Source organism: Coenobita brevimanus, chromosome 5 (genome assembly GCF_032717465.1).
Source record: "Coenobita brevimanus isolate Jiangsu-jjx chromosome 5, ASM3271746v2, whole genome shotgun sequence".
Classification (NCBI taxonomy): domain Eukaryota; kingdom Metazoa; phylum Arthropoda; class Malacostraca; order Decapoda; family Coenobitidae; genus Coenobita; species Coenobita brevimanus.
The window spans coordinates 42,203,973-42,492,330 of NC_136958.1; the positions used below are offsets into that span (position 1 = coordinate 42,203,973).

General features: G+C 42.8%; 3 protein-coding genes across 3 annotated transcripts; 2 read left to right on the forward strand and 1 right to left on the reverse strand.

Annotated features, from left to right (window-relative positions):
* Positions 1 to 28,249: 28,249 nt before the first annotated feature.
* Positions 28,250 to 116,133, reverse strand: LOC145399005 (protein O-linked-mannose beta-1,2-N-acetylglucosaminyltransferase 1-like). The gene is made up of 15 exons (XM_080271737.1): positions 116,061 to 116,133; positions 114,383 to 114,525; positions 109,166 to 109,205; positions 108,379 to 108,429; positions 107,990 to 108,066; positions 107,031 to 107,234; positions 105,527 to 105,740; positions 104,957 to 105,087; positions 103,842 to 103,912; positions 103,144 to 103,404; positions 102,008 to 102,200; positions 100,903 to 101,093; positions 98,935 to 99,127; positions 98,368 to 98,477; positions 28,250 to 28,427 (listed from the first exon to the last, which is right to left on the reverse strand). The coding sequence occupies exons 1-15, from the start codon at positions 116,131 to 116,133 to the stop codon at positions 28,250 to 28,252; spliced, it is 2,130 nt and encodes a 709-aa protein (XP_080127863.1).
* Positions 116,134 to 116,158: 25 nt separating this feature from the next.
* On the forward strand, positions 116,159 to 128,947 carry LOC145399016 (protein O-linked-mannose beta-1,2-N-acetylglucosaminyltransferase 1-like). The gene is made up of 12 exons (XM_080271748.1): positions 116,159 to 116,179; positions 116,977 to 117,074; positions 117,695 to 117,797; positions 118,598 to 118,823; positions 120,137 to 120,264; positions 120,750 to 120,820; positions 121,503 to 121,763; positions 122,396 to 122,591; positions 125,424 to 125,614; positions 125,990 to 126,167; positions 127,604 to 127,716; positions 128,776 to 128,947. The coding sequence occupies exons 1-12, from the start codon at positions 116,159 to 116,161 to the stop codon at positions 128,945 to 128,947; spliced, it is 1,758 nt and encodes a 585-aa protein (XP_080127874.1).
* Positions 128,948 to 172,815: 43,868 nt separating this feature from the next.
* On the forward strand, positions 172,816 to 173,766 carry LOC145398222 (uncharacterized). The gene has a single exon (XM_080271173.1). The coding sequence runs from the start codon at positions 172,816 to 172,818 to the stop codon at positions 173,764 to 173,766; it is 951 nt and encodes a 316-aa protein (XP_080127299.1).
* The last annotated feature ends 114,592 nt before the right edge of the window (positions 173,767 to 288,358 follow it).

Below are 288,358 nucleotides of genomic sequence, written 5' to 3' on the forward strand. Positions count from 1 at the left end.
CTTCTCATTTTTTTTTTGATACTTTATGTCTCACCCCCCTCAAACCACAACACTTCTTGACCTTTTAATACGTTCTATTCTCCTTTTTTTTTTTCCTTTTTTCATTCTTTCTTTTGCTTCCGGCTGACGAATATATTGATCATGGGAAGATTCTCTGGCAGTAATAGTAGTTTAGCTGTTGTTATTGCTGTGACCTCAGGCTCATCTGACTGTCAGCACAGTGGACGGCAGACTAAGGATATCTTTTTCCTGCAGTTCATCCTCCTCCTTTCGGGAGATGGAGAGGGAAGGAGCTACAGGATGGCTTTTTATTTTTTATTTTTTTTTAAGGCTGCAATATCGGTGCCATCTCGTGAAGGTGCCCCATTCCGATACCTGTCCTGTGATGCAGGGGTTATATGAAAAATTTTATTTCTTCATTACATGACTTAAATATTTTGTTTCTGCCAGCGCAATGCAGTTATATTCATCTTAGACAGAATCTCTGCAGGCGAAGTATTTAATCCTGATATTGACTCAAGTACATGAGAAAAACTGAACTCTCTCTTTTTTCTTTCTCTCTCCAGTTTCCTCTGCCACTGTTCTAAACGTCCCCCAAATAATCTCACTCATTTTCCTTCTGACATCCCTCTGTTCCTTATGTCATCTCCGTTTTCTCAGGTATCCTTTTTCATTCCTGTAAGTCTCTGGCAACTCCGACAATCCTACAAATCTCTCTTGCCATTCAAAAACATTCCCCTCGATGTCAGCCCCATCAGTAACATTCCCCTTATTTCCCGCTACTCTAATTCACTCCTACTGCAAGTTTATATAAAATCATCCATTCCCATCATCTCTGTTCGTGGATTCACTCAAGCTTCTTTACTTTACCCATCGTCTTTCACTTTGGCGTCTGATTTCACTCCATCCTCTTTTCACCATCCTACACAAGAACACTCCCTTTACACCCTATTTGAGACCACCCTTCCTAACTATCCTGCCATTTTTAAGTACTGCCTCCCCTATCTGAAATCGTGCACCCTTTTCCACTCACCTCCCCACCAGCCATCCTTGATATCACACATTCCATTCAACCTTCTTTCTATCCTCCGTCACCCTGCTACTCAAAAATCCTATCCTCAGTCCTTCTTGATCCAATTCCACCCTACCATATGATCCACTTCATGCATCTTCACTATATCACTCCAAACTCTACCCGTCATTCCCTATCTGAGACCATCTATTTCAGTCAACTCTGCTCTCAGAAACCCTCCTCTCAAACCCCTTCTGGTCTCATCCATCCCTTTCCAGTCTGAACCACTTCCCTTCAGCCTCTCTGACACCATCCACATCATTCCATCCTCACGTCAGATTCACTCAATTCTCCTTCCACCATACCGCTTAAACAACCTCCTCTCAAGCCCAATTAACTCTCCCGTAAGACCCACTCCATACTTCTCCGCCTTGCAACACCAGTCACCCATGCCCGTCCACCCTCCCACTCAAATTCACTCTATCTCCCTTCACCTTGCAACTCAAAAACATTCCTCTCACACCTTATCTAAAATCGTCCATCCCATACCATTCTGCCAATACATTCACTCTGAATTTCTTCCCTTGACACTTTCCCTGTCTTTTCTGGCACCACCCTTCCCCACTACTCTCAGCTCAGAAACTCGCTGCTGTCTCTTACCGCACCTTGCCTCACCACACCATCCCCCGCCACCCTGCCTCGCCTTCCAACCTCCCTTTCATCCATTTTTGCCTTTCTTCACACCTTTGTCATCTGAAATCACATATACCCTTCCACTCATAATCCTTCCCTACCCCTCGTGCCTTTCAACTTAGAAATTCCCTGTAGCCTTTCACCGCTCCCTGCCTTACTTAACTATCCCCTGTCACTCTGCCTTACTAAATAACCCCCTGCCATCATCCATGCCACACCCCACACTCTTACTTTGTATCATACATTCCCTTCCACTGTCAAAACTATTTCCTTCTTCTATCCTGCATCCTCTCACATCCCCTGCAACCCTGGCCTAAATCGCACATCTTCCTCTCCAAACCATTCCCTTCCTCTTCTGTTCTATTACTCAGATATTCCTTGATACATCTCACCATCTCCTGCCTCGTCATATTATTCCCCGCCAACCCTCATGCTCATATCTGAATTGCACATTCTTCTCTACTCTCAAAACTACTCCCTTTCACTTCAGTCTTGCTACTCAGAACTCCCTACCGTCTCTTTCTGCTCCTGCCTCATCATACCGACCTCCCTGACACCCCAGTCTGAAGTCACACATTCCCTTCCACTGTCAAACCACTTCTTTCCCATTCTACCTTGCAGCCTCCCACAACCCCCTGCTTCCTCATACCGTCCCCAGACGCCCCTCACTTCACCCCCACCTCACCACATCATATCCTGACACCCACATTCCAATCTGAAGTCACACATCCCATTCTATTCTCAAAACCACTCCCTTTATCTTCTTCCCTGTAATACTGACACCCCCTGCAGCCTCTCAAATCCTCCTTCGCCACCACATCACACCTGCCACCCCTCACACCACCCCCATACTTTACCACATCATCCCTGCCACCCCTCACACCACACCATACCTCATCATATCACCCTTTGCCATCCTTCACCCCACCCCTGCCTCACCACACCACCTCCTGTCACCCCTCACGCCCCTATCTGAAATCACACATCCCCCTCCACTCTCAAAACCAGAGCTTCCCTTTCCATGGCTCCCTGACTCAGCACCCGCCAGCGCCTCTCCTCCACCTATACCCTCATTACAATTACGCTTCCCTATATGGAGGCCCTTTATGCTTGTTTATCGAGAGCCGTATCAACCACACAGCCATAATATCAAAACCCTTATCGTAATGGCTGTGAGACGGGGCAGGGACGCGATCGGAATTCGAGGGGAAGATGATATTTCGAGCTCTATGGCATTCGATCCCAAGGTTCTTTATCCCGGTCGGTTCGAGGGTGAGGGAACCGCCCCTACACCCAACCCCTCCACCTTGCGGTTATGAGGTTTGCAAAAATTTGAGGGAGAGTTGGTTTATGGGGTAAGTTTTATCAGGGCGAGGCACGGGAGGGGGACGAATCAGATACCGACCATATTTCCCCCTCCGGCCCTTCTTTACTGCAGCCTGGCCCCTGTCGCTCCACACGCACTTTTTTCTTCCCTTCCTGTCTCTCTTTCGCTTTCTCTATCTGTTCTCTTTCTCCCTGTCTTTCTTCTCGCCTGTTTGTCTGTGTGTATGTGTGTGTCTCTTCTCGTCATGACCTTTCTCTGGCTCTTGGTGTGTGTCTCTCTCCCTTTGCCTCTCACTTTCTCTATCTGTTCTCTTTCTCCCAGCCTTTCACGTCATGACTTATCTCTGTCTCTCTCTCATTTTCTCCGTCCGTTCTGTTTTTGTCTCCAGCGACACCATATTGCCTCCCTGACTTTCTTGTCTTTTTTTTTATCTTTCCATGACCTGTTTCTCTCATTTTTTTCTGTCTGTCTGTCTGTCTCTGTCTCTGTCTGTCTGTCCGTCTCTCTGTCCCTGTCTCTGTCTGTCTGTCTGTCTGTCTGTCTGTCTGTCTGTCTGTCTCTCTCTCTCTCTCTTTCTTTCTTTTGCTGTTCGCTTTTCCACATCCAGCCTTTCTTTACGGCAGCCTGGTCCCTGTCGCTCCGCACATGCTCTTCTTCCCTCCTCGCCATGCCTTGCTGTCTCTCATTGTCTTGTCTCTTTTTAATTCCCGTGGTGTCCTGCGTCTCTGTCTTCTTCCTTCCCCCTTTTCAGGTCCTCTCTTCCTCACCTCTTCCTTCTTCCTCTGTCCTCTGTTTTCTCCTCTTTCCATTTTCCTTCCTCTTACCCTTCTTGATGCAGCCTGGCCCCTGTCTCTCCACAAGCACTTCATTGTTCTTCTACCCTTGTCCTGTCTGTGGCTGTTTCTGTTTGTCCCTGTCTGTCTGTCTGCCGATAGATTAACAATAGAATATGGTGCTACCCATGAAGAAGTGCCATGGAAAGGATACTGAGTCATAGTATTTTTCTTTTTGCCACTGAGCTACATGAAATAAGCTTCCAAAGTAATAAAAATCAGTCTGGTTAAAAAGAATGAGCTATTGTAATATACAGTACATGGAGTCTTGCAGGATAGATGGAGGGTGTGACTCCTTCTGTTCCAAGAAGTAATTTGAGGAAATGAATATCTGGTAAGCAGCTTTCCCTACTCTTCAATATCACCAATGGGTCAGAAATGTGTCTCTACTGATACTATTACACGAGGCTTAGATATTTGAGCCCAAGATTCGCCTGGGAGGGATGTTCGACCTTGGAGATTCTTCCCTATTTACAGGACAACCAAAGTCCCTACACCAACTAATTATTATTACAGTTTTTTTTCTACCCTACCACTGACTCTAATTTGATTATGAAAAGTTTGGTTGCTGCATAAGTGAAGACAACTTTATACGGAAGCAATCTCATACACAACTTAATCTTTATAAGGCTTATATAGATATTCGCCAAAGTACAGAGACTACTTAAAAAAAAAAAATCTGAGATACAATGGACGTGTGACATATGTAGAGACTAAAATAAAGGTTAACAGAGAATGAACATTGAAACGATGGAAAACGGAGGCGGTAGAGAATGTAATGGAAGAGTACTTACATGAAGGAGGACAGCTTGAAGTGGCGGAAGGAGAAAATGGGGGGGTTGTCTTGGAGAAGCTTACAGGAGTTAATGTGACCACGGCCCTGATGAAGTCTGCAATTAGAAGCCTGGTGTTATATATATATAAAAAAAAAAAAGGTAGGTATATGGACACTGATACAGGTAAACTATTTTGGATTTCATTCTTGTTATTATCAGAAAGTTCTATTTAAATTAACCTCTTCCACATGTCAACATATTCTATAGCCTTATTCTTGGCCTTAGATACGAAAAGTAGGTAGATGGACAGAGATACAGATAGATTATTTTGGATTTCATTTTTGTTGATATCAGTAGCTTTATTCTTGCTGCCTCCAGATAATTTTATGCGTAAGTTTTTCTAATGTAAGTGTTAATGAAAGCCATTTTTTTTATCCCCTAGTTCGAAGGCTCTCTTAAATTACATCGTCTGAATGTAGAAGGATAAAAAGACATATGTAAACGAATTGAAGGGATTAAGAAAGCATCCCGACTACTAAATGGAATGCTCAGAGCTATATATTCAATCCTACCAGTCCGATGAGTCTCTCCTAGGCTAAGTAAAACTGCCTGACGATTGCAAAACTGAAATAAACGAGACACCATCGTAATGAAGGGATTGACATATTTACCTCCACCTATCTCTTTATTAATTTTAGATTCGCCCTCCATCTCAGCAAACTTATTTTCACTGGGCTCGTCGTCCTTTATTTCTTTTATTTCCATTTATTGTGTCTGTCTCTTCTACTACACTTCGCATTCGTCTTCCCTTATTTTTCTTTTCTTTATTTCCATTTATTTTTTTGTCTCTTCTACTACATTTTGCATTTGTTTTCCTTTATTTCTTTTCTTTGCTTCCATTTAATGTTTCTGTCTCTTCTACTTCACTTATCAATCCAGTTCACGCCACGATTCGATATATCTTGCATCTTCATTTTAATAACTACCGACAGATGTTTACACAGTGCTTTCTTCGTAGTCTCCTTTCTTTTTTTTTTCTTTCCTTCTAGTTTGTTGTCATTCTTCTCTCTTTTCTTTCCCATCCCGTCCACTACATTTTATATCGTTTATTCGGTGTCATAATTAGTTTCGCCGCTTTTCTGTCCAGTTTGCAATCTATATTCGTTAGTTTTCTCTTTCTCTTACTTATTAACTACCTCTCCACCCATCTCTTGTCTCCTCTCTTTCCTCTCTCTCTCTCTCTCTCTCTCTCTCTCTTTCTCTCTCTCTCTCTCACGACATCTACCTTTCTCCCCTTCCCTTTTCGCTTTCAATTATTTATAACTTTCCTCTCCTAATCCATTCTCAGTCTTCTCTCTTTCTTCCTCCCTTCATTCTCTCTTTCCCTCCATCTCCCTTTCTCACACTCCATCTCCTTTCTACCTCACCTCCTTCCTTTCCATCTTCTCTCTACCTCACCTCCTTCCTTTCCATCTACTCTCTACCTCCTTCTCCCTCCATTTCGTCCCTCCCTCCATCTACTTCCTCCATCCCCTCCGTCACATCAGTAGATAAGGGTCCTGGCGCCTAACTTCATGTCTTACGTGTTTCTCTCTCTCTCTCTCTCTCTCTCTCTCTCTTATAACTACCTTTCCGCCTCTAGCTGTTTCTGGTTCTGTCTCTGTATCTCTGTCGGTCTCTGCCTATTTTTCTTATTTTCACCCTTCACACATACATGCATACATACATACAAACATACACACGCACGCAGACATATGCACACATACCCTTTGGTTCATCTTCTCTAGTGTTCTATTTTTTTTTATCATTCCTCTTACTTCCATCAATCATTCTCCTCGACTCTTTCCTCTTTTTCATCTCAATTCTCATTCTTCCCTGTTCCGTCTCGTCCATTCCCAGTGTTCCTAATTCTTTCTTCCATCTGTTTCCTCGTTCATATCCTTCCTTTCTTCCTTCCTTTCTTCCTACTACTCTGTTTTTCTCTCTGTTCCTTCCTTTCTTCCTACTCCTCTTTTTTTCTCTGTTCCTTCCTTCCTTCCTTCTTTTCTTCCTATTCTTTTTCTATCCCTTTTCTTTCCTTCCATCCCTACCTCTTGTCTTCTTAGTTTTCCTTCATGATACCTACTTCTTCCCTCCTTCCTCATCTTCATTCACTCTTTCACTCTCACTCATTCTGTCTTCCATCCCTTTCCTCATTAATTTCCTTCTTTTTTCCTGACTTCCTTCCTCATTCTTTCCTTCCTTTCTTCCTCTCCCTGTCACTCCCTCCTCCTTTCTTTTTACGTTTCTTCTTGCCTTCCTTCCCTCCCTCCCATCCTGTCCTCCCTTCCTCCTTTCTTCTGCCTTCCTTCTTACCTTCCGTCCTTCTTTCCTCCCTTTCTACCCCTCAAACTTACTTTTCTTCTTTCCATCCTTCATTCTTGTTTTCATTCCCTCATTTCCTTTTTTTCTCCTTCATTTTCTGTCAGTCATCCGTTTCACAATCCCCTCTTCTTTCTTTCTTTCTTTCTTTCTTTTCTTCTTCCTTTACTCATCCTTCCTTTCTTTCTTCCTTCCCTTTCTCTTTCTCTTCAATCCTTCTTCCTACCGTCCGTCCTCCCTACTTTGCTTCTTTCCTTCTTCCTGTCTTTTCATCTTCTTTCCCATCTTCCTTCCTTTCGTCTCCTTCGCTTCCAATATTCCATCCGGTCCTTCGATTACTTTCTCCTTCCTTCCTCCTCCTTCACGAGCTCTCTCCATCTGCCTCTCTCTCTCGGTCTCCAACTCTCTCCATCTCCAACTCTCCATTACCAATCTCCATCGCCATCCCTCTCCATCACCAACCCTCTCCATCACCATCCCTCTCAAAACCCAACCCTCTCCATCGCCAGCCCTCTCCATCTCCAACTCTCCAACTCTCCAACATCAATCTTTATCACCTACCTTTTCCATCACCGACCTTCTCCATCACCACCCCTCTCCATCTTCAACCCTCTCCATCACCAACCCTCTCCATCTCCATTCCTCTCCATCACCATCCCTCTCCATCATCACTCTCCATCGCCAGTCCTCTCCATCACCAACCCCCTCCATCACCAACCCTCTCCATCACCAACATTCTCCTCCAACACCCTCCATCTGCCTCTCCCTCCTCCACATCTCCCCTCTTCCCTCACACCATTCATCACAGCCTTCTATCTCCCTCATACAGCTTAGTTTTTCCCCTCGTTCCTCTCTTTCCCTCCTCTCCGTCTCTCTCTCTCTCTCTCTCTGTTCCCTCGCCTCTTTCCCACCCCTTCCTCTCTCTTTTCCTTCTCCCATTCTTCTCTCTTTCCTTTCTCCTCCTCCTCTCTTTTCTCTCCTCCCCTCTCGCTCTCTCTCTCCATTCACTCTTCTCCCTCTCCCCTTTCTCTCTCCCCCTCCTATCTTTTCTCTGTCTTTCCTCTCCTCCCTCATACTCTCCATCTCCCCCTTTCTCTCTTCACCCGCCTCCTCTCTCCCTTCTCTCGCCTCTCCTCTCTGTCCTCGCTCTCGCCCCTCTCTCTCTCTCTGGCCTCGCTTCCTGACCACCTCTTGCACCATCCGTTCTCCTTCCTCTATTCTTCCATATGATTTCCTTTGCATTTTTGGCAGTCTTTTACGTCTCCTTGAATTCCGTTGTCCCTGTCTTTCGTCTTATTTTACCTGCGTCGCGGAAAGCCGGGTATATGAGAGTTAGTGTGCTTACTCTTTTATTATTGTTAGTGTTGTTTTTATTCTTGGAAGTATTTTTGAATTAAATTATTGCCACGCCCATATCAGTCAACTTATAAAAACTCACAATCACATGCCGTCTTTCCTCTTCTTTGCCTCACCAGTCACCATCATTCCAGCCTATCCCTCTCACTCCTCTCTACCAGTTCCTCTCTGTTTCACCCCTTTCCCCACCAATTCCTCTCTGTTTCACCCCTTTCCCCACCAATTCCTCTCTGTTTCACCCCTTTCCCCACCAATTCCTCTCTGTTTCATCCCTTTCCCCACCAATTCCTCTCTGTTTCACCCCTTTCCCCACCAATTCTTCTCTGTTTCAGCTCTTTCCCCCAAATAAACAAACAAAAAATAACAATCGACTTTCTGTAGCTTACTTCCCCACTGCCAAACCATCCACTCATACAATACTCATCTTCACAAGGTTTCTGACTCCCGTTGTGTCTCTCCTACCACCGCTATCCCAGCCCGTCCCGCTCACTCCTTTGTCTCCATTCTACCTAAGGGCAGGATGGCGGAGAAACTGAGGAAAGGGAAACGATAGGTGAAAGAAGAGGCAGGAAAGGAAAGCATATGTAATCAGAGTAAGAGAAAGAGAATACGAATGATAAGGGGAAAGAAATAATAACAGGAAGGGTGGAGAAACAGGGAATAGAGGAGTGAGAAAAGTAATGATGATAAGAGAAGGACAGGAAAAGTGTAAAAATGAGATGGATGGTGGAAAAAACGAGCACGAAAAGAGTGAAAAAATAATCAAAGAACATAGGAAAGAAGGGAGAGAGTTGGCAAGAAACATTAGAAGCAGAGAAGAGCAGAGTCATGAAGTAAACGATGAAACAAGCAGTGAATAATGTGGAGAGGGAGGAAGTAAAGCAGAGTTAGAGGAAGAAGAAGAAGAAGAAGAAAAGAAGAATGCTTACATCAATCCCTGTCGACTGCAAGAAGGTCATCAACGCAACCAATCAGTTTTCTACTAGGTACCAATCTTCCCCTAGAACACGACACACAAGAGTCATTTTACATCGAAGTCCACAGTTGTCCTGCTGGGTGAACCTGGGCAAGGAGAAAACATAATTTGTCCACGAGTCTGACTGGTCCAAGAATTGAACCCTGTTTTTCCCAGTTGCTTTTCGGAGAGGTTGTGGAGGAGCACTGGAGGGTGGATGAGAAGACAGAGAATTTTGCATATAGGGACTGAAGTATTGATGAGAGGCGAGGGAGACGACAAAGAACGTTAAGAAACAGAGAACAATAGAAACGTAAGAGACAGAATAGTGAAGCAGTACTGAAAAAAAAGATGGGAAAAGAAACAGATGAAACAAAAAGTGTGGAGTGGCAGAGAGGAGTGAGAGGCAGGGTATATATATATATATATATATATATATATATATAGAGAGAGAGAGAGAGAGAGAGAGAGAGAGAGAGAGAGAGAGAGAGAGAGAGATGGTCTCGACGTAGGGTAAAGAGAATGTACAGACATCTTTAGAAAATGAAAGCTTGAGAGGATACAGATGTCACAAAGATAACGGAAAGACAAAGAACAGTTGGAGACAGGAGAGTGAGGCAAAGAAAGTGGTGAGACAGAAGAGGGTGGAAAAAGCGACAAAGATGAGGCATGAGACAAGGAGAAAGCGAAACGGGATATAAAGAAAGGTGATTGGGATATGTTGGTGCAAAGAACAATGGCGAGGTAGGAAGGGGTACCACAAGAGACAGGGACCAGTAAGGAACAAGACAAAGAGTGGAGAGGCAATGAAGAGTGAGAGAGGACGAAGAGGCAGAGAGGACGCACGGACTAGTGAAAAGCAAGGAGACTAAGAGGGAGATAAAGCAGTTTAGAGGGAGGGGGAGAAACAATATAAAAGTCGCAAGGAACAATAAAATGCAGCGCGAAGTGTGTGAAGAGAGAGACTAAAGGTGAAAGAGAGGCTAAGAAGAGCGAACAGAGAGGCAGGATGGAAAATAGAGAGACAGATGGAAAAATATTGCGGAGAGTGAAAAGAGACACGGTGCAGCAGAAAAAAGGCGAGGCAATCACGATGAAGCGACAGAAAAAAGGAGAGGAGAGGCAAGGAACAATGCGAAAAAATGAGGGAAAGACCGTGAAGAAAAACAGGGAAAGGTTCAGGAAGGAGACAGAAATGGGTGAAGAGGATGCAGAGAAGTTAGGAAAACAGCTTAAGACAAAGACGTCAAGGAGACAGAGAAATTATGAGTGAGGAGATAGGGACCAGTAAGGAACAGACCAGTTAAGGTGAAAAAACATGTAAGGTAAAAGAGGTGGCATATAGGGGAGAGTGAGAATCGAGAGAGGGACAAGAAGGATACAGAAGAGATGGGAGGCATGCGGGGAAGTGTGAGATGCGAGGCAAGCTTGAGAATGGAGACACAGAGGAGTAAAACAAAGGATGATGAGAGACAGAAAGAATGACAGAGGAGGCAGGGAGCAGTGAGAAGAGATATACCGCAGTGAGAGTGGAGAATGACTGATAAAGAAAATAATGAACAAAGAATAATGAGTTTGGAGAGTAAGAACTTGAGAAAGAAGGCCAAAAAAAGGGGTTGTAATAAGACAAGGATCAGTGAAGAACAGAGACGATGAAGGCAGAGGATGGATGAGATAGGCAGCAAAGAATAGTAAAAAGAAAAAGCAGGAAATTGCCCAAAAAGCCACGAGACAAAGGCGGTGGAGACAAAAGGAGACCTGGAAGAATAAGGAGAGGGACAAAGACGGTGAAGAGACAGAGAAAGGGTGTGAGGGACGAGTGAGGAGGGAGGCAGGGTTGAGAATGGGGCGTTCCTGAGACCACCTCGCCCGTATTGACACTTTGTACGGCGTCCGCAAGACACATGACGCACCTCCATCACCAACACCGACGCCAGATTTGCATGTCGCGTCTCCTCCCGGGTAACGACGTGAGGGAGAGAGGAGGCTGGCTTGGTGGAGGGAAGGGAAGGTGCCGACATGTATAAACACAAATTTTTTCACCAACAAATAAGTGGAAAACGACAAGAAAAAAATATTCATTAATTTTCTAAAGTAAACTGTGTCTCTCTCTCCCCCAAACAGATAACTGTGAGAAGTAAGAATCTCGTGTCCTACGTCGCGCCATGAAATTGTCACGAGGGGGCAGAGAAATGGGCAAGGTGAACAAAGGAGTAGGCGGGATAGACTGAAATGATGGTGAGCGGCTGGGTTGGGACAGGAAATTGAACCCTGTGAAAATATGAGTAGTAGGATTACTGGTGAAGAAGTGAAGGAATATCTTAAAATGTCCTTCAGGCATGGGAGGTAAGTTAATAGACATTGGGGAAAAATAAATAAGTGGGATAAGTTCTGAATTGAGGAAGGGGTGGAGAGGGGCCATGATAGTATACCCTGTGAAAATGGGTGCTGTAGGAATAATAGTTCGGGTGCTTTACCAAGAAGTTCTCCAAAACCAAAAATATGAATAAGATCAAGACAAGCTAGTGTTGCAATCATTAGCATGGCGACCTAAGATGAAGGAAAAACAGTCTATATACGCACTTCCCATTTATACATCAACCTGTTTCCATATTATACTTTTCGTTTTACTCTACACGAGGACGGCCTTTTTTTGTCTAAACCCGTTCGCCCTTAGAAATGAGAAGGAGATCTGGCTTGTACTGTACACTTGACGCTTGCTTATCGTAGTCTGGAGGAATGTTTGGGGGTTTCCTAGTCGGTCACACGAGAGGCATCTGGGCATACTAGAATCCCTAATAGTAAAGCGATTAAAGCTGAGAAGTATAGTTATGGCCAATTATTTCTTTACGCTTGAGGCCCCTGATTATGTTGGGTCTTGATTTCACAGGCCATGAGTAGTTGCAGTGAAAAAAATGCCCATATATGAAAAGCTACGTCCATGTGTGAGTATATTGCTTTCATTCTTATATACTGTTAGAAGATAGACACTGCAATGGGGAGAAAAAGGTTAAGAAAGTTGTAACATCACTCAGGAGGCAGCAGGAACAGCAAATATACGAGGGATGAAACGTAAGAGGCGTGTGGACACCCTCCGTACATGCCCTAAAGATGTCCACACACAACCTGGCACACTGAGAATACTAGCCAGGGACTCTCTCTCTCTCTCTTTTCTCTCTCTCTCTTTCTCTCTCTCTCTCTTTCTTTCTCTCTCTCTCTCTTTCTTTCTCTCTCTCTCTCATCACAGTTTTATACGTTTTTTCGTCTCTCCCACTTTCTCCTTTCTTCCTCCCCATTTTTTTGTTACTTTAAATCACGATTCTCTCTCTCTCTCTCTCTCTCTCTCTCACCACCCCAGATCTCGATACAGATTACAACTTGGTGTTTTCTCAGGCAGGGTTTGTAGATCCTAGGAAAGTCTGGGCACAGCTTGTCTCGCCCCAGTTCACAGCTTGTTTCTTTTATGTTTCCTTTTAGTGGTGGACGTTGCTCTCTCTCTCTCTCTCTCTCTCTCTCTCTCTCTCTCTGTCATAAGCAACACTGAATTAATGTGACAGACAAGTATGAGTTTTTCAGCCAAATAGAATAGTACTGGTGACTTCTAAGTTATATCTTTCTATAATTTTTTTTCCGTTGCTTCCCAATCCCCTTTATTTATGGTTTCATCTACTCCTCTCCAGTTTCCTTCATCCCTTTGCCTTTATTTCCTTTCAAGTTTTGTTGTGCTTCTTCTTCTTTCCATACAGTCTCTCCTTCTTTGTCTCTCCTGTATCCATCTCTGCTCCCCATACTTCTATCCTTCCGTCCTCTACTTCTCCTTCCTCCTCCTTTTTTCTTTCCCCCTCTTTTCCACTTCTTGTTTTCATCTTCCCACCTTTGCCTCGGTTCCTGCCCTCCTCTACAAGGTCTCTCTTAGTAATTTTCCTTATGCTCCTTCCTTCCTTCCTTTATTCATTCGTCTTCCTCGCTCGCCCTTCTCACTCCTGCATATCCTTCCTCATTTCTTCCACTCCACTTACCTTCGTTATCTTCCCTATTCTCCTACTTTTTATCTTCCATATTCTGTCTTATTTCCTTCCTTTTTATTCTTCACTTCTCATTCGTGTACTTTTTCTTTTCTACTTTGTCATCTTCCTCGGTTTCATTGCTTTCTCTTTCTTCCTCTACTCCTTTTCCTCCTTTGCTATTCGTCATCCTTCTTCATTCTCACTATCTTCCCCCCTCCATCTCATTTCCTTCCTCTTCCTCCCTCGTGTACCCTCCCTACAATCCTCATTTCACCTCATACTCTTCTCTTTACTTCCTTTACGTCTTCCCGTCTCTGTCATTCTCTCTTCCCTACCTCCTTTCATCTCATTCTTTCTCAATCTTGTCCTTCTCCACCTTTTCTCATATTTCTCTTACTATTTCCTTCCTCTGTCTCTCTTTCCGTCTCATTTTTTGTTTAGTCGCCTCTCCTTGTTATTAACTTTTCATCTTCCCTTGTCTGACTCCTCTGTGCTTCTTCTTCACCTCTTCTTCATCTTCTTCCTGTATTTTCCTCTTGTTTCCACATCCTCATCCACTTCCATCTTCTTTCTCCACCTCTCTTCTCCCCCCGTTTTTTTTCAGTCTTCTCTTTTTCCTTCTTCTGTCTCTCCATACAATATCTGTTTTTCTTCGCCCACTTTTTCTTGCTCATTCTATCGCCACATCTCCTTTCTTCATCCGTCTTTGCCTCCAGTCTTTCTCCTCTTCTTTCCCCCTCTGCCGTCTGATCTTTCCACATTTTTCCTCTTCCTCTTCCCTCCTCTTCCTCCATCCTCCCTCCTCCTCTCGTCCGTGACCCTGCAAGACCTAAGCCCAGTGAGAGCGGTCGTTCGTCCAGCTTTAGGCCATATATCAGGCTCGGCTCTCACCCACAGTCTGTTCCACCCATCCTCTCTCACTCCATCCTGCCCCTCATCCTGCACCCTGCCCGTCACCCTATCCCTCACCCTGCCTCTCACTTCATCTATTCTACCTACCCTGCCCTTCTCTCCATCACATCTACTCACTCTGCTCTACCCCGTTACTACTTATGCTAACACTGATTTCATTAAGACATTTTCGCCCACCATGCCCAACCCTACACCCTACCACTCACCCAACCCTCACCCTGCTCCCCTCAGTTCACCCTGTTTCATCACCCACCTCTACCAAATACACCCTGGCTCATCTCTCTCCACCCTACCCTTCGACCCTTCTCTATTCACCCTGCCCCCTCACCCAATCCACAGTCTGTTCCACCCATCTTCTCTTACACTGCCATGTCCCATCATACTCTCGCCCTACCCTTCTCAACCTGCTTGCTCCTTGCACTCTGCTTCACCCTACTTATTATGAACCCCTGTAAGCTTTATGGCTCTTCCAGACAATAGGAAAGCGGCACAAATTTGCATCAGCTCAATCAGTATTCTTCTTCCAAAACCTCATCCTGTCGGCTCATTTTACCTTTCTATCTTACCCATGTTCCCTCCTACAATTTGTTCTTCGCATCCTATACAACCCTGCCCAACCTAGCTCCTCACCCTCCCCTACCTATCCTTCCTATCCTCATTTTGTCCTCTATACCGTATCTGATGTTCAACTCGCACTATCAACTCACCCTGTGTCTCCCTGTCTCATCTGGTCCCAACACTCTTCTCTCACTCTTAGTTTCATTTCCCCTTCCACTCTCACCCTATCCCGCTATGCCTCACTCTACGTCTTGCATGTCACCCTATCCATTCCCTGTTTCACTTCGTTCCACCTTACTCTCCCACCACTTTCTATCTGCTTACCATGTCTCTCACTTCACCCACTGTATGTATGTGTGTGTGTGTGTGTGTGTGTGTGTGTGTGTGTGTGTGTGTGTGTGTGTGTGTGTGTGTGTGTGTGTGTGTGTGTGTGTGTGTGTGTGTGTGTGTGTGTGTGTGTGTGTGTGTGTGTGTGTGTGTGTGTGTGTGTGTGTGTGTGTGTGTGTGTGTGTGTGTGTGTGTGTGTGTGTGTGTGTGTGTGTGTGTGTGTGTGTGTGTGTGTGTGTGTGTGTGTGTGTGTGTGTGTGTGTGTGTGTGTGTGTGTGTGTGTGTGTGTGTGTGTGTGTGTGTGTGTGTGTGTGTGTGTGTGTGTGTGTGTGTGTGTGTGTGTGTGTGTGTGTGTGTGTGTGTGTGTGTGTGTGTGTGTGTGTGTGTGTGTGTGTGTGTGTGTGTGTGTGTGTGTGTGTGTGTGTGTGTGTGTGTGTGTGTGTGTGTGTGTGTGTGTGTGTGTGTGTGTGTGTGTGTGTGTGTGTGTGTGTGTGTGTGTGTGTGTGTGTGTGTGTGTGTGTGTGTGTGTGTGTGTGTGTGTGTGTGTGTGTGTGTGTGTGTGTGTGTGTGTGTGTGTGTGTGTGTGTGTGTGTGTGTGTGTGTGTGTGTGTGTGTGTGTGTGTGTGTGTGTGTGTGTGTGTGTGTGTGTGTGTGTGTGTGTGTGTGTGTGTGTGTGTGTGTGTGTGTGTGTGTGTGTGTGTGTGTGTGTGTGTGTGTGTGTGTGTGTGTGTGTGTGTGTGTGTGTGTGTGTGTGTGTGTGTGTGTGTGTGTGTGTGTGTGTGTGTGTGTGTGTGTGTGTGTGTGTGTGTGTGTGTGTGTGTGTGTGTGTGTGTGTCCTATCCTCTTACTTCACCATGCCTCAACCCTCCACCGTGCCCTCACTCTATCCACAACATAGCCTAATCTTATCCATCCCTCCACCCTATCCTAACCCAGCCATATCTGATAATCTGCTCTTCTTCCTTGCCCTAAATGCTCCACCCTAACCCAACTCTAAACCCTGCGTAGTAATTCATACTGAAATTGTTATATCAAACCCATCTTATCCCTACATAGCCCCGTTTCACCTTCTTCCACTTCATTCTATATTCCTCCACTTTATGCAACTTAATATTTGTCCATTGTGCTTTACCTTACTCTGTTTCTCCATTAATCTCTGCTTTATAATTTCTCTACTCTCTTTTGCTTCATGTTTCTTCGCCCTTCGCTTTATATTTTTCCATTCTCCTCCACTACACTCTATCTTTATCCACTCTTTTCTGCTTTACATTCCCCAATTTCCTCTGCTTTTATTTGTCAACTCTGCTTCACACTAGTCTGTATTTCTCTGCTCCTCTCCGCTTTATATTGCTCTACTCTCCTTCACTTTACGATTCTCTACTCTTTTCCACTGTACAACTCTGCTTCACTTTATGCTGCTCCACTCTTCTCTATATTTCTCCACGCTTCCCTTCTGCACTATGTTTCCCCGCACTTTCCCACTTTATGTTGTCACTTAGGCAGAGCAGGAGACGAAATAATAACCTATTTTACCATAATTTAACGTCCTATGCCTACATATTTCATACTATATTCTTTTGAAATGCATATACTCTCGGCTACGTTCTCTCCCTCATCCTCACCCAACCATATTTTTTAGCAAAGTTCACTAAATCTTACGGAGGAATTAGGGTGGTACTTGTGATGTTTGCCAAAGTTACTCATTACAAACTCTCAGAAATTAAATGCGCGTGATATCGAACGAGATGGAGGATTGGATGGAGGGATGAAGTGGAAAGGTATATGAAAGCGTGAACTGGGGGAAGGGGACAGGGCGACATTAAGGCGATTTTGTTGTGGCCACCCCCTGCGGGATTAAGGTGTCTGACTCTAGATAGATAGATAGATATCGAATGCAACGTGGTTCGACAACTGATTAACGACACACATACGAATTGTCAGGTAAGTAAGCGCCGAATTTTGGACGAGGATATGTTAACGTTGACTCTCTCAGCCTGTTCAGTTGTTGACATTAGTATCTCAGTGTTCACCTTTGGGTTTTGTTTAATTCTCAGTGATACAGGTAAGTTGTTTCGTCATTTCCATCATCAACATCAGCCGTCATCAGTCATTATCATCACGTCATCATCAATCATCATCAGTCATCAGCATCATCAATCATCAGACATCACCAATCATCATCATCATCATCATCGTCATCATCATCAGTCATAAGCATCATCAGCATTAGTCATCGTCAATCATCATCATCAATCACCAGTACTCATCAATCATCATAAATCACCAGTACTCATCAATCATCATCAATCACCCGTACTCATCAATCATCATCAGTCATCAGCATCATCAATCATCAGACATCACCAGTCATCATCATCATCATCATCATCATCATTAGAGTACTTCCCGCTAAACGTGACTGACAAACACCCAGCCATTCCCGCAGACTACGGCACATAATCCTCGCTTTCCAACCTAAGTCACTATTTCAGTTCTAGAGGCCAACAGGACAGGGTAAAGATCTAGCTTCAGATATGCATTGCCAAGATTGAATATTTATTTTTTCAGGAGGCACCGACATTGAAAGCCACTAGCTCTTTGACTGCAAGATTGTCAGTATTATTTTTCTGTTCCTTGCATATAGAAATTATCTTCTCCCACAAAGCAGCTCTGTATGAAAGTCCCACTACCTATACTAAAATTTCCTTCAACTCCAGGACGTATTGTATATTAATTTTGTTTTATATCCACCTCTCTCTCTCTCTCTCTCTCTCTCTCTCTCTCTCTCTCTCTCAAACTTAAGGGTTCAGATATAGCTTTCACTGCCTCTCCAGACAAGATTTTTTTGTTACTAAGAATCGTCTGGTAAAATCAAGCAAGAGTTACGTCCTCTCGGCGAAAGATTAAGAGTCACTTGAATAAAGCATCCACACATCATTGTTTCAGTCCTTTTTATTACGAAGGCATCTTATTTTATTCTGCCTCCTTCCAAACGATTTTAGTCAAAAGATCTTACACTAAAGGCACTAAAGAATAAGAGAAGTTTCTCTTGTGCATAACAAGTATTTTCACTTTTCGCGCAACTTTTTCCCCGAGAATGGCTGATGGAAAAGGGATGGTAATTTTCATATGTTATCGTTTCCGTATATTTTCTAGGCGGTAATATTGTTGGTTTATAAGGCTTTTGACCATCATCTTTTTTGACTTATTCATATTTCATCTTATTAATTCTTCTATCCCTGTCATAACTTTATAATAATGGCATGAATGGTCGTCAAATCAATATTAATGTAACTTATGCTGATATAAAACGAGTAGAAAGAGGAACTAAGGAATTTCATAAGCTGACGAGAATGCGATGCGAATCCTTGCCTTTTTATAACCGTAATACCATCAGCTTAAAGGGTTTTGATTGCCTTTTCCTCAGTGATTTTATTTGTTTATAATGCAGTAATATTTCCATGTTATCTGTTATGTCAATTTAGCATTTTCATAGACTTCATAAATAATAATAAGGGACGTCATTAAACATTTAGATCATTCTTCCTGTTTTGATCATCTATTCTAACACACACACACACACACACACACACACACACACACACACACACACACACACACACACACACACACACACACACGCACACGCACACGCACACACACACACACTCCCTCTCACCACCCCACACATCCACCTTCCACCCCAACCTAACCCACCCCTCCTGCTACCTCCTCCCCTCCTCCCAACAACCTCCCTTCCATAATCACACACCGCTAATCCCTTCAACCCATCAGTTCACACTTTCTTCACACTCTGGCTTTATTTTCCTCTTTCTTTTTTCACACTGGACACCGCGTCGTTGAATCAATATTAGTGTGATCATTAAAAGTACGCTATTTAAGTATCTGGATCAAAGCAATGTGTATATGTGTGCATTTTAAGTATATGTTGAGACGTGTGCATGGGTAGATTTATGGAGCCATGTGTGTGTGTGTGTGTGTGTGTGTGTGTGTGTGTGTGTGTGTGTGTGTGTGTACTCGATAGTGAGCCGTGCGCGCCAGCATCTGTACATTGGAAATTAGGAGAGGGGATTCTCCCCTTTCTTTAATATTCGTTCCTTTCTCTTTATATCCATGATCCCGTCCCGCCGTTTCTCTACACATCCATTTCCCGCCTCCCACTTTTTATCTGTTCTCCTTTTTTTTTTTTCTTCCTTTTCATATTCCATCTATTTTCTTTTTCTCATTTACCAATCTCCTTTTCTTCTTTCTTTCCACATTCCTCCATGCGTCCCTTTCCTCGCCATTGTGCTCCTTCCTTCCTCCCATCTTAACCATCCCTCTCCTCCTGCTCTCCACACACATCCTTGTCCCCGATTTCCTCTCCATTCTGCTCCCTCCATCCTCCCCTCCTGCCCTCCCTCCCCTCCTGCCCTCCCGCCAACACTGTGAGGGGCAATATCTCATTAATAGTGTTTTGCCCGTCTGCTGGCCTCTCTCTCTCTCTCTCTCTCTCTCTCTCATCCTGTCTCCCTCTCTCCAACCTCTGTCACTTGTCTCACCCTCCCCCCTTCCTGTGCACTCCCCTCTCTCCCCGTGCCTCCCTCTCATCCTGCCTCCCATCCTCCCCCCCTCCACTTCTCTGCCACTTGTTCACCAACCCACCCTTGCATCTTCCCACTCTCGTCCACTCCTCTCTCACTTCATCTCCCTCTCCTCCTGCATTTTCACTTGATTCATCTTTCACCTACCATCAATCCCTCTCCCGTCTATATCTCTCATTTTCTTCTATCTCCCTCTCTCAAATCTCTCCACCTCTCTCCCCACCCACCTCTTCCTCCATGTCTCTGTGGCAGCCTCTCTCCTTTCCCCCCACTCTCTCACTTCTCTCTCCACCCCTCTCCTGCTCCTCACCCCTCCATTGCTCCGTCCGTTTCCCCACCTCACTATTTCTCTATGACGCCTCCTATCTCCATTCCTGTTTGCCCATTTCACTTCTACCAGATTTTACACCCTAATCCACCCTTGGTCTCTCCTACCCTCCTGTATTCCTCCTATCCTCCCAACCTTCCCCCCTATCTCCCCCACCATCTCCACATCTCTCCCACATCTCTTCCTCTCCCTCCCGCAGCGCTCTCCTCCATCTCTTTTCTTGATTTCTTCCTAACTCATCAACCTTCTTTCTGCCTCATCTCCTCTACACATCTTCCTCCTCTCCTCTACTCACCCCTCCATAGCTTCCACGCCTCTCCTCCTCCTCTTCATTTACCTCTCCTACCAGCTCATACCTGAACACATCCCTAATCACTCCCAGCTACCTTTTCTTACCTCATACCAACCCCGTCCCCCCTCCCTCTCTCTCTCTCTCTCTCTCTGTCTGCCTCTGTCTCTGTCTCTCTCTCTCAACACATCATTGTCTCTTGCTCTTTCCTCCTTCCCCACACCTCTCCTACTTCCCCTTTCCTCTCTCCACTCCTCCCAGTGTTTCTCTCTCCCAATCTCTATACCTCTTCTACCTCTTTTCTTTCGTCACTCCTCCCAGCATCCCTACCTCTCCCGAACCCCCTCCACCCCTCTCCTCACCTCTCCTACCTCCTCTTTCTGCTCCAACCCCTCTAACCTCCCTACCCCTTCCCGTCCTATCCACGCTCCTATCCTCGTATCTCCTTTTTACCACCTCCAGTCCTCCCAGTCATCCTACCCCTCCATATCTCTCCACACCTCTCCTACCTCTCCCATCCCCCTCCACACCTCTCCACACCTCTCCCATCCCCCTCCACACGTCTCCTACCTCTCCCATCCCCCTCCACACCTCCCAACCTCCCTACCTCTTCCCTCTCGTACCTCCCCTCCCCCTCCGCGGCGTGAGAACCGTCCCAGATGATTCGGTGGGCTGCTCACTCCGGCCGAAAATTGGCAGGGGAGGGAATCCTGACCAATTGTTGAATGTCCCTATTTGCCGGGGTAATAGGCTTAGGGGCAGGGAATAAGGTGGCGAGAGAGATGGCCAGGGAAGGAGGGAGGGAGGAAATGGGAGGAAGGAAGAGGAGAGGAGGGAGGGAGGAATTGGGAGGAAGGAAGTGGGAACAGAAGGATGGAAGAGTGGAGGGGCAGGCAAGGAATGGGAGGAAAGATGTAGGAATGGAAGGAAGGAAGATGGGAGGAATGGGTAGGGAATGGGAAGAAAGAAATGGGAGTGGAGTAACAGAAGAAGGGAAGAGGGAGGGAGATGAGAGGAGCCAAGGAATGGGAGGAAAGAAGTGGGAATGGAAGGAATGAAGAAGGAAGGAGCAAGCAGGGAATGGGAGTAAAGACGTGGGAATGGAAGGAAGGAAGAGTGGAGGGGCAGGCGGGGAATGGAAGGAAAGAAATGGGAATGGAAGGAAGGAAGAAGGAAGGAGCAGGCAGGGAATGGGAAGAAAGAAGTGGGGATGGAAGGAAGGAAGAAGGGATGGAGTCAATGGGAGGGAAAAAAGTGGGTAAAGGAGAAAGGGGGAGAGGGAGAAATTAAGGGAAGAGAAAAAAAAGAAGAGGAAGCAGAATAGGAAATGGAAGGATGATAATTCAAGAAATGATTAAGAATAGGAAATGGAAAAGAAATAAGAAGAGAAGGGAAAGAGGAGATATTGAAGAGCAGAGAGGAAAATAGGAAAACAGAGAGTATAGAAAGAAGAGGGAATGGAAGGAAGAGGAATGAAAAGGAGGGAATGGAAGGAAGAGGAATGAAAAGGAGGGAATGGAAGGAAGAGGAATGAAAAGGAGTAAACGGAAGGAACAAAAAGAAGAAAGAAGAGGAAATGACTGAGGGAATCATAAAAAATGGAAGGAGGGAAGAGCAAGCAAAAGAAAACGGCAGCAATGAAGAGGAAATGAAAGGAAAGAGGAAAGAGAAAACTGAGAGAAGGGAGAGAAAAAGCTTTAAGATGAGAGGGAAAGTAGGGGAAACGGTAGGAAAAAAAGGAATAGGAAAGAAAAATTAGGAAAGGGAAAGAAGGAAAAAAAAAAACGATGGGAAGTAACAGCAGCGAGAAGGAATGAAAGGTAACACATACAGATAATGTGTAGATAATGAGAGAATAAAGCAGTATAGGTGAAGCACTGGATCCTCGTCAGATATAAACAGGCAGAAAGTAATCGTGTATACAGAGTGTGATGAGGAAGAGAGAGGACTTGAATAGTTGAAAAGCTATGCAGTATAAAATTAAAACCTGCATTCTCTCAGGCAGTGGATTCGCAAGATGTGTTCCCTAGCGATTTTTTTTTAATACATTGTACCTGAACATTCCCTTTTATGTTAATATTTGCTCAACCCTTGGCTGACATAGGAGACATCTTAAAACCTCCACCTTAGCAATTTATTTTACATACTGTACTAAAACGTTCTAGTGTAAGTAAAATGACATCTTCACACTTTTTTCTCCTATATAAATGCTCTTTGATATTCCATTAATTAAAAATCCAAGCTATTTTATTCAACCGAGTGTATTTCCATCAGTCCTAAGGTTAATGTAGTTAGTTTTTCACCCCTGACTGCTGGAAATCTCCTCAGCTGAATAAAATCGCCGCCCGCTAGTCTGAGAAAAATAAAGTAATGGGTCCACAAAATATTGAAGGGTTGGTATCGACATAGTTTTTATTAGTAACATGAAAGATGGCATTAAAGTGAAGGGTATTAGGAAAGGTAAACCGTAAAGGAAAAGATGTTACGGAATCTCCAGGCCATCCAGTATGTACTTATCTATCAACCGCCAGATGTCATGATCAATAGATAAATCGCCTCTGTGTCACCCCGTCCTTAACCATCATAATGCCCTCCCCCCCAGCTCACTTCCCCTCACATGTGTACCTCTCCACCCTATCACTCCACCTCATCCTCGGTCTCCCTCTCTCCCTCCCTCATCCTCCTCACTAACATACAGTCTCCTAGTCAACCTCCCATTCTCAGTTCCATCCACATAGCTAAACAGTTTCAGTGAGATGCAATGCAGTACTAAAGCTGAGGGAAACTAGTATAATTTGGGGATTCCTGGCCTTTGGTTCCTTCTTCCTTGCATAAACAAAAATCTTGCAATAATATCAACAAGTGGGCGTTTCTTCCTGATGCATAGTCTTAGGTTCGTATTCTCGTTGGGTATGGAGGCTACCTAACACCACTTTCTTAGCGATTTACTATTGGATACGGCTGGTTAATATCCTTTCGTACGTCATTTGTGCAGAATTCGGGAAAACTGGAAGGATTTATACAAAACGGAACAGGACAGTAAGGTGTAATAACAAAACAAATCGCTAAGGAAACTGTGTTAGGGAGCTTCCTCAATTGACAAGAATACCAGCCATAGTACCCAGGAGCAAAATAACAGAGTAAGGGAAGGAAAGAACAGAAAAGGGAAGTGAAAGGGTGAGAAGGAAGTGGAAATGAAGAGAATGGTGGGTGGAGAGAAGACGGAAGTACAGAAAGATGAAGGAAGGAAAAATATGGAGGGAATAGGATATGAAGGAACGAAGAGAAAGAATTATGACAGGAAGAAATTGTGGCAAGGATGGATGAAGGAGTATGGAGGAAGGCTGCACTGCCCGGTTATACAATCGTTCCTCATCTCCCTCCTCATCCCCCGAAAAAAGGATAATGAACTGAAGAACGACAACAATAGCCTACAGTTCACTGGAATCACATTTCAGATGAACCTTGACAACAACAACAGCAACTAAAATTACCTTAACTCCAGCTACAATAACAACTATTGCAACATCTATAACAATAATAACAACTTCCATCATTATTACTACTACTACTAGGTTGCTGCTGCTGTTGGTGGTGGTGGTGCTGCTGCCACTACCACTACTACTACTATTACTATTACTACTACTACTGCTACTACTACCCTTTATCCATCACACTTACCCTCTGTCTGCATCAAAACAAATCCCTTGACTCTGGTGTAGTCGTACTCGTATAGCCAGAGGAAGACTTGCGAGTGATGCATAGCGAGTGAGCGAGCATCAGGGCCGTCTGTTTTCATTGCCCGTCTTCCCTCAGTATAGAACACACAACAGTCAGATTTACAGCCAGGTTCCCAGTAATTTTGCTGTTGGTCAGGGGAGGGGGTTAAGTCCTTTAAAATGAGGTTAGGGAGGCTACACGTCCATTGTGGGGGTGAAGGAGGCCCCTTGGGGAAACAGAATTTGTCTAAGAGTCTGACCGCTACGGGATGCGAGCTCTGGCGAACCGAAAATGCTAACCATAACAACACCAGCTCCCCGAGTAGAAAGTAATAGAGCATTTTTCTCCCTTACTGCACTCCACAACACCAGCGACACAAACTCCAGCCGGACGTGGGAAAGGCGATGATTTAAGTGGCGTCTCAAATGGATTCGAAGCGTCACGGCTCCCGAATCCAGCCAGCCACTTGATGTTGTTGGTCTCGATACGCTACTCCTGATCCGATTCAATATCCCGTTCTTTTGTGAATCAGTGTTTGCATGGGTGTTAGGTTTGAGGCTCTATGACATGATCTACAACCCAAATTAAAGTCTCTACATGTATTTGGTAAGTCAGGAATAATACTAGGGGCTCGTTTCTTTTCTTTGGTTAAAATTTTCTTATATGGGAAATCAAGACACAAGGTTTGGTTTTATGACTTAGTGCGAGGTCTGTTCTTTAACCTGTGAGTTTCTACATATATCTGGACACTTAAAGTACAAGTATGTCATTAATTCTGGTAAACAGATAGGATGATTTCGACTTTATTTATTAGAGAGTCGGTGCTGAACTGGTGTTAAATCCGAGGCTAACCGACGTGATTTAACTCTAGTGATACGTTTTTACTTTATCTCTTTCTTTTACCATTTTTCTTATTTTTTTTTGTTGCTGAGTCCTTAATCACATCTAAACACAAAGGAGTCTTAAAAAGGAAAGTTTGTATATTTTTATTTTTTACATAGAGTAAAACAGGACCCAGTAATCCCGACGTTAACCCTTAAGCTGAAAAGAAGACCTACCTGTTTTCCTTCGGCTAACGTCTTAATATTGTACCTGTCACTGGAAGACCTCTTGACGTCTTAGGGTTGATAAATCTCTGTGAACAACTCGGATCATCTTAATCAACATCCCTTTGTGTGTCTGGTAATTCTACAGCATGATGTCGCTCTGGAGAATGATGTGTGTGTGTGTGTGTGTGTGTGTGTGTGTGTGTGTGTGTGTGTGTGTGTGTGTGTGTGTGTGTGTGTGTGTGTGTGTGTGTGTGTGTGTGTGTGTGTGTGTGTGTGTGTGTGTGAGGTGAGATGCCTGTTACTTAAGAGATAAGTCGAAACCACACACACACACACACACACACACACAAACACACACACACACACACACAGAAAGAGAGAGAGAGAGAGAGAGAGAGAGAGAGAGAGAGAGAGAGAGAGAGAGAGAGAGAGAGAGAGAGAGAGAGAGAGAGAGAGAGAGAGAGAGAGAGAGAGTTGAGGAGGGGGCTGGAGGGATGTTGTGAGAAATACTGGATACTGTAAATAAGCATCGTTCCATGGACAGGACATGAGGCTATAGAGTGAAGGGTTACAGAAAACTAAATTCAACAAAACCTTATCGAATTCCACAACTAACCCATACACATTAAATGATACCGATTTTTATGTTAGCCTTGTCGCAACCGAACGATATCTAGTCGGCTTAAGAGACCCCCCTCGTCGTGAAAGGGTTAATGAAGGCAATTTTTAACCCTTCCAGTCAGAAAAATCTCTCTTAAACTAAAAAAAGTCGTCTAGTAAAAGGCTTCATCGCACTGAAATGCTTAGAAGTCATGTGGAGATCAGTGCTTAAAGTTTGTGAGATGTCTGTGCGTCATGAAGAGAGCTTGTGGAAGGCATGAAGCTGGGATACGTGAATTAGATGCTGAGTTATGAAGGATTAAATGCAGAACGCTGAGTGGATCTTATTATCGATCTTTGAGTACTGAGGTGGGGTTGTGAGAGGTGTAATTTAACGATAAAGCATTGGATGACGCTAGGAATTATGTCATGTGAATGTACGAAGTATGTATGAGAGGTATATGAGCAGTGAGAAGGAGACCAGTGTGACTGTTTTGTGAGAAGCAGGGCAAAAACTGCGAGTGTTGAGGTTATTGTTGCGAGATATATTGTATATAGTTAGGATTACATCATTCATGAGTTGAGGAATTATAGGTCGTTTGAGTAGTAATGTACTTTATTAAGTGCGTAAAGTGAGCGCTGTGTAATTTCTTTAAGTGCCGTGACAGTGCAATGAGAGTGAGAGGTGAGATGAGGTTGTGAGTGGCACAAGTCAAATATAAACATCATATGAGTAGCTGATCTGTGTGGGAGATATGAGGTGAGTGCTGTGTGATTGATTTATAAGGCAAAATGTAGTGAGAGATGTGATGTGTGGTGATGTGTGGGTAACATCTAGGGGAATAACATGAGGGTTGTGGCTGTGCTTTGAGGAGATCAGTGAAATGCAGTTGATGGGACAAAGATATGAGCTATTTTCCGGAAAGAGGATTGCAGAGATTGAAAGAGGGAGAAACAAAATGGGTGATGCTAAATAAATGCCAGAGGAAAAAGCTGATAGGCTGCGACTGCTAATTCCTTGTTTTGGTGAGGTGTCCATTGTTTTATATCTTACAGTATTACGCCACAGCCAGCAAGAGTTTCATCCATTCGCCACCACTGACATTCGGATATTTTATGCATGCTATATCCCTGCCATTTTATTCGTATTGTAAGGGATAATGCTGTTCCCTCCGCTTCAGTTTGAAGAGCTTCTTACGTGTAAAAATCGTCTATAACAAGACCAATATATTTTTTTAATTGAATGGGCTAAGTTTGGTTCAGTTGACCATTTAATACCCCCCCCCTCCCAGGGACAATACCCTCTTTCTTCTAGCTTTACGTTTTCAAGGAAGCTAAAAGCATCGAGCATTATCTTTAAAAATTCAGAGATTTTATGTTAATCTCTTAGCTACCTAGATTCCATAGTATGTCTTCCATCTACTGTACAGCTCCATGCAGTCGAGAATAAACAAACACATCGATGCCACAGTGCTCTTAACCTGGAACCTGCCTAAGCACATGAAACTGGTAGAACGCACCCGACTGATCAAGACTGTAAAAGGAGGGTGTCTAAGGAGAGGTACGGAGGAAAGAAGAAGAAATGGAGTAAAAGAAGAAGGAAGGATGGAGGGAGGGAATGGGAGGAAAAAAGTGGGCAAAGAGGAAATGGAGAGAGGAGGAAATAGAGGGAAGGGAAAAAAGAAGAGGAGAGGAAGTACAAGAGGAAATGGAAGGAGGAGGTTAAGGCTCTCTCTCTCTCTCATCCCTTTAGTAACCTTCTGAACGCTGTATGGGGAGGTTATCAAGGGCGAGGCAAGACGGGAGTGAGGGGTATTTTGCGAGGCGTGGGTAATACTGTAGGACACGGAGGTAGGGCGGGCAGGGTGGGATGGTGTCTAAATGCCGTAGCTCGTCATCCCTATTCCCACGGCCTCTGTACCAACTCGTGTTTACATGAAATTCGATGAACCTTAGTTAAGAGGCAGGAATTTTAATCTCTCTTGTTACTAGTCAAATCGATCTTCTAGTCTAAATACACTACGAGTGTCCATAACTGAGCTGAAGGGGTTAGGGATCTTTGTCAGGTGAGAACATAACGACTCTACTGTGGGGCCTGTATTCTCACTGGATATGGAAGCTCCCTAACACCTCTTCCTAAGCATTTATTTGGCTTATTACACCAAACTATCCTCTTCTGTAATATATAATTCCTTCAAATATCGCCATACTCTGCATTACGTACGAGCCTAGGTATTCTGATTATTTTGCTGCCCCATCAAAACTTGACAAAAGGATGTATGAAATATTTGTTAGATTTGATAGTAGACGCACTCAATCTTATGGTTATTTTTCTACTCTGCCTGAAGGAGACTTGGAATCTTCGTCAGGTTGATACAAAGACGCAATAGGTCCGTCGATTCTTCTTCCCCATCAGGAGCCTGCCAAAAGTATGTCGTCGTACGGAGAGGTTAGGGAGACGTTATGCATGGTTAAAGGAGGTTAGGATTATTCTTCAGGTTGGAAGAAATAAACTGGGTCCTATGTTTATTTTTGTACCCCCTCAGGAGCCTGCCATGATTATATTGTCTAGGGAGAGGTCAGGGGGCCGTGATGGGTGTCTTGCCAGGCGTCGGTTGGTCTTCATGAAGGTGAGGTCCCACGCGTCCCTCGCCTTCTCAGCACGACGTAGCTCAGCACGGGTCGGCTTGTACACCAGCTGTCCGTGGGGGTTGAGTGTGCTGGAAGGGAAAGTAGGGGTTACGGCAATGTTATCAGTACTTAGAACCCGATTCTAAGTGGCTTTCAAGACTGTATGACACCTCTTTGTGATTTATTCTGCATGTTACGCCTCAGTTTGTTAAGGATGCAAACTATGTCTATATTATAATGACACAGACAACATAAAATAATATGCTAAGCTGTAATATGCATTACAAATCGCTAAAGGAGAGTTGCTACGAAGCCTCTTATGCCACCTTCACAACGACCAGAGTACGGGAAAGTGCAGGTAAGCCTTTAATTTACGAGAGCCAACTTCATAACAGTTATCAGAATAGAATTTTGTCAGTCTCCATTCACCTTTTCCAGACGCAATTAACAACGAGGTATAAAGATCATCTTTGACACTTATCATTGTGTTTCAAGAATGATTTTAAAAACTCTCGAGTTTGCATTCTCTTTCGCGAGATCAAGCTGAATAATACCGACCTTAGTGGATGGTGATAAGTGGTGACAACCATCATCCACTCACCTGATGTAGTGCTGCCTACATCATCCTTCATCGTCATCATCCTTTTTTCTGTGTCTGCCCTCCACTCTTCCTATTCCTCCTGTCCTTCTTGTCATCTATGATCACTCTTCTCTCCACATCAGGTAGCCCTACATTGAGTTGCAAGCCAAATGGTTTCCTGTAATCCAGGAAACCATTCACAACGCTGAATGGTAACCATATAACTAAATAGCGGGATGACGTGGATAGAAACGCCAGAGCGGTGTCCATCCGGGAACCAAACTTCCACACTCTTCGCCCCTCACTGTTGCTAGGTGCTGTCTGTCGCAAGGAAATATCGGTTAACTGCACGGGATAGCCCTGTAGGGGGTTTCCTTGCCTGCGGTTGATGGGTCTGTTCGATCAGACAGACCAGGGTTTCTCAACAATAATAAAGGCCCTGGAATCCGGTGATGTCCTTTAATGGTTTATTCTCCGGATGATGGTGTTCAGCTCAAGAAAATGCTTTATTGAAGTGGTGGGGTTATGTGCCACCTTCAGTAAGTTCTTTATTATTATTCTCTTGCCCTGAATAAAATCGTCTAATAAGAGCAAGAATAAAGAAAATGACAAGTTCGGGCTGACAGGGTTAGAAAAAAAAATTGTGTTGACTAAGTTGTCTATGATAAAAATATGATTTCCCATAATTCATGTATTAATCTACCGACTGAGTCTCAGGCGTGTGCAAGCCGTCCACTACAACACACAAAATATATATACATACACTTAGGATTCATACCATCTAAATAAATTATGCTGATGCTAATCTGAACGCATTGTTAAGGGCACTCAGGGACAGAAAAACAACAGTATTCGAAAAGCTGAGCGCAACAGATTTACGAATGACCACTATCGTCTTGGCTATTTCTGCATTACTCGTTCTGTACATCGGATAATGTCTGTACTGTCGTCTTATATTATGCTGGTGGAGATATGTCAGGCGATTCCAGTGCTCTTATGGGATAATGGTGTTGTCATATACGTGCTGTCATGTATTGTGAGTGCAGCAGTGTCATGCTACCGTTGTTATGACATTTCATGTGATCCCACTGCTGTCATGTCCTATCGTCGTGTCAATCCTGTCATATTTAACACTAGTTAAATACTTTACTAATACAGATATTATTATAATACTTTACAAGAGTCAATAACTTAAGAATAAAAGAAGCAATACTCAGGACCCCCATCAGAAAAAAATCCTGGGGCACCTCTGATTGGCAGTGCTAGGTGTCCTACTTAGGAGTGTAAGAAACTGTCCGTCGTGCAGGTCAAGGGTGGAAATTGACGATGAGAAAGGACTGAGCCTTGAGGAGAACAAGTGTGGAGTGTTCTGAATTTGGATACTTGAGTTTGCCTGGCATTTCTTTTTCATTGCCATGCGTGTTTGTGTTCAGGACTTTATTTTATTATGATGTGTTTCGGTACTGTTCTAAAAGCTCTGTGTACAGTTTATTACTTGTTGTTAGCGTTTTTCTTAGTCTGACAAGTTTCTGTTGAATCCACTAAAGAATAAACAAAACGACTGTGTTTTGAAAAGCTTGTATCCCGCCACAGTTCCCCTCTGACCTGTGCAGTCTGGGGTTGTTCGTACGTGAAGAGGTCGATTCTTTGAGGTCGAAATCCATATTAAAATTCAAAGAAATGTTAGAGGTGATATTTTCAAGGATAAATTTTCCTAATATTTTTTGAATGGTGTGCAGAGCAGAAATACTGCCATGTATCTTGATGGACGATTGGGTGGCGTCCTGGTTTCGATATTAGGACGATGATTGTTTTCACCCAAATGCCAGATATTTGGCTGCGAGTCCAAGAAATGTAAAAAAATTCCAGGTAGTTTATTTATGATCGTGTGGGCTGGAGATTTTAGGTGAATGTTTGTACTCTGGCCTTGTGCAGCTTTGGAACTTTCGGAATTTCTGTCATTTGTTGGACTCTCTGCGAGGAGAATAGGAAGGGTGTTTGTGTGCTCTCGTTAATGTTTCTGGGGCTGTGGGGACTGCTTATGTTGTGGTGTGCATTGTGGCTAATAGGTATGGTTCCGTCATTGCTCCTTATGGTTTCATGGGCATGTGTAAGAGGTAGGTTTTAGATATATGGGCATTTTTCGTCCTCCCAAAAGTTGCTGTTGTTTGTCCTGCCATTTGGTTCTTCATAAAGTGTTCTGTATTATTGTGTGAGGGCTTGGACGAATTTGTAATGGTTTTGCTTAGTGCATCTGCGATTTCAATTTGATCTTAGGTGTTTAGTGTTGGTCTGTTTCTTTCCTAGAATAGCCATTTTGCAGGGGAGAGAAGGGAGGCTTATTTGCGTGTGCTTTTCTTTTTCCGAATAGGAGTGTAGGATTTGTTTTTCTGCTGACGGCGGTGCATGTTTCGGCAGTAGATGTGAGAGAATTCTGGTATATCCCAGTGCTTGTCAATAATGTCGAGCGTTATCTCCCCCCCTGTGGCGGGGGGGACACAACCTGGCCGCACTATGGGGTGGTACTACTACTCTGTGGCCAGGTTGTGTTAGGAAGAATACTGCCACCGTATTCCCTGCGTGTCGTAAAAGGCGATTAAAAGGGGCGGGGTGAGGGGACTAGGGACCCCCTCCTCTGTTTTTTAGTTCCTAAAAAGAGACAGGCCAGAGAAAGGGATGGGGGATGGAGTTATCCCCGTACCCTGAAGATTGGGTCTATGAATGTCCGTGGATGTAGTACGATTGAGGCTAAAAGGGAGGAGATTGGGAGAATGTTTGTGAGAAGAAAGTTGGATGTGTTAGCTTTGAGTGAAACGAAGATGAAAGGGAAGGGGGAGTCTATGTTTGGAAGTGTGAATGGAAGATTGTCAGGTGTTGATAGAGGAAGGGCAAGAGAAGGTGTGGCCTTGTTAGTGAGTCCGGAAGTACAGCAATGTGTGATTGAATGGAAGGAGGTGTTATCGAGACTGATGTGGGTGAAAGCGAAATTTGAACGTGAGTTGTGGGTGTTTGTGAGTGCATATGGGCCTGGTAGTGAAAGGGATGAACAAGAGAGGGAGTCTTTCTGGAATGATGTTGATGAGTGTCTGCAGAGTTTTGGAGCGAATGTGAATGTGGTAATGATGGGAGATCTGAATGCTAGAGTGGGAAATGTAGCAGTTGAAGGCGTAGTTGGTATGCATGGTGTGCCTGGAAGAAATGAAAATGGGGAACGAATGATAGCGATGTGTGTTGAGCGAGAGATGGTGATTGGGAATACGCTGTTTGAGAAGAAAGATATTTATAAGTATACATGGGTGAGACAGGAGGGTGGAAGGGTTGTTGATAGAGCTTTGATGGACTATGTGGTTGTGTCTAGGAATGTAATAGGAAGATTGTTGGATGTGAGAGTTCTGAGAGGGGAGGGTGGAGGTATGTCTGACCACTACCTGGTGGAGGGAAAGTTAAGAGTAGGTAAGAGATGGGTGAGAGCTAGGAGGGTTAGGTGTGGCAGGGAGGTTTTGAAAATGAGTGAGTTAGATAAAAGAGAAAAAAAGATAGAGTATCAGGAGAAATTGAAAGATGAGTGGAACGCAGTGAAAGATCGGGAAAATGGCAGCGTGGAGGAGGAATGGCAGTTGTTTAAGAGTGCTGTGGTGGGGCATGCAGAAGAGGTGTGTGGTGTGAGACGTGTGGGTGGTGGTGTAAGAAAAGGAAGTGAATGGTGGTGCGAGGAAGTAAGTATGGCTGTGGCTGAGAAGAGACATGCATATGAAGTGTGGCTGCAGAGGAAGGATGAGATGTCATATGAAAGGTATAAGGACAAGAGGAATAGAGCGAGAAGGGCTGTGCGTGATGCTAAAGTGGCAGCAGATGAGAGGTGGGGTAGGCGGCTGACAGAGAATTTTCAACAGAATAAGAAAATGTTTTGGCAGGAGGTGAAAAGGGTGCGAAAGGGAGAGTCTGGGAAGGAAGAACGAGTAAAAGCAGAGGATGGAAGGATGTTAACTGAGGTGGATGTAGTAAGGAAGAGATGGGCAGAATATTTTGAAAGATTGTTAAATGTAGAGGAGGAAAGGGTGGCTGAGATTGGGGTGGATGGAACAATCAATCAATCAATCAATCATTTCCTGTGGCACCCTCGGGGATGCATAGGGCCTCGATGAACTCACACCACCACATCCTATCTTGTGCTAACTCCTCAAGATCTCCCCAACACTCATCTCCAGCTTCCCGTTTCATTGTCCTCACCCACGTCTCTTTTGGCCTTCCTCTACCTCTCCTACCAAGTGCCACCCACCCTGGTGTACCTCGTACTATTCCCTGTCTCCTATACACATGTCCTAGCCACTTCCATCGTGAGAACCTAACATATTCATCGACCGGCTGCACTCCCGTTATTTCTTTAATTCTACTATTTGGTATCCTTTCCCACCACTTAACTCCTAATATTCTTCTAAGTGCTTTGTTTTCAAACACCAAGAATTTATTTTCCATAGTCACTGTGCTGTACCAAGACTCGTGTCCATAAATTAAGATACTCCTAACCATTACCTAATAAAGTTTGATTTTTGTGTGCACAGAAAAATTGTTACTATTCCAAATATTTTTAAGCATTCCCATTGCCTGATTAGCCTTCTTTAACCTTTCCTCGAATTCAAAGTTCAAAGAACCATCCTTGGCTAAATAAGTACCTAAATATTTAAACCTATCAACTTCCTTTACAACCATACCTCCAATTACACATTCCTGCGCATTTTCCATATTCATATTGATTATTTCAGTTTTTCCACAATTAATAACCAAACCCACCTTGCGACCTTCACTCACCAAACAGTCCAACACTCTCTGCATCTCTTCTGGCCCATCACAAATCAAAACTATATCATCTGCATAATCTAAATCCAAAAGTTTCCTGTTCTCTCCCCAAAGTATACCTGCACCGGTTTCTGTTCCAACGCGTTTCATAATGTAATCAATGACCAATATAAATAGTAAAGGCGATAGAACACCACCTTGAATTACTCCGGACTTGACTTCAAACGATGGAACGGTGCAAGGAATAAATGTGTTGGGAGAGTTTAATGATTCTTTGATCACAAAGGAGGAAGTGGAGAAGGCAGTAAAGGAGATGAAAACAGGGAAAGCTGCAGGTATGGATGGGTGTGCTGTGGAATGCCTGAAGAGTGGTGGAGTGACTATTGTTGACTGGTTAGTAAGATTGTTGAATGTGTGCTTTGAGAAAGGTATGGTGCCAATTGACTGGGCAAGTGCTTGTGTGGTCCCGTTGTATAAAGGCAAGGGTGATAAGTATGAATGTACTAGCTTTAGGGGTATAAGTCTGTTGAGTGTTGTAGGTAAGGTGCATGGTAGAGTGTTAATTATGAGAGTTAGAGAGGGTACAGAGGGAGTGATTGGTGATGAGCAGTGTGGCTTTAGGAGAGGGAGGGGATGCGTTGATCAGGTGTTTGCTGTGAGACAAGTGAAAAGTATTTAGCGAAAGGCAAGGATGTGTTTTGGGCATTTATGGATTTAGAGAAAGCGTATGATAGAATTGATAGGGAGGCTTTGTGGACTGTTTTAAGATTGTATGGACTTGATGGTAGGTTACTAAAAGGGGTGAAAAGTTTTTATGTAAATAGTAGAGCGTGTGTAAGAGTGGGAAATGCTGTGAGTGATTGGTTTCCCGTGAGAGTGGGGCTGCGACAGGGATGTGTGATGTCGCCTTGGTTGTTAAATATTTACATGGATGGTGTTGTAAGGGAGGTGAATGCAAGAGTTTTAGGTGGAGGTCTGAGTCTGGTGAATGTTGATGGTGGAGAGTGGAATCTGAAGCAGCTGCTGTTTGCAGATGATACTGCACTGGTGATTGATTCAGAGAAGAGATTGAGACAGTTGGTAGAGGAGTTTGGAAGGGTGTGTGAAAGGAGGAAATCGAAAGTAAATGAGAATAAGAGTAAAGTGATGAAGTGTAAGAGGTTGATAGATGATAGGGGGATGAATATAGTTCTGAATGGTGAGTTGCTTGAGGAGGTAGATTGTTTTAAATATCTAGGGTCACATGTTGCTGTGGATGGAAGAATAGATGCAGAAGTGAAGTTTAGAATAAATGAAGTAGGAAAGGTGCTGGGAGGAATGAAAAAAGTGTTTAAATGTCGTTCGCTTAGAATGGATGTAAAGAGAAGGCTGTATGAGGGTGTTGTGGTACCGACTGCGTTATATGGGGCTGAAATATGGAATATGGGTGTAGCAGAGAGGAAAAGTTTGAATGTAATGGAGATGAGGTGTCTGAGGAGTATGTGTGGAGTGACGCGTATGGATCGGGTGCGAAATGATGAAGTGCGAAGGAGAACTGGAGTTGTTTGGGAGATGGCTGGTAGAGTTGAGCAGAGGGTGTTGCGATGGTTTGGGCATATGGAGAGAATGGATAATGAGCGATTGGTGAAAAAGATAACTAGATCTGATGTAAGAGGTGTAAGGTTGAGAGGAAGACCACGAGTAGGATGGATGGACAGTGTGAAGAGAGCGCTGGATGCAAGAGGGATGTCTGCTGAGCAAGGAAGAGTGGCTGTGCGTGACAGAAATAAATGGAGAGAAATTGTGAATGAATAAGTGATGACGCAGCCCTGAGGGGATATTCTCCCGCATTTTGTTCTGATCAGCTAGTCAGGTCAGGTGCGGGTAAGGGGATGGGTCTGTTATGATGTGGCAGGGGTAAACCGGTTCTGCTGTCGGGCCCTGCTGCGGATGTCACTGATTGCATTGCGCAGTTGACCCTTGTGCGGTGTGGTGCGGTGAGGATCTGTCCGTTCCCCCCTTTGGGGCTAAGATGCGAATGAATGTGTTTGAATGGATGAGTAAATGGGGAGTGTGTCATCCTGTATCGGCTACCTCCCTTTCCTTGGGGGAAGCAGCCTAGGTATATAGACAGTTAGAGTTATCTCCGCCCAGGTTACCTTCTTGAGCTTCGTGCTGTGTTTTTCTGGCATTGGCTGGGTCTGTTGATAGTGTAGGATAAGGTCTAGTGAAAAGTCGTGCACTGTCGTCAAATGGTTTAAGTCATAAGTGAAGGCATTAAGTAAGGTCCAGGAAGGTACCTGCAGCATCAGTTTGTAAGGTCACCCAGCACCGGCAACCATGATACGCCTTTTCTCCTCCTTCACTTTCCTTATAGCCCAGGCGTGCCAAGGGATCCTGATGACGGGCACTCGACACAGCCAGGATTCAGGCGGTAGAGGGGGAGGTGGCAGCGGCTCCAGGAAATAACCCGCCATTCGACCAAGGACGGGAGTGCTGCGCAACGCTATGGCAAAGCGGTGCTGACGGGCGTGTACGGCCTCAAGTTCTGTTACGGCTCGGTGGTAACTGCGGCTGAGGAGGCTGTCAAATGTCACCAAACCAGCTAAACAACACAGAACCAGACCCACCACCACCCAACGCCGCGACGCCAAACCCCTCCATATTCCCCAGTCACTGTGTCCTCGGTGGCGTCCTCTATGGGGTTCCTTCCATCCAGTGAAACCGTACCCCTGGGCTGCAAGTACTGTTATATCTTGTCCTGGTGAGGTGGTGGCAGGTGGAAAGGGAGGTGGGACGGAAACATATGGAGAAGAAGAAGCAGGTGAGACAGATGGAGAAGACACAGGTGAGACAGATGGAGAAGATACAGGTGAGATTGAGGGAGGAGAAGAAATTGATGGGACAGATGGAGGAGGAGAAACAGGTGAGACAGATGGAGAAGACACAGGTGAGACAGATGGAGGAAAAGAAACAGGTGAAGGAGATGGAGGAGAAGAAATGGGTGAGACAGAAGGAGAGACAGGGACAGGTGTGACAAGAGGAGAAGGAGAGAAAAATTCCATGGAAGGCACAGAAACGACAGGTATGATGAAAGGAAAGGGAGGAGATATAGAACTATCAAAGTTGGTTGTAGACAAGATTATGGCAGTATCGGGTGTAGGTGAACCAGAAAGGTGTGCAGCTGAGGAGGGTGAGTAGGCAGTTTCCATCTCATAGTCGGGAAATCGGTTTGTCGGATGGTGAGTACGAAGTGGTGGGAACTGGTTCGGGATGTCATTTTTTAAGGTACTCCTTTGCAGCGGCTTAAACACTTGATAAATCAGGTGATTCCCAGAAATAATGGCGTCGTCTTCCTCCTCCTTTCCTGCATACTCTACACTCTTAGCCCAGGTTTTGCCTCGCTGCCGAACTTTTACTCGCAGCGTAACTGGGGCGGGACAGGGGAAGTATAGAACAGGCGGATCCGCAAATTCATAGCCCAAATGCAGATCATCCTCGTTGTACCACACCTCTTTTCTCCCGAACGCACCTCGTCTTCTCTTAGTACCCAGTGAGTGGCTGGCAGCGTAGTAGGTGCAATCACAACAGTAAAACAACTTAGCTTTCTTTAAAATTGAAAGTTTTACGTGGGTGGGAAGGCCTTTATCTGGGCTGAGAACATTTCTAATCCTGAACACGCGTATACAAATCGGACTCATTTTTGTATTCTGTATTTATGGAGCACGGAGTACCTCACTCAACGACGCTTGGTCTCACACTGAAAGATGAACTGAGCAGGAGTCCTAAAGTACTATTCCGTTTTCTATAAGTGGGTCAAAATATTTTTTTTTTTCCAGAAATCCTTTTTCTATGAAGGGGCTAAAATATTTTATTTCTCGAGCCTAAACCTTTTAGTCCTTTCATAGAACACGGAATTGTAGATAATAATGAAAAAAAAAAAAAATAACCCAGTTGTATTGCTAATAATATCGTTGACCCTTCGTGAAAATATGCATAGGGAAAAAAATAAAAGTAGCCTTATTAACACTGGTGAGAACAACTGTGGAAACTGTGTATTAAAAAGAAGTTAGATGTGTTTAAAGATGATAGTAAATCTACTGTATTGAGGGGGTGATAGTGATATGCTGAAGGTGCTGACCGTAGTCGTGGTTTGTGAATAGTGAAGACGTAGCTAGAGGGGAAAAAAAAAAGAAAAAAATTAGGATTACAGAGAAAATACCTTAGCAGTGAGTAACACCGTTGTGAGATAATTATGTGGGCGACGGACAGCACTAATGATGAGAGTGACGAGATATAGGAAGAGGAAAATGATAGCAGTGAGGGTGATGATTATGGCTAATGACAGCTACTGTAATGAACACCAAAATCCTGGTCATTGTTCCCACGTAAGAGCCTACCAGGAGCTGTATTAGTGACGTCGAAAGGAGAGACGATATTATTGGTGATGACAGTGATGATAAAAAGATAATAGTGAAGATGATGGGAAAGATGGAATGAGCGGTCTGGCTTGAGAGGCTGAAGGAAGTGATAAAGTAAGACAGAGAAATAACAGATAAGCAGATAATGACAGTGGAAGGGATTGTAGCTGTGTTTGGTCAATAAAAATGTAATTACTGATAAACTTTGTAAGAAAGGTAGGCTATTAATGGAGGTCAAGAAGATCATTAGAGGGGATCATGTTAAGCATATTACAAGAACGATGATAACGATTGTGATGATGATGATATGCGTGACAGTGGTGGTGAAAATAAGGATAGTGAAGATATTGGAAAAAATATGATAAACAAAACAACGGCAAGTATGAAAACTGTAGATGTAGTGATGATGTATTACCTGACTCCCAGTTCCAATAGTGATGATGTATTTACCTGACTCCCAGTTCCAATAGTGATGATGTATTACCTGACTCCCAGTTCCAATAGTGATGATGTATTACCTGACTGCCAGTTCCAATAGTGATGATGTATTACCTGACTCCCAGTTCCAATAGTGATGATGTATTTACCTGACTCCCAGTTCCAATAGTGATGATGTATTTACCTGACTCCCAGTTCCAATAGTGATGATGTATTTACCTGAGTCCCAGTTCCAATAGTGATGATGTATTTACCTGAGTCCCAGTTCCAATAGTGATGTATTTACCTGAGTCCCAGTTCCAATAGTATCGTTAGTGATGATGTGTTTACCTGAATCCCAGTTCCAATGGTACCGTTAGTGATGATGAAAGGGGCTCTTAGTAGTTATGATGAAGTAATGGTAGTAATAATGGTGATGTTATAGTAGTGATGATTGTGATGATGATGTGTTTACCAGACTTCCAGTTCCAATGGTACCGTTAGTGATGATGATGGGAGCATTTAGTAGTCATGATGAAGTAATGATAGTAATAATGGTGATGATATAATAGTCATGATGATGATGATTATATAAGTGATGATAATGATGACGATGATGATGATGATATAACAGTGATGATGATGATGATGTTGATGATGATGATGTTAATAGGACATGAATAACAGTGATGCTGATGATGATGATGATTGGTAATGATGATCAGAGTAACGATGACAAAAAAATTAGCACAGATAGGAATAGTGATGATGAAGGAGTCAAAAGCACCCAGGATAATTATTCCATTAAAAACCAGTGACAGCCATTCCCATATTATCCCCCTTCGAGGCGTAGGGGCCCGAGGTTAGGCTTGTGTAGTGGTGAGGCTAAGTCCAAACCCGCTAAGATCGCTAAATATGCTTAAAAAAAAAAAACAAAAAGTAGTTGGATATCATATAATGCAAAAAATCACCAGAAAATCACCAGAGAAAAGAACGAAATTACTAAAAACATCTTAGAAACCGCCAAAATCTCCATTAACGCTAGAATTCTTGACACTGAACGTTAGAAAGTATCGCTAAATGGAAGGGACTATGTTTATATATCATGTAATGCCTTGATGGCATTACATGATAGAAAAGCTTTAGTTACGCCTTAATATCGAAATTATGCATGGCCGTTGCTCCGAGTGGGGTGTTCTGACCATTATACCACCATGTGCCTTGTTAGTGGTGATTGTAGTGATAGTGGTAATTGCAATGAGAGTGGTAGTTGTGATGACGGTGGTAATTGGGATGATAGTGGTAAATTGATGATGGTGGTAATTTGATGATAGGGGTGGTTGTTATGATAGATAATGGTAATTGTGATGATGGTTGTACTTTGATGATAGTGGTGATTGTGTTGATAGATAGTGAAAATTTGATGATAGTAGTAATTGTGATGACAGTCGTAGAGTAAATGCGATGACTGATATAATTGTGATTGGTATTGTAACTGTGGTGATGCATAGTCGTAAATGTGATATTAAAGGTCATTGTGATTATATTTTTTGGTCATTGTGATGATAGTGGTAATTGTGATGATAGTGGTAATTGTGATGATAATGGTAACTGTGATGATAATGGTAACTGTGATGATAGTAGTCATTGTGATGATAGTGGTAATTGTGATGATAATGGTAACTGTGATGATAATGGTAACTGTGATGATAGTGGTAACTGGGATGATAGTGGTAAATGTGATGACAGTGGTAATTGTGATGATAGTAGTGGCTGTTATGATAGACAGTGGTAATTGTGATGTTAGTGGTAATTTGATGATAGTGGTGATTGTGATGATAGATAGTGGAAATTTGATGATAGTGGTAATTGTGATGATAGGCGTATATGCGATGACTGATATAATTGTGATGGTTATGGTAACTGTGATATTAAAGGTAATTGTGATATTTTTTGGTCATTATGATGATAGTGGTAATTGTGATGACTGGTAATTGTGATGACAGTGGTAACTGTGATGACAGTGGTAATTGTGATGACAGTGGTAACTGTGATGATAATGGTAATTATGATGAAAGATAGAGGTTACTGTGATGATATATAGTGGTAATTGTTATATATTATGTTGTTACAATGATGATGTTGATAGTGGAACAATGATTAGTAGTTGTTGATGATGGTGATAAGAGTAAGACGATTTCGGTTGCTGTTGATGAACAGTGGAATATACTGTTTGTTGATAACAGTGATCGTAAATTTGTTGTTAACAGTGATGATAGTGACATTAGTAACTAGAAAGCACTCAAAGAGCGCATACCTCCCCCATTATCATTGCCATTAAAAAGGATCCGGTTCCGGATCCGTGGATATTGGATCCGGATCCAGATCCACTCAAAAATTTAATCAATTCATCTTGGTCCATGGCCCACCTCTCCACAAAACATCACTGAAACTCATTAGGAACTTTTGTAGATATTGTGCGTGAAACTTCGGATCCTGATCAGGATCCGACCCCAAATTTAATGACTTCTTCCTTGACCCATGGCCCACCCTTCCAAAAAATTTCATCAAAATCTGTTCGTAACGTTTTAGTAATCCTGCTTACAGACTGACAAACAAACCGACAAACAAACAAACAAACATTACTTCATTGACGGAGATAAAAATGAGAATACTCTCCGACAAGGAGAGTATGTTTTCACCCTTGTTTGTTTCTCTGTTTGTTTGTTTGCTTGTCTGTTAGGAGGATTACTCAAAAACTAAAAGAGAAATCTGGACCAAATTTGTTGGGTAGATAGCCCATGTCCCAGGGAGAAATCGATTAACTTTTGGGACCGATGTTTGTTAATCTGTTTGTTTGTTAGCAGGATTACTCAAAAACTAAGTGAGAGATTTGGACCAAATCTGGTGGGCAGATAGTCCATGTCCCAGGGAACAATCGCTTTATTTTTGGCTCCGATCCGGATCGTGTTACAGATTCTGGATCCGGAAAACAGTTTTTGCGAAACCCTAATCAATGAAGAGAAAATCTAACCCACTATGATTATTTATTATTATTTGGAAATTGCTTTGCCCTTGTCGGAGGGATGTGCTCCACTGACTGCCACTCTAATTGTTCACAGTGATGATGGTGATAATTGTAATATTGTGTTAGATGTTGACAGTGATGATGGTGATAATTGTAATATTGTGTTAGATGTTGATAGTGATGATGGTGATAATTGTAATATTGTGTTAGATGTTGACAGTGATGATGGTGATAATTGTAATATTGTGTTAGATGTTGATAGTGATGATGGTGATAATTGTAATATTGTGTTAGATGTTGATAGTGATGATGGTGATAATTGTAATATTGTGTTAGATGTTGATAGTGATGATGGTGATAATTGTAATATTGTGTTAGATGTTGACAGTGATGATGGTGGTAGTATAATGATGACAGTGATGGTAGTGATGATAGAAATAATAGTATCAATAAGTTACTTTTTGACAGTGATGATAATGGAAGTTAAATTATGCTGCTGGTAGTATTGAAAAGTGTGGTAAAATTCTGTTAGTTGTTGATAGTGATGATAGTAAAAATTGTTCATGTTGTTAGGGTGATTTTTTATTTTTTACTAAATGCGTCCGAATCTGGGCACAGACTTAGCCCGTTCTCTGAGATCCAGCAATCCTCTCACGTACCTCGCACCTCCGCATGTCACCACTTCCGCGCTTACACCATCCGTCCGTACTGAATACATGCTAAGGTTGTCTCATACAGGACTGATGTTCTTGTAATTGGAGGAGGTGATTTTACAAAGTATAGGCGGGTCTTTAGTTGACCAATAAAGTATATATTAACGTAACTGAGATCTTTTTAAAGTTTAAAAGGATCTCAATTACGTTTTCCAGATGATGGTGTTCAGCTCAAGAAATGCTTTGGCGAAGTGGTGGGGTTATGTGCCGCCTTCAGTAAGTTATTTATTATTATTCTCTTGCTCTAAATAAAATCGTCGATTGTGTCCCCCCCCCTGTGGAGGGGGGGGGGACACAATCTGGCCGCACTATGGGGTGGTACTACTACTCTGCGGCCAGGTTGTGTCAGGAAGAATACTGCCACCGTATTCCCTGCGTGTCGTAAAAGGCGACTAAAACGGGCGGGGTGAGGGGACTAGGGACACCCTCCTCTGTTTTTCTAGTTCCTAAAAAGAGACAGGCCAGAGAAAGGGATGGGGGATGGAGTTATCCCCGTACCCTGAAGATTGGGTCTATGAATGTGCGTGGATGTAGTACGATTGAGGCTAAAAGGGAGGAGATTGGGAGAATGTTTGTGAGAAGAAAGTTGGATGTCTTAGCTTTGAGTGAAACGAAGATGAAAGGGAAGGGGGAGTCTATGTTTGGAAGTGTGAATGGAAGATTGTCAGGTGTTGACAGAGGAAGGGCAAGAGAAGGTGTGGCCTTGTTAGTGGGTCCGGAAGTACAGCAATGTGTGATTGAATGGAAGGAGGTGTCATCGAGACTGATGTGGGTGAAAGCGAAAATTGAATGTGAGTTGTGGGTGTTTATGAGTGCATATGGGCCTGGTAGTGAAAGGGATGAAGAAGAGAGGAAGTCTTTCTGGAATGATTTTGATGAGTGTCTGTAGAGTTTTGGAGCGAATGTGAATGTGGTAATGATGGGAGATCTGAATGTTAGAGTGGAAAATGAAGCAGTTGAAGGTGTAGCTGGTATGCATGGTGTGCCTGGAAGAAATGAAAATTGGGAACGAATGATAGGGATGTGTGTTGAGCGAGATATGGTGACTGGACATACCCTGTTTGAGAAGAAAGATATTTATAAGTATACATGGGTGAGACAGGAGAGTGGAAGGGTTGTTGATAGAGCATTGATGGACTATGTGGTTGTGTCCAGGAATGTAATAGGAAGATTGTTGGATGTGAGAGTTCTGAGAGAGGAGGGTGGAGGTATGTCTGACCACTACCTGGTGGAGGGGAAGTTAAGAGTAGGTAAGAGATGGGTGAGAACTAGGAGAGTTAAGTGTGGCATGGAGGTTTTGAAAGTGAGTGAGTTGGGTAAAGGAGAGAAAATGAGAGAGTATCAGGAGAAATTGAAAGATGAGTGGAACGCAGTGAAAGATCGGGAAAATGGCAGTGTGGAGGAGGAATGGCAGTTGTTTAAGAGTGCTGTGGTGGGGCATGCGGAAGAGGTGTGTGGTGTGAGACGTGTGGGTGGTGGTGTAAGAAAAGGAAGTGAATGGTGGTGCAAGGAAGTAGGTATGGCTGTGGCTGATAAGAGACATGCATATGAAGTGTGGCTTCAGAGGAAAGATGAGGTGTCATATGAGAGGTATAAGGAAAAGAGGAAAAGGGCGAGAAGGGCTGTGCGTGATGCTAAAGTGGCAGCAGATGAGAGTTGGGGTAGGCGGTTGACTGAGAGTATTCAACAGAATAAGAAAATGTTTTGGAAGGAAGTGAAATGGGTGCGAAAGGGAGAGTCTGGGAAGGAAGCGCGAGTAAGAGCAGAGGATGGAAGGATGTTAACTGAGACGGATGCAGTAAGGAAGAGATGGGCAGAGTGTTTTGAAAGATTGTTAAATGTAGAGGAGGAAAGGGTGGCTAAGATTGTGGTGGATGGAAGGGTGCAAGGAATAAATGTGTTGGGTGAGATGAATGATTCTTTGATCACGAAGGAGGAAGTGCAGGAGGCAGTAAAGGAGATGAAAAAAGGGAAAGCTGCAGGTATGGATGGGTGTGCTGTGGAATGCCTGAAGGGTGGTGGAGCAACTATTGTTGACTGGTTAGTAAGATTGTTGAATGCGTGCTTTGTGAAAGGTATGGTGCAAGTTGACTGGGCAAGTGCTTGTGTGGTCCCTTTGTATAAAGGTAAGAGTGATAAGTATGAATGTACAGTAATAGCTTTAGGGGTGTAAGTCTGTTGAGTGTTGTAGGTAAGGTGTATGGTAGAGTGTTAATTAAGAGAGTTAGAGAGGGTACAGAGTGAGTGATTGGTGATGAGCAGTGTGGCTTTAGGAGAGGGATGGGATGCGTGGATCAGGTGTTTGCTGTGAGGCAAGTGTGTGAAAAGTATTTAGCGAAAGGCAAGGATGTGTTTTGGGCATTTATGGATTTAGAGAAAGCGTATGATAGAATTGATAGGGAGGCTTTGTGGACTATTTTAAGATTGTATGGACTTGATGGTAGGTTACTAAAAGGGGTGAAACGTTTTTATGTACATAGTAGAGCGTGTGTGTAAGAGTGGGAAATACCGTGAGTGATTGGTTTCCCGTGAAAGTGGGGCTGTGGCAGGGATGTGCGATGTCACCTTGGTTGTTTAATATTTATATGGATGGTGTTGTAAGGGAGGTGAATGCATGAGTTTTAGGTGGAGGTCTGAGTCTGGTGAATGTTGATGGTAGAGAGTGGAATCTGAAGCAGCCACCAGTGCAGATGATACTGCACTGGTGGCTGATTCAGAGGAGAGATTGAGACAGTTGGCAGAGGAGTTTGGAAGGGTGTATGAAAGGAGAAAATTGAAAATAAATAAGAATAGGAGTAAAGCGATAAAATGTACGAGGTCGGTAGATGGTAGGAGGAGGAATATAGCTTTGAATGGTGAGTTGTTTGAGGAGGTAGAGTGTTTTAAGTATTTAGGGTCACATGTAGCTGTGGATGGAAGAATAGATGCAGAAGTGAAGTTTAGAATGAATGACGTAGGAAAGGTGCTGGGAGGAATGAAAAAAATGTTTAGATGTCGTTCGCTTAGAATGGATGCAAAGAGAAGGCTGTATGAGGGTGTTGTGGTACCGAGTGCATTATATGGGGCTGAAACATGGAATATGGGTGTAGCAGAGAGAAAAAGTTTGAATGTAATGGAGATGAGGTGTCTGAGGAGTATGTGTGGAGTGCCGCGTATGGATCGGGTGCAAAATGATGAAGTGCGAAGGAGAACTGGAGTTGTTCGGGAGATGGCTGGTAGAGTTGAGCAGAGGGTGTTGTGATGGTTTGGGCATATGGAGAGAATGGATAATGAGCGATTGGTGAAAAAGATAACTAGATCTGATGTGAGAGGTGTAAGGTTGAGAGGAAGACCACGAATAGGATGGATGGACAGTGTGAAGAGAGCGCTGGATGCGAGAGGGATGTCTGCTGAGCAAGGAAGAGTGGCTGTGCGTGACAGAAATAAATGGAGAGAAATTGTGAATGAATAAGTGATGACGCAGCCCTGAGGGGATATTCTCCCGTATTTTGTTCTGATCAGTTAGTCAGGTCAGGTGCGGGTAAGGGGATGGGTCTGTTATGATGTGGCAGGGGTAAACCAGTTCTGCTGTCGGGCCCTGCTGCGGATGTCACTGATTGCATTGCGCAGTTGACCCTTGTGCGGTATGGTGCGGTGAGGATCTGTCCGTTCACCCCTTTGGGGCTAAGATGCGAATGAATGTGTTTGAATGGATGAGTAAATGGGGAGTGTGTCGTCCTGTCTCGGCTACCTCCCTTTCCTTGGGGGAAGCAGCCTAGGTATATAGATAGATAGAGTTATCTCCGCCCGGGTTACCTTCTTGAGCTTCGTGCTGTGTTTTTCTGGCATTGGCTGGGTCTGTTGATAGTGTAGGATAAGGTCTAGTGAAAAGTCGTGCACTGTCGTCAAATGGTTTAAGTCGTAAGTGAAGGCATTAAGTAAGGTCCAAGAAGGTACCTGCAGCATCAGTTTGTAAGGTCACCCAGCACCGGCAACCATGATACGCCTTTTCTCCTCCCTCACCTTTCTTATAGCCCAGGCGTGCCAAGGGATCCTGATGACGGGCACTCGACACAGCCAGGCTTCAGGCGGTAGAGGGGGAGGTGGCGGCGGCTTAAGGAAATAACCCGCCATTCGACCAAGGACAGGAGTGCTGTGCAACGCGATGGCAAAGCGGTGCTGACGGGCGTGTACGGCCTCAAGTTCTGTTACGGCTCGGTGGTAATTGCGGCTGAGGAGGCTGTCAAATGTCACCAAACCAGCTAAACAACACAGAACCAGACCCACCACCACCCAACGCCGCGACGCCAAACCCCTCCATATTCCCCAGTCACTGTGTCCTCGGTGGCGTCTTCTAAGGGGTTCCTTCCATCCAGTGAAACCGTACCCCTGGGCTGCAAGTACTGTTATATCTTGTCCTGGTGAGGTGGTGGCAGGTGGAAAGGGAGGTGGGACGGAAACATATGGAGAAGAAGAAGCAGGTGAGACAGATGGAGAAGACACAGGTGAGACAGATGGAGAAGATACAGGTGAGATTGAGGGAGGAGAAGAAATTGATGGGACAGATGGAGGAGGAGAAACAGGTGAGACAGATGGAGGAGAAACAGGTGAGACAGATGGAGAAGAAATTGGTGAGACAGATGGAGGAGAAGAAACAGGTGAAGGAGATGGAGGAGACGAAATGGGTGAGACAGGAGAGACAGGGACAGGTGTGACAAGAGGAGAAAGAGAGACAAATTCCATGGAAGGCACAGAAACGACAGGTATGATGAAAGGAAAGGGAGGAGATATAGAACTATCAAAGTTGGTTGTAGACAAGATTATGGCAGTATCGGGTGTAGGTGAACCAGAAAGGTGTGCAGCTGAGGGGGGTGAGTAGGCTGTTTCCATCTCATAGTCGGGAAATCGGTTCGTGGGATGGCGAGTACGAAGTGGTGGGAACTGGTTCGGGATGTCATTTTTTAAGGTACTCCTTTGCAATGGCTTAAACACTTGATAAATCAGGTGATTCCCAGAAATAATGGCGTCGTCTTCCTCCTCCTCTCCTGCATACTCTACACTCTTAGCCCAGGTTTTGCCTCGCTGCCGAACTTTTACTCGCAGCGTAACTGGGGCGGGACAGGGGAAGTATAGAACAGGCGGATCTGCAAATTCATAGCCCAAATGCAGATCATCCTCGTTATACCACACCTCTTTTCTCCCGAACGCGCCTCGTCTTCTCTTAGTACCCAGTGAGTGGCTGGCAGCGTAGTAGGTGCAATCACAACAGTAAAACAACTTAGTTTTCTTTAAAATTGAAAGTTTTACGTGGGTGGGAAGGCCTTTATCTGGGCTGAGAACATTTCTAATCCTGAACACGCGTATACAAATCGGACTCATTTTTGTATGCTGTATGTACGGAGCACGGAGTACCTCGCTCAACGACGCTTGGTCTTACTCTGAAAGATGAACTGAGCAGGAGTCCTAAAGTACTATTCAGTTTTCTGCGAATGGGTCAAAATATATTTTTTTCCAGAAATCCGTTTTCTATGAAGGGGCTAAAATATTTTTTTTCTCGAGCCTAAACCTTTTAGTCCTTTCATAGAACACGGAATTGTAGATAATAATGGAAAAAAGAATAGCCCAGTTGTATTGCTAATAATATCGTTGACCCTTCGTGAAAATATGCATAGGGGAAAAAAATAAAAGTAGCCTTATTAACACTGGTGAGAACAACTGTGGAAACTGTGTATTAAAAAGAAGTTAGATGTGTTTAAAGATGATAGTAAATCTATTGTATTGAGGGGGTGATAGTGATATGCTGAAGGTGCTGACCGTAGTCGTGCTTTGTGAATAGTGAAGACCTAGCTAGAGGGAAAAAAAAAAATTAGGATTACAGAGAAAATACCTTAGAAGTGAGTAACACCGTTGTGAGATAATTATGAGGGCGACAGACAGCACTAATGATGAGAGTGACGAGATACAGAAAGAGGAAAATGATAGCAGAGAGTTTTATGGTTATGGCTCATGACAGCTGCTATAATGAACACCAAAATCCTGGTCGTTGTTCCCACGTAAGAGCCTACCATGTGCTGTATTAGTGACGGAGAAAAGAGAAACGATATTATTGGTGATGACAGTGATGATAAAATGATGATAGTGAAGATAATGGAAAAGATGGAATGAGCGATCTGGCTTGAGAGGCTGAAGGAAGTGATAAAGTGTTAAGACAGAGAAATAACTGATAAACAGATAATGACAGTGGAAGGGATTGTAGCTGTGTTTGGTCATACTAAAAATGTAATTACTGATAAATTTTGTAGGAAAGGTAGGCTATTAATGGATGTCAAGAAGATCATTAGAGGGGTTCATGTTAAGCATATTACAAGAACGATGATAACGATTGTGATGATAATGATATGCGTGACAATGGTGGTGAAAATAAGGATAGTGAAGATATTGGAAAAATGATGATAAACAAAACGACGGCAATAATGAAGATAATAGATGTAGTGATGATGTATTTACCTGACTCCCAGTTCCAATAGTGTCGTTAATGATGATGAAGGTATTTTTAGTAGACATGATGAAGTAATGATCGTAATAACAGTGACGATATGAAGAGCAGTGATGATGATGGGGATGATGATTATTTTCATGATGATGATTATACAATAGATGATGATGATGATGATGATGATGAAATGATGATGATGATAATATGACATAAATAACAGTAATGATGGTGGTGATGATGATGATAAGAGTGACGATGATACCAAAATTAGAACAGATAGCAATAGTAATGATGAAGGAGTCATCAGTAGCCAGGATAATTATTACATTTATTACGCTTATTAAAAAACAGTGACAGCCATTCCCACATTATCCCCTTTCGAGGCGTAGGGGCCCGAGGTTAGGCTTGCGTAGTGGGGGGGGGGGGCTAAGTACAAGCCTAAGATCGGTAAATATTCTTTAAAATAATAGTTGGATGTCACTTAATGCAAATAATCACCAGAAAATCGCCAGAGAAAAGTACAATATTTCTAAATGCATCTTAGAATCCGCCAAAATCTCTATTAACGCTAGAATTTTTTGCACTGAACGTTAAAAGTCTCGCTACATGGAAGGGACTGTGTTTACATCTAGCGTCAAAAGGACTGATGTATATTTAAAGGTAGATGACCCGCCTACTTCCCTTGACGGCATTACGTGATAGAAAAGCTTTAGTTACGCCTTGAAGATCGAAATTATGCATGGCCGTTGTTCCGAATGGGGTGTTCTGACCATTATACCACCATGTGCCTTGTTAGTGGTGATTGTGATGTTGGTGGTAATTGTGATGATAGTGGTGATTGTGGTGATAGATATGATATTTTGTTGATGGTGGTAACTCTGATGTTAGTGGTAATTGTGATGATATTGGTAACAGTGATGACAGTGGTAACTGTGATGACAGTGGTAATTGTGATGATAATGGTAATTATGATGAAAGACAGAGGTAACTGTGATGATATATAGTGGTAATTGTTATATATTATGTTGTCACAGTGATCATGGTGATAGTGGAACAATGATTAGAAATTGTTGATGATGGTGATAATGGAACAATGATTGGTAGTTGTTGATGATGGTGATAATGGAACAATGATTAGCAATTGTTGATGATGGTGATAGTGGAACAATGATTAGTAGTTGTTGATGATGGTGATAGTAGAACAATGATTAGCAATTGTTGATGATGGTGATAGTGGAACAATGATTAGTAGTTGTTGATGATGGTGATAGTGGAACAATGATTAGTAGTTGTTGATGATGGTGATAAGGGTAAGACGATTTCGGTTGCTGATAATGAACAGTGAAAAATACTGGTTGTTGATAACAGTGATAGTAAATTTATGTTGATAACAGTGATGATAGTGACATTAGTTATTAGAAGGCTATCAGAGAGCGCATACCTCCGCCAAAGTTATTGCCATTAAAAGGGATCCGGTTCCGGATCCGTGGATATTAGATCCGGATCCGGATCCTCTCATAAATTTAATCAATTCATCTTGGTCCGTGGCCCACCTTTCCACAAAACATCATTGAAATTCATTAGGAACTTTTGTAGATACTGTGCGTGATACTTTGGATCCTGATCAAGATCCGACCCAAAGTTTAAAGACTTCTTCCTTGACCCATGGCCCACCCTTCCACAAAATTTCATCAAAATCCGTTCGTAACTTTTTAATAATCCTGCTAACAGACAGACAGACAAACAAACAAACATTACTTCCTTGACGGAGAAAAAAATGGGAATTCTCTCCGACAAGGAGAGTATCTTTTCACCCCTGTTTGTTTGTTTGTTTGTCTGTTTGCTTGTTTGTTTGCATGTTTGTTAGCAGGATTACTCAAAAACTCAGAGAGAGATTTGGACCAAACTTGGTGGGCAGATAGTCCATGACCCAGAGAACATTCGCTTTACTTTTGGCACCGGTCCGAATCGTGTTACAGATTCTTGATCGGAAAACAGTCTTTGCGAAACCCTAATCAATGAAGAGAAAATCGAACCCATTATGAAGAATTATTTGGAAATTGCTTTGTCCTTGTCGGAGGGATGTGCTCCACTGACTGCCCCTCTAATTGTTCACAGTGATGATGGTGATAATTGTAATATTGTTAGCTGTTGACAGTGATGATGGTGGTAGTATAGTGATGACAATGATGGTAGTGATGACAGAAATAAAAGTATCAATAAGTTACTTTTTGACAGTGATGATAATGGAAGTTAAATTATGCTGCTGGTAGTGTTGAAAAGAGTGGTAAATTTGTTAGTTGTTGATAGTGATGATAGTAGTAAAAATCGTGCATGTTCTAAGGGCGATTTTTTATTTTTTACTAAATGCGTCCGAATCTGGGCACAGACTTAACAGCCCGTTCTCTGAGATCCAGCAATCCTCTCACGTACCTCACACCTCCACATGTCACCACTTCCGCGCTTACACCATCCGTCCGTACTGAATACATGCTAAGGTTGTCTCATACAGGACTGATGTTCTTGTAATTGGAGGAGGTGATTTTATAAAGTATAGGCGGGTCTTTAGTTGACCAATAAAGTATATATTAACGTAACTGAGATCTTTTTAAAGTTTAAAAGGATCTCAATTACGTTCTCCAGATGATGGTGTTCAGCTCAAGAAATGCTTTGCTGAAGTGGTGGGGTTATGTGCCGCCTTCAGTAAGTTATTTATTATTATTCTCTTGCTCTAAATAAAATCGTCGATTGTGTCCCCCCCCCCCTGTGGAGGGGGGGACACAATCTGGCCGCACTATGGGGTGGTACTACTACTCTGTGGCCAGGTTGTGTTAGGAAGAATACTGCCACCGTATTCCCTGCGTGTCGTAAAAGGCGACTAAAAGGGGCGGGGTGAGGGGACTAGGGACCCCCTCCTCTGTTTTTTTGGTTCCTAAAAAGAGACAGGCCAGAGAAAGGGATGGGGGATGGAGTTATCCCCGTACCCTGAAGATTGGGTCTATGAATGTGCGTGGATGTAATACGATTGAGGCTAAAAGGGAGGAGATTGGGAGAATGTTTGTGAGAAGAAAGTTGGATGTTTTAGCTTTGAGTGAAACGAAGATGAAAGGGAAGGGGGAGTCTATGTTTGGAAGTGTGAATGGAAGATTGTCAGGTGTTGATAGAGGAAGGGCAAGAGAAGGTGTGGCCTTGTTAGTGGGTCCGGAAGTACCGCAGTGTGTGATTGAATGGAAGGAGGTGTCATCGAGACTGATGTGGGTGAAAGCGAAAACTGAATGTGAGTTGTGGGTGTTTATGAGTGCATATGGGCCTGGTAGTGAAAGGGATGAAGAAGAGAGGGAGTCTTTCTGGAATGATTTTGATGAGTGTCTGTAGAGTTTTGGAGCGAATGTGAATGTGGTAATGATGGGAGATCTGAATGCTAGAGTGGGAAATGAAGAAGTTGAAGGTGTAGTTGGTATGCATGGTGTGCCTGGAAGAAATGAAAATGGGGAACGAATGATAGCGATGTGTGTTGAGCGAGATATGGTGATTGGACATAACTTGTTTGAGAAGAAAGATATTTATAAGTATATATGGGTGAGACGGGAGGGTGGAGGGGTTGTTGATAGAACACTGATGGACTATGTGGTTGTCTCCAGGAATGTAATAGGAAGATTGTTAGATGTGAGAGTTCTGAGAGAGGAGGGTGGAGGTATGTCTGACCACTACCTGGTGGAGGGGAAGTTAAGAGTAGGTAAGAGATGGGTGAGAACTAGGAGAGTTAAGTGTGGCAGGGAGGTTTTGAAAGTGAGTGAGTTGGGTAAAGTAGAGAAAATGAGAGAGTATCAGGAGAAATTGAAAGATGAGTGGAACGCAGTGAAAGATCAGGAAAATGGCAGTGTGGAGGAGGAATGGCAGTTGTTCAAGAGTGCTGTGGTAGGGCATGCGGAAGAGGTGTGTGGTGTGAGACGTGTGGGTGGTGGTGTAAGAAAAGGAAGTGAATGGTGGTGCGAGGAAGTAGGTATGGCTGTGGCTGACATGAGACGTGCATATGAAGTGTGGCTTCAGAGGAAAGATAAGGTGTCATATGAAAGGTATAAGGAAAAGAGGAAAAGGGCGAGAAGGGCTGTGCGTGATGCTAAAGTGGCAGCAGATGAGAGTAGGGGTAGGCGGTTGACTGAGAATATTCAACAGAATAAGAAAATGTTTTGGAAGGAAGTGAAATGGGTGAGAAAGGGAGAGTCTGGGAAGGAAGCGCGAGTAAGAGCAAAGGATGGAAGGATGTTAACTGAGATGGATGCAGTAAGGAAGAGATGGGCAGAGTGTTTTGAAAGATTGTTAAATGTAGAGGAGGAAAGGGTGGCTAAGATTGTGGCGGATGGAAGGGTGCAAGGAATAAATGTGTTGGGAGAGTTGAATGATACTTTGATCACGAAGGAGGAAGTGGAGAAGGCAGTAAAGGAGATGAAAACAGGGAAAGCTGCAGGTATGGATGGGTGTGCTGTGGAATGCCTGAAGGGTGGTGGAGTGACTATTGTTGACTGGTTAGTAAGATTGTTGAATGTGTGCTTTGTGAAAGGTATGGTGCCAGTTGACTGGGCAAGTGCTTGTGTGGTCCCGTTGTATAAAGGCAAGGGTGATAAGTATGAATGTACAGTACTAGCTTTAGGGGTATAAGTCTGTTGAGTGTTGTAGGTAAGGTGTATGGTAGAGTGTTAATTATGAGAGTTAGAGAGGGTACAGAGGGAGTGATTGGTGATGAGCAGTGTGGCTTTAGGAGAGGGAGGGGATGCGTTGATCAGGTGTTTGCTGTGAGACAAGTGTGTGAAAAGTATTTAGCGAAAGGCAAGGATGTGTTTTGGGCATTTATGGATTTAGAGAAAGCATATGATAGAATTGATAGGGAGGCTTTGTGGACTGTTTTAAGATTGTATGGACTTGATGGTAGGTTACTAAAAGGGGTGAAAACTTTTTATGTAAATAGTAGAGTGTGTGTAAGATTGAGAAATGCTGTGAGTGATTGGTTTCCCGTGAGAGTGGGGCTGCGACAGGGATGTGTGATGTCGCCTTGGTTGTTTAATATTTACATGGATGGTGTTGTAAGGGAGGTGAATGCAAGAGTTTTAGGTGGAGGTCTGAGTCTGGTGAATGTTGATGGTGGAGAGTGGAATCTGAAGCAGCTGCTGTTTGCAGATGATACTGCACTGGTGACTGATTCAGAGGAGAGATTGAGACAGTTGGTAGAGGAGTTTGGAAGGGTGTGTGAAAGGAGGAAATTGAAAGTAAATGAGAATAAGAGTAAAGTGATGAAGTGTACGAGGTTGATAGATGGTAGGGGGATGAATATAGTTTTGAATGGTGAGTTGTTTGAGGAGGTAGATTGTTTTAAATATCTAGGGTCACATGTTGCTGTGGATGGAAGAATAGATGCAAGTGAAGTTTAGAATTAATGAAGTAGGAAAGGTGCTGGGAGGAATGAAAAAAGTGTTTAAATGTCGTTCGCTTAGAATGGATGTAAAGAGAAGGCTGTATGAGGGTGTTGTGGTACCGGCTGCGTTATATGGGGCTGAAACATGGAATATAGGTTTAGCAGGGAGAAAAAGTTTGAATGTAATGGAGATGAGGTGTCTGAGGAGTATGTGTTGAGTGATGCGTATGGATCGGGTGCGAAATGATGAAGTGCGAAGGAGAACTGGAGTTGTTCGGGAGATGGCTGGTAGAGTTGAGCAGAGGGTGTTGCGATGGTTTGGGCATATGGAGAGAATGGATAATGAGCGATTGGTGAAAAAGATAACTAGGTCTGATGTGAGAGGTGTAAGGATGAGAGGAAGACCACGAATAGGATGGATGGACAGTGTGAAGAGAGCGCTGGATGCGAGAGGGATGTCTGCTGAGCAAGGAAGAGTGGCTGTGCGTGACAGAAATAAATGGAGAGAAATTGTGAATGAATAAGTGATGACGCAGCCCTGAGGGGATATTCTCCCGCATTTTGTTCTGATCAGCTAGTCAGGTCAGGTGCGGGTAAGGGGATGGGTCTGTTATGATGTGGCAGGGGTAAACCAGTTCTGCTGTCGGGCCCTGCTGCGGATGTCACTGATTGCATTGCGCAGTTGACCCTTGTGCGGTGTGGTGCGGTGAGGATCTGTCCGTTCCCCCCTTTGGGGCTAAGATGCGAATGAATGTGTTTGAATGGATGAGTAAATGGGGAGTGTGTCGTCCTGTCTCGGCTACCTCCCTTTCCTTGGGGGAAGCAGCCTAGGTATATAGATAGTTAGAGTTATCTCCGCCCAGGTTACCTTCTTGAGCTTCGTGCTGTGTTTTTCTGGCATTGGCTGGGTCTGTTGATAGTGTAGGATAAGGTCCCATGAAAAGTCGTGCACTGTCGTCAAATGGTTCAAGTCGTAAGCGAGGGCATTAAGTAAGGTCCAGGAAGGTACCTGCAGCATCAGTTTGTAAGGTCACCCAGCACCGGCAACCATGATACGCCTTTTCTCCTCCTTCACTTTCCTTATAGCCCAGGCGTGCCAAGGGATCCTGATGACGGGCACTCGACACAGCCAGGCTTCAGGCGGTAGAGGAGGAGGTGGCAGCGGCTCCAGGAAATAACCCGCCATTCGACCAAGGACAGGAGTGCTGTGCAACGCGATGGCAAAGCGGTGCTGACGGGCGTGTACGGCCTCAAGTTCTGTAACGGCTCGGTGGTAATTGCGGCTAAGGAGGCTGTCAAATGTCACCAAACCAGCTAAACAACACAGAACCAGACCCACCACCACCCAACGCCGCGACGCCAAACCCCTCCATATTCCCCAGTCACTGTGTCCTCGGTAGCGTCTTCTAAGGGGTTCCTTTCGTCCCGTGAAACCGTACCCCTGGGCTGCAAGTACTGTTATATCTTGTCCTGGTGAGGTGGTGGCAGGTGGAAAGGGAGATGGGACGGAAACATATGGAGAAGAAGAAGCAGGTGAGACAGATGGAGAAGACACAGGTGAGACAGATGGAGAAGATACAGGTGAGATTGAGGGAGGAGAAGAAATTGATGGGACAGATGGAGGAGGAGAAACAGGTGAGACAGATGGAGAAGAAACTGGTGAGACAGATGGAGGAGAAGAAACAGGTGAAGGAGATGGAGGAGAAGAAACAGGTGAAGGAGATGGAGGAGACGAAATGGGTGAGACAGGAGAGACAGGGACAGGTGTGACAAGAGGAGAAAGAGAGACAAATTCCATGGAAGGCACAGAAACGACAGGTATGATGAAAGGAAAGGGAGGAGATATAGAACTATCAAAGTTGGTTGTAGACAAGATTATAGCAGTATCGGGTGTAGGTGAACCAGAAAGGTGTGCAGCTGAGGAGGGTGAGTAGGCAGTTTCCATCTCATAGTCGGGAAATCGGTTCGTGGGATGGCGAGTACGAAGTGGTGGGAACTGGTTCGGGATGTCATTTTTTAAGGTACTCCTTTGCAATGGCTTAAACACTTGATAAATCAGGTGATTCCCAGAAATAATGGCGTCGTCTTCCTCCTCCTCTCCTGCATACTCTACACTCTTAGCCCAGGTTTTGCCTCGCTGCCGAACTTTTACTCGCAGCGTAACTGGGGCGGGACAGGGGAAGTATAGAACAGGCGGATCTGCAAATTCATAGCCCAAATGCAGATCATCCTCGTTATACCACACCTCTTTTCTCCCGAACGCGCCTCGTCTTCTCTTAGTACCCAGTGAGTGGCTGGCAGCGTAGTAGGTGCAATCACAACAGTAAAACAACTTAGTTTTCTTTAAAATTGAAAGTTTTACGTGGGTGGGAAGGCCTTTATCTGGGCTGAGAACATTTCTAATCCTGAACACGCGTATACAAATCGGACTCATTTTTGTATGCTGTATGTACGGAGCACGGAGTACCTCACTCAACGACGCTTAGTCTCACACTGAAAGATGAACTGAGCAGGAGTCCTAAAGTACTATTCCGTTTTCTGCGAATGGGTCAAAATATATTTTTTTCCAGAAATCCGTTTTCTATGAAGGGGCTAAAATATTTTTTTTCTCGAGCCTAAACCTTTTAGTCCTTTCATAGAACACGGAATTGTAGATAATAATGAAAAAAAAAAAAAAAACCCAGTTGTATTGCTAATAATATCGTTGACCCTTCGTGAAAATATGCATAGGGGAAAAAAATAAAAGTAGCCTTATTAACACTGGTGAGAACAACTGTGGAAACTGTGTATTAAAAAGAAGTTAGATGTGTTTAAAGATGATAGTAAATCTACTGTATTGAGGGGGTGATAGTGATATGCTGAAGGTGCTGACCGTAGTCGTGGTTTGTGAATAGTGAAGACGTAGCTAGAGGGAAAAAAAAAAGAAAAAAATTAGGATTACAGAGAAAATACCTTAGCAGTGAGTAACACCGTTGTGAGATAATTATGAGGGCGATAGACAGCACTAATGATGAGAGTGACGAGATATAGGAAGAGGAAAATGATAGCAGTGAGTGTGATGATTATGGCTAATGAGAGCTGCTATAATGAACACCAAAATCCTGGTCGTTGTTCCCAAGTAAGAGCCTACCATGAACTGTATTAGTGACGTCGAAAGGAGAGACGATATTATTGGTGATGACAGTGATGATAAAATGATGACAGTGAAGATAATGGGAAAGATGAAATGAGCGATCTGGCTTGAGAGGCTGAAGGAAGTGATAAAGTAAGGCAGAGAAATAACAGATAAACAGATAATCACAGTGGAAAGGATTGTAGCTGTGTTTGGTCATACTAATAATGCAATTACTGATAAATTTTGTAAGAAATGTAGGCTATTAATGGAGGTCAAGAAGATCCTTAGCGGGGATCATGTTAAGCATGTTATAAGAACGATGATAACGATAGTGATGATAATGATATGCGTGACAATGGTGGTGAAAATAAGGATAGTGAAGATATTAGAAAAATGATGATTAACAAAACGACGGCAATAATGAAGATAATAGATGTAGTGATGATGTATTTACCTGACTCCCAGTTCCAATAGTGTCGTTAATGATGATGAAGGTATTTTTAGTAGACATGATGAAGTAATGATCGTAATAACAGTGACGATATGAAGAGCAGTGATGATGATGATGGGGATGATGATTATTTTCATGATGATGATTATGCAATAGATGATGATGATGATGATGATGATGATGATAATATGACATAAATAACAGTAATGATGGTGGTGATGATGATGATAAGAGTAACGATGATACCAAAATTAGAACAGATAGCAATAGTAATGATGAAGGAGTCATCAGTAGCCAGGATAATTATTACATTTATTACATTTATTACGCTTATTAAAAAACAGTGACAGCCATTCCCACATTATCCCCTTTCGAGGCGTAGGAGCCCAAGGTTAGGCTTGCGTAGTGGGGGAGGGGGACTAAGTACAAGCCTACGATCGCTAAATATTTTTTAAAATAATTGTTGGATGTCACTTAATGCAAATAATCACCAGAAAATCGCCAGAGAAAAGTACAATATTTCTAAATGCATCTTAGAATCCGCCAAAATCTCTATTAACGCTAGAATTTTTGGCACTGAACGTTAAAAGTCTCGCTAAATGGAAGGGACTAGGTTTACATCTAGCGTCAAAAGGACTGATGTATATTTAAGGGCAGATGACCAGCCTACTTCCCTTGATGGCATTACGTGATAGAAAAGCTTTAGTTTTTTTTTTTTTAATGTGCTCGACTCTGGGCATAGGCTTCTCAGCCTGCTCCCAAGGCCCAGTAGTCCTCCTACATATCGTACACCTCTACATGTCACCACTTCGGCGCTAACACCCACCGTCCATATTGAATACATGCTAGGGCTGTCTCATACAGGACTGGTGTATTGGTATTGGCGGGGGTATTTTTACGACATGTCGGCGGGTCTTCTGGTAGATCGGTAAACTCTGCCGTAATGAAATTCAAATCCTTAAACTGTTCCCTGCACCAGCGGGGATTTGAACCTGGGTCCGGTAGGACCGCAAGCCACCTCTCTACCGATTGAGCCACCGCCTCCCCCATGAAGATCGAAATTATGCATGGCCGTTGTTCCGAATGAGGTGTTCTGACCATTATACCACCATGTGCCTTGTTAGTGGTGATTGTGATGTTGGTGGTAATTGTGATGATAGTGGTGATTGTGGTGATAGATATGATAATTTGATGATGGTGGTAACTGATGATAGTGGTAATTGTGATGATATTGGTAACTGTGATGACAGTGGTAACTGTGATGACAGTGGTAATTGTCATGAAAATGGTAATTATGATGAAAGACAGAGGTAACTGTGATGTTATATAGTGGTAATTGTTATATATTATGTTGTCACAGTGATCATGGTGATAGTGGAACAATGATTAGCAATTGTTGATGATGGTGATAATGGAACAATGATTGGTAGTTGTTGATGATGGTGATAATGGAACAATGATTAGCAATTGTTGATGATGGTGATAGTGGAACAATGATTAGTAGTTGTTGATGATGGTGATAGTGGAACAATGATTAGCAATTGTTGATGATGGTGATAGTGGAACAATGATTAGTAGTTGTTGATGATGGTGATAGTGGAACAATGATTAGTAGTTGTTGATGATGGTGATAGTGGAACAATGATTAGTAGTTGTTGATGATGGTGATAGTGGAACAATGATTAGTAGTTGTTGATGATGGTGATAGTGGAACAATGATTAGTAGTTGTTGATGATGGTGATAAGGGTAAGACGATTTCGGTTGCTGATAATGAACAGTGGAAAATACTGGTTGTTGATAACAGTGATAGTAAATTTATGTTGATAACAGTGATGATAGTGACATTAGTTATTAGAAGGCACTCAGAGAGCGCATACCTCCGCCAAAGTCATTGCCATTAAAAGGGATCCGGTTCCGGATCCGTGGATATTAGATCCGGATCCGGATCCTCTCATAAATTTAATCAATTCATTCATGGTCCATGGCCCACCTTTCCACAAAACATCATTGAAATTCATTAGGAACTTTTGTAGATACTGTGCGTGATACTTTGGATCCTGATCAAGATCCGACCCAAAGTTTAAAGACTTCTTCCTTGACCCATGGCCCACCCTTCCACAAAATTTCATCAAAATCCGTTCGTAACTTTTTAATAATCCTGCTAACAGACAGACAGACAAACAAACAAACATTACTTCCTTGACGGAGAAAAAAATGGGAATTCTCTCCGACAAGGAGAGTATCTTTTCACCCCTGTTTGTTTGTTTGTTTGTTTGTCTGTTTGCTTGTTTGTTTGCATGTCTGTTAGCAGGATTACTCAAAAACTCAAAGAGAGATTTGGACCAAACTTGGTGGGCAGATAGTCCATGACCCAGAGAACATTCGCTTTACTTTGGGCACCGATCCGAATCGTGTTACAGATTCTTGATCGGAAAACAGTCTTTGCGAAACCCTAATCAATGAAGAGAAAATCGAACCCATTATGAAGAATTATTTGGAAATTGCTTTGTCCTTGTCGGAGAGATGTGCTCCACTGACTGCCCCTCTAATTGTTCACAGTGATGATGGTGATAATTGTAATATTGTTAGCTGTTGACAGTGATGATGGTGGTAGTATAGTGATGACAATGATGGTAGTGATGACAGAAATAAAAGTATCAATAAGTTACTTTTTGACAGTGATGATAATGGAAGTTAAATTATGCTGCTGGTAGTGTTGAAAAGAGTGGTAAAATTCTGTTAGTTGTTGATAGTGATGATAGTAGTAAAAATTGTGCATGTTGTAAGGGCGATTTTTTATTTTTTACTGAATGCGTCCGAATCTGGGCACAGACTTAGCCCGTTCCCTGAGATCCAGCAATCCTCTCACGTACCTCACACCTCCACATGTCACCACTTCCGCTCTTACAGCAACCGTCCGTACTGAATACATGCTAAGGTTGTCTCATACAGGACTGATGATCCTGTAATTGGAGGAGGTGATTTTACGAAATATCAGCGGGTCTTTAGTTGATCAATAAAGTATATACTAACGTAAATGAGATCTTTTTAAAGTTTAAAAGGATCTCAGTTATGTTCTCCAGATGATGGTGTTCAGCTCAACAAATGCTTTACTGAAGTGGTGGAGTTACGTGCCGCCTTCAGTAAGTTCTTTATTATTATTCTCTTGATTTGAATAAAATCGTCTGGTAGAAGAAAAAATAAAAGAAAATGACCAGGTCGGGCTGACAGGGTTAGAGAGAAAATTAGTGTTGAGTACCGGTAACTTGTCTATGATCATAATATCATTTTCCCTCAATTCATGTATTATTTTACCAGCTGAGTGTCAGGCGTGTGCAAGCCGTCCACTACAACACACAATATATATATATATATATATATATATACAGAGAGAGAGATATAGAGAGAGAGAGAGAGAGAGAGAGAGAGAGAGAGAGAGAGGCTACACACACACACACACTTAGGACTTATACCATCTAAATAAACTATGCTGATGCTTATCTGAATGTATTGTTAAGGACACTGGGGGACACGAAAAGATAAGTACGGTATTCGAAGAGCTGTGCGCAACAGATTTACGAATGACCATTACTGTTTTGGTTACTTCTGCATTACTGGTACTGTATATCTGAGAATGTCTGTACTATCGTCTTATGTTAGTGGAGATATGTGCGGCCATTCTAGTGCTCTTATGGAATAATGCTGTTGTGACATATTATAAATGCTGTCATGTATTGTGAGTGCAGCAGTGTCATGCCACCGTTGTTATGACATTTCATGTGATCCCACTGCTGTCATGTCCTATCGTCGTGTCAATCCTGTCATATTTAACACTAGTTAAATACTTTACTAATACAGATATTATTATAATACTTTACAAGAGTCAATAACTTAAGAATAAAAGAAGCAATACTCAGGACCCCCATTAATAAAAAAAAAAAAAAAAAAAAAAATCCTGGGGCACCTCTGATTGGCAGTGCTAGGTGTCCTACTTAGGAGTGTAAGAAACTGTCCGTCGTGCAGGTCAAGGGTGGAAATTGACGATGAGAAAGGACTGAGCCTTGTGGAGAACAAGTGTGGAGTGTTCTGAATTTGGATACTTGAGTTTGCCTGGCATTTCTTTTTCATTGCCTTGCGTGTTTGTGTTCAGGATTTTATTTTATTATGATGTGTTTTGATACTGTTCTAAAAGCTCTGTGCACAGTTTATTACTTGTTGTTAGCGTTTTTCTTAGTCTGACAAGTTTCTGTTGAATCCACTAAAGAATAAACAAACGACTGTGTTTTGAAAAGCTTGTATCCCGCCACAGTTCCCCTCTGACCTGTGCAATCTGGGGTTGTTCGTACGTGAAGAGGTCGATTCTTTGAGGTCGAAATCCATATTAAAATTCAAAGAAATGTTAGAGGTGATATTTTCAAGGATAAATTTTCCTATTAATTTTTTAATGGTGTGCAGAGCAGAAATACTGCCATGTATCTTGATGGACGATTGGGTGGCGTCCTGGTTTCGATATTAGGACGATGATTGTTTTCACCCAAATGTAAGTCCAAGAAATGTAAAAAATGTCAGATAGTTAATTTATGATCGTGTGGGCTGGAGATTTTAGGTGAATGTTTGTACTCTGGCCTTGTGCAGCTTTGGAACTTTAGGAATTTCAGTCATTTGTTGGACTCTCTGCGAGGAGAATAGGAAGGGTGTTTGTGTGCTCTCGTTAATGTTTCTGGGGCTGTGGGGACTGCTTATGTTGTGGTGTGCATTGTGGCTAATAGGTATGGTTCCGTCATTGCTCCTTATGGTTTCATGGGCCTGTGTAAGAGGTAGGTTTTAGATATATGGGCATTTTTCGTCCTCCCAAAAGTTGCTGTTGTTTGTCCTGCCGTTTGGTTATTCATAAAGTGTTCTGTATTATTGTGTGAGGGCTTGGACGAATTTGTAATGGTTTTGCTTAGTGCATCTGCGATTTCAGTTTGATCTTAGGTGTTTAGTGTTGGTCTGTTTCTTTCCTAGAATAGCCATTTTGCAGGGGAGAGAAGGGAGGCTTATTTGCGTGTGCTTTTCTTTTTCCGAATAGGAGTGTAGGATTTGTTTTTCTGCTGACGGCGGTGCATGTTTCGGCAGTAGATGTGAGAGAATTCTGGTATATCCCAGTGCTTGTCAATAATGTCGAGCGTTATCTCCCCCCCTGTGGCGGGGGGGACACAACCTGGCTGCACTATGGGGTGGTACTACTACTCTGTGGCCAGGTTGTGTTAGGAAGAATACTGCCACCGTATTCCCTGCGTGTCGTAAAAGGCGATTAAAAGGGGCGGGGTGAGGGGACTAGGGACCCCCTCCTTTGTTTTTTAGTTCCTAAAAAGAGACAGGCCAGAGAAAGGGATGGGGGATGGAGTTATCCCCGTACCCTGAAGATTGGGTCTATGAATGTGCGTGGATGTAGTACGATTGAGGCTAAAAGGGAGGAGATTGGGAGAATGTTTGTGAGAAGAAAGTTGGATGTGTTAGCTTTGAGTGAAACGAAGATGAAAGGGAAGGGGGAGTCTATGTTTGGAAGTGTGAATGGAAGATTGTCAGGTGTTGATAGTGGAAGGGCAAGAGAAGGTGTGGCCTTGTTAGTGAGTCCGGAAGTACAGCAATGTGTGATTGAATGGAAGGAGGTGTCATCGAGACTGATGTGGGTGAAAGCGAAATTTGAACGTGAGTTGTGGGTGTTTGTGAGTGCATATGGGCCTGGTAGTGAAAGGGATGAACAAGAGAGGGAGTCTTTCTGGAATGATGTTGATGAGTGTCTGCAGAGTTTTGGAGCGAATGTGAATGTGGTAATGATGGGAGATCTGAATGCTAGAGTGGGAAATGTAGCAGTTGAAGGCGTAGTTGGTATGCATGGTGTGCCTGGAAGAAATGAAAATGGGGAACGAATGATAGCGATGTGTGTTGAGCGAGAGATGGTGATTGGGAATACGCTGTTTGAGAAGAAAGATATTTATAAGTATACATGGGTGAGACAGGAGGGTGGAAGGGTTGTTGATAGAGCTTTGATGGACTATGTGGTTGTGTCTAGGAATGTAATAGGAAGATTGTTGGATGTGAGAGTTCTGAGAGGGGAGGGTGGAGGTATGTCTGACCACTACCTGGTGGAGGGAAAGTTAAGAGTAGGTAAGAGATGGGTGAGAGCTAGGAGGGTTAGGTGTGGCAGGGAGGTTTTGAAAGTGAGTGAGTTAGATAAAAGAGAGAAAAAGATAGAGTATCAGGAGAAATTGAAAGATGAGTGGAACGCAGTGAAAGATCGGGAAAATGGCAGCGTGGAGGAGGAATGGCAGTTGTTTAAGAGTGCTGTGGTGGGGCATGCAGAAGAGGTGTGTGGTGTGAGACGTGTGGGTGGTGGTGTAAGAAAAGGAAGTGAATGGTGGTGCGAGGAAGTAAGTATGGCTGTGGCTGAGAAGAGACATGCATATGAAGTGTGGCTGCAGAGGAAGGATGAGATGTCATATGAAAGGTATAAGGACAAGAGGAATAGAGCGAGAAGGGCTGTGCGTGATGCTAAAGTGGCAGCAGATGAGAGGTGGGGTAGGCGGCTGACAGAGAATTTTCAACAGAATAAGAAAATGTTTTGGAAGGAGGTGAAAAGGGTGCGAAAAGGAGAGTCTGGGAAGGAAGAACGAGTAAAAGCAGAGGATGGAAGGATGTTAACTGAGGTGGATGTAGTAAGGAAGAGATGGGCAGAATATTTTGAAAGATTGTTAAATGTAGAGGAGGAAAGGGTGGCTGAGATTGGGGTGGATGGAACAATCAATCAATCATTTCCTGTGGCACCCTCGGGGATGCATAGGGCCTCGATGAACTCACACCACCACATCCTATCTTGTGCTGACTCCTCAAGATCTCCCCAACACTCATCTCCAGCTTCCCGTTTCATTGTCCTCACCCACGTCTCTTTTGGCCTTCCTCTACCTCTCCTACCAAGTGCCACCCACCCTGGTGTACCTCGTACTATTCCCTGTCTCCTATACACATGTCCTAGCCACTTCCATCGTGAGAACCTAACATATTCATCGACCGGCTGCACTCCCGTTATTTCTTTAATTCTACTATTTGGTATCCTTTCCCACCACTTAACTCCTAATATTCTTCTAAGTGCTTTGTTTTCAAACACCAAGAATTTATTTTCCATAGTCACTGTGCTGTACCAAGACTCGTGTCCATAAATTAAGATACTCCTAACCATTACCTCATAAAGTTTGATTTTTGTGTGCACAGAAAAATTGTTACTATTCCAAATATTTTTAAGCATTCCCATTGCCTGATTAGCCTTCTTTAACCTTTCCTCGAATTCAAAGTTCAAAGAACCATCCTTGGCTAAATAAGTACCTAAATATTTAAACCTATCAACTTGCTTTACAACCATACCTCCAATTACACATTCCTGCGCATTTTCCATATTCATATTGATTATTTCAGTTTTTCCACAATTAATAACCAAACCCACCTTGCGACCTTCACTCACCAAACAGTCCAACACTCTCTGCATCTCTTCTGGCCCATCACAAATCAAAACTATATCATCTGCATAATCTAAATCCAAAAGTTTCCTGTTCTCTCCCCAAAGTATACCTGCACCGGTTTCTGTTCCAACGCGTTTCATAATGTAATCAATGACCAATATAAATAGTAAAGGCGATAGAACACCACCTTGAATTACTCCGGACTTGACTTCAAACGATGGAACGGTGCAAGGAATAAATGTGTTGGGAGAGTTTAATGATTCTTTGATCACAAAGGAGGAAGTGGAGAAGGCAGTAAAGGAGATGAAAACAGGGAAAGCTGCAGGTATGGATGGGTGTGCTGTGGAATGCCTGAAGAGTGGTGGAGTGACTATTGTTGACTGGTTAGTAAGATTGTTGAATGTGTGCTTTGAGAAAGGTATGGTGCCAATTGACTGGGCAAGTGCTTGTGTGGTCCCGTTGTATAAAGGCAAGGGTGATAAGTATGAATGTACTAGCTTTAGGGGTATAAGTCTGTTGAGTGTTGTAGGTAAGGTGCATGGTAGAGTGTTAATTATGAGAGTTAGAGAGGGTACAGAGGGAGTGATTGGTGATGAGCAGTGTGGCTTTAGGAGAGGGAGGGGATGCGTTGATCAGGTGTTTGCTGTGAGACAAGTGAAAAGTATTTAGCGAAAGGCAAGGATGTGTTTTGGGCATTTATGGATTTAGAGAAAGCGTATGATAGAATTGATAGGGAGGCTTTGTGGACTGTTTTAAGATTGTATGGACTTGATGGTAGGTTACTAAAAGGGGTGAAAAGTTTTTATGTAAATAGTAGAGCGTGTGTAAGAGTGGGAAATGCTGTGAGTGATTGGTTTCCCGTGAGAGTGGGGCTGCGACAGGGATGTGTGATGTCGCCTTGGTTGTTAAATATTTACATGGATGGTGTTGTAAGGGAGGTGAATGCAAGAGTTTTAGGTGGAGGTCTGAGTCTGGTGAATGTTGATGGTGGAGAGTGGAATCTGAAGCAGCTGCTGTTTGCAGATGATACTGCACTGGTGACTGATTCGGAGGAGAGATTGAGACAGTTGGTAGAGGAGTTTGGAAGGGTGTGTGAAAGGAGGAAATTGAAAGTAAATGAGAATAAGAGTAAAGTGATGAAGTGTACGAGGTTGATAGATGATAGGGGGATGAATATAGTTTTGAATGGTGAGTTGCTTGAGGAGGTAGATTGTTTTAAATATCTAGGGTCACATGTTGCTGTGGATGGAAGAATAGATGCAGAAGTGAAGTTTAGAATAAATGAAGTAGGAAAGGTGCTGGGAGGAATGAAAAAAGTGTTTAAATGTCGTTCGCTTAGAATGGATGTAAAGAGAAGGCTGTATGAGGGTGTTGTGGTACCGACTGCGTTATATGGGGCTGAAATATGGAATATGGGTGTAGCAGAGAGGAAAAGTTTGAATGTAATGGAGATGACGTGTCTGAGGAGTATGTGTGGAGTGACGCGTATGGATCGGGTGCGAAATGATGAAGTGCGAAGGAGAACTGGAGTTGTTTGGGAGATGGCTGGTAGAGTTGAGCAGAGGGTGTTGCGATGGTTTGGGCATATGGAGAGAATGGATAATGAGCGATTGGTGAAAAAGATAACTAGATCTGATGTGAGAGGTGTAAGGTTGAGAGGAAGACCACGAATAGGATGGATGGACAGTGTGAAGAGAGCGCTGGATGCGAGAGGGATGTCTGCTGAGCAAGGAAGAGTGGCTGTGTGTGACAGAAATAAATGGAGAGAAATTGTGAATGAATAAGTGATGACGCAGCCCTGAGGGGATATTCTCCCGCATTTTGTTCTGATCAGCTAGTCAGGTCAGGTGTGGGTAAGGGGATGGGTCTGTTATGATGTGGCAGGGGTAAACCGGTTCTGCTGTCGGGCCCTGCTGCGGATGTCACTGATTGCATTGCGCAGTTGACCCTTGTGCGGTGTGGTGCGGTGAGGATCTGTCCGTTCCCCCCTTTGGGGCTAAGATGCGAATGAATGTGTTTGAATGGATGAGTAAATGGGGAGTGTGTCATCCTGTCTCGGCTACCTCCCTTTCCTTCGGGGAAGCAGCCTAGGTATATAGACAGTTAGAGTTATCTCCGCCCAGGTTACCTTCTTGAGCTTCGTGCTGTGTTTTTCTGGCATTGGCTGGGTCTGTTGATAGTGTAGGATAAGGTCTAGTGAAAAGTCGTGCACTGTCGTCAAATGGTTTAAGTCATAAGTGAAGGCATTAAGTAAGGTCCAGGAAGGTACCTGCAGCATCAGTTTGTAAGGTCACCCAGCACCGGCAACCATGATACGCCTTTTCTCCTCCTTCACTTTCCTTATAGCCCAGGCGTGCCAAGGGATCCTGATGACGGGCACTCGACACAGCCAGGATTCAGGCGGTAGAGGGGGAGGTGGCAGCGGCTCCAGGAAATAACCCGCCATTCGACCAAGGACGGGAGTGCTGCGCAACGCGATGGCAAAGCGGTGCTGACGGGCGTGTACGGCCTCAAGTTCTGTTACGGCTCGGTGGTAATTGCGGCTGAGGAGGCTGTCAAATGTCACCAAACCAGCTAAACAACACAGAACCAGACCCACCACCACCCAACGCCGCGACGCCAAACCCCTCCATATTCCCCAGTCACTGTGTCCTCGGTGGCGTCCTCTAAGGGGTTCCTTCCATCCAGTGAAACCGTACCCCTGGGCTGCAAGTACTGTTATATCTTGTCCTGGTGAGGTGGTGGCAGGTGGAAAGGGAGGTGGGACGGAAACATATGGACAAGAAGAAGCAGGTGAGACAGATGGAGAAGACACAGGTGAGACAGATGGAGAAGATACAGGTGAGATTGAGGGAGGAGAAGAAATTGATGGGACAGATGGAGGAGGAGAAACAGGTGAGACAGATGGAGGAAAAGAAACAGGTGAAGGAGATGGAGGAGAAGAAATGGGTGAGACAGGAGGAGAGACAGGGACAGGTGTGACAAGAGGAGAAGGAGAGAAAAATTCCATGGAAGGCACAGAAACGACAGGTATGATGAAAGGAAAGGGAGGAGATATAGAACTATCAAAGTTGGTTGTAGACAAGATTATAGCAGTATCGGGTGTAGGTGAACCAGAAAGGTGTGCAGCTGAGGAGGGTGAGTAGGCAGTTTCCATCTCATAGTCGGGAAATCGGTTTGTCGGATGGTGAGTACGAAGTGGTGGGAACTGGTTCGGGATGTCATTTTTTAAGGTACTCCTTTGCAGCGGCTTAAACACTTGATAAATCAGGTGATTCCCAGAAATAATGGCGTCGTCTTCCTCCTCCTTTCCTGCATACTCTACACTCTTAGCCCAGGTTTTGCCTCGCTGCCGAACTTTTACTCGCAGCGTAACTGGGGCGGGACAGGGGAAGTATAGAACAGGCGGATCCGCAAATTCATAGCCCAAATGCAGATCATCCTCGTTATACCACACCTCTTTTCTCCCGAACGCGCCTCGTCTTCTCTTAGTACCCAGTGAGTGGCTGGCAGCGTAGTAGGTGCAATCACAACAGTAAAACAACTTAGTTTTCTTTAAAATTGAAAGTTTTACGTGGGTGGGAAGGCCTTTATCTGGGCTGAGAACATTTCTAATCCTGAACACGCGTATACAAATCGAACTCATTTTTGTATTCTGTACTTACGGAGCACGGAGTACCTCGCTCAACGACGCTTGGTCTCACACTGAAAGATGAACTGAGCAGGAGTCCTGAAGTACTATTCCGTTTTCTATAAGTGGGTCAAAATATATTTTTTTTTCCAGAAATCCGTTTTCTATGAAGGGGCTAAAATATTTTATTTCTCGAGCCTAAACCTTTTAGTGCTTTCATAGAACACGGAATTGTATATAATAATGAAAAAAAAAAAAAAAACCCAGTTGTATTGCTAATAATATCGTTGACCCTTCGTGAAAATATGCATAGGGAAAAAAATAAAAGTAGCCTTATTAACACTGGTGAGAACAACTGTGGAAACTGTGTATTAAAAAGAAGTTAGATGTGTTTAAAGATGATAGTAAATCTACTGTATTGAGGGGGTGATAGTGATATGCTGAAGGTGCTGACCGTAGTCGTGGTTTGTGAATAGTGAAGACGTAGCTAGAGAGAGAGAGAAAAAAAAAGAAAAAAATTAGGATGACAGAGAAAATACCTTAGCAGTGAGTAACACCGTTGTGAGATAATTATGAGGGCGACGGACAGCACTAATGATGAGAGTGACGAGATATAGGAAGAGGAAAATGATAGCAGTGAGTGTGATGATTATGGCTAATGAGAGCTGCTGTAATGAACACCAAAATCCTGGTCGTTGTTCCCACGTAAGAGCCTACCAGGAGCTGTATTAGTGACGTCGAAAAGAGAAACGATTTTATTGGTGATGACAGTGATGATAAAAAGATAATAGTGAAGATGATGGGAAAGATGGAATGAGCGGTCTGGCTTGAGAGGCTGAAGGAAGTGATAAAGTAAGACAGAGAAATAACAGATAAGCAGATAATGACAGTGGAAGGGATTGTAGCTGTGTTTGGTCATACTAATAATGCAATTACTGATAAACTTTGTAAGAAAGGTAGGCTATTAATGGAGGTCAAGAAGATCATTAGAGGGGATCATGTTAAGTATGTTATAAGAACGATGATAACGATAGTGATGATAATGATATGGGTGACAATGGTGGTGAAAATAAGGATAGTGAAGATATTGGAAAAATGATGATAAACAAAACGACGGCAATAATGAAGATAACAGATGTAGTGATGATGTATTACCTGACTCCCAGTTCCAATAGTGATGATGTATTTACCTGAGTCCCAGTTCCAATAGTGATGATGTATTTACCTGACTCCCAGTTCCAATAGTGATGATGTATTTACCTGAGTCCCAGTTCCAATAGTGATGATGTATTTACCTGACTCCCAGTTCCAATAGTGATGATGTATTTACCTGACTCCCAGTTCCAATAGTGATGATGTATTTACCTGACTCCCAGTTCCAATAGTGATGATGTATTTACCTGAGTCCCAGTTCCAATAGTGATGATGTATTTACTTGACTCCCAGTTCCAATGGTACCGTTAGTGATGATGAAGGGGGCTCTTAGTAGTTATGATGAAGTAATGGTAGTAATAATGGTGATGTTATAATAGTGATGCTTGTGATGATGATGTGTTTACCAAACTTCCAGTTCCAATGGTACCGTTAGTGATGATGAAGGGGCCATTTAGTAGTCATGATGAGGTAATGATAGTAATAATGGTGATGATATAATAGTCATGATGATGATGATGTGGTAACAGTGATGATGATGATTATATAAGTGATGATAATGATGACGATGATGATGATGATATAACAGTGATGATGATGATGATGTTGATGATGATGATGTTAATAGGACATGAATAACAGTGATGCTGATAATGATGATGACTGGTAATGATGATTAGAGTAACGATGACAAAAAAATTAGCACAGATAGGAATAGTGATGATGAAGGAGTCAAAAGCACCCTGGATAATTATTACATTAAAAACCAGTGACAGCCATTCCCATATTATCCCCCTTCGAGGCGTAGGGGCCCGAGGTTAGGCTTGTGTAGTGGTGAGGCTAAGTCGAAACCCGCTAAGATCGCTAAATATGCTTTAAAAAAAAAAATAGTTGGATATCATATAATGCAAAAAATCACCAGAAAATCACCAGAGAAAAGAACGAAATTACTAAAAACATCTTAGAAACCGCCAAAATCTCCATTAACGCTAGAATTCTTGACACTGAACGTTAAAAAGTATCGCTAAATGGAAGGGACTATGTTTATATATCATGTAATGCCTTGATGGCATTACATGATAGAAAAGCTTTAGTTACGCCTTAATATCGAAATTATGCATGGCCGTTGCTCCGAGTGGGGTGTTCTGACCATTATACCACCATGTGCCTTGTTAGTGGTGATTGTAGTGATAGTGGTAATTGCAATGAGAGTGGTAGTTGTGATGACGGTGGTAATTGGGATGATAGTGGTAAATTGATGATGGTGGTAATTTGATGATAGGGGTGGTTGTTATGATAGATAATGGTAATTGTGATGATGGTTGTAATTTGATGATAGTGGTGATTGTGTTGATAGATAGTGAAAATTTGATGATAGTAGTAATTGTGATGATAGTCGTACAGTAAATGCGATGACTGATATAATTGTGATTGGTATTGTAACTGTGGTGATGCATAGTCGTAAATGTGATATTAAAGGTAATTGTGAAGATATTTTTTGGTCATTGTGATGATAGTGGTAATTGTGATGATAGTGGTAATTGTGATGATAATGGTAACTGTGATGATAATGGTAACTGTGATGATAGTAGTCATTGTGATGATAGTGGTAACTGTGATGATAATGGTAACTGTGATGATAATGGTAACTGTGATGATAGTGGTAACTGGGATGATAGTGGTAAATGTGATGACAGTGGTAATTGTGATGATAGTAGTGGTTGTTATGATAGACAGTGGTAATTGTGATGTTAGTGGTAATTTGATGATAGTGGTGATTGTGATGATAGATAGTGGAAATTTGATGATAGTGGTAATTGTGATGACAGGCGTATATGCGATGACTGATATAATTGTGATGGTTATGGTAACTGTGATATTAAAGGTAATTGTGATATTTTTTGGTCATTATGATGATAGTGGTAATTGTGATGATAGTGGTAATTGTGATGACTGGTAATTGTGATGACAGTGGTAACTGTGATGATAATGGTACTTATGATGAAAGACAGAGGTAACTGTGATGATATATAGTGGTAATTGTTATATATTATGTTGTTACAATGATGATGTTGATAGTGGAACAATGATTAGTAGTTGTTGATGATGGTGATAAGAGTAAGACGATTTCGGTTGCTGTTGATGAACAGTGGAATATACTGTTTGTTGATAACAGTGATAGTAAATTTGTTGTTAACAGTGATGATAGTGACATTAGTAACTAGAAAGCACTCAAAGAGCGCATACCTCCCCCATTATCATTGCCATTAAAAAGGATCCGGTTCCGGATCCGTGGATATTGGATCCGGATCCAGATCCACTCAAAAATTTAATCAATTCATCTTGGTCCATGGCCCAGCTTTCCACAAAACATCACTGAAATTCATTAGGAACTTTTGTAGATATTGTGCGTGATACTTCGGATCCTGATCAGGATCCGACCCCAAATTTAATGACTTCTTCCTTGACCCATGGCCCACCCTTCCACAAAATTTCATCAAAATCTGTTCGTAACGTTTTAGTAATCCTGCTTACAGACAGACAGACAAACAAACCGACAAACAAACAAACAAACATTACTTCCTTGACGGAGATAAAAATGAGAATACTCTCCGACAAGGAGAGTATGTTTTCACCCCTGTTTGTTTCTCTGTTTGTTTGTTTGCTTGTCTGTTAGGAGGATTACTCAAAAACTAAAAGAGAAATTTGGACCAAATTTGCTGGGTAGATAGCCCATGTCCCAGGGAGAAATCGATTAACTTTTGGGACCGATGTTTGTTAATCTGTTTGTTTGTTAGCAGGATTACTCAAAAACTAAGTGAGAGATTTGGACCAAATCTGGTGGGCAGATAGTCCATGTCCCAGAGAACATTCGCTTTACTTTTGGCACTGATCCGAATCGTGTTACAGATTCTTGATCGGAAAACAGTCTTTGCGAAACCCTAATCAATGAAGAGAAAATCGAACCCATTATGAAGAATTATTTGGAAATTGCTTTGTCCTTGTCGGAGAGATGTGCTCCACTGACTGCCCCTCTAATTGTTCACAGTGATGATGGTGATAATTGTAATATTGTGTTAGATGTTGATAGTGATGATGGTGATAATTGTAATATTGTGTTAGATGTTGATAGTGATGATGGTGGTAGTATAATGATGACAGTGATGGTAGTGATGATAGAAATAATAGTATCAATAAGTTACTTTTTGACAGTGATGATAATGGAAGTTAAATTATGCTGCTGGTAGTATTAAAAAGAGTGGTAAAATTCTGTTAGTTGTTGATAGTGATGATAGTAGTAAAAATCGTGCATGCTGTTAGGGTGATTTTTTATTTTTTACTAAATGCGTCCGAATCTGGGCACAGACTTAACAGCCCGTTCTCTGAGATCCAGCAATCCTCTCACGTACCTCACACCTCCACATGTCACCACTTCCGCGCTTACACCATCCGTCCGTACTGAATCCGTGCTAAGGTTGTCTCATACAGGACAGATGTTCTTGTAATTGGAGGAGGTGATTTTACGAAATATCAGCGGGTCTTTAGTTGATCAATAAAGTATATACTAACGTAAATGAGATCTTTTTAAAGTTTAAAAGGATCTCAATTATGTTCTCCAGACGATGGTGTTCAGCTCAACAAATGCTTTACTGAAGTGGTGGAGTTACGTGCCGCCTTCAGTAAGCTCTTTATTATTAATCTCTTGATTTGAATAAAATCGTCTGGTAGAAGAAAAAATAAAGAAAATGACCAGGTCGGGCTGACAGGGTTAGAGAGAAAATTAGTGTTGAGTACCGGTAAGTTGTCTATGATCATAATATCATTTCCCTCAATTCATGTATTATTTTACCAGCTGAGTGTCAGGCGTGTGCAAGCCGTCCACTACAACACACAGTATATATATATATATATATATATATATAGAGAGAGAGAGAGAGAGAGAGAGAGAGAGAGGCTACACACACACACACACACACACACTTAGGACTCATACCATCTAAATAAACTATGCTGATGCTTATCTGAATGTATTGTTAAGGACACTGGGGGACACGAAAAGAAAAGTACGGTATTGGAAGAGCTGTGCGCAACAGATTTACGAATGACCATTACTGTTTTGGTTACTTTTGCATTACTGGTACTGTATATCTGAGAATTCTGTACTAACGTCTTATGTTAGTGGAGATATGTGCGGCCATTCTAGTGCTCTTATGGAATAATGCTGTTGGAACATATTATAAATGCTGTCATGCATTGTGAATGCAGCAGTGTCATGCTACCGTTGTTATGACATTTCATGTGATCCCACTGCTGTCATGTCCTATCGTCGTGTCAATCCTGTCATATTTAACACTAGTTAAATACTTTACTAATACAGATATTATTATAATACTTTACAAGAGTCAATAACTTAAGAATAAAAGATGCAATACTCAGGACACCCATAAGAAAAAAAAAAAAAAAAAAAAAAACGGGGCTGCCTCTGATTGGCAGTGCTAGGTGTCCTACTTAGGAGTGTAAGAAACTGTCCGTCGTGCAGGTCAAGGGTGGATATTGACGATGAGAAAGGACTGAGCCTTGAGGAGAACAAGTGTGGAGTGTTCTGAATTTGGATACTTGAGTTTGCCTGGCATTTCTTTTTCATTGCCTTGCGTGTTTGTGTTCAGGATTTTATTTTATTATGATGTGTTTTGATGCTGTTCTAAAAGCTCTGTGTACAGTTTATTACTTGTTGTTAGCGTTTTTCTTAGTCTGACCAGTTTCTGTTGAATCCACTAAAGAATAAACAAAACGACTGTGTTTTGAAAAGCTTGTATCCCGCCACAGTTCCCCTCTGACCTGTGCAGTCTGGGGTTGTTCGTACGTGAGGAGGTCGATTCTTTGAGGTCGAAATCCATATTAAAATTCAAAGAAATGTTAGAGATGATATTTTCAAGGATAAATTTTCCTATTATTTTTTTAATGGTGTGCAGAGCAGAAATACTGCCATGTATCTTGATGGACGATTGGGTGGCGTCCTGGTTTCGATATTAGGACGATGATTGTTTTCACCCAAATGTAAGTCCAAGAAATGTAAAAAATGTCAGATAGTTAATTTAGGATCGTGTGGGCTGGAGATTTTAGGTGAATGTTTGTACTCTGGCCTTGTGCAGCTTTGGAACTTTAGGAATTTCAGTCATTTGTTGGACTCTCTGCGAGGAGAATAGGAAGGGTGTTTGTGTGCTCTCGTTAATGTTTCTGGGGCTGTGGGGACTGCTTATGTTGTGGTGTGCATTGTGGCTAATAGGTATGGTTCCGTCATTGCTCCTTATGGTTTCATGGGCCTGTGTAAGAGGTAGGTTTTAGATATATGGGAATTTTTCGTCCTCCCAAAAGTTGCTGTTGTTTGTCCTGCCGTTTGGTTATTCATAAAGTGTTCTGTATTATTGTGTGAGGGTTTGGACGAATTTGTTAATGGTTTTGCTCAGTGCATCTGCGATTTCAATTTGATCTTAGGTGTTTAGTGTTGGTCTGTTTCTTTCCTAGAATAGCCGTTCTACAGGGGAGAGAAGGAAGGCTTATTTGCGTGTGCTTTTCTTTTTCCGAATAGGAGTGTAGGATTTGTTTTTCTGCTGACGGCGGTGCATGTTTCGGCAGTAGATGTGAGAGAATTCTGGTATATCCCAGTGCTTGTCAATAATGTCGAGCGTTATCTCCCCCCCTGTGGCGGGGGGGACACAACCTGGCCGCACTATGGGGTGGTACTACTACTCTGTGGCCAGGTTGTGTTAGGAAGAATACTGCCACCGTATTCCCTGCGTGTCGTAAAAGGCGACTAAAAGGGGCGGGGTGAGGGGACTAGGGACCCCCTCCTCTGTTTTTTAGTTCCTAAAAAGAGACAGGCCAGAGAAAGGGATGGGGGATGGAGTTATCCCCGTACCCTGAAGATTGGGTCTATGAATGTGCGTGGATGTAGTACGATTGAGGCTAAAAGGGAGGAGATTGGGAGAATGTTTGTGAGAAGAAAGTTGGATGTGTTAGCTTTGAGTGAAACGAAGATGAAAGGGAAGGGGGAGTCTATGTTTGGAAGTGTGAATGGAAGATTGTCAGGTGTTGATAGAGGAAGGGCAAGAGAAGGTGTGGCCTTGTTAGTGAGTCCGGAAGTACAGCAATGTGTGATTGAATGGAAGGAGGTGTCATCGAGACTGATGTGGGTGAAAGCGAAATTTGAACGTGAGTTGTGGGTGTTTGTGAGTGCATATGGGCCTGGTAGTGAAAGGGATGAACAAGAGAGAGAGTCTTTCTGGAATGATGTTGATGAGTGTCTGCAGAGTTTTGGAGCGAATGTGAATGTGGTAATGATGGGAGATCTGAATGCTAGAGTGGGAAATGTAGCAGTTGAAGGCGTAGTTGGTATGCATGGTGTGCCTGGAAGAAATGAAAATGGGGAACGAATGATAGCGATGTGTGTTGAGCGAGAGATGGTGATTGGGAATACGCTGTTTGAGAAGAAAGATATTTATAAGTATACATGGGTGAGACAGGAGGGTGGAAGGGTTGTTGATAGAGCTTTGATGGACTATGTGGTTGTGTCTAGGAATGTAATAGGAAGATTGTTGGATGTGAGAGTTCTGAGAGGGGAGGGTGGAGGTATGTCTGACCACTACTAGGTGGAGGGAAAGTTAAGAGTAGGTAAGAGATGGGTGAGAGCTAGGAGGGTTAGGTGTGGCAGGGAGGTTTTGAAAGTGAGTGAGTTAGATAAAAGAGAGAAAAAGATAGAGTATCAGGAGAAATTGAAAGATGAGTGGAACGCAGTGAAAGATCGGGAAAATGGCAGCGTGGAGGAGGAATGGCAGTTGTTTAAGAGTGCTGTGGTGGGGCATGCAGAAGAGGTGTGTGGTGTGAGACGTGTGGGTGGTGGTGTAAGAAAAGGAAGTGAATGGTGGTGCGAGGAAGTAAGTATGGCTGTGGCTGAGAAGAGACATGCATATGAAGTGTGGCTGCAGAGGAAGGATGAGATGTCATATGAAAGGTATAAGGACAAGAGGAATAGAGCGAGAAGGGCTGTGCGTGATGCTAAAGTGGCAGCAGATGAGAGGTGGGGTAGGCGGCTGACAGAGAATTTTCAACAGAATAAGAAAATGTTTTGGAAGGAGGTGAAAAGGGTGCGAAAGGGAGAGTCTGGGAAGGAAGAACGAGTAAAAGCAGAGGATGGAAGGATGTTAATTGAGGTGGATGCAGTAAGGAAGAGATGGGCAGAATATTTTGAAAGACTGTTAAATGTAGAGGAGGAAAGGGTGGCTGAGACTGGGGCGGATGGAAGGGTGCAAGGAATAAATGTGTTGGGAGAGTTTAATGATTCTTTGATCACGAAGGAGGAAGTGGAGAAGGCAGTAAAGGAGATGAAAACAGGGAAAGCTGCAGGTATGGATGGGTGTGCTGTGGAATGCCTGAAGGGTGGTGGAGTGACTATTGTTGACTGGTTAGTAAGATTGTTGAATGTGTGCTTTGAGAAAGGTATGGTGCCAATTGACTGGGCAAGTGCTTGTGTGGTCCCGTTGTATAAAGGCAAGGGTGATAAGTATGAATGTACTAGCTTTAGGGGTATAAGTCTGTTGAGTGTTGTAGGTAAGGTGCATGGTAGAGTGTTAATTATGAGAGTTAGAGAGGGTACAGAGGGAGTGATTGGTGATGAGCAGTGTGGCTGTAGGAGAGGGAGGGGATGCGTTGATCAGGTGTTTGCTGTGAGACAAGTGTGTGAAAAGTATTTAGCAAAAGGCAAGGATGTGTTTTGGGCATTTATGGATTTAGAGAAAGCATATGATAGAATTGATAGGGAGGCTTTGTGGACTGTTTTAAGATTGTATGGACTTGATGGTAGGTTACTAAAAGGGGTGAAAAGTTTTTATGTAAATAGTAGAGCGTGTGTAAGAGTGGGAAATGCTGTGAGTGATTGGTTTCCCGTGAGAGTGGGGCTGCGACAGGGATGTGTGATGTCGCCTTGGTTGTTAAATATTTACATGGATGGTGTTGTAAGGGAGGTGAATGCAAGAGTTTTAGGTGGAGGTCTGAGTCTGGTGAATGTTGATGGTGGAGAGTGGAATCTGAAGCAGCTGCTGTTTGCAGATGATACTGCACTGGTGACTGATTCAGAGGAGAGATTGAGACAGTTGGTAGAGGAGTTTGGAAGGGTGTGTGAAAGGAGGAAATTGAAAGTAAATGAGAATAAGAGTAAAGTGATGAAGTGTACGAGGTTGATAGATGATAGGGGGATGAATATAGTTTTGAATGGTGAGTTGCTTGAGGAGGTAGATTGTTTTAAATATCTAGGGTCACATGTTGCTGTGGATGGAAGAATAGATGCAGAAGTGAAGTTTAGAATAAATGAAGTAGGAAAGGTGCTGGGAGGAATGAAAAAAGTGTTTAAATGTCGTTCGCTTAGAATGGATGTAAAGAGAAGGCTGTATGAGGGTGTTGTGGTACCGACTGCGTTATATGGGGCTGAAATATGGAATATGGGTGTAGCAGAGAGAAAAAGTTTGAATGTGATGAAGATGAGGTGTCTGAGGAGTATGTGTGGAGTGACATCTATGGATCGGGTGCGAAATGATGAAGTGCGAAGGAGAACTGGAGTTGTTTGGGAGATGGCTGGTAGAGTTGAGCAGAGGGTGTTGCGATGGTTTGGGCATATGGAGAGAATGGATAATGAGCGATTGGTGAAAAAGATAACTAGATCTGATGTGAGAGGTGTAAGGCTGAGAGGAAGACCACGAATAGGATGGATGGACAGTGTGAAGAGAGCGCTGGATGCGAGAGGGATGTCTGCTGAGCAAGGAAGAGTGGCTGTGCGTGACAGAAATAAATGGAGAGAAATTGTGAATGAATAAGTGATGACGCAGCCCTGAGGGGATATTCTCCCGCATTTTGTTCTGATCAGCTAGTCAGGTCAGGTGCGGGTAAGGGGATGGGTCTGTTATGATGTGGCAGGGGTAAACCAGTTCTGCTGTCGGGCCCTGCTGCGGATGTCACTGATTGCATTGCGCAGTTGACCCTTGTGCGGTGTGGTGCGGTGAGGATCTGTCCGTTCCCCCCTTTGGGGCTAAGATGCGAATGAATGTGTTTGAATGGATGAGTAAATGGGGAGTGTGTCGTCCTGTCTCGGCTACCTCCCTTTCCTTGGGGGAAGCAGCCTAGGTATATAGATAGTTAGAGTTATCTCCGCCCAGGTTACCTTCTTGAGCTTCGTGCTGTGTTTTTCTGGCATTGGCTGGGTCTGTTGATAGTGTAGGATAAGGTCTAGTGAAAAGTCGTGCACTGTCGTCAAATGGTTTAAGTCGTAAGTGAAGGCATTAAGTAAGGTCCAGGAAGGTACCTGCAGCATCAGTTTGTAAGGTCACCCAGCACCGGCAACCATGATACGCCTTTTCTCCTTCCTCACTTTCCTTATAGCCCAGGCGTGCCAAGGGATCCTGATGATGGGCACTCGACACAGCCAGGCTTCAGGCGGTAGAGAGGGAGGTGGAGGCGGCTTAAGGAAATAACCTGCCATTTGACCAAGGACAGGAGTGCTGTGCAACGCGATGGCAAAGCGGTGCTGACGGGCGTGTACGGCCTCAAGTTCTGTTACGGCTCGGTGGTAATTGCGGCTGAGGAGGCTGTCAAATGTCACCAAACCAGCTAAACAACACAGAACCAGACCCACCACCACCCAACGCCGCGACGCCAAACCCCTCCATATTCCCCAGTCACTGTGTCCTCGGTGGCGTCTTCTAAGGGGTTCCTTCCATCCAGTGAAACCGTACCCCTGGGCTGCAAGTACTGTTATATCTTGTCCTGGTGAGGTGGTGGCAGGTGGAAAGGGAGGTGGGACGGAAACATATGGAGAAGAAGAAGCAGGTGAGATAGATGGAGAAGACACAGGTGAGACAGATGGAGAAGATACAGGTGAGATTGAGGGAGGAGAAGAAATTGATGGGACAGATGGAGGAGGAGAAACAGGTGAGACAGATGGAGAAGAAATTGGTGAGACAGATGGAGGAAAAGAAACAGGTAAAGGAGATGGAGGAGAAGAAATGGGTGGGACAGGAGAGACAGGGACAGGTGTGACAAGAGGAGAAGGAGAGACAAATTCCATGGAAGGCACAGAAACGACAGGTATGATGAAAGGAACGGGAGGAGATATAGAACTATCAAAGTTGGTTGTAGACAAGATTATGGCAGCATCGGGTGTAGGTGAACCAGAAAGGTGTGCAGCTGAGGGGGGTGAGTAGGCAGTTTCCATCTCATAGTCGGGAAATCGGTTCGTGGGATGGCGAGTACGAAGTGGTGGGAACTGGTTCGGGATGTCATTTTTTAAGGTACTCCTTTGCAATGGCTTAAACACTTGATAAATCAGGTGATTCCCAGAAATAATGGCGTCGTCTTCCTCCTCCTCTCCTGCATACTCTACACTCTTAGCCCAGGTTTTGCCTCGCTGCCGAACTTTTACTCGCAGCGTAACTGGGGCGGGACAGGGGAAGTATAGAACAGGCGGATCTGCAAATTCATAGCCCAAATGCAGATCATCCTCGTTATACCACACCTCTTTTCTCCCGAACGCGCCTCGTCTTCTCTTAGTACCCAGTGAGTGGCTGGCAGCGTAGTAGGTGCAATCACAACAGTAAAACAACTTAGTTTTCTTTAAAATTGAAAGTTTTACGTGGGTGGGAAGGCCTTTATCTGGGCTGAGAACATTTCTAATCCTGAACACGCGTATACAAATCGGACTCATTTTTGTATGCTGTATGTACGGAGCACGGAGTACCTCACTCAACGACGCTTGGTCTCACACTGAAAGATGAACTGAGCAGGAGTCCTGAAGTACTATTCCGTTTTCTATAAGTGGGTCAAAATATTTTTTTTTCCAGAAATCCGTTTTCTATGAAGGGGCTAAAATATTTTTTATTTCTCGAGCCTAAACCTTTTAGTGCTTTCATAGAACACGGAATTGTAGATAATAATGAAAAAAAAAAAAAAAATAGCCCAGTTGTATTGCTAATAATATCGTTGACCCTTCGTGAAAATATGCATAGGGGAAAAAAATAAAAGTAGCCTTATTAACACTGGTGAGAACAACTGTGGAAACTGTTTATTAAAAAGAAGTTAGATGTGTTTAAAGATGATAGTAAATCTACTGTACTGAGGGGGTGATAGTGATATGCTGAAGGTGCTGACCGTAGTCGTGCTTTGTGAATAGTGAAGACGTAGCTAGAGGGAAAAAGAAAAGAAAAAAATTAGGATGACAGAGAAAATACCTTAGCAGTGAGTAACACCGTTGTGAGATAATTATGAGGGCGACAGACAGCACTAATGATGAGAGTGACGAGATATAGGAAGAGGAAAATGATAGCAGTGAGGGTGATGATTATGGCTAATGACAGCTACTGTAATGAACACCAAAATCCTGGTCATTGTTCCCACGTAAGAGCCTACCAGGAGCTGTATTAGTGACGTCGAAAGGAGAGACGATATTATTGGTGATGACAGTGATGATAAAAAGATAATAGTGAAGATGATGGGAAAGATGGAATGAGCGGTCTGGCTTGAGAGGCTGAAGGAAGTGATAAAGTAAGACAGAGAAATAACAGATAAGCAGATAATGACAGTGGAAGGGATTGTAGCTGTGTTTGGTCAATAAAAATGTAATTACTGATAAACTTTGTAAGAAAGGTAGGCTATTAATGGAGGTCAAGAAGATCATTAGAGGGGATCATGTTAAGCATATTACAAGAACGATGATAACGATTGTGATGATGATGATATGCGTGACAGTGGTGGTGAAAATAAAGATAGTGAAGATATTGGAAAAAATATGATAAACAAAACAACGGCAAGTATGAAAACTGTAGATGTAGTGATGATGTATTACCTGACTCCCAGTTCCAATAGTGATGATGTATTTACCTGACTCCCAGTTCCAATAGTGATGATGTATTTACCTGACTCCCAGTTCCAATAGTGATGATGTATTTACCTGAGTCCCAGTTCCAATAGTGATGATGTATTTACCTGACTCCCAGTTCCAATAGTGATGATGTATTTACCTGACTCCCAGTTCCAATAGTATCGTTAGTGATGATGTGTTTACCTGAATCCCAGTTCCAATGGTACCGTTAGTGATGATGAAAGGGGCTCTTAGTAGTTATGATGAAGTAATGGTAGTAGTAATGGTGATGTTATAGTAGTGATGATTGTGATGATGATGTGTTTACCAGACTTCCAGTTCCAATGGTACCGTTAGTGATGATGATGGGAGCATTTAGTAGTCATGATGAAGTAATGATAGTAATAATGGTGATGATATAATAGTCATGATGATGATGATTATATAAGTGATGATAATGATGACGATGATGATGATGATATAACAGTGATGATGATGATGATGTTGATGATGATGATGTTAATAGGACATGAATAACAGTGATGCTGATGATGATGATGATTGGTAATGATGATCAGAGTAACGATGACAAAAAAATTAGCACAGATAGGAATAGTGATGATGAAGGAGTCAAAAGCACCCAGGATAATTATTCCATTAAAAACCAGTGACAGCCATTCCCATATTATCCCCCTTCGAGGCGTAGGGGCCCGAGGTTAGGCTTGTGTAGTGGTGAGGCTAAGTCCAAACCCGCTAGGATCGCTAAATATGCTTTAAAAATAAAAAATAAATAGTTGGATATCATATAATGCAAAAAATCACCAGAAAATCACCAGAGAAAAGTACGAAATTACTAAATGCATCTTAGAAACCGCCAAAATCTCCATTAACGCTAGAATTCTTGACGCTGAACGTTAAAAAGTATCGCTAAATGGAAGGGACTGTTTATATGTAGCGTCAAAAGGACTGATGTATATTTAAGGGCAGATGACCAACCTACTTCCCTTGATGGCATTACATGATAGAAAAGCTTTAGTTACGCCTGAATATCGAAATTATGCATGGCCGTTGCTCCGAGTGGGGTGTTCTGACCATTATACCACCATGTGCCTTGTTAGTGGTGATTGTAGTGATAGTGGTAATTGCAATGAGAGTGGTAGTTGTGATGACGGTGGTAATTGGGATGATAGTGGTAAATTGATGATGGTGGTAATTTGATGATAGGGGTGGTTGTTATGATAGATAATGGTAATTGTGATGATGGTTGTAATTTGATGATAGTGGTGATTGTGATGATAGATAGTGAAAATCTGATGATAGCAGTAATTGTGATGATGGTCGTACAGAAAATGCGATGACTGATATAATTGTGATTGGTATTGTAACTGTGGTGATGCATAGTCGTAAATGTGATATTAAAGGTAATTGTGATGATATTTTTTGGTCATTGTGATGATAGTGGTAATTGTGATGATAGTGGTAATTGTGATGATAGTAGTAATTGTGATGATAATGGTAACTGTGATGATAGTGGTAATTGTGATGATAGTAGTAATTGTGATGATAATGGTAACTGTGATGATAATGGTAAGTGTGATGATAGTGGTATTTGGGATGATAGTGGTAAATGTGATGACAGTGGTAATTGTGATGATAGTAGTGGTTGTTATGATAGACAGTGGTAATTGTGATGTTAGTGGTAATTTGATGATAGTGGTGATTGTGATGATAGATAGTGGAAATTTGATGATAGTGGTAATTGTGATGACAGGCGTATATGCGATGACTAATATAACTGTGATGGTTATGGTAACTGTGGTATTAAAGGTAATTGTGATATTTTTTGGTCATTATGATGATAGTGGTAATTGTGATGACTGGTAATTGTGATGACAGTGGTAACTGTGATGATAATGGTAATTATGATGAAAGATAGAGGTTAGTGTGATGATATATAGTGGTAATTGTTAAATATTATGTTGTTACAATGATGATGTTGATAGTGGAACAATGATTAGTAGTTGTTGATGATGGTGATAAGAGTAAGACGATTTCGGTTGCTGTTGATGAACAGTGGAATATACTGTTTGTTGATAACAGTGATAGTAAATTTGTTGTTAACAGTGATGATAGTGACATTAGTAATTAGAAAGCACTCAAAGAGCGCATACCTCCCCATTATCATTGCCATTAAAAAGGATCCGGTTCCGGATCCGTGGATATTGGATCCGGATCCAGATCCACTCAAAAATTTAATCAATTCATCTTGGTCCATGGCCCAGCTTTCCACAAAACATCACTGAAATTCATTAGGAACTTTTGTAGATATTGTGCGTGATACTTCGGATCCTGATCAGGATCAGACCCCAAATTTAATGACTTCTTCCTTGACCCATGGCCCACCCTTCCACAAAATTTCATCAAAATCTGTTCGTAACGTTTTAGTAATCCTGCTTACAGACAGACAGACAAACAAACCGACAAACAAACAAACAAACATTACTTCCTTGACGGAGATAAAAATAAGAATACTCTCCGACAAGGAGAGTATGTTTTCACCCCTGTTTGTTTCTCTGTTTGTTTGTTTGCATGTCTGTTAGGAGGATTACTCAAAAACAAAAAGGGAAATTTGGACCAAATTTGCTGGGTAGATAGCCCATGTCCCAGGGAGAAATCGATTAACTTTTGGGACCGATGTTTGTTAATCTGTTTGTTTGTTAGCAGGATTACTCAAAAACTAAGTGAGAGATTTGGACCAAATCTGGTGGGCAGATAGTCCATGTCCCAGGGAACAATCGCTTTATTTTTGGCTCCGATCCGGATCGTGTTACCGATTCTGGATCCGGAAAACAGTTTTTGCGAAACCCTAATCAATGAAGAGAAAATCTAACCCACTATGATTATTTATTTATTATTATTTGGAAATTGCTTTGCCCTTGTCGGAGGGATGTGCTCCACTGACTGCCACTCTAATTGTTCACAGTGATGACGGTGATAATTGTAATATTGTGTTAGATGTTGATAGTGATGATGGCGATAATTGTAATATTGTGTTAGATGTTGATAGTGATGATGGTGGTAGTATAATGATAACAGTGATGGTCGTGATGATAGAAATAATAGTATCAATAAGTTACTTTTTGACAGTGATGATAATGGAAGTTAAATTATGCTGCTGGTAGTATTGAAAAGAGTGGTAAAATTCTGTTAGTTGTTGATAGTGATGATAGTAGTAAAAATTGTGCATGTTGTAAGGGCGATTTTTTATTTTTTACTGAATGCGTCCGAATCTGGGCACAGACTTAGCCCGTTCCCTGAGATCCAGCAATCCTCTCACGTACCTCACACCTCCACATGTCACCACTTCCGCGCTTACACCAACCGTCCGTACTGAATACATGCGAAGGTTGTCTCATACAGGACTGATGATCTTGTAATTGGAGGAGGTGATTTTACGAAATATCAGCGGGTCTTTAGTTGATCAATAAAGTATATACTAACGTAAATGAGATCTTTTTAAAGTTTAAAAGGATCTCAATTATGTTCTCCAGACGATGGTGTTCAGCTCAACAAATGCTTTACTGAAGTGGTGGAGTTACGTGCCGCCTTCAGTAAGTTCTTTATTATTATTCTCTTGATTTGAATAAAATCGTCTGGTAGAAGAAAAAATAAAGAAAATGACCAGGTCGGGCTGACAGGGTTAGAGAGAAAATTAGTGTTGAGTACCGGTAAGTTGTCTATGATCATAATATAATTTCCCTCAATTCATGTATTATTTTACCAGCTGAGTGTCAGGCGTGTGCAAGCCGTCCACTACAACACATAATATATATATATATATATATATATATATATATATATATATATATATATATATATATATATATATATATATAGAGAGAGAGAGAGAGAGAGAGAGAGAGAGAGAGAGAGAGGCTATACACACACACACACACACACACACACACACACACACACACACACACACACACACACTTAGGACTCATACCATCTAAATAAACTATGCTGATGCTTATCTGAATGTATTGTTAAGGACACTGGGGGACACGAAAAGAAAAGTACGGTATTGGAAGAGCTGTGCGCAACAGATTTACGAATGACCATTACTGTTTTGGTTACTTCTGCATTACTGGTACTGTATATCTGAGAATGTCTGTACTATCGTCTTATGTTAGTGGAGATATGTGCGGCCATTCTAGTGCTCTTATGGAATAATGCTGTTGTGACATAAATGCTGTCATGTATTGTTAGTGCAGCAGTGTCATGCTACCGTTGTTATGACATTTCATGTGATCCCACTGCTGTCATGTCCTATCGTCATGTCAGTGTGTCATTTTTAACACAAGTTAAATGGATAATATTATAATACTCTACAAGCGTCAATAACTTAAGAATAATAAAAAGCAATGTTCAGGACTCCCATTAAAAAAAAAAAAAAAAAAAAACGGGGCTGCCTCTAATTGGCAGTGCTAGGTGTCCTAATTAAGGGGTGGAAGAAACTGTCCGTCGTGCTGGAAAAGAGTGGAATTTGATGGTGAGAAAGGATAGTTCCCTGTGGAACACAAGTGAGGAGTGTTCTGAATTTGGATATTTGAGTTTACCTGGCATTTCATTTTCATTGCCTTGCATGTTGTGCTCAGGATTTCATTATGATGTGTTTTGATACTGTTCTAAAAGCTCTGTGTACAGTATATTACATGCCGTTAGCGTTTTTCTTAGTCTGACCAGTTTCTGTTGAATCCACTAAAGAATAAACAAAACGACTGTGTTTTGAAAAGCTTGTATCCCGCCACAGTTCCCCTCTGACCTGTGCAGTCTGGGGTTGTTCGTACGTGAAGAGGTCGATTCTTTGAGGTCGAAATCCATATTAAAATTCAAAGAAATGTTAGAGGTGATATTTTCAAGGATAAATTTTCCTATTATTTTTTGAATGGTGTGCAGAGCAGAAATACTACCATGTATCTTGATGGACGATTGGGTGGCGTCCTGGTTTCGATATTAGGACGATGATTGTTTTCACCCAAATGTAAGTCCAAGAAATGTAAAAAATGTCAGATAGTTAATTTATGATCGTGTGGGCTGGAGATTTTAGGTGAATGTTTGTACTCTGGCCTTGTGCAGCTTTGGAACTTTAGGAATTTCAGTCATTTGTTGGACTCTCTGCGAGGAGAATAGGAAGGGTGTTTGTGTGCTCTCGTTAATGTTTCTGGGGCTGTGGGGACTGCTTATGTTGTGGTGTGCATTGTGGCTAATAGGTATGGTTCCGTCATTGCTCCTTATGGTTTCATGGGCCTGTGTAAGAGGTAGGTTTTAGATATATGGGCATTTTTCGTCCTCCCAAAAGTTGCTGTTGTTTGTCCTGCCGTTTGGTTATTCATAAAGTGTTCTGTATTATTGTGTGAGGGCTTGGACGAATTTGTAATGGTTTTGCTTAGTGCATCTGCGATTTCAATTTGATCTTAGGTGTTTAGTGTTGGTCTGTTTCTTTCCTAGAATAGCCGTTCTACAGGGGAGAGAAGGAAGGCTTATTTGCGTGTGCTTTTCTTTTTCCGAATAGGAGTGTAGGATTTGTTTTTCTGCTGACGGCGGTGCATGTTTCGGCAGTAGATGTGAGAGAATTCTGGTATATCCCAGTGCTTGTCAATAATGTCGAGCGTTATCTCTCCCTCTGTGGCGGGGGGGACACAACCTGGCCGCACTATGGGGTGGTACTACTACTCTGTGGCCAGGTTGTGTTAGGAAGAATACTGCCACCGTATTCCCTGCGTGTCGTAAAAGGCGACTAAAAGGGGCGGGGTGAGGGGACTAGGGACCCCCTCCTCTGTTTTTTAGTTCCTAAAAAGAGACAGGCCAGAGAAAGGGATGGGGGATGGAGTTATCCCCGTACCCTGAAGATTGGGTCTATGAATGTGCGTGGATGTAGTACGATTGAGGCTAAAAGGGAGGAGATTGGGAGAATGTTTGTGAGAAGAAAGTTGGATGTCTTAGCTTTGAGTGAAACGAAGATGAAAGGGAAGGGTGAGTCTATGTTTGGAAGTGTGAATGGAAGATTGTCAGGTGTTGATAGAGGAAGGGCAAGAGAAGGTGTGGCCTTGTTAGTGAGTCCGGAAGTACAGCAATGTGTGATTGAATGGAAGGAGGTGTCATCGAGACTGATGTGGGTGAAAGCGAAATTTGAACATGAGTTGTGGGTGTTTGTGAGTGCATATGGGCCTGGTAGTGAAAGGGATGAACAAGAGAGGGAGTCTTTCTGGAATGATGTTGATGAGTGTCTGCAGAGTTTTGGAGCGAATGTGAATGTGGTAATGATGGGAGATCTGAATGCTAGAGTGGGAAATGTAGCAGTTGAAGGCGTAGTTGGTATGCATGGTGTGCCTGGAAGAAATGAAAATGGGGAACGAATGATAGCGATGTGTGTTGAGCGAGAGATGGTGATTGGGAATACGCTGTTTGAGAAGAAAGATATTTATAAGTATACATGGGTGAGACAGGAGGGTGGAAGGGTTGTTGATAGAGCTTTGATGGACTATGTGGTTGTGTCTAGGAATGTAATAGGAAGATTGTTGGATGTGAGAGTTCTGAGAGGGGAGGGTGGAGGTATGTCTGACCACTACCAGGTGGAGGGAAAGTTAAGAGTAGGTAAGAGATGGGTGAGAGCTAGGAGGGTTAGGTGTGGCAGGGAGGTTTTGAAAGTGAGTGAGTTAGATAAAAGAGAGAAAAAGATAGAGTATCAGGAGAAATTGAAAGATGAGTGGAACGCAGTGAAAGATCGGGAAAATGGCAGCGTGGAGGAGGAATGGCAGTTGTTTAAGAGTGCTGTGGTGGGGCATGCAGAAGAGGTGTGTGGTGTGAGACGTGTGGGTGGTGGTGTAAGAAAAGGAAGTGAATGGTGGTGCGAGGAAGTAAGTATGGCTGTGGCTGAGAAGAGACATGCATATGAAGTGTGGCTGCAGAGGAAGGATGAGATGTCATATGAAAGGTATAAGGACAAGAGGAACAGAGCGAGAGGGGCTGTGCGTGATGCTAAAGTGGCAGCAGATGAGAGGTGGGGTAGGCGGCTGACAGAGAATTTTCAACAGAATAAGAAAATGTTTTGGAAGGAGGTGAAAAGGGTGCGAAAGGGAGAGTCTGGGAAGGAAGAACGAGTAAAAGCAGAGGATGGAAGGATGTTAATTGAGGTGGATGCAGTAAGGAAGAGATGGGCAGAATATTTTGAAAGATTGTTAAATGTAGAGGAGGAAAGGGTGGCTGAGATTGGGGTGGATGGAACGGTGCAAGGAATAAATGTGTTGGGAGAGTTTAATGATTCTTTGATCACAAAGGAGGAAGTGGAGAAGGCAGTAAAGGAGATGAAAACAGGGAAAGCTGCAGGTATGGATGGGTGTGCTGTGGAATGCCTGAAGAGTGGTGGAGTGACTATTGTTGACTGGTTAGTAAGATTGTTGAATGTGTGCTTTGAGAAAGGTATGGTGCCAATTGACTGGGCAAGTGCTTGTGTGGTCCCGTTGTATAAAGGCAAGGGTGATAAGTATGAATGTACTAGCTTTAGGGGTATAAGTCTGTTGAGTGTTGTAGGTAAGGTGCATGGTAGAGTGTTAATTATGAGAGTTAGAGAGGGTACAGTGGGAGTGATTGGTGATGAGCAGTGTGGCTTTAGGAGAGGGAGGGGATGCGTTGATCAGGTGTTTGCTGTGAGACAAGTGAAAAGTATTTAGCGAAAGGCAAGGATGTGTTTTGGGCATTTATGGATTTAGAGAAAGCGTATGATAGAATTGATAGGGAGGCTTTGTGGACTGTTTTAAGATTGTATGGACTTGATGGTAGGTTACTAAAAGGGGTGAAAAGTTTTTATGTAAATAGTAGAGCGTGTGTAAGAGTGGGAAATGCTGTGAGTGATTGGTTTCCCGTGAGAGTGGGGCTGTGACAGGGATGTGTGATGTCGCCTTGGTTGTTAAATATTTACATGGATGGTGTTGTAAGGGAGGTGAATGCAAGAGTTTTAGGTGGAGGTCTGAGTCTGGTGAATGTTGATGGTGGAGAGTGGAATCTGAAGCAGCTGCTGTTTGCAGATGATACTGCACTGGTGACTGATTCAGAGGAGAGATTGAGACAGTTGGTAGAGGAGTTTGGAAGGGTGTGTGAAAGGAGGAAATTGAAAGTAAATGAGAATAAGAGTAAAGTGATGAAGTGTACGAGGTTGATAGATGATAGGGGGATGAATATAGTTTTGAATGGTGAGTTGCTTGAGGAGGTAGATTGTTTTAAATATCTAGGGTCACATGTTGCTGTGGATGGAGAATAGATGCAGAAGTGAAGTTTAGAATAAATGAAGTAGGAAAGGTGCTGGGAGGAATGAAAAAAGTGTTTAAATGTCGTTCGCTTAGAATGGATGTAAAGAGAAGGCTGTATGAGGGTGTTGTGGTACCGACTGCGTTATATGGGGCTGAAATATGGAATATGGGTGTAGCAGAGAGAAAAAGTTTGAATGTAATGGAGATGAGGTGTCTGAGGAGTATGTGTGGAGTGACGCGTATGGATCGGGTGCGAAATGATGAAGTGCGAAGGAGAACTGGAGTTGTTTGGGAGATGGCTGGTAGAGAGGGTGTTGCGATGGTTTGGGCATATGGAGAGAATGGATAATGAGAGATTGGTGAAAAAAATAACTAGATCTGATGTGAGAGGTGTAAGGCTGAGAGGAAGACCACGAATAGGATGGATGGACAGTGTGAAGAGAGCGCTGGATGCGAGAGGGATGTCTGCTGAGCAAGGAAGAGTGGCTGTGCGTGACAGAAATAAATGGAGAGAAATTGTGAATGAATAAGTGATGACGCAGCCCTGAGGGGATATTCTCCCGCATTTTATTCTGATCAGCTAGTCAGGTCAGGTGCGGGTAAGGGGATGGGTCTGTTATGATGTGGCAGGGGTAAACCAGTTCTGCTGTCGGGCCCTGCTGCGGATGTCACTGATTGCATTGCGCAGTTGACCCTTGTGCGGTGTGGTGCGGTGAGGATCTGTCCGTTCCCCCCTTTGGGGCTAAGATGCGAATGAATGTGTTTGAATGGATGAGTAAATGGGGAGTGTGCCGTCCTGTCTCGGCTACCTCCCTTTCCTTGGGGGAAGCAGCCTAGGTATATAGATAGTTAGAGTTATCTCCGCCCAGGTTACCTTCTTGAGCTTCGTGCTGTGTTTTTCTGGCATTGGCTGGGTCTGTTGATAGTGTAGGATAAGGTCTAGTGAAAAGTCGTGCACTGTCGTCAAATGGTTTAAGTCATAAGTGAAGGCATTAAGTAAGGTCCAGGAAGGTACCTGCAGCATCAGTTTGTAAGGTCACCCAGCACCGGCAACCATGATACGCCTTTTCTCCTCCTTCACTTTCCTTATAGCCCAGGCGTGCCAAGGGATCCTGATGACGGGCACTCGACACAGCCAGGCTTCAGGCGGTAGAGGGGGAGGTGGAGGCGGCTCCAGGAAATAACCCACCATTCGACCAAGGACGGGAGTGCTGTGCAACGCGATGGCAAAGCGGTGCTGACGGGCGTGTACGGCCTCAAGTTCTGTTACGGCTCGGTGGTAATTGCGGCTGAGGAGGCTGTCAAATGTCACCAAACCAGCTAAACAACACAGAACCAGACCCACCACCACCCAACGCCGCGACGCCAAACCCCTCCATATTCCCCAGTCACTGTGTCCTCGGTGGCGTCTTCTAAGGGGTTCCAACCATCCAGTGAAACCGTACCCCTGGGCTGCAAGTACTGTTATATCTTGTCCTGGTGAGGTGGTGGCAGGTGGAAAGGGAGGTGGGACGGAAACATATGGAGAAGAAGAAGCAGGTGAGACAGATGGAGAAGACACAGGTGAGACAGACGGAGAAGATACAGGTGAGATTGAGGGAGGAGAAGAAATTGATGGGACAGATGAAGGAGGAGAAACAGGTGAGACAGATGGAGGAAAAGAAACAGGTGAAGGAGATGGAGGAGAAGAAATGGGTGAGACAGGAGAGACAGGGACAGGTGTGACAAGAGGAGAAGGAGAGACAAATTCCATGGAAGGCACAGAAACGACAGGTATGATGAAAGGAAAGGGAGGAGATATAGAACTATCAAAGTTGGTTGTAGACAAGATTATGGCAGTATCGGGTGTAGGTGAACCAGAAAGGTGTGCAGCTGAGGAGGGTGAGTAGGCAGTTTCCATCTCATAGTCGGGAAATCGGTTTGTCGGATGGTGAGTACGAATTGGTGGGAACTGGTTCGGGATGTCATTTTTTAAGGTACTCCTTTGCAGCGGCTTAAACACTTGATAAATCAAGTGATTCCCAGAAATAATGGCGTCGTCTTCCTCCTCCTCTCCTGCATACTCTACACTCTTAGCCCAGGTTTTGCCTCGCTGCCGAACGTTTACTCGCAGCGTAACTGGGGCGGGACAGGGGAAGTATAGAACAGGCGGATCCGCAAATTCATAGCCCAAATGCAGATCATCCTCGTTATACCACACCTCTTTTCTCCCGAACGCGCCTCGTCTTCTCTTAGTACCCAGTGAGTGGCTGGCAGCGTAGTAGGTGCAATCACAACAGTAAAACAACTTAGTTTTCTTTAAAATTGAAAGTTTTACGTGGGTGGGAAGGCCTTTATCTGGGCTGAGAACATTTCTAATCCTGAACACGCGTATACAAATCGGACTCATTTTTGTATGCTGTATGTACGGAGCACGGAGTACCTCGCTCAACGACGCTTGGTCTCACACTGAAAGATGAACTGAGCAGGAGTCCTGAAGTACTATTCCGTTTTCTATAAGTGGGTCAAAATATATTTTTTTTTCCAGAAATCCGTTTTCTATGAAGGGGCTAAAATATTTTATTTCTCGAGCCTAAACCTTTTAGTCCTTTCATAGAACACGGAATTGTAGATAATAATGAAAAAAAAAATAACCCAGTTGTATTGCTAATAATATCGTTGACCCTTCGTGAAAATATGCATAGGGAAAAAAATAAAAGTAGCCTTATTAACACTGGTGAGAACAACTGTGGAAACTGTGTATTAAAAAGAAGTTAGATGTGTTTAAAGATGATAGTAAATCTACTGTATTGAGGGGGTGATAGTGATATGCTGAAGGTGCTGACCGTAGTCGTGGTTTGTGAATAGTGAAGACGTAGCTAGAGAGAAAAAAAAAAAAAGAAAAAAATTAGGATGACAGAGAAAATACCATAGCAGTGAGTAACACCGTTGTGAGATAATTATGAGGGCGACGGACAGCACTAATGATGAGAGTGACGAGATATAGGAAGAGGAAAATGATAGCAGTGAGGGTGATGATTATGGCTAATGACAGCTGCTATAATGAACACCAAAATCCTGGTCGTTGTTCCCACGTAAGAGCCTACCATGAGCTGTATTAGTGACAGCGAAAGGAGAAACGATTTTATTGGTGATGACAGTGATGATAAAATGATAATAGTGAAGATGATGGGAAAGATGGAATGAGCGATCTGGCTTGAGAGGCTGAAGGAAGTGATAAAGTAAGACAGAGAAATAACAGATAAGCAGATAATGACAGTGGAAGGGATTGTAGCTGTGTTTGGTCATACTAATAATACAATTGCTGATAAACTTTGTAAGAAAAGTAGGCTATTAATGGAGGTCAAGAAGATCATTAGAGGGGATCATGTTAAGCATGTTATAAGAACGATGATAACGATAGTGATGATAATGATATGCGTGACAATGGTGGTGAAAATAAGGATAGTGAAGATATTGGAATAATGATGATAAACAAAACAACGGCAAGTATGAAAACTGTAAACGTAGTGATGATGTATTACCTGACTCCCAGTTCCAATAGTGATGATGTATTTACCTGAGTCCCAGTTCCAATAGTGATGATGTATTTACCTGACTCCCAGTTCCAATAGTGATGATGTATTTACCTGACTCCCAGTTCCAATAGTATCATTAGTGATGATGATTGTGCATTTAGTTGTCATGATGAAGAAATGAACGTAATAATAGTGATTATTTGAATAGCAATGATGATGATGATGATGATGATTATATAACGGTAATGATGATGATGATGATGATGATGATGTTCTTGTTGTTAAATAACAGTGATGATGATAATGATCATGATGTAAATATGACATCAACAGTAGTGATGATGATGGTGATGATGATGATGAAGATATAGCAGTGATGATGATGATGATGATGATGATGATGAAGATATAACAGTGATGATGATGATGATGATGATGATGAAGATATAACAGTGATGATGATGATGATGATGATGATGATGTTAATATGCTTTAAATAACAGTGATGATGATGATGATGATGATGATGAAGATATAACAGTGATGATGATGATGATGATGATGATGATGATGATGATGAAGATGATGTTAATATGCTTTAAATAACAGTGATGATGATGATGATGATGATGATGATGCTATGGCAGTGACGATGATGGTGATGATGATGGTGATGTTAATATGATAAATAGCAGTGATGATGATGATGATAAAGTTACCATGACATAAATAGCAATGATGATGATGATGGTGTTGATGATGATGATGTTAATATGACATAAATAACAGTGATGGCGGTGGTGGTGGTGATGAAGATGATGATGATGATAATAGGACATTAATGACAGTGATGATGATGATGATGATGATGATAATTGGTAATGATGATCAGAGTAACGAGGACACCAAAATTAGCACCGATAGGAATTGTAACGACGAAGGAATCAAAAGCAGCTAGGATAATAATATAATTAAATTTATTACATGAAAAACCAGTGACAATCATTCCTATATTATCCTCCTTCGAGGAGTAGGGGCCCAGGGTTAGGCTTGTGTAGTGGGGGGGGGAGGCAAAGTCCAAACCCGCTAAGATCGCTAAATATTCTTTAAAAAAAAATAAAAGTTGGATATTATATAATGCAAAAATCACCAGAAAATCACCAGAGAAAAGAACGAAATTAATAAAAAGCATCATAGAAACCACCAAAATCTCCATTAACGCTAGAATTCTTGGCGCTGAACGTTAAAAATATCGCTAAATGGAAGGGACTGTGTTTATATGTAGCGTCAAAAGGACTGATGTATATTTAAGGGCAGATGACCAGCCTACTTCCCTTGATGGCATTACATGATAGAAAAGCTTTAGTTACTCCTTCAATGTCGAACTTATGCATGGCCATTGTTCCGTATGGGGTGTTCTGACCATTATACCACCATGTGCCTTGTTGGTGGTAATTGTGATGATAGTGGTAAACGTGATGATAGTGGTAATTGTGATATTTAGTGGTAACTGTGATGGTAGTGGTAATTATGATGAGAACAGAAGTAATTGTGATGATAGACAGTGGTAATTGCTATATATCATGTTACAGTGATGATGGTGATAGTGGTACAATGATTAGTAGCTAGGAGCAAATTTGGCGGGGAGATAGCCCATGTCTCAGGGAACAATCACTTTACTTTTGAAACCGATACATATCGTATTACAGGTTCTGGATCTGGAAAACAATTTTTGTGAAACCCTAATCAGTGATGAGAAAACCTAACCTATTATGAAGAGTGGGTTGGAAATTACGTTGCCCTTGTCGGAGATATGTGCTCCACTGAGTGCCCCTCTAGTTGTTCACTGTGATGATGGTGATAATAGTAATACTGTGTTAATTATTGATAGTGATGATGGTGGTAGTATAATGATGACAGTGATGGTAGTGATGATAGAAATAATAGTATCAATAAGTTACTTGTTGACAATGATAGTAATGGAAGTTAAATTATGCTGTTGGTAGTGTTGATAAGGGTTGTAAAATTCTGTTAGTTGTTGATAGTAATGAAAATGATGCATGTTGTTAGAGCGATTTTTGTTTTATTTTACTAAATGCGTCCCAATTTGGGCACAGACTTAACGTCCCGTTCCCCGATATCTAACAGTCTACCCTCGTACCGCACACCTCCACATTTCTCCATTTCCGCGCTCACCCAGTCCATACTGAATACATGCTAAGGTTGTCTCATACAGGACTGATGTTCTTGTTATTAGAGGAGGTGATTATATGAAATTTCGGCGGGTCTCTAGTAGATCAGTAAAATAAACAGAAACGTAATTCAGATCCTTTTAAACTGTTCTTTACTCTAACCAGGATTCGAACCCGCGTCCTTTGAGACCGTAGACCACTTCTCTATCGACTCGGCCACCTCTGTTTTTTTATGATAATGATGATAGTGAAGGGAAAATAATGCTGCTGAAAATGATAAGACAAATGTTAGTTAAGTGATTTAAACTGTTGATAGTGATGGTAAATGTAATAGTAATATATTAGCTGTTGATTATGGTGATGGTGACTGGTTGTGATAAAGCTAATAACAGTGACGGTGTTTACGACAATTTTCTGATGATTATGCTAGCCCATATTGTTTTTCTTTTATGCTGGGAAAAAGGGACCAAGGACTATGACCCGCAAAATCGTTCCCTCCGAAAAAATAAAGTAAAAGAAATGAATAAATTAACAGAGATAGCCACCGCAGGACCAGACCTCCTCGAAAGAAGAGTGACAGCCAGTATTACCCCTTCCACATGCTGGTTAATTACGAATGCGGAAAGGATGTCTGTAGGGAGGGAGATGCATGTGAAAATCGATGTATTTGTAGTGGTTATGCTTGTTTCCTTCAAAATAAATATTTGCAATCATCCAGTTATTTGGTTTTACGGTTACCACCCAGCGTTGTAAATAGTTTCCGGGGTTACAGGTAACCATTAAGCTTACCACTTTGTGCAAAGTCACTAAAAGGCAGCACGACATCGAGTGAGTGGATGATAGGCACCTTCACCTACGAGTAACTGACAGACACGATGAAAGGGCAAACTTCCAGCATGACCTTCACATGTTCGCCACAGATTGGGCTTCGAATCCTATACGTGGGACACACCAAGATCGCGAGTCGAACAGGGCATCACCACTCCATCATGGCACCAAACGCAGGGTAGTGATACTTGCAGAGCTCGGGAGAGGGGGGGAATCAGTGGTATCGAAACACCAAGGCCCGGGTCTAAGGGAGGCCCGAAAAGTATGCCAGTATCTTACGGTAGGTAGTTACTATTCAATAAGACGCGAACCTGATATGATAGAATAATATACTGTACTGGATTATCTTTTCACATGCTAGGAACTGAATATGTCTAGAAAGGGTTAACAACAGTAATTATTCTTGTGTTTGTTTATAATAATTATTGTTTTTCTAGGGAAGGGTGTACTGTGTCACTGTGATTGCAGGATCAGGGGCCTTTAACTTTCACTAGTACCAGGACCCGAAAAACAAGAAGTTTAGTTAATGAAGAGCTTGAGAGGGAACAACTTGGCTGAAAGGTTGCTGGTTGACTGAAAGGAGTCATAAGGAATAAGGAAGTGAGTTTGGTAAAAAAATAAAAAAATAAAATAAAAACGTCGCTACATGACAGTATAGTACTCATCACTTTTACGTATGGAAGTGAGGTGGACCCTGTCGAAAGGACACAAGTAAAGGATGAGAGCTGTGGAAATGAGTTATTTGAGAGAAGCATGTGAAGTTACAAGGAGGGACAGACAAAGCGTGAGGAAGTAAAGGAACGTTGTGGTGTTGATGTGGATATGACTTAAGTGTTAGCGAAGTACCCCGTATTGAGATTGTCTGGTTAGGTTAAGAGGATGGGGAATGAAAGACTGGCTAGGAAAGTGTATGTGTGTGAGGTGGAGAAGGAAAGGAGGGAGGGAGACCAAGGATGTAATAAAGAGATGAAGTGGAGAGATGATTATATAAGAGAGGGGTGAGATGGAGCGAGGTCAGCCGAATGGCAGAGGACACAGTGACGTGGAGGTGATTTGTTTGTGCCCACCTCTTACGAGATTAAGGCGTCTGGCAAGAAATAGGTAGGTAAACTTTTTGCATGCTCTCCTTATTGTGACTTACTGGAAAACGCTTAAGACACTGAGAAACATTTTTTACTAAGTGCGCAGGCATCAAAGAAAGTCGATCCCTCAGTCCCTGTCACATCTCCACCCTATCATCTTTCCCTCCTCACCCCAGAATCCTCACTCACGTAGAGCCGTCATCACACTGCTACCAGGGAAATGCTTCCGTTTCTGAGGTATCGAACTGACAGTTTTACACTGACGGGGATCACGGACAATCGAGATAAACTACTGACTTGTGAATGACTCTATATCCAATGCAGCGAAAGGGTTAAATCCGGAACATAGGAAAGAACGTGTTGTTGAATCCGGAACATAGGCAAGAACGTGTTGTTGAATCCGGAACATAGGCAAGAACGTGTTGTTGAATCCGGAACATAGGCAAGAACGTGTTGTTGAATCCGGAACATAGGCAAGAACGTGTTGTTGAATCCGGAACATAGGCAAGAATGTGTTGATACTGACCAAAAAGGTGATGCTGGGCAGCCCACTAGATAGAGGGGGATACCACGCCACCTGAGCCTCATCACCCCCTTGTACACCTCTCTGGTGCTCACATCGTACGTCCGCAGGCACTACGGGTGAGAGGGAAGGGAATAGTTAGTGCCTTGTCTTTGGTTATTACCATTTATACTAGGGAAGAGATTTTTATTAGGGGTGTAATTTTCTGGTCCTTTTATTTCATCAGGGGTTATTATTATTATTCTTTTTTTTTATCAGCGTGCAATTCCGTTCCATGGCAGGTTTTCTTTTTTATCAGTGGTTTATTTTTCATCAGTCTTTTAGGTACATGAGTGATATACTCTGGAACTGCCTACTCCATTCAGTTTTCCTCATGCCTAGGCCAACGATATCTTGTTTTTTTATTTTTAATACCATCTGTCTGAGGATCTCGAAATGAAGGGATCTTGGCTGCTTCTCTTTTGAATTGCTGTCTTTACAAGGATTTAATTTTGCAGACTCTCCTCCCACTGTCCTTTATTATTTGCTTTAAAAAGAAATAGAACATGACCGCCGTTCACTCAAACTGACCTTCAGGAAGATCTTAAAGCTGTAATGTTTATCGTTGTCATCCTCAGCATAGAGATACACCGCCAGGGGTCGTAGTGGGGTCGTCTGGGACAGCCAGGTGGTCGTGTTGAATAGGTCACGGTTTGGGGGGGTCAGCGTTCGAGCCTTCACCAAGTCGTCTCGTATCCTCTCGTCGTATCGGGCTCGTACCATCCTGGGGAAAAGTGTTGTTGTATTTGTCACTGTTGTCATCGCCATTAACGTCATCAGTCCGATAACACATTCAACCGGACGATTTAATTCAACTTCGGAAAGGTCTCTCGTATTAAAGGGGTTGCTGAATTATATTTGTCACCGTTGTCATCGTCATAAATATCTTCAGTCCGGTGATGCCATCTTTTAAAGTCTATTCTTGCCGCCTTCAGACGAGTTAAAAAAAATAAAATAAAATGGCCCGTATTCCTGAAGAGGTGTCTGAAGGCTATATCTAACCCCTCCACTCCAGAAAGTCTCTCGTTAGCTCAAGAAAATCTCCCAAAGTAGAAAAAATAGCCTAAAAAACGAAGAACGTCACAAAACTGGAAAGGCTAAGTGAACAAAGAATAAATAATAGGGAAATCTCTGTTACGCATATGGCTGGGATGAACTGGGCATAAAACTCCTTCCTGTCACCCGGGCAAGTATGAGATAATTATTACATTCTTTTCCTTCCTCTCATTCTTCCGTATAAACGTTCACTGGCGGTTCCTCTATACTGGATGGCGTTCCTTCTCACTCTTGCCTACCATTTTTTTAGACTTGGGTTTTGTTTTGCGGGGAATCTTCTTCGCCGTCTGTGCGTGTGTGTGTGTGTGTGTGTGTGTGTAATTCACCGGGTCGGTCAGGATCACTTGATGGTCGTGATCGTCAGCATTTTACCCTCCCGGAAGGGAGCTGAGAGCTCATATAGTCCGATCTAAGGGCAAGGCTGTGACCTTCACACACCCACACACCCGTCCCCTTGCTCAAGGGGGACAGTAACCACCCACTTCTTCAGTGAAACTTTTCGCAACCTGAGCGAGGCGCGAACTCCCGTCTACCAGATGGCAAGCGAGAACGTTACCACTGCGCCAGCGAGCGGTGTGTGTGTGTGTGTGTGTGTGTGTGTTTTCCAGAATTTCTCATAACCAAGCATAATTGCCAAGTATGGGTCAATCAGCTTACTTCTAGTTCCCGCGTTTCTTTTGTTCTTGTGTTACGTCGGCGTAGTATGCAATGACAATGACCAAACATCTATTAATTTTACTGAAGTTGCAATTCAGAGTAATCATTCAAAGCATAAATCACGTATCCTGAATGTCCATTGCCATTGTTAAGATCTACCCATGCACTAAGACCTACCCTCAACTCACAAGAACAGCAAGAGTCAAGATTAGAGGTATTTTTGAAGTAGTATGTATGCAAGTATTCCGGCGTCCGGCTTCCACACGCTTAACATAGACGGGCAACTCCGCTAGACACGTTCAGGCCTTGTTTTACGGGTCATGAAGGGCAAACTGATCCTTGAGCCCGAGAAACACCAAAGAAGCGACTTGTCCCCACCCAGTTCTTCATGCATGGATATAAGTATTGAAGGACTGGGGGGAGAAAGGTGAGAAAAGCATGTGGAAATAATTGGCTGTATTTGTAAGAGAGCCGGTAGGTCACAGATGGAATCTTGTTAATATCCAGAAAGTAAACAGAAACTTTGCCAACTCGCGTATACTGTAGACCGGCGGGTCCACAGCGAAAATGAATCTGTTAATGAAGTTAGGTATTCAGAAGTAAGTATGACATTAACTCGCTCTATAACAGGCGTGAGTGTGACGTCCGCGCGTTGGCTGAAGATCATGCGGTTGACGTATATGTGCTGTATGAAGCTGGAAACGCGTATGCCAGAGCATGCAGAGTGCAAGCGAGTCAATTAAAGGGGTTAGACATTAGGAGCAAGTATGATATTACTTAACTCACTCTCTGACAGCCGTGAGTGTGACGTCTGCCTGTTGGTTGTAGATCATGCGGTTGAAGTAGATTTGCTGTTCGAAGCCGGAGACGTGCTGGCCGGCGGACCCCGAATGGAAAGTCCTTGACACCTCTGGCACCACTACGTCGCGACCCCTACGTAGGTCCTCCCACGTCAGCCACCAGTCCCAGTCACCACGCTGAAGGAAGAAGAAGGATGATGATAATGATGATGATGATGATGATGAGACTTTTAATAATTACAGAGTCTACGAGATAAATAAATCCCTTCAGTCTGGTGTCACGTTTTCTGAGGAGAGAGAGGTTTCTTCGTGCTACTGATACACGATTTTATTCAACCTATGGAAGACCTCCCGCTGTGAAGGGATTAATGAAGCCTGTACCTAAAACCCATCCAGGTCGAAAAGTCTCCTAGAAGCTGAATAATCTGGTAGCAGTGGACATAGGACAAGAATGATGTACTCGAGTTGAAGGGATTAAGAGGAAGAGGGATGCAGGGTGCTGAGAACCCTCTTTGTAGCATCTTCATAGTAGTAAGCACTATTATTGACCACCATTCCCACAGGATGTAGTCATCTTTTTACTTACTGTAATTTTCTAACAATCTCGTGTGGAGCTGCCACACTCCAAATAACTGTCATCTATAGCTAGAAAAGGAAGATGAGGCTTGTCTAAAGCATAGTGATGATGGTGTGAAGGTGTGCCTGTGGACTTCAGACTGAAATTGCCCTTCATTTACAGTCCATTCTCCTCCTTTCCGGGGATAGGAAGGGAAATGAGAGACGTTTGTACAACCATCTCCTTGGTTATATTGGTGTCACAGCTCCAAGGCGTCCCTCTCCTTCACCACACCTTTGCCAACACACTTTTAGGCTAATTATGACCCTATACCCTTTTACTCTGACGACCTAAAACTACCATCACTCCATCTTGAACGCTCAGTTATAACAAGAGATTGGCATTCGGATATGATGCTAGTCACGATAAAGTGCTCTGAAATGGATGTTGCATTTCTCTGCCACGGAGTTACGTGAAATAAACCACAAAAATGTCAATTGCCAAGTAAAGGTGAAAGAACTACAATTATTCTTACCTCCGACACCCACTTTGGGATGACCTCTGTGGCGTAGGCTCGTGTGGTCATCCAGCCGTACATGGGGTAACTCCGCGCCCTCAGCAGCACCCGGGCGTCGCTGGCCGTGTCGGGGAAGCTGTAGCTGCTGAAGGCGTTGACGACGGTGATGGTGGGGTCCAGGTCCAGCAGAGGGGCGGCCTGATGGAAGAACCTACAGAATGCGTCACCATAACTGTGCTTTTACCTTAGTCTGTTGCAGTCACCGTAACTCTCTTGGTCACTGTGTTATATTAATCACAAGTGTTCCTCCTCCTCGGTTATTGCAGTATAATCACCGTGGCCGTCTTGTCACCATTCTAGAGTCGGCATTGCTGTTCCATCGACTTGGTTATAGTCATCACAAATGTCCCCACCTTAGTTATTGCGCTATAGTCACCGAAACTATCTTGGTTTTTGTGCTGTGGTAACCATAGCTGTTCGGGGCAGACTAGTGGAAGAACATATAGGGCTTGTCACCATACCTATTTCTCCTTGGTGATTGTTCTCTACTGTACTCACCATAAATATTCTTTCACCTTCGTTATTGCGCTATTGTCACCATAACGGCGACTCATGTTTCTTTGACTTATTACCAGCTAAATAAAATCGTCTGAAATAAGCTAAAATAAGATACTATCCTGATTCCGACAATGAAAGAGTCAATGACATCAACATATACTGACAGTATTATATGAGTCGCAACTGAACGAAATTTTCAGGTTTTAGCTGTAATGAGCTACTAAAGTTGTCCCGGCCATGACAGGGTTAATTATCACATGTTAACGTAAGCAATGAGAAACAAGAGATAAGTAATTTTTACCATCTGAAAATATTTAAGATTAACTTGAAGCAGTGCGGTGATAGGATAAGATCGTCCTCGAGAATAATGACCTTGTTGGCGTGTGGGAAATGAGCGAAGACAGTGCAGAGAACAACAATAGAGCAATCAGTGTGTCTAATGAACTAAGCCAGACATTCATAATTCAAGTTCCCGGAATCCTGGCCTAACCATCTGCACATACTGTATTTTTGGGGTATATATTTCTCTGTACTAAGTAGCTTCACATTACCTGCGAAAATTCATTATATATTCCATCACACGATCTGACACTGACCTGAAGAAGTCTGGTGACAGGATAAGGTCGTCCTCGAGTACGATGGCCTTGTTGGAGTGTGGGAAGCGAGTGAAGACGGTGTAGAGAGCGAAGCGGACGTTGGCGTTGGTGCGGTTGCTGGCGATGCCCTGCGGCCGATGAGCCACCGCCGCCACGCCCAGCACTCGCGACAGCCACATGCTTTCACTAACACCACCGTCAACCACCACCACCACTTCCGTCTGTCCACCACCAGCGATGCTAAACAGGTTTCTCAATAACCTAGCCAAACAAGAGCAAACAGAAAAACATGGGACACTCTTATTCTAATAACATACACCTAGTAGTACTGTATGAACTATTTGGCATATTCGAAACCCTGGGGAGGGTCTGTATAACAGGACTGTAACTGTGGTTGAACTCAACAAGGAAACACACACACACACAAAAATCCTAAGAATCTATCATATAAAGAAAGTCTCAAAGATGGTAACTACGAACATTATGCCATAACTCATAAAGAGAACCGGGAGCGGAAGAGGATGTGGGAGAAATACATGGGAAGTCAAGCCAGAAGAAAGAAGAAAACGTTAAAATGAGCTGGATGCAAACGGGGGAGCCACAAGCATGCATTTCCTATCTAAGAAAAGGTACTTGTTAATTCACACGTATCACTTGAGAGAAGGTGGGTGTAAGCTGGGTGGGATGATGTTGCTTACCTGTACAGGTGGTGAGGCTTGTCGGCTGTCACTACCACCACCGGGATGTCCTCCTTCACGGGGATGAATACCTGCACAGACACCATTATTTATCACTGTATCATTTAGTAAGGACGCCTGTTTTTACAAGGAATGAAGGGAGGATACTTATATGGTGTGATCACTTGGAGAAAACTGATGTAGATTAGACAGTGAAAACGTTAGATGTGAGTTTAGTTAGCCAAAAAGGTGATGCATATGGTGTGTGTGTGTGTGTGTGTGTGTGTGTGTGTGTGTGAAAACGAGATATGGAAGATAATGAACATGGGGAACTGATAGAAGCTTGAAATGTTTGGAAGAATTAAACGCAGAGGAGCACATGGCATGGATTTATCCCCCCTTTTTTATCTTGATAGTCAAAGGGTTGACTGTCTGGCATCTAATGTGAAATGCATCTATAAAGAAATATGCACTCCCCCCCCCAAAAAAAAAAAAAGGAAAGAAAAGAAATGGCAGATAGTTTCGTCTGTTAGACGGGGTCAGGATTTCGGCATCTTGAACAGTATATGAATCAGTGTCTGGCCTATTTCATGACTCGCTGTTCGTTGTTCCCTCTCTTTCTTCTTTCTCCTTTGTTTTCTGAACCCAACCACACCTTATCCTTAGATGGGAAAGATCCTGGATGACGATGATCAACAACACCATTTAGCTGTGAAAATCTCAGTATTAGAGATAAAAATTTGGTTTGTATTAAAATTTTACTATTCCACATTATGCACGTCAGGCTGATGTAGATTCTTTTCCCTTGTATGTATGTGTAGGGATTTTTCAGAACTGCCTAGTAAAATCATTTCAATTTAGACAGCTGCAATTCTTCGTGACAGACAAATTCAGTAACAGTCTTAAATTCTCCGCCTTTGAGTAGGCTTTCATAGTTTTATATTTAGCTTAGAGCTGGGTACACGTTCAAATTCCGTGGTACGCTAGTTATATTTTTACTGGGGTATATCCACATGTTTTGTATGAATGATATACAGGAGAATAATCAACAATCCAAAAACTGAAACAGACTAGTAAAGAAGTGCTAGACATCCTCCTAAGACAAAGATAATACGACTACAAGACTGGAGACTGACCTGGCGTTTTCGTGTGTCGGGGAAGAATGGAGTGGTGCAGGAGCAGAGATCCCCGTAGCCCTCGTACCGCTGGCAGAACTCGGCCTGGTGTCTAAGCCCAGGAAGGGAGTACCACGCGCACCGAGATTCACCTGGGGGAGTCAAGGTGGCAGGAAAGTGTCTGGTTTAACAAGGGATACTTTCATCACTAAACGCCAAATGTAACAGAGCTATTCATGCTTACTTTTCCTTCATCTCCTCCTTGGCTACACTTGATAACTCTAACTTCCAGTCACTCTTTCATTTAGCCAGCTACATATCCATTCAAAAGTCAGATGAGAGAACTAGCTTTTCCTCGTGGTCACCTCTTTAGCAAGTGACCCCTTGCCCACCACCCAGACCAACACCCACACCTACACCTCCACTGGATAACAAATGGCAGCTCTGATTACTTAATAATCTTTTTTAACCACCTACAAACGTCCATCCATAGATCATAAGATAAAAACGTTCCATCCTTCTTATGATCGTCCCTCTCACGTATGCCACGTCCACACCCATACCTTCCCCTGGGCAATGCTGATTACTAACCATCCTTCCTTTTAGCCACATAGACTTCCAGCCACAGGTCGGATGAGGGAAATCGCTGCATCTCTCTCGTAGTCACCGCTTCAGCCAGTGTTCCTCCGCCCGCCACCCCCACCCACGCCCACGCCTCGCCCTGGGCAACACGCTCCGCCCACATTGACCCCAGGGACTTCAGAGCTTCTTCTCCCTCGCGACCCAGGAACATGACCCACTCCGGCTGGAAGAAGGAGCTGAGATTATAATGAGATTTTTGCCTGGTGGTGCCTTTTTAACGTCTCTCTCTCTCTCTCTCTCTCTCTCTCTCTTAAATCCAAGATCCTTATTCATAGACTTTCCTGAGAAAATGTTCTGCACAAGATCATTTATTTCTACTTTTATCTTCCTTCACGCTGCCACCGAAGACCTTACAACCAGCCCAAGGTGAATACTATAATGGCAAATAGAAGAGAAAATGGTTAAAAAAAGATTACAGTTACACCCCGATTCAAGATGTTTTCTTATAAACCCACGTTCTCAGATAAAATAATTGTTGTACTAGATACATCACAGGTAATTAACTTTGATTTTCGAACAAAAAATACTGAAGAGAACAAACAAAATATGCCAAATTCGTTATATTAAGGTAAGCCGCCTGAACGCCCCCGACAGCGTGTTTACCTCCGATCCCGCCGGCTGGATAAGAGATCAGTGCATCAGATAAATTCAAATGTACATAATTTAATAACCATGAACAGCAATGGAGGCCTATCTGGAGAAGCGTTGAAGGCTCACAGAGTGCAAACTAAAATATACATTTGGTAAATCTTGCGCAAAAACAGTATCGTGCGTTAAGAGCGTTCGTTAATCATGGCGCGTTCGGTAATCATGACACGCCCATGGGACGGCGAAGGGAACTGGGAGCATAAGCAAATTTTAGTATACATCACACAGGAGACATCCATTAAAATACGGCACAGGTTAGCAAAATATCTCTCGGCATTTCGATTTAAAAAAATTCATATTCCATAAAATCTATGATATACACGGAAGTATAAAGGAACACCCAATTTATAAGCATTTCTAAAACATTTAAACAAGCCCGCTATTCATTCTAATATATTAAAAGAAAATAAAAAGGATCCTGTCCACTCTTAGTTCCAATACGAAATCTGGAAATACAGCGTGATTGTCGTCATACTTTAATAGTAAAATAATCCCTGATAACTATAACTAATTACTACGTTGACTTGTTTATCGATACAATCCCGTTCTATATCCCCAATACTCGCCATACTCTTTACAACCTCTAATGAAAGCAACCCTGATGCCTAATACCCATACCCAGCATACCAACTACTATCCCTTTTGTCCCTTTTGAGCGTAGCACCAATACCTTAATCCCAATAGCCACCATACCCACTACCACCTTTAATGAATGCAGCCCCAATACCAAAAACCCATTACCCGCCATGTCAACTAGCACGCCTTACACCCAGTTCCCCCACAATACCTTACACCCAACACCCACCATGCCCACAGCCACCACCACTCTGCCAGGCTGCACTGCTTCCACACACTGCTTGAGTCTCACGTGCTCTGCTGGCTGGTACGTGAGGAAGTGCCTGGCCATCATGACGTGCCCTTGCGACTCGTGCACCACCACCACGTGCACGCCTGAGTGGGAACCCTGGGGCCTACTGGAGCTCACCTTCTCTCCACCTTTATCGTACACCTGGGAAAGACTAATTAGATCAATATCAATCCCATGCTTCAGGTGTGGTATTCTATTGCTTTATTCTTGTTACTGTTTTACTGACCTTACTGGAAACCTTATTTTTACTGAAAGGGTTAAAGGATATTTTATTTAATTAGTCCACTGAGGACATTTTCTCGTAAACTAAAGTAATCCACTGCAGGTGGCAAGAGGTAAAGGAAAAATGTAATTGAAGTGAAGCGATTACACCTTTCACTACGATGTCTCTCTCTCTCTCTCTCTCTCTCTCTCTCTCTTTCACTATAATACTCTCATCTTCCTATAACTCCCTCTCAGTTGAATAAACTAGTCTGACAGTAGTTGGAATCAAATACTAGAGCTGTTTCGATCATTAGAAGGTTAATATATCTCCATAAACAGAGCGGAACTTTCGCCCGTGTTCTGGAGGCTCCGTGGCACCTCTTCCTTAGCGATTTATTTCCCAAACTACCCAATAACACCTTCTTTTTTGCTTCTTATATCTTTTTAACGTCGCTACATTGAATAACATACAAGAACAAACCCAGTATTAAAGGGGCAGACTCAGAGGTAAATCGGTAAGGAAGAGGTGTTAGTAAGCACTGCATGAATAACACACAAGAATATAGTAATGCAGCAGAAGCAGACATAAACCGGTAAGGAAGAGGTGTTAGAAAGCTTCCTAACCTCACGAGAATACCTTTGACGGAAAAAAGAAAATATGAACAGAAGTGACGCAAAATGAATATACTTACAAGGACGTCATCTCTGTACACCTGCACACGAGGCCCACCGAGCCTTACTGTCAGCTGCATGTGTCTCAGCTTCTCACCTGAAAAAAAAAAAAATAATAATGATAATAATAATAATAATAATAATAATAATAATACAATAATAATAATAGTAACAACAACAATAATAATGATAATAATAGTAACAACAACAACAATAATAATAATAATAATAATAATAATAATAATAATAATAATAATAATAATAAATATAACACCTTTGGTGATATTGTTTTAATGTTGACATAGGTAACATTAACAGCGTACAAAATAATGAAGAGCCGTAATGCTTAGAATAAATAGCTAAGGAGGAAATGTTAAGAAAATATGACGTAGTACATTCACATTCTTACCTTCAATACGATTAAAGGTCTCCAGATCGAAAGGCTTGAATTCTGCCTTGCCTGGGAGAGAGAAATACGACAGGTCAGTCCAAAAAAAATATATATATATATAAAAGTTCATGCTGTACCCTAAAACCTTTGATATTTGTAAGTTTGATGAATTATATTTAGGGTCAGCGCACATTCGATCTGAAAATACTTGTGTGGTTATACGGGAAGAACACTTTAGAATCTATAACTTTATTTCTATTTAACTCTTGTTACCGGTACACTTATTTCATCCTCTCTAAGAGGTTGCGAACTGTCTCCATTGATTCATTCAGTACTATAAAGACAGGTGTTTTAATTCAGTTTATGGGAGACGTCTTAGTGAAGGAGACAATAATGATCTTGGAGCCAATTTTAAGAGTTTTTCCAACCCTTTTAGTTTCTGAATAAAAACGTGACATTAAAGTGAATACAGTACGTACTCTGAACAAGTGTGGGCTACAGACTTACCTACAGAAACCATATCTTTACCCTTTACCTATGCAAGGATTCTGTCATACGAACAAAACCTGTCTGACAGTAGTAAATACAGTGCCTACGAACAATTGCCCACAAGCGTTCCGATACATTTATCCGAAACAGTATCGAGCCTAGATGAGATACAGTAGCCAAATATTGTGTTAAGCACTTCAGAGGGTCATTTCAGCTGTTCAAAAGCCTGGATGTGTGGAAGAATTCACGTGGGCAACTGTACATTCGGCTAAAATAGCGAAAAGATGAAGTTCAGTGATATATTGTAGAGACTTACGACCCAAGTTCCGCCAGTGCAGTGAGAGTTCGTCGTCATCCTGCTGCCCTCCCACGCCAATCCACACCCACACCCACACCCACACCCACTCCAACGCCCACCCTCTCATAGCTGCGGGTGATGCCAGAGATCGGATGCCTATATTTCCTCCGCCCTAATTTGTCAGAGACTTTTCTTTGTTTCTAATTTACGTCCCATAACTCAGTGGCAAAATCAGACAAAACTAAGACGCTGCATCCTTTCTAAAGCACTTCACTGTGACTGCCATTATATTTTAGTGTTATTCTTTTAATTAATTTTAGGTTAAGTTAAGGGTACAGAAGACGGTTGTTGATGGACTAGTGATGGTGTAACTGCGATTCGTACAAAACATTTTCAAAATTAATTCGTTTGTGGCTGTTATTTTCGCTATCACTTTTGCCACGGAATAGTCACTGTCTCCTTGAAGATTAGTGTATGTCATTTATCCTTGAGCCTTATCATCATCATCATTATCATTATCATTAACAACTTATCCATTGTCTGATCTGTGGGCAAAATAAGGAAAAAAAAAGGAAGGAGAATAATAAGAGGATTTTACTTTTTCGCATGATTCATATCTTATATATTCACATTTCTGATAGGCAAATGGCCGTTCTTCCCTCTCTTCGTTCAATTCACCAGTATCATGAACAGACCAACTTGTATCTCACAACAAACGATTTTCCAAAATAGGTAGCACCTGTCGCTAGCATCAGCACACATTCCACCTTGGTATCAGATTAAGACACTTTAATGTTTGCTTGAAGCTGTTAGATGTTTATATATAATATTAACAACATTTTAGATTAACATTTTAAATAAGATGATTTACATACAGATTTTTTGGGATTGCAGCACTTCAGATTAAGATTTTAGTTAAGATAATTTACATACACATTTTTTTTTCGGTTACTGTCGTTCATGCTCCAAAGCGAACATTTGTGGATGAACATAAAATATATTTCCGACACAGTCCCGGGACTTCATTTCCAGTCCACTCTGGGTCGTGATGAAAAACATATTTCTTTAACGAAAAAAGAGAAAATAATAAATGTATATAAATAAATACAAGAACATACAAGGATGCGGGGAAAAGGTTGAAACTTTGGTGGCTGTACAATAGTTTTCCTTCTCCTTGAAAAAGATGTTCACTTAAAATTATCGATGCATTATACCGTATTTCAGACAAGTTTTAGCTAAATACGGTACATCATATACAACACTTTCAGTAGGCAACGTCAGACAACACACAGTAAATGAATGAAGCCTTTAAGTTATCCAGGATGCTATTTACTTTCCCGTAATTATTTCAGCAAGTTCTCTTTTCCACGGGGACGTCACAGTATCGAGTTGTTATTTAGTAGGTTTATCACTTGGTTAGCCTGTGTTTGACTGGAGCTGAGGTGAGAGAGAAGTAGAGGACAGTGTGAGAGGCCCGAGGTGATAGAGGAAGGGAGAGGTGAGGAGGAAAAAGGGTGGGAGAGGCTGCGGGAGGGAGGTTGAGAGGGTTGAGAGGACGAGGGAGGTGGAGAAGGAGGGAGAGTGGGAGTGGGAGGGTGAGTGGGAATACGAGGGTGGGTGGATGAATAAGGGAAGGAGGGCAGAAGGAAAGAAGGGAGGAAGGAGGCTGTGTGGGGGAATAGAAGGGAAGTGGATGGGGAGGGGAAAGAGAGGAGGGGGAGAAGAATAGCAGTAGAGTGAGAGAAGTGGCTGAGTGGGGGGAAGGAGGAAAATGGAGAGAAAAATTTGGATGGAGGAGGAGGATAGAAGGGTGAGGGGGTTGGAATGTAGAACGATAGGAGGGAAGAGGAAGATAAAAGGGAGCGGGGGAAGAAGATGGCGGGGAGGGGAAGGCTCGTAGAGTGTGAGATGGAAGGGAGGAGGAAAATGGAGAGGAATTTAGCAAGAGGGATTGGAGGAAGGAAGGGAGGAAGGGGATGGGAAATTGGGAATACACACAAAGAGAGGAGAATTTACCCATTTTCTACACGAGGTCCATTCTGAGCTTCATAAAATCGTATGGGGGCAGCAAAAATAAACCCAGTAAAGCGTCATCGTGGTGAATATGGTGACGGAAGTTATTTTTAGTTGCATCCGTGGCAGAGGTCCTAATTTATTGACCAGGACGTTGACAAAATACATAATAAAAAGATGTTGTTATGAGGGGAAAAAAAGCTAAATTTAGAAGAGGCAGGATGGTGCAGAGGATGGGAAGAAAATAGGAGGGGAAGAAGAGGAGGATGGGGTGAAAGAAGGAGGAATAGGGCGATGAGGATGAGAAGTATGGGGAAGAAAAGGATGACGAGAAAGGAGTATAGGGAGATAAGGGTACAATATGGATGAGGAAGAGGGGAGGGAAGGATGAAGATGAGAGAGAGAGAGAGAGAGAGAGAGAGAGAGAGAGAGAGAGAGAGAGAGAGAGAGAGAGAGAGAGAGAGAGAGAGAGAGAGAGAGAGAGAGAGAGAGAGAGAGAGAGAGAGGAGGAATGAAATGTGAGCTTGGTGGGGAAGAGGAAGAGAAGAAGAGAGGAATTAAGAGAAGAAGAATGCATGGGAGAATTTACGCCAGGTAAGGAAGGTAACAGAAAAGGGAAGAAGGAAGAAGAGATAATAGAAGTGACACGGAAAAGAGAGGATGGAACAGACGGAAAAGGAAGGAATAAGAAGATGTAGAGGATGAAGACGAGGGGGGGAAGTAAGAGAGAAGAAGCAAGGAAGAGCGATAAAAAAGAGCACTGCATAGGTAATGAAAAGTGAATGAAGAAAAAGGGAGGAAAAAGAACAGGAAAAAGGCACTCTATAATATCTTCAGTGAGATATCCGCCACCTCACCTAGCACGCCTTAGGGTCATCGCTACCTAAAGTTGCCAGTGAAAGGCTTAAGGTTTTGGGACATATTTTTAGGGGGCATGGGAGGCTTCGCAACACCTTTTCTTTAGCGATTTATTCTGCATCACTTCAGTATCGTCATTTTATAATTATTGGAGGAAACTATTTCGATATTAAAATGATATTAATACCATGAAATAATGTTAAAGTGTAATATGCAAAATAAATGGTTACATTCAGAGATCATACAGCATGGAGAGACTTGAAGAATTGCCTTATCCTTTGCCTCAGGTGGGTTTGTGTGTTATGAATGAAATCGTCAGTCGTCACCTCGAATAAAATGCCAAATGGTTAAGTATCAGCCAAAATTATCTTGACAGTGGTAGAGAGGGAGACGCCTTCATGTGGTGGCACTGATGTAACCGGGTGGCTCAACTGCCTAGTCACGAAAACTATTAGCCAACTCCCTATCCCCCGGAAGGAGGATGGTGGACTGTACGAGAGGAACTTAAACCTGCAGTCCACCGGGTTCACGTATCAGATGAGCCAGGAGCCACAAAGCAACAGCAGCAGCAGCATGACAGTTTTAGCCTTTATAATGCTGTGGCTGAGTAAAGTCGTCCCACGTGAGCCAGACTAATACAAAAATTTCCAAATCGAAGCTAACGGCTTTGTGCGATTTTTTTTATTTATTTATTTTTTTAGATACGCAGGCATGGAAGAGACCTTATAACGACAACGACGACGACGACGACGATGACGAAGATGATGATGATGATGATGATGATGATGACGGTGATGATGGTGACGATGATGGTGATGATGATACTTTATATGACGGTGAATATAGCGCAAATTGTAATATCTGGAAACTTATCTGAATATACTGTAAACCTTTCCAGCACATATCCTCCATCCCTCTTTTCTCCTCTCTTTCTTTTCTTCATCTCTTCTCTTCTCATTTCTTCTCTGTTCTTTTCTTTGCTTTGTCTTTTCTCTTCTCTCCTTTGTCCCCCTCACCTCCTTCTCTCTATCTCACGACATCTGGAAACTCACTGGAGGAAAGACTGGCTGAAAATTCTCCAGTGTGTGTGTGTGTGTGTGTGTGTGTGTGGCAAAGGGAGTCAGTGTTGATATGTGATGGTGTCTAGTAACTTCCCACATCGCCAAGCAAGGAAGTTACTTATTTTCACTACCAACAAACTATTTCTATAAGGAGTTGCTTCCCATGTTTTCACCATTCGCATCGAGGACTTCTCGTTACTTTAATCCTGCTCCTCCAGACGATTTTATTTAAAGTCGGGGAATACTCTCTCAGTGAAGGGGTTAGAAACAGCCTCCATTATTCTCCTACACATTGAAAAGGTTTCCTAAAATCTAGATTAAATCGTCAGGTGGTCGCAAGAATAACCATAGAAAACTTTGAAAGGGTTAAGGGTTGAAAATACTCTCGATTAAACTTTTCATTGTGCTAGAAATCTTAGCTTTTGTGTTGTGAGTAATAACAGACGATTTTATTTGTCTAACGAGTGGCTTCTCTTTGACTGATTTCTTTTTCACACAAGAATTCCCAGCTGTTGTATGCTAACCACTAAAAGACAAAATTATTTATTTAAGGAGAGGCCTCTCGTGTTTCAGTATTTACCGACAACCCTACTTTGTGTCTTGGTATTTATTTAGACGATCGCATGACAGTTTTGCCTCTCTGGGGAAATTTCTCGTACTTTATTATCATATTTGGGCTAGAAATGGAAGATCTGTTCAGCTGAGAAGTCCTCGGAACTAAATATTCAAAAGCAATTGTTGTTATTCACTTCGCTGCAATGGAAGCTTTGTGGTATCTTATCCAAGTTAAATTCTGATGGTTTTGTTCATCTGGGAGGAATCCTACCAATGAGAGAGTTTAGATTTAACTATATATTAACTTTACTGTGCCATGAATTAACTTTGGTACTCTTTTTAGAACTAATATCGGACGAGTTTCTTCACTTGAGAGAATCCGTAGCACTGTTTGGGTTAAAATCAATCTCTATTAATTCCTTCGCTGCTTTAAACACACTATATAACATTATTAAGCCTGCCATCATGCCAGTTTATTCATCTCTCATCCTTTCTTCCTCGTCCTGCCTCCATACCTCACCTCACCCCAACACCACCACGAGGGAGGAAAGAGAGCACCCTGGCTCACCCCCGTTCAGACTACTACTACCTCTACTGTTATCACCACTACTACTTCTGCCACTATCACTCATATCAAGGGGCCTTGCATTACCCGCACCCAGACTACTATTATCACCACCACTGTTACTCCTGTTACTGATAATGTCTCTCCTATTTGGGCCCCCTGTCTTATCCACACCCACACTACACCTATTACCACTACCACTACCACCATCACTACCACTACGAATGTCACTATCAATAACACTACCACTGGCTCTGTGTATGCTACTGGGGGTCCCTGTCCTAGCCTCTCCTGACGTGGCAGAAGGACAGAAGGCGTGGGAGTACCTGGCATGTAAGTATTTAGTAATACTTGTATAGAATGTTGAATTGTTATCCTATTTTTACTCGAACTTGGCCCAGGGTTTCGTCTCTTTGCAGTTAATTTTACGTAGTTCAGTACTAATAAAATGTCTCCTCAGCTAAACAACATAGTCTGATATTAGCTTGAACGAACTACCCAGGTGAGTCTACTGGAAGAAACATGATACTACGGCTCTTTATCCATCCCCTAGCACTATTTGGCGAGTAGCACCTTTTCTCATATTAATCTTTTGTTACTGCTCAGCATTCAAGGTGGAGAGATGGCAATTTTAGGCCAAGTTACAGTAAAAAGACTATAGCTTTTAAGTAATTCTGGCAATTCTTTATCTTTTGGCTGGTGTGTCTGTCCTAGAGTTTATACTGTAGTGTTTATGTACAACTATGAATGGCTCTTTTTTGGTTATCTATTAGCCTGTTTCTCTATTCATTATTTTCTTTACTGATACGGAATCTATTTAACTCTCTGGTTCATATGTAAGTCACAGTGTTTTTACGGAGCTTGTTCAACCAGCAGGAAAAAAATAGAATCCTCTGGACTAATTGATTTTCTCCTTATTTGTGTTTTTATTGCTATGGCATACTATTTATTTGTCTGTTAATTATTTCAGTACGTCTCCCTCATTGGTGCCTATGTAGGACCTGTTATTAATACACTTTGATCACTCATGTGTTTATCTGTCTCATCATTTATCAGTTCCTATTGCTTTCTGTTGATTTTTAATTCCTTATAATTATTTTGTTTCTGCCCCACACTGCTATCTACACAAAACCTCACAAACCCTGTTCACTGATACTCATATTTATCATTACTCCCTGATGATGATGATGATGATGATTCTAATGATGATGTTTCTGTCCTCGCACACTCTAGCTACTAATGACCATTCTTCTCTTCTCTTCTTGCCAACGGTTAGTGATGGACCCGTCTCTGAGGCCTATGTCACCACCCTCAAGTCTAGGTGAGTAGCCCTTAGAAAGAAAAATATAGGTAAATTAAAATAGCAAACAGGTAATAAATAAATAAATACACAATAAAACACTCTTCTAAAGTGTTTACAGGAAAAGTTTAGTTCATGGCTTTATTATGGTCACAGTCAATAGTCGCTTAATTCGTCTAAAGTTCCTGACTCATAATAATACTGAATTTCTTTAGCAGGATTACCTATGCCAAAGGTAATTGTTGCTAATTCCTGGCGGCGTTATTCATTTCAGGAGAGTCTTTTCGAGCACAAGGGTTCAGGTGCTTCATTTAACCACATATTAATACAACAAATCTCTCCCAAGTTCAATAGAGCCATCTGGAGACGACAAAAACAAAGCAAAAATTATATAATCTCAGTGTTGTGTCTAGGACGATGAATGAATGGATTGCCGTGTACGAATGTGTGTGTGTGTTTATGACTGTATCTTGGTGCGTAAATCTATCTGAGAAGCTGTGTGCGTATACGGTAATATACTGTAATATAATTAGTGACAGCATATTCCTCCTAATTTCTCACCTGACCTCTGCCCCCATCCTTGCCCTGGTGACCTGACCCCAGATGACCCTGACACCCGGCTAGAGGTCACCATTCAAGTCAGCCCCGCCAACCTCACCATGGTCATCAATAATCAGGTGGTGAGTGCTGGCTCCCTCCCTCTGTTTCTGCTTCTTCCTGAGTCGCTCTGAACGAGAAGAACGCCCACAGCTACAGAAGAAAGCCTTATTCAAAACGGTATCAATGACTATTTTTTTAACAATTTCAGTCAGGTCACATATTTTCTATTTTTTCAAGCTCTAAAATACATTCTGTTTTCCAGGTTAGTATAGAATTTTCAAACTAGAGGGAGTTATTTATAGCTTTTATTAACGCTTTCACTACTTGAGGTGTTTTTGCTATTTTATTCTTGCTATACCCAGATCATTTTAATTAGGGTTAAGATAGAATTTTCGAAGGAAGGGAGTTAGATATAGCCCTAATTAGCTCTTTCACTTGTCGAGGTCCTTCCTTACTAGAAAAAAAATTGTCTGTTTGCAGCTAGAATACAGTTAAACGATACGTGATTGTAATAATGGGGTCAGGAGAGTATCATCTCGTTAGGTCTGTGCAAGCTGCCCTCTCTGTCCCTCATGCGTCTGTGTCATCCTCTTAGATCTGCGCAAGCTCTCTTCATGTTCCCTCGTCTTATGTGTTTATGTCACTCTCGTACGGGTCTGCGCATTCTTCTCGTTAGGTCTGTGCGAGCTCCCCCGTCATCGCTTCACCTTATGTGCACGTGTAATGCGCGTAGGTGTCGTGCAAACTTCCCTCTCGTAGTCTCGTTCTCATCTTACGTGTCTATGCCATTCTCCCAAGTCTGAGCATCATCTTATTAGGTCTGTGCACGATCTCCCCTCGCTCCCTTATCCTATACTTCTGCGTCATTCTGGTACAGGTGTATGAAGCAGCAGGGGGTGTGAGTCGCAATGGTCTACACTGGCCTCATTCCGGCGTGCATCTGGTGGCAGTGGACATGAGGACAGGGAGACTCAGGTATAGTTTTTGACTTTAACTTGGCCAAAATATTCTTCCTTTAACAGTTTATTCACGATATTGTTAAGGCATGACATTCAAGATGAAGAGATGTCTATTTCTGGGCAAGTTAAATGTACCATATTCAAAGACTTTCTTGAACTTAAGTTGTGAATTATGTTGTTAGAGTATGCGCTTATCTTCAATCATACAACTACCAAGGAGATTTGTAGCATGTATTGCTGCTATCATATAATTTTATTCAGTTTAGCAGAACCACTTGGTAGCGAAGAGTTTGGTACTTTTACTGTATCTAACGCTTCCAACTTGAATAGACTCTTCTGAGCTAAACAAAATAGTCTAACAATTCCAATTCGAACAGCCTCTCCAGAGCTAAGGAGAACAATCAAACCATCAAATATCGAACAGCCTCCCCCAAGTTACAGAAAACAGTATAAAAATATTTGCTTGAACAGTCTCCCCTAAGCTGAATAAAGCAGTCTAATGGCACTAAGCATAAGATAAGCATTACAATAGTCTCTCCTAATCTGAATAAAACAGTCTAATGGCACTAAGCATAAGATAAACACTGAGTAATCTAAATGAGGGTGTTTCTATACTTCTACAACTTCTTCACCCAGATACAAGCAGAGGTTCCTTACGTACCAGCCAGCGGAACACAAGGATTTGGCCGCTGCTGTACACGCCATCCAACCAGGCCGCCTCCTCCTCATAGCTGCTGTGGTAAGCTGAAATGCCTTTGCTTATACTCCTCCCCTATTTTGGAAACGCGCAGCACCCGCCTAACTATCCATTATCACTCCTTTACTATCGTCTCAATTTTGAGAGTTAGCAGGTACTCTCTGTCCTTCATGTATACAGTTGGTAAGCCTCGCAACTGTCTCTGTCAAGTCGTCTTTCCCAGTGCCTACGATCTCCAGTCTTTTAACTGCTATGTGTCTTAACGAAACTTAAATTTGGCTTGCTTACTTCTTCAGTAGTCTTTAGCAGGCACAAGTTTTGCAGGATCTCAACTTTTCAATTTTTTTTTCTAACAATTAGAGAGAGAGAGAGAGAGAGAGAGAGAGAGAGAGAGAGAGAGAGAGAGAGAGAGAGAGAGAGAGAGATTTCCTAATGTAAGAAAATTCGGCCAGGGGTGGCGAGGTTACAAAAGTAGTCATCATACTGGAAGTGTTAATATGGAAAGGGGAGTCTTCTTTCCTTTCCTGTTTTGGTTTACCTCATCATATTCCTAACTTAGATTAATTAAAACATTCATCAGCCGGATTGTAAATGTTGAATCTTCTCAGTAAACACAGTCTCCATATGTAGGTAAATATTAACAGAAGGTTTGGTGGCACTGCTGACGGAGGTAGCAGGTCAGAAGGGTGAAACCTAAGAAATGGCTGGAGGATTTTCTGTTATCCAAATACTTGCAGGGACGTAGGGTGGTCTCCTGTGGCCTAAATAATCTGTGCTACGGCAGCATAGCCATTACCTCTTCTGGGTATAATTGTTCCCCTATGCGTGTTCTCCTGCCGCAGCCGGAGTGGGCGCTGTTCATGGGTGAGACGGGAAGCGAGGCACTGGGGTCCCTGGGCTTCCTGTGGCAGTCGAGGGTGGTTTCAGGGGAGGCGTGGGTGGGGGTGGCCAGGAAAGGGCGTGGGTGTGTGGGTGAAGTGGCCAGCACGCACTCGTGGACGCACGGACCAGACGCACTCCTCACACTCACTACCTCGCTGCCCAGACCCACTGATGATGGTAAGGCCCGTGAGTTTTGTGTGTTAGTCTGTGTATGTGTGTGTATGTGCTTGCGAACATGCATGTGTGTGTGTCTGTGTCTGTTTTTGTCTGTGTGGGGGGTGGGGGTGGAGGGTAGATAGATTTGTGTGTGTGTGTGTGTGTGTGTGTGTGTGTGTGTGTGTGTGTGTGTGTGTGTGTGTGTGTGTGTGTGTGTGTGTGTGTGTGTGTATTTTCGTGTCTGCAACACTTGGCAATGGAGATGTTTTCATGACAAGTTGATGAGCTTTATGAAGGAGTAGTGAACGAATTTCAAACCAAAAAACTTTTCTTATCAACAGCTGAGACTTGATGCAGTGACTAAGTGTTCAGCCATTTACCCTCCTGTACAAAAAAGTAAGGAACATGATGAACAAGAAGCAAAAAGTGTTAATGTTAACCTAGGCACAACCTAGAGCAAGGATCAATGCTAACGTAAGTGATGCTGAAGTAAAAACCACTCCACCTAAGTCACCAGTCAAGAAAACAAAATAATATTAGAGAGAGAGAGAGAGAGAGAGAGAGAGAGAGAGAGAGAGAGAGAGAGAGAGAAAACAAAAATCACCCCAACGCTCTTAGTCCCATTCCAAACTGTAATACTGCAATACTAACGGCTGTCGGAAAATAAAACATTATTCCAATTTCAACTGTACCTTTATTTGCGTACCTCATTCAGGAATCTTTTTATTCTTATTAACATACAAGAAACCACTAACGTAAATATTCCCCAGACGACATAGAAAGGACACGTGATACTCCGTTAGAAGGCACTCTGTCCAGATTTTCACAACAGGAACCAAAGGATAATAAGTTGCAAGTAGTTATTCTCCAGACAACGCTGAAGGAATACATGACACCCAGTCAGAAAAGTTTGTTTACCTACTCGCAGCACAGATCAAGGAATTTTGAAACGGACTGACTTTATCTGGCAGGTGTATGGGAAGCACGTTTATAAAGAGATTAAAAAAATACAAATAAATATGAAAATGGCTAGGCCCATGAGGTGAAACCAGGAGTCTGATGTGTTCGGAGTACAGAGGGGTACGCTGGAAATGAAATAGCAACAGACCTGTCGGACATGTTGAGGCTGCTTGTTACAGGGCAAGCTATAACTAGGCAACTAATCCAGGAGTCAGAGACAAGACAGAAAAGCCGTGTGAGTCCCATCCCGCTGGATATGCTGTTGGACTCCCTGATTTCCGGATCCTATCGCAGTCTGTCCTTTGGTGGAGGAAATGTCAGGATGATAATGATGATGATAATTATGATGATGATGGTGATGATGTACTGTAAATGCTGTTCAGACTACTGGTGCACGTGGCATGAGGACCCTGCGTTAGCGGAGCAGGCAGCGTTCTGCAGGCGGTACGAGGGTTACGGTGATTTGTGTAGGTGTGACCAACCCTTCACCCCAGCAGCGAGGTACCAGCAGGTAGGCACCACACACACCCACACCCATACCGACACCCATACCCACAACTACACCCCCCCACACACACACACACATCATTGTCGTCATTATTATCATCATCTTCACGCTAAATCCTATTTTTTTTTTTTTTTTTTTCTGGACTCTTACGTCAAGCATTTGAAATTCACCAACATTATTCTCATTCCAGCCCTTATTGCACCTTCATAAATGAATTTTTTTTAATGTAATACATTATGCCATAAGAGTAAAAAGCAGTACATGAGCAACTCACGTATGAGATATAGTTTGGTCATTCAACGGAAGTTATTTGGGTTATGCGTACAGGGGTTTCATTTCAGTATAAATCAGTATAAATCAGCAACAGTAAGAAAAACAATGGGAGGCAGCTTTCTATAGTATTTTTCATTGCAGGCTACAGTGTTCCTATGTTAGGATATCACGGATTAGTTATGTAAAAATGATGGTAATAGGTCGTGTTTATGTAGGAGCGGTTGGTGTCGACTGAGGGCATCCCTGTGGTGATAGTGACAGCCAACAAACCTCAGCATCTCTACAGGTTAGTCACGTCGCAGCCTTACGTCCACTGTTTGTCTTTTTTGCCGCTTACTGAACATACTAGCATTCCTATTAAATGCACTTTATTCCCGTGAAAGACAAGTAGTTTTGTAGCGAAACGAAGCAATAACAATGCATTCTTTTCCTAAATCAGCGTGGGAAAATAGATGGGGTGGTGTAAATACAAATATTCGGTTCATAATTGAAAGGTCCTGGGTTTGATTTTCTGGATGTCCGTGGAACCTTTCGCCAAAATTTCTTTATCCCAGATTGTTCGCACCTAGAAGTGAGAGAGAGACCTAGATTTTGGATGCTGGTGGTTGTGCTTCGTAGTCTCAATCCCGCCTGGGGAGGAGTGGAAAGAATACTTTCCCAGTATCCCTGCTTGTCGTAAGAGGCGACAAAAAGGGACCGTTTTGATTCCAGTCTTTCCCATCTTACTGTCCTCTGCTGCTCTTCTGTTCAAACTCTCTTCATGATTATTCCGTGTTTCTTCTGGCCTTTATTTTCTCTCTGCTCCTATAGTTCCATATAGCCATACTATGGCTTGGTGAAAATCCATTATTCTTTCCTTCTTTCGTAGTCTCAAGGAACACTTGTTAATTACTTCTCTTACCAATCAAGCAGGACCTAGCAGGGTTCACGCTGACGAGAGTATGCTGAAGGTGAAACGGTCCCAACAGGTTAGTGAGGAACCTATTCACGATCCCTGGTGGCGGTGAGGCTTCGGTAACGGTGGTGGTTGACGGTGGTGTTAGTGAGAGCATGATGCTGTCGCGGGTGCTGGGCGTGGCGGCGGTGGCTCATCGGCCGCAGGGCATCGCCAGCAACCGCACCAACGCCAACGTTCGCTTCGCTCTCTACACCGTCTTCACTCGCTTCCCACAAGCCAACAAGGCCATTGTACTCGAGGACGACCTTATCCTGTCACCAGACTTCTTCAGGTCAGTATCAAATTGTGTGCTTAAGACAGAATTAAAAAAAGAGCGTGTGTCTGGTAATGAGAAGCGCATTAGTAATGTAAAACACCTCTGCATGTGTACAGATGGTTACGCCTGTGAGGTGTAGATAGAATTCTAGGGACTTGAGTGCTTTCTGAATCAGTGTTTGTCTCCTTTCACTTGGAGCACTGGTAGTTCCATTTTCGCAGCCTGCTTTGTCCTCACATCCCACCAATGCTATCTTGATCTAGAACAGCCCTATTCTGTCATCGGACTTCTACAGGTCAGAGTCAAAGCCTACGCTAAATACAGAATTTATACAGCAAATGAGGTCTGCAGCAACACTGTCACCATTCTTCTGTAGCTATTAAGATCCCAGATAATTACAGCTTGTTGATCATAAATAACTACTTCACTATGCTGAGGTACTAGCTTGTTCTTGCTAACTCCAGTCGATGTCATTTCAATACGATAGGACGTAAAGCACTGAGAGGGGTTAGTGAGAGCTATTTTCAACCTTCGAATTCAAAAACTTGTCCTTGAGATTAATATAATTTTTTGGTAACAAGAGCTGAGTAACGTGCTGTGTTAGAGGGTGATAATCACATGGTGGGTGGCCTCCCCGCACAGAGCAGCTTCTTCCACCAGGCGGCGTGGGTGCTGGACCACGACCCCACCGTCTTCTGCATCAACGCCTTCAACAGCAACAGCCTCCCCAGCACCGCCTTGGACCCTACACGGCTGCTGCGGTCCGAGGGTTTTCCCATGTACGGCTGGATGGTGACCCGCAGCTACGCCAGGCAGGTCATCGTTAACTGGATACCGCTGGGGGCAAGTGACTTTTTGTATGTAATGTACCGTTGACTACATGCGATTATGAACCTAGGACTACATCCGTGTATGCAGTAGATGAGGCCTGGCATCTGGTACACACAACCTTAACATAAAACAGTAACATGAACGAACAGCTTAACATAAAACAGTAACATGAACGAACAGATTTGTCAAACTTTTCACGAAATGGCCAGGTAACTGTGATGCATCAATATTAAAAATTGTAGTTAGAGCTCCACTTCATACGGATGGTGTCGAACTGTGGCTAACTGTATTCTTGCTCCAAAAAGTAACGGTACACACTTTGCGGGAGACAAGCCGACACCACAGACGATGGTTAGTGCAAAATGGTTGATGATTTCACACCACACTGGCAAACTTGCTTTTACTGAGGAAGCATTATATCAGATTCTTGGGACATTTTCTAGTCAGTATTGTTTTCCCACAGTAATCAGATGATAATATATTAATCCTGTGGGACACCATGAGCTCCATTAATAATTTCGGATGTCATCGGAGACCTGTATGATACTTTTTAGAGCTAGTGTACAATCAGGGAAAAAAGTTTAAATATTTTTCAGCTCTTCTGCATCTCACTTTCTTCTGCAGACTAAAATTTATATACAGAGAGAGGTTTAATATATTTCTCCGGCCATAGATACTTCTCCTTATATATATGATGCACCAGACAGGAGGCTGACGGAGATGCCCTAAACGGGAAGCAGACCCAATGGAACGAGTAGGCGAAGATTTATATTACCTGCTAATGACCCAAGTTATGCAGATTTACACAAACACGAATATAGCCATGGCAGCACTTCGTCTTCCGTTTATTTCCTTCCACTGCTGATCGAATCATACTTGTACTTTGCCGACACGAGGAAGGGTAAATTCTGCCTGTCAGTCTCCCTCGTAAGGTACAGTTTTACAGTGGACAACACATGGGCTGATACAGATGCAGATTATTTAGTTCTATCTGGACGTTCGGAACCTTGCCGTTTAATACTTCTGTCTACCTATTTATAACCAGACGCCAAATTTGCTTTACGGGGAGAGGCCCTAACCTTTCGCCAACCCACTTGTTGACACGTATGGGTTGGTTATATGGTTACCAACCACGGTTGTAAATGATTTCCTGGCATACAAAAAACCATTAGGTTTGTCACTCAGTGTAAAGCTACTTGAAAAGGAAAGAAGAGTAATAAAAAAGGACAGGAAAAATGGGAGAAATAGGAAGAGATGAAGGTAGAAACAGAAAAAGAATGATAAAGGTGAAGGAAAAGTAGGTAGCACTACATCAAGTGAGTGTATGATGGTTGCCACCGCCTACCACCAATTACTTGTTGTTGCGAAGAGGCTCCACGAAAGCTTTCAGAATTTCAGACATGTTAACAATTTGTGCTCTCTGTCGTTGGAAGGTTATATTTAGCATATGACCGGCTCCCCTTCCGCTAAGTGTATATTTTACAAGTGTACTGATCCAAGTGAAACAGGGTGTGGAAGACGTATGACTGTTGGAGAGTCGAGAAATGGATTGCTTCAGCCGACAACAAAATGGATGTGTAGTCCACTTAGCCAGGCTCTCTAATGATGCCTTTACATTTTTGTTTTAGTTTTTTTTTTTTTTTTTGTGCACGGATCCTACACACTCATCCTACAACTGAAACATAGGGTTACATTTATCATTATGAGGAAAAGGATGAAGATAATACCAAGTACATCATATTTTAACCCCACCATTGTAGGCAAGCCTTAACACACACATTTGAAAGACGGCTACATGTATTATAGTTTATTTTACGTAGAAAGAAGTAGCCCAAAATTTACATCAAGCAAACGTTTTTCTTTCTTTTTTATATAAAAAATTAACAAAAGAATGCCAAGGCAGAAATGCTCTGGCAGAGTATTTTTATTTCTTTTAATATGATGACGTCATCGATAAACGCCGATAAAAGTAACGAGGAGAGAGATTTTTTATCGATTTTTATCGATGACGTCAGAGCATCTCTACTCTGACATATTTTTGTTAATTTTTGATATATAAAAAGAAAGTAAAGAGGTATGATAGGACTGGAGTGTATTGGTGTTGTGATGAGGAGGGATAGATTGAGGTGGTTTGGGCATGTGAAGAGGATGGGGGATGACAATTGGGTGCAGAAAATGAGAAATGTTAACTTTAGGGGTAGGGTTGAGAGAAGTAAGCCGAAAAAGACCTAAGATGAAGTTACTGAGCGTGACCTCACAAATAAGGGACTGAACAGGGAGACTCCTAGAGATCAAGCGACGTGGAGAGCCGCCATTAGGAGACCAAGGCCGACGCAAGCAAGCAGGTTGGAGCCTTTCAAAACGAATACGAATACGATGATGTCGTCTTTGAAAAGTTCTTATTATCTTCAAACTTTTCGACTGTAAGAGTTAGATATGGGGCACTCCTGAGCTTGACAGTTTCAAGTTGTATTAAAAAAAAAAAAATACAAAGGATGTAATCATAATAAACGGGTCACAAGAATTAAAGTCGTCAGCAAGGAAAAATCTTGTTGTGGTCACCTTATCTGTTTTCCTTTAATCACTTTTCACATTCTTTATCGCCTTCTACTTTCTGGTAAAAACTTTTCGTATTTCTTTTTGAGTGATAATTTTCGGGGTTTCTTTTCTGCACTCGCATCACTGGATTTGCTTTTTTTGAAATGGTTATTTTTACTGTTATACCTTCTGTCATAATCTTACGGATTTTCCTAACTGTAATAATCTTTCGAATCTCCTTTTCCTGTTAGCACATTATCGTCCCTCCTTTCCTCTAAATCGACCTCTCCCCTCCCTTCCCCTCAGCCTGGTGACTGGGACTGGTACCTGATGCGGGCGTGGTCCCAGCGTGGGCGTGACGTGGTGTCCCCCGAAGTGTCCCGCACCTTGCACGCCGGCAACGCAGGGGCTCACGTGGACGGCTTCGAGCAGCACCTCTACTACAGCCGAATCCTCTCCACTACGACCTCCAGCACCACGCTCTCTAACATGAAGGGGTGGGTAAGGTTAAGCTAAGTTAGGTTGGGTTAGGTTAGATAGGACACGAGCGCCCATGATACTGCCGTGTCCTTTCCACCACCTCCACCAACATTACGCTCTTGGGGGAGGTTAGATTAGGTCAGGTTTGGTTAAAATTTGAACAGCAACTCTGTGAAAACCACGTCCTCTCTCCTACGACCTCCAACACCAAGCTTAAAAACATCATAGGGTAAAATTAGGCTTCTTTACGCCGTGGAGCTGTAGCGAGATATCAACGTAGCTCAATAACAAACTCTTCCTGTTATAGCTGAAATATAACACGTCTGATTCAGCTCTTTAAAATACTAGCTTCATTTTTCCTCGTCCGATTCATCCATTCTCCTCCCCCTCAGAATCCTGCTGGAGAACTACATAAACGCCTTGAGAGAGGAGATCCAGAGGGCTGAAGTAGTGGCGCCGGACCCGAGGGAGGAGGACTTCTTACCCCAGGGTCGTCTCGGTCCCTTCGTCACCTTCGTCAGGGCGGGCACGAGGAACGACGAATATTTTGGCATAAGGATCTTCTTGATGGTAGGGCAGTGTGATCAGCCAGAGTTTTCATATCAGGAGTAAATTCTTCATGTTCTCAGGTTCCTGCTTTTCTCAGGTGAATAAAAGAATCAAGTGGAAGGGGATACTGAATTGTGCCAAGCATGAGACGGTTCCTGAAGATAGTGTTATTGCTCTCAGTCTCCTGTGACTCACTCTTAGCTGAATACAATAATCTGGCGCCAGCTGGAACAGAATACAGGGAAGACTTGACTCCGAGAGAATTTCTGTAAATATTTTCTTCACTAGCTCTGTTATTGCCCTAGAAAAGATAACGTAGCCAAATCCTACGCATTCGTACATAAGAACGATCATAGAAATAGTAAATACGCCTACCATACTATCCAGAAATGACCAAAATTGAAGGCGTTACTGTCTGGATTTGTTGACGGAGAGTAAAGTTGCTCAGTCGATCAAAAGAAAAGTATCGCGCACAAGAGGGGGCCAATGGTCTCCGAAATGACCCATATAGCCTGCGAAAACCAGGAAAAATTAATTCAATATCCTCTGCATATGACTAATAACAATAACCAAAAGGAAAGGTCACAAGCAACCGATGTATGGCATTTTCATCAATGCAGGTTACCAACGTGGAATTACATCATCGGGTATGTATCAGCAGTCATCGTTCAGGGTGTTAGATTGTTTCACGCTAAATGTGCACTGAGAGTTTTTGATCAACTGTGCATATGGATGTGAACTTAGTAACTGTGACAAGTAAATCCAGAAAATAGAAATGAACTTGGTAATACTGTAGGTGACAAGCAAATCCAGAAAATGTAACTCTACGCTAGACAGTATTCATTATTTTCAGCAGTTGTTCATCATATCTCTTCAGTGTATCTTCCTTTGTCTTATCTATTTACTATATATCTATCTATCCATCTATCTACCTATCTATCTATCTGTCTGTCTGTCTGTCTTTCTTTCATTACATTTTTCTATCTACGTGTCTTTATCTGTCTAGCTACCTAATGCTTGGGATTTCGTTCTGTGAGGGGTAGCCTCGACAGAATGACCTTTATGAGTGTTCACAATTCTTAACCATCGATTTTTTTTTTTTTTAACTGATAAAAATCCATAGCCCAACTCACTTCATATGATGGTCAAATGCTGAAAGAATGGAGAGTAGATCTGACTAGTAAACAAGGAGATTCATTCCTTCTTGTAACAAGGGCTCACCGAATTTTATGCAGCCACGACTTACTATTTAAGTTGAGGGAGGGGCTCAGCAATGTCAAGCTAAAAAAAAAATAAATAAAAAAACTAATCTTGAAGAGCCGTTCCTTCTTCACATGTGACGCTTATCGAAGTTCATGTAACCACGATTTGTGTTTCAAATTGTGGAAATGACCCAGTTCCATTAGGTGATAAAAAAAGCTCTAACATTTGACTGCATTTACCTCCCTCTCCCCCAGGCCACCAGGACCTACTACTGGGACACTCGCGAAATCTTCAGGGGCGTCATGAGGCTGAGGCTGAAGGGGCGACTTTTCTATATCGTGGGCTGCCCCCTGTCTGAGATGTTCTGGTAGGTGTGGAGAGTGAAAGAGAGGGTTGGAGAGGGGGGAGGAGGAAAGGAGGAGGTTTGCAGAGGCATGGAGAGGGAAGGAGAAGTTAAAGAGGGATGAAGGGGGAAGAAGAAGGTTCGCAGAAGGATGGAGAGAGCAGAAGATGGGTAGAGGTTTGCAGAACGGGGAAGTGGGGAGAACGAAGAGGAGACAAGAAGAGTTTTGGAGAGGGTTTACAGAGAAGAAGGAGGAGGACGAGGATGTGTAGAGTGTTGGAGAAGGAAGAAGGGAATTTGGGGAGGAAAGAAAGGGGCTTGGTGAAGACAAGGAGAAGAAAGAACAGGGAAGGATAGAGTCTGAAGAAAAATTAACAGGAAAGAAAGGGGTTTTGAGAGTGAAGAAAGGGGAAGGAGAGGATCTGGAATGAACTCTGAAAAGGGAGGGAGAGGGAACAAGAAGAGGGAAGAGGATCGAGAAGGCTTCGAGATGAAAGGCGAAAGTTTGCAAGGGGAAGAAAGACAAGGAAGGGCTTTTCAGAGGTTTGGAGAAAAAGGGAGGGGTAAGGAGGGAGTCTGGAGAGGGAAGGGGAGGAAATGGCAAGGCAGGAGTGTAAAAGGGGAGATTTGAATTGATTTATGAGAGGAATATCACAGTGCAAGTAGAAAAAAGAAAAAAAGCTGAGAAATTTGTCGGTTCCTGCAGTTTGAGATAACCCGGTTGGTTTGGAGAGAGACTTTAAAGCACGAAGAGAGGGATTGGAGAGGGTTATTTATCTTGGTGTAAAAAATTATGCGTATTACGTAACGAAGGAATCAAAGCCTGGAAAAACCGTAAAATATCTCTCCCAAGGAAAAATAATAATAATGATATTAATAATAATAATAATAATAATAATAATATTAATAATAATAAAACAATAATAATTAAAACAAATAATAATCATAATAATCATAATAATAATAATAATAAAAAGGAATACAGTGTGCTCACGATTACTTTCATTCTTATTCAGACAGTGGGGAAAAAAATGATTTGCTGAAACAACTATTCCTCTATTTCTCTCCTGCCCTTGTCCTCAGTCCCCTGAAGCCCCAACACGTGCCTGTGCTGGTGCCCACACGAGACCTCATCAGGCAGGTGGATGCGGCCAACAACGCGTACGAGCAGAGCCTGTACGAGTATGGAGGGCACAGGGGGCACAACAGCACACACACCCAGCTACAGGATCATCTGCTAGATTACTTCACCTGAGACTTGGTGCAGCTGGTGCTTTAAATAGTGTTACTGATTATATTTACTTCATGGCCTCATCGTTACGACGGCGTCTTTTAAATCTTATTTTATTCCATCGTCAGATGTATCTATTTGACTTAGGAAAAAATCTCACATTGAAACTATTAAAGAATGCTGTTTCTCTCACTCATCACTACAAGGTATCTTTCCTAAGGTGAATAAACTCATCTGACAGTAACAAGGTTGAATTACAAATCACTTCATAGTACTGAAAGAGTTTAAACACTAATTAGGGAGAGAAGGCAAGCCCCCAGTATTAGACGTTATTTATACAACACTTCGTTATTAGATTCGAGCAGCCTACACCTTACACTGGACAGCAAAATCAATAACGATATAGAGAGGCCGTATTGTTCTTTCTTCATATGCATCAGAAATTATCGTCAAGAACTGGGGATTGACTTTTCCATTGTGAGGGAAGTTTTAATCATACTGTCGTCCATCCACTCGTAATCTCACGTGAACTGTAAGTGAAGTAGTATTAGGAGTAGGAGACAGGAAACTCTCAGAATAAACAATAAACTTTCAGGGAGTACACTGGAACTGCTAAACAAGAAGGAATATGAGAGTGTAAGGGCCACTGATATATCTTATTGCCAGAGCGTTCTCATTAGTTTTTTTCCATTGGTTTGTAAAGACGAAATTAGCATAGCTGAGAACAGATGAAGACGTGTATTGTCACTGGCCATAGAAACAAATGCTTAGTGTAATGTGCAAGGTAGGCCAATAAAAAAAAGAAAAGCTTAATAGAAAAATATCCAATCACTCCAATTTACATTTAACGTTCATTTTCTAAGCGCCTCTTTTCTTTTTTTCATAGCCTCCTTCACCTCTCTCATACTACACCCGTTCTTTCTCCAGTTTTTACCTTCTTTAACAAACTCCTTATCCAACATTCACTCAGCACCCAGAAGAGCTTGATTTACATCCTCCCCTTTCCTCCCCACCGAGCAGCTCTCATCACAAACTCACAACTTATCCACATTTCATCCTCTCTCATCTTATCTTACATCCAACATTCACACATCAAGCATTGTTTATCCTATTACGCCAGTCAATACCTTTCCGTCATCTCTTTCCTTCCTCACTAGCTCCATCCAGATCTCATCCAACTGTCTTCCACCTCTCACTCTGCGAAGTTTCCCGTGCAAATAAGTATACCTAGCCACATCACGAGACACTTTCCTGTATATGAGTTTTCCCTTCATTCTTCCTTACTAACTTCATCAATCTCACAATGGTATCCCTCAATCACTCCACACAGACATCTCTCACCCTCCATGCATCATTCAGCCTGCAGAACCACCATTCTCCTTCTAGCTGTTCCCTTTGCCTTTCAGCCTCTCACTTCCACCAGTCTCCATACTCACTAGCCTCACCCATCATGCAGTCATACCTAATCAACCTTTCGAGTCTATTCTTATCCCTCAGCATTTCAGTCATCTAGAGTTGGTCATCCAGTTATGACAGTATAAGCGTCCATTCTCAGTCTCACCATTCCCTCCTCCCTTCACCCTCTTCCTACCCCTAACGCCCCTCCCACCTTCGCCTATCGTACGGTCACACCGCTCACTTCATCTACACCAGGGGTTCCCAACCTTTATTTACCCATTACCCCATTTTCCACATCTCCCTTCACTCATTACCCCTCATTGCTTATGTTTCCACAATTGCATTTTAGCTGCTGAACATTTTGATGCCTAGATTTTAGTTTGAATGTAGGACTTAATTAAAGGTTAGGCTAAAACCAAGAGAGTTATTGCAAGGAGTAATTTATTTTTATTATTAACACTGATACCAAATAAACATGACTTTAAACATTCATCTCTGAATTTTAGTATAGGTCTGAAAGTCTATCATAACTGGTATGATTTTTAGATTTTTTTTTTTTTGTTACCTCCCCCATTACCCTTCACAAAAGACCAAATTACCCCACTTGGGGTAATTTACCCTAGGTTGGGAACCCCTGATCTACACACAACGCTCACCCTTTCAGAATCAGTCACTTGCTTGCGACATCTGCACTCTCCTTTTTCACCCTGGCCTCTCTCCACTCACCCTTCCCTTTCCCAGCCACCTCTCCTTTCATCCTTCCCTCTCCTAGTCACCCTTTCCACTCCCCTCCACCCTCTCCCTCCCCTACTCTCTCTCTCTCTAGCTTCACCCACACACACTCGGCAATGGTGTTCCGCTCGGCTCACCCCTTGATGGATGGGCCGAGTTCGCAGCGCCGTAGGTTCCGTGTAATGACTTATTTACTGATATTGATGATACGAATCTGAAAAGCCATCCATCCATCCAGGTGGCGGCGGTGGCGGTGGTGGTGGTGGACTGCTGTGTGGTTAAGTGGACGATGTGATGGAGGCTTGGGTGAGAAATCGTTGGTGTGTGTGTGTGTGTGTGTGTGTGTGTGTGTGTGTGTGTGTGTGTGTGTGTGTGTGTGTGTGTGTGTGTGAGAGAGAGAGAGAGAGAGAGAGAGAGGTGGCTAAGGGGTTACAGAGGATGGCTGTGGTAATGATAGGTTGCATATTAATTGTGAATAGTTCGTGTGCATCACTGGACGAAGCTTAGGATGAGGAATAACTGGTGGTGATTATTATAGTGTGCTGTTGAGAGAATTAGACAGCTACATGTTTGTGAAGAATGGTTGTGGCAGTGTTGGTAGTGGGAGTAGTAGTGGCCATTTGTGTGTTTAAGTGCACAAATTACCAAGGGTTAGGTGAGAGTTGGTTGCTGGTTTTTGTGGTGTGTGTGTGTGTGTGTGTGTGTGTGTGTGTGTGTGTGTGTGTGTGTGTGTGTGTGTGTGTGTGTGTGTGTGTGTGTGTGACGTACTTAAATAGCGGTATAGGATAATTATAGCAAGGTAGGTAGCGGGGTAGTGGTGGCTTGTTGTCTGATTATGTGAAGAAATTGTCAGAGGTTTGGAAGATGCGTGTCTGGTGGTGATTATGATATGTGGTTGAATGAGGTGGCTAAGTGATGGTAGGGGATGATTTTGTGGTGGTGGCAGGTTGTATGGTTAAAGAAGTGACGTAGATTTAGACCCTCCTCCCTTCCATCTTTACCTCTCTCCACTTCATTCAAACATTTCTTATATTACTTGAACACTGCATTGAGTCTAAATTATGACACTACTTCCTGATGGTTCTATAACTTCCAATAACATATTCAGCCTGAGGATGTATTTTTCACTTTATTCATGTTATGTTTAGACGATCTGATGCAACTTAGCAGAGGCGTTTAGAAGTGGAGGGGTTAGCTAAGTATCCTCCTCACCATCGTAGGTTCTTTTTGAACTGAATAAAAGCGTCTACAAATGGGTAGAATAGAACATGAAAACAGGTCATAACGATTGAAGGTATTAAAGATCCATAAGGTATTTCATTGGGCGTAAATAATGATTCACTTCAGTACCATAAATAAACGAAAAAGAACAGTGAACAATGCTTTTCGAATTTCCGTAATGTCATCTTTGGAGCATACACACTTTTCACACTAGAAAGCACAGAGTCCATACCCTAGCCAACGCCAGTAGAATGTAAGACTGACTGCTGTAATTCCTCTTTCCTAGCAGACAAGTACTTTTACGGCGTCACATAGTCACTAAACTCTATTTTCTTGGTCTGTCCTGTTGCTGAAAATCAGAGATCGCATACTTCCGTCGACGCCATATAAATTTCTTAATTATTTCTGTCTCCTGATCTGGATCCACATCAAAATCTAGTAAACTCTTCCTTGACCCGCTGCCCACCGATCCCCAAAATTTCGTGGAAAGCCTATGAAACCTTTTTGAGAGATCTTGCCCACAGACAGACAAATAGACAGAAGGGACGAGCGAATACAATACCTTCTCCATCTTCGTTGGGGGAGGCAGATATCAGGTAAGAGTTCTGTAAATGTTGGACTTGAAAGTGGAACGATATTACTGTACTGTCCGCAGCAGAACAATATGTTGAAGGAATATGTCCACATTTATGTCTCTAGCAGGCATCATAATATTTTGAGATTCGTGAGGATTTCTAAATAATGCTGTTTTCTTTATCTTTCGTTCTGTACATGAAAGTAATGACCAGTACCAGTTAAAAACCCACAAGATAACCACAAGTGTTTACGAATTACTGTGGCCAACACTTCACTGCTGCAATTAACCCCTTACATCTTTTGGCAGATTATTATTTTATTCTATTCTTGCTACGTTCACACGACTATGTTCATCTTAGGAGAGAGGTTTCCAATTTGAGAAAAATCGTCTAGAGGACGGAAGAATAAGGTAAAATGTCGCCAAATCGAAAGGTTTGATATAATCGTTGCATCATCGCAGAAGCAGTCTCTGTAATTACTGTGATTAGGCCTCACATCCTCACCATCCAGTTATTTTAGGAGAGATGGTGTTGATAATTTGTTTCGGAAAGTTAGCACTCCATGAAACCCTGTAGACTGTAACATAAATGATTTGTGAGACTTTCTGTTAAACGTAAATTTTTACATCTACTTGTTCCATTGCTAACCAGTTACTTGTAGAGTCGGTATCAAAGTCCTGTCACCTATCCTATTTTCCTCTCCATGCACTTTGAAAATCTGTGTGTTGGATCCACAACAGCCGGCACTGATGACCTCATATGCTCTCAGATCAGTGTCATAAGCATCGTTTGCTACAGGTCCACCACACTGGTTTTCAGAGTTAGTGAAGAGAGGCAGGAGAGGCGACAGGACTTTTCATGCCGACAGTATATATTATTATTGATATTATCTGGAAGTAATCCTTATTCTGTTCTTCCTACCTCCTGATATTTTGCTCAGCTTTGGGGACTTTCCAAGAGGGAGGGGTTAGATACATCCTTTCATTGTCAGAGACTAACTGAAGCAGAATTAAATCTTCAGCAAATAGCAAGAATAAAATATACGGGATCGGACTGGAGTTAACTTTCTGTTCTGCCGGATAGTTCATACTTCTCCAGTCCTTATCCCCACGCTCCTTTTCCAGTGTCTCTTGCCTTGTTTTGCCATAATTCACACTCACAGCTTACTACCATCTATGTTTTTATCTATATTCACAGCCTCCTTGTCTTCTATCCAGGCAAAACTAATAGAATTTTCTCTCCCTGCTCCTTTCACCTCTTTTATTTTTCCTTTGCCCTGCCTCATCACTCCTTATATTCTTCCCTTTTCCTTCTCGATCATCAGTCTCCCTCTCCATATCTTCTTCCATCACTAACACACAAAAAAAAATGCAGTTTCTCTTCTTGTTCTTATCGCTATTAAAGTCTTCCTTTCCTCTATCGTACCAAGGGTCACAGCATATTCCTCTTCTTTCACTTTTCAAAACTTTCCCTCCACTTTTTTTTCTCCTCACTTATAACCATCCTATGTGTTATTACCAAACCTTCTCTGCTTCCCTCACCTCTCTGAAATTCTATAAATCTCTCTGCCTTATCTCCCTCCTTCGTCCACTCCTCCTTTCAAGTGTAATTCCTCTTCCTTCAGTTTCATACATTTTTGTCCTCCCCCTATTCCATCACAGTTTTACCCCTGTCCCACTTCTAGGACATGAAGCCTTCTCGACTCCTTTCACCCTTATCTGTTTCTGAAAATGCATCTCCCCCCCTCCTCCTTCACTTCTACTCTGTGTTCTCTCATTCTTTTTCTCGTTTCTTCCGTATCTATGTTCTATTATTTCCTTCTCCTTACACTTTTCCCTGTCTCTAAAATAATGCTTTTCCACTACTGTTTCCACCACCTCTTTTCCTTCCTCGTCCTTCTTCCTTCCTTCCTTTGTTTTTCCCTTCTCTCCAACTCTGCCTTTTTCCGTCCTTTCCATCCCAGCCATTTTTCCGTCCTTTCCTCTCGCCTTTATTCTGCAGACGTAGTTTCCTGCTTCCCACCGATCCTTAAAATTCCCTTCATTTTCTCCTTCCTTCTTCGTATCCCTCTTCCATTCCCGTCCTTCCCTTTGTTTCCTCCTACCCCCAAGTTCTTCCTTCTTCCATTCTTCCTCCTTCCTCCCCTTCCCCTACTGTGATCCTGTACTCTCTGGATGGGGAGACTGAGGGGATAAGAGTGGAGAGGGGAGAAGAGGATATGGGGAGAAGAGGAAAGGGGGGATAAGAGGAAAGGGGGGATAAGAGGAAAGGGGAAGAAAGGAGGGGAGAGGGGCGAGTAAGGTATGGGGATAAGATGAGAGTAAGGGGAGGAGGAGGTGGGGATAAGAGAGGAAGACGAGAAAGGGGATAGGAGGGGAGGGAGAAGGATGGAAGGGAAGGAGACGGGAAAGAGGGGAGACAGAGGGGGGTTCCCAAGTGCCCCCTCAACCCTCCCCCTCCCCCTGTTCACTAAGACAAATGGTGCCTAACTTACGACTGAGCCCGCCGCAGTAATGACATATTGAATGATATTAATGAAACCAGAGTCTGCATCACTCACACCATCTCTCTTTCTCTTTCTCTCTCTATCTCTATCTCTATCTCTCTCTCTCATCAACATGCGTGAAGAAAGACCTCTGTAGCCTCAAAAATATATATAAGTCTTTCCCTCTCCCCTCCCTTCTCCCCCACCTCTCTCTCTCTCTCTCTCTCTCTCTCTCTCTCTCAACCAGTCACCACTTCAATTTCCGCGGCTGAAGGAAAACAATAACCAGTCACCAGTAAGCTCACACCCCAATACCCCAGAGGAAAACATTATAGGAGCAATTATTTTATGATTATTACGCCTCCCCTCCCGGCCCCTCCCCACCCTTCCCCAACCCCCCACTCCCCATTCCCCATCAGGCGTGTATTGTCCGTCCATTACCAGGCATTATTGCGCACACATTACGCGGTAAATAGTAAACAGCTCATGAAAATCCCACCAATATTAATGTGATTACGGTCATACCTGCTGCGGCCGCTGTTGCTCATTTCACTCTCTCTCTCTCTCTCTCTCTCTCTCTCTCTCTCTCTCTCTCTCACACACACACACACACACACACACACACACACACACACACACACACACACACACAGCGCGAGGGGAAATGAGTTGTGAGAGCTGGCTGCTTTTGCGTGGATAAGTGACCAGATTAGAGTCTGTTCCCGATTTATCCTTGTCCCAGGGCTTTAAGTGGAGTCGAGGTGTGGGAGAGGTTTTGGTCAAGGGGCAAGAAAAGTGGTCTGCAGTCCGAAAGAATGCGTTTTCAAGCTGGGACAAAAACAGATTGATTATTGGAATATCTAAAAAAACAAATTCTACTGAGTATCCACAACACCGACTGACATGCGATAAAAAAATTCCCTTTAACACAGTCTCAGCACTTATTCAATATAGGCGGTGGGTGTTAGTGTGCAAGTGGTGACATATGAAGGTGTGTGGCATGAATGAGGACAACTCCAAATGGTGAACTGTATTATGAAGCTTGGTTTTGATCTTCACAGTATAATTCCCAAATGGATGTTAGTAGTTGTAGTAGTAGTGGTAGTAGCAGCAGCAGCAATAGTAGTAGTAGTAGTAGTAGTAGCAATAAAAATATTATTATTACTATTATTATTATTAATATTTTTAGTAGTAGTAGTAGTAGAAGTAGTAGTAGTGGTAGTAGTAGAAGTAGTAGTAGTATGAGTGGTAGTAGCAATAGTAGTAGTAGTAACAGTAGTGGCAGCAGTATTGATATTAGAAATAAAATACATTAGTAAAAAAAGACTATCATATGGTAACTACAATTGTTGGCGCGTTTGGGCCGAACCGATTGTATTATGAAGATTAGTGTTAACCTTCATGTCGCAACTCCAAATATTGTGTTACGAAGTTTGCGGATGTAGGTAATGTTAGGTAATAAAAATAGTAGTAGTAGTAGTAGTAGTAGTAGTAGTAGTCGTAGTAGTAGTAGAAGTAGTAGTAGTAGTAGTAGTAGTAGTAGTAGTAGTAAGAGGAAGTAGATGAAGAAACATATTTAGCATCCCCTTCGGAGCGTTGGGGTCCAAAGCAAGAATAATTGATTGAACTCATTTTCTTCCTGTACGTTCCCTAAAGTGGCCACCTCTTCCTCTAAAGGCTCTATCCCTTCCTTTTCTCCCTGTAAAATTTCCCTGCCTTCCCACTTAATCCCTCCAGCCTAATCCAACCTCTTCCCTTTCAAATTTTCTCCCTTCTCCAACACCTTCTCTCTGTTCTTTCCATCTTCATATTTACTCTCTCCTCTCCGTTTCCTCTAACTCTATCCCTCCTTTCTTTTTTCTCTCTCTTCCCCTTGTCCCCATACCTTTCCCTTCCCTTCCCTCCATCTGTCTTCTTTCTCTCTCTCCCCCCTCCACCCCTTAGTTCCTTCCCTCTCCCTTCCTCCCGCATCGTCCTCCCCTCTAGTTCTCTGCTACATTTCCAAATCTAATATTGCTCCCTCCCTTGTCTCCCCTTATATTTCCTCTCCCTTCTCTCCCCTTATATTTCCTCTCCCTTCTCGCCATCTCACTCCTTTCTCTCTCCTTTCCTCCCTTAATGCTTCCTCTTTCCCTTTCCCTCCTCTCCACCCTTTCCCAATATCTTTTCTTTTCAAATCTAAAACCCTCACTGTATCTTTCCTTTCTTTTCCCTTCCTAACCCCTCTATCCCTCCTTCATCCTCTAAATCTCTTCCCTCTCTCCTCCTTTCACACCCTTCCTTTCCTCTCCTTTCTTTAACTCTCTCTCTCTCTCTCTCTCTCTCTCTCTCTCTCTTTCTCTCTCTCTCTCTCACCACCGCTCCACTCTTTCATCTCTAAATCTAATCCTCCCCTACTTTTGCTTCCCCAAGTCTTCCTTTCCCCACCTTTATCCTCCTCTCTTCTTCCCTCCCTCTCCTACCTTCTTCTCCTTCCTTCTCCTCACCTAACATTTCTTCCCTCCTTCTTACTTCCCCTCCTCTTCCCCTCCTAGCTTCCACCCTTCCTTCCCTTCGCCCCCACCTCCTTTTCCTTCCCTCCCCTCCTCTAGCATTTCCACATTCTTTCTTATCACTAAATTCGCCCCCTGCTCCAGTTCTCTTCCTCCTTTTACACCCTTCTGTTCTTTCCCTCCCTCTCCTATCCCTTCTTCCCCAACACTCTTCCTTACATCCTTCTCTAACCACTTCCCCATTTCCTCCCTACCCTCCTCCCTGTCTCTACTACCTTCTCCCTTTACTTCATCAAATACATTTCCCCATCCCTACCTACCACTTCTTTTCCTCCTACTGATCTTCTTCCCCTTCCCTCCTTTCCTTTTCTCTCCCTATCACTGTTCCATCACCCATCATGCCCTCTTCCGTCACATCCTCCCTCTTCCATCTGTTTTCCTTTCTTCCCTCTCCCATAGTATTATCCTTACCCATCCTGTCGCTTCTCCAATATCTATATTCTTCCACTTCCTCTACCCTCCGCTTCCTTTCTTCCCTCTTCTTCCATTTCTCCCTTCCATCCTTCTCCAGCCTTCTTCCTCTCGCTTCCCCAACGTCCTTAATATGGTAATTTTATTTTTTAGCCTATTATTGCTACTACTAGACGATTTTATTTAGCTTAGTAGAGCAACTAGAAGAGATAAGAAGAGTGAAGGCTATAGCTAACCCCTCCTGTTTGAAAAGTATCCCCTGGGCTGAATAAAATCGTCTGGAGGCAGCAGGTATGTAATGTTAAAGACGTCATGGCATTGAAAGGGTTAACATGCCCGCCTTCCCTCTGTCACCTGTCATTAACCTCTTCCTCTTCCTGGTTCGCTTCCCTTCTCTCTAGTCTCATCCCTCACGTCCCCCTTTACCTCTTCCTTCCTCCCTTCAAGCTTCCTTCCTTGCCGCTTCTAATTATCTGCTCTTCATCCTCAGTCTTTCCAGCCTAGTCTTACTCTTCTAGTCCTTCTTCCCCTTCCCTCGTTCTTTCCCCCTTCCCTTTCCCTTTCCCTCAGTCGTCCTCCCTTAATTCCCATCAGTTTCCTGTCTACTTTCAACTTTTCCATTTCCTCTTACATCCTCTTCCCTCCTCTTCCTCTCCTTTCCACTTCCCCCTCTTCTGTCCCTTCATTGTCCCTTCCCCTTCTCTTTACCTCTTCACCTCTACCCAGTCCCCAAGCAAAAAAAAAAGAAAAAAGAAAGGACAAAAAAAAAAAAGTCTCACACACGTCACTTTCCCCACAATCATGCACTGTCCCCTTCCTTTCCCCTCCTCCATTCCTCTCTCCTGCCCTTTTTCCATTTTCAATTCCCTGCTCCCCTTTCCCTTCTTTCCCTTTCCTACCCCTCCTTTTCCTCTTACACCTTTTCTCCTTTCCTGCATTTTTTCCACTTTCAGGTCCTGCTCCCCCTCCCTTTCCTTTCCCTTCCAACTCCTTTTCCTTTAGCCTACCTCCCTTTCCCCTCTCCTACCCCTTTCCAACTTCCTCTCTTTTCCTCTTCCAATTCCCCCTCTCCCTTTTCCCCTTCCAACCTTCCGTCTCCCTCTTCCTTTCTCCAGTCCTCTCCTTCTCGTCCCTATCCTGCCTCTCTCCCTTCCTTCAACTTTCCTCCCTCCTTCCGCTTCCACTCACCAATCCTCTCCCTCCTCGTCTCCCTTCTCACACCTTCCATTTGCTACCAAACAGACAGTAAACAAACTCTTATTCCCACACGACCATTTTCCATCAATTATTCCTTCTTGTCTTCCATTCCCCTTTGCCTTCCCTCTTTGCTGTTCTCTCCTTTCCCTCCGTTTCTCCCCCTTCCCTGTCTCTTCTTTCCTCTTTCATCTCCTCTAATTTTCGCCCCTTGCCTTCAATTCCCCTTTTCCCCCTTTTAACTTTCCCCTCTCCTCTCCTTCCTCCATCCCCTTCCCAACACCCACTTTCCCCTCGCCCTCTCTCCTTCCCCTCATCCTATCCCCCCTCTTCCCTCACACCAAACAGCCTTCAGATACATAAAAAAGCATTTCTCCCCCACGCCCATTTCCAAATCATTATTTACTGCCCTCTTCCTCTTCCCTATCCCTTTCCTTCCTTCAGCTATCTTTCCCATCCATCTACCCTTGTCCTTTCCTCCTTTTTCCCTTTCTCCTCTCTTTCCCCTTCCCCTTTTCCTATTCTGTCCCTCTTCTTTCTCCTTCTTCTTCTCTCTTTTCTTCCTCCATCTCTCCTCTCTTTTTCCCTACACCCACACCAGTCACCAAGCACACGAAAATACAGTCAGTCCCCTCACCCACACTTCCATTTCCTTGCAGTTATTCCCCGTTCCCTTCTTCTCCCCCCCTTCTTTCCTCTCTGACTCACCCTTTTCTCCTCCTTTCAAATTTCCCTCCTCTTTCCCCTCCCACTTTCATTTCTCCTCTCCTGACTCTTTCCCCTCCACTTCCTTTTTCCCTCTTCCAGTTTCCCCTTTCTTTCCTTCCTTGCCTCTCTCTTCCCCTGCCTGCCCCCTTTCACCCTCATCCCTTTCCCTCTTTCTCTTCCCCTCTTCTTCTTCCCCATCACCACCCAGCCACAGACATATAGAAACCCTGTCTCTCTCCCACGTCTATTTCCCCACAGTCATAGTTGTGTCTTCCCCTTCCCCCATAGTTCCACTCTATTATCTTCTTCCCTTTCATTCTTCCTCCCAGCCTTCCCCTCATCTCATTCCCCTCCCCCTTTACCCTCCCTTGTCCCCAGCTGTCTATCCTCACCCCCACCCCTCTTCTCTCTCCCTCTCCCGCCCCTTCCTCTTTCCTGCCTTTCCTGCTCTGTTGCAACTCCCCCTTCCTCACTCGTCCTGACCCTCTCTTTCTCCCTCCCTCATCCACCACAGACAGCCAACACACACACACACACACACACACACACACGCACGTCTCTCGCCTACGCTACGCTTCCATTTCCCTACAATTATTCTTTGTCATTCACCTCTTCCTTGCTGTTTCCCTTTCACCTTTTCTTCTTTCCCTTTCTTTCCGTTTCCCTACTTTGTTCTTCTTCTCCGCCATCTCACTTCCCCTTTCCTGCATCTTCCCTTCAACTTCCCCTTTTCCCTCTTTTCTCCCTTCCCTCTCCTTCCCTCTACTTTTCTCTCCCCTCCTCTCTATTCCCTCCTCTCCTCGTCTCTCCTCCCCCACCCACCAGCACCCAGCCACAAACACATAAAAACCCAGCCTCTCTCCCACACGTCCATTTCCCCACAATTATTCGCAGCGGAAATGAAAATCTGGGTGTGTGCGGTGCTCTATACGTTCAGCCCGCCGCCGCTTATTATTCGGTTTCATCATAAATTTGCAACATTTAATACAATTACTCGGCACTGTTGATGCGGTGGATGGCTGGCTGCATGAACGCGTTTCCAGCCTAGTTGAGGGGGGGGGGAGGATACAGAGTTGCCACGTCGAAACTCGCTAAGGTTGTTATGTTGCCCTCTGGAGGAGCGCTAAGGAATGTACTGAAAGGGATAGGAAAATTAGGAAACTCACTAGAATATGGTTTGAACTCAAAGCTGGGCGGAGAAGGAAGGACAGAGTTGCCAAGTCGAAACTAGCTGACATCGCTAAGCATGCACAATATAGGCGCTAAGCACAAATTTACACACAATCGCTAATAAGAGTGCTACTAATGTTAGAAAAATAACTGTGATAAGGCAAGTATTTCCTTCCAATGGGGGGGGGGGTGATTCAGAGTTATTACATCAAATATAACAAGTGTCGCTAAAAGTGTAAAAAAAATTGCTTTCAAAATGTCAAAATCGTAGCTAAGTTTGCTTTCAAAATGTGTCATGAGTGTCACTATCCTTGACTTCAGAAGTTCACTAAGGACACAGATTTCCAGAGAAGCGCCAAGGAATGAGCTACAAATGCTAAAAATTTGGTTAACAGATATACTGAAGCTGTTACACTGTTGTATGGTCGCGTTTACTTTTGGAAGGGGGAGGGATTGCGGAGGGAAGAGTCACAGTTGTCAGCCAAAGTATGTCGGTGTTGCTAAACTTGCTCTCTAAAGGTGTTCTACTGTCCTTTGTCAAATAAATCCCAAATGATTGATAAAGAACACATAAAGAACTACACACACACACACACACACACGCAGAGAATATGCCAAAGTTTCTATAATACTGCTTGTTCTCAAAAGGTGTTATAGTTACGCTAAACACATACATTACAACAAAACCGCTATAACGAATTAACGATGACTGTTCAATAAGCTGAAGTTGTTAGAACGATGCTTGGTCATGTTTGTAGTCGGGGATATATGAGTTGCCAAGCTAGATTCATATTTGTTCTATATTACTGGCTCTCAAAAGTTGTTAAATTGTTTATTTCGATAACCCTTCAAAAAAAAAAAAAAAAAGGGTAAAGAAAACGACACAAAGAAAAGAAAAAAAAGGAAAAAATAAGAAATACGCCGGCGCCATTAATTGCCTCGGTTTAGTGATATCTCTGTGGTTTATTCTTGCTGCTGCCAGACGATTACATTCAGCTATGGTGAGCACTTTAGTAGACAAACAGTAAATAAAAGCTATGTGTAACCCCTCTAGCTCAAAATATCTATCTTAAACTGAATGAAACTGTTTGGAAATAGCTCTGAGAGAGAGAGAGAGAGAGAGAGAGAGAGAGAGAGAGAGAGAGAGAGAGGGAGGTCGCTGTACTGAAGAAGTAAAAGTTGGCCGAGAAAAGTGCTAGATTTCTTTTAATTACTCTCAAATGATGCTACAAAGACGCCTAGCATATCACTCCTTGAGACCCGCCAAAGAATTTCGTACAAATGACAAGAATATCGCCAATAATTATGCTAATATTGCTGAATATTAATGTAACTTATTCCCAAAATAAAATCGCTAAACACTGAATTCCCTATAGACTCTACGAAACAATTAGAAGGAATATGCTAAGGTTACTAATAAAAGGAAGGAATATATCCAAATTTATCTGTACTGTACCTACAAAATCGCCTCCATTTAATCAAATCTAGGCAAAATATTGCTAAAATGTTGCCAATTTTGGTACGAAATCCTTATGATTTTAATTCATTTTACTATGAAATTAGCAAACATTATACCATTATACTAGATTTAGCTACAAAATCGCAAAATACTACAGAAACTCGGTTAAATGAAGTCGCTACACTGTCAACCCTGTACTATTGGCTTTTGTAGGCTGGTTTTGTAGTCTGTGTTAGTGTGTTGGCTGCGGCAGCTTTGTTATGACCGCTGTTTTGAAAAATATAAATAAATCGTGTTAATGTTATTACACTGGGGCGGGGCACGTGTGGACAAAGCGCGATTTTGCGTGATTTAGCGAGACCCATGGTTCGATGGCCAACAGACCTGGATAATAATACAGTTCAAAATATAAACCATTCAACAAAAGTTACCTGGAACTCATATAGCTTTAGAGTCTACCAAAAAAACGTAAACCACAAAAACTCCAATGAGGTTTCAAAACAAAAGCTCCATAAGTGATAAAGTACAGTTGCATGAAGAATAAATGATCTCTGAATATCTCAAGCTTGTAGTATACTTTTCTCTTCATCCCTTCAGCTTGAGAGGCCGTTTCCCAAGCTGAATAAAATCATCTGGAGGTAGAGAGGAAACTGTTAAAGAAAGACGTTCTTAATTTGATAGGGTTAAGCTCTTATCTTTATGTTCAGTGTTGCTAAAATCATGATAATGTTTCAGAGAGGTAAATAAGAGAAAACGTCATGGATTAAGTGTAGTTGCAGCTTGCCAAGATCGCCTTTGTGCCTGCGACTTGTAATGAACATCTCTCTTGAACCCTATGAGCATGGTTCAAAGCTGGGGTTGAAATGACGCATGAAAATTGACCCGTAAACTGGGGAAGTGGTTACGAAATCTCGCTCACAGTGTTACAATCGACCTGATGGTATATTGCTTACTGATTTTACTTGTTTTATCACCGGACAAGTTTTATTTAGCTTAGGAAAAAACTATTACAGAAGGAGTTAATGAAACTTTATTCAGCCCATCTATTGCGAAAAGTCTTCTCTGCACTGAATGGTCATCCAGAGAGATCAGGAATAAAAATAGGTAAATAAATAAAGAGGGTGTCACATGAATCAAGGGGTTAAACGAACCAGTATAGGAGGATCATGCACAGTATAATGGATAAACTCACAAGCAACCAGAATTATACCCCACAGTCCGTAACTTTTAATGACTCTCTCTCTCTCTCTCTCTCTCTCTCTCTCTCTCTCTCTCTCTCTCTCTTGAGGTTTAATGTGGACCAGAACAACTACAGGTCATTCATTTTAACTAGGCGGAGTTTTTCGTTCTTTTGCAGCTTATTTCTCGTAGCTCATGGCAGAACATCCTTTCCACAGAACTTCTTCGTGATTAGCACCACCTTCTACTGCTAATCTCTTGTCACTGCACAGGATGGAGAGATGGTAAGTTTACGTCATGTTAGAGTGAACGGAGTATAGATATTCCACGTTTTTATGCGGTTCCAGACTCAGAGGGATTCACAGCGGGTCTGGATTATCCTCAGACCCAACCCAGGTGCTCCATCGCGGATTTTGGGTTGCTTTTAACGCCGCCTGGAACTGAATATTGATGGGGTCCAGCTGGAAAGGGGGGAGGAGGGGAGGAGGAGAGAGAAAGATGAGAGCAAAGTTGGAGTGGTGGGAGAGATACAGGAGAAGGTAGGAAGGAAAAAGGAAGAGAGAGAGAGAGAGAGAGAGAGAGAGAGAGAGAGAGAGAGAGAGAGAGAGACGTAATAAGAAAGGGAATCAGAGCCTTTAGACGCTATTGTTGTTGTGGCTCCAGACTCACATGAATGGGATCCCGTTGGACTGCAGGCTAAATATAGGGGGCTATCCGGCTGTAGATTTCCGTTCTGTATACCAATCTTACACTAAGCTCTAAGTTTGATTTTCCCAAGATGATCATTCCTCCATTTTTCCTGATTTCGTCTTACTCTAACGTAGACTCACCTCTCCTCACCCAACAGATTAACCCAACTAATAAACTAACACTAGGAAAACAAACTTAATCTAGACTTTCCGGATACAAGATAAAGTGCAAAACTAGTACACAGAACGGAAATCAGCTGCCCGGTTATATCAGCGCCACCACGGGAAGGCGTCCCTCTAATGTGCAGAGCTACGAGTCTTAGATGAGGAAAAAGACTTACCTTCACCACAACATCTATTTGCTAAAACTTTAATCTCATTACTGCCAGGCGATGTGATTTAGTTTACGAAGGATATCTCGGGACGTAGGGGTAGAAGCGATGCCTAATAACCCTATCTTTATTGGACAACTTTACCATTCTGTTCTGGCTTTATTAGTTTTACTTTACTGAGAATGAGTCACAGGAGCCTCATAGAGTTAACACTGCCATCCTTAACTTTATCATGCTGAACAACTTTATTTTATCCCTAACAGCGTCACACGGCTTTATTAATCTGAAATGAGTCATAGGAGCCTGCGAATTAACTTCTTTACTACGAATGACGCCTTATACTGTTAATAGTACTTCCAGATTATTGTATTTACCTTGGAAAATACCTGTGATGGAGGAAAAGTGTAACAAGAAAGTCAGTGAGAAAGGAAAGGATAAAACAGAGGGACGGCGAGAGGGGGAAAGAGACTGATAAGAGATTGTAACAAAAGAGAGAGAGAGAGAGAGAGAGAGAGAAGCTGCGAGACGGAGAGACAGACTGAAATAAAAACTGCGAGAAATCAAAAGACATTAAGAGATGGAGGGAAGGAGAGATTAAGAGACAGAGATGGCCAGATACTGAGAAACAATGATGAGAGAGACTGAGAGAATCGCGAGAGACTGAGAAAACAGGAGAGTGAGAGACATCAAGTGAAAGGAAGAAACGTGAAAGACTGTATGACCAAGAGGACAGAAGCTGGAGAACAGGGATAGAGAGACATTGAGAGACAGAGGGAAGAAGAGACAAACTGACAAAGACGATTGAAACAGAAATCGAGAGAGGATGAGTGAGAGATTGAGAAAGATACGAGTGAGACAGACCGACTGAGGCGACAGAGAAAGAATAAAAACAGGGGTGAGAGGCATTGCCAAACTAACACTGACAGAGTTAGGGAACGAGAAAAAGAAGTGACACATGGACAGAGAGGGATGACAGACTGACAGAAATTGCAGACGCTGGAAATCAGGAGAGACATTGGGAAAGAGAGACACACTGACAGATGACAGAAACACAGAAACCATGAGAGACATCGGGAGACAGAAAGCAACGGGCAGCATGTGGACAGAGAGCAGGACATACTGGCAGAGACGCCAGAATCGGAGAAACCAGGAGACTGAGAGACACTGCGGGACAGAGGGAGGGAGAGACGGGCCACAAACGCCGCCATAAAGCCAGCTATCTGGAGGTATACAGCGGGTCTACACTGTAAGGGAGAGGCGGGAGGGGGAAAGCTGCCCGGCCGTCCTGACACCCCCCGCTCAGCTGATCTCAGATGAGGTACGTCGAGCTTAGACCGCCTCCAGCCCTCACCCAGACCCTTGTGTTCAAACCGATGACTAAAACGACACTCACTTAGCCCTCTAATCCTATAATATCCCCTCATTTAGTGACTTAAATACCTTATAGTGGCCAATAAACAGATGCTTTCAGAGGGCCGAGTTGACAGGGAAGAGGCCAAATGGAGAGGAGAGGCGAGCGTGAACGAAGTGTATTCATCCAGGGACGAGGGCCTCTGACACGAGCGCTACTCTCTGGGCCGCCTAATCGCTGGTGTTAGAGGCCACAAATCTGGATTCCCGGAGCATGAACTTCGACAGCGAACAAAGTGAAATTTAGATGATCTGACGCTAAGAAGATTAACCGCAGTTGCTTGTTTTCACAGCGGCGGCAGACAGCGCAAGTAGGATGTTTCGGGGGACGTCCTCCCCTCCCTCCCTGGCAGTGGTGGGGGACGCTTTCTCCCTCCTTGATGGTAGTGGTGGGGTATGATCTCACTCGCTCCTCCTGATGTTGATAATGGGGGCGCTCTCTCCTCCCCTTTAGGTGGTGATGGGTACCTGGCTCCCTCCTTGGTTGTGGTGACGGGAGGCGTTCTCTCCCCTTGTGGTGATGATAGTGGTGATGGTGAGGGGAGCGGTGAGAGACCACTGATAGGTGGAGGTTGGGGGACCCCTCTCCACTTTTGGTGGTGGAAAGGAGTGGGGGTGTTACAATCACTCCATGAGGTGATAGTAAGGAAGGGGATAACGTTGTTTCTCCTTCTGGATGGCGGGTGGGAATCGTCATCTCTTGGCTGAGAAGGTGGATGTGATTGTGATGGAAGTCGGGGTGAAGATATTAGGATGTGATGCAGGATATGATGATGGTGCCAACATGGAAGAGGGACGGTTTCTTATCCGCTTTCTATTTTTCCTGGTTGTAGTGACAGGGGTGAAGGGGTGGGGAAGGTGATGCCTGCCCTACACGTGATAGTTGTGTTCCCTGTGGTGGCGGTGGGTGGGGAGCACTGTTTTCCCTCCTGGTGGTGGGCAGACAGGAGGCTCAGTTTCTCAGTTTCCCCTCATGACAAAGCTGGTGAGGGGAAGGCAGGGTGGTTCGATCCAGTGGTGTTGGATTAGTGGCGATCGTAGTGGTAGTATATTTGGTGAGGCAGTGGGCAATCATCTGCTTTGGATAGGGATAGTAAGAGTGCTGCACCTCCTCCTTGGGTGGTGGTGATGAGGTAACTGTTAAGGGGGTAATAGAAATTGTTACTCATTCATTTCCATAGCTGTAGTTTGGGAGGGGGGGAAAGGCTGTTTTACTTTCCGGGGCTAGTGGTAGTGAGAGGTGCTTTTTCCCATGGTGGTGGTAGTGATGAAAGCAGGGGAGGGGAGTTGGCTTCCCTTGTATGGTGACAGCGGTGATGATGAGGAAGTGGGTTGACAGCTCCCCTCCCATAGCGGTGGTGGTGATATGGACTAAAGGAGGGGCGATGTCTCCCTACCTATAGTGACGGTGGTGATAATGAATGGGGAGGTGATGGCTCCTTTCCCACGCTGAAGGTGATGACATATGGGTAGTGATGGCTGCCCTTTAACAGAGATAGTGGTGACGAAAATGGGTAGGCAATGGACTCTTTCCTGTAATGATGCTGGCGATGAAGATGGGGAACGGGGTGATGGTTCCTCTCTGGCAATGACGATGGAGATGACTGAAGGGTGATGGCTCCTCTCCTGTAGTGATGACTGTGAAGACCTGGAGAGGGGTGATGGCTCCCTTCCTTTAGGCTGGGGTAATGACTCCCCTCGTATTGCAACGGTAGTGATGAAGACTGGAGAGGTGATGACTTTTCTCCCATGGTGCTTGCAAGGAAGGCTTGAAGGGAGGTGATGGTTCCCCTCTTATAGTCATGGAGGTGCTGATGTCTGGGCCCTCTTATCTGATTAATATCGCCTGTTACTAGTTTTAAGAGAATACGGCAGCAAAATCTATGCCTAATCTTAATTTTTTGGCTGAGAGTACTAGTTATGGACATTATTTCTGTCAAGCTGTATCGGGATTTGAAAAGAAGTTATGCAATATTAACTTGAATTCAAGTTATTATTATTATTATTATTATTATTGTTATTATTGTTGTTGTTATTATTATCATCATCATCTTAAACAATACTGCCTAGTAATTAACTTCCCTTACGATTCTTCATAATCTGCTAAATGCTCTCTCTCTCTCTCTCTCTCTCTCTCTGCTAATATGCTTACTCATCCGCCTCTCATACCATTTATCACAATTTAAAAACCTGTCAATTTTCTTGTTTTTTATCAAGTGGTCGACTCCTTCACTACAAGAACGGTTAGGGGGCCCGATTTTTTGTGTTATTAATCTCTGTCTCTCTCTCTCTCTCCCTCTCTCTCTCTCTCTCCCTCTCTCTCTCTCTCTCTCTCTCTCTCTCTCTCTCTCTCTCTCTCAAAGTTAAAACGATCTCCATTTCTTATACATTTGGTGATAATGTTATCAATGAGGAAGATGGAAAGGAGACTGCACAAGATAGTTGCTTAAAATCACGTTTGGATATAGAGAAAAGATGGATAACATACTGCAAAGGCTGGTTAAAAAGGTATCTATGAGGAAGTGTATATATAGAAGGAGGCGTGATCGGCCGAGTAAAAGGGAGATGGATGTTGTTAATAGATTAGTGAAAAAAATGTGGTAAGTTGAGGCGACAAGGAAACAGACAAATTAGTGATTAGTGAATGTATGGGTTTATGTATGGAGACGCATATGACAAAGACTCCATCCTTTTTGAGCGTGGAATATTATTTTTTGCTTCTGAGGTGGAGCTGACCTTTCGAAAACTTAGGTAATGCTTGAATGATACATCACTGGATTGAAGGGATTATGAAGGAGAACTGATAGAGGAATGGACAATAATAATAGAGGGAAGAAAAGGGATTAATGAAAACTGAAACAAATAGCGAGATGACAGGGGGAAATATAGATGAAGGTGTCAAGGTAAGAAGGTCAATTGAAATAGGGGAGAGAAAGACATGGGGACACAAAAGGTGAAAGGAAGTTAAAAAAGATAAGGACGGCAGCTAAGGGAGACAATAGGAATAATCGAAGGTGGGATGGAATGGCGATATTACAAAGGGAAATAGTGATACCTTGGCGGGAAAGGTACATTGAAGAGTGGAAAGCAACAACAATTATAAAGGGATAGTAAGACAGAAAAGAGAACAAGAAGGCTTTAAGAAATGCATTTGGTGGCGAAAGGATAGATGTTAAAATGGATAGTCGCGGCTACGGTAAGTGTAATGAGAAGAAACGGGACAGATATGGAGAACAGACAGATACTTATAGGAAGATATGAACTGCTGGAAGGTATGAGAAACTACATTAAAAGAGGAAGAGATTACCCTGAAAGGAGAAAAGAAAATATTTGATACACCGCTTTCGCACAATGCTTAGCACTTATTTCACAGCTTTTAATGCCGATCTAGACTGAGCTGCTTAAGTATGCAGATCTTCTACTGTCACAACATCAGGTCCTTTGAAAAAAAAATTATTGTTTGACTGAGATATCTTCATAATCAACATATCAATGTGATGTGCCCTTTATTTTACCAGACTTTCTTCATACATTTTGCTTCTTTCTCTTGAAGTCTTGTTGTTCTTCACTGTACCGGTAGCCTTCCTATATTTCTGCATTACAGAGTTAAATCATGAACAGTTCTGCAAAAGTGTTCTACTAGGGAAATGTTAAAAGTAAGAATTATGTTCCCTGTTCTAAATTTCGCTGCTAAACCTATATGCCAGTTTTATTAACGGTCTTCTGAACTCCCTCTCTGTTGTAGTGAAATTTACATATATAAATATCACTGCCGATGGTAAATTCTTTGCATTATTCCGCATAAAAATCTCTGCGTTCCAGTTTAGGTCGTTTGATTATGATGCTGTCTCTTAATCCTTTCATTACCAGTGTCTTTTCTTGTGCTAAAAAAGGGTTTGGTAGTGACAGGAATGAAGGGAAAATACGGCAGTGTATCGAAAGGGTTGATTTATTTCTCCCATAGTGTCCTTTCTGTTTCCTCTTGTAATATCCTTCTCCCTCTCTTCACTGTCTGCTCATTTTCTCTCTTTCACCAACTATCCTTCTCTCGCCTTTTAACTCTCTCTCTCTCTCTCTCTCTCCTTGTTTTCATTTTAGATTCCCAATGCTTCGCTGCAAATTTCCTTTAATTCCCTATGTAATATCTTTCTCCCCTTCCCTATTAATTAAGAACTCCATATTCTGCGGAGTTCTTATTGATATTGTATATATTACTATTATCATTTTATTTATTTATTTATTTATTTTTGAGGTGGGAAGATCTAGACAGCTGGCATTCCAAGACCGCTCGAGATAGAGGCTTGTAATTTTCAGGAGTGATGTATCTTGGTTGCAGGCTTCCTTTGACACAAACGTAATTTCCTTAGCATTAGCGCTGCACTAGCGCCCTCTATGTTATTTTTTTCAATTTTTGCTCTCCCTCGCAGCAAAAACTACTGAATCGATTGCTTTGATAATGTTCCAGTATGTAGCCGTCAACATATACTAGTGCACCTGGGTATTGATATTGAAATCCAACAAATACTTTTCGAGTTATTGAGGAAAATCAGAATGGCCGCCTCATCCTGAAAGTACTAAATAGGAAAGTATTCGGCCGATTCTCACCAAACTCGGTTGAAATGTAGTAGGTCATGAGAGTATATGATTTGCACAATATGAATGACCTTGACCTTGATCTCAAGGTCACAGGTCAAAATCCGTAAAAAAATTTGAGTCGAACCAAAAGTCCCTTAATATTAGGTCTACAATGATAAAAGTATTTTCATCTGGCATGTGGAGTTCTTTGAATATTGCTTCAGCAGCTTCAGAATTCTAGTTTATTTTCCGTCATTTCTCAGTCAGCTACCCATTTGCCCTTTCGATTCCTTTTCTTTCCTCTTAAATTTATCTTCCGAATAAACTGACGTTTTTTGTAGTTTATTCTTCCTAAATGTTGGCTACTTTATTCAGTTTTGGATTAGCTTCTCGTGCTAAAAAGTTTACATTTAATCCTCCAGTTCGAAAAACCTCTCCTAAACTGAATAAAAGCCTTCGAAAGCAACAATAAGATGCCAAAAAGGCCTCCGAAGTACAGTAGTAAACCTTTCTTTCCCTTTCAGTTACTTTTTTTCCCACATCACAGCTGCCCCTCTGCGTCTTCTTTCCGTTGCCTCATCTTTGCATTCTCACAGTAGTTCCCTTTCCCTTTATCAGCTGCTAATTACTCCTTGTCAACTGGCCTTTTTTTCACCGTTCGATTCCCCTTCTTCCAACTTCAAACAGGCTTTCTTTCCCTGTTCACTCAGCACCATCCCAGCGCGGCAAACTGTCTCTGTCCAATTGCAATACTCTATCTTTTCTTACCAGTTTCTTTTTCCTTTCTTATCAAGTACGGTCATTCCTCTGTCAACCCTCCTTCTTCCTTCATTCACCTTCCAACTGTCCTTCATTCCCCATCCAGCTTCCCTTCCTCTGCCTTACGGTTGTCTCTTAATTTCCACTCGTAGTTTGTCCACCTTTGCTCTCTTTTCATTATTTGTTTCTTTGTCAGCTGAGAGTCGTTTCCCTGTAAACTCTCCTTTCACTATCCTTCTGTCCGTCTCCCTCCTCTGATTAAATCTTACTCACCTTCCAAATGCTTTCTTGCCACTGTATAACACTCTCCATGTCCCTTATTAATTGTTTTATCTCTGCCCTGTCTCATGAGTTACCTTTCCCTCTCTTATTAGCTACGAGTCATTCCTCTGCCAAACCTCCTTCTTTCACCTCCTGACTGTCCTTTTGTCCCCTTCCAACTCTCTTTCTAAACCCTACAACTACCCCTCAGTATGTATTCATATTTGCCCCATTTCTACCCTTTCTCATTACTTCCTTTCCCTCTGTTATCATCTTATTCATTCCTCTGTCAACCTTACTTCTTTCACATCTCGACTGCCCTTCTCTCCGCTTTCAGCTCCCCTTCTAGGCCCTGCAGCCGCCCCTCTATGTCCCCTTGTAATTGTCCCATCTCCCCTCTCATGCAAGACCCTCTCTGTGTGGCGATCGCCCCTACGTCAGTCTTTGAACCGGGAGGAGGGGTCGTCTGGCCATTTCGTCTTCATCATTCCGGCGTCTACACACTCCATAAACAGTGTTCCTTTGCACGGGGTAGCTTGGAGCATGGAAGGTCGGGCCCTTTATGGTGTTGCTGCGATGTGGCGTTGTGCTGTAAAGGTTCTGAGACTGGTGCAGGGGTGTCTGATGATTGTGTCACACTGGGTTATATGAGAGAAGGTGCATTGTGCTGTGTTGTGTTGTGTTGTGCTGTGCTGTGCTGTGCTGTGCTGTGCTATTTCGCAATTGCTGTGATGGGCGTGTTGAAAGTGTGATGAATATACAGGGTGTAACGCGACGTATGACAAAAACTTGCACCAATGATCTATCATGTAATTTTGAGTATATTTTGTTCTATAGACATATGCTCTCTGCGATCCCAGTTCAGTACCCAGCATTCGGCTGTTTTGTGTAAAAGCTTCGTCTCTTGCGTGTGCCATTGGGTGAGAGCTTCGCAGGGCGACGGGAGACGAGTATTATTAGCTTATACTGTACTGTACATGAAAATCCCATATCCTATCTGTACACACGAGTTTTAGGAAGAAACTTTACGTAGTCTATTGATTCTTTAACGTCAAGGCATGCATTCATGCAATTCTTTTGCACAAATCCACCGTAATTAAGGATCAGATTCAAATTTTATGGCTTGCAAGGGAGTAGGGAGGGAGGGAGGACAGGCTGGAGTGTTGTTGCCAGTTATGTAATATTTGGTTTGTAGGATGTAGCTACCAGCATTATCATAACACCCACAGGTCATTCCGTGAAAAAACGTAATTCTAAAGGGAGATTAGCCTCACTTTATGTCAGGAAGAAATTTATTTATCAGTTTTTCTGCTGCAAGTAAACGTGGCGCCATTTGGTATCTCCACCTGTGTTCCTCTCTGCAGCACTGGCATTATCATCGCAGAATCCGTTAAAAATACACGGTGTCTGCATATTCTTCATTGCTGTACGTACGTGGCATGCTGTTTTATGAACATGTGAAGCTGAACCCGGTGAACAACAGAACGCGGAGAACAGTATTTGAAGTGTGTGCCTCCCCTGCAAATGTTCCCGTTCAAATGACAGTGGACGCAGGGTTGCCAAGTCCTTCTCATCAATCTCGCTAGTCTAGTCCTGAAAACTTGCTAGAATGTCGCTAGATAATACAGTAAACACTGCAAAACATCGCTAGAAAACCCGATAAAATCTCTAGAATATCACCTAAAAATGGTAAAAATATCCAGAATGTAGCTAGATATTATGTTGCCGGACGTTAGTGCCGCAAGTAGAAGCAATAAATAGGTCTAGCTGCATAGTCGTTACATTGGCAAGCCTGTATCACTGTTCTCACGTCAACATCATATGAAAAAAATGGTGCCACTTTTACTTGCATCAGAAAAATTGTAATGAATAATAATATTACTCCTGACTTAAAATGATGCTAGTCACTCAATACAGTAATGTTCTTTCACTGAATGAGCTGTGGGTGTTATGATAATGCTGGTAGCTACATCCTACAAATCAAATATTACATAACTGGCACAACACACCAGCCTCTCCTCCCTCCCTCCCTACTCCCTTGCAAGCCATAAAATTTGAATCTGATCCTTAATTACGGTGGATTTGTGCAAAAGAATTGCATGAATGCATACCTTGACGTTAAAGAATCAATAGACTACGTAAAGTTTCTTCTTAAAACTCGTGTGTACAGATAGGATATGGGATTTTCATGTACAGTACAGTATAAGCTAATAATGCTCGTCTCCCGTCGCCCTGCGAAGCTCTCACCTAATGGCACACGCAAGAGACGAAGCTTTTACACAAAACAGCCGAATGCTGGGTACTGAACTGGGATCGCAGAGAGCATATGTCTATAAACAAAATATACTCAAAATTACATGATAGATCATTGATGTAAGTTTTTGTCATACGTCGCGTTACACCCTGTATTTCGATCTGGGGCGAGCAGTGGCAATGGCTGAATGTGGTTTGCGAAGTGCTGTGCTGCGTTGTGTTATGATGTGTAGCACCGAAACGTGTTGCGCTGTGTTGTGAAGAAGGTGAAAAAGAGTGCTGAGGGTCAGAAACTGCAACTTGATTTGGGATGAGGAATAGGGTGGGTGAAGGTACACTATGCTATGGTTTACTATACTGTGTTGTGCTGGTTGTGTTGCAAAGGGTGTGAGAAGAGTGCTGGGAGTTTGATTATATTTTCTTGGTTTGAAGGTAAGCCGCACGCGTAGTTAGATGAGAGGTGGCTGAGTGTTTATGAAGATTTGTTATACCGCCTACTAGTTTTGCCATTATATATACCTCTGTGTTTAGTGTATTATATCAGCTGTGAATGGAGTACTAAGAGTGTGGTAATTGTCTGGAGTTGGCGTGGGTTGTGGGAGTCGTGTGTGTGTGTGTGTTTCAAGTCTCTTAGCTCTCCCCTGGTCAGGGCAACTTTAGTATTCCTTTCTAGCTATCCCAGACGATTTTATTAAGCTGAAAGTAAGCATAGGAGCCTGAGAGTGTTAATAATATCAGTATAAAACTCTCATGATCAGGTGAACTCTGCTATTTTATTCCAGGTAACGCCAGACAATGTAAATCAGCTGAAAGGAGTCATTAAACTAAAAATGTATATACTGAATTAAGCAGCTTTCTGTCTCTGTCAATTAACACTGGGGATCTTAATAACTTACTATACAAATTTAGCTGATAATTCCAAGAACATGATTTATCCAAACTATCTTCTTTCTTTGTCTGTGTGAAGCGTAAAAGATTTCGTCGTGAACTTTGCTATTTTCTCAGGGGTTAAGTGAGGATGGAAGATTTACAAACAATGGCTTCAGTTACATTTTTAGACCAGTTATGGCTTACTCATTTTATAAAGCAAAATGATACACTTTCGACGTTGTATTGCAAATTGAAAAGAGCATGTGTGAACTGCAGAAAGTGAGGTTTGGGATGATCTTTTAGTGATTGAGAATATTACTCTATCCTATGTCATCCATCTTTCCCACTGAGGCTGAGAGTTAATAAAAAATGAGTGGCATTAAACGAAGAGAAATGAAAGATATATTTCCAACATGAACAGTTCTTTCAGTGTTACTTTCGAGGTATATTACTGGCATGTTAATTCTCTCCAGATTAGAATACTACAATATATTACCAAAACCTAACCTTGCACATCATCATCATCATCATCATCATCATCATCATCATCATCATCATCATCATCATCATCATCATCATCATCATCATCATCATCATCATCATCATAGCCATCTTCTTCATCATCACCATAGACATCGAATTTCCTGTCATATAAGTAGTTAAAGCAGGACCCAAAAACTTAAAACAGAGGCACAAAAATTGGCTAACTTGTCAAAAACAGAAGCCTTCTCAGTAAAATAAATCAAACAGCACTTTTTTTTTCATTAACTCAGTATAATTATCTTCGGGTAAATGCTAGTGTTTCATTCTCCCTTCTACGACCTCCATAAAGAAATGATGTGTGTGTGTGTGTGTGTGTGTGTGTGTGTGTGTGTGTGTGTGTGTGTGTGTGTGTGTGTGTGTGTGTGTGTGTGTGTGTGTTTAATGTATCTTAAATATGAGGAGGATCCGGCAAATTAAACTCTCTCTCTCTCTCTCTCTCTCTCTCTCTCTCTCCGCTACCCCATCCTTCTCCTCCACATCTTTCTCTCCTTTCCTTTCCAGTTGCTCTAGTCTCCCTTCCCTTTCCTCCGATCATAAACCCCTTTTGTCTCCTTCTCTCTTTCCTATCTTCCTATCTCCTATTCCTCTCCTCATCTCCCTAACTTAATCCTCCTCCTCCTCCTCCTCCTCCTCCTCCTCCTCCTCCTCCTCTTCCTCCTTCTCTTCCATTTCCTTCTCTTTCTTCTTCATTTTCCGTCTCTTCCTTCCTAGTCTGCCCATTTTTTTTCTTATGCACCCTGTCCATTCCTCCTCCTGCTTCTCCATCTCTTTATTCCCCTCTCTTCTCCCCTCCCCTTTCCTCTCCATCTTTTCCTCTCCTCCCCTGTCTTTCCTTCCTCTCCCCCCCTCCCCTCTCCTTCCCTGTCTCCCCTCCCACATTCGCTCTCCATTTTATCCTTTTCCCTTTATTCATCTCCATTCCTCTTCTTCCCTTCCTTACTCTTCCTCCTGCCTGTCTCCCTCATTTTTCCCCTCCTCTCTCCCTCTCCCTCTCCCCTCTTCTTCATTTCCATCTCTCTCTTACCTCTCCTTCCCTTCCTTCCTTCCTCTCTTCTTGTTACCCTTAGACACCCTATCTTCGACCTTTCCTCACCTCCTACGCCTTCTTCCCACTCCTTTTCCTCTTAACTTCTCTCTTTTTTCCCACCCCTCTCCTTTCCCACTTTCCTCCCCTTCCTTCCTACCCTACCTCTCCCCTCCTCTTCTTCTCTCTTCCCTTTCCTTCCATTTGCTCCAACCCCTTCCCTTCTCCTCCTTCTACCTCATCTCACTGCTCTCCCTCTCACTTTCCTCCCCTCCCTCCTTCCCTACCTCTCCCCCTCCTCTCCTTCCCTTCCACTCGCTCCAACACCTTTCCCTCTCCACCTCCTGCCCTCTCCCACTGTTCTCTCTCTCTCTCTCTTTTGTATTCTTTCATACCCTCCCTTTCCTTCTCCCTTTCCTTTGTTTCTTATCCTATACTTTCTTTCCTCTCGCCCACCCACTCACCTCTCCTCCCCTTCCACTCACCTCAATCCTTTCCCTTCTCCTTCATCTTCTCTTCCTCCCATTTCCTCCCTCTGTCCTCCCTCTTTCCCTTGCTTCCATTCCTACCCTCCCCTACCTCTCCTTTTCCCTCTCCTCCCCTTTCCTATCTCTTCCCCTTCCTCCTTCCCTTCCTCCTCCTCCCGTTTCCTCCCTGTGTCCTCCCTCTATCTTCTGCTTCTTTTACTACCCTCCGCTACCTCTCCTCCTCTCCTTCTTCCTTTCCCACAGTGTAGAGAGTCCTTTCCCGTCTCCTTCCTTTCCTCCTCCCACCCTCCTTCCTCTGTTCTCCCTCCGCTCTCCTTCCACTCCTGCCCTCCCCTACCTCCCTTCCCCTCGCCCCAGCCCGCCTAACAAGCCTCACTTCAGGCTGTCATTGTGATTTCAAAGGAATATGCATCAGGGAGCCCAATCTTTCATCATTAGCCCTCACCCTGCTCCCAAGGCAAGCGATGAAAAATGGTTCCCTTACCCAGCCCTGTGAGACGAGAGGGTAAGAGAGAGAGGAAGGGAAGAGGGTGAGAGAGAGAAAGGGAAGAGGGTGAGAGAGAGAAAGGGAAGAGGGTGAGAGAGAGAAAGGGAAGAGGGTGAGAGAGAGAGAGAAGAGAGGATGGGAAGTGGGTGAAAGAGAGGAGAGGAGGAGAATAGAGGGTGAGAGAGAGAGAGGAGATGAAGGGAAAAGTGATGGAGGAAGGGATGGTAGAGAAGGAAGAGGAAGAGAGGACAGGTAGGGCAGAAGGTGTGCATATGAGAGAGAGAGAGAGAGAGAGAGAGAGAGAAGAGAAAACTGACTGGAGGAAACAAAGGTGAAGAGAATGAATAGGGAAGAGACAAAGGAATCAAAAGGAATAGGAAGTAACCAAAAGAGGAGAAGAATATGAAGAGGAAGAGGAATGAACGGCGATGAGAGAGAGTACATGAGAATAGGAAGAGTGGAAAGGAAGGGTGATGTAGGGAGGAATGGAAGAGCATTGAATGTGGAAAGAGAGAGTGAAGGGTTGGAGGAAAGAGGAGAGAAAGGAATGGGAGAGAATAAGGGAGGAGGGGAAGAGTGAGAGACTGAGAGTGGAGAGGAGTCCAAAGGAGACGAGTACTTACTGTGTGTGTGTGTGTGTGTGTGTGTGTGTGTGTGTGTGTGTGTGTGTGTGTGTGTGTGTGTGTGTGTGTGTGTGTGTGTGTGTGTGTGTGTGTGTGTGTGTGTGTGTGTGTGTGTGTGTGTGTGTGTGTGTGTGTGTGTGTGTTTTAAGCTGCTTGTTACAGGGAAGGTTATATCACAACTACTTTCTGAGTCAAGGAGAGGGATAGGAAGAAAGGAAGGAAAAATATGAGAGAGAAAATAAACGTTTCAGGAAGTGGAAGCGGAAGGAGAAAGGGAAAAAAATAATGAAAACTGGAAGACGAAATCGATGAATGAATGGAGAAAGAAAGTTGAAGGAACAGAGGAAGACGAAGGGAAGAAGGAAGGAAAATATGGAACCAATGATGAAGATTTGGAATAAAAAGAGAGAAAGGAAGAAAGACAGAAAGAGAGTAACGAAGAAGTAGCTTTAAAATGGAAAAAATAGGAAGAAAAAAGGGAAGGAAAATGGAAGGAACATTAAGTCTTGAGAAATAAAGCAGAAAAATTAAGAACACTAAAAAAAATCGAAAACTTAAAGCAATAGGTAAGGCAACATCATAAAATCTCTCATTCGTTTGTTATGCGTGGTTGAGTCAGGATTCCAGGGGCTTAACTTATGTGTGGATGCTTCTGTGGCCCATTTCATTTAGTGATTTTTTTATAGTAGTCTTAATTTTTCGTACATTCTCCTTCCTTTCTTCTGGAACCTACTCTCTCCATCCTTATGTAGAAATAAAGTCATGGTGTTGATGATGATGATGAGAAGGAGGAGGAGGAGGAGGAGGAGGAGGAGGTGGAGGAGGAGGAGGATGTAATGAGGGAATATGGAGAGAAGGTAATAACTCATTAAAGTGGATCAGCAGAACACACTCGTAAACCTAACTGACACAGCCACAAAACAGTAATAACAGCCATGGCAATTATATTAACGATGTATTGTAATTAAATTGAGATGAATAAGTAAATCAGCGTTCATCTGATAATGGCAAAATGTGCATGAATATCGATGACGCCCATTACAGTGACAACACCAAATACATTTCTAATCATTCAGCCTTTTATAACCCCCCTAATACAGGACGTACTTTTCATTTTAGCCATGATACTGCCAGATTATTTTTGTTCGTTTTTTGTCCGAGCTAGAAATAATCTGTAATTGAAGAAGTTATTGACAGCTCTTATCTAACCCATCCAGCAATAAAACTAGGATACTAAGGGTTCCATTGGACTGAAGGGACGAAGAAAAATTGTGTTATTTGCTAAAACATTTTGCCTAACATCATTTCGTACCCAGTTATAGCATAAAAACCGGACATAGAAGAATCACATAGAAGTCAGTTGTCAATTATGTAGCAGTCCAGTCTTGAACAAGCTAGAAGAGTAATAACTGGTGTTAAGTTGCTTTATAACTCATTGATGTTAAGTTGCTTTATAACTCATTGCAGTAATTGTAATGATAAGCCATGAAAAGCAGTACCAAATCAGCAGACGAAAAATTGTGCTGAGCAGAAGAACTCTACCGTTATAATCACCAAAATTTAGTGAGTGAAAGTAGCCAAATCCCTAATCTGTGAAGGTTAATATCACTGCACCTAAAGTACACTTTCCTCTTTGTCTTCTTACTTACCTACCTTTCTTCCTTCCTCCTGACTTTGCTCTGCCTTACCTACCTTCCTCTCTCCATACCTACCTTCCTCACTCCTTCGTTACGGTAGTCTTTCTCTTTACCTCCCTCCTTCCCTCCCATCTTCTTACTTCGCTCCTTTCATACTTCCCTTCTGTCTCCTCCCTTCCCCCTCCCTGCCTACCTACATAATTTAATTTCTACCTCCTTTCTCTCCTACCTATCTACCTTTCTCTTTATCTTCTTCCTTCTCTCCCTACCTGCCGATCAACCCTCCTCATTATATCCCTCTTTCGTTTTGCCTCCCTCCTTCCCTACTTTCCTCCTTCTCCTCCTCTTTATTTCCCTCCCTTCCCCTCCCATCTTCCTCCCTTCCTTATTTACCTCCCTTCCTTCCTTCCTCTTTATCTGTCTCCTTCCCTCTCTTCCTTCTTCTTTACCTCTCTCCTTCCCTCCCTTCCTTCCTCTTTATCTCTCTCCTTCCCTCTCTTCCTTCCTCTTTAACTTTCTCCTTCCCTCCCTTTCTTCCTCTTTACCTCGCTCCCTCCCTTCCTCTCTACTTTCCTTCCTTACTTCCTCCATACTTCCCTCCTTCACTACCTTCCTACTATCCTGCCTGCCTCCTACCTGTCTGCCACGTCCTGCTGCAGCCCTGGCATGTTAGCTTACCCCATCAACAGTAATGGCTGAATATGGGACGCTCATCTGCTGCTAAACCTTAGAGTAAACCACAGCATATATTCTTAGACATACAGTTGCTTCGATGTAATACCATATCCCTCACAAAGACTTATATTTTCCGCTACTGACACACATGGACAGTAAATTCAGGGTAACTTCAGGCTTGCTTCTTCAATTGAGTGAATATTTAGCAGATCAAAGGTTAAAGTAGATAGTTTTCAATCCTGTGACTAACCTAATATTCCTTAGTTGCTTAAAATCATCTTGCATTACCACGAACAGAACGCGAAGGAGGCCAACAAGCTGAAGAATGATTTAATGGAGACGTGGCCCCATTTTCGACGTTTAGTTTGGCAGCCATTCATCTGCTCGTACGTTTCCGCATTTCTTGTGTCTAGTTCTTACCCGCTTGATTAATAACAGCGTAAATAAAGACTGTTGAAGATGGTTGTCGTGGTTACAGTGATGGTGATGATGTGGGTCATGATGATGAAGAGGAGGACGGCCATTTAAGTGCTGGCTCCGTAATTCTGTTTGGTTTTAAAATGTCAGGGGTTCATTTAGGGGTTCATTTGTGTGTGAGTGTGTGTGTGGGGGGAAGGAGGGGGGCGCACTTTGGTATGATTATTGATGTGTGTACGTTTGCGTATTAGTGCAGCTGTACAGTACAGTATAAAGGCATCTCTGCATGTGCATGACTCTAGATGTATGTAAGAGTGTTTATGCGTGTAAGCGTGTTCATGTGTGCATCATAATGTGTGTACGTGGAGGAGGGTACGGAGTGAGGGTGTATCTGGTGCATATTGGAGAGTAAACAATGCTAACAGTGTGAAGGACGGGTGGTGGGGATGGGGGTAGTGGCTGCTCCCTCCTTCAGTACTCATTCCACTGTGCTCATATCTACACCTCAGCCAGGGTTCTTGTGAGCTTAGGACGCATTCTAGCACCTCGTGAGCTTAGACTCCTTGTTCTCGTCGACTCGGGGGATTCTCAGCATCTCTCGAGCTTAGACGCTTTATTTTCGTCGATCTAGCAGGTTTTCTAGCATAGTTTCCTTACCAATATGCTTTTGTAAATGGCACGTGGCTATTTTCTTCCCTGATGCTTAAGCGAGACGTCTGGTAGTTTAGTGGATCAAGACGCACCAACCGGATCCTGTTGGACTTTCATCTGATGGGCGGTTAGGGTTTATTGCCCACATTAAGCCACTCAGGGGCTCGTGAAGCTGGCCACCCTCACCTTAAAATGTTGGGACAGAATAGCCTAGTTGCTGGCCCCCGTGCTGCTGTTTGTATGGAGCAAAGTGGGATTGGACCATGAATGGATGGATGGATACTTGTACGAACTAGAGTGGAGCGCATCTCATCGACATGGGCAACGTAATTTCCAAACCACCCTCCATAATGGGTTAGGTTTTCTCATCACTGATTAGGGTTTCGCAGAAAGTGTTTTCCGGATCTAGAGTCTGTAATACGACTCGAGTCGGTCCCAAAATTTAATTGATTATCCCCTGGACATGGGCTATCTACCCACCAAATCTGGTCCAAATCTCTCTTTTAGTATTTGAGTAATTCTGCTAACAAACAAACAAACAAACAAACAAACAAACAAACAAACAAACAGGGGTGAAAACATACTCTCCTTGTCGGAGAGAACTATGGCCCGTTTTCTCGTCGGGTAAGGAGGGTTCTTAACACCTCCTCCTAAACGATTTGGTTTCCAAACTACTTACTGAGATAATTTTTTTTTTTAAATATCTTTTTAATGTCGAAATAGACTGCAAGAATAACACACAAGAATATAGCAACGGGAAAGCATCAGAGATAAACCGGTAAGAGGTGTTAGTAAGCTTCCTACCCGGGTCAGAATACCGCCCTATAGCGCTAGCAAAAACATAATTATGAACAGCATACCGGAGATCAATAAGGTCTGGAGACAAAAAGAAAAAAAAAAATCATCATGGAAGGTGTTCTGGGGAGCCTGCTATGCCGAGGAGAATACAGGCCATGGAGGCATTCTAACACGTCTTGAGCTTGAGAATACATACAGCAAAAGTTTTTAATAATCGCAGTGAAAGCGTCATAGCGATAGCTTTTAAAACATTCTGTGCGTAGGAAATACCTCACCTGAGTAAAATCGTCGGTAGGTATGCTGAATCAAGTACTTAATGGGAGCGTGGTAGTTACAAGCACTGATACAATCATAATTCCTCACTCGTGCTATACTTTCCATGCCCCTTTGCTTTCTCGTTATCCTTAACTCACTCTCTCTCTCTCTCTCTCACACACACACACACACACACACACACACACACACACACACACTCAATGTCTGTCTGTCTGTCTGTCTGTCTCTCTCTCTCTCTCTCTCTCTCTCTCTCCATAATATCACTTTTCATCCCATCTCGATTGCTGCCTGACTTATACTAGAGGAAGACCTGCCCTTGGAAAATATTGATTGTCTGCGTGGTAATGTAGGTGAGGGACTCCTTCACGTGGTGGCATCAATACTACAGCTCGTTCAAATGCCTACTTATACTACGTCCTTCAACTACTTCTTTATCCCCCAAAAGGAGGATGGTGAACTGCAGATCAAACTAAGCCTGTAGTGGGTTCACTTTTTAGGTGAACTTAGGACAACTACTACTTATAATGGCCGTCGCTCAATCGATAAGTATTAATATGTCTGTCTTCCTCTTTTACCTCCTCCACAGTCGCCACCTGACATGGCACCTGAGCGAGGCACCAGGAAAAAGAAAAGTGAGTTTGATTTCTTTATCGATTGTGTTATAAAAATGTATATGTACCTATAAATTCTGCCGCCTAAAACTGGCCCAGATTTTTGTCTTTTTGTAGTTTATTTCACGTAGCTTGCTGGCAGAAAAAGGCAATGCTATGGCTCTACATCCTTTCCATATAATTCTTCGTGACTAGCATCATATTCTTCTGATAATCTATTTTACAGCTTCGCATTCAAGATGGTGAGGTGACAATTTTAGGCCAACTAGAGTGAAAACAGTATGGTTATATTACTCATTGACACGAAGTTGAACGCTTTCAATTAGAGGACGTATTTATATTTCTATCTTGCCACCTTCAGACGATTTTATTAATGCTTGATCTACTCTCAAAAGTCTCCCTAAGTCTCAATAAATCGCCTGGTAATAACAACAAAATGAATAACACGTCATTGTTCTGAAGGAGCTAAAATGGTCCTCTGGCATTCCAAATGATAAATACGCAGAAGAGTTCAAGAGTAGAAAGTTTCCATAATGTCTCACTGGCTGCCTCGAACGCTTACAGAGTCATCAACCAAGGAAGAACCAGCAAAGAAAGGGAAGAAACCTGACCACAAGGGGAGGACCCGTGACAGGCGCGCGACCAGACCCCCGCTCTTCAAGTTTTACAAGACCAATCGAATCCACCCTCTAGTTAACCGAGATGCGCTTATCCGCCGCCAGGAGGAGAAACGGTGAGGTAAATGGTGTTTATAGAAGTTTTAAATATTTGCAAGAAACTAGAAATAATCTATAAAGGAGTAAGTGACCTGCTGTATCATATCCTTGCATTAATATCCAGTTACAGCTCAGCATTCAAGACGGAGAGGTGGAAATGTTACATCAAGTTACAGTTAAGTGAACATAAGAAAAGCAAAAGTACGTTGCAACGCTCCCTTCCTCGAGTTAATATTATTGTGCCAAGTTAAAGGACCAATGTAGAAAGTCGTCCAGGAGAAACCCCTCACCATATTTTGAAATTAATATATTTTCACTGAATCCCCGTGGTTTGTACACATTCATATTGTTCTCAAATTTCTAGAAAGTGTTACGCGTTGTTCGCAGTTGACTGTTTGTTGTATGGTACACCACATTCGATCCATAACAGATGATTAGAGGCTTTTCGATAACATAATCCAGCCAAGGGACGTAGGGTGGACAACTGCCCCTACATTTACAAGACAACGGTAGCTTAGTTTAGGATTCTTACACCTCAATAGGGGCACTGTCTGATTTAGGTTACGCTGCAAGCCATGTTGTAAATAGTGATGTTAATTTTTGTTTCCTGGCGCACATTAGCTCTTTCATAGTGGGAACAGCTCATGCATATTACGCCACCTCACGACAGGCAGTTTTATTATGTGAGTCATATGAGCCTGAGTATGAACTGGCAGTATATCAGTGCTGACTTACACACGGGATAGTGAAAGACGTATTACTGAATGAACTAGTCACCACACAGGGGTCCCAGGATAACACATCACCAATACCCAGCACGAAATTACACCAATACCCAGCACGAATTAACCCCGTCGGTCGATGAAGTTCATGTCATTGTAATCACTCTACCACTAGACGATTTTTCTCAGCCATTATATTCAGCTATGGTAGTGATGGGATTTAGTATGCTTATATTTCTCCCCTCCAGTTTCGAAAACCTCTCCGAAACACAATAAACCGTCTGGAGATAGCAGCAACAAAATAGAAATTATGTAATCTAATCATAGTTTTTTTTTTTTTTTTTTTGCTCTGTGGGTTGCTAGTTTGTGTGTGTGTGTGTGTGTGTGTGTGTGTGTGTGTGTGTGTGTGTGTGTGTGTGTGTGTGTGTGTGTGTGTGTGTGTGTGTGTGTGTGTGTGTGTGTGTGTGTGTGTGTGTGTGTGTGTGTGTGTGTGTGTAGATTACCTGTAGTTTAGGGTGATGTCTCTAGTGATGACCGGTGCTGATGATCAAGCTTAGTGGTGATGATATGTGGCGTTGATGGTGGTGCTCTTGATGATGAGTAAAAGTGGTGATATTGGTTGTGATGCTTATTGGATCTGGTGATGAATAAAGCATGTGTCGATTCTTCTGGTGATGAATAATGATGATGGTGATCTAAATTGGTGATGCACAGTGTTGTTGGTGATGATTCTGGTGATAGTTAACTTTCTTATTCTTTCAGTCATTTCTCAAGGGATAAATAATGGTGTTGGTGACAGATATAATAACGTAGCCTCTCTTTGTGTTGCATCGTAGGGAGGGGCTGGAGTGTTGTTGTCGTTCTGGGTTTGGTTTGCTGCCCTGCACGACCACCTCCAGGAAACACCGTCGCCCCGGCAAAAGTGTATGCGTTGCCTTACTCGAATACAAATATGAGATCACCATTGCAGTACAGGTAAGAACCGTAGTAGATCCATGTTAACTCCTTGAAAAGCGAGAAAGACTTTTAAGTTTCATTCATGCAGCTACCATGCGATTTTATTAAACTCTTTCCTTACATACCTTATTCCAATACAAAAGTGAGATCGTCGACTCTGCTCAGGCGGGCACTACTTCAAAATTATCCCCTTGATTACAGTATACGAACTTTTTATTTTACTCTAGCTATCTTCAGACTATTTAGAGAGAGAGAGAAAAAAATAGCTTGGCACAACAAGGCCTACGAAAAGTCCTTCATAATTTTCTTATATACGGATTGCAGTAGTAAGAGTATACGAAAGAGGCAGTTGTATTAAAAAGATTAACATGTCATCTTGTCTTGCTTAGTTAGCATGAATTTTTTCTTACTACAATCAGTACTGCGTTTCAATACGATGGCGCCAATTTTATAAGCAAGGGTTAGATAAGCATAAACTCCTTCCTTAGAACACACAGGATACTCAGGTGTTTTTCCTGAAGTATGTATAATTTATAATCATCATCATCATCTTCATCATCATTATTATCATCATCATCACGGCTCAGCTCATTCAGATGTGATGCCTAATGAAGGTACACCATTAACATGCCAGCCTCTACCATCATCGCAGCCCATTACTTTTAACCAGGATCACCATGGTCTTCATGATAATCGTCATTACTACTTATCATCACCATCATCATCATCACCATCGTCATCATCATCATCATCCACAATACCGCTGCTCTGCTCACTTTCCATCACTACTACTACCACCACCACCACCACCACCACCACCACTCAGCTCAGTCTCTCTCCCTACAGGTGTTGTGTTTGCTGCTGGGAACCGTCTTTTACCTCGTGCACTTTACCAGCCAACGCAAGGCCAACAATGATCCAAGCCTCTCCACTGCCTCAAAAAACCCTTCCAACCATGATCCAAGTCCTTCCACCGCCTCACTAAACCCTTCCAATCATGATCCAAGCCTCTCCACTGCCACACAAAACCCATCCAACCATGATCCATGCCCTTCCGCTGCTTCATTAAACCCTTCCAACCTTAATCCAAGTATCCCCACTCCCTCACCAAACTCTCCTAACCATGATCCAAGCCTCTCCACTGCCCCACCAAACTCTCCTAACCATGATCCAAGCCCTTCTACTGCTCCAACAAACTCTTACGATTTAAGTTCCTACACTGTTTCAACATACCCCTCAAGCCATGATCCAAGTCCCTCCACTGCCCCTCCAAACTCTTACAACCATGATCCAAGTCTCTCAACTCCACCAATCTCTTCTAACCATGATCCAACTCTTCTCACTCTACAAAATTCTTCCAACCATGATCCAAATCTCTCCATCTCCACACCAATTTCTTCCAACCATGATCCAATCCCTACTGCAGTTACACCAAATTCTATCAGCCATGATCTAATACCCTTCACTGCCTCACCAAACTCACCCAACCATGATCCAAGCCTCCTAACTGCTCCACCATACTCTTTCAACCAGGATCCAAGCCCCTTCACCGTAACACCAAACTCTTCCATCACTTAAGCCTCTGACACTTTGAGGTCTTTGTTAATTTCTACTTTCTAATGTCTGTCTCCATCGACCCCCTCACTACGTCTTCTTATTTACTTATGGTTATTTATTTATTAATATATTTATTTATTTATTGCTACATCTTGACCCATCTCGCTTAAACCTTGACTCTGGTTACGCGTTTTTCCTAGATCATCCTTGTTACCTCCTTATGATTTTTTATTTTTTTCAGCTTGAGGATACTTTTAGAACTGGAGTGGTCAGATGTAGCCCAATTCAACTCCTTCAGTGATGGAGCTGAATAGTGAAAAAAATCTGTCTACCCATCTATAGCCAGACGCCTTAATCCCGTAAGAGGTGGTCATAAACAAATCACCTCCATATCTCCCTGTCCCCTGCCATTACACTGCCCTCCCCCATTGAACAAACTCGCCTGGTGACAGTGAGAATATAATTTTGAAAAGACGCCAGTGTATTGAATGGCCAAATCCTTTATTATTTTGACAGTTAAGTTAGTTTACACTCCTTGATAATTATTTTCACCAACTCCTTCAATACGTCTTCTATACTTTATTATTTTGCTGCTTACACGTCACTAGACAACACAAGGACAACCATGATTCTAATTCTGACATGGCCACACCAAACCCTTCCCTTACTCAACCCTCTCATTGTGGGAACAACTCTCGTATTCTGTTCTAGCTGACACCAGAGGATATTATTTAGCTGAGTGAGTAAAACAGGTGAGTGTTAATACTGTCACCATTAGCCCTCTGATAGTCGAAACAGCTCTGGCACATTATCCTCTTCTAACACCAGACGATTTCATTCAGATGATTGGAAATTGGAACCTTGGGGAGTAAATGTTATACTGTACAGCTGCTCACCATCCCATGTTAAACGTAGTGATCAACCAGCTGCAAAAATTCCTTCCTCCCCCGCATTTCCATTCACTGCGTCAATTTATTTTTATTTTTTCACCTTTGTACGTCCCCTCCCTTCTCCTTTAGCCTGCCCATTAAGTAAATTTACTGTATACTCCTCAGTAGGACCAGTTATAAATGTTGCTTGCTCCTTGCCTAGCCTTTGTTTGATCCCCACTTTCATTTCCACACTTGCTAGAGCACACACACACATTCTCTCTCTCTCTCTCTCTCTCTCTTACTGAATCCTTACGTCCTACAGAAATGGGAGCACACTTCAGAGGGAAATCCCGTATCTCAAGATCTTCACTGATGACTCACTTGACAAAACGCTGGTTACGTTCATCCTTGTATGCACTGTACAATTTTTCTTTTCACATTACGAGTACTAAAAAAAAAAAAAAAAAAAGCTACGTGTGTGTTATGACCTCCTTCGATACGGTGACGTCTTTCTTCCTATTCGTGTCAATTTCAGACGGTTTTCTTCAGCTTAGGAAACACTTGAGAGAGAGAGAGAGAGAGAGAGAGAGAGAGAGAGAGAGAGATTCATTAAACTCTCCACTACTTACTCTCTCACTCCAAATGAAATGGTTCGTAAGTCGCAGTAATAATGTGAAGAAATGTCACCGATACACTGAGGGGAATAAACGACGTGGCCGAACAAAGGACCAAAACCAGAAAAAAAAAAACGTTCATTAAGTTCCAGATTATATAATTATCATCATCATCATCATCATCATCTAATCCTGCGTTGCCCCATGAGGAGCATAGGAGCTCGGGGCTGGGCAAGTTGGTCCTGACATTTAAGATGAAAGTGACCAGCCTCACTCATCCCTGAGTGGCATTATGTGAGCAATAAACCCCAACCATCCCTTGGATATAAACCTTCACCAGCACAATCCGATTGGAGCGCCGTAATTATCCACTAAACCACCAGGCGCCATAATTTGGTTATATGGTTACCAACCAGCTTAGTAAATGGTTTCCTGGTGTACAGGAAACCATTTGGCTTGTCACTCATTGTAGAGTCACCCACAGGCAGAAGGAAGAGGAAAGAATGAGAAAGATTGAAGGAAAGAAAGACAGAAGAGGGAGTGCAAAGTCACCCGTAGGCAGAAGGACGAGGAAAGAATGAAGGAAACATAGACAGGAGAGGATGGAAGGAAAGAGGGATGGAAGAGAGGAAAGGGCAGACACCCGAGGGCAGCACTACATCGAGTGAGTGGATAGTGAGTGCCCCCACCTACCACATAATCTCCTGAATCAGAGAGGCCCTTGCTAAGCTGAAAAAAAAAAAATCGTCGGAGGGTAAATAAGAACATAACATAGAAGACGTCATCGCAGTGAAAGGATTAACCTCATAAATCCCAGTGACACCCTTCTTAGTTTATTCTTGCTGCTGCCAGACAGTTTTATTTAGTTTAGGAAAGGCCTCTCGTACTGAAGGCTTTTACTCAGGCTGCAATGTATGCCTATCCTAAACTGAAGAAAATCGTCAGGAGTTGACAAGAACAGAATGAAAAAGACATCCTTGGTCTCATCTGGTTCATAATTGGTTTGGTAAAAAGCCTAATTAGGAGTATAGTCTGTTTATTTTCAACTAATCGAAATTCTTAACCCCCTTCTCGGCTCAAATGAGGGGCAGGTGTAGTTAGATTGGAGAGCTGATTCGGATAGTAACCAAGGAGACTCATCCCTACCTCCAAGCTAAGGCTCATCGAATTCCATGCAACCACATCTTAGTATTCGGGTTGTGAATGTAGCCCAGTCCCGTCAGATGAGAGAGAGAGAGAGAGATCTGCAAAGACTTAATTATTTCTGATTAGGTGATTTATTCATAAGTTGTTTAGAAATGGTCGCTTTGTATGAGGTAAGGGCAAAGGATCAGTGATATTTTTGCCAAAGCGAATCACATCCTTCATAAGAACATCTGGGGAAAGGTGTCAAGCGTAACGATAGCTTATGGGGTGGTGAGGGTAATGTGTGGAAAGGAGGGTGAGGTTATAATGGAAAGGGTGAGTGTGATGTTGAGATGGAAGGGTGATGGAGTTGTGATTCTCGTGTGTAGATGGTGAGGCTGCTGCTGAGGTGTTGAGGATGCTACAGGACTGGTGAGTGCTTTAGGTGCGGTGAGTGATGCAGAGGTGGTGAGGTTTGTGTAGGGAGGTTGAGACTGATGCGTAGTGGGATTGATGTATGGGTGGTGGGATTGATGTATGAGTGTTGGGGTTGATGAATGGGTGGTGGAGTTGCTGTATGGGTGATGGGATTGATGTATGGGGTGGTGGGGTTGATATAAAGATGGTGAGGTTGGAGTGATGATGTTGATATATGGGTGGTGAGTTCTTTAAAGGTAGTGAGGCTGGTGAAGAGGGGGGTGAGGTTTAAATGTCCGCAAGGTAACGAGTTTAATGTTGGGCGATGAAGATGATGTAGGGGTAGGGAGGAGGACTCTTTGGTGATGAGGTTGATGTGTTGGGTGTAAGGTTGATGTAAGGGTGGTGTGGTTGATTTATGATAAGACTGAGATTGAAGCAGAGACTAAGGGAGGTGTCATGACCAGCCCTGCCGCACCATCACTACTGGCAAGTGACACATGGTAGAAATAAGCAGTGTGATGTGATTGATGTAGGCATTGTGACGCTGCTGATGTGGTTGTGTAGTTGATGTAAAGGTGGTAGGGTTCAGGGTGAGGTGGTGACTGAGTGCGATATGACGACTGGTCCTTCCCTCACCACCACCACCACCACGGCCAAGTGACACACGTAATAAAGATGTGCAGCGTCTTCATTGGCAGGGGGGCCCTCCGCTAGGATGCCCTCGCACAATAGGTCAGGTCCCACTCAAATGACGGATACAATAGGTTCTGACACCTGCGGGCCCCAGGCAGCCAATCACAGCCGGCTTTATCACCAGTCTAGGCCAATCATTAACATAATCAATCAATAGGCCCCGCCCCTCCGTGCCGTCCTGGTATATATACGGAGGGAGCGACAGAAAACGGGCTCAGTTACTTTGTCCGACTGGTTGTTGGTGGTTGTGTGGTGTCGCGTGGCATAGTGTGGTGACAGACTGACCTCGACCCCCTCCCGATCCACCCCGCCTTGCACCATCTCGCCCCCTACGCTCCACCCCGTCTGCCACATCATCTGCCATCCCTCACGCCCACCTGCCTCTCCACCTGCCTGGCATCTGGCCCACTCTCCTATACACCAGGAGTTTGATTTATCAACAGGATTGCATTTAATGGTGAGACTCTTGGTAACTGAATAAGTTACATTTATCCTTCAGTACTTGGTTAAAATAATAAAATACAAGCATTATTCAAAAATAATAAAATACAAGCATTATTCATGTATGATTTCAAATATGGATGCATATTACACTCTCCTATACACCAGGGCTTTTATCAGTGGGATAATAGCGCTACTAGAACAGGTGATCAAGAAAGATATTTGAACTTGCCTTAAATTATATTATTCATAAATCATTTCAGCTGGTTGGTAATATTAACTGCATTATCTAATACATTCAGATATAAGTGCATCATTGTATCTGTTTAGAATTTATTAAAAAACCATCAGTGTCGCGTCACTACAAATCTGGTGCTTTTGCTTATCACAGGTTATTGGTCAAAGGATGTCAGCAAGTTCCCCACGCGGCAGTAAAGAAAAAAAAAATACTTTCAGGCGTAGGGATCCGAGGTTAGGCTTATTGGAGTCCAGTTCATATAAAGCCTACTTCTGTTAGAGGCATTACATGATCGAATATACTACTATACTCCAGTCAACTCTTTGGAGTCGAACTTATGCCAGACAATCACTATTATTGGGGCGTTCTAACCACTACACCACCACGCTGCAGTGTTCTGAGGAATAGGCAGTGCGAATGATTGGTTTGTCCAGAGATTGTAATTTTAGTGTTCACGGACGGGAAGGTGAGTGAAAAGTGTTTATGATGCTTAGATGAACACTAGCCGCGATGTTTGTAAGACTGCGCTACTAAGTACTTCACGTCGGAGGGTAGGAGCCAGGGATGGGAGGCTTATAACAATCTGGGCCATATTTTAGATCGCACTGGAGTTTTTGTGCAGCTCTTCTCTTAAGCGAGTTATTACGCCTATGACATCATGATATTCTGATGGTGTTATATATACATTTTTGGTATATACATAGCTTGCCTCAGTAACGTAGAAGAGGAAAAAAAAAGTGCACTATGCAGAATAAATCGCACAGAAAGATATGTCGCCTAGATTACGGTCCCATAGCTCATGATGTGATTTAGAGAGCCGTGAATTTTCGATCCATTTGTTAGGTGGCATAGGAGGCTTGGTAACATCTTTCCCTTAGCTAATTATTTTGTATACAACACTTAACATTGTCTTGTATGGTATTTATGTCGTTTTAATATCGGCAACGTTGCATCAGTGACATACAAAAGGATAGGGTAATGTAGTAAATAAGTCGCTAAGGTAAAGGTGTTACGAAATTATCAGAGCTACTTAAAATGCGGCCCATAGTGACGTGTTTGTGTGTTGCAGGCGTCATGATCATGGCGGCGCTGCGAGGTGTGGGCGGCGCCTCCAGTCCTCACACCTCCCCCACCAAGCGGACCTTCGACGTGGCCTTCCTCACCGGCGCCCACGACACCCTCGAGTCAGACGTACCCTCGCATGCCGCCAAGGTGAGCCGCGTCACGAGTCTGAAAGTGTCCCCGCCATCAGCCACCGAGTCTCCCGGCCTCCCCCTCTCACCACCCCGCGATGACGCCACTCCCGGCAGCGCCTTCACCAAAGTCACCAGGTCACAGGGGTCATCACCGCCTGGCCTAAATGCCTCCACACCCCTCGACACACTCAGCTCAGCGTGGCCGCCAGCTTCGGCCTCCTTCAGCGCCGTCAGTTCCCTACTGGGCGGCGGTAAGTCCCTAGCACCCTTGCTGGCCGCCCCAGGCCTGCTGCCTCCTGGCCTGGCACCCTTCCTGCCCCACGCTGGGCCCGACCGCCTCAACAACAACCTGGTGGAGGAGTACCTAAAGTCTCAGCACAGCCTCCTAGAATCCAAGCACAACAGTGACATGTCTGCCAGCGAGGCTCTGTCTCGCTTGCGCTCCTCCATGTATCCAGCCGATCCCTACAAGTTGCCCTTCTCCTCTCTCGCCTACCCTCTCACGCCGCCCTCCTCCGCCGACGTCACTAAGCTGGGGGCCACTGTACCCTTCTTGCCTCAGCCGTCCGTGTCAACACTGATTCCACCTGCCCTGTCTGCTCTATCGGTGGCGCAGAATGTGTGTGCCAAGTGTAATATTTCTTTCCGCATGACCTCTGACCTGGTGTACCACATGCGGTCGCAACACAAGCGCGAGACGGACCCGTACAAGAAGCGGCGGAACGAGCGACTCAAGTGTAACTACTGCGGCGAGTCCTTCCGCGAGCGACACCACCTCACCCGACACATGAGCGCTCACCAGGACAGAGACGAAGACGACGGGAAGTGAACCACCTGACTGCATTAGAACACACACACACACACACACACACACACACACACACACACACACACACACACACACACACACACACACACACACACTCACCATGGGAATGACTCTAGTCATCTAATTCTCTGAGCTTCATTCTTCCTCAACACAAAATCATTTCATTTCTGTAATACGTCAGTGGTGTCATTACTAGAACTTCAACTCCCCTTAACGTGCATCCAAACACAGGAACCTGAAATAATAATGCGCTTGTTAGTGATGTGAAAATATTGAAAGACCACAAATACATACATTTCGTGAGAATTCAGTGCTATATACTGGTATGGAAATAAGGACTATGCCTGCCAGACACTTCTTCACAAAATAGATGAGAGCTGGAATCCAAAGAAACTATTGATAAGGTACTGTGTTGACAATAAGCTAGAGGAGTGTCTTCTGCCGCAACTGTGAGTTTTAAGGAGAGCGCTGTTAAACTCGTCATTTAGTACGTACAGTGAGGCAGGTTGGGTGTACGTGACTGTTACTATGACGAGTGCACACGGTTCTTCGGTCATAAATGTACCGATCTATTTACCATTCACGGACACAGCAGTACCACCGAGTGCAGTGATGTAAGCATGTACAAAGTGATCATGTGTTCCACAGTAAATCACAACTGGTGCTGGGGGATGCATTTTGGTGGGCATAGGAACTCCACAACACCTCTTCTTGGCCTGTTGACGTTCAGAGATATTAGCTAGCCAAATACTTCACTATTTCTGCTTTTCAGTGCCCTCTGCAGGCTGGCTTCCAAGCCCTGAATGAGACTTGGTATACTTTTCTGCCCTTAGATATAATGTGTCAGGGAGGAAAGTGTGAGATATGCACCAAGTGTGAAGTAGAAGCGGTGGAATACTAACCAAACTTCTGTCCCTGATCATACGTTCATATTCTAGTCAATATTTATGTAACTGTGTTAGTATGAAAAAGGTGTGAATCATTCATTAAGAAATGCTAAGGCTTAGCTAATATGCAAAATAAATAACGAAGGAAGAGACGCTGGGGAGCCTCTTAACCCGACGAGAATGCGACCCTGGGAGCGTCAGTTTACTCCAATGACTCTTGTGTAATGTTCTTGCCGTCTCCACACGATCTTATTCAAACTGGGAGCACATATCGTACTCAGGAGGATAAAGAAGGCTATTTCTAATCTTCCCAGAGCGAAAGCTCTGTCTTGAGGTTAATGCAGTCGTTTGAAGATAGCAAGAAAATAACACAAAATTGTCATGAGAGAGTTCATAGCTTGCCTGTTGTACCAATATCCATGGCCGGGACTGAGAAATAAACCTGTGATCAATTCTCCTTTCTTTCTTTCTTTTCTTTTCTTTTCTGTTCTTCAGGAATAACAACACACAGGAAGATTTTTGCACCTTCCTTTCTTTGACCTTCCTAAAAATAAGACTCGGCGGAGAATTGACCATAAGTTTGTGAGTCTCGGCCAATGTTCGTCACCCATCCCATAAGTCACTGTCTGTGTAACAAAAATTCAATCTTCATATTCTGTGTCTGTATTGGTCATGTGCTATTTTCTTTGCCCTAAAAAAGTTTATGATACCTGTATATACCTACATCTTGAAATTCTCTCATGAAAAGGGGTTTAATATTTATTTCTTGTACATTTTTGAATAATCATTGTTTATTCCTTTTCACGTCTTGTACAATCGGCAACCCAATGTCTTGTGGCCTGTCCTACTTCTGTCTTTCTCTCCTTGAACATTGAAAATCAGTCTAGTGAAGCTGCAGCATCCGACACTGATGACTGCAGGACAATTACAGCCTCATATGAAAAGGTTAATCGGGAAGACACAGCGGTTGGACACTCAGTAAGTAAGAGGGTCCAAGTAGCGTCTAAACTATTGCACTTTCCTAATAATCAGCATTTCCATATGTGATTAAAATTCAGAATATTATCGCGACTGTGAGGGGAAGATGCACATTAATGACTATATTTGGCTACAGATCAATGTCATCGGTGTCGCCTGCTGCTAATTCACCAGGCTGAATATCGTGTCACTGGGGAGGGAAACAAGAGACAGGACTTTTATCGTCGATTGTACATTTGGCTCAGTTAAGCCTTCACTCCTATGCTGCGTCTATGTTCTTCTCGCATCCTCCAGACGATTTTCCCCAACTTGAGAAACACGTCTTTTACTGGAGGGGTTAATGAAGGCTACATCTTACCCCTCCAATCTGACACCTCTCTCCAAAACAAAATCAACTCGTCAGGAGGTAGCAAGGAAAAAATATATATATCAGCGTATAGGAGGGGTTAATTTTGTATGCAGCTGCAAGTATAGGTCAATGCAACTGATCTGGCAACGTTGTATATATCACCATTCCTTACCCACAATATTGACTGCATGAGGATGTGGCTATGGGTCGTATTTCTGAAGTTTCGAAACACTTTTTCCTCAGAGATTTAGTTGCTGATTACACTTAAATATCCTGTTTTTTTTGTTTTTTTTGTTTTTTTTAGCGATTCATACTATATCGATTTGGAAAAAATAAATAACACAGGAGAATATGAAAGTGTAGTAAAGCAACTCTCTAAGGAATAAGAGTTACAAAATCTTCCCTGTCAAGTAGAATACAAGTGAGATGAGTGAGGAAAGTAGATTCTCTCTCTCTCTCTCTCTCTCTCTCTCTCTCTCATTTACACAGTTGTCTGATCATTTGTCCTGCCCGATACTTCCACATATAAGCGAAATGACTCCAGTACCACAATGCCCTATTATTCTTGCTAATTCAAGCGATTTTATTTAGCTACGGAGAGACTTACTGAACCAGAGGGGTTAGACAGAGCCTTTTATTACACTGGGTCTCCCTTTAGTGGAATAAAATCACGCATCAGCAGCGGGAATAAAGGAAGACGCCCTCGAGATGATGGGGTTAGCTGAGCCGACTGTATACATCTCACTGTGTATATACTGTATGTATTTTTGGATGTTTTTAATGAAGGGCCGAATCCCTGTTGTCTTAGGAACTTTTGTAACACCTCTTCCTAAGTGATTTATTTTGACTACTATCCCTTAACACTCTCCTTTGACTCACTTAGCTGAATAATACTATCTTCTGTTAGCTGGAATGAAATACTGCTGTGGTTTCAGCCATGAGGGGATTAATGGTGCCAGTATTAAAACTCTCAGGCTCCTTTTCTCATTCCCAGCGAAAAAAAAAAAAATCGGCGTTAGCTATATGTGCTTGAGTGATCCCGACCATGAAAGGGTTAAATTATCTTGTGTTCTGCTAACAGAAACAACAGCATGTCGACATCATATGTATAAATAACACAGGAGGTAGTATTACGGTATGGTTTGCGAAATAAATCGCTAAGGAAGAGGTGCAACGAACTGTCCTATGTAAGTGAAGCTACGGTCCCTAGTCATGAGTCCGGACTGTTTCCAAATAGTGCAATACCTTGTGTACATACAAGTTACGGCGTTAAATATTCTATGTAGTAGTAACGATGGCATGTTGATGTTGTGGTGACGTCACGGGGGCGATGCGGACGTCGCGCCTTCACCCCACCCGGTTGAGCGTGACGCCTTGAGCAGTAATGTCCGTGACTTTAATAAAACTGTCTTTTCGATTATTCCCTGGTTTACTTCTCCCACTTATTATTTTACTTATTGTTCTACATATTGTTTTGGGGGACACGGCGACATGGAGGCGATTTGTTTGTTGCCACCCCTTACGGGATTAAGGCGTCTGGCAATAGATAGTTTTGATGAATACAAATCTAATAACTATAACTCTAGACATTAAGTACAGTATAATCAGCCATAAGACTGTTTAGGGTTGCTCTCTGGTGCATAAAATTGCCAGAATAAAACCAGATTAATATGACAAAGTTTTCGCATCACGGTGAGAACGTTGCAGGACTTTTTTTTTTTTTTTAACCTTCTAACTGCATATTTTTACTGTGAAAAAGAACCAAAAGCTAGAGGCTTCCGAAAGTTGGTGTCCAGGAAAAACTGGATAAATGAGATGGATAATAAAGATTCGATCATCTTGAGATGCATTAAAAGACAAGATGCCATTAGCACGAAAATGTGGTATGGAGTCTGTGGGAAAGTACCTGAGTCGGAGTATAATGGTGACAGGGTTAAAAAACAGAAATGTGTACAGACAGTTCACGTCGCACATAGAAAAGATATGAAATGGACTGTTAGTGTCAACGGCTACCCGCACAGGCAGTGGGTGGAAGATGTGGACGGTGAACAAGATGGGGGAGGTGAAATTCGCAAATGGTAACTAAGAAATAGAATGGAAGAGCTATACAGAAAACAAGATAAGGAGGTGAAATTTGCAGGTGTGCTGTGATTTGATGGAACAGGTTACAAGCAACAGATCAGGGTGGAGAATGAAGGGGGATACCGTGCCTTATAGTAACCGGCGTTAGGTTGATGATTATGGGGAATTAATAACTAGGTGCATATTAAAGTCCCTTACACAACCACCACATGCCATTAGCTATGCACACACAGGTCGTTGGTAGTCATATTACCTGGCATTATAAACTGAGAGAACCCTTGCGTTTATTTGCCATTATAATTATCTGAATTACTACTGATTTTTTAAAGAGGTGAAGGCAACACAAAATGAATATCCTACAACGGCATTCTTTTATTTCATATTTACATTGGGAAATTGCAAACGTGATAAAGGTAAATACTTGACTGGGATCATATGAACAACTAAACTGAGCAATTCCAACAACTAAACTGAGCAATTCCTGATACAGAGGCTTAAACTACCGCCCTTTGTAGATGCACATGGAATGATAAAATAACACTATAGTTTGTCTCCAAGTAGAGGGTTGCTTCGTGCTACCTAGATCCATAATGTCTTAGTCGCTCATACCTGTTGTCACATCCTCCACAATGTGCCACTTACCACAGATTTGTGACTAGCTGCATTATTTGTCAAGAAGTGATGGCAACAATATAAGAAAAATCTGTAACAGAGTATATGAAAGTTTTCAAACCCCCACTGGTATGACATGCAATTGATGACCCATTTTCATCTCAGCTAAGTAGGCTATGGAATATGAAAATAAAATCTGATTACAATGAAAAAAACAACAACAGCAACAACGCTTAAAAGGTCCCAAGCGCTTACTGTGTGATGTTTCGACGTCACACCAGCTAAAAATTGACGTCACAAATACCTATATGCAAATTAAGCGTGGGATTATGGCGAAATTATATTTTTTTGGTCGCTTTAACCCATTATATCCCAGTGTCCTCATTTGAGGACACCTGATAAAATATTATTTTATTACTCAATTAATGAAAACACTGACAAAAAAGCAAACAAAAGTAATATTTCAGTGGGTTTTCACCAACATCAAGCAAAAATTAAGTTTCATTGACATATTCTTAAGCGATTTCTTGGTATCTAAAGTTGGTTGAAAATGGTGCTTCAAAAATGTTTGCATACTAAGAAGCATACTGAATACTACAAAGCCCAAATCATCTATGTTCATCCTGTCGCATGTTGTTAAGTGGATGGCCTACCATATGCATTATAACTGAATTCATTTTTTTCAGTACACAAGAGCACAACCATGTTAGAAAATGCTTGTCCTCAAATGAGGACACTGGGATAATATAGTAATATTACGTGTTCTTACATGTCCCAGCCTGCAGCATCCAACGACGCTTCATTTCTGCATAGATCGTCATAGACAGCACATTTGCCATCTCTCAAGGTTAGTAAAGAATGATGGTAGTATAGTTTAGGTGTAATATGCTTTTATGAACCTATGAACATATAAGTATTTGGTGGTCAATACATTTCAGTACTTCTATTTTTTGATTTGTTACTTTACTTTGATACAGATGGCGAAAGCAAGACTTTCTGCAATTACACTGGAACAAGCACTTGAAATTTTGAATCAACAGGATGACGAGGAAGCTAATTATGAAAAAGCTGATGTGGTTATTGTTCCACCAGATGTAGATGAACTGACTGATGAAGAGGATGTCAGCGAAGATGTTATTGGTGAGATGTCTGTTCAAGATGTGCCAGGTTCCTTAGAAGTTCATATTGAACAAGTGCCAGCTGAAGAACATGCTACAAACAAACCTGGTTCAGGTACATCATTCAGACAAAAAAAGAAAAAAAAAAAAAATGGGAGAAATGGAGTTCCCCCGAGCTAAGCCCTGTATTGGACTATATAGCCCCGCTAGGGTTACAGGAGGGAGCTACCCCTCCCGGAACGGCAGCCAGGGCGAGGCTCGAACTTGCAATCCCCCGATTACAAGTCCAGCGCGCTACCACTGTGCTACCGCGCCCCCCGACAAAAAAAAAAAAAAAAAAAAAAAAAAAAAAAAGTGCCTCTGAACCCATTTGGAAACACAAAGATCCCCAGTATACCAAGGTCAAAGAGCGTTCTCAACATCATAGTGACTGCTTGCAGAAAATGAAAGAAAGCCTAGAGAATTTATCATCACTTGAACTGTTTTAGAAGTTGCTAACTCCCTGCATCTGTGAGCATCTGTGAACAATTACAATGCCTATATGGGAGGTGTAGATCACCATGACTGGTTGGCTGGAAAATATGCCACCTCTCTGCGGGGAAAGAAGTGGTACTGGCCCCTCTTCATACGTTTGTTAGAAATGAAAGTTGTAAATGCTTGGATTATCCACAAATTCCTGTATGAAGGAAAGGAACAGCTTGATTTAGTGAGCTTCAAAAGAGCAATATGTGTGCCATATCTGAAGCTTGGTGATGCAGGTGGGAAAATAGGAAGAAAAAGCAATACCCCTGGTCTGTCTACAAAACTAGCTGATGTTCGGTATGACGGAATGGACCATGTTATTGCAAAGCGCCAACAGCAAAGACGTTGCCAAAGAAAACCATGTTCAAAGAACCAAGAACTTACTGTGTCAAATGCAATGTAAGACTCTGCGTAGAATGTTTTGCTCAGTATCACAAAAAGTAAATATACAGAAACCAGCTATTCTTTTTTCTCAGTTTACTTGTCTTTTGGAGATAGCATGTTATTTAGTTTCAGCACAATTACATTCTTATACATGCATTTTTATGTAAATACACAGAAGCGAGCTGTTCCTTTTTTTAGTTTACTTGTCTTTGGAGATTGCATTTTATTTAGTTTCATCCAAATTTTAGTCTTATCCAAGGGTTTTTATGTTTCTGTTATTTAGAGAGAGTATGTATTACTTTGTCCCACTGTCCTCATTTGAGGACAGCTTATTATTAGAAGATTATATTATATTGTCCCAGTGTCCTCTTTTGAGGACAGCTTATTCTAAGCTTACTGAAGGAAATAAAGTACTGTAACAAGCATGTCTTATCTTAATTCATTCTATACAATAAGAATTTCATGAAAATGCCCGAAAAATCTTCATTAAAAAAAGTTGGGATATAATGGGTTAAGCATACAGACTCATTCCATTAAATTCCCAGTATTTTGTCTTCAACCTCTTCTAAACTCGCTGCAAGTACCCTATTACATATATCAATTCTATAATAACTTTACAGGAGGGTTATGGACACATAAAAGGAAAATGCAGAAATAGCATTATACTTCTCTATTTTGTTTTTGGTTTTGCGAAGGTGATGGCTACATGGTGTAAAAAAAAAAAAAAAAAACGGAAATGATCTATATCTAGCTATTTTAATTTAATCTGGGGGGAAGATGAGGACAGGACATGAGAAGCTTCAGGATTACAGAATATTTACCTGCTTTCTTCCTAGTACTTGGAGGGTGGAGATAAATACAGAAGGAAATAAATGAGAAAACGTTACCGTAGTCATTTTTCGTCCTCAAGGCATAGCTAAAAGAATGAAAGGACATGATTGGCATTACAGAAAGGCCTCTTTAGATGTCACTGATGTCAACCCGTTCAATCTGATGACTCACTTTTGTTCTGTTTCATATATATATATATATATATATATATATATATATATATATATATATATATATATATATATATATATATTTACATTCTGACGATTTTATTTAGCTTGGCACATTTTTTAAAACTGGGAAGGTTGGATACATACATCCTTCATTAATCCACTGAGCACAAGAGATCTCTCCTCTGCTAAAGAAAATCCCCCGTAAATAATGTGGATAAAATTGAACAAAACGTCATAGTACTGAAACGATTATTATCAAACTTCCATGTGACTGGTACGATAGAGGGAAACTTACAAATCCACCTCACAGGTAGCCATGGAAACACTGATGGGGGTCTTTTTGAAGCTGACTTTGGACTTATCACTCATGCTTCTTGGGACTCGTTCTCAGCTTAGTAATATCGTCCAAAGTGAGTTGAGATAGAATTCTAGATTTGTCCCAACCAGAAGGTGTTAACACTATCAGGCTTTTAGAACACAGATAAACAAAATAATCTATCGTTAGCTAGAATAGAATACCAGAGCTCCTCCGACCAAGAAAGGGTTGAATGTCACTACTAATTCTTGTTTCACATAACTCATTCTCCGCGAAAATTAATCATCTGACGTAAACGGGAGCACCATAGGCTACTAGAGTTGTCCTGACTAGGGAAGGGTTAAGCTTTTGCCCATGTATTGCTCAATATTTATATGTTCAGACTGAGAAGGAGGATGTTGGAAAAGTAAAGGAAATCGGAGCTTAGAAAAAGGAAGAAAACAGGTGTGAGGAAGCTTTAATCAGCTAACAGAAGGAAACGATATACCAACGTCAGCAGTCATTCCTATATTTTTCTTTTTGAAGCATAGGAGCCCGAGGTTTGGCTACAGTAGTCAAGTACACTTATGGGTAGATGACCAGTCGACTCCCCTTAGTGGCATTATATGATCGAAAAACCTCCAGTCACCTCCAGGGAATCGAAGCTATGCGATTAGTAAGATCACCCTTCCGACTTATTAACTACTAATTCTGTCACATGTGAGCATTGAGGAGACAGTGGTGGTTTATATACTGTGTTGCTTAAGCGTTAATAGATATTGTTGGAAATTATTATCGGTGATTATTTAGATATTATTCTGTGAGATCATGTGAAGTGAGAGACTGACGAGGAGGGTTCATGTGACTGAGGGGGAGGGGAAAATCAGAGATGAGGTGGATGGATGGGGTAAAGAAGTACAACAGCAGGAAAAACAACAAAACAACTACAACAAGAACAACAATTACAACAACAACAACTATAACAACAAAAACAGTAACAACAATAACTTTTACTATTACTACCACTACTGCTGCTACTACTAATACTTCTACTATTACTACTACTAGTACTTCTACTACTACTACTGCTACTACTACTACTATTACCACCGTCACCATCCACTGACTCCTATTCTCTTAAACATTATTATTATTATTATTATTATTATTATTATTATATTCCTCTGAGTCCACGTGACAATATTTTCAGTTTATTCTTACTGCTACCAGACGATTTTTATTCAATTTGGGAAGGGACTTTTGTACTGATGGGATTTCTTAAAGGTATACCTAACCCCTCTGATTCTAAACGTGTATTAAGATCAAGAAAATCGTCAGGTGGTAAGAATAAAATCTAAAGAGATATCCATGGGTTGAAAGAGTTAGGGATGGCGTCTTGAAAAACTAATAAGACGTGGAGGAACATTGGTACGGTTTAATGATTTCCAGCACTACAGATCTGATTTTTTTTTTTTTCACTTACACTTAATAACCTGTCAAATATCAGGTGCAGCGGCTGGTCATACTGGTGGTGCCTCGTTCTTAGACTTTCATTTAAGAAATACCTGTAAACTCACGAGAGAGTGAGGATTAGGTTTAACTCGACGTCTGTGTGTGTGTGTGTGTGTGTGTGTGTGTGTGTGTGTGTGTGTGTGTGTGGGTGTGTGTGGGTGTGTGGGTGGGTGTGGGTGTGTGTGGGTGTGGGTGTGTGTGTGTGTGTGTGTGTGTGTGTGTGTGAGAGAGAGAGAGAGAGAGAGAGAGAGAGAGAGAGAGAGAGAGAGAGAGAGAGAGAGAGAGAGAAAGAAAGAAAGAGAGAGAACAAAACAACTCAAAATGTTGTCATCCGATTTTAACTAAACTTGGTGGAAGAGTTAGGAATTAGCCATTGACTTTTTTTTTTTTTTTTTTAACAGGTCAAGATCACAGGGCTAGGTCAAAATCTGGCCTATCAAAATTAACTCAAACAGCTTTTGTCCCATCTGGACCAAAACATGGCGAAAGCGTTCAGGCAAAGGCAAGAATGAAGTGAACAATTTAGAGAACGATCAGTCAAAGGTCAAAGTCACAGAGCAAAGTCAAAGTTCGCCCCGGGTGTGTGTGTGTGAACCGAAGGACTAAAAACAATTGTGGTCTGATCTGGACAAAACTTAGTGGAAGCGGTAAGGATCAGCCAAAGGGATGACCTATTGTTTTGAGAACATTGTCAAAGGTCAAGGTCACATAGGAAGGCCAACTTAAATCGCGTTTATCTTATTTTGACCAAACTTCTTGTAAAGAGCCAGGGTAAGGCGAGAATATACGATGTTGATTTTGAAGACTCAATAAACTTGCAAGGTCAGTGAAAAATCGAAAATCAAGGTCTCACGCCAATGTCATCTTAGCAACAGTTCTGATCTGATTTCGATGAGACTTTGTGTACGTGTTCAAAGTAAAGCAAAGATGAACGGATTTAATTCTGAGAGCAAGTGACGAAGATCAAGGTCACAAGGCGTATCAAATGACCGGCCCTTAGACGAACTGGAAGGCACAAGGGTACTGCACTGGTCCTTTTTGCTTGGTGTGATCAGTCTACATTCCAAATTACAGTATGGAGTCTGTAACGACAAAAGAAATGCCAGAGATGCTCGTAAATGCATCAAAAATTATAGTAAAAATCTGGAGCCTGTCCACACTTTACCACTTTGTTCTGATAATATGTCGGTTTACGTTTTTCACGCAGTTGTGAATTGTTCTTTCATCTGCCAGCCGAGACAGGTGTGGTAGTGATACTAGCAGTTGTAACCCCAGGCCTATTGGAACGTGAGCGCTGTTAACTGTAGGCCACAGTTGCCCATCTTCCGCAATCCACCATCCTCCTAAGAAGGAACTGGGAGACGTTTGTATGACAGGGCAGCTCCACCGTCCAGTCATATCAGTGCAACCAGGTGAAGGCGTCCCTTGTCAGTATCGAGACAGCTGTATACAGCTCTTTCCACTTTACCGAGATCATGGATATCAATGCGAAATAGCAGTAAGATATCCATAATCAGTTGGGCAAAATAGTATTTGGAAAATTGATATGTATCCACAAGTGCTCAGAATATCAGTTCGAGGACGACTGGTAAATTATGATACTACAACGAATGCATCTGAATAATGATGCAAACTGTAGTACAATCTCAGCCTGGTAGCTGATACCTCCACTATCTGCTTAACCCCGCTTAGGCTATCCCCCACCCACAAAAAAAAAAAAAAAAAAAAAAAAAAAAATCGGGTAAAATGAATCATCTGAAGAGGAAAAGGAGGATCTTTAACTCATCACCTCTGGGGCTGGTGCTCTGACAGCGACTGCTTTAGTATTCATGACTCCCCAGAGAGGCAGCGAGGAGGGGGGTTCAGAAATCGAAGATCCTAATCCGACCTATTTGATGAGAACTTTTTTTTTTTCTTTTCCAAATCTTAAACTTGATTCGATGATTTCCACATGGTTGGAGCAGATAGAACAATGGACTGATATCTGAACGGACGGAAAGTCGACCACGGATGAGACGGAACAATTTAAATTTCACTAAAACAGCCTCTGCTAATCTATCACATTACCTACCGGCGTGCCATAAAAACACCCACGCTATCATCACACCATTCCGAAATGAGACAGCCATTGTATGTATTCATTAATGGCAGTGGTGATAAGTAGACTGCTGATGAGATGACATGGGAAGAAGTGTAATAAGTAGGATTGCTGGTTATCTTTCTGTTTATCTATCATGTGTTTACATTCATAACCAAGAGATGTATTTTCGCCATTTATAAGCATTAATGTAGGGTCAATTAATCAAGTTGCTGGCATCAGGAAGGACTGAGACCAGACACTAAATAAACAATGTCCGGTACACAACTCTTTCGTAACTCACCCTCCCGTCCCCGCCCGTACACGCGGCAATATTCGCGAGGTAAACATGACGCAGTAAAGCCAACGCCGCCGCCCAACTTTTTGTCCGAGCACTTGAGTAGATGCGGCCACCTGTTCGCGGTCTGGCCGACATCACATATGGTAAGTATCAGGGTGACGAGGGCCCATTTAAACAATATTAGTTTCCTATTGGTCGCTCGTTCGGTCGGCACGCGCCATAGGTCCCGATGTTGCCCTCGAAAAGTAAAATTTATGAACTTCCATTACTTGAATTTGCTCAGTATATAATTATGTGTGTTTGATGATATTTGCTTTAAAAAATTGTGCTCTAGTGACATGATATAGAAGGTGCAGTCGCTGGAGTTCTTTATAGCGAGGCGGATACAGCTCCCAGCATCACATCTGTCGCTCCCAAGTGCGGTGTTCGATGGCGTGGACCGGAGAAAGTAAACAAGATGCTATTTGACACTTGAAAGGGTTAGAGCGACATGATTTATACACGACATGATGGAAGACGTAAATGTTTGCAGTAGGCAAATATTATACTTAAATTTAAAAGAGTAATAATTAGCCATCTTATATAATGAGGGTAATTGCTCACCATTGTTGCGCTTTCGGACGACGTTGCCATGTATTGTGGTAAGTCCAAGCCCGCGCAAACATTTTGAAAATCTGGCGCGAATCCTGGATCATATGGGTATTTGTACGAAACCTTCGCTCACTATAAAACACCAATTACAACCGCCCATAGAAAATAATAGGGATATACAAGACCTTTATGCAGCTCTAGAAATTATAAAGTGAAATTATTTAGAAGTGAGTCGAGGAAATATTAAAGTAAGAAGTCTCTAGCTTGGACTCGAGACAAAACGGATCACTACGAGATAGGCGGATGATTACGAAATAACCGGGTGATTATGAAAGAGAACGAAGCCGTACGAGACTGGTGAGGCAGGAGGGGTGCCCAACGCCGGGTAAATGAGTCTGGCCCAGTGGAACATATGGTGCCTCCTTCGCCCTACAACTTGTTCCCTCGCCTCTGCAGTAATGATGGATGGGGAGTGCCTTGTTAGTGGAACCTCTCACCCACATTAACCTCTTCAGTGCCGATACCATTTTTCTATCTTGTTCTTGATATTGTTATGTTATTTTACTCAGCTTTACCCTTCAAACCGATAACATGTTTTTCATTTTAATCTTACGACATGTAGTCGATTTTGTTCAGCTCGGGGTAGATTTTTCAAGTTCGAAGGGTTGGTCAAATATAGCACCCATTAACCCTTTCACTACTAGATGACTTAACTGAATAAAACCGTAAGGTAGCAAGAAAAAAGTCACCATTTTAAAAAGTTCACCCCTTCAACGCGAAGACGATTTCTGCAGCATTTCGCTATTACTTGTATATTTCTCTCAGCTTTGGAAAGACCCCTTGAAGGGAAAGAGAAGAAATCCCCATTACAACCTTCAGTACCAAGACGATTTTTAACTTACATTCTCGCTTTTCCAAGACTTTGCAACTCAGCTTATGTAAGACCCCTCGTAATGAAAGAAAATCACTCCCCATTAACCCCCAGACACCCAGACGATTTTTGTCCTATATTCCTTTTTTTTTTCCTTGCAGCCATACTATTTCATTCAACTTGGTGGAGTCCCCTCGTAGCAAAGAGGTTAAAAATTAAGTCCATTTGCCTAATTAATTTATGGCATCATTTATATTTCGTTCATTTGTGGTTTGAATTAAATCTCTCCTAGGATGAAGGAAAAAAATGTATGATAGGATGAGAAAAATCGTTTTGTGGCAACCAGATTTGTTTTGTTATTTCTAGTAATGAACGCGTTTTGTTATATCAGTTAAATGAACGCGTTTTGTTATTAATGTACGGCTTTTGTTATTAATGAACGCCTTTTGTTATTAATGAACGCTTTTTTGTTATTAATATTAATGAAAGCGTTTGGTTATTAATGAACGCGTTTTGTTATTACTATTAATGAACGCGTTTTGTTATTACTATTAATGAACGCGTTTGTTATTACTGTTAAGGAAAGGGATATTACTCTTAATGGAAATGTTTTGTTATTATTTTTATGAAAGTAATTTGCTGCTTCTATGGACGAACCCCTAATGAGTTCTACAAGTAACAATACTTTTTTCTCCCTGTTCTTTACATCCAAATAAATAGAAAATATTCAGATAATTTTCATACGTAGAACAAACATAATTACAGCAAAATATCATTTGTACTGATGCTACGCTGCGAAGACCACACAGCATCATAAAAACCTCTCATCATCATCATCATCATCAAGACCTCTCATCATCATCACCACCACCACCACCACCACCATCATCATCAAGACCTCTCATCATCATCACCACCACCACCACCACCACCATCATCATAAAGACCTCTCATCATCATTATCATCATCACCAGCACCATCATCATCATCATCATCATCATCATCATCATCATCACCATGAGTAGTTTATTTTCACGTATTCTTCGCCCCTGTTGTGTGTGTATCTTGCAAGCAATTTCTCCCTCCCTTGACAGCCCCCACACCCATCCATCAAGTGACGCTTTTAATTCCCACTCCTTCATTTCCCTCATTGTTCCAGCCTTTATATTTCCACCACTCCTCTCCATCTCATTGACCCTCCTCTGTTTCTCTCCATTATGGTCTCTCTCCCTCCCCTACTCCCTCTTCCGTCCCCTTCCATCCCCCTCTGCACCTTCACCCCTCCCCTTCTCTCCATCTCTTCCTTCTCCTCTCCATCCCTCATGTTCTTTCCTCCCTGTTCTCTATCTAGCCTACTTACCGTCACCTCTTCCCCTTCGTTTTATACCTCTCTCTCTCTCTCTCTCTCTCCTTTTCCATCTAGCCCTTCCCCTGTTCCCTTAATTTCCTTTTCTCTCCATCTCATTGCCCCTCCTCTCAGTCTCTCCCTTATGTTGCGCCCTCTCCTCCCCCATTCCATCCCTCTCCCCTCCTCTTATTTCCTCCCATTTTTTCTCTCTCTTTGTCCCCTCCTCTCCCTCCCTTCCTCCGCCTTCTTCTGTTCCCTTCCTACACTGTAGTTCTTCCCTCTTCACTCTTCCATCTATTATGTTCTCTTCCCACATCATCTCCACATCTTTCTCCTCCTCTTTTTCACTCCGTTAATCTGTCTCTTTCCTCTTCTCCTTTATTTCTTTTGTTTCCTATTATTCTCTCCACAATATTCTCTTCCCTCGTCTCCACCTCCACTAAGTCTCTTCGTCATCTCCACACCTTCTTTTTCCTTCTTCCCTCATTATTTCCCTTCATCTTTCCTTTTCATCTCTTTTTCTTCTCTCTATTTCCTCCTTCTCCTCTCCACCTCTCCCTCTTTCTTTCTCTCTCTCACCCTGTCCTCTCATTCCCTCCCTTGTGTGTCTCTCTCTCCCCTCTTCCTCTGCCTCTCTCCCTTCTCCTCTTCCTCTGCCTCTCTCCCTTCCCCGTTTTCTCTCCCTCTCACCCTCTCCTTTCACTCCCTCCCTCGTGTCTTTCTCCCTCCCCCTCTTTCTCCCCCTCTTATTCCCTCCCTTATCTCTCTCCCTCCCTCCCTTTCCCCCAAACACACCCTTCCACCTCACATATGGTTCGGAACAGGCAAAATACCAATTGGGGGAGGGACTGAGAGGGCATAGAGAAAGGGGCTGCAGAGAGGAATTATTATTATTAGACTGGGAGAAGAGGAGGTGTATAGAGGATAGGAAGAAGGAAAGACTAAAAACTGAGACAGAGGGAAACATAAACACGCAGAAAAGAAAGTAAAAGAAAAAAAATATGAGGGAAGGTATACCGAAAAGTGAAGAAAATTTTCGACTAGATAGGGTATGAGGAGAGGAGGGAATTTCTCAAAGGATATAAAGAAAAAAATAACATAAGAAAAATATATGCCGATGGAGAGAGGGACTGAGGTGGCATAAAGAGAAGGAAAGCCATGAAAAGTTACCTCTAGATTTGGGGAAAGAAGTTGTGTAGAGAGGAAGGAATTATCCAAGACAAAGAAAGATGAGAGATCGCCGGTACAAGAACAAAATAAATGAATAAATACATAAATAAATAAAAAGACAGATAGACAAAATGAGGGAGGAGGTAAAGCGAAGGGCAACAGAGAAGAATTACGATTGTACGGAGTAGGAGGTGTACGCTATTGAGGTGAGGAAGGAGGTGACCAAACAGAGAATGCTGAGTGAAATGGAAGGTACAAGATGAAATAATACCAGGTGTTGGACCGACTGGATGCTATAAAGAGAAGTGGAGAATCAAAGAGGTATTTCGATCAGATGGGAAGGGTTGGAACTGTGAAGAGGAGAGAATTTACCCAGACAGGAGGAAGCGGAGTGAGAAATGAGAGAGGAGAAAATGCTAGATTACAAGCATTACATAAAAAGTAATAAGGTAAAGAAGATATATTCATAACCTTCGCATATTTAAGACTACTGAGGAAACTACGAAATGATGCAGTGACTGTGTATTAGAAGCGAAATGTGGGTGCAAATCCAAAGAGAAAAATTATGTGGCTATACGACATGGTGAAATTATTAGCCCAGTATGAGAGGGAAGGTGAAAAGTGTAAGGAAAAGAGGAAAAGAGGAGGTTTAGGAAAGAGTATAAAGGGAAGAATCAAGAAGAACGGCAGTGCAAGGTGAGGAAGAAGGGGGGAAATTGTAGAAATGGGTTGGGGAAGAAGAAATGGGTTGGGGAAGAAGAAATGGGTTGGGGAAGAAGAAAAAGATGAAAAGGAGGAATGGAGAAGAGGAGGTGACGGAAGAAGAAAAACGGAAAAGAGAAGGAAAGTGGAAGGGAAACAAAAAAGGAAGGAGGGAGAGAAAAGAAAAGGAAATAGAAAACAAGGAAATCGGGAGAGGAAAGGTGGAACGAAAGAGAGAGAGAAAGAGAGAGAGAGGGAAAAAAGGAGAGGCAAGGAAAAAGAGAATGGGAAGAAATAAGAGTGAAAATAGCAAAGGGGGAGGAAAGGAAGAGCGAAAAGGGGGAAAAGGAAGGAAAAAATAAAAAGAAGAGAGAGGAAACAAGAAGCGAAAGGAAAGGACTAAGAGACGGGGAGAAAAGGGAAGAAATCCGGAAGAAGAAAGGAAAAAAGGAAGGAAAGGCGGTAAGAACAAGGAAAAAAAAGAAGAAATGTTAGAGTGGAAAAGAAGAAGGGATGAAGAGAGAGAAGAAGGAGAAGGAAAGAAAAGAGAGAGAGAGAAAGAGATGAGGGGGAAGGAAATGGAAGAAAAAGAGGGAAGGGAGGGCAGATGGGATTGGGGGTGTGGCAGTGGGGGGCGGGGAAAGGGGAAGGGAGTGTGGCCAGAGGAATGAATGGTGTATTCATTACGAGTGACACGGCGTCCCGAGGTGAGAGGAAGGGAAGGGGGGAGTGAAGGGAAGGAGGGAGGAAGAGAGTGAGAGTGGGAAGGGGCGACGAAGGAAATAGAACAGGTTGTTGTTGAGTTACGCCGGTTTGTTTGGCCGAACAGACCCATCATCCACAAGCAAGCAACCGCCCATGCAAGGCCATCGCGTACAGTGAACTGATTTTCTCCTGCAGCCTTGCCACAGCTAGGTGCGGGGAAAAATATGGAGCTGTGTTTACTGAGTGGATGCCGCATGTGCGTCTCTCCACTCACTTAACAGGGACACCACAGCAGGCTCGACATCAACATCTGGTTACCAACTAGGCTTGTCAGTCAGTGTAGAGCCAATGATGTGGAAATGAGTGTAATAACAAGTGACAGGAAGGGTGGAAGAAATAAGATAAGAGGACGGTAGACACACACACACAAAAAAAGACAAAGGTGAAGGGACGGACAAGTGGACACTGCTACATCAAGTGAATGGATGATGATCACCACCACATACCACCAAAAGTAGGAGTGAAAAATATAAGGAAGAAGTGTAGAGAAAAGAAGAATGGACAGTGAAGGGTAAAAAAAAAAAAAAAGGTTACGGAAGTAATGGGAAGAAGAGGTAAAGAGAATAAAGGGGGGGGGGACTAAGGGGTGAAGAGAATACGAGGGGTTAGAGAAGGAAACAGGAATTGAACAAAAGAAGGAGGATGGTGGAGGGAAGAAGGGGTGAAAAGAATAAGGAAGAGGCAATGAAGGGAGTAGGGAGGGGAAATGGAGGGAATAGAGATGGGCAATGGGAGAATTACTGGACGACCCAACGAAAAAATGTCCAACAACAGCAAAAATGGAATATACTGCACATATATATATATATATATATATATATATATATATATATATATATATATATATATATATATATATATATATATATGGTAAGGGGATGGATCTGTTATGATGTGGCAGGGGTAAACCAGCTCTGCTGTCGGGCCCTGCTGGGGATGTCACTGATTGCATTGCGCAGTTGACCCTTGTGCGGTGTGGTGCGGTGAAGATCTGTCCCTTCTCCCCTTTGGGGCTAAGATGCGAATGAATGTGCTTGAATGGATGAGTAAATGGGGAGTCTGTCGTCCTGTCTCGGCTACTTCCCTTTCCTTGGGGGAAGCAGCCTAGGTATATAGATAGATAGATATATATACTGTATGTATATATGAGTGTGTGTGCGTGTGTGTTTGTGTGGAGATAGATATATAGATAGATAGATAAATAGAGAGAGAGAGAGAGAGAGAGAGAGAGAGAGAGAGAGAGAGAGAGAGAGAGAGAGAGTCATTGTACTGAAGGGTTGAGCTGATGTCCTACTGAGAGAGAACAGAGGGAGGGAGGGAGAGGCGCTGGATAATGGTGACTGGTTCTAATGGAGATTGCTTCCACTCCTTCAGTACTAGTGCTCCCCCCTAAGCAGAAGAAAATCGTCTGTTGCTAAGAAGGATATATAAGAAAGGAGTAAATGGAGATAGTTTCTAAGCCCTTAACTTCAGAAGGCTTTTTGGTTAAATATAATCTCTTGGCAGAACCGAAAATAAATGTAACACACCACCCTACTGAAGGAAATAATGGGATCCACAGGTAACTTTCACTACGAGACGTCCATCCTGGGGTATAAAAAGTCGCCCAGTAGTCCCAAAAATAAGATACAAATGTAGGAAGAAAAAAATAAAAGAATCAATCGTACTGAAGGGACCAAGGAAGACTGCTTTCAATCCCCCTCCTGATCAGGTTGACTAAATTCTTCACACGGTATTTGATTTAAAAAAAAAATCGTGTTTAATCATTCCCTCATGGCTCTGTTGTTCTGTCTGTCTCTTTTGTTGTTGTATTTTTTTTTATTTCCTCTCTTTCTCGCCTCATCTGCTCTCCTTTCTACTTCTTCCGTCTTCCTCGTCATTCTTCCCTTCTTATTTTTTGCTATCTTATTTCTCCCTTTTTTCCTGTCTGTCTGTTTGTCTGTCTCTCTCTCTCTCTGGCTTTTGCTCTTCCTCTCTCTTCATTTCCTTCTCTTTCCCTTCCTTCTCTTCTTCTTTCCTAACTTGTCTTTTTCCTTTCGCTACCCATTTTTTTTTTATTTCATTTTCACCTACTTCTCTTTCTTATTCCTCTCCTCTTTCTTCTCCCTGTCCTCTTTTCACTTCTTTTCTCACTTCTTCCCATCCTCTCCACTCCTCTCCTACATTCTGCTTTCTCCCCTACACCCCACATGCTCCCCATGATGGTATACAGAAGCGGCGCGCGCGCGCGCACACACACACACACACACACACACACACACACACACACACACACACACACGTATCACCTATGTTCTCTTATCCTCCTCCTCCTTATTATCATCATCATCATCATTATTATCATCATCATCATTATCTCACGCCCGTCCATTTGCAAGTGTTTTTTTTTCTTTTTTGATGCCCTTCACATACAAGCACCAGTTTATGCATTGGTTATCGAAATAAAAACATGGGATGTCAAACCCATATCATGTGCTGCTCCGTGCATGCTTCATCCGACCGATTACATCCCCTGTCAATTTCCTTGCCTCAATCTTCACACCTCCCTCTCTGACACCCATTTATCATATATATCTCTTTCTTGGTCTTCCACACCTTCCACAATGAAATTCACCCATATATACTGTTTCGCCACCCTGTCAATACACATTCCCTCAATATGACCAAGCCATCTAAGCACACCCACTTTTACACTATTGTTTACAGATATCCTCACTCCACTTTTTTCGCAGATCGCTATTTCTGATACACGCACGTCACAGACAATCCTCAGCAGATCCATTTCCACCGGTCTTACAACTGTATTAACAAAAGTAAGACAGTGAAAGTAAAGAAGAGCTTCTAATTTTTGACAAAAATTTGGAACACCCACAGGTATTCGATGTGGTCAATCATGAATTCCACATTACAGAGAGTGGTCAGCAACGATACAGAAAGGTTAGACATTTTCTATCACCTGCAACTGTGTCAAATATTATCATAAAGATCTGTGGCTTGCCTTCTCCTTAGCCATCCCAGAATCATTATTACGGCTGTTCATCTTGCCGTTTCTCAGTCTGCTTTCGACACTCAGTTGTCGCCTTTTTGCGGCATATCACTTGTACCAACGTGGAGTTGTGTGTGACGTTGCGAGTCTAATGGTGGTATGCTTAAGTAAAATTGCGGAGGCCGCGAGTTGTTCTCGACAACAATTGTCGTGTGTAAGCACACTGTGGAATCCACATTTTTGTAGTGCCACATTTGTGCATATTTTTAAATGACAGAATTACTGTAAATTTTGTGAAATGTACAAAGAATATAATATACTATAAAACCACGCTTCTTCACTCCGTGCTTCTGGTGTACCTAGGCACACACACAAATTGTGGAATCCAGTTGTGGGGCGTACCGATCACACAGATGTGGTCCCAAAATTATTGTTTTAGCATACGGCCATAATTTTCGAGAAGCTTGTGCATGTTGGATGGACTTCATGTCCTGTCACTTCTCTTGGCGTTATAATATGAAGAGTCACAGGGAAAAGTGACTTAACATCTGCTCTTCTACTGTTAACATCTAACTATAGTGTTACTGCAATTAGTTGTGCGTCCTCCTGTGTCCTTTTGTATGAATTTGGATTCAATTGTCTTGTAATATCAAGATTTTTTTTTTTTTTTTATCATAAGGATACTGTAATACATGACTTAGCCTGTGGTAGTTTTGTATATCTTCAAATAACAATTCTATTACTATGTACCAGATGGCGGAGAGTTCGTTTGTTTGGTAACTGAATCTGACTTTATTTGTAATTAAAGATAGGTGTTTGTACATTATTTGTTTCATCTCAGGTTAGATAGATTTTACCGTTATACAATCCCAGTGTTTATTTTATTACTGTCATGCCCACTGAAGATTTTAGAAGCGCGTAAGCAACCACACATACCAACCAAATATCCACAATTTCCCCCACCAATGCATACAATTCATGTACAGTCAAAGAAACAATTATCTTCCCAATTCCGCCTGAAAAAAATTCACACCTGGTGAAATACAATGAAAACCCTATCCCGACTAGTGTGTATTTCAGATGGTTCGATTTTTCCGCTATGTATTCGTCAAACTTGGGAAGATGCTTGTGTCTTTACCTGTACGCTTGCACTATTGTTTCTGTCTCTGAAAAGTTTCATTCAGATCAGAGGAAGCGTTTCGAGCTGGACGTTAAATATGGACTTCATTAACCCTTTCAGCCCAGTGACGTATTTTTAATTTACTCTTGCAATGTCCAGAGAAATTTGATTGAATTTTGGAGTGATTATTGAAACAGGAAAGGTTTGATGTAGCCTTCTTTCTCTCCTTCACTGCAAAACACTGTCTCGCCATAGTTGTATAAATCGACAGGAAGTGGCAAATATAAATTAGCAAATCACGTCATTGCAGTGAAGTCTCTCCAGTACTAGAGGTCTTCTCTGAGTAAAATGGCTATCAGAAAAAAAAGAGGAAACTATATAAATACGTAATAAGAATTAATGGGGTAGTAAAGTTCGATTCTAAGACCTTATTTCAAGAAGCCTCCCCTAAGCTGAATAAAACAGTTTGAGATTAATCAAAGCAAAATTTATAAAACCTTCATAGACTGGTGGAGTTAAGGATTTATAAATCCTCAGGGAGATTGGATGCGGGATGCGTTATATTTGGTAATAGAACAGTTCAGGAGAGTCAAATTTCACTGAGCAATATCTGCAGACACAAAACACACATACATAAATACACACACACACACACACACACACACACACACACACACACACACACAGAAACAGAGAGAGAGAGAGAGAGAGAGAGTCTGTGGTGCGATAAAGCCAGCCTGCCCGAGTAATACAACACATGTTTTCGACCCATAACTCACCCCAGACAACATTATAATTTTAGATGCCTCTTAAGTGCCTAGCATTTTCCCTGCCTCGCTGTGTCGGCGTTAACGGGAGCACACAAACACGCATACACATCTACACACACGTACACAGGGCTACATATATGTGCACAAAGCTACACACACACACACACACACACACACACACACACACACACACACACACACTATAGCAATACCAACATCACTACAAAAACACACACACACACACACATTCACAATAAAAAACCCCTATGCGTAAACCCTGCAAAAGCCCTCTGATTATACGCGCTATATGTAAAACTTTAAACACCCACTCACCAATGCGTTGACAGCGTTGCCAAATACAATGGCAACGCCGGGTTATGAAATGTGTTAATAAACGCGCTATGTCGCCCCGGGTTTCATGTGTGGCAACAAGTTTTTCGACACGTTTCATGATCACAGGATATGCAATTTTGTGACGGTAATTGATATGCGAAAATATGAGCAGGATTACTGATAGTTTTAATGGCGAAAATACTCCTCAACTGATGGACGTGAATAAGCTGAAAAACATGAAAAAAAAGTTGGTGATGGGCGTGCATTTGCTGTGTGTGTGTGTGTGTGTGTGTGTGTGTGTGTGTGTGTGTGTGTGTGTGTGTGTGTGTGTGTGTGTGTGTGTGTGTGTGTGTGTGTGCAAAGGATCGTGTGGTTAATATATGTGGGCAGCCTTTGTTTGTCTGTAGTGTGTGCGTGTTTGTGTGTGAAAGAGAGAAAGCCACATATGTAAGTGAGTACTGTACATGTGTGTGTGTTTTAAACAGGCGTTCGTAGCTACCTATATGTGGAGGAGTGTTTGTGTTTGTATGCGTGTTTGCCTGTATATATGTATGAGTGTGCTGTTTGTGCTTCAGCTGATGAATTGTAGATGTATCTGCATGTCTAAGGAGTGTGTGTGTGTGTGTGTGTGTGTGTGTGTGTGTGTGTGTGTGTGTGTGTGTGTGTGTGTGTGTGTGTGTGTGTGTGTGTGTGTGTGTGTGTGTGTGTGTGTGTGTGTGTGTGTGTGTGTGTGTGTGTGTGTGTGTGTGTGTGTGTGTGTGTGTGTGTGTGTGTGTGTGTGTGTGTGTGTGTGTGTGTGTGTGTGTGTGTGTGTGTGTGTGTGTGTGTGTGTGTGTGTGTGTGTGTGTGTGTGTGTGTGTGTGTGTGTGTGTGTGTGTGTGTGTGTGTGTGTGTGTGTGTGTGTGTGTGTGTGTGTGTGTGTGTGTGTGTGTGTGTGTGTGTGTGTGTGTGTTTCGGGGGAGGGGATCGAGGGTGTCAGATAAATTAATACTCCACGAGAGGGATAGTCGAACATATTTAAGATCGAATCCCTGTCGTATTAAGATTTATTTCTACAGGAAGAACTAGAGACGGGAATATTATGCATTAAACTCTCCTTGTTATTCCTGCACATAATAGATATAGCTTACGTTAATTTTTCCCTCGTATCTGAGATTTGCTTTTTGTAGGTGGAACTGGAGACATGGTAAGACTTGGCTCTCTCTTTCTTTGTCCCTCCTGGAAATGAAAGTCCAATTTACGTCAAAGAACCTCTCGTAAATGTGTTCAAGTATCCCGCCTCAGGCTTCCTAGGTCCAGTCAGCTGAAGAAATCGTCCAATATGCTCGTAAGTTAAGTTGTAATAGAATGATGCACTAGAGTTGTCCCGACCACAAAAGGCTTCATGGTGACTGTATTAACATCTTCAGCATCCTACACCGCACTCTCAGCTGAAGGAAATAGTCTGGTGTTGGATGAAATGAAACCTTGTGGTCGCCAGAATAAACTATCCAGCATTCGTGGTCACATCTACGTAAAGAAATAATGTTGACAGGTTTTAATCGTCATACCGCCGGCAATCACTCCTAATCTAAAGGAAACTGTCTCCCGATAACCAGAAACAATAGCTAACAACCACTGTCCCCACTCGAGCAACCTCCAGTACGGAATGCATCGCTTGAACCAGACTTTAGCTGTCTGGAACGAGGTAGAGAGATGACGACTGGAATATAGAGAAAATGAAGGAGGCAGAGAAAGAGGTGACGAAGGGGAAACTATGGACACTAGGCGAGGGAGAGAATGCTACCTAGAAGCATCAGAATTTCTACAGTTTTATTTTTTGGTTATAGGTGATATGAGTGAGACTGACACGAGCATCAGGTTGTCATGGTGGAGCACGTTTTGAAGACCTATTGTAACCATACATTGTAACCATACCATTAAGCCATTTTGATTTTTTACTTAAATTCTTATTTTTCCAGAGCGTGTGGTCACCTGAAACTGAGTAGGCAGCGCTAAAATCTCAAGCTTGAATGTGAAAACTTTAAAGAGTCATGGTAAAAAAAAAGTAATAATAAAAAGTGGCGGTGCGCCAAGCATGGTGGTGCCGTAATTTGATGGATGAAGCTGCAGAGGATGGGGGGAGAGAAGATGGGGTGGTAGGGAAACAAAAAAGAGGGAGACCAAGGGTGGAAGTTGCAGCAAGATGGGAGAGGAATAGCAGTATGGGGAGAGGAGTGAGGTCAGAAGGAAATTAATAAATTAACACAGGTTTAAATTATGGTAGGTGGTAGCGACCATCATCCACTCACTTGATGTAGTGCTGCCTACCTTTACCTTCACCTTTATCATTCTTTTTCGGAGTCTGCCCTCTTCTCCTATATCTTCCATCTTCCCTGTCACTTTTTCCTACCCTTCTTTCCTCTTCAGGTGGCTTTATATTGAGTGACAAGCCAAATGGTTTCCTGTTAGCCAGGAAACTATTTACAAAGCTGGGTGGTAACCACACAACCAACACATGCGTGTTTCCTAGTGCATCAACAAGTGGGTTGGTGAAGGGTTAGTGTCCCTAACCGTAAAACGACTAAAAGTCAAATGGGCACCCCTAACGGGATTATGGCGTCTAACTATAGATAGATAGGGTGTCTAAATGTAGATAGATAGGGCGTCTAACTATAGATAGATAGATAGATAGATACATTTTTTTTGCCTATGGCATTTCACAGTACACGTTTGTCACATTCTGCATTTGAGATGAAAATCACCAAAATGAAAATTATGATCGTCTGAGCAAGTCTCCAAACGTGAGACGAACAGAACATTAGAACCATATCCATCAACTGCTCTCCGTACAGTACTGCCAGACGCCCAAGCTCATAGCAGTCGTGTTGGCTAGATGCGTGCACATGTTGGTGCCTGAATTTGGTACTTCTCCTACAGTCAGTATTGGCGGCATATGGGACTAGAGACGCTTGGTGATGGCGCGAATACATACTTCCGAAAAGTGGGATAAAAAAGAGGAAATAAAACACAGGGTTCCATCCAAGGTTCACAGTGCAGGAGTTCTAACCTAGCGCGCCGTTTCCTCTATACTTTTTTTCACTCTAACTTGGCCTAAAATTACCATTCTAAATTGTCCTAAAATTGTTGAGCTGTAACAATAGATAACACTAGATTATGATGCTAGTGACAGAAAAGTGCCATGGACAGGATGCAGAGCCATAGAACTTTCTATCTCTTCCACATAGCTACGTGTAATAGGCTGCAAAAGGACGGAAATCTTGGCCAAGTTAATGCAAAAGAGGTATACAGTAGCTGATCACGTGTCTCCAGCAAGTGTGTCAGTGCTCTAAGGCAGCCAAACGTTTTGTTTACATTTCGAGGGGGGCTCAGTAAGAAACAGCTCAATTCTCGCTACTGTAGACGATTTCCCAGGTTTGAATGGAGACGTATTTCATTCGTACCCCGCTGGGACGGGATAGGATAATTCTGGCTATACCTCGCCCTTGAAGGAAAAGTCCGTTCCAGCAGTACTCTTACATTTTACAGTTACAGGGAAGACCCTTCGTGGTTAACACAAGCTCTTACCATCAGAGTCCCTTTTGATGGTCACTTTCCAACAAAGAGCGCATGTAGCTGGCACTTACAGCTGCGGAAAAGTACCGATCCACTCCAGTACAATAACTAACGAGACATTAAGAAACGGCTAACGAAACCTACTGATGCGAGCTTCGTGGCTAAACACCATTTTCAGAATAATATATAATTATAAAGTCATGACTGTTCTTCAAAAAGTGGACCAGCATTTTTGCCCGCAACTGTACAATTTCACTCCCTCATTTACAAACCACGTACAGCTACTGACAAGAATATGGGTCTAGTTTTTAGTTGAATAATTACGAAACCTTGATGCACTATTCTGGAAAGTCTATTGGGCTTTGAAGATCACATTAATAGGCTTCAAACGGCATAGTTCAATGTTTCGTTTCATATCAAAGTGAACTGAATCAATATCTGTGTTTGCAGTCGCACACAATTATTCATACATTCAGAAACACGTACAAACACTCAAATTTTCAGCAAACACGTACGCAATCACTCAAACACTCAGCAAATACGTAAAAAGACTCAAACATTCATTAAACATGCACATAATCACTCATTCAATAAACACGCATAAACACTCAGACATTCAGCAAACACGTACAAACACTCAAACATTCAGCAAACACATACATAATCACTCAAACATTTCTCATTCACGGAAAAAAAATGGTGTAGTTAAAAGTGCAATCCGTCACTGCATCCCCCGCCAATCACAAACACCCTAATAATGTACAGCCATAGGATAAACGACCACAATAAGCTGACCCCTACTATTTCTCCTCCTCTCTCTCTCTCTCTCTCTCTCTCTCTCTCTCTCTCTCTCTCTCTCTCTCTCTCTCTCTCTCCAAAATCTCTTTTCCCCCTTCCTCCTATCCCTCCCCACCTTCCTTACTCTACTATTCCTACCAATATTTTCCTTCCTTTTCCCTTCTACACCTCCAACAGGCTGACTCATACCACATCCCATTCCTTCACCACCTCTTCACTATCTCTCCTCCCCTTCCTCCTACCCCTCCCTTCCCTACTCTAATACGTCAACTTCCCTCCCTTTCCCCTTCCCTAATGAGCAAACCGCTATTTTATATCTCACTTTCTTTCCCCTTCCTTCCCCCATATTCTCTCTCCTCCTACGTCTTCCCCTTTCTTACTCCAGTGCCACCTCCCCTTACCCCTTCCCCTCCATTTCCCTTCCGCCATTGTCTCCCTTCCCTTCCACCCACCCTTCTCCCCGTCAGCTCTTCCTATAAACTCCTCCATTCCTTCCACCCCAAATAATTCTTTTCCTACTCTGTATCTCCTCCTCCTCTCTCCCTGTTTCCCTCCTCGTTACTTCCTACTTCTCTCACCCTTGCCCCCTCTCCTCCTCTTCCTCTGTTTCCTCCCTATCCTCATCCTCTGCTTCCTCCTCCTATCCCTCCCTCTCCCATGCTCCATCACCCTTCACCTCTCCCTCTCCCCTCCCCCAACTACCCCTTTTCTTTCCCCCCCTCTCCTTCATCTATCCTTGTCTTCTCCCAGCCCCTTCCGCTTTTTCCTCTCTCTCCCTATTCCCTTCACTTACAACCTCCCCTCCTCCCCTCCTGTGCTCTTATTCTTCCCCTACACTATTCGCCCCTTTCTCCCTCTCCCAGTGCCCTCCTCTAACTCGCTCTTCTTCCCTCTTCCCCTCCCCCTCTTCCCTTGTTTCATCCCTTTTCCCTCACCGCCCTCGCTCGTCCTCTTCCTTTCTCCTCTCCATTCCCCTTCCTTCCCCCTCCCCCTCTCCGTTCCCAGTGATTGACAGACTGTTGTGTCGATCTGAATATGTAAAATGAAAAATTGACTGCCTGGATGGACAATTGACCTCTTCAGTCCGATGACGAAATTTCATTTTAAATCAAGGTGACTCTAGATTATTTGATTAACTTAAGACTTTTTAATATTGAAGAGGAAATTTAGGGATGTATCTAAGTCCTACACTGAATAAAACTGTCTGAAGATAGCACGAAAAGGCTTAAAGCGACGTCCTTTTATTATATATATCCAGTCGGATTAGTTTAAGAATGATTAGGTTGGTAGATCAGGTTAGGCTACGTTACGTCACGTCGTTACTTTATGCAATATAAGATTAGGTTAAGATAGATATTATATAAGGTATGGTTAGGTATGATTACGTTGAACTACTGAAGGTTAGGATAGGTTAGATTAGGAACGATCTCTTGGTGAAAGAGATGAATGAAAGTAGTTCTTCTGTGATTATTTTTGTTGATGTTAGTACTGATTTTTGAATGCTGATGGCTCAAGGCATTATTCAGTTCCGTTTTGTTACGTTAGGCTGGATTAGAAAGATCTGTCCTACTGAAAGAGCTAACTGAATGTAGTGGCTGTGTGGCGTTTGTATTTGTGTTAGTATCGATGTGGTTTATATGTTGATGAGCGGTGTCATTATTCCAGTCGGTTAATTCAACTTGCACTCCCACTGGCATGCAGGTGGGGTCGCTGCCCGCTGTTTGGGGCATTAGGCTGCCTTTATAACGTTTGCAGTTATTTACCTTTTGCAAATTAACTTCCCCACGACATGATTACTTGGAAAGACCCAGGACCTTCGAGAAACAAATTGTGATTTACCACCTTCTCAGTCGGGATTTCTCCTAAGCTAAATAACATTGCCTAGAGGCGTACGGTATGTTCTTATTGTAGCGGTCAGAGGGCACACGCCTGTTATGGGTGGATAGCTCAACTATAGTCCATGTCTTTTTTTTATCAAAAAAAAAAAAAAAAAAAAAAGGATAGACCCCGCTAAATAGCTTCTTCCATTCTAATCAGAGATATGCCTAGAACCACTGCGTTTCAAAACCTGGAGGTCGTAAGCAAAGGAACACATGAAAAAAAAAAAAAAATCAGAGCCGACCTGTTCCATCAATGAATGACTGGGAGTATCAAATAACGCTTGCCTTAGTGCGCGTCCACACGTTTGCTCAAACAAGTGTTGGCAGCATGTAAGGAACACAGGAACGAACGCGCTGCAAATATGTTGGGAACAGCAGCGTCCAGAACATGTTGGCAACATCATGATGAAGTCTCAGCTGCCTGGTATGGACACACTTATCCCATCGCCTCTGCTGCCAGTGTTCGAAGCTGCACTGAAACATGTTTGCATACATCTGTCCAAATACTGCTGCAAACATGTTCCCGAACATGTTGCCATCAGTGTTGCCAACATATGTTGGCGTACACGTGTGGACGCGCACTTAGCGAGTTGGATACTGTAGAATAGGGGTAGAGAGCTCGTTCTCACACAGGTGCTATGAATCAGTCGTAAAGGAAGTGGGATGGAAGTAGTCAGTTGGGAAGAACAATAACCATTGAAGGAGTGACAATGCGGCGAAGAGAGAGAGAGAGAGAGAGAGGGGAGGAAGTATGTGGGCTGCGAGGAGAGGAGTTTGAGATGGAAATCCCTTGACTCCACCCTGTTTAGAAAGGTTGTGTGTGGGGGGATTTTTGCGAATCTTGAAAGGCAACTGATTTATAGGGACCGAGGGACACTACTTTCATTGGCGACGTGACCTGCCCTCATCCAGTGATTCACGCACGAGTGTAAGTGTGGAAGGTTTGAACTGTAATGGGAGGACCCGTGAACACTGTGTCATAGTGGTTATTTTTGAAAGTGAGAAAGTCCATTTATAACACTGAGGGATTCCAACAAGATTAAAACATATAACAGTAACTGAAAGAACAAATAATACTGCACTCTCTTGCCAAAGGAAAAAAACAATTGCCACCATACAGGATAAATTAACAGAGAAGGTTGTTACTCCTTCACCATTAGATGTCACACTCATGCTTAGTACAATCGTTTGACGGCAGCAGGAGTAAAAGGACAAAAAAAAAATAAATAAATAAATAAATTTGGTTTTATGCCAGGTATCCCCGAAGGGCTAAGACGTTGCCCCTGGGTAGAGGACTTTGGATTGGAGCGTGTAGCATTTTATGACCGGATGCCCTTCCTGATGTCTACCAATGACCCTTGGGTGGATTCGATCTTCTGACCCTTCGGTCAGAGCGGAGCACTCTAACCCACTGAGACACGGCTGCTAGAGAGTAAAAGGACGTCGTCGAAGACAAAGAAGTAACCGAAAATAACTTGACCTAATCAGAATTTACTTAACACATGCCAACCAAAGTTATCACATCAGAATCTCTGTCTCTCGAACGTTATCAACTCCTTACTCCCAACCCGTGGCAATGATTAAATTCAACGGGAATAATCTCCCCTTCCATCCGACATACCGGTACTTAACTCCGTCAACTATACCTGCCTTGACCTTTGGTAGTTGAATACTCATATATGATGTATTCATGCCAGGCCAAAATGATCATAGTCTATTAACCAAACACACTGTAACTTAACCTAACCAAACCTAAAGTCAACTCGCCTAACCACTTAAAACCTAAGCTAACCTAGAGTAACCCAGTTTAATCAAGATTAACCAAAACTAAGATAGGCCATGCAAAAGTTTAGTTTAGCTTAGCTTAGCTCAGCGATTTAGACAAAGCTAGACAAGACTAGACTAAGCTTATCTTGACAAAGTTAAGAAAACTCCCGATCTCTGGCAATGCCTGGTGCGTGAGACATCAGCAGTAAGCCGTCAAACCCCGGCTCCCAAGCCCTGCCATGCCATCCATTGCAGTGGCGGCGACGCTCACTGACGCCCCGCCTGACGGAGCATCAAAACAGTGGAGGAGGAAGGGGCAATTCAGGTCGTAAGGTGGTGTTGTGGCGAGGTCGCAGTCTGAGGGAGGTGACGCGGCATGCCATCATCCCCACAATGGCACAACTTGGCCCCGGGTAGTATGTTCCGCGGCTCTCCAATCTGGCCGGCCGGACGGGGGAACCAGCCTAAAGTTTCTTCATCATAGGCCACACTCCCCGCTTAACACGATTAGCTTTCGGCGTTTTCGAGGTGGATTATACACTGCCTCTCCCCCCTCCCGACTACCCCTCCATCCTTGAAACCCCCTCCCTTGCCCAACATCACCCCCTACCCCCCCCCTCCGACTTCCCCGACAACCTACTTCCCCGACTCCCCCTCAACTCGCCCCCCCCCTGCGATCCCTCTTTTACAGACCTGCTTTGTTGACACCCCTATCACTAATCCCTCCAACACCCCCTCCTTTCCTGATCCCCCTTCCCCGTCCCCCCCTCACCCCGCTTGAGTCTGCTGGATTGTATTAGATCTCTTGCTTATCTTAATGTAGCAAGCATTCACATCCAAACCAGACTGAATAATATGGATAATAATGCAAAAAACATGACAAAATGATTCACGATGATGTTTGGCTGATTTGTTCATCTGTTTAACTTAAGAATTGGGTAAGAATCTTTGTGAATAAGGCTATTGCCGTGGCCGGAAGGGAAGAACTTTTATTTTCCATGATTGACAAACATCTTTTAGTTACCAACATCTCCCCATTTTACGTACTGTACAGTATATATGTATGTATATATATATATATATATATATATATATATATATATATATACTGTGTGTGTGTATATATATATATATATATATATATATATTATATTTATATAAATATATATATATATATATATATATATTGTGTGTGTGTGTGTGTGTGTGTGTGTGTGTGTCTGAGTGTGTGTGTGTGTGTGTGTGTGTGTGTGTGTGTGTGTGTGTGTGTGTGTGTGTGTGTGTGTGTGTGTGTGTGTGTGTGTGTGTGTGTGTGTGTGTGTGTGTGTGTGTGTGTGTGTGTCTGTGTGTGTGTGTGTGTGTGTGTGTGTGTGTGTGTGTGTGTGTGTGTGTGTGTGTGTGTGTTCATATCTTCAGATCGACAAAATCATTTATATTACTTTCTTTTACCTTTAACCAGTGATTTTGTGAAAAATCTGTCATTTTTGTTTTTAGTACTGCTCCTAAATTCGATAACACATTCTTCTCATGGTCATCTTGGTATTTCCTCATATTTTTCTTCAACTTAGGAGAGACTTTTCGAACTATGAAGTTAGATGAGGTTTTCTTTCACCCCTTCGATACAAATGGGTCACCTCTAGGAAAAATAATATTCGTCTAGAGGTAGCAAAAATAAAATATTAAAGACAGGTCTACTCATTCAAGGTGCTGGCTGAGGCTCTGGGTCTTGTCATTGAATCCTTCTTTAATACTATCTCGCCAGACGCCTTAATCAGGTAAGGGGTGGCCCAGAAATCAATCATTTACATGTCACCCTGTCTTCTGCCATCAGCTTGCCCTCTCTCCAGCACACACACACACACACACACACACACACACACACACACACACACACACACACACACACACACACACACGCACACACACACACACACGCACACACACCTCATATACCTCTCCACCACATTATCCCTCCTGCTCATCCTCGGTCTTCCCCTCTCCCTTCTCCCCTTCATCTCTTCCTCGGTCTCCCTCTCCCCTTTCCCCCTCTCCATCTCACACGCATACGCCCTCCTACTCAATGTCCCCTTCTACATCCTCTCCACATAGACAAGCCATCTCGAAAAATTTCTCCTAATGCTTTCTTTAAATAAATATACAGATTGCAAAAAACTTAGCCAGAGTTATTTTCACTATGATTCTCACCATAAACATCCTATATCATCACGCGGTTTCCGAGAGTCCTATCATCTAAATTAAGTTTTTCCATTAAGTTTTCCCTCTTTTTTTTTCCCCATCGAACTCGTCATGCCTCCTTCTGTCATTTTAGCCCTCTCATGACAGGGACAATTCTCGTATTCTATTCCAGTTAATATAAAAGAGCTAAGAATGAGTCACGGTAGCCTTAGAATGTTAATGTCACCATTAACTCTATTAAAACTGGGGAAATTCTAGCATCCTATTACAGCTGGCCTCAGACGATTTTATTCAGCTGAGAGTAGGCCAGCGGAGCCTGAGAGTGTTAATTCTGTCGTCATTAACCCTCTGCTGACTGGAAAAAATCTCGTAAGTCTGATTTAGCTAAGAATGAATCATAGGAGCTTGAAGGACATAAATTTCCTCTCTCTTTTCCTTAGTTCCCTCTTATATTTTCACTTCTTTCCCTTCCCCCACTTCCTCATGTTTCTCCTCCTCTCTCCAACTTTGTCCTCTTCCCTTCTGATCATCTGTTTTCTTTATGCTACCTATGTCGCCTTTCTTCCTTCACATTTTCTTTCTCTATTTCGTTTTCTTTATCCCTTTCATTTTCCTCTCTCTCTTCTGTTTCATTCCATCCCTACCCTTATTACTCATTCCTCTCCTCTCCTATCCCTAACTCAGTCCTCCTCTCCTCTTTTCATCCGTCCCCTCCTTGCTCTCTCTAGTTATTTCCCCCTTCTCCTCATCTCTCTTCCTTCATTCTCATTCATTTTTCTCCCCCTCCATTTTCCCTCCTTTCCTACTTTCACCTATCCTCTTTACTCTGTCCTCTCTCTCTCCATTCCTGCCGTCTCCATCCCTCTCTCTCCCCTTACTTTCCCTCCATCCCCCTCTCTCCTTTCCCTCCATCCCTCCCTCTCCCCTTACTTTCCCTCCATCCTCCCCTCCCTCTCGATCCCTCTATCCCCGTCCTCTCCCCACTCCTGCCATAATGCTGCATAATCTTAAATAAGCCCGCCTAATCCAGGGGCCTCTCTCTGTTAAGCCCACTAGATTGTTTGGTAATGCGCCCATGAGTGATGAGCTGTGGGTGGAGTGAGAGAGGGGGTGGGCTGAATGGTGGGGAGTGGTGGGGAGAGGTGGGGAGTGGTGGAGAAAGGTGAGGAGTGGTGGAGAAAGGTGAGGAGTGATGGGGTAAGGTGGTGAGTGGTTGTGAGCGATGGTGAGGGGTGGAGAAGAATGGTGAGGGGTGAGGAGTGATGGTGAGGGGTGGGGAGTGGTGGGGAAAGGTGAGGAGTGATGGGATATGGTGGTGATGTAGGGGGAGAGGAGGGAAGCGGTGAGGAGTGTGGGAGTGATAGGGAGTAGCGGAGATAAATAGGGAGATATGGGTTGGGAATAGTGGGGAGCAGGGTAGTGGGAGAGACTGGGAGTAGGGTAGGATTGGTGGGGAAAGGCAGGGATTGGGAGAGTGACAGGGATGGGAGAACTGTAGGATGGTGGGAGAGAGTGGGGAACTGCTGAATGTGAGGCCCGGGTGTGTGAGTGGCTGGGGGAATGGAGTCAAGTTAGAGCTAGTGGGAATGAGAGGGAGAGAGTTGGAGAGTGGTGGAGACTATGAGTGGAGAGAGATGGTGAGTGGAGAAGGGAAGTGGGAAGAGGGGAGCAGAGCAGAGAAGTGAAGGACATAGATAGTGCATGAAGGAAGTAGAACGGGATCTAAGAACCGTATAGGAAAGCCAAAGTGGGAGACAGTAGAAGTAATGTGTAGCGTAGGAGGCTGAGAGCGTAGATGGTAATGATTTAGGAGGCTTTTCAGAGGAATGTTTTTACATGAGGATGGGAGTGTTGAAGGGAATGGGGAAGCAGAAAGAGTGAGGGTGAGCATGGAGGAGTGGAAGGTTGTGGGTGCGAGTGGAGCTTGGGAGAAGGTTAGGAAATGATGGAGATTATGAGGGATGGAGAGGTGGAGAAAACTGAGGGGAAGTGTGGGAGAGAAATAGAAGACTGGGAAGAGGAGAGAACTGGGAGTGGAGTATGGGAGAGGTGAACTGTGTGAGGCCTGGGGAGAGAGAAAGTAAGGGGATGCTGTTGTGAGTGTTTGTGGCTAGGAAAGGAGAAAGAGAGGATAGGAGTGATGTTGAGGGAGAGGATTAGTGACGGGGAGAGTAGAAATGGATAGTGTGGGGAGTAGGTGAGAAAGAGTTAACGTGGGGGAGGAGGGAAAGGGATAGTGTGGGGGAGATGAGGAAGAGTTATATAGTGTGGGGGAGACGAGAGTTAGTGTGGTGAAGAGGTGAGTTAGTGTGGGAGATGAGAAATAGCGTGGTTAGGAGAGAAAGGGTTAGTGTGGGGGGAGGGAAAAACAGTTAATGGAGGGGAGGGGGAAGGAGTTATTGTGAGGGAGACGAGAAAGAAAGTGAGAGAGGTGAAGTGGCTGACGTGTAGATGAAGAGGCTTGGAGTAGGGAGGCAGAGGGACAGATGTGGGTGATGGTTGCTTGGAGAGAGAGAGAGAGAGAGAGAGAGAGAGTGGTGGAGAGGGAGACTTTGCGTGTGGGCGGCGTGATTGGTGTTAAGGGGAAGATAATGGTGGAGAGTAAGCAAGTCAAGTTGGTGGGGTGAAAGTAGGAGAGTGAGTGAAATATGTGGCTGATAGGTGCATGGAAGGTGGGTGAGGGAGGAACAGGGAATAAGAAATTGCTGAGATGATGGAGTGGTAGAATGAGGAAGTGGCAGAGTGAAGGAGTGAGGGAGCTGAAGGGAAGGGGAGTGGTGTGGATGGGGAATTACTTAGAGAGCTGGGAAGAGGTTAAGTGAGTGATGGTAGTTAGGATTTGGCAAAAGGGGTGAAAGACGAGGGAAAGAGATGAGGAGTGTGTGCAAGTGAGAAACAAGTAGACTGAGAAAGTAGTGATTACCGGGAAAGGTTGAATTGAGGGAGGGTTGGGGACCAATTCAAATATTTTCCAACAGAGGAACTGAGCAGTGATAAGTGCAGCTGAAGGTGAGGGAATAAATCTGATAAAAAGGGAACCTGCAGTGAGGACATGAATGTGAAAATGATGTCTGAAGGTGAATGAGGGAAATTTGATATAATGGCATCTTTCATCGTTCCTGCTAGCGAGAGCACTATCACGTATGTTGTAGGTTAGCAGATTATTACATGAAAACCGTGTTATTTAGAAAAAGTTATTAAAGTTATGGCGAATCGAAACACATCTCTGATAAGCTTGAGAAAGAGTAATAATTGCTACATAGGTGACCTTTCATAACAATCAGAATCATATTGCTGACAAAAGCCAAAAATTTATAAACTGAGGCCGAAACTGGCTTATCTCGGAAACTGTTAAGGCTACAGCTGACCTACATACATCTCTAGGAGGCTTATGACAAGTAATAGGTGTTACTTGAGTGATTTGTATCGAAATTGGCAACCATATTATTTAAAAAAAAAAATCAAACTGAGCACCAAAACATGTAATTCCGGATTCAATTAAGGCACAGTGGATCTACGCACATACTGGAAAGGTTATGGAAAAGTAATAGGTGTTACTTCAGTTCTGTTTTTTCTCTCTCTCAAAATTCGTCAACGCACAGGTGAAAAGAGCAAAATGCGCCAAATTGAGCATAAAAATTGTCAAGTGGTATTGGGGTCGAAAGCCTCTACAGAGACAGTACGCTCATTCTGAAACAAGATGGGTTATTTCAAAGCGTGCATAGTATCGGGCAAGTGGAATGGCACACTTCTCCCTGTAACTAAAATAACACCGACCCCAAACGATTTCATTCACCTTAGGGTAGACTTTTCGAGCTGCCCGGGGAGGGGATTGGGTAAAGCCTTCACGAACTCCTCTCTGCAAGGGGGCTCTTATTAGAAAAGAAGAAGAAGAAGAAGAAGGCGAAGAAGAAGAAGTCTGGAAGCATCAAGAATATACTGCTAAAAGAGGTCCTTGGGTGGAAAACTTTAACATGGATTTATAAATGAATAAAAGTGGATGGATTACCTACGTGTGGAGCTGTTCTGGGTTCGCACTCTGTTTATTTCTTGGCGGTCGACGGAAAGGACTCTACCCCACAAGTGTCGTGGAAACGACTTAATCATATGAAGCCCACACTGAGGAAGACATATGATTGAAGAGGATCCTCAAAATCGAAGGATATAATGAGTAAATGAATGTACTTTCCATCATCATCACCATCATCATCATCATCATCATCATCATCATCATCATCATCCAATCCTATGTCGCCCCACAGAGGAGCGTGGGAACCCGGGGCTAGGCAAGTTGGTCCTGACATTTAAGATGAGAGTGACCAGCCTCACTCATCCCTGAGTGGCATTACGTGAGCAATAAACCCCAACCACCCCTTGGATATAAATCTTCGCCGGCTCAATCCGATTGGAGCGCAATAATTACCCACTAAACCACCAGGCGGCAAAATTTGGTTATATGGTTACCACCCAGCGTAGTAAATGGTTTCCTGGTGTACAGGAAACCATTTGGCTTGTCACTCAGTGTAGAGTCACCCACAGGCAAAAGGAAGAGGAAAGAATGAAGGAAAGAAAGACCGAAGAGGGAGTGTAAAGTTACCCGTAGGCAGAAGGACAAGGAAAGAATGAAGGAAAGGACAAGAGAAGAGGATGGGAGGAAAGAAGGATGGAGGAGAGGAAAGGGCAGACACCCGACAGCAGCACTACATCGTGTGAGTGGATGGTGAGCGCCCCGACCTACCACATATGTCATTTCACTTAAACTCTTTTATTATTACATTATCTTTTCATATTCCTAGATCCTACCCACTTCATTTACTGCGTCCTCCTTCACATGATGAATATTTAGTCCTTTTGCAGCTAATTACTCGTAGCTCAATAACAGAATAAGACAATGCTACAGGTATACTTTCTTCCCACATCACTTCTTCGGGACTAGCACCATACGAGTAGTCTACCCTGTAATGTTAATCTATTGTGTCAGATCAGCATTTAACGTGACCACTGTTTGGCGGGAAATAAGGGTGTGATGATGATGATGATGATGATGATGATGATGACTGAAGGAAGATGACTGATGACTGATGATGATTGATGACTGATGATGAGGAGAAGGAGAAGGAGGAGGTGGATGATGATGATGATGATGATAAAGTGAAAATATGACAAACTGATGGAGAAATAAAACACAGAGAAAACAATAAAGTCTGATACCCTAGGGCTTAATTATGTGAAGTGACTGCATTGTTTATTTTATTAGCCAACAAGAGTGTTTCAGTAATGTGCTTCAATGAATGAGGTAATGTTTATTGCTGTCACACATTATTAATTCCTGTATTTGCTAATGTTCGCAATCTAGTCTGCACTTCAATATCACGTTCAGCTGTCGTTTAAATTAATTACTCGTCAGAATAAAAGCATATTGGGAAATCCACCTGTGAATTTCTGCTTCCCCTGATGGTCTTTCGCTTCGAGTAAAAAATCATACCATCTCTATCCCTCAAGCGTCTCATGATCAGAAACCTCATTCGATTTTGTTTATCCAAGAGTGAGTCACAGGAGCCTGAGATAGTTAATACTGCCACCATTAACCCTCTCATGGTCAGGACAACTCTAATGGTCTACTACAGGTAACTCCGGACGCTTATATTAAACTGTGAGAGAGTCGCGGGAAACTTGGAAATTTCTCAGCATGACTGAAAAGATGGCGTATATGACCAATACCTCCGAGAGAGAGAGAGAGAGAGAGAGAGAGAGAGAGAGAGAGAGAGAGAGAGAGAAGGGGTGTAGAGGAAAGTCCGTATATGGCACTCTCCTATTTAAGGGAAGACTCATTCTGCAAGTGTGAGAAGCGTAAACAGTTTTGCTGCGTCATTAAATTACTACTGAATCATGCAAATCAATGGATGTAAAGAAGCAGACAATATAAAACATGAAAAATATTATTGAAAGTAGAGAAAAATTGCAAGATAGACTCAGGTAACGCTAAGTAATATGCCGCAGAGAAACCGCAAAACACGAGAACTGAGATGCGTAAAATATGGACCACCTTTCATGATAGACTTTCTAGTAATGAAAAGGTTAGTGGAGATTGACTGACACCCTTCCAAGGCGAACTTTCTCCCCAGACTGAATAGAATGACATAGGGACAGAAAGCAAAGAAATCAAAATATTCGTCATGGTTCTGAAACGGAGAATTATGAGATTGCAACAAGGTAGGATGGTGGTGAGGTGTTGTGGTCTGTGAGAGTATGTGTGAGGAGGATTACCAAAGTTTCCTTACTCATTAACAGCTCACTCACGCTCTCAGTCAACAGTGTGGTGAAGGCGGCGGGGTGGGGAAAGCAAGAGTGGAAAGGTAAATCATCATTGTCAGTATCATCATCATCATCGTCAACGTCATCGTCATTATCATCATCATCATCATCATCATCGTCATCAACACCACAGTCATCGTCATCATCACTGCCATTATTGTTATCACATTTTACCATCATCACCATCCCTTTCATAGTCATCATAACCATCACCGTCACCATCACCATTGTCATCACTCTAGCCCTTTTTCCTGCTACTACATATCGTCCATAATCTCGCCCTCCACAGCCACCCTTTAATCCCCCAGTCCCTCTCCATTTACAGTGTCTCCATCCCCACCACACTCCCTTCCCCACAGTTCCTTCCCTCCGACAGTTCCCCACCCCACACACATCACACGTCATCCCACAGCAATACCTCTTACCCCCCATAATACTGTATATCTCTCCCCCACCTCCCCCAAACTCCCTCCCTCTCTACAGTTCTGTCCTCTCCCACAGCGCCTTTCCTCCCACAGGCCTCTCCCGTCATCCTCACAGTTCCTTCCCTTCCACAGCATCTCCTTCCACCAGTACACGTCTTCCCGCCAGAGACCCTTTCACAGTTCTTTCCTCCCTTATCCCGACGCCCTGCAATTGATTTTTTTTTTTTTTTCGGTTGAAGTGATGTCGATAACTGTGTAGGAAGAGACTCTGATATCTGGACACGAACTTTAGCAAATGCTTGACGAAAACATCTACAGTAATAATTGGTTTGATATTGTGTACTTTTGTTTTGCTTCGTGTATGAAGGAGGGGGGAGTGAGCAGATGAGTGTGAGTGTGTGGGGGTGTGCTTTGGGAAGGAGAGCTAAGTATTACTAGATTTGTAGTACCAATTTGCAATATTATCAGAACTTCTCATAAAAATCTTCGTCATATTAGGGCACGAGGCATCCGGTGTTTTAGAAACGATCTAATTATTTCTCAATTGGTCACAAAGAACAAGAACAGAGGGCAATACATTTTTAAACATCGACTTGCTTTTCATTTGTGTGGGTAAAGATGTAATTATTCGTGATCCTCTTCATGTATGCCTTATTGTCAGATTGTCGACGAATATGATATACTTAGCACAAGGTATACTTTTTAGCTGGAGTTTATCAGAGGTAGAAGGGGGAGTGAGTTGGGGGGAGGGCAGTCAAATGGTGGGTGACAGAGCGACTTGCAGGCGTTTTGTCGGCCGCCACCCTTTGCGGGATTAGGGCGTCGGGCTATAGATAAATAGATAGATAGATTCCCCCTAACATTGTCCCTTGGTACAGTCAGACAATCATGTTTTGTTTGAAGGATGCTGAAAACTAGCCAAATATTACTAAAATCTTAACAACTAGCCTAATGCGCTACTCGGGTGGTTCCACTTTGACGCGATGTGAAGGTAATTTTTTGATTGTGCTATATTCAGTCACAAAGTTCCAAAATTATCAGTCCCATTTTTGTTACCCGTCTTTTATCGTTTTCAGTATTCAGTAACTAGTATTTAATTTTCAGAATAGTTCATATACTTACCATCACCACCAGAGAAATTAGTACCACATTTTTTCACACGCGCACACGTACACAGGCTAATACACACGCACACACACACACACACACACACACACACACACACACACACACACCAGCACAAGCTCCTACCAAGCAGCACATTTGTATGGTAATCAGGTTATCCTTCAACACTACCTCACCGCGGCTATTCTTCCTCCAGCCACCACACCTCGCGCACCTCCACGAGAGAGAGAGAGAGAGAGAGAGGCGGCGGTGAGGGAGGGAATGGTGAGCGGGAGGGAGGAAGGGAGTGGAGAGGGGAGGGAAGGAGGGAGGGATGTCCGAAGGGAGAGAGGGGATGAGAGGGAGGAGAAGGATGAAAGGGAGGAATATGAAAGTAAGTAGAGGGAAAAGTGGGAACGGAGAGAAGGACGAAATGCAGAGGGGGATGGAGAGGGAAGAGTGGGTGGGAGGAGTGGATGGGGAATGGGGAATGGTGAAGGGATCAGAGAGAAAGTGGGAAGGGAAGGAGAAAAATTAAAAATGAAAAGGAGTGAGGAAGAGGGTAAAGAGAAGGGATGGGAAGAAGACAAAAGGGGTTATACTGAGGAAGATCGTGGCGTGGAAAAGGGAAATGGGTCCGGAGGGAAAGGTAAAAGGGGAGAGGAGGGAGTAAGAAGAATGGGAATGAGGAAGTAAGTGAAGGAACAGGGGAAAAGGACAAGGGACGTGTTGGGGGGAAAAAGGAAAATACATATACAATAGAAAGCAAAAAACAGATCTTCAAGTCTCTTCCAGGGCATTTGTTGTAGGACACGGTATTACTGTGCCATCTATTTTACGAGTCCAAAAGAAAGACAGCAAACAGCGACAGCTCCCCTCCCCCAGACCCCACTCCCTATTCCACCCAGACAAAGCCGACAGGAAAAAGTAAGAATGATCACCACATAGGATAGAACAGGATGCGTCATGAAAATGATAAAATTATACATAAAAGTACGAATGGAACGCGTATTTTCCACTCTCTTAATTCTCTTCACTACGGTGCGTTTCTCCTACGCTGAATGAAATCGTCCTAACGTCAGCAAGAATGAAATACAGAGGTTCTACTAGTGGAAAGCGTGATCTAAACAAACAAACAAGAGTACCTGCGTGACGGTGTTGCAGTGTCGTAGCTTCCTCGGTGACCTGCGTGGGAGAAAAAAGTTAGTCAGTTTGTACCATTCATACAGTTGAACATATTTAATCTGCACAGTAAGTTACCGTCTTCATTTTTTCTTTTCCTTTCTTTTTTTAATGCTTGTCACCACCAGACGGCTATATTCAGCTCTGGACACACCTCTCGTTTCGGAAGTTAATGGAGTTAGTGTCTGATGAATTCACAACCAGGTATATCATTAGCTGATTAAAATCGTCCGATGGTAATATGAATAAAACAATGAAGACCTCCTCGGACTGAAGATATTAATGATGATTTTTAATTAGGTGCCCATCCAATCGCCAAGTAGAAGGTACCTCATAGCTGGGCAGTTTATTCCGAATGTTTTCACCAATAATGGTGCTGGAGAGGGACACCTTCACGCGGTGGCGCTGATAGAACCGGAACGGCTTCATTTAACTTTGTATACTGCTCAAACGTGCCTCAGCTCCCTCCCTATCCCCCGAAAGGAGGATGGTGGGACAGCAGGAGAAACGCAACTTCCAGCCTGCAGTCCACGGGGTTCACGTCCAGATCAGCTTGGGACCATGACAACAACTGCTCTAACAAAATATAACTGGGGAAAATAAACTAATGCTCATCCAAGTAGTACTGCTTCGTCTCACTTAACTGGAAGCATTTGCCAGAAATTTTATACCCATTACCTTTAGCTTATTTAGGGTGATCTCTTAGGAAGGACTAATTAACACTCTCAGGCTCCCGTGGCTCACTCGTAGCGTAGTAAAGTCATTTGGAGTTACCCAGCAAAGAATAGTAGAGTTGCATCCACCATGAGAAGGTTAACCGCCGTATTATAAAGGGAACAGAGAGAGAAAAAAGGGGGGGGGGTTGTTGGGAGTAGAGGACGGGAATGGGAAGGAAACTGAAGGAATGGGGAAGGAAGAGAGGAGATGGGGAACAAAATGAAGGACTGGAGAAAAGAGGGAAGATGGGTAAGTGAGGGGAGGAAACGGGTAAGAAGGGATGAGGAAGAAGGGAGGGAATGAGGATGAAATGGGAAGGAATAGGGGTAAAAGGAAGAGGAAATGGGGAAGAGAGAGAAAGAAATAGGAGAGGGGAGGAAATGAGGAAGAGAAAGGAGGAAATGGGAAAGAGAGGAAAGAAATGAGAAAGAGAGGAAGGAAATGGAAAAGAGAGGGTAGGACGCGGGGAAGAGAGGGGAGGAAATGGGTAAGAAAGGGAAGGAAATGGGGAAGAGGGAGGATGAGGAAGGAAGGGCAGGAATGAGGAAGAAAGGGCTAGAACTGCGTTAAAAAGGAGAGAAAATAGAAGAAAAAGGGATGAGAATAAAATAGTAAGGGAGGAAGAAGCGACAAAATCGTCTGAAAAAGAGCGAATAATATGTAAAACGTAGTGAAGTGTGTGTGTGTGTGTGTGTGTGTGTGTGTGTGTGTGTGTGTGTGTGTGTGTGTGTGTGTGTGTGTGTGTGTGTGTGTGTGTGTGTGTGTGTGTGTGTGTGTGTGTGTGTGTGTGTGTGTGTGTGTGTGTGTGTGTGTGTGTGTGTGTGTGTGTGTGTGTGATGAGTGGAGAAGTGGCAGAGGAGGAGGAGAGAGAAATGGAAGTCAATAGAGGCAGACATGAGACGAGGAAGGGAGGGATGGAGGGAGGTGGGGGAAGGGAAAGAGGACAACGATATTGGAGTTGGTGGGGAAGGGTGACAAAGAGGAAGAGAAGTTGAGGGGAGGATAAAGAAAGAGGGAGAGGTGAAGTGGGAGGGAAAAGAGGTTGGGGAAGGGGAGTGGGAGAGGGAAGAGGGGGGAAATGAAAGAGTGGGGTAGCGGGGAAAGAGAGGAAGCATGCAGAGGGGGGGAGGAGAAAGGAAGAAAGAGGGGGAGAAAGGGAGAGGCAGAGGGACAGGGAGAGAGAGAGAGATGGAAGTGAACGGGGAGAGAGAGGGGGGGAAATGGAGAGGGGGGATGAGAGGGAGAGGAGTGGGACAGGGGGGATGAGAGGGTGGGGAGGGGGAGAGGGATGGGGAGAGGGAGGGGTGGAGGTAGGAAGGGGGAGCCAGGGGGTGGATTACAAGATGGCTGACACTGCGACTTATGAATATGGTGATGGTGTATGTAAATATCTGAAGAAGGTGTAAGGTTGGAGCGCTGGGGATTGTGTGTGTGTGTGTGTGTGTGTGTGTGTGTGTGTGTGTGTGTGTGTGTGTGTGTGTGTGTGTGTGTGTGTGTGTGTGTGTGTGTGTGTGTGTGTGTGTGTGTGTGTGTGTGTGTGTGTGTGTGTGTGTGTGTGTGTGTGTGTGTGTGTGTGTGTGTGTGTGTGTGTGTGTGTGTGTGTGTGTGTGTGTAAGGAGTGAGAGAAAGGAAAAGAGAGAGACAGACACGGGCACAAACACGAACATTGACACAGACACAAAAACAGACATACACATAGACTAGCAAAAAAAAAAGGGGGGGGAAATAGACAGGGATACAAAGCGATGAGAGAGAGAGAGAGAGAGAGAGAGAGAGAACTGAGTACCTTTGTGTGAGAGATTGTGGTGGTGATGTCGCCTGGAGAGGTGGGGAGAAGAATGGTGTGGTGGAATGAATGGTGAATGTGGTGAAGTGAATGAGAAATACTTATGGGGAAATGAAGGTTTTGTGGTGGAATGTATGGAGTGAATGTTGTGGAATCTTTGAAGTGTGTAAATTTGGGGCTATGTGTGGTGAAGGGTGTGCTATTCTTGTGATATGTGTAGGGAGAGGTGAGTCAGTGCTGTGCGTGTAGTTAAGGGTGTGTTAAGTGTTATTTTGTGTGTGGAAAAGGGCGTGTTAGTGTTATGTGTGGTAAAGAGTGTGTTAGTGTTGTGGTATGGGTGATAATGTGTGTTAGCGTAATGTGTCGTAAATTGTATTCGTGAAATTGTGTGTGAGGAGAAGGGTGTGTTTGTGTAGTTGTGGCATGTGTGGAGAAGAGTGTGTTAGTGTAGTGGTATGTGTGGAGAAGAGTGTGTTAGTGTAGTGGTATGTGTGGAGAAGAGTGTGTTAGTGTAGTGGTATGTGTGGAGAAGAGTGTGTTAGTGTAGTGGTATGTGTGGAGAAGAGTGTGTTAGTGTAGTGGTATGTGTGGAGAAGAGTGTGTTAGTGTAGTGGTATGTGTGGAGAAGGATGTGTTAGTGTAATGGTATGTGTGGAGAAGAGTGTGTTAGTGTAGTGGTATGTGTGGAGAAGGATGTGTTAGTGTAGTGGTATGTGTGGAGAAGAGTGTGTTAGTGTAGTGGTATGTGTGGAGAAGGATGTGTTAGTGTAATGGTATGTGTGGAGAAGGGTGTGTTACTGTAGTGGTATGTGTGGAGAAGGGTGTGTTAGTGTAGTGTTATGTGTGGAGAAGGGTGTGTTAGTGTAGTGTTATGTGTGGTAAGGACTGTGTTGGTGTGTTGCAGAGAATGGTGTGTTCATGTAACGTTATGTGTGGTAAAGACTGTGTTAGTGTTGTGGTATGTGTGGTAGAGTGTTCGTGGTGTGTGTGTGTGTGTGTGTGTGTGTGTGTGTGTGTGTGTGTGTGTGTGTGTGTGTGTGTGTGTGTGTGTGTGTGTCAATAAATGTGGAACTGAGTACGTGATGGTCCTTAATGAAGATTTGGATGATAAAATGTTGTGAAGTATGTGGTATGGATCGAGATATACTTTTAGCGAGGGGTCCGACAATTGCGTCGATGGGGGTGGGCGTGATGGTACATGACGGAGAAGGTGATTTTGTGTAATGAACATAGAAAAGTGCCATTTATAACCCTGAGTGGAGATGAGTATAATGAGAAAAGTTATTTCGTGGTGGACTTGTGTCATATACAGAGGATGATGTAACTAACCTCCTTTACTTTAGATACTTTGAGGATTATTCTCAAGGAAGCACAATCTTTTGAAGAACACATACACATCGAGAAGTGCAATTCAAAAAACAAATACTTAAGTACAATCAAAGACAAGAGTTAGTCTGCTATTCCAGTCCTTCTACTTCTTAGAGCACCCGTCACTCTCCTTCCTGACGCCTCACATCAAAAAGCATCATCTATAGACAGAGAACTTACAAGCCTCTCTCAGGTTAGGTATATCAGCCAACAGAGGGAAGCGAAGAGTAGATGTGATAAACTCAGTTAAGTGAATTTTTGCCTCCGATTGCACAGCGTTGCCAATACGTGAAACAGTCGAAGAAAATCTTAATGTAAAGTAGATTAAATTAAACTAGGCTAGGGCAGGTTAGATCTCATTACATTAGGGTAGGATTATATTACATTAGGATAAAGAAAGTTACGTCTCATCATCTTAAAGTAGGTTGCATTAAACTAAAGTAGCTTTAGTTACAGTCTGTTAGGATAGCATAGGTTTCACTGGGCACGGGCAGGTTAGGCTTCATCATACTTGAGTTGGTCAGGATATACTGGATTAGCATAGACTGGTCTCAATACATTAGGGTAGACCAGATTAGAATACATTGTCCAAGGATAGGTTAAGTCTGAATATATGAAGATAGAACATACGCAAGCACACACACACACACACACACACACACACACACACACACACACACACACACACACACACACACACACACACACATAAAACGAAATAGAAACATTTAGGTTTAGGGAGGTTAAAAAGGTTCCCCATTGAAAACGTCCGAATTAAAGAAGTAGTTGCATTAGGTTAGGAAAAACCTAATTGGATTGCGCGCGCGCACGTGTGTGTGTGTGTGTGTGTGTGTGTGTGTGTGTGTGTGTGTGTGTGTGTGTGTGTGTGTGTGTGTTTAATTATCTATGACACATTAACATGAAGACACGAGACACAGTATCCTATATACTGGACTGGATTAGAAGAAATCACCTTAGATATAACTGAGACTGAAGATGACTAGAAAAGTCCCTCAAGATTCTGGTTTAGGTTAGAATCGCTTAGAAAAGACCACATAAGGGCTAGCACACACTGAATGGGATATATTTAGGCCTTTAAAGATCAACAAAAGCCTTAATAAACGTGTGTGTGTGCCAGCGAACAACACACTGGGGCTGGGTTGGCAGTCAGATTTATTTTTACCCGAGCCAGGCGGACAGTGGCGGCGGCAGTCGGAGTAAATTAAATACAGAGTGGTAGCGATGAAAGCCCCCAGAGTAATATTACCACTTTGGGGACATCACCCGCTTCGTTTATATGCACGTGGTTAAAGAAGTAGGATGATAATTGCTTTATTTTTAGTAATATTACTACACTGGGGACACCGCCGGCTTCGTTTATATGCACTTGGTTAGAGAAATAGGATAATAGTTGCTTTTCTCTCATCCATATTGCCTTCTTCAGGTACTTTCCTAAGCACTTCGTTAAAATCCGTAAATGAGGAAATGCTCATTCTCATACTTAATGACGAATATTTCACAATAAAAGAAATTCTTGAATGACGTAGTATTATACAAAATTCTTTTATTATTATCTGTGGGATAAGATCAGCTTTAAAGAAAGTTTTTCATTTTTTCGTGCTGCCGAAGGAGGGCGTAGTTATCTTTTCACAAAAATCTGAGTCTCAGTCTTTCTAACCTTTACTGGAGCAGAAAATCTATTGGGAAGGTCATGCTGAAGGCAGGTGATTTCTGCTAAACTAAGGGCTAGGTTACAAAAGTTCGGTGAAAGCACAAAAGGACATAGTGGTCACTGTAATTCAATAAAAACTCAACGGACGGTGGTGGATGTAGAGTCGAGTTGAAAAGCTTGTGGCACAGAGGCTTATTAGTTCACTGGGTATACGGAGGAAACATATACCATCTCTACAGTCTGAACCTTATTAAGAGGTTGTTTTAGGCTGTAATTTTTTTTATCATTATGACTTAGCAATGTACCAGCCATTGTACCACAAATTTATGAGGTCACCTGTTCGTGCTTTACTGAGTACCCTCCTAGCAGTGACGATGGTTATGAAAGAAGAAAATACGCGTCAGTCATTCCCCTGTGTGTCGCCTCCCCCACACGACACTCTTCATCCTGTGTTGACATCTGAAGGGTGCGAGAGAGGGAGAGGGTGCGAGGAAAGGAAAAGAGAGAAAACGAACAACATACAAGAAAATACTGACGTTTCGCCTGCAAAAACACATTGGTAGGGAAAAGATGCTAGGGAGTACCCAGACCCACAAATAAAGTCCGCTGCATTTCCCATACTCCTATTATTCCCTTCAAAACCTGCATTTTTCTCTCGCGATTTCTCATTCCACTCCTCATTTCTTTTCCCTTGTTTCTTCTATTCCCAGTACTTTGCCTTCAGGTCTTGCCCTTTCTGTACTGTGATATTTAATTCTATTCTTGCTACATCAGGCAAATCATTCAAGTATAATATGTCGAACTGAAACGGTTAGATAGAGGTTAAAAAACAGTCTCATGCTCAGGACAACTCTAGTATTTTATTCCAGTAGCACCTAGACTCACTTTCTCGCCTGTTAAGTAAGATCCCTAACACCTCTTCCTAAGCGATTTATTTTGTTTATTATACTTTACTATCTTCTTATGTGTTGCTTAAATCAACCAAATATTGCCATACTCTGCATAAGTAAGGTACAAAATGATATGAACCAGATGGATCCAAAAATAAATCGCTGAGGAATAGGGTTACGAAGCCTCCTTGACTGACGCGAATACGGGCATAGACGACTATATTAAGCTGAAAGTGGGCTATAGGAGCTAGAGAGTTAACCAATATAGTACGAGAGGTCTACTTTAAGTCAAATGTAAAACTGTAGTAGCAAAAGACCATAAAACATACGTTACTGAACTGAAAGGATTGATTTCCACTTTCCCTCTTGCTTCCTACCGTATATCTCACGTCTTAATTCTTTTGTTTCTCAGTTTCATTTCTTTCCATCCTCATCATCTCTTCTGCCTCTGTCTCCCTCATTTAATCCCCTCATTTAGACGAAGCGCTCTGTGTTCATTCTTGCAACCACTTGACGATTTTGTTGAATATAGGAGTCCTTAATTGTTGAATGAGTTTGAGACGATGATACCATATTCCTTCTGTAATATGACGTCTATCTTTTCCAGTTAACTACAGACTACTAGATTCATTTATGTAAAGAACTCTAGTACTGAAGGGGACAGTCTTTCCATCCATTCTGACTAGCATATTCTATCTTTTTGCATATTCTTTCTTTTTGCCCAATCGTTTTTCAACCTATCGTTCACTATATAACCCACCGCTGTTATTTCTTCATCTTCTACGTCTCCCTTAAAACTAACTAGTATATCATCTGCCGTTATCCAGGGTAAGGCAGGTAGGTTCTGATGTAGGAGGCAAAGCAGACGTAGGGTGGAGACACTGATTTACTGATTTACTAAGCCTGGCATATATGAAGAGTAAACTGATACTGGTGTTGATGAGTAAAATGAACTGAGCTTGCAACTAACCTGACAGCCACAACACTTATACATTACACCAGCCCATCTTCTACTCTTCCTGTTAGTCTTTTTTTTATAACCCTCATAGTTTTTCACGAGTTATTAATTATCCATTTTTCTCATCATCCTGTACCTCTTTCCCTCTCTTTTCTCATATCATTCTTTTCTTTTTCTCCTTTTTCTCTTGGTAACCTCTTTATCCATTCTTCTTATACATTCTATCCGCTCCCTCTTCACTCTATCATCTTTTTTTTCATCCTTTTCTATCCTATCTCCTATTCTAATCTCTCCCTATTTTCTTTTAAACTTTTACTTCAGTTTTCAACCATCCTTTCTTTCGTGCCGTCTTCTCTTCCCCTTTCTCAGTCTCCCCTTCCTTCACCTCTGCCTTTTTCTTCTTAGTCTCCCCTTCTGACCTTCCTGCTCTTTCATCTTAACTTTTCCTTCTCTCTCTCTCTCTCTCTCTCTCTCTCTCTCTCTCTCCACCTTAATTTTTCCTCCCTGCATTCTCTTCCTTTTTGTCTCTCCTCCCTCTCTCCGTCTTTCTCTCCTGCCTCCTTGAATATCTCCCTCATTCTCTTCCCTCCATTTTCCTCACCTCTCTCACTTCCATCTCCCCGTCTTCTTCATTCCCCATCCCTCCCTTCCCCTTTCTTTCCCCTCACTTTCCCCTCTGCTTTTCTCCCTTTCCCCCACTTCCTAACCCTTCCTCCCACTCCCTCTCTTTTCTCTTTCTCTCTCCATACTTTCCCTCCCTCTCTCCTCCAGACATCTGGGGGATGTACCACCGATAAAGGACTGCTCACTTGCTTCCTTGTTTCTCACCCTTTCCTTCTCTCTCTTCCATCTCCCTCCTTCCCTCTCTCTTCTCCCTCCTCCACCCTCTCACCCTTCTCCTTCCCTTCTCTCTTTCTCCTTCTTCCCTCCCTCCCCTCTCTCTCCCTCTTCCCTTCTTTCCTCCCCTCTCTTTCTCCCTATCCTCCCATTTCTCTCCCCTGTGTAGTGATAGGTGACCACAAGGGGGCAATAGGACCTAAAAAAGGGCCATCCACTTAACTTTTCTCCCTCATCCTCTCCCTCTCTCTCACACACACCTTTCTCTCCCTTCCTCTCCCCTCCCTCTCTCTCCCCTCTTCCTCTCTCTCACACATACCTCCCCCTCCCTTCCTTCCTCTCTCCCCCCTCTCTCTCCCCTTGTAGTGAGGGGAGATCAGTAAAGCACGTTCCACTTAATTCTCTCTCTCTCTCTCTCTTTCTCTCTCTCTCTCTCTCTCTCTCTCTCTCTTTTCCTGTCCTCTCTTACTGTACGTCCCTCTCCTTCCCTCTTCTTCCCTCCCTACCTCTGTTCACTTATTTCTCATTCTCTCTGTTCCATCTCGCTCCTCTCTCTCTCTCTCTCTCTCTCCTCACGTCTCTTTCTCTTTCCTCTTTCTTCCTTTCCCCTCTTCCCTTCCTACCTTTTCTTCCGTTTCCCATCCTCTCGCTCTCACCCCCCCCCCTCTCTCTCTCTCACACACCACTCTTCCCTTCCTCTGTCCCTCTTCCATTTCCTTGTTTCCCTCTCCTGTTCTCCCACACGCCCTCTCTCTCCCACTCCTTCCTTTCCTTCTCCCCCTCTTCCCCCTCCCACTTCCCTCCTTCTCTCCCTCTTCTCTCCCTCCCTCCCTCCCCCTGGTGCAGTGAGGGGAGACCACAAGGGGACCATAGCACCAATAAAGGACTGCCCACTTAATTCCGTGCTCATTACTGCCTTTGTGGCCGGGGAGAGAGGAGCTCCGGGGGAAATTCTCTCTCTCTCTCTCTCTCTCTCTCTCTCTTACTTCAACCCTTTCTCCACCACCTTTTTTCATATTCCTGTTTCCTTTCCTTTTTTCGTTCCTTATTTTTTCCCTTTCCTCCTCATATCCCATTCAATTTCCTGCCTTTTCTTCCCTGTTTTCGTTCTTCCTTCTTCCTTTTCTTTCCCATTTTAACATCTGCACTGTTCTTTTTTGTCTGTCTTCCCTCTCATTCTTCGTATCCCTTACCTTTTCCCTCTGCCTACCTTTACCCCTATCATTTCCCGCTTCAACTCTTTCCCCTGTTCGATTTTCCAGCCCTCGTCTCCTCTGTTTTTTACCCTTTCTCTCCTACCTTCTCTGTTTACCTTTCCTCTTACCCCTTTTCCAATTCTTCTTCTCTTTTCTTTGATCCAGCTCTTACTATTCTTCTCCTCTCACTGTCTCTCCATCGTCTCTCTCTCTCTCTCTCTCTCTCTCTCTCTCTCTCTCTCTCTCTCTCTCTCCTTTACTTTTTTTTTTACTTTCAACTGTTCGTTTTTAATCTCCTCTTATCAATTTCCCTCTTCTCATTTCCTCTTCTTTGCTTCATATCCCACCATTCCTCCTCTCTCTTGCTTCTTTCCCCTCTCTTTTTTCTTTCTACCTCTTCTTTTACTTTGTCTTCCTTTTCCCTGCCCTCTCATTTCCTCTACGTTTTCTCGGCCCTTCTTTCCCCTCTCACTCTCTCTCTTTCTACCCCTTCTTTTCCCACTCACTCTCTCTCTCTCTCTACTGCCTCTCTCCCCTCTCCCCTCCCTTCTCTGTATCTCTCGCTTTTTTTCTCTCTCTCCCTCTTCCTCGCCTTTTCTCTTCTTCAACCCTCTCCTTTCCTCCTAACTTCTCACTCCATCTTTTCCCCTTTCCTTCCTTCTCTGTCTCTCTGCCTCTCTCTTTCTTTCTCCTTTTCCTCCTCTCTTTCCTTTTCCTTTGCCCCATATCCACTCAGTCATTCCTCTCCTCTCACTGTCTTCCTCATCCTTCTCTCTTTCTCTCTCCTGTTATCATATCTCTCTTTTTACCTCTGTCATTCTTTTTCTCCCACATTTTCTATTGCATCTATATATTTACTCTCGTGTTATCTCTCTCCCTTCTTTCCATCTCTCCCCTTTCCTCCACGTCCCCTCAACCCTTCTCTCCCCTCTTCCTCTTTCCCTCCCCTCTCTCCCTCTTCCCCTCAGGGCTCTTGACTGTTTCACGGCTCTAACCACCAGCTCCACCCTTCACACCCCTCCTACCCCCTTCTCTCTCTCTCCCTCTCTCTCTCTCTCTCTCTCTCTCTCTCTGTCAGCTAATATGTACTGTAACGACCGGCTTGCTTCTGCCTGACATGGGCTCGTAGTCTGCTAATATATGTTCGTTTTTTTATTTATTATTATTATTATTATTATTATTATTATTATTATTATTATAGAGCTAGTAAGGCACATTATTCCCTCTTTAGCATTGACATCAGGAAGCAGTAAATGAAAACTTCAAAACAAATCTGCCACATCAGCAACCCTCTTATTGGGCGGGGCTTCTGTACAGTTGACTATTCAATTCCATCTAACCCCAGACAATTTCACTCAGCTGAAGGAGAACACAGGAGCGAGTGATAATTTCCTATGTTATGTAGGTCAGCATGGTTCTTGGTAGCAACGAAGCTCAATCATCATTATAAATAACATGATCGGAAATAATGCGTCTTCTACCAACAGACATTTCAGCTCATGTGAGATTTTTCTATGGTGAAGATGTTAGCTTTTCATTTACTACTGTCGCCATGTACCCTCCCATGGTCAGGACAACACAGTATTCTATTCCAATTAACTCTAGACAATTTTGTTCAGCGGGGAAAGTGAATCATATGAGCTTTGGTTCTAATAAGTAAAGGTGATGGGTCTCTGGAGTGCTTGATAATCTCCATTCCATTAAATAGCTAGAATGCACTCAGAGAGCGCATACCTCTGCCTATGCCATTGCAGGATCAGGATCTGGATCCGAATTCGCCCCCAAATGTAATCAGTTCTTTCTTGGCCTATGGCCCACCCTTCCACAAAATTTCATTGAAATTCATTGACAACTTTTGGAGATATCGTGTTGACAAACAAATAAACAAACAGACAAACATAGGTGAATACATAAACTCCTCCAACTTTGTTGGCAGAGGTAATGAAGAAAACCTCAATGCAAACCTAGGGTGCACATAATGAGGTCAGTGTATATGTTCATTACTGTATATATAAATGGTTACTGCGTAATGCATTACCATATATACCATATGCATATTAGGTAAGTGTGTACAGGAGTTACCTTATGTGTGAGGCCAGTGCATATGTGCCTAACTGCATATATAAGACGTCAGTATAAATGTAAATTAAAATATACACATTCAGAGGTCAGTGTAGGCTGTACTTGCATTATAGATCAGAGTATCTATATATTGAAGTATATAAGAGGTCAGTGTATATGTGCATTACCGTATATATTACCGGCAACAAATTACAGCCTCAGGACGGTAAAATAACCAATTGCCGGCAAGCAGGGTGAAGCCAGAGGAACCCCACTCTTAAGTCAGGTTATCGTGGGGGCGAGAGTGGCCTGTCCCATTAACCCAAGGGGCGGATCCAGCTAAAGGGGTACAGCTCTGGGGGGACATATGAGAGCCCCGTCCGTCATATAGGCTCCCCTCACGCCCCTCCCTTCATAGCTCCCCCCTCCCCTTACTCTCCTCTTCATCACTCTTCCCCATTATCCACCTTTCCCCCCCTCTTCCTCCTCCCCTTGATTCTCCCCCCCCCCTCTTCCCGCTCATACCCCGGCCCCTCACTTCCCTTCTTCCTCATTTCTCTTCTCCTCATCTCCCCTTCCCTTCAACCCTCTTTCATCCCTCTCTCCTCATCTCCCCTTGCCCTGGTCCTCATCCCCCATCCCCCGTATTCATCTCCCCTCCTTTCCCGCCCCACCCACCATCTCCCCCATCCCTCACTGTCTTCCTCCCTCCCTTTCATTCTATACTTCCTCTCCCTCATCCCCTCCTGCTGACCCCCCCTCCCCCTCCGACTGCCTCTTCCATCTTTCATGTCATTAAACCTTTTCTCTCATGTTCCCTTGTTTCTTGTTTCGTTTTTCTTTCTTCTCCGCCTTTTATGCGTGCCGTTTTTTTATTTTCGTCTCCTTAATCCCCAAGTCTCACTCACTCTGTCTCTAATTTTCCCACTCCAGCTCCAGTACTTTTCTCTCTCTCCCTCTTTCATGGCTTTTCATTTCTGTCTCTGGTATACGCATATGAACCGCAACTCCCTCTCACTCTTTCACACTCACTACTTCTGTCTCTATTTTTTTTCTCTCTCTTTTGCCTCGGCTTTCTTTTTTAGTCTCCCTCTTTTTCATCCTCTCACTTCTGTCTGCATCACTGACATTAACCGTCCCTTCTGTATCATGTACCGTACACTCCCTCTCTCTTTTATCATACGCATAACAGCCTTCAACTTGTTCGAGAGACGCAAATGCGGCTTCTGTTCGGGAACTAAACATCCACATTCTTTCCTGCACTTCGTTGTAGCGAGTCTACCGCAAGGGAATATCGGTTCACTATGCGGGAGGGCCAGGCAAGGGAAGTTGCTTGCCAGTGGTTGATGGGGCTCCTCGGCCAGACAAATCGGAGTTACCCAGCAACACCAATAACGGCAACAATAACCCTTGTCTCTGTCATACACTTACCAATCTTCACTCCCTCTCAGTTTTCTCTCAATCATACTTAAATCAACCTTCACTCTTCCTCACAAGCTGCACTTTCATGAACTTTATCCTCAACTCACTCCTGCATCTATCATACGCATATCAACATTCACCTCCTGTCACTTCTGTCACTACCATGCACACCAACCTTAGCCCATATTCCCAGCCTTCACTGTATGACACTCATTCCTTCCTTGTCGCTTATTACGACACACACATCTCCTTTTCCTATTCTGATGTCCTGTATATCCATATCTCTTATTCTGTCTATTTCTGCTGGAGGAGACTGTGGGGCTTACAAATATCTTCTTATCTGTTTTGTTGATGTCTATACTGAACAAGACTGTGCGGCTTGTGTTACAGTTCTATTTATCGGTCCTTTTACTTCTCTGTGCTGACCGTGACTCTGCAACTTGGGAAAATGAGGAAAACAGACTGATCCATCCCAGGCAAGCATGGATCCCTGCATTTCAAAACGTTTATTGCGTATGAACGTAGGTGTAGCTATCTGTCAATCTCTCTATCTATCTGTCTGTCCATCATTATCTCTCTGTTTATCAGTCTACTCATAAATCCATCCATCCATCTACCTTTTAGTCGATCTAGCTATCAGTCTGTTTATCCATCTGCCTGTCGGCCTGCCTTTATCTGTTTATCTGTCTGCCAATCTGTCTACTGTGTCCCCTCCCAGGAAATAGGCCTACTATGCGACAGGTTCAGTCTCAAGCCCATAACATAAAACAGTGGGTTCAATCCTATGGTTTTCATAGCATGAGTGAGTCAGTCAAAGTTGTCACCTTACTAAAACCCCTTACATACAGTCCTAAAACCCCTCACTTACACTTTACTAAAACCCCTCACCCACACTTTGCTAAAACTTTACACCCACCTTTTACCAAGGCCCATCACCCACACTTTATGAAAACCTTCCACTCACACTTGATTAAACCTCTCTCTCACACTTTATTAAAACTCCTCACCCACACTTTACTAAAACTACCCACTCTTCCCTCACCATCTCCTGCAGAACTTATACTTTTCTCCACAAGATTTCCTCTCTAAACTTTCTCTCCCTCTGCTAAAACTCTTCGCTCTCCACCCCTTCAGTCCACTCACGTCTCACTCTTCCACACACTTCACCTCCACCACGATTCTCCCTCTCCATCTGCACCTCACGAAGATTTTCCACATTCTACACCAATCTCCAGTCTCTCTTTTCGCTAAATTTTCCCGTTTCCTTCCATTGAGTGTCTCTTCAAACTTTCCTCCTCACCATTTCACCCACGTCGTTCATCTACTAACTTCCTCTCCATTGCCTCTCCATCTTCACCTCTAAATTCTTATTTCCCACGATTCCACCCACATCTCTTTCTTCCACCAAAACACCACCTCGTCCTTTCAACGGTCCCCTCTCCCACTCTTCCACCAAACAGCACTCACTTCCCCACATTGTTTACCTACACTCTAGCTTTCACCCTTCCACCAAATCTAGCCTTTAATTCTTCACCTACTTCTTTTACGCTGCCTCTCCCACTCTTCCTCACACCCGATCAGTCTTCTACCCAAACAACTTTCCTCTCTCTACCACTACCATCTTCGCCTCCACTTCTGCCCAAACCACTCACCTTCTCTACCTCCACTGCCACCTCTTAACCTCTCACTTCACCTCTGAGTCCCTCATTACTGCTCCTTCACCATCAACCACTTCAATACATCACCTCCTAACCTCCTACTCTTCCTCCTTCGCTGTCCCTGCCATCTCCACCAAATCCATCCATATTCTAACTTATGCATCTCCACCCCCACTTTCTCCATCAAATCTCTCACTCTTCCACCTCCACGTCCACGTCCACGCCCGAGCAGAGCGTCGTAAACCGTGGTCTGGTGGTCACTGTCGGGTTTATCTCTCTGTGCCCATCTCTCTTGTCTCGCTGCCGCCTGGGACAATAAAATCACGTGGGCGGTGGTGGCCGGGCATTTGCATATTGACAGATGATAGCGTGTAAACATCATCATGGCCCTCCTCACACCACGGAACACCACACAACACCGCATAACACCACGGAACATTACATAATACCGCATCACACCACGGAACACCACACAACACCGCATAACACCACGGAACATTACATAATACCGCATCACACCACGGAACACCACACAACACCGCATAACACCACGGAACATTACATAACACCACATTACACAGAGAACACCACATAACATCCCCTCACATCACGGAACACTATAACAACGCATGATACCGCACACGTAACACCACATTGCACCACATACTTTAAACAGTCATGGCCACTCTCACACCACTACACCACCCTGCTAATATCACATAAAGCCGTATCACACCATACCACGTAACACCACAGAACACCACATCAAATCACACCTTAACACTGTCTTCTCCGCTGCACTACACCACACCAGGTAAATCCACATCACACCACATAACACCAGTCCTGTCACACCATTTCACTGTCTTCACACTACATTGCACTACACTCTCTTAGGCTGCACGACAGGAGGCTTTTTGTACCCGTAAAAAACAGAGTAAACATCATGGCTCGTCACAAAAATACAGCACATTACAGAACACTCTATCGCACCTCATGGCACTCATCACTTATACACCACAACACACCAAATCAGTCAAAATAACACCATACCAGACCACATAAGATAACATGACGCAACATTACACTACACCACACCACACCACACAACACTCCGTAGCATCATATCAGACCACACCACGCCACACCAAAGCACATAGTACCACACTATACCGTACCACACCAGAGAACACCACATTATACCACACATCAACATGTAAAACCACACCACACCACATAAAATCACATCACACACCACTGTTTTCACATAACAGTAACACTACACTACACTTAGTCATTTCCATACTAACAGCAGATGGAATTAACGCCATCATTGACACACACACACACACAGACACACACACACACACACACACACACACACACACACACACACACACACACACCCACAAATCCCATCTTCCACTTTCAGCACACACAATGCTTCCCCCATCCTCACCATACTTACACACTCCAAACTTATATACACCACACTTGAATAATCCGTCCATCACCACTGTTCTTCACCTCTCCACACTTTACTGTTTTAGTTTCTCTTTTCGTACCTTACCTCCACCTTCACCACACTTATGTACACTTACACCAAAAAGTATCGGTGCATACTTGACGCGAAGCAATTTGAGACACCGGACGATGGCAACTGGGAACTGAACAACAATTTTTCCCCATGCTGATAAACTTGCTCTCTCGAGGATGCAATATATGGCTTGTTCATGACATTTGCTAGTCCGTATTGTTATTATATGTATAGCAAAGTAGTTACATATCTTACCTAGAATTCATGAGCTGTAATGGTCATATCGGATATCATTGTGCCTTACCCGTGCGATACTTTTTGGTGTGAGTGTACATTGTGCTCTCATCTACACCACTCTGAAATTACCTGTTCTTCTCCACTCTTCTCGTTTCTCCATTATATATTTTACTTAGCCTCTCCTCTCTTCCCTACCCTTCCTCTACTCCTTCACACTTACGTAGTCCTTCTCTTCACCTCCACAACACTTTCTCAACTCCCACTACACCACAGTTACAGAATCTCTCTTTCCATCCCCACCACACTCCAACACAATGCCTCTCTCCTCCACTACATACATACACCATCTCTCTTCTCCCCCATCACACTTACACGGTTCCTCTCTCCATCTCCGCCACACTTACACAACGCCTTCGTCCCCTCAGCTACCCCAGTGTAGTCAAGAACGGAAAAGCAGCGAGGGGAAAAATTTACGTTCATTCACTATTCACGCTGATCTCCTCCACACAGGCGATAATCTGGGGCCCCTCTCCATAGCCGGGTGCTTCTTGGGGGGCACCTCTCCCCTCGGCAGTCTCCCAGGGGGCTGAGGTGGAAAATCTATGCCCTCCTTAGCCGTTCATAACCTAAGGGAGGCACAGAGGGCGGTGGGGAAAGAGAGAGGGAAGGGGAAGGGAGCACTGGTGAAGAAACAGAGGGTAGTGAGAGGAACGGGAGTTGTGAGGAAGGGTCAGCAAGTGGCATATAGAAAAGCTAGGAAGTATGGAGAAATGAGGAACTGATGAGAGAGAGGGAAAAGGATGTACTGGAGAAAGAGATGTGGAAGAGATAATGAGGTGCTGAGGAATCAGAGGGTGGTGAGAGGAAAGGACGTTGTGTGAGTGGGTCAGAAAGTGGAATCAGCGAGGTTAGGAAGTGTGTATAGAGGAGAAAATGCTTTTGGGGGGAAATGAAGACAGTGAAGAAAGAGAGGAGGGAAGGAAATGAAGGGCGGTAAAGAGGCAAAGGATTGTGAAAGAAGTAGGGGTCGTGAGGAGGAGTCAGACGGTGGAATCTAGAGAGGTTAGAAAATGAGGAGTATCGAGGGACAGCTGTTGGATAGATGGTTCTGTGCATAGGGAAGTTGTGGGAAGTCTAACATCTGGTCTGTCGACGGTAATCTTAAGGTACATAGGATAGTGAAGAAGGAAAGGGAATGGAGAATGGGAACTGGGGGGGAGAAAGGAGTGCTGTGGAAGAGTGGATTGGAATTTCTTTTTCCTCTTCTGTCCTCCATAATTCAAGGGAGTCACAGAGGATGGCCAAGAAGGATGTGACTGCATGGGTATGGCAAGGTCATGATGAGTAAAGAAAATCTGGGCTAGGTTAGACTAGGTTAGGTTGTATTTTGATTAGGGTCCAGTGGGAGGAAACTGAGAACTGTGATGAAATTTCGAGGGTAATGGAAATCCATGTGCTGCTTTGCCGTCCATTCCCTGACTGAATAACAGAAGGTAGTGAAGAAGAAGGGAATGGGGGATGGGAGGCGAGAATATTGGGAAAGCAGGAAGAGGAGAGGAATTTCCTGGAACACAAGGAGCAAAAATCTATGCACCACTCTGACGTCCATACCGTGGGGGAAAGACAGAGGTTGGTGACAAAGGAGATGATGGAGAGCCTGAGAGGAAGAAGTGGGTGGAATGAAATGGCAAAGTTGGAGGAATGGAGGAAAGGACAGTTGTCTGAAGCGTGGAAGGGAATGCTGTAAGTAAGAATTGGTATTGTGGGAAATAATGAAGTGTTGTGGGAACGGATGGAGTAAGATGAGAGAGCTACACTTGGAACAACAGACAGATGCTAATTTATTATCAGTAGAAAGACAATAAATTTCTCTATGTTCGATAGCACTCATTCGCGTTATTGTCATGTCTGGAAATCTGTGCTGATGACGAGGATGTGGCTGGAGAGTTTGTGTCAGTGTGGCTGGGTGGAGGGAGGGGTTGTGTAAGTGTGGTGGAAGAGGAGGGTGGGGTTGTGAAGGGGTGGAGATAGGGTTTGTGTAGTGTGGTGGGGGTGAAGGGAAGGGCTTGTGTAGATGTGGTGGGGTGGAAGAAGAGGTTGTATAAGTGTTGTAGGGTGGACGGAACTGTTGCATAAATGTGGTGGGAGTGAGGGGAGGTGATGTATAACTGTGGTGGGAGTGGGGGAAGTGCTGCATACAATGTGGTAGGGTGGAGACGGGTTCTGTAAGGGTGGTGGGGGTAGAGAAGGTGCTGTGTATGTCTGGTGGGGTGCAGGTGGGGGCTGTATTAATGTGGTGGGGTGGAAGTGGTGGTTGTGTAAGAGTGATGGGGTGAAGACGGGTGAAGAAAAAGAAGATAATAATGATGAAGAAGAAGAAGAAATGGAAGTAGAAGGTGACAGAAACAGAGAGGTGAAAGCATCAACGAAAATGATGAAGGGGTGAACAGACTCGAGAAGGAGGGAAGTGGAGGGGGAGGAGAAAGAGGGAGAATAGGAACTTAGCGAAGAAAACTGACGAGAAAAAGAAGAAATAATTCACAAGAGTAGATGATTACAGTTTCAAAAGGCAAGAGTGAGAGGAATAGAGCAAGGGAAAAAACAGAGGAGAAGGATGGATAGAAGAGGGAGGAGAAGAAGAAAGCAAAAAGAGACAGAAGAGAAGGTAAAAAAAAAAAAAAGAGGCCATGCTATTCTGGCATAAAAGAAATGGGAGGAGAAATGAAAAAAAAACAAGAGTCTGAACTGAGGAAAGAAGAGAAGAAACAGGTGAAAAAAGAAGAGGAGAGGAAAGGAGAAGAGGAGGAGGAGGAGGAAGAGAAAACAAGAGAAAGAGAGGAAGATCGTCAGATTCTCAGATGGAAAAATTGAAAGAAGACGAGGGAACAGAAAATCAAAAGAAAGGAAACAAGAGGGAGCAACAGAAGGTAGGAAAAAAGAGAAAATAATGTGACGGGATTCTCGAAAAGGAAAAATTTGGAAGAGACAGCGGATGGACAGGAAAACAGAACCACATAAGAGGAAAGAGAAATGGAGGAGAGACGCAGAAAAAAAAAAGAGGAAAGAAGAAAAAATGAGGCAGTCTGAATGGGGAAGGGAAAAAAGAGGAAAGAGAAGACAGAGGAGGCAAAATGCAGAATCAGAGGAGACACGACGGGAGGAAAGGAGAAACAAAGAAAAATCAAGAAAGGAAAAGAAGTGAGGAAATGAGAACAATAGGATAGCAAGAATCTCAAAGGGAAAAATTTGGAGGAGACGGTGCAGGGGTCAGAAAGCAATGGCCCGCTTAAGAGGTCTCGACAAGAATGGTCTGTAAGGCGGCTCTCCCCCCGACCGCACCTCTCCCATTGACTCTCCCCTCGCCCCCGTCCCTGCCTTTGATTCTCCACTCTCCCCCACCCTCCTCTTGACTCTCCTCTCGCCTCCACATCTCCCCTTACTCCCCTCTCGCCCTCACCCCTCCCCTCCCCTTGGCTCCCCCCTTCTTTTGTCTCCCCTTCCTTACTCTTCAACCCCCCCACCTTTCAGATCTTCTTCCCCACGGTTCCCTTATCGCGCATATACCCACTTCCCCTTTGGTTCCGCTCCTCCCGCTTCCCCCTCCCCATATTCCACGCTTTCTCTTAAGTGTCCTTCCCCTTGGCGTCCCCTCCTCTCAGTCTCCTCTCCCCTTATCTCCCCCACATATCAGCCCCTTCCTCTCTCGTTCCTTCCCCATCACCCTCACAGTTCGTCTCGATTCCCCTACCCTTCAATTTTACTTCCCTCGCTTTCCTCTCTCACCGACTTCCCCTTCCCTTAGCCCCGTCCTTCCTCCCATCAGGTCCCCTCTCCCCTCGCTTCTCCTTCTTCTCTCCGACTCCTCCCGTCTCCCCTGCGCTTCTCCCTCCCTTCCCTTCCTCTCTGTCTCCCTCTCCCCTCAGTAACATATTCAGTGTCGGGTGGAGCGATGCCTGCCCGTCCTTCAGAGAGAGGTAATGGACAGCTGGTGATGTTGGTAAGAGATTCCTAGACGTCCACAGCCCCTTGTTTTCGCCGGGGATGGTGTGTGTGTGTGTGTGTGTGTGTGTGTGTGTGTGTGTGTGTGTGTGTGTGTGTGTGTGTGTGTGTGTGTGTGTGTGTGTGTGTGTGTGTGTGTGTGTGTGTGTGTGTGTGTGTGTGTGTGTGTGTGTGAGAGAGAGAGAGAGAGAGAGAGAGAGAGAGAGAGAGAGAGAGAGAGAGAGAGAGAGAGAGAGAGAGAGAGAGAGAAATGAATGAAAATGAATCGTGTGAGGTAATGGACGGTTGGTGATGGTGAACCATACACATCCACAATGCAGTGTATTAGCGAGTGTTTAAGATCTGGAGAAAAGAGGGAGGAAACGAAGGAGAGAAGAAGCAGAGAACGGAGGAGAGAGAGAGAGAGAGAGAGAGAGAGAGAGAGAGAGAGAACGGAGGAAAAGAGAGAGAGAATGGAGGTAGGAGGGAAAGAACAGAGGAAAAAATATATATGCAGAGAAACAGCTTAAGAATGACGAATCCCTGACATAAAGGAGGGAGCGATGTCAAAATTGCTACACATCCACGTAAACAAAGGGAAAGATCCAAGTCAGATTATTATGCCAGGCAGAGAGAGAGAAAGAAAAAAATTCTCTCTCTCTCTCTCTCTCTCTCTCTCTCTCACACACACACACACACACACACACACACACACACACACACACACACACACACACACACACACACACACACCATAGCAAATGTTAATCAAACTTTCTGAATTCTTGTTTCCTCTAGTAAACATCACCGTCTGGATATTTTTAAATCGTAACAGATGCGCTTCACATACACCTGTGGGATATGGCAATTCGACTGACTACCTCGACTAAAAGAAAAAAAAATTATAATACTCCCCATCTAAACTTGGTCCAGATTTTCGTACATTTACGGCTTACTTAACATAGACCAGTGGCAGAATAAGGCACTGCTGCGGCTTTGCCTGCTTCTCATTGCTCCTCTTCATGACCAGTACCATAATTTTGTGTTAATCTATTACTACAACTCAGTATGGTGAGATGGTAATTTTAGGCTAATTCAGAGTAAAGTCAGTGTAGTCCACTGTCATGTGCATCCCAACACATTTCATGCGGCCAGTGCGATTCCTCGTCAATTCCTTATCTTCCTCACACGCAACACCTTGCTTTCTTACCCACTAGGTTATATACGTAATTCATGCTGTCTTCATTCATCCCTTCAGTATCATGTACCATTTCTCTCTTACAATCCCTAGCAGGTGGTGGTGACTACCATCCACTCACTTGACGTAGGGCTACATACCTGTTCCTTCGCATTTATCATTCTTCTTTGTCTGGCATCCTATATTTCAACTGTTCTCTGTCCTTCCTGTCACTTCTTCTTCTTCTTTTCACCTAAGGTGACTCTGCACTTGTGACGTCACAAGTTTAATGATTTCCTGTAACCCAGGAAACCATTTACAACTTTAGGTGATAACCATGCAACCAGGTCACTGGGTGAATTGGAGCCTATTATGGTGCCCCTGCTAACTAGGTGGAGAGACGTAAATGCGGCGTCCACCCAAGAACCAAACCTCTACACTATTGCTCGGAACTCACTGCAGCGAGGCTCTATCAGCTTTTGAGAAACATTTGTTCACTGCAAGGGACGGCCCTGCGAGGCGGTTGGTTGCCTGTGGTTGAAGGGCCATACTCGGCCAGACAACTGGGGTTGATCAACACCAAAAACTATCCCCATTCGATTTTATTCAATTTAGGAACTCTGACAGTGGAAGGAATAATGGCAATTGTTATTATTATTATTATCATTATTATTTTTATTATTATTATTATTATTATTATTATTATTATTATTATTGTCGTTGTAGTGTTTGTTGCTGTTGTCGTTTTAGGTGCGGGATCATTTTTAAGAGCTGACATGTCAGTCTGTCTATCACGTACGTTTTCCGCAAACGGGGGGCTTCACTCCCGTAGCCTCACGCGATTTCAGCGAAACTGTATAATAGGACCAAAAGTACCGGCTTCACGCCCATAGACAAGGGATGGCTGACATTGGGGCCATAAAATTCCCCCATCTATCTCTTTCTGTTCCTTTTTTACTTGTTAACTCATTTTGTCCTGTAGAACATTTATCAGCTAAATGAAATAATGCAGCGGCCGTAAAATCTAATAAAAGAACTCGTTATGCTATAGAAAGGGTTAAAAACATATGGTTAACACATCTACTTGTGAAAGGCGCGCTCAAGATTACGTCTGATCATTGTCCAATGAATTAAAGACGAGAGGATTGCTCGACAGGCAAATGGTTACTTAAGAGATAGGAAGAGAACGAAAGTTTAGATTTATGCTTGTTGACTACAAGAGGGTCATTCCGATTAATCCCAAACTTTCTTTCGAACACGAACCGCAACAATCCATGTTGCATTCAGGTTTTTAATATTGCACTGTTGGTAAACAAAGGCAATGGGGGGAACACAGTGTGTCCAGCAGTCTCACCCGACCAGAAATCATTATAGACTTTAGATTATTGCTGCATACTGCTATGATCAGTGTACAGACATAAAAAATCCTGTTGCCTTTCCTGCTTTTTTCTTGATGGACTTTGAAAATCAGTGTGGTAAATCCGCTGAAACGGACACTGATGACTTTATTCAGTTATAGATCAGTGTCAACAGTGTCGGCTGCTGCGGACTCACCACACTGTTAAAGTCCGTGGAAAAAAAAAGGGGCGGGGGGGGGGAGAAGGCAACAGGACTTTTGATGCCAACTGTACAGCTAGGGTATTAATTTACCTACTGTTTCACTGTGTCTGCTTCACGCAAGAAGCCTATAAAAAAAGGGGGGGGAGGGGAAACATGAAAAGCCCCTCTCAACTTAGGATTATTTGCCAGAAAATGAATCAGAAGAGAAGAGGGAAACTATTAAACAAACTCTTGTCTATGAACTACGCTCGAATAAAGTAAGTAACTGTACGTGACACTTCTAGTTTTCACTTTACCTTGGCCTCATTTTTGTGGTTTTGCAGCTTATTCCATGTGGCTCAGTGGCAGAATAAAGTAATATCTCGGCTCTACATCCTTTCCATAGAACTTCCTCGTAATCAGCACCTTATCAAAGTGTTAATTAGTTGCTACATCGAAATATTTAAGATGGAGAGCTGGAAACTGTAGGCTGAGGTAAACTGAAGAGACAGTACCACAGGATACCACAGGCTTCCCAAGGGCGGCCAGCGATATTCACCTCGACAGCCTCTGAAATATTACCGGAAGCGGCGGGTGGGTAATACGCAACCTTAATCCAGTTAGTGAAGCTTACGATACCCCGCAAGTATTACCCCACTATTTCCGGCGCCAGCATGCAAATCTCGCACACCAGGCGGGCGCGGAATTATAATGGAGGTTCCGGAGAGCCGCCGGGGCCACATCAAACACATCACATCCCGGGCTGGAAATGCCTAAAGTTAATATCCGATACAGGCAGAGTGAATTATTCAGGCTCTCCAGGAAGACACGGGTACAGGTCTGAGGTACGGAGTTACGGTACAGATTTGGGGTACAGAGTTAGGGCACAGAGTTAGGGTACATAATTGGGGTACAGAGTTAGGGTACATAATTGGGGTACAGAGTTAGGTACAGATTTAGGGTCGAGATTTCGGGTACCTAGCTAAGATACTGACTTGGCGTAAAATGTCTGCATAAAGGGGAGTACAGACGAGGGGTACAGGTTTGTTACACAGAAGTGGGGTACAGAGTTAATGTAAGGAAAAGAGGTACAAAGCTAAGGTAGAGTCGGAATAAAGAGCTGGCGCACAGAGCCTTGGGGTAAAGAAATTGGGTACATGCTTGGTACAGATTTGTTGTTACATCCCCCGGTTACAAATTTGTGGAACAGACTTGGGGTACAGTTTGAGGGAAGGTACTTGGGGTACACTTTTGAGGTACATTCCTGGGATGCATAACTGGGGTACAGAGGTGGGGTACAGAGGCCGTCCTTCCTTGTTCGATACCTGCAGTTGTGGCTCAATCACTTCATTACGGTGACATCTTTTGATATTTCATTCTTATTACTACCATACAGTTTCATTTTGGCCAAGAGAGACGCCCAATGCTTTAGGAGTTAAATACAGCCTTCATTAACCTCTTCACTACTGCGGGGTTCTCGAAAGCTGTCGTAGTCCTGTAACAACAGGAGTTATGACTCATTTCTGGCCTTTTGACACTGAGCGGAAAGGCCGTCGAAGGCGGCCTTGAAGCAAGTGTTCATAAATATAAGACTGGTAGGGAAGGTTGTACTACTGAAATATTATTCTGTCTGTCTGTCTGTCTCTCATATATATATATATATATATATATATATATATATATATATATCACATGGCGTTAGGTGGAACAGAGTACTAGAGCTGTTCTGACTATGGATGAGAAAATTCACAGTACCAGTATTAACACTGAAGCCCTTATGCATACTCTGATTTCAGTATACTTGTTTGGTGTTAGTGGAAACAGAACACTAGAATCGTCACGACGGTTAGGGTAAATATCGCGTACTACTCGAAGATGTATACTGAACTTACAATGTCTTTACCAAAAGTAACTCGACACCGTTTAAGACCAACTATCATTCTCAAGTTTGTTTAAAGATTATTTTGCACATTTTACAAATCCTGCCGCAGTTACCTTTCCTAGTGTCATATTACAATCTTCACTTACTGTCGTGTAGTTATCCTTAATACAAAAATAAAAAAGAAATCTTATCTTGAAATGTATGTGTTGTAAACTACCGTCTTGCAATTGCCTGACATTGGCGAACAGCTCTGCGATACCTTGTACACGTTCAAACAATGTTTTACATGTCCTGAGGGGCACCTGATCCATAAGACCAAGGAACGTACTTTCTGTCCCGACGCCATCCAGTCCTTCACGCACGGGTACAAGTGCGGAAGGCTTTTGTAATGTAGGGTAAAGCGTACAGTCAGCATAAAAAATCCTGTCTTCTCTCCTGTTGTTCTTTCCATGCACTTTGAAAATCAGTGTGGTGAATAAGCAGCAACTGACACTGGTGACTGCACTGGGCTTCAGATCAATGACCTAAACCTGTTTTGCTGCAGGTCCACCACAGTGATTTATAAGTCCGTGGAGAGTGTGTCCGGAGAGGCGACAGACCTTATGATGCCTACTGTACATGTAGATATTTTGTTGATGTTATTGTATTTTTGAGTGAGAGGGTCTGTATACGAGTACACCATTATGGAATCCTGGACACGGTGCGAACTTGTGAATTATAGGAAAAGACAAACTGCTGCATTCTTTTTAATGTCCGTTTTCGAAAGGGACTGGCTTCAGACCAGGATAAAGGATAAGCGGACATGTTACCCACCTCACCGCCGTAGGCATTACTTTATGAACATTACATCTTTCAGGTAAGTCCGTAGACAACCTCATGCATTTTAAAAATCGAATTGTTCATCATCATATTTCTTTGGCATCTATGGGAAACTCAACAGGCATCCTGATAAATCAAGCATCGTCGTCATCGTCATTGTCGTCGTCGTCGTCAATCATAACCTTTTATCTCACTCGTAGATAATTTAGGAGGGATAAGCAAGAACAGGAAAGCACGGAAATAGAAAGACCGAATGAGTGCTCAGTAAAGCGGCCCAAGCAACCCATTTACCAATCACCCAATTTTCAAAATTCCCGGCTGCACCTCTCAGACCTATCCCTAAAAAATAAAAAAAAATAAAATACAACATAAACACATAAATACATAAAACAAGAATGAAATATTTATCTATCTTTATCTATCATTCCATCTACAATGTATGTGGGATATAAGACAAATACCAGGATTAAGAATGGAGAAAGGAATGACTGCTAACTTCCTTTTTAACTACAATAACATATGGAAAATAATTAAGCAATACACACATTCTCCAACCTTGTAGAGACACAACACGAAAAACAATTAGACAAAGGGAGACGAAGAAAGAGAAAGAAGGGGAAGTGAGAAAGAGTGAGAGGGAGGAAAAAGATGAGTGAGGCAGAATAAGACGTACAGTGTGTGTGTGAGAAAAAAGAGTGAGTGAGACAGAGTGAGACATGGAGTGAGAGGGAAAAAAGTTTTGCAGCGTGGGCCACAATTTCATCAGGAAGCCCATCACAGGTCTCCGGGTGTAACACTGCCACAACAACAACACCGCCACCACCACACAACATGGCCACTCCCTCACACACTCGCTCACACACTCACTCACTCTCTCACACACACTAGCTCACTCACTTTGGTCCTAACAGCAATACCGCCACCATCACACAACATGGCCACTCTCTCACACACTCCTTCTCTCTCATTCACTCACACACTCACTCACTCAGTCTGGTCATAACAGCAATACCGTCACCAGCACACAACATAGCCACTCACTCACTCACTCACTCACTAACTCACTTTGGCCTAAACACCACCACCATTATCAGAGAACAAGGCCACTCACTCACACACTCGCTTACTCTGGGCACAAGAAAAGTACCACCATCACCAGCACGCAAAGTGGCCACTCACTCACTCACTCAATACCACCACCACCAGCATAACACTAACCACTCACTTCAACAACGACACTATCATAGCCAAAACAACAACAACGACACATCACTGCCAAAACAACAACAACACATCATGGCCAAAACAATAACAACGACACATCATGGCCAAAACAACAACAACGACACATCATGGCCAAAACAACAATAACAACACATTATGTCCAAAACAACAACGACACACCATGGCCAAAACAACAACGACTCATCATGCCCAAAACAAGAACGACACATTATGGCCAAAACAACACCGACACATCATGGCCAGAACAACAATGACACTTCATGGCCAAAACAACAACGACACATCATGGCCAAAACAACAACACATCATGGCCAAAACAACAACGACACACCATGGCCAAAACAACAGAACAGCGCTTTCACAAACACCACGGCCACTCGCGGCGGCTTGAGTTTCGTAACCTTTTGCCCTACAACTTATTTTGAATATTAGATCTTAACACTCCCTTGTATGCTGTAATATTTGTTTTACTCTCGACACAGACTTCATCATGCATACAAGAGGATACTGAGGTGCAATGTATAGAGGTAATAGCTAAGGTGAGGTATTACAAAAGGTCTAAAATCACATTGAATACGCCTAAAGTGAAATCTGGCAGACTGGGGCCGTAGAGTTGAACAACATTGTGAGAGACGTTTCACGACTCGTAAAAGTGGACAAATCACTAACCTGTCTGGATGTGACACATAGTATCAACTCTTGGGACCCATTGTGGTTGCGTTTGTAAGGTTTTGCAAAAAAAAAATGATGGGGGCAGAGTAGATTTTTGAGTCATTCATTCAAACTCTCTAACAAGAGTATATGTGATTTTTAGATTTGCTCGGCTTATATCCCACATCGCAGAGTGGAGTCAGCAAATATACAGAGAGGCCACACATGTTCTATCATTGTCACATACATCAAAAATAATTGTCAAAACCTGAGGGCCTGCCTTCCCTTCAGCGGCCTGTGTCTGAAGCATAAGGATCTTAGATTGATTTCCAGTATAAACCCTGTACGTGCAAGTAAGGATGCATAGAACTTCGTAACCCCGTCTCACTTTTAAAAAATCGTCTGGTATTAAGAACAAGAGATTACAAGATGTCTGGAGGCTCGAGGAGTTGACTGGTAAGTATACAGAAATATCAGTCACTCAGTTCATGGATAAGACAGTCAAATATAATCATTACACACACACACACACACACACACACACACACACGCACGCACGGACGCACGCACGCACTCACGCACGCACGCACACACACACACACGCACGCACGCACGCACGCACGCACGCACGCACGCGCACGCACGCGCACACACACACACACACACACACACACACACACACACACACACACAAAGAAACAAACACACAAACACACACACACAAACACACACACACACACAAACACACACACACACAAACACACACACACACAAACAAACAAAGAAACAAACACAAAAACACACACACAAACAAACAAACAAAGAAACAAACAAACACACACACACACACAAACAAAGAAACAAACACAAACACACACACAAACAAACAAACAAAGAAACAAACACACAAACACAAACAAACAAAGAAACAAACAAAACACACACACAAACAAACACACACACACACACACACACACACACACACACACACACACACACACACACACACACACACACACACACACACGTTCATTGTCTCTCATACCTACACAACACACATCCACGCACACTCACACCTAAACCCACACGTTTTAGCTCTCACTCTCTCCCTTGTCTTCATAATATAGATCCATCCACAGCATTCTCAGGCACACATCTTCTATCCCACATCTCATATCACATCTCTATCATCACACACTTTACATATCCGACCTCCAAATAACATCTCATAAAATTAAATACCTTACCTCACATCACAAACCTTAAATAAAACATCGACTACATCTCACAAGGCACATCACATACTAACTTTCATCACATCACACTTAGCCATAGCATGTCACACAACACATTACGTTAAATACACCACACACACACACACACACACACACACACACACACACACACACACACACACACACACACACACACACACACACACACATATACACACACACACACACACACACACACACACACACACACACCTAATTCCGCATATTCCATAACTCATAACTCATCTCTCTCTCTCTCTCTCTCTCTCTCTCTCTCTCTCTCGTACCCTCCTACACCCCGCAACACAACACGCCCCCACAGCCCACCGTCTGTGCTTAAGAGGGTGACGGACCTGAGTTATGAGGGCACAGAACGGAGGAGACGCAGCTGGGGGAAGTGACAGCTGGAGAGAGAGAGAGAGAGAGAGAGAGAGAGAGAGAGAGAGAGACAGACAGACAGACAGACAGACAGACAGACAGACAGAGAATAGTGAAGGAATGAGGGAAATGAAGTAGGGAATGAGAGGCAGTGAAGGAGTGGGTGCGTGATTTATAGCAGAGGAGGCAGAAGGGAGATTGTGAGTGGGAGGGAGGGAGACAGACTGGGAGGTGGAGGAGATAATGCGTGGGAGAGAGGAAGTGAAAGAGGTGAAGGGGAGATGGCGAGGAAGTGAGAGGAAGTCAGAGAGATGAAGACGAAATGGTAAGAGATTGAGGGAGGTGAGGGAGTCAGGGAGTGAGAGATGGTTTAAGGAGTGAGGAGGATATATGGAGAAGCGATGGTGAGGGAGAAAGATGATAAGTGTGAGAAAGATGCTGAGGAAGAGAAAGATGGGGAGTGAGAGAGATGGTGAGCTAAAGAAAGATGGTGAGGGAGACAGATATTGAGGGAGATATATACGGTGAAGGAGAGAGATATAAAGAAGAGATGGTGAGAGAGAGAAATAGTGAAGGAGAGATGGTGAATGACAGATGGTGAAGGAGACACAGAGGGGGAGACAGAAATGTTGAAGAAGGAGAGATAAAGGAGTGAGGCGTGATAAGGGTGATGGGAAGAGACTGTAATGGAGATGAAGAAGAAAGAAATGATGTGGATGCTGGTGAGAAACGAGAGAGGCCACAGCGGGAAAGACCAGCTGGCAAAGAGAACGCCAGCTGGTTTGCCGGTACAGACGAAATGGGAAGTAACAGCTGGTCAGGAAGGTGAGAGAGACAGCAGCTGGCTGGTGAGAGAGAGAGAGAACAGCTGCAGAGGTTAATACGAAAACAGTAGCTAGAGTTGAGACGAAAAGGAGAGGAACGAGAGAGAGAGAGAGAGAGAGAGAGAGAGAGAGAGAGAGAGAGAGAGAGAGAGAGAGAGAGAGAGCTGTACCCGGATTAACCTCATCAGAACGGGGACTTACTTAATACCTGTTGTAACCAGACGATTTTATCCAGCCTATGGACATTTTTTTGTAGTAAGAGCGATATGAATAACTTCACTCTTACCTCTCCATGGCAAAAAGTCTCTGCTACGCTGAATAAAATCGTCTAAAGATAATAAGAATAAACGAAGAGGAGTGGTTAGCCCATTCAGTCACATTTTGTTTTTGTTCACTGTTTCCAGACGATTTTCCTCAGTGCTGGGGAGAAGTTTTGAATTGGAGGAGTTTGAGGCAGCGATCATCAACCCTATTCACTGTGAGGGGATCCAAAGATAAGGCAAATCGTCTATAATGGTCAAAATAAAATGGAAACAGGTTCTCTGGCTGAAGGGTTAAGTTTTTGATGCCATTAATTCCAATACTTTCACATAAACCCATCGACACGCCAACCGCTGGAATCCAAGTCATTTTTTTTTTTTAATTCTCGCAGCGGCCAGACTATTTAGCTTAACTTAGGAAAGATCTCTCGCACTGAAGAGGTTTACACAGGCTATATCGGGCCCCTCGAATTGGAAAAAATATGTCATGCTGAATTTAAAAAAAAAAAAGAGAGAGAGAGAGAAAAAAGAAAAAATAGGATGTGGAAAAACTAGGGTGAAAGAGACATCCCTGGGGATCAGTGGATTTAAAAAAAAAGTCTTCCTTTACTACAGTTCATTCACTTTATCATGGCCCAGATTTTCGTCCGTTTGCAGCTTATTTCACATTTCTCTGTGTCAGCGTAAAACAATATACCCGCCCTTCATCCTAGCCAAAGCACTTCTTCGTGACTAGCACCATATTCTACTGTTAACCCACTAAACTCAGCACTGAAGATGGAGGCATGGTAATATTAGGCCAAGTTAAAATGAGCAGAGTGTAATATTCCAAAAGTCCAAGGAATGCGGTGGGCAAATAGTACCCAGTTGGTGGCATGTGTGAGAGTGTTGATCAGGTGAGTCGAGATGTGGTTTGGCATCTGAAAGGACACGAGTTCGATCCAAGACTAGAGCAGAGAACAGCCTAGAGATCTGGTTTCATTAGGAGATCCACTGACATGTCCTAAATGAGACAGCAATAGCACGTATAGACTGGGCGGTGGGTAAATGTGCCGAAGGGGTGACGTGAGAGGGAATGATGAAACTGAGGAAAGAGGGAGAAAGTGAGAGGGAGGGAGGAGGAATGATAAAGAGAAAGGTATAAGAGAGAAGAATGAGGGGAGGAATGAATGAGGAGGAGGGGAGGAATAAATGAGGGGAAGGGAGGAATAAATGAGGGGAAGGGAGGAATAAGGGGAGGGGAGGAAATAATGAGGGGGAGGGGAGAAATGAGGGCAGGGACGAAAACCTAGTAAATGTAACTGGGGGCATGAAGCAAATGATGACACGAGAGGGGAGGGATGAATTGTGGTAGAGAGAGAGAGAGATGAACTGCCCTCGTAAAGCTTAATCAAATCATCCCAGCAATTCGTAGGACTTACAGTAACAGCTACACAGTATTTTTTTTTAGTATTTTTTGGAAATGTTCTGGTATTTTTTGGTCTCGTGCCACATTTTCATCCGCCGGGGAATGGCCATCAAATTTGGGGTTATTTTGTGTTGTTTGTGGTGACGTTCTGCGGTCCATTATTTTACACAATACATCTGTCAAGTTGTGGTATGTCAGAGAGTGGGTGTAGGAGTGAGTGGTGTAGGTGTGCGTGGTGTGGTGTGAATAGTGTCAGTGTGAGTGGTGTGGGTGTGAATGGTGTGGGTGGGAGTGGTGTGGGTTATGATGTGGTGTAGATGTGAGTGATGTGGGTGTGAATGATGTAAATGTAGATATTATGATGTAAGGATGAAATGTTTAATTACTGGAATATTATGACAAATGCTGTAAGAATTTATATTCATGACATGTTCAGTTATTGACAATTCTTTGATGTGTGCTGTTTATACACCCAGGTATTGTATTTTTGCAAAATTTCCGAGTAATTATAGGTAATGTAACCTATCTAAAGAGAAAAAAATGTGTTGTTCATTTTAATGAGTTATTAAATTTTAAAAATGCTTTGTTTTGAACACACAATAATTTTTTAAAAATTTTGAAGATAAATAATATGACAAACATATCTTTAAAGCATGAATATCGTTACAAACAATTAATTTGACAAGTTATCATCATATACAGCATAATAGAACTCGCAGCCATCTTAGAAGCCATCTCGGATTCCCAGCTTACAGTTGCTGCTTCCAGGAAGTGCACCTGGAATGAGTTCCTGGTGGTCCAAGGATTAAAATGGTATGCAACTTCCTTTTATATCAACTCATGTCTGACTGAACAGAAAAATGGCTTTTGCCCCCTGGGTACAATATTCATTCCACCGTCACCCCCGATAACTTTGTTTTCATGTCATTGTCGCTGCCATCACAGTTACCACTACTTATCATCACAGTTACCACTACTTATCATCACAGTTACCACTACTTATCATCACAGTTACCACTACTTATCATCACAGTTACCACTACTTATCATCACAGTTACCACTACTTATCATCACAGTTACCACTATCAACAAAATGACAACTATCATCACAATTACAACTACCTATCATCACAATCACCATTATCATCACAATGACCAGTATCATCACAATCACCACTATCATCACAGTTACCACTACTTATCATCACAGTTACCACTATCAACAAAATGACAACTATCATCACAATTACAACTACCTATCATCACAATCACCATTATCATCACAATTACCACTATCATCACAATTACCACTATCATCACAATTACCACTATTTATCATCACAGTTACCACTATCATCACAATTACCACTACTTATCATCACAGTTACCACTACCATCAAAATGACAACTATCATCACAATTACAACTACCTATTATCACAATCACCATTATCATCGCAATCACCACTATCATCACAATCACCACTATCATCACAATTACCACTATTTATCATCACAGTTACCACTATCATCAAAATGACAACTATCATCACAATTACAACTACCTATCATCACAATCACCACTATCATCACAATTACCACTATCATCAAAATGACAACTGTCATCACAATTACAACTACCTATCATCACAATCACCCCTTTCATCACAATTACCACTATCATCAAAATGACAACTATCATCACTATTACAGCTACCTACCATCACCATCACCACTATCATCACAATTACAACTTTCATCACATTCACCACTATCATCACAACCACCACTATCATCACAACACCACTATCATCACAATCACCACTATCATCACAATTACCACTATCATCACAATTACCACAATCATCACAATTACCACTAACATCACAATTACCACTAACATCACAATTACCACTATCACCACAATTACCACTATCTTCAAAACTACCACTATCATCACAATCACCACCATCACCACAATCACCACTAACACGGCATATGGTGGTATAGTGGTCAGAACACCCCGTTCGGAAAAACGGCCATGCATAATTTCGATCTTCAAGGCGTAACTAAAGCTTTTCTATCATGTAATGCCATCAAGGGAAGTAGGCTGGTCATATACCCTTAAATATACATCAGTCCTTTTGACGCTACATATAAACACAGTCCCTTCCATTTAGCGATATGTTTTAAGGTTCGGCGCTAAGAATTCTAGCGTTAATTGAGATTTTCGCGACTTTTGAGATGCTTTTAAATATTTTGTCTTTTTCTCTGGCGATTCTCGGGTGATTTTTTGCATTATGTGATATCCAACTATTTCTTAAAAGAATAATTAGCGATCTTTGAGGGCTTGGACTTAGCCCCCCCCCCTACTACACAAGCCTAACCTCGGGCCCCTACACCTCGAAGGGGGATATTATGGGAATGGCTGTCACTGATTTTTAATCTAATAAATGGAATAATTACCCTGGCTACTGTTGACTCTTTCCTTCATCATCACTATTACTCTCTGTACTAATTTCGGTATCATCTTTACTATAATCATATCACCATCATCAACATCATCACTATTGTTTAAATCATATTATCGTCATCATCATTATCACTTTATTTGTCATATCATCATCATCATCATCATCATCATCGCTGTATTACATCAACATCATAATGATGATGATGATGATCATCATCATCATCATTATCATATCTTCATCATCATCATCGTCATCACTATTATATCATCATCATTACCGTTACATCATAATCATCATCATAATCATCATTACCGTTATATCATGAACATCATTATCATCATCACTATTCTTCATATCATCACTATCATTACGATCATTACTTCATCATGACTACTAAATACACCTTCATCAACACCAACGATACTATTGGAACTGGGAGTCTATACTGTATACATCATCACTATTGGAACTGGGAGTCAGGTAAATACATCATCACAATTGGAAATGGGAGTCAGGTACATACGGTACATCATTACTATTGGAACTGGGAGTCAGGTAATCATCATCACTATTTGAACTGGGAGTCGGGTAGACATCATCACTATCGATACTATTGGAACTGGGAGTCAGGTAAATACATCATCACAATTGAAAATCGGAGTCAGGTACATACATCATTACTATTGGAACTGGGAGTCAGGTAATCATCATCACTTTTGGAACTGGGAGTCAGGTAGACATCATCACTATTGGAACTGGGAGTCAGGTAGACATCATCACTATCGATACTATTGGAACTGGGAGTCAGGTAAATACATCACTAACGATACTATTGGAACTGGGAGTCAGGTAAATACATCATCACTATTGGAACAGGGAGTCACGTAAAAACATCATCACTAACGATACTATTGGAGCTGGGAGTCAGGTAAAAACATCATCACTACATCTATTATCTTCATTATTGCCGTCGTTTTGTTTATCATCATTTTTCCATTATCTTCACTCTCCTTATTTTCACTACCATTGTCACCCATATCACCATCATCACTATCGCCATCACTGATCTTTTAACATGCTTAACATGATCCCCTCTAACGATCTTCTTGACCTCCAATAATAACCTACCTTCCTCACAAAGTTTATCAGTAATATCATTGTTATTATCGTCAAACACAACAACAATCTCTTCTACTGTCATTATCTGTTTATCTGTTATTTCTCTGTCGTAACACTTTATAACTTCCTTCAGCATCACCAGTCAGATCACTCATTTCATCTTTCCCATTATCTTCACTATCTTCTTTTTATCATCACTGTCGCCACCAGTCATATCGTTTCTCCTTTCGCCGTCACTAATACAGCACATGGTAGGCTCTTGCGTGGGAACAACGACCAGGATTTTGGTGTTCATTATAGCAGCTCTCATTAGCCATAATCATCACACTCACTGCTATCATTTTCCTCTTCCTATATTTCACTCTTATCATTGGTGCTGTCTGTTGCCCCAATAATTATCTCACAACGGTGTTACTCTCTACTAAAGTATTTTCTCTGTCATTCAAGTGTGTGTGTGTGTGTGTGTGTGTGCGCGTGCGCGCGTGTGTGCGCGTGCGCGTGTGTGTGTGTGTGTATGTGTGTGTGTGTGTGTGTGTGTGTGTGTGTGTGTGTGTGTGTGTGTGTGTGTGTGTGTGTGTGTGTGTGTGTGTTTCCTCCTAGGTACCTCACGGTCTTCACTATTCACAAACCACGACTGCGGTCAGCATCTTCAGCATATCACCATCACCTCTTCAATAGGCCACCATAGATTTACTATCGTCTTTAAACAGATTAACTTCTTTTTCATACACAATTTCCATTATTGGTCTTATCACTGTTACTTTCTTTAAAATTACTTTTAAATTTTTCCCTATGCATACTTTGACGAAGGATCAACTATCATTCGCAATACAACTGGGTTATTGTATTTTACCTTTATTATCTACAATTCCGTGTTCTATGAAAGCACTTAAAGGTTTAGGCTCGAGAAAAAAAATATTTTAGCCCCTTCATAGAAAACGGATTTCTGGAAAAAAATATATTTTGACCCACTTATAGAAAACGGAATAGTACTTTAGGACTCCTGCTCAGTTCATCTTTCAGTGTAAGACCAAGCGTCGTTGAGTGAGGTACTCCGTGCTCCATAAATACAGAATACAAAAATGAGTTCGATTTGTATACGCGTGTTCGGGATTAGAAATGTTCTGATCTCAGGTACAGGGATTCCCACCCAAATAGAACTTTCAGTTTTAAAGAAAACTAAGTTATGTTACTGTTGTGATTGCACCTACTACGCTGCCAGACACTCATTGGATACCAAGACAAGACGAGGCGCGTTCGGGAGAAAAGAGGTGTGGTATAACGAGGATGATCTGCATTTGAGCTATGAATTTGCGGATCCGCCTGTTCTTTACTTCCCCTGTCCTGCCCCAGTTACGCTGCGAATAAAAGTTCGGCAGCGACGCAAAACCTGGGCTAAGAGTGTAGAGTATGCAGGAGAGGAGGAGGAAGACCACGCCATTTTTTATGGGAATCACCTGATTTATCAAGTGTTTAAGCCGCTGCAAAGAAGTACCTTAAAAAATGACATCCCGAACTAGTTCCCACCAATTCGTACTCACCATCCGACAAACCGATTTCCCGACTATGAGATGGAAACTGCCTACTCACGCCCTTCAGCTGCACACCTTCCTGGTTCACCTATGCCCAGAGCTGCCATAATCTTGTCTACAACCAACTTTGATAGTTCTATGTTCCCTCTGCCTCCCTTTCCTTTCATCAAACCTGTCGTTTCTGCCCCTTCCATGGAATTTCTCTCTCCTTCTCCTATTGTCTCACCTGTCCCTGTCTCTCCTCCTGTCTCACCCATTTCTACTCCTCCATCTCCTTCACCTGTTTCTTTTCCTCCATCTGTCTCACCTGTATCTTCTCCATCTGTCTCACCTGCTTCTTATTCTCCATATGTTTCCGTCCCACCTCCCTTTACACCTGCCACCACCTCACCAGGACAAGATATAACAGTACTTGCAGCCCAGGGGTACGGTTTCACTGGATGGAACGAACCCCTTAGAAGACGCCACCGAGGACACAGTGACTGGGGAATATGGAGGGGTTTGGCGTCGCGGCGTTGGGTGGTGGTGGGTCTGGTTCTGTGTTGTTTAGCTGGTTTGGTGACATTTGACAGCCTCCTCAGTCGCAATTACCACCGAGCCGTTACAGAACTTGAGGCCGTACACGCCCGTCAGCACCGCTTTGCCATCGCGTTGCACAGCACTCCTGTCCTTGGTCGAATGGCGGGTTATTTCCTTAAGCCGCCTCCACCTCCCCCTCTACCGCCTGAAGCCTGGCTGTGTCGAGTGCCCGTCATCAGGATCCCTTGGCACACCTGGGCTATAAGAAAAGTGAGGGAGGAGAAACGGCGTATCATGGTTGCCGGTGCTGGGTGACCTTACAAACTGATGCTGCAGGTACCTTCCTGGACCTTAATTAATGCCTTCGCTTACGACTTAAACCATTTGACGACAGTGCACGACTTTTCATGGGACCTTATCCTACATTACCATCACTTCCAGCCAGTACCAGAGAAACAGCACGAAGCACAAGAAGGTGACCTGGGCACAAATAACACCGGACGTTTTTGACTAGCACTGAGAAATGCCAGAATTCTCTCATATCTACTGGCGGAACATGCACCACCGTCAGCAGAATTTTTACTACAGCCAGCAAATCCTGCTCTACTTGTCAAAAAAAAAAAAAAAGCACACACACCCTCACACAACAAGACCTTTCTTCTTTCCCTAAATGAGATAGCTAATCAGGGAAAGAAACAGACCAACACAAAAAAACTAAGATTAAATGGAGACCGCAGATACACTAAGCAAAACATTAACAATTTCGTCAAAGCCCTCACAATAAAACTGAGAACACATTATGAACAACCCACATGACAGAACAAACAACAGCAACTTCTGAGAGGACAAGAAAAATGTCCATACCTCTATAATCTACATCTCACACAGGCCCATGAAACAATAAGGAGCAATGACAAGACCATCTCTATTAGCCACAAAGCGCCCTACAACATAAGCAGTCCTCACGACCTCAGAAACACGCTGAGATGTGGGCATCATCGAGCCCTCGTAAGTTACCAGAAGAGGCTGGACGACTCCGTCGCTGATGCATGTCCAGAAAGCAATGCAGCACCCCATACTATTAAGCACATTATGGAAGACTGCATTGCACACAATCACCTACGCCAACAACACAACATACACTCCTTGAGAGCTCTGTAGGAAAGCCCGGTCTCGGCCATGGCCTTCCTTAGGGACTCGGGGCTGTTCGGCCAGACTGCCTATCGAACAACAACAACTACTACTATTATCTCAGAAACATTAACGACAACACACAAACATCCTTCCTATTCTCCTCACAAAGAGTCCAACAAATGATGGAAATTCCAGAAGTTCTAAAGCAGCAGCATAAGGCCAGAGTACAAATATTCACCTAAAAGCTCCAACCCACAAGGCCATAAATAAACTCTCTGAATTTTTTTTACGTTTCCTAGACTCGCAGCCAAATCTCAGGCATTTGGACGAAAACAGTAATTGTCCTAATATCAAAATCAGGAAAACCATCCAATCGTCCATCAACATATATGCCTGTCTTTGGTCTGCACACCATTTATAAAATAATGGGAAGAAATATCCTTGAAAATATCACCTCTAACATTTCTTTGAAATTTAATATGGATGACGACCTCTAAAAGTCAACCTCTTCACCTACGAGCAACCCAAAACTACACAGGTCAGAGGGGAACTGTGTCGAGATATCATACAACTTCCAAAACTAACTCAATTATTTTTTTTAATGGATTCAACAGAGACTGGTCCAGACGAAGAACAACGCTAATAGCAAGTAATAAACACAAAGCTTTTGGCACAGTACCAAGACACATCCTAATTTAATAAAATCCTGAGCACAAACATGCAAGGCAGTGAAAAGAAGTAGCAGGCAAACCCAATATTCATATTCAAAATATTCCTCATTTGTGTTTCACAGGGCTCAGTCCTTTCTCATACCCTCAATTTTCACCATTATCCTTCATGATGGACAGCTTCTTCCACTCCTAAGTAGGACACCTAGCACTGCCAATCAGAGGCGTCAACAGGATTTTGTTATGGAGTCCTGAATATTGGTTGTTATTAAACTAGAGACTCTGATGTTTGTAAAGTATTATAATAATATCTGTATTAATAAAGCATATATCTAGTGTTAAATAGTAAGGGAAGCAACCCAATAATATCTGAAACAATGTATAAAATAAAACACTGAATGGCTACGTTCTCGTTCTGCTTATACTATTTCAAAGTGGGAGGGAGGAGGGGGAACGGACCCTTCGCCCTTCCTCCCTCCTTTGGCAGCGCCCATGTGGCTAATTCCTTTTCTGTCTGTAATGAAGCCAGAGCATTTCGGCTGAGTAGCTAAGGACCTGGTTAGTGGCGGCCAGTGGTCTGCTGGGGAATGAATGGATTTAAGCTTGATAATAGCCAAAGATCAAGGTTACAGGGCAGGGTCAATGTTCGACCCGTGTGTCTGTGAAGATATTTGGTAACATATCTGTGTTGTAATTTGGATCAGACTTGTTGAGTGTGTTGAGGAATACCCCCTAAAAGCTGACCAATTACTTTTAATACAATAAGTCAATGGTCAAGGTCACATGGAAGGTCAATTACACAGTTTTTATCTAACGAATATTAAACTTTGTAGAAAGGTTCACGTTAAGATATGGACAAAGAAATTAAATTTTAAGAAGTCATTTAAGGGGGAAAATCGCAAGGAAAGGTCAAAAGTCAAGGTTGCTGGGAAACGTCAGCTCAAACAGATTTGATCAAATCTGAATCAAAGTCGGTGGAAATAGTAAGAGTTTAATTAGAATCAAGTAACTCGATTCTGAGAGCAATCTGTCGAATGTCAGGGTAACAGGGCAAAATCAAACATCCGGTTATTATTCCAGTTGGTGGTAGCGGATGCTACCCTCTCAGATTGATCCTTCTTGGTTCTATATTTATTTGCCTTACATTATTTTTCTCATTCAGGTGATAATAAACGACCCATCCTTACTCATGAATCAATACTACGAGTATACACAGCACTGGAGTCTGATGTATCGGATCAGTATTTACATCATGCACATTAACCACTACACTTCCTTTTCAAAAAAAAAAAAAAAAAAAAAAAAAAAAAAAAACAAGTGGCGTCTAGTAACCAAGCCTTGGAGTCCTCGGTGGTGCTGGAGAGAACCATAAATGCTCCCACCATCCTCCCTTCTCCCGGTGACGACTCATCGAGCTGCCTGGAACCACTATCTGACTCCCTGCTTCTTCATTCCACTGGAGTACCCTCTAATGTTAAATAATATCCAGCTTAATCCTGCATCATCCTTAAACATACTTGGGGTTTCATTCTCTCGGGACTTATCTTGTAAAGATCATAATTACAGCCCTTGTAAAATCTGCTTCAAAGAGATTAGGTGTGCCAAGCCGATTCCGTACCTTCTTTACCCCTCCACAGTTGTTGACTTTATACACGGGTTTTATTTGCCCCTTTGTAGAGTACAACTCTCATGTATGGGGAGGTTCCCCACATACAGGTCTTCTCAATAGCATGGAGTCAAAGGCTTCTCGTCTTATTAACTCATCCTTCTCTTACTGGCTCCCTTCAACCTCCGTTTCTTCATCACACTGTTGCATCTTTATCTCTTTTCCATCGCTACTCAGTGGTCACTGCGCCTCTGAACTGTTTGCATCCCTCCAACTCTACGACGGTCGCGTAACACCCGTTTAGCAACAAATTCTCATCCCTTTCTGTCCAACCCTCTAATGCAAGAGTTAACCATCACTCCCAGTCCTTCATTTATGCAACAGGTCAACTCTGGATCTCTCCCTCTGTATTTCCTATTTCCTCTGATCTCCAGTCTTTCAAACGCAGTGTGTACAGACATCTCGAAAAGAACGAATCTTGAATTTGGCTCTCTTTTGTATTATTTTTGTTTTTTCTTGGAAAGAACGGTTTGCGGGCTCCTGGCCTTTGGTTCCTTCTTCTTTGCATTAAAAAAAAAAAAATGTTGTAGCACAAGACCTCCTCGCTGAGTCCCTGTACTATCGAATTTTTGTGGCTGGGATACACAAAACTCTATTGGCGGCAAACATAATGGCCAGTCTAACGCGAAGGATCAAAGCCTAGCTTATAATTATTCATAAGCACAAAGCACTGAAAACTATAGTTTTTTTGGCAGGGCTTCCTCATATTTAGTTGCCGGCCCTAGGTAAGGTAGGCTATGCCTTAAATGTAGGGAATACTGTTTCCCTCGTCAGATGAAAATCTTTCGGCCAAGAAGAGAGAAGAACACAGAAACGTTGGACAAGTATCACAGGATGAAATCTCAGATGAAGACTGATTGACTTGACAGATCCACTGACGACTGAACTAACATAACCTGACAACGGTGATATGACATGACATGATTGTACTTACATGAAATAACAGCTACACTAACATGACAAGATAACACTGACGTACGAGTAGGAGATGAGATAACATGACAGCACTGACATGATATAACAGCACGGATATATTGTGACATTACGTGAGAGCAGTAACATCCCATGACGACGACAGCACTGACATGACGGGATAACGTGGCTTGACACTGTCATCACATGGCAAGACATCGATAGTGTTACATTACATTACCGACAAATGGCATGACATCACTCACATGACATAAAATAACATAACTGCACTGACATTAGCCTACATGGCAAACCCTACATGTGGACAATATGAGGTGACATGGCAACGTCACTAACATCTCATTACAATAACTGTAGTGACAACTTGATCATTAACATGACGTGACAACACTGACATGACGAGATGCCATGGCATGCAACTGGCATGACATGACATATCATTGATATGAAATGAAAGCACTGACATGATATGACATGACAAGACTGACATGACATGAAATTACTTGACCTGATTACACTGACATGACATGAAATTACGTGACCTGACTGACTGACATGACATGACTGGGTAACACTGATTGGGAATACATGAGGCTACAAGAAAGAAGCCAATCCTTACGTGACTTGATGGCACTAATGTAACCTGTCACGACAAGATATGACAGTACTGCCATGACGATAGGGCATGAAAGCAGTGGCATCACATAAAATGTCATAACAACGGTAGCACGACACTACAGCACCGACAGTACATGACAGACATGACAGCACTGGTATGACACAACACGCATTTTTATCGTCAGCCTTTAAAGGGCGGAGCGATAACGTTTTCACCTGCCTCTTCGAGACTCTGTGTGTGTGTGTGTGTGTGTGTCTGTTCCCATTAAGTCTCATGAACGGCTTGAGCTATCAACATGAAACCTCCAGGGTATCAAGATATGGCCAAAATCGTGTGCGAAAACAGGCACTCGTGCTCAAGGTCAGGGTCGCCAAAATGGCTGCCAAAGGTCAACTAATTTTTATCGCCAACATTTAGCGCCGTTGTATCTCATGAACGGCTTGAGCTATCATCAATAAACCTTCAGGGTATCAAAATATTACCTTAATCTTGGACGAGTTCGAAAATGGGCACTCGCGGACAAGGTTAAGGTCACCAAAATGGCTGCCAAAGATCAATTTGTTTTTATCACCCGCCTTTAACACCATCATATCTCATGAACGGCTTGAGCTATCAACATGAAACTCTCAGGGTATCAAGATAAGGCCTAAATCTTGGACTTGGCCAACAGCATATTCTGGCGGGCGATTAGCATTTGGCTCTCAAATGCTTTTCTTTCATTTCCACTTCCTTCTCACTCTTTCACTTCCCTTTCCTGCTCTTTCCTTCCCTTACTCTATTATTTGGCTCCTGGGTACTAAGGCTGGCATTATCGTCGATTGAGGAAGCTGCCTAACATAGTTTCCTAAGCGGTTTATTTTGTTTATTTCACCTTACTTTCCTGTTTCGTGTTGCATAAATCCTTCCAATATCCCCATAATCTGCATAAATGACGTACAAAAGGTTATTATCCAGCCGTATCCAAAAGTAAATGGCTAAGAAAGAAGTGTTAGGGAGCCTCCTTACCCAACGAGAATACGAGCCTAAGACTATGCATCGGTAAGAAACACCCACTTGTTGATATTATTGCAAGATTTTTTTTAAAGCAAAGAAGAAGGAACCAAAGGCCAGGAGTCCCCATATTATATTAGTTTCCCTCAGCTTTAATACTGCATTCCATCTCATTGAAATTATTTAGCTATGTGGATGGAACTGATAATGGGAGGTTGACTAGGAGACTATGTTAGTGAGGAGGATGAGGGAGGGAGAGAGAGGGAGACCGAGGATGAGGTGGAGTGATGGGGTGGAGGGGTATGCTTGTGAGGTGAGGCGAGCTGGGGGGGAGGGCGTTATGATGGCACTGGACGGGGTGACGTAGAGGCGATCTGTCTACTGATTATGACATCTGGCGGTAGATAGATAAATACATACCGGATGGCCTGGAGGTTCCGTAACACCTTTTCCTTAGCGGTCTACTTTTTCTATTACTCTACACTTTAATGTCATCTTTCATGCTACTAATGGAAACTATAATGATACCAACCCTTCAGTATTTTGTGGACGCATTATTTATCTGTCTCAGGCTAGTGGAAGACGATTTTGTTCAGCTGAGGGGATTTCTAGCAGTCAGGGGTGTAAAACTAACAACATTAACCTTTGGACTGATGGAAATTCACTCGTTGGATTAAATAGTCTGGATTTTGAAGTAATGAAATACCAAAGAGCAATTATACTCGTCAAAGAGGCGTGAAGGTATTTTATAACTTGCAGCAGAATATGATGATAGGCTGGATATGGAAAGTAACCTTGATGGATGGTCATTTTGTTTTGTTTGTGGTGACGTTCTGCGGTCCATTATTTTACAAAATACATATGTCAAGTTGTGGTATGTCAGAGAGTGGGTGTAAGAGTGGGTGGTGTAGGTGTAAGTGGTGTGGTGTGAATAGTGTGAGTGTGAGTGGTGTGAGTCTGAGTGGTGTAGGTGTGATATGGTGTAGATGTGAGTGATGTGGGTGTGAATGATGTAGACGTAGATGTTATGATGTAATTACTGGAATATTATGACAAATGCAGTAAGAACTTATATTCATGACATGTTCAGTTATTGACATTTCTTTGATGTGTGCTGTTTATACACCCAGTTATTGTATTTTTGCAAAATTTCTCAGTAATTATAGGTAATGTAAAATATCTAAAAAAAGAAAATATGTTTTTGTTTTCATGAATTATCAAATTTTAAAAATGTTTTGTTGTTTTGAACATAAATAATAATTTTTTCTTATTCTGAACATAAATGACATACATATCCTTAAAGCATGAATATGATTACATACAGTTAATCTGATAAGTTATCATCAAAATAGAATCGGCAGCCATCTTAGAAGCCATCTCGGATTCCCAACTTACGGTTTTTGTTTCCAGGAAGTGCACATGCATTTAGTTCCTGGTGGTCCAAGGATTAAAATGGTATGCAACTTCCTTTTATATCAACTCGTCTGATTGAACAGAAAAATGGTTTTTGCCCCCTGGGTACAATACTCATTCCACCGTCACCCCCGATAACTTTGTTTTCATGTCCTTGTCGCTGTCATCACAGTTACCACTACTTATCATCACAATTACCACTACTTATCATCACGGTTACCACTATCAACAAAATGACAACTATCATCACAATTACAACTACCTATCATCACAATCACCATTATCATCACAATGACCAAGGTAGGGTAGTGGATGTTGGAGTGGCCCTGGTGAGAGAGGATAGTGTTTGGAAACTCCCTGTACTGTTGTTTGCAGATGATACAGTGTTGAGTGAAGACGAAGGGGAGCTGCAAGGCTTGGTGGATGAGTTTGAGAGAGTGTGTAAGAAACGGAACCTAAAGGTGAATGTAGGGAAGAGTAAAGTGATGGTCTTTGAGAGAGGTGAAGTTAGTGAATGTACAGCGAGGATAGATGGTGAGGAATTGGAAAATGTGAGTACGTTTAAGTATTTGGGTAGTGTGATGAGTAAGGATGGAGGTTTGGAGGGTGAAGTGCTTGAAAGGGTACAGCAGGGAAGAAAGGTTGCTGGTTCCTTGAAAGCAGTGATAAGAAACAGGGAAGTGAGCATGGAAGTGAAAAAGTTACTACATGACAGTATTGTGATACCAACTCTAACGTACGGAAGTGAAGCTTGGACATTGTTGGAAGGACACAAGTCAAGAGTGAGAGCAGTGGAAATGAGTTATTTAAGAGGAGCCTGTGGAGTCACGTGGAGAGACAGGCTGACGAATGAGGATATAAAGGAGCGTTGTGGTGTGGATGTGGATGTGATAGGAAGCGTTATGAGGAACACACTGAGGTAGTTTGGCCATATGGAGAGGATGGAGGGTGAAAGACTGACGAAGAGAGTGTATGTGAGTGAGGTGGAGGGGGGAAGAGGGAGGGGGAGGAAGAGGATGAGATGGAGGGATGGGGTGGAGAGGTATATGAGAGAGGGGAGTGTGAGTTGGGAGCAGGGCAGTGAAATGGCGGGAGACAGGGCGACTTGGAGGCGATTTGTTTGTGGCCACCCCAAACGGGATTGAGGCATCTGGCAATAGATAGATAGATAGACCACTATCATCACAATTACCACTATCATCACAATTACCACTATCATCACAATTACCACTATTTATCATCACAGTTACCACTATCATCACAATTACCACTACTTATCATCACAGTTACCACTACCATCAAAATGACAACTACCATCACAATTACAACTACCTATTATCACAATCATCATTATCATCGCAATCACCACTATCATCACAATTACCACTATCATCACAATTACCACTATCATCACCATCACCACTATCATCACAATTACCACTATTTATCATCACAGTTACCACTATCATCACATTTACCACTACTTATCATCACAGTTACCACTACCATCAAAATGACAACTATCATCACAATTAAAACTACCTATTATCACAATCATCATTATCATCGCAATCACCACTATCATCACAATCACCACTATCATCACAATTACCACTATTAATCATCACAGTTACCACAATCATCAAAATGACAACTATCATCACAATTACAACTATCTATCATCACAATAACCACTATCATCACAATTACCACTATCATCAAAATGACAACTGTCATCACAATTACAACTACCTATCATCACAATCACCCCTTTCATCACAATTACCACTATCATCAAAATGACAGCTATCATCACTATTACTGCTACCTACCATCACCATCACCACTATCATCACAATTACAACTATCTTTCATCATATTCACCACTATCATCACAACTACCACTATCATCACAACACCACGATCATCACAATCACCACTATCATCACAATTACCACTATCATCACAATTACCGCTATCATCACAGTTACAACTATCATCACAATTACCACTATCATCACAATTACCACTATCATCACAATTACCACTATCATCACAATTACCACTAACATCACAATTACCACTATCTTCAAAATTACCACTATCATCACAATCACCACCATCACCACAATCACCACTAACACGGCACATGGTGGTATAATGGTCAGAACACCCCATTCGGAAAAACGGCCATGCATAATTTCGATCTTCAAGGCGTAACTAAAGCTTTTCTATCATGTAATGCCATCAAGGGAAGTAGGCTGGTCATATACCCTTAAATATACATCAGTCCTTTTGACGCTACATATAAACACAGTCCCTTCCATTTAGCGATATGTTTTAAGGTTCGGCGCTAAGAATTCCAGCGTTAATTGAGATTTTGGCAACTTTTGAGATGCTTTTAAATATTTTGTCTTTTTCTCTGGCGATTTTCGGGTGATTTTTTGCATTATGTGATATCCAACTATTTCTTAAAAGAATAATTAGCGATCTTTGAGGGTTTGGACTTAGCCCCTCCCCCTACTACACAAGCCTAACCTCAGGCCCCTACACCTCGAAGGGGGATATTATGGGAATGGCTGTCACTGATTTTTACTTTAATAAATGGAATAATTACCCTGGCTACTGTTGACTCTTCCCTTCATCATCACTATTACTCTCTGTACTAATTTCGGTATCATCTTTACTATCATCATTTCACCACCATCATCATCATCATCATCATCATCATCACTATTGTTTAAATCATATTATCATCATCATTATCACTTTATTAGTCATATTATCATCATCATCATCATCATCATCATCATCATCGCTGTATTACATCAACATCATAATGATGATGATGATGATGATCATCATCATCACTATTATATCATCATCATTACCGTTACATCATAATCATCATCATCATCATTACCGTTATATCATGAACATCATTATCATCATCACTATTCTTCATATCATCACTATCATTACGATCATTACTTCATCATGACTACTAAATACACCTTCATCAACACCAACGATACTATTGGAACTGGGAGTCAGATATACTGTATACATCATCACTATTGGAACTGGGAGTCAGGTAAATACATCATCACAATTGGAAATGGGAGTCAGGTACATACATCATTACTATTGGAACTGGGAGTCAGGTGATCATCATCACTATTGGAACTGGGAGTCAGGTAGACATCATCACTATTGGAACTGGGAGTCAGGTAGACATCATCACTATCGATACTATTGGAACTGGGAGTCAGGTAAAAACATCACTAACGATGCTATTGGAACTGGGAGTCAGGTAAATACATCATCACTATTGGAACAGGGACTCGGGTAAAAACATCATCACTAACGATACTATTGGAACTGGGAGTCAGGTAAAAACATCATCACTACATCTATTGTTTTCATAATTGCCGTCGTTTTGTTTATAATCATTATGCCAATATCTTCACTATCCTTATTTTCACCACCATTGTCACCTATATCATCATCACTATCGCCATCACCGTTCTTTTAATATGCTTATCATGATCCCCTCTAATGATCTTCTTGACCTCCATTAATAACCTACCTTTCTCACAAAGTTTATCAGTAATATCATTGTTATTATCGTCAAACACAACCACAATCTCTTCCACTGTCATTATCTGTTTATCTGTTATTTCTCTGTCTTAACACTTTATAACTTCCTTCAGCATCACCAGCCAGATCACTCATTTCATCTGTCCCATTATCTTCGCTATCTTCTTTTTATCATCACTGTCGCCACCAGTCATTTCGTTTCTCCTTTCGCCGTCACTAATACAGCTCATGGTAGGCTCTTACGTGGGAACAACGACCAGGATTTTGGTGTTCATTATAGCAGCTCTCATTAGCCATAATCATCACACTCACTGCTATCATTTTCCTCTTCCTATATTTCACTCTTATCATTGGTGCTGTCTGTAGCCCCAGTAATGATCTCACAACGGTGTTACTCTCTACTAAAGTATTTTGTCTGTCATTCAAGTGTGTGTGTGTGTGTGTGTGTGTGTGTGTGTGTGTGTGTGTGTGTGTGTGTTTCCTCCTAGGTACCTCACGGTCTTCACTATTCACAAACCACGACTGCGGTCAGCATCTTCAGCATATCACCATCACCTCTTCAATAGGCCACCATAGATTTACTATCGTATTTAAACAGATTAAGTTCTTTTTCATACACAATTTCCATTATTGGTCTTATCACTGTTACTTTCTTTAAAATTACTTTTAAATTTTTCCCTATGCATACTTTGACGAAGGATCAACTATCATTCGCAATACAGCTGGGTTATTGTATTTTACCTTTATTATCTACAATTCCGTGTTCTATGAAAGCACTTAAAGGTTTAGGCTCGAGAAAAAAAATATTTTAGCCCCTTCATAGAAAACGGATTTCTGGAAAAAAAAATATTTTGACCCACTTATAGAAAACGGAATAGTACTTTAGGACTCCTGCTCAGTTCATCTTTCAGTGTGAGACCAAGCGTGACCTGGCTGTACTGACATGACATGACTGGGTAACACTGATTGGAAATAACATGAAACTACAAGACATAACAAGCCAATCCTTACATGACTTGATGGCACTAAAGTAACCTGCCACGACAAGATATGACAGGACTGCCATGATGATAGGGCATGAAAGCAGTGGCATCACATAAAATGTCACAACGGTAGCACGACACTACAGCACCGACAGTACATGGCAGATATGACAGCACTGGTATGACACAACAGCACTGTTATCGCCCGCCTTTAGAGGTCGAAGCGATAATGTTTTTACCTCTTGTGACTGTGTGTGTGTGTGTGTGTGTGTGTGTGTTCCCATTAAGTCTCATGAACGGCTTGAGCTATCAACATGAAACCTCCAGGGTATCAAGATATGGCCAAAATCGTGTGCAAAATAGGCACTCGTGGTCAAGGTTAGGGTCGCCAAAATGGCTGCCAAAGGTCAACTAATTTTTATCGCCACCATTTAGCGCCATTGTATCTCATGAATGGCTTGAGCTATCATCAATAAACCTTCAGGGTATCAAAATATTACCTTAATCTTGGACGAGTTCGAAAATGGGCACTCGCGGACAAGGTCAAGGTCACCAAAATGGCTGCCAAAGATCAAGTTGTTTTTATCACCAGCCTTTAACACCATTATATCTCATGAACGGCTTCAGCTATCAACATGAAACTCTCAGGGTATCAAGATAAGGCCTAAATCTTGGACTTGGCCAACAACATATTCTGGCGGGCGATTAGCATTTGGCTCTCAAATGCTTTTCTTTCATTTCCAATTCCTTCTCACTCTTTCACTTCCCTTTCCTGCTCTTTCCTTCCCTTACTCTATTATTTGGCTCCTGCGTACTAAGGCTGGCATTATCGTCGATTGAGGAAGCTCCCTAACATAGTTTCCTAAGCGGTTTATTTTGTTTATTTCACCTTACTTTCCTGTTTCCTGTTGCAAAAATCCTTCCAATATCCCCATAATCTGCATAAATGACGTGCAAAAGGATATTAACCAGCCGTATCCAAAAGTAAATCGCTAAGAAAGAAGTGTTAGGGAGCTTCCTTACCCGACGAGAATACGAACCTAAGACTATGCATCGGTAAGAAACGCCCACTTGTTGATATTATTGCAAGATTTTTTTTTAAATGCAAAGAAGAAGGAACCAAAGGCCAGGAAGCCCCATATAATACTAGTTTCCCTCAGCTTTAGTACTGCATTCCATCTCATTGAAATTATTTAGCTATGTGGATGGAACTGATAATGGGAGGTTGACTAGGAGACTATGTTAGTGAGGAGGATGAGGAAGGGAGAGAGAGGGAGACCGAGGATGAGGTGGAGTGATGGGGTGGAGGGGTATGCTTGTGAGGTGAGGCGAGCTCGGGGGGGAGGGCGTTATGACGAAACTGGATGGGGTGACACAGAGGCAATCTGTCTATTGATTATGACATCTGGCGGTAGATAGATAAATACATGCTGGATGGCCTGGAGGTTCCGTAACACCTTTTCCTTAGCTGTCTACTTTTTCTATTACTCTACACTCTAATGTCATCTTTCATGCTATTAATGGAAACTATAATGATACCAACCCTTCAGTATTTTGTGGACGCATTATTTATCTGTCTCAGGCTAGTGGGAGACGATTTTGTTCAGCTGAGGGGATTTCTAGCAGTCAGGGGTGTAAAACTAACAACATTAACCTTTGGACTGATGGAAATTCACTCGTTGGATTAAATAGTCTGGATTTTTAAGTAATGAAATACCAAAGAGCAATTATACACGTGAAAGAGGCGTGAAGGTATTTTATAACTTGCAGCAGAATATGATAATAGGCTGGATATGGAAAGTAACCTTGATGGATGGTCATTTTGTTTTGTTTGTGGTGACGTTCTGCTGTCCATTATTTTACAAAATACATATGTCAAGTTGTGGTATGTCAGAGAGTGGGTGTAAGAGTGGGTGGTGTAGGTGTGAGTGGTGTGGTGTGAATAGTGTGAGTGTGAGTGGTGTGAGTCTGAGTGGTGTGGGTGTGATATGGTGTGGATGTGAGTGATGTGGGTGTTAATGATGTAGACGTAGATGTTATGATGTAATTACTGGAATATTATGACAAATGCTGTAAGAACTTATATTCATGACATGTTCAGTTACTGACATTTCTTTAATGTGTGCTGTTTATACACCCAGTTATTGTATTTTTGCAAAATTTCTCAGTAATTATAGGTAATGTAAAATACCTAAAAAAAGAAAATATGTTTTTGTTCTCATGAATTATCAAATTTTAAAAATGTTTTGTTGTTTTGAACATAAATAAAAATTTTTTCTTATTCTGAAGATAAATGACATACATATCCTTAAAGCATCAATATGATTACATACAATTAATCTGATAAGTTATCATCATATAGCAAAATATAATCGGTAGCCATCTTAGAAGCCATCTCGGATTCCCAGCTTACGGTTTTTGTTTCCAGGAATTGCACCTGCGTTTAGTTCCTGATGGTCCAAGGATTAAAATGGTATGCAACTTCCTTTTATATCAACTCATGTCTGATTGACCAGAAAAATGGTTTTTGCCCCCTGGGCACAATACTCATTCCACCGTCACCCCCGATAACTTTGTTCTCATGTCATTGTCACTGTCATCACAGTTACCATTACTTATCATCACAGTTACCACTACTTATCATCACAGTTACCACTACTTATCATCACAGTTACCACTACTTATCATCACAGTTACCACTATCAACAAAATGACAACTATCATCACAATTACAACTACCTATCATAACAATCACCACTATCATCATAATGACCAATATCATCACAATTACCACTATCATCACAGTTACCACTACTTATCATCACAGTTACCACTATCATCACAATGACAACTGTCATCACAATTACAGCTACCTATCATCACAATCACCCCTTTCATCAGTATTACCACTATCATCAAAATGACAAGTATCATCACTATTACAGCTACCTACCATCACCATCACCACTATCATCACAATTACAACTATCTTTCATCACATTCACCACTATCATCACAACCACCACTATCATCACAACACCACTATCATAATCACCACTATCATCGCAATTACCACTATCATCACAATTACCGTTATCATCACAGTTACAACTATCATCACAATCACCACTATCATCACAATTACCGTTATCATCACAGTTACAACTATCATCACAATCACCACCATCACCACCATCACCCCTAACACGGCACATGGTGGTATAGTGGTCAGAACACCCCATTCGGAAAAACGGCCATGCATAATTTCGATCTTCAAGGCGTAACTAAAGCTTTTCTATCATGTAATGCCATCAAGGGAAGTAGGCTGGTCATATACCCTTAAATATACATCAGTCCTTTTAACGCTACATATAAACACAGTCCCTTCCGTTTAGCGATATGTTTTAAGGTTCGGCGCTAAGAATTCTAGCGTTAATTGAGATTTTGGCGACTTTTGAGATGCTTTTAAATATTTTGTCTTTTTCTCTGGCGATTTCCGGGTGATTTTTTGCATTATGTGATATCCAACTATTTCTTAAAAGAATAATTAGCGATCTTTGAGGGTTTGGACTTAGCTCCCCCCCCCTACTACACAAGCCTAACCTCGGGCCCCTACACCTCGAAGGGGGATATTATGGGAATGGCTGTCACTGATTTTTAGTTTAATAAATGGAATAATTACCCTGGCTACTGTTGACTCTTTCCTTCATCATCACTATTACTCTCTAATTTCGGTATCATCTTTACTATCATCATATCACCATCATCATCATCATCATCATCATCATTATTGTTTAAATCATATTATCGTCATCATCATTATCACTTTATTTGTCATAATATCATGATCATCATCATCACCATCATCATCATCGCTGTAATACATCAACATCATAATGATGATGACCATCATCATCATTATCATATCTTCATCATCATCACTATTATATCATCATCATTACCGTTACATCATACTCATCATCATCATCATTACCGTTATATCATGAACATCATTATCATCATCACTATTTTTCATATCATCACTATCATTACGATCATTACTTCATCATGACTACTAAATACACCTTCATCAACACCAACGATACTATTGGAACTGGGAGTCAGATATACTGTATACATTATCACTATTGGAACTGGGAGTCAGGTAAATACATCATCACAATTGGAAATGGGAGTCAGGTACATACATCATTACTATTGGAACTGGGAGTCAGGTAAACATCATCACTATTCGAACTGGGAGTCAGATAGACATCATCACTATCGATACTACTGGAACTGGGAGTCAGGTAAATACATCACTAACGATACTATTGGAACTGGGAGTCAGGTAAATACATAATCACTATTGGAACAGGGAGTCAGGTAAAAACATCACCACTAACGATACTATTGGAACTGGGAGTCAGGTAAATACATCATCACTAACGATACTATTGGAACTGGGAGTCAGGTAAATACATCATCACTATTGGAACTGGGAGTCAGGTAAATACATCATCACTAACGATACTATTGGAACTGGGAGTCAGGTAAATACATCATTACTACATCTATTCTTTTCATAATTACCGTCATTTTCTTGGTCATCGTTTTCCCAATATCTTCACTATCCTTATTTTCACTACCATTGTCACGCATATTATCATCACTATCGCCATCACCGTTCTTTTAATATGCTTAACATAATCCCCTCTAATGATCTTCTTGACCTCCATTAATAACCTGCCTTCCTCACAAAGTTTATCAGTAATATAATTGGTATTATCGTCAAACACAACCACAATCTCTTCCACTGTCATTATCTGTTTATCTGTTATTTCTTTGTCTGAACACTTTATAACTTCCTTCAGCATCACCAGCCAGATCACTCATTTCATCTTTCCCATTATCTTCACTATCTTTTTTTTTTATCATCACTGTCGCCACCAGTCATATCGTTTCTCCTTTCGCCGTCACTAATACAGCTCATGGTAGGCTCTTACGTGGGAACAACGACCAGGATTTTGGTGTTCATTATAGCAGCTCTCATTAGCCATAATCATCACACTCACTGCTATCATTTTCCTCTTCCTATATTTCACTCTTATCATTGGTGCTGTCTGTTGCCCCAATAATTATCTCACAACGGTGTTACTCTCTACTAAAGTATTTTGTCTGTCATTCAAGTGTGTGTGTGTGTGTGTGTGTGTGTGTGTGTGTGTGTGTGTGTGTGTTTCCTCCTAGGTACCTCACGGTCTTCACTATTCACAAACCACGACTGCGGTCAGCATCTTCAGCATATCACCATCACCTCTTCAATAGGCCACCATAGATTTACTATCGTCTTTAAACAGATTAACTTCTTTTTCATACACAATTTCCATTATTGGTCTTATCACTGTTACTTTCTTTAAAATTACTTTTAAATTTTTCCCTATGCATACTTTGACGAAGGATCAACTATCATTCGCAATACAACTGGGTTATTGTATTTTACCTTTATTATCTACAATTCCGTGTTCTATGAAAGCACTAAAAGGTTTAGGCTCGAGAAAAAAAATATTTTAGCCCCTTCATAGAAAACGGATTTCTGGAAAAAAAATATATTTTGACCCACTTATAGAAAACGGAATAGTACTTTAGGACTCCTGCTCAGTTCATCTTTCAGTGCGAGACCAAGCGTCGTTGAGTGAGGTACTCCGTGCTCCATAAATACAGAATACAAAAATGAGTTCGATTTGTATACGCGTGTTCGGGATTAGAAATGTTCTGATCTCAGGTACAGGGATTCCCACCCAAATAGAACTTTCAGTTTTAAAGAAAACTAAGTTATGTTACTGTTGTGATTGCACCTACTACGCTGCCAGACACTCATTGGATACCAAGACAAGACGAGGCGCGTTCGGGAGAAAAGAGGTGTGGTATAACGAGGATGATCTGCATTTGGGCTATGAATTTGCAGATCCGCCTGTTCTATACTTCCCCTGTCCCGCCCCAGTTACGCTGCGAGTAAAAGTTCGGCAGCGACGCAAAACCTGGGCTAAGAGTGTAGAGTATGCAGGAGAGGAGGAGGAAGACGACGCCATTATTTCTGGGAATCACCTGATTTATCAAGTGTTTAAGCCGCTGCAAAAGAGTACCTTAAAAAATGACATCCCGAACCAGTTCCCACCAATTCGTACTCACCATCCGACAAACCGATTTCCCGACTATGAGATGGAAACTGCCTACTCACTCCCTTCAGCTGTACACCATCCTGGTTCACCTATGCCCAGGGCTGCCATAATCTTGTCTACAACCAACTTTGATAGTTCTATGTTTCCTCTGCCTCCCTTTCCTTTCATCAAACCTGTCGTTTCTGCCCCTTCCATGGAATTTGTCTCTCCTTCTCCTATTGTCTCACCTGTCCCTGTCTCTCCTCCTGTCTCACCCATTTCTACTCCTCCATCTCCTTCACCTGTTTCTTTTCCTCCATCTGTCTCACCTGTATCTTCTCCATCTGTCTCACCTGCTTCTTCTTCTCCATATGTTTCCGTCCCACCTCCCTTTCCACCTGCCACCACCTCACCAGGACAAGATATAACAGTACTTGCAGCCCAGGGGTACGGTTTCACTGGATGGAAGGAACCCCTTAGAAGACGCCACCGAGGACACAGTGACTGGGGAATATGGAGGGGTTTGGCGTCGCGGCGTTGGGTGGTGGTGGGTCTGGTTCTGTGTTGTTTAGCTGGTTTGGTGACATTTGACAGCCTCCTCAGCCGCAATTACCACCGAGCCGTAACAGAACTTGAGGCCGTACACGCCCGTCAGCACCGCTTTGCCATCGCGTTGCACAGCACTCCTGCCCTTGGTCGAATGGCGGGTTATTTCCTTAAGCTGCCTCCACCTCCCTCTCTACCGCCTGAAGCCTGGCTGTGTCGAGTGCCCGTCATCAGGATCCCTTGGCACGCCTGGGCTATAAGGAAAGTGAAGGAGGAGAAAAGGCGTATCATGGTTGCCGGTGCTGGGTGACCTTACAAACTGATGCTGCAGGTACCTTCCTGGACCTTACTTAATGCCTTCACTTACGACTTGAACCATTGGACGACAGTGCATGACTTTTCATGGGACCTTATCCTACATTACCATCACTTCCAGCCAGTACCAGAGAAACAGCACGAAGCACAAGAAGGTGACCTTGGCACAAATAACACCGGACGTTTTTGACTAGCACTGAGAAATGCCAGAATTCTCTCATATCTACTGGCGGAACATGCACCACCGTCAGCAGAATTTTTACTACAGCCAGCAAATCCTGCTCTACTTGTCAAAAAAAAAAAAAAAAAAAGCACACACACCCTCACACAACAAGGCCTTCCTTCTTTCCCTAAATGAGATAGCTAATCAGGGAAAGAAACAGACACAACACAAAAAAACTAAGATTAAATGGAGACCGCAGATACACTAAGCAAAACATTAACAAATTCGTCAAAGCCCTCACAAAAAAACTGAGAACACATTATGAACAACCCACATGACAGAACAAACAACAGCAACTTCTGAGAGGACAAGAAAAATGTCCATACATCTAAAATCTACATCTCACACAGGCCCATGAAACAATAAGGAGCAATGACAAGACCATCCCTATTAGCCACAAAGCACCCTACAACATAAGCAGTCCTCACAACCTCAGAAACACGCTGAGATGTGGGCATCATCGAGCCCTCGTAAGTTACCAGAAGAGGCTGGACGACTCCGTCGCTGATGCATGTCCAGAAAGCAATGCAGCACCCCATACTATTAAGCACATTATGGAAGACTGCATTGCACACAATCACCTACGCCAACAACACAACATACACTCCTTGAGAGCTCTGTAGGAAAGTCCGGTCTCGGCCATGGCCTTCCTTAGGGACTCGGGGCTGTTCGGCCAGACTGCCTATCGAACAACAACTACTACTATTACCTCAGAAACATTAACGACAACACACAAACATCCTTCCTATTCTCCTCACAAAGAGTCCAACAAATGATGGAAATTCCAAAAGTTCTAAAGCAGCAGCATAAGGCCAGAGTACAAATATTCACCTAAAAGCTCCAACTCACAAGGCCATAAATAAACTCTCTGAATTTTTTTTACGTTTCCTAGACTCGCAGCCAAATCTCAGGCATTTGGACGAAAACAGTAATTGTCCTAATATCAAAATCAGGAAAACCATCCAATCGTCCATCAACATATATGCCTGTCTTTGGTCTGCACACCATTTATAAAATAATGGGAAGAATTATCCTTGAAAATATCACCTCTAACATTTCTTTGAAATTTAATATGGATGACGACCTCTAAAAGTCAACCTCTTCACCTACGAGCAACCCAAAACTACACAGGTCAGAGGGGAACTGTGTCGAGATATCATACAACTTCCAAAACTAACTCAATTATTTTTTTTAATGGATTCAACAGAGAGTGGTCCAGACGAAGAACAACGCTAATAGCAAGTAATAAACACAGAGCTTTTGGCACAGTACCAAGACACATCCTAATTTAATAAAATCCTGAGCACAAACATGCAAGGCAGTGAAAAGAAGTAGCAGGCAAACCCAATATTCATATTCAAAATATTCCTCATTTGTGTTTCACAGGGCTCAGTCCTTTCTCATACCCTCAATTTTCACCATTATCCTTCATGATGGACAGCTTCTTCCACTCCTAAGTAGGACACCTAGCACTGCCAATCAGAGGCGTCAACAGGATTTTGTTATGGAGTCCTGAATATTGGTTGTTATTAAACTAGAGACTCTGATGTTTGTAAAGTATTATAATAATATCTGTATTAATAAAGCATATATCTAGTGTTAAATAGTAAGGGAAGCAACCCAATAATATCTGAAACAACGTATAGAAATAAAAATAAAACACTGAATGGCTACCTTTCCGTTCTGCTTATACTATTTCAAAGTGGGAGGGAGGAGGGGGGACGGACCCTTCGCCCTTCCTCCCTCCTTTGGCAGCGCCCATGTGGCTAATTCCTTTTCTGTCTGTAATGAAGCCAGAGCATATCGGCTGAGTAGCTAAGGACCTGGTTAGTGGCGGCCAGTGGTCTGCTGGGGAAGGAATGGATTTAAGCTTGATAATAGCCAAAGATCAAGGTTACACGGCAGGGTCAATGTTCGACCCGTGTGTCTGTGAAGATATTAGGTAACATATCTGTGTTGTGATTTGGATCAGACTTGTTGAGTGTGTTGAGGAATACCCCCTAAAAACTGACCAATTACTTTTAATACAATAAGTCAACGGTCAAGGTCACATGGAAAGGTCAATTACACAGTTTTTATCTAACGAATATTAAACTTTGTAGAAAGGTTCACGTTAAGATATGGACAAAGAAATTAAATTTTAAGAACAGTCATGGGGGAAGATCGCAAGGAAAGGTCAAAAGTCAAGGTTGCTGGGAAACGTCAGCTCAAACAGATTTGATCAAATCTGAATCAAAGTCGGTGGAAATAGTAAGAGTTAAATTAGAATAAAGTAACTCGATTCTGAGAGCAATCTGTCGAATGTCAGGGTAACAGGGCAAAATCAAACATCCGGTTATTATTCCAGTTGGTGGTAGCGGATGCTACCCTCTCAGATTGATCCTTCTTGGTTCTATATTTATTTGCCTTACATTATTTTTCTCATTCAGGTGATAATAAACGACCCATCCTTACTCATGAATCAATACTACGAGTATACACAGCACTGGAGTCTGAGGTATCGGATCAGTATTTACATCATGCACATTACACACTACACTTCCTTTTCAAAAAAAAAAAAACAGAAGTGGCGTCTAGTAACCAAGCCTCGGAGTCCTCGGTGGTGCGGGGGAGAACCATAAATGCTCCCACCATCCTCCCTTCTCCCGGTGACGACTCATCGAGCTGCCTGGAACCACTATCTGACTCCCTGCTTCTTCATTCCACTGGAGTACCCTCTAATGTTAAATAATATCCAGCTTAATCCTGCATCATCCTTAAACATACTTGGGGTTTCATTCTCTCGGGACTTATCTTGGAAAGATCATAATTACAGCCCTTGTAAAATCTGCTTCAAAGAGATTAGGTGTGCCAAGCCGATTCCGTACCTTCTTTACCCCTGCACAGTTGTTGACTTTATACACGGGTTTTATTTGCCCCTGTGTAGAGTACAACTCTCATGTATGGGGAGGTTCCCCACATACAGGTCTTCTCAATAGCATGGAGTCAAAGGCTTTTCGTCTTATTAACTCTTCCTTCTCTTACTGGCTCCCTTCAACCTCCGTTTCTTCATCGCACTGTTGCATCTTTATCTCTTTTCCATCGCTACTCAGTGGTCACTGCGCCTCTGAACTGTTTGCATCCCTCCAACTCTACGACGGTCGCGTAGCACCCGTTTAGCAACAAATTCTCATCCCTTTCTGTCCAACCCTCTAATGCAAGAGTTAACCATCACTCCCAGTCCTTCATTTATGCAACAGGTCAACTCTGGATCTCTCCCTCTGTATTTCCTATTTCCTGTGATCTCCAGTCTTTCAAACGCAGTGTGTACAGACATCTCGAAACGAACGGATCTTGAATTTGGCTCTCTTTTGTATTATTTTTGTTTTTTCTTGGAAGGAACGGTTTGCGGGCTCCTGGCCTTTGGTTCCTTCTTCTTTGTATTTAAAAAAAAAATGTTGTAGCACAAGACCTCCTCGCTGAGTCCCTGTACTATCGAATTTTTGTGGCTGGGATACACAAAACTCTATTGGCGGCAACATAATGGCCAGTCTAACGTAAAGTATCAAAGCCTAGCTTATAATTATTCATAAGCACAAAGCACTGTAAACTATAGTTTTTTTGGCAGGGCATCCTCATATTTAGTTGCCGGCCCTAGGTAAGGTAGGCTATGCCTTAAATGTAGGGAATACTGTTTCCCTCGTCAGATGAAAATCTTTCGGCCAAGAAGAGAGAAGAACACAGAAACGTTGGACAAGTATCACAGGATGAAATCTCAGCTGAAGACTGATTGACTTGACAGATCCACTGACGACTGAACTAACATAACCTGACAACGGTGATATGACATGACATGATTGTACTTACATGACATAACAGCTACACTAACATGACAAGATATCACTGACGTACGAGTAGGAGATGAGATAACATGACAGCACTGACATGATATAACAGCACGGATATATTGTGACATTACGTGAGAGCAGTGACATCCCATGACGACGACAGCACTGACATGACGGGATAACGTGGCTTGACACTGTCATCACATGGCAAGACATCGATAGTGTTACATTACATTACCGACAAATGGCATGACATCACTCACATGACATAAAATAACATGACGTAACTGCACTGACATTAGCCTACATGGCAAACCCTACATGTGGACAATATGAGGTGACATGGCAACGTCACTAACATCTCATTACAATAACTGTAGTGACAACTTGATCATTAACATGACGTGACAACACTGACATGACGAGATGCCATGGCATGCAACTGGCATGACATGACATATCACTGATATGAAATGAAAGCACTGACATGATATGACATGACAAGACTGACATGACATGAAATTACTTGACCTGATTGCACTGACATGACATGAAATTACGTGACCTGACTGACTGACATGACATGACTGGGTAACACTGATTGGGAATAACATGAGGCTACAAGACATAAGCCAATCCTTACGTGACTTGATGGCACTAATGTAACCTGTCACGACAAGATATGACAGGACTGCCATGACGATGGGGCATGAAAGCAGTGGCATCACATAAAATGTCATAACAACGGTAGCACGACACTACAGCACCGACAGTACATGGCAGATATGACAGCACTGGTATGACAAAACAGCACTGTTATCGCCCGCCTTTAGAGGTCGGAGCGATAATGTTTTTACCTGCCTCTTTGTGACTGTGTGTGTGTGTGTGTGTGTGTGTGTGTGTGTGTGTGTGTGTGTGTGTGTGTGTGTGTGTGTGTGTGTGTGTGTTCCCATTAAGTCTCATGAACGGCTTGAGCTATCAACATGAAACCTCCAGGGTATCAAGATATGGCCAAAATCGTGTGCGAAAATAGGCACTCGTGGTCAAGGTCAGGGTCGCCAAAATGGCTGCCAAAGGTCAACTAGTTTTGATCGACACCATTTAGCGCCATTGTATCTCATGAACGGCTTGAGCTATCATCAATAAACCTTCAGGGTATCAAAATATTACCTTCATCTTGGACGAGTTCGAAAATGGGCACTCGCGGACAAGGTCAAGGTCACCAAAATGGCTGCCAAAGATCAATTTGTTTTTATCACCCGCCTTTAACACCATTATATCTCATGAACGGCTTGAGCTATCAACATGAAACTCTCAGGGTATCAAGATAAGGCCTAAATCTTGGACTTGGCCAACAGCATATTCTGGCGGGCGATTAGCATTTGGCTCTCAAATGCTTTTCTTTCATTTCCACTTCCTTCTCACTCTTTCACTTCCCTTTCCTGCTCTTTCCTTCCCTTACTCTATTATTTGGCTCCTGGGTACTAAGGCTGGCATTATCGTCGATTGAGGAAGCTCCCTAACATAGTTTCCTAAGCGGTTTATTTTGTTTATTTCACCTTACTTTCCTGTTTCGTGTTGCATAAATCCTTCCAATATCCCCATAATCTGCATAAATGACGTACAAAAGGTTATTATCCAGCCGTATCCAAAAGTAAATCGCTAAGAAAGAAGTGTTAGGGAGCCTCCTTACCCAACGAGAATACGAGCCTAAGACTATGCATCGGTAAGAAACGCCCACTTGTTGATATTATTGCAAGATTTTTTTTAAAGCAAAGAAGAAGGAACCAAAGGCCAGGAGTCCCCATATTATACTAGTTTCTTTCAGCTTTAGTACTGCATTCCATCTCATTGAAATTATTTAGCTATGTGGATGGAACTGAGAATGGGAGGTTGACTAGGAGACTATGTTAGTGAGGAGGATGAGGGAGGGAGAGAGAGGGAGACCGAGGATGAGGTGGAGTGATGGGGTGGAGGGGTATGCTTGTGAGGTGAGGCGAGCTGGGGGGGAGGGCGTTATGATGGCACTGGACGGGGTGACGTAGAGGCGATCTGTCTATTGATTATGACATCTGGCGGTAGATAGATAAATACATGCTGGATGGCCTGGAGGTTCCGTAACACCTTTTCCTTAGCGGTCTACTTTTTCTATTACTCTACACTTTAATGTCATCTTTCATGCTACTAATGGAAACTATAATGATACCAACCCTTCAGTATTTTGTGGACGCATTATTTATCTGTCTCAGGCTAGTGGAAGACGATTTTGTTCAGCTGAGGGGATTTCTAGCAGTCAGGGGTGTAAAACTAACAACATTAACCTTTGGACTGATGGAAATTCACTCGTTGGATTAAATAGTCTGGATTTTTAAGTAATGAAATACCAAAGAGCAATTATACTCGTGAAAGAGGCGTGAAGGTATTTTATAACTTGCAGCAGAATATGATGATAGGCTGGATATGGAAAGTAACCTTGATGGATGGTCATTTTGTTTTGTTTGTGGTGACGTTCTGCTGTCCATTATTTTACAAAATACATATGTCAAGTTGTGGTATGTCAGAGAGTGGGTGTAAGAGTGGGTGGTGTAGGTGTGAGTGGTGTGGTGTGAATAGTGTGAGTGTGAGTGGTGTGAGTCTGAGTGGTGTGGGTGTGATATGGTGTAGATGTGAGTGATGTGGGTGTGAATGATGTAGACGTAGATGTTATGATGTAATTACTGGAATATTATGACAAATGCTGTAAGAACTTATATTCATGACATGTTCAGTTATTGACATTTCTTTGATGTGTGCTGTTTATACACCCAGTTATTGTATTTTTGCAAAATTTCTCAGTAATTATAGGTAATGTAAAATATCTAAAAAAAAGAAAATATGTTTTCGTTTTACTGAATTATCAGATTTTAAAAATGTTTTGTTGTTTTGAACATAAATAATATTTTTTTCTTATTCTGAAGATAAATGACATACATATCCTTAAAGCATCAATATGATTACATACAATTAATCTGATAAGTTATCATCATATAGCAAAATAGAATCGGCAGCCATCTTAGAAGCCATCTCGGATTCCCAACTTACGGTTTTTGTTTCCAGGAAGTGCACCTGCATTTAGTTCCTGATGGTCCAAGGATTAAAATGGTATGCAACTTCCTTTTATATCAACTCATGTCTGATTGACCAGAAAAATGGTTTTTGCCCCCTGGGTACAATACTCATTCCACCGTCACCCCCGATAACTTTGTTTTCATGTCATTGTCGCTGTCATCACAGTTACCACTACTTATCATCACAGTTACCACTACTTATCATCACAGTTACCACTACTTATCATCACAGTTACCACTACTTATCATCACAGTTACCACTACTTATCATCACAGTTACCACTACTTATCATCACAGTTACCACTACTTATCATCACAGTTACCACTACTTATCATCACAGTTACCACTACTTATCATCACAGTTACCACTACTTATCATCACAGTTACCACTACTTATCATCACAGTTACCACTACTTATCATCACAGTTACCACTACTTATCATCACAGTTACCACTACTTATCATCACAGTTACCACTATCATCACAATTACCACTATTTATCATCACAGTTACCACTACTTATCATCACAGTTACCACTATCATCACAATTACCACTATTTATCATCACAGTTACCACTATCATCACAATTACCACTACTTATCATCACAGTTACCACTACCATCAAAATGACAACTATCATCACAATTACAACTACCTATTATCACAATCACCATTATCATCGCAATCACCACTATCATCACAATCACCACTATCATCACAATTACCACTATCATCACAATTACCACTATTTATCATCACAGTTACCGCAATCATCAAAATGACAACTATCATCACAATTACAACTACCTATCATCACAATCACCACTATCATCACAATCACCACTATCTTCAAAATTACCACTATCATCACAATCACCACTATCTTCAAAATTACCACTATCATCACAATCACCACCATCACCACAATTACCACTATTATCACAACCACCACTAACATCACAACACCTACCTATCATCACCATCACCACTATCATCACTATTACAGCTACCTACCATCACCATCACCACTATCATCACAATTACACTTATCTTTCATCACATTCACCACTATCATCACAACCACCACTATCATCACAACACCACTATCATCACAACCACCACTATCATCACAATTACCACTATCATCACAATTACCGTTATCATCACAGTTACAACTATCATCACAATTACCACTATCATCACAATTACCACTATCATCACAATTACCACTAACATCACAATTACCACTAACATCACAATTACCACTATCTTCAAAATTACCACTATCATCACAATCACCACCATCACCACAATCACCACTAACACGGCACATGGTGGTATAATGGTCAGAACACCCCATTCGGAAAAACGGCCATGCATAATTTCGATCTTCAAGGCGTAACTAAAGCTTTTCTATCATGTAATGCCATCAAGGGAAGTAGGCTGGTCATATACCCTTAAATATACATCAGTCCTTTTGACGCTACATATAAACACAGTCCCTTCCATTTAGCGATATGTTTTAAGGTTCGGCGCTAAGAATTCCAGCGTTAATTGAGATTTTGGCGACTTTTGAGATGCTTTTAAATATTTTGTCTTTTTCTCTGGCGATTTTCGGGTGATTTTTTGCATTATGTGATATCCAACTATTTCTTAAAAGAATAATTAGCGATCTTTGAGGGTGTGGACTTAGCTCCCCCCCCCCACTACACCAGCCTAACCTCGGGCCCCTACACCTCGAAGGGGGATATTATGGGAATGGCTGTCACTGATTTTTAATTTAATAAATGGAATAATTACCCTGGCTACTGTTGACTCTTTCCTTCATCATCACTATTACTCTCTGTACTAATTTCGGTATCATCTTTACTATCATCATATCACCATCATCATCATCATCATCATCATCATCATCATCATCACTATTGTTTAAATCATATTATCGTCATCATCATTATCACTTTATTAGTCATATTATTATCATCATCATCATGATCATCATCATCATCGCTGTATTACATCAACATCATAATGATGATGATGATGATCATCATCATCATTATCATATCTTCATCATCATCATCGTCATCACTATTATATCATCATCATTACCGTTACATCATAATCATCATCATCATCATTACCGTTATATCATGAACATCATTATCATCATCACTATTCTTCATATCATCACTATCATTACGATCATTACTTCATCATGACTACTAAATACACCTTCATCAACACCAACGATACTATTGGAACTGGGAGTCAGATATACTGTATACATCATCACTATTGGAACTGGGAGTCAGGTAAATACATCATCACAATTGGAAATGGGAGTCAGGTACATACATCATTACTATTGGAACTGGGAGTCAGGTAAACATCATCACTATTGGAACTGGGAGTCAGGTAGACATCATCACTATTGGAACTGGGAGTCAGGTAGACATCATCACTATCGATACTATTGGAACTGGGAGTCAGGTAAATACATCACTAACGATACTATTGGAACTGGGAGTCAGGTAAATACATCATCACTATTGGAACAGGGAGTCAGGTAAAAACATCATCACTAACGATACTATTGGAACTGGGAGTCAGGTAAAAACATCATCACTACATCTATTGTTTTCATAATTGCCGTCGTTTTGTTTATCATCATTTTTCCATTATCTTCACTCTCCTTATTTTCACTACCATTGTCACCCATATCATCATCATCACTATCGCCATCACCGTTCTTTTAATATGCTTAACATGATCCCCTCTAATGATCTTCTTGACCTCCATTAATAACCTACCTTCCTCACAAAGTTTATCAGTAATATCATTGTTATTATCGTCAAACACAACCACAATCTCTTCCACTGTCATTATCTGTTTATCTGTTATTTCTTTGTCTTAACACTTTATAACTTCCTTCAGCATCACCAGCCAGATCACTCATTTCATCTTTCCCATTATCTTCACTATCTTCTTTTTATCATCACTGTCGCCACCAGTCATATCGTTTCTCCTTTCGCCGTCACTAATACAGCTCATGGTAGGCTCTTACGTGGGAACAACGACCAGGATTTTGGTGTTCATTATAGCAGCTCTCATTAGCCATAATCATCACACTCACTGCTATCATTTTCCTCTTCCTATATTTCACTCTTATCATTGGTGCTGTCTGTTGCCCCAATAATTATCTCACAACGGTGTTACTCTCTACTAAAGTATTTTGTCTGTCATTCAAGTGTGTGTGTGTGTGTGTGTGTGTGTGTGTGTGTGTGTGTGTGTGTGTGTTTCCTCCTAGGTACCTCACGGTCTTCACTATTCACAAACCACGACTGCGGTCAGCATCTTCAGCATATCACCATCACCTCTTCAATAGGCCACCATAGATTTACTATCGTCTTTAAACAGATTAACTTCTTTTTCATACACAATTTCCATTATTGGTCTTATCACTGTTACTTTCTTTAAAATTACTTTTAAATTTTTCCCTATGCATACTTTGACGAAGGATCAACTATCATTCGCAATACAACTGGGTTATTGTATTTTACCTTTATTATCTACAATTCCGTGTTCTATGAAAGCACTAAAAGGTTTAGGCTCGAGAAAAAAAATATTTTAGCCCCTTCATAGAAAACGGATTTCTGGAAAAAAAAAAATATTTTGACCCACTTATAGAAAACGGAATAGTACTTTAGGACTCCTGCTCAGTTCATCTTTCAGTGTAAGACCAAGCGTCGTTGAGTGAAGTACTCCGTGCTCCATAAATACAGAATACAAAAATGAGTTCGATTTGTATACGCGTGTTCGGGATTAGAAATGTTCTGATCTCAGGTACAGGGATTCCCACCCAAATAGAACTTTCAGTTTTAAAGAAAACTAAGTTATGTTACTGTTGTGATTGCACCTACTACGCTGCCAGACACTCATTGGATACCAAGACAAGACGAGGCGCGTTCGGGAGAAAAGAGGTGTGGTATAACGAGGATGATCTGCATTTGGGCTATGAATTTGCAGATCCGCCTGTTCTATACTTCCCCTGTCCCGCCCCAGTTACGCTGCGAGTAAAAGTTCGGCAGCGACGCAAAACCTGGGCTAAGAGTGTAGAGTATGCAGGAGAGGAGGAGGAAGACGACGCCATTATTTATGGGAATCACCTGATTTATCAAGTGTTTAAGCCGCTGCAAAGGAGTACCTTAAAAAATGACATCCCGAACCAGTTCCCACCAATTCGTACTCACCATCCGACAAACCGATTTCCCGACTATGAGATGGAAACTGCCTACTCACTCCCTTCAGCTGTACACCATCCTGGTTCACCTATGCCCAGGGCTGCCATAATCTTGTCTACAACCAACTTTGATAGTTCTATGTTTCCTCTGCCTCCCTTTCCTTTCATCAAACCTGTCGTTTCTGCCCCTTCCATGGAATTTGTCTCTCCTTCTCCTATTGTCTCACCTGTCCCTGTCTCTCCTCCTGTCTCACCCATTTCTACTCCTCCATCTCCTTCACCTGTTTCTTTTCCTCCATCTGTCTCACCTGTATCTTCTCCATCTGTCTCACCTGCTTCTTCTTCTCCATATGTTTCCGTCCCACCTCCCTTTCCACCTGCCACCACCTCACCAGGACAAGATATAACAGTACTTGCAGCCCAGGGGTACGGTTTCACTGGATGGAAGGAACCCCTTAGAAGACGCCACCGAGGACACAGTGACTGGGGAATATGGAGGGGTTTGGCGTCGCGGCGTTGGGTGGTGGTGGGTCTGGTTCTGTGTTGTTTAGCTGGTTTGGTGACATTTGACAGCCTCCTCAGCCGCAATTACCACCGAGCCGTAACAGAACTTGAGGCCGTACACGCCCGTCAGCACCGCTTTGCCATCGCGTTGCACAGCACTCCTGCCCTTGGTCGAATGGCGGGTTATTTCCTTAAGCTGCCTCCACCTCCCTCTCTACCGCCTGAAGCCTGGCTGTGTCGAGTGCCCGTCATCAGGATCCCTTGGCACGCCTGGGCTATAAGGAAAGTGAGGGAGGAGAAAAGGCGTATCATGGTTGCCGGTGCTGGGTGACCTTACAAACTGATGCTGCAGGTACCTTCCTGGACCTTACTTAATGCCTTCACTTACGACTTGAACCATTTGACGACAGTGCATGACTTTTCATGGGACCTTATCCTACATTACCATCACTTCCAGCCAGTACTAGAGAAACAGCACGAAGCACAAGAAGGTGACCTTGGCACAAATAACACCGGACGTTTTTGACTAGCACTGAGAAATGCCAGAATTCTCTCATATCTACTGGCGGAACATGCACCACCGTCAGCAGAATTTTTACTACAGCCAGCAAATCCTGCTCTACTTGTCAAAAAAAAAAAAAAAGCACACACACCCTCACACAACAAGGCCTTCCTTCTTTCCCTAAATGAGATAGCTAATCAGGGAAAGAAACAGACACAACACAAAAAAACTAAGATTAAATGGAGACCGCAGATACACTAAGCAAAACATTAACAATTTCGTCAAAGCCCTCACAATAAAACTGAGAACACATTATGAACAACCCACATGACAGAACAAACAACAGCAACTTCTGAGAGGACAAGAAAAATGTCCATACCTCTAAAATCTACATCTCACACAGGCCCATGAAACAATAAGGAGCAATGACAAGACCATCCCTATTAGCCACAAAGCACCCTACAACATAAGCAGTCCTCACAACCTCAGAAACACGCTGAGATGTGGGCATCATCGAGCCCTCGTAAGTTACCAGAAGAGGCTGGACGACTCCGTCGCTGATGCATGTCCAGAAAGCAATGCAGCACCCCATACTATTAAGCACATTATGGAAGACTGCATTGCACACAATCACCTACGCCAACAACACAACATACACTCCTTGAGAGCTCTGTAGGAAAGCCCGGTCTCGGCCATGGCCTTCTTAGGGACTCGGGGCTGTTCTGCCAGACTGCCTAGGGAACAACAACTACTACTACTACCTCAGAAACATTAACGACAACACACAAACATCCTTCCTATTCTCCTCACAAAGAGTCCAACAAATGATGGAAATTCCAAAAGTTCCAAAGCAGCAGCATAAGGCCAGAGTACAAATATTCACCTAAAAGCTCCAACTCACAAGGCCATAAATAAACTCTCTGAATTTTTTTTACGTTTCCTAGACTCGCAGCCAAATCTCAGGCATTTGGACGAAAACAGTAATTGTCCTAATATCAAAATCAGGAAAACCATCCAATCGTCCATCAACATATATGCCTGTCTTTGGTCTGCACACCATTTATAAAATAATGGGAAGAATTATCCTTGAAAATATCACCTCTAACATTTCTTTGAAATTTAATATGGATGACGACCTCTAAAAGTCAACCTCTTCACCTACGAGCAACCCAAAACTACACAGGTCAGAGGGGAACTGTGTCGAGATATCATACAACTTCCAAAACTAACTCAATTATTTTTTTTAATGGATTCAACAGAGAGTGGTCCAGACGAAGAACAACGCTAACAGCAAGTAATAAACACAATGCTTTTGGCACAGTACCAAGACACATCCTAATTTAATAAAATCCTGAGCACAAACATGCAAGGCAGTGAAAAGAAGTAGCAGGCAAACCCAATATTCATATTCAAAATATTCCTCATTTGTGTTTCACAGGGCTCAGTCCTTTCTCATACCCTCAATTTTCACCATTATCCTTCATGATGGACAGCTTCTTCCACTCCTAAGTAGGACACCTAGCACTGCCAATCAGAGGCGTCAACAGGATTTTGTTATGGAGTCCTGAATATTGGTTGTTATTAAACTAGAGACTCTGATGTTTGTAAAGTATTATAATAATATCTGTATTAATAAAGCATATATCTAGTGTTAAATAGTAAGGGAAGCAACCCAATAATATCTGAAACAATGTATAAAATAAAACACTGAATGGCTACGTTCTCGTTCTGCTTATACTATTTCAAAGTGGGAGGGAGGAGGGGGGACGGACCCTTCGCCCTTCCTCCCTCCTTTGGCAGCGCCCATGTGGCTAATTCCTTTTCTGTCTGTAATGAAGCCAGAGCATATCGGCTGAGTAGCTAAGGACCTGGTTAGTGGCGGCCAGTGGTCTGCGGGGGAAGGAATGGATTTAAGCTTGATAATAGCCAAAGATCAAGGTTACACGGCAGGGTCAATGTTCGACCCGTGTGTCTGTGAAGATATTAGGTAACATATCTGTGTTGTGATTTGGATCAGACTTGTTGAGTGTGTTGAGGAATACCCCCTAAAAACTGACCAATTATTTTTAATACAATAAGTCAACGGTCAAGGTCACATGGAAGGTCAATTACACAGTTTTTATCTAACGAATATTAAACTTTGTAGAAAGGTTCACGTTAAGATATGGACAAAGAAATTAAATTTTAAGAAGTCATTTAAGGGGGAAGATCGCAAGGAAAGGTCAAAAGTCAAGGTTGCTGGGAAACGTCAGCTCAAACAGATTTGATCAAATCTGAATCAAAGTCGGTGGAAATAGTAAGAGTTAAATTAGAATAAAGTAACTCGATTCTGAGAGCAATCTGTCGAATGTCAGGGTAACAGGGCAAAATCAAACATCCGGTTATTATTCCAGTTGGTGGTAGCGGATGCTACCCTCTCAGATTGATCCTTCTTGGTTCTATATTTATTTGCCTTACATTATTTTTCTCATTCAGGTGATAATAAACGACCCATCCTTACTCATGAATCAATACTACGAGTATACACAGCACTGGAGTCTGAGGTATCGGATCAGTATTTACATCATGCACATTACACACTACACTTCCTTTTCAAAAAAAAAAAAAAAAAACAGAAGTGGCGTCTAGTAACCAAGCCTCGGAGTCCTCGGTGGTGCGGGGGAGAACCATAAATGCTCCCACCATCCTCCCTTCTCCCGGTGACGACTCATCGAGCTGCCTGGAACCACTATCTGACTCCCTGCTTCTTCATTCCACTGGAGTACCCTCTAATGTTAAATAATATCCAGCTTAATCCTGCATCATCCTTAAACATACTTGGGGTTTCATTCTCTCGGGACTTATCTTGGAAAGATCATAATTACAGCCCTTGTAAAATCTGCTTCAAAGAGATTAGGTGTGCCAAGCCGATTCCGTACCTTCTTTACCCCTGCACAGTTGTTGACTTTATACACGGGTTTTATTTGCCCCTGTGTAGAGTACAACTCTCATGTATGGGGAGGTTCCCCACATACAGGTCTTCTCAATAGCATGGAGTCAAAGGCTTTTCGTCTTATTAACTCTTCCTTCTCTTACTGGCTCCCTTCAACCTCCGTTTCTTCATCGCACTGTTGCATCTTTATCTCTTTTCCATCGCTACTCAGTGGTCACTGCGCCTCTGAACTGTTTGCATCCCTCCAACTCTACGACGGTCGCGTAGCACCCGTTTAGCAACAAATTCTCATCCCTTTCTGTCCAACCCTCTAATGCAAGAGTTAACCATCACTCCCAGTCCTTCATTTATGCAACAGGTCAACTCTGGATCTCTCCCTCTGTATTTCCTATTTCCTGTGATCTCCAGTCTTTCAAACGCAGTGTGTACAGACATCTCGAAACGAACGAATCTTGAATTTGGCTCTCTTTTGTATTATTTTTGTTTTTTCTTGGAAGGAACGGTTTGCGGGCTCCTGGCCTTTGGTTCCTTCTTCTTTGCATTAAAAAAAAAAAATGTTGTAGCACAAGACCTCCTCGCTGAGTCCCTGTACTATCGAATTTTTGTGGCTGGGATACACAAAACTCTATTGGCGGCAACATAATGGCCAGTCTAACGTAAAGTATCAAAGCCTAGCTTATAATTATTCATAAGCACAAAGCACTGTAAACTATAGTTTTTTTGGCAGGGCATCCTCATATTTAGTTGCCGGCCCTAGGTAAGGTAGGCTATGCCTTAAATGTAGGGAATACTGTTTCCCTCGTC

Excerpts from the sequence above, each read along its gene's own strand:
- LOC145399005 (XM_080271737.1), bottom strand. The coding sequence starts at position 116,133 with ATGGTGACCTCTAGCCGGGTGTCAGGGTCATCTGGGGTCAGGTCACCA. Across the intron at positions 103,913-104,956 it reads CCGACACACGAAAACGCCAG|GTATTCATCCCCGTGAAGGA; the intron begins GTCAGTCTCCAG and ends GTGTCTGTGCAG. Across the intron at positions 101,094-102,007 it reads TCCCAAAGTGGGTGTCGGAG|CGTGGTGACTGGGACTGGTG; the intron begins GTAAGAATAATT and ends TTCTTCCTTCAG.
- LOC145399016 (XM_080271748.1), top strand. The coding sequence starts at position 116,159 with ATGGTCATCAATAATCAGGTG. Across the intron at positions 125,615-125,989 it reads ACGCTCTCTAACATGAAGGG|AATCCTGCTGGAGAACTACA; the intron begins GTGGGTAAGGTT and ends CCTCCCCCTCAG. Across the intron at positions 126,168-127,603 it reads GCATAAGGATCTTCTTGATG|GCCACCAGGACCTACTACTG; the intron begins GTAGGGCAGTGT and ends CCTCTCCCCCAG.
- LOC145398222 (XM_080271173.1), top strand. The coding sequence starts at position 172,816 with ATGATCATGGCGGCGCTGCGAGGTGTGGGCGGCGCCTCCAGTCCTCAC.